Raw genomic sequence first — 288,358 nt, 5'->3', positions numbered from 1 at the left:
CACTCTGTGGAGGCCCATATGATCATATTAGGATCGGACATGGTCGAAGAAGAAAGAAGAAGAAACTATGTCAGTCATACTTATTTTTTTTTCCATTGAATAATTAAGAGTAGGTAGGTGCATATTGCAGGTGGTTTTGGTATTGGTTAGTTTTTTTTTAAATTCTTTACGCCCTGCCTAAATCAAACCATAACATATAGACGAATATTTTGGACTATTATCTATTATGGCTTGGCTTACACAGGGAATTGTTGAATTTTAAAAAAAAGTAGCCAACACCATCATTCTGCAATCTGTAGATTTACTTCAATGTAAACAAATGCGTATAACTGATAAAGTTTAGTGTGCAATATTAATGTCGGATCTTTACAGCATACCTCCTCCACCCTTCGCCACTGAAAGGTATCTACTAACAGCTCACGTCCCTTAATTATGAAAAAGGGGTCACAGAGCAGATTAATAAGATACAAATTCGAAAGCCAGTCGCCATAGACCAAGAGGGCAGAGAACAGCGACCTTGAAACAGTTCAAACCATACAATTATTATTAAATTATACATAAATCTTAAAATGCTGGGTATTTCTGACAAATTATATGTATAATATAGAAACAGGCAGCCGTATAGCATTAAGATCGGGTTGTTATTTCTACCTACCGATAATTTTATGGATTAAAATTATTTGCTGTAGTACACGTAGGTATAAACACTAATTAAATTTTCTTTCAAGCCGGACAAGGTTCATTACTTAATTAATGATGGTAAGTCCATAAAATGTAAGAAATTCAAAGCCCTACTGAATGTTCTCAAATCTTAGTTAGGTAGGTACCTTTTAATACCTCTTATTTGATTTATTTATGATGCTATAACTCGTAAATTAAATTAAATAAAATGAATGTATAATTATTCATTTTTATATAAAGTTTAATGTCTAACAATAAGTTGTTAAAGGCGGCTCTCGCGGTGCAGTGCGTAAGGTATTGGCCTTCAATCCGGGAGCTCTGGGTTCAATTCCGATGATGACACAATATATTAATGTGATTTTATCAAAGCCTGGGAGTTTGTGATTATTCACAACCACCTTGTACGAAAAAGCAAGTACATGGTTATTAATAATTAAAAAAATAAAGTTTTTTATAGAACTTCGAAGTCAAAATAATCTCAAGGTAAAATATTTTATTCTATTGACATTGATGTATGACCATTATAATTATTTGTAAATGCACTCAAATTTTTGGCACTCTTTGATTAGTGATCGAATACAATCGATTTATATTAGACAATCAAAAATTTAAATTCAAACAATTCATTCATTAATTATAAATTTTAAAATATCGCTAACTGTTGTATACAAAATATTCCAGCGCATCATCTATTCTATTCTTTACACAAGACTGCTATTGGGGGCAGTTTTTGATGGAAAAAAAAAATGACACTCACTTTTTTGTCGGGTCTGCCGAATGGCATAATCTGTTCTAACGTAATTTACAATAAAAGTGATATTGCTATAAATTCCCGATGCTTTTTGTCGGGTCTGCCGAATGGTTCGGTTCGAACGGGTTCGCTCAAATGAACATTGACACTAGAAACACTGTTCTAACGCCATTACAATAAAGGTGATATTGCTATAAATTCCCGATGCGTGATATCGCATAATGGAAATTGCGTGACGTCTGCCTATAGATACATGTGAGAATGTCGCTACGCGCGAATTTACTCGCTAGCTACTGTACTGAGTGCGTTGTCCATTAATATTGTCATTGTATTGAGGTATTATAATTGTTACAATTAGTTAGCCGTCTAAACAGTTAAAACTGTCTATCTCGCTCTAAAAATTAGCACAGCCAAGAGAGGTGCTGTTAAAATATAGCACTAATTGTAACAATTACAACTATCTTACTGTAAAAATTATAATACATCAATACAAAAATATGAAAAACTACCCTCGGTAGCCGCCGATAGCAGTCTTGTGCATAGAATAGATGCGCATATGAGGTTAAAAAAATGATTATTGATTTGATTATTGAGAGAAAACAAATGATTTTTAACTACAACTGTTCGAAATATTGACTGAAGTAGATATCTGAACATTTGTACGTAAGCAGTTGTATCACAGTCTCGCGTGTTTCGTGAGAACCGATGGCTGTATAAATCATGTATGAATAATAAAACACTTAAAAATGCACAATAAAACCAATGAAATACAGTGTTATCAAATAAGAGATATCATAAATTTGTGGGGTTGTTGCCAAAAGTTGATAAGTCGATAATTTAGGCATTTAGAGTTAACAACGGATTGTGTGTCTATATGTAAATATGTATCCTAGAAAAAAATCAAGGTCATCTGATATAATTATAGAACATGCACATAAAGCAGAATAATTACTAGATAAAAAGAACTTTTTATATACCACGTTTTTAAATTTTCTGCTGAATCATATAAACTTGACAATGCTATGTATTAATAATTTAGGACAAATAAGGCAATTGTCAACAAATCATTTTTTTGCTATTTCGCAACAAATATAAAATACTGAAATGTCATTTTGATTTCCATAGTAACGTATATATGAATAATTTAGTTGCTAGGACCACCCCCTTAGCAACCAATAATAGTGGATTGGATTACGGATTTCTTCCGAAATAACTTTTCATACAAAACAGAATTAACTGAAAATGAATTCAATTCTACTTAAAGATGACTAAAAGTATTAAAAGAATGCATTGGCATCGTGTTCTGATATATTCTAAAAGTTTCAAATGTCTAGCTAGTCGGGAAGTTAGTTAAAAATCGACTGCAAGATTTGTACTGGATAAACAACCACCGGACAAACAAGAATACGAGCTAAGAAAAACGTGGTGAAAAAAAATAGTATTATGTCTGATTTTGGGGGGCATTTCAAACTTAAAATTGCAAATACTCCATTACATGATTTTGAGATTTAAACAATGCTGTGACAGTACTACATAAGAAAATATCGATAATTATGCTTACCTTGTTTTTATACGTTTCGGAAATGATAGCTAAATTTTACTTTAAAAGTAAATTGAGATTTAACGCTTCAAAGAATAACTGAAACTAAAACTGGTTTTTTCAGTGACGTCCCGTGGGGGTAGGCAGATTGAGCGGCAGTTACATGAAGGGCGGCAAATCGATCTTTTGACATAATATATTGAAAAAGCTAAGTACATTAACTTAATAATAACGGAAATATCTTGATATTAAAAAAATTCAGCTCACTGGTTGGAAACAAAATGTATTAATTACTGTACAAGTTTTAATCGGACTATAATTTTTTATCCAGTTTGCGATGTCTAGTTTACTTCCGTTGTTTTTGGATGTCACGTCCTTGGTGAATAGCAGTGACACGTGCAGATTTCGAAGTATATGTGAATTATAGGTAGATACACACTTTACTTGATTTTGTGTAAAATGTTTGCCAGTTTTCGTGAGTTTTGGAAGTTGTCAGGTGTATTTTTAAATGTATCTGAAACCGTGGACTTGCAATAATGTATATTGAAGCAGAAGTTGTAAGTAATGTATCCATACAACGCATTTCAGTCATGAAAGGATTATAAGAAAATCTGTTATAAAAAAAAATGTGACGGTATTTTGGCGCTGCCTAGGGGCGGCATTTTGTCTAGGGACGCAATGACATATTAAATGGACGACTCACTTCATACCCGGCGCGCACGAGAAATTGTCCATGAAAGTCATTCCCAGATGTATAGGTAGATGTCACGTGACCATTGACATATCCGTTTCCATTATGCGATACAAGCTTCGAGAATTTATAGTAATATAACCTTTATTGTAATGGCGTATTAGTGTCATGACTGATTGCGTTAGAAACAGATTCTCGGTTACTTACGACGTCTCGGAGATTAGACGCAAGCGTGCCCAGCGAATCACAGGCGACTGACTGTCCAATGGTTCCTGTCATTCAATTGCATTGAATAAACATTCATCAATATCTTAAAATGGCATTTTATAAATAATAAATAATACTAACACATGCAAAGTGATATCCCATCTTTCTTGGAGTGTTTAGTAGATTTTTTTACAATTTTTAACTAGACACATTGGCATTTTGTAACATAATAATAACGGTGGAGTCGAAACCTGACAGTCAGAAATTTTGTATGGGCAGACCCAGCGGTGTCGCCAGACCGCTTGCAAGCAGAATGTTCATTTGAGCGTAGGATACCGATATTAAAATATGAATTTCGCCATCCGGCAGACCCGACACAAAGTGAGTGTCATTTTATTTTCTAGAATGTCATTGTAGGGACGTCACAACAAAAATATAGAATATAATTGCCAACATAATGTGCAATTTCAGCTATTGTCGCCGCTGTAGTGGCTTAATTTCTAGAGCAAGTATCCCAATGTAAAACCGTCATAAGGTACAACCCTTTCCCCTACATTAATTAAATTCAAATGAAAATAAACTTACCCTGATGACAGTTAGTGGAACTCCATAGTCACTGCCTCCTGTGAGTCGGAAGCCCCACGGTGTGTTGTCGAATTTTGCGAACTTCAATTCTACAGCCATTTATTTAAATATAAATAAACACAACTCGATAGCCACAAAGTATTTATAAAAAAAAATCGATTCACTGTGGTAACACTTTTTGTCTATGCTCGTTTGAATTTGTATCGATCACTGGTAAAATTACTGAAAATATTTTTTGAAAAATAATAAGTAGGTATTATTAATTATAATCCTATTACCTTTGTATGTCCATAATTATTAGTATAAGTACCTATCAGTGACGAGGGATGGAGGTAGGCTAGTTCCGGCATAAATAGTGCATATTAAACTATGTCAGTCATACTTTATATTTTGTTTTCATGGAACTACGAATGCAAATTGCAAATGATTCTGGTTAGTTTTTAAAATGCAATAAGCCCTGCTCAACCAAACCACAATAGTTTAAGTACATATTATGCTATGGTTGACTCGACAAAAATAGTACACACTATTAAGTCATAGGTATTTATTTGTTTTCGTTGGATTATGAATACATATTATTACACGTCATGTTGCTGGTTCATTTTTTTAAATTCATTTAGCTTAGCCTAAACTAAACTATAATAGATAAAAAATATTATTCTGTCTATAAAATATTGATTTAATTGGATGACTATTATCTATTATGGCTTAGTTTTCGCAGTGTTTAATTGAATTTTAAAAACTAATCAACACCATCTCGTCACTGTTCTGGCAGAAAACACTAATTCGAAAAAATGACATATTGAGTTAGTACCAAAATGTTCCTTATTTCAAACTTTACCGTCTGGAAACCTTCTTAATAAATAAACAGTCTCTATTTTAAAGTCATCCTTTTTACGATTACTTAATAAACTCACATGATAGACCATTTCAAACATTTTAACAACTTCAGACTCAAATTACTCAAAACTAGTATTCTCCAGTTAGTGTGTTCTGCCAGAACAGAGACGATTCTGTAAAATTGTTGTCTTATCTATTTCGATGAAAATGATTGACAAAGTTTGTGCACTATTTATTGCGGATCTTAACAGCCTACTTCCACCCTTCGTCACTGATACCTATAGATAAGGGAACATAAAAGTGTATTCGATATAATAAAGCTTACTAAAAACCTCATAACTCGAATAGTCATTTATTAATAATTGCCCAATAGATAGACCTTGAGGCAGTTGCAACATCGATAAGAATGGAATCAGTTAACAGAGGCCTTCATCCAGCAGTGGATTTATTCAGGCTGATGATAATAAATTAATTGGCTTTTTTTAAATAATACAATATTATTTTATACGCTATTTTATGGTAATTCCCTTCTACAGTTTTCAAAAAATGAGAATGCTGTCTTATTACAAGACATGAAAGTCAAATAATAGAGTAGTACCAAGGCTTGAACAAAAACGATGCATGAGTGCGAGTGAGAAAGTATTCGGCACCCTTATAATCTCTGCGACACGCGCTAGAGTAAGATAAAAGGTCTACATATGAGTGAGTTAGTTTCCAAAAGTGTCGCCGGAAAATCGTGGCAAATCGCCTCGATAACCTGCGAGCTCGTGTTGCTAAAATTGCTATATTTTGTGTTAAACATAAAGTCAGTGGTAAATAATTTTAGTTAATTAAGTAGAAAAGATGATTCTGTGTGATGTATTAAAATATGGTAGCCGTACTGATAAGCAAGAAGATGGTATTACGTTTGATAGGTAAGTTGATACATGTTCGTGATAATTTATTTGTATATTATTATATATTTTAATATCAGTGACCTAGTGTTTCTTTAAAATAACTTAAATTATGGATATATTTATCTAATGGTTGCATTTTGACCGCTTAAAAATACTATATAACGTAAAAAAAATAGAAAATTATATTTTAATTCTGAGCGCCTAGTGCGAGCACTTTGGGCGAGCACTAGCGAAATGGTCTATGGTCTCGAACTGATGTATCTATAGTCTATGAGTAGGACCAACCGGGGAACACACAAATAATGAAAAGCGGGTTACCTTCTGGGCGAGGTTGTAACAAGTATTAAATCTCGAATGTGGAAAAATATGGGATAAATTAAAAAATACGGCTGTATAATAATATACATAAACGTTTGTAACTTAAACTAAACGCGCATTCAATATTGGTAATATTGAAGGGCATTCGGCACCCTTTGTGTTTCTCGTGATTTATGACCTGGCTGTCATAAAGTAGTAATCCTAGTCCGGCTTGAAAACGTTAGTCTACTCCAGAAGGGGGCAAACTGTGGCCCGCCGGGTGTTTTTTTGCGACCCGCCATCATTAATTGTACTTCTGATTACGAATAACTTTTTTTATAATTTTTAAGAAAAAATATTGACATAGATTAAAATTGGTTTAGCAATAGTACGCGATCTATTTTCATAGATAACTTGAGATTATGAATCTGCAGTGTGACACTGATTTAAGAGAATTGCATCGTCGTGAAGAAATCTCCAAATTTTACAATGCCCTTAATTCAGACAAATTCGACCAACTTAAAGATTATGCAAGAAAAATGTTCGTTATTTTTGGATCAACCTATATAATGTGAACAAACATTTTCGATCATGAACCTCAATAAAAATTCTTTACGATCAAATATCTCCGATGCCCATTTAAAAGCAGTTTTGAGAATATCAACTACAAAATTAACACCTGAATTTAAAAAAATGTACAACAGTTTCATTCTTCTCATTAATTTTTTTGTAATGTTTATTTTTCGTGATAATAAATAGTGTATATCTAAAAATTGTATTTTACTTGCGGCCCGCCGCTCATTTTGAATTCTTGAATTTGGCCCTCCATCCAAAAAGTTTGCCCCCCCCTGGTCTATTCTATACCCTGTATGGCGACTGCCTTTTAGATTAATTGTATATTATTATTAATCTGCTGACCATCATAAAGTAATAAACCAAGTCTGACTATAAATCATTGATATCCATAACGGCTGGCTTTCGCATTTCTGTCATAGTAATCTGTTCTGTAGTTATTTTTATTAGCTACGTCTGGATCATAATAATCAGTTATCGTATTCAATATAAGTATGTAATTGATATCTGAAACATGCAGCGGGCTTTGTATTTCTCGCGTTTTACGGCCAGACTATCATTAAGTAATAAACCCAAACCGGATTCATAGCCGTGGCGGATTAAGGGACGTGGATGTCCAATGCACTGACTGATTTTGAAGCTTTACGTTTGATAAAAAATAAAATCCAAACCATATGTTCCAACCAAGTACGTTGGTTAAAAATATCTACTTATATCTTTCCTAGAATCATAATAATGTTATGTTACCAAAAATAATTTAGAAATACTTGATGAAAATATTCTTAAATCGTGTAAAGATGACTAAAAAACATTAACGTAAGTATGTATTTAAAAAGGAAAACATGTCAATGAATATACTATTATTATTAGTAATATAACAATAAACATAACATTAAATGGACGCATGTTGGGTTTTTATGACAAATTATATTTCGCTCGGCACGCGTCATTTGCACAATCCGCGCATCGCCTAGTCCCGATTCACTTTTGACGATCGTCGCGGAGTGCGGGGTTCATCCCCAGTGACCCGTGTAAACGCGCATTCATCAACGAATCGTCAAAAGTGATCAAAAGTGAATGTAGTCCAACTGGTTGTACTTTTGATCATTTTATGTTCACTGCGGATGATTCCAAAAGTTCTGCGCACGTGCACTGCGCCTCTGAGTATTGTCATCATATTCCTCATGATATTACGTCGCATTACTAATGTATATTAGTCTATGGTTTTATCCAGCAACGACTCTTTTTCCTATTCTTCTTTCTCTCGATGAAATTTTTGCATTCATATAACAAACGCATATAATAATATAAACATATATAAACTATATAACAAAAATTATCTCATCATAAATTATACTAATGGTTTTATAAATGCGTTTAAAAATTAATAAATGTAAAAAATCTTAACACCACTGCACAGTTATGTACTGAAATATGACTATATTCTAAAACATTAGAGCGAGAGGTTTAAAAGAATACTATTTTATGTAATAAAAATATTTTATGGAGTCATCAAATGTTTAAAATAAATATAAAGGATAATAAGGCTTCAAAATTATATAAATATATTATCTACAACGTTTAAGGTATGTCCAGGATCATGCTTTGAAAATAGAACAAAAGCTCAATTTTGACCTACGCTGAGCATGTCCCCCCTTTTATTCTGTCTATAAAATATTCAAAGTTATGTATGATTTAATTGGATGACTATTATCTATTATGGCTTAGTTTTCGCAGTGTTTAATTGAATTTTAAAAACAAGCATATAACAAACAATTATTACAAATTGTTTGAATTCCAACCTGCAGAGTAATTTCACTTGACGCCATTTTGGATGAATTATGTATTTCACTGTCAGTGATTTTTTTTCGACCATGTCCGATCCTAATAGGATCATATGGGCCTCCACAGAGTAGAGTTTTGTATTAACAGATTTTGTTTTTTACGAGAAATGGATGTCAGCCACTTGCTCAACTTATTAGGTTCATACCCTGACACAAATTGAAAAACAATATGTGTACTTGCCAGACCCAGGATTCGAACCTGAGACCCACGGCGTGATAGTCCAACGCTTAAGCCGCGCGGCCACCGTGGGTGTCAGTGATACGTCGTGTAAACTAAACATTAACGCCTGCATTCAATTCACTGCAATGTCTCGTCTAAATGAGCCTTTATGAATCTCTTCTGCCGGCGCTCCATTGGCACGCAAGTCAAATGATTTACAGTCTTCGGACTTTTTTTTCGCGTGGAGCACCCCAGATCGGCGGACTTTTTAATAATCCGCAGACCAGGCTCGTTGGATTTCAAACATGTTTGATATTTTACTGTCCGAGTTGCCAGACTTCATCCGTCGATCACTATGCAAATTTGATTTGACGCTATCATTCTGAACGAAAAAAATCTGTAATTGTTTTAAACATTTTCATTGATTAATTTGTTAATTTACACATTAGAAAATGAGATATTTACCAATTATTTTTTCATTTACTTTTTCTTATGAAATTCATAAAAAAAAAACGTAAAACTTGTGTTGTTTTCACTGCTATATTATTTTATGCAAGTCTACATATAAATAATACAAAATTATAGGATTATCGGAAGACAATACGATAATCGCAACTTTTGACTTTTTACAGCTCGACTTTTTTATTCGTTCGATGATCAGTAGCAAAGCATAGACAAATCGGACGATTTATTGTCCTCGGACTTTTGGCTCGCCAATGGAGCGCTGGCATTCTATGATACTAACTACTACTATTATTCAAGTAAACATAGTATTATTTTTTTTTATGACTGGCAATAACCTCGATAGTAAAATATTTCAATCGGTTCTCTCGGATCGGCGTTCCCATTTCGGACCCAATCAATACGTGTAAAGTAGGTCGCCCACCCGATTCATTTCGTCATTCGATTAATTGGGACGAATTCTTTTTATTGTATTCTTGGACGATGACTTTGTTTCTTGACGCAATGTTTCGGTGGGTCTTTATCGAATGTTATATCATTAATTGACATGTCTTTGAGCCAAGAGAGTTAGTTGATTTACTTTAAATAATACGCAGAATTAAAAAAATAATTAGTTTCCATCTCAATTTTAACTAAAACAACTCAAACTCCGGATATGCTTATGTCTTTCAATCATTAATAATTAATTAAAATAAAACACATTAATATGTAGTACCTATGTACAATATATTATATTAATTTAATAATCATTAGGACAGTCTTGTCCACTTCAATAGGATTCAATAGATTGACTTGTCCTAATATTATTAAAATAACTCTGAATAAGTACATACAACATATTATTGTGTTTCACTTTAATCAATACAACGTCTTTCTAGCAAGAATTGATGTTGCAGTAGCGAAGGGTGGAGGTAGGCTGTTAAGATTCGCCATAAATAAAGCATGTTAAACTTTGTCAGTCATACGTATTTGTTTTTATTGAACTAAAAGAACAATTTACTGATGGTATTGGTAAGAATTTAAAAATCATTTAAGCCTGCCTAAACCAAACTATGATAGTTTTGGTATATTTTGGGCGATACGACAAAATTGTGCACACTTTTTCATTCATACTAATTGGTTTTCGTTGGATTAAGAATACATGTTGTCGGTTCAATTTAAACCACACTATAATAGAAAATATTATTCTATCTATAAAATATCCAAAATTATGTATGGTTTAATTGTATAATTTTAGATATTTTATAGATTTGCACATTTTTTGAGTATTATCTATCATGGCTTGGTTTCGCAGGGTTTAATTGAATTTTAAAAGCTAACTAACACCATCTTTAAATAATTGTTGTCTTATGACTGACAAAGCTTAGTGTGCACTATTTATGGCGGATCTTAACACCCTACATCCACTCTTCGCCACTGATTGACAGTAACACTCGAGCACCACAGTAACGTGTTTTTTGTATGTGTGTTTCATTCACGACATTGATTCAAGAGGCTTGACCAATAAATGGTCGGGAGATTGACTATCAACCACAATTTGGATTAATAACATAAAAATGCGAGAGCCAGACGCCACGTACTAAGGCTTTGAAGCCAGTTTCAGTTTAAGTTTTACTTTATGTATTGTATTTTTATTTTTCTACAAAATATACTGTCAAACAGAATTGTTTTTAGCTACATGGAGGTTTGCGGCACTGATATGTTTGGTGGCCCCCTTATGCTTATTAAATTAAGATATCTGTAGGTACTTTGTAATGATTGTATTCGTTACTTTATTTGCCGCACTAAGCAATGCATAGTCTGCCTACCCCCACGGGACGTCATCGCGTTTACGTGACAAACTTTAATTCACACTGATACAAACGTAACTTTGAAAATGACATATTATTATTCATTATCACAATATGATTATAATATTATTATCCCATATTTCTCCGCATGTGATAATTATCACTTCTTACAGCCACACCGAGAAGGCAACCCAATTCTCTTATTTTATGTTCCATACTCCAATTTTATAGACCAATATTCCACACGTTGTAACGAACTTTATAAAGAAGGAAAAATATAATATGTATCTATTTATTTTTTATTATTATTAAAATACAGTTTTAGAATTTGTACAGGGCTCGAAATGGACGTGAAATCGGCAATTGTAGCAATCAAACATTGTCGCTCCCTCTCGTGGAAAAAATAATTTTACTGTTTGAGCTAGAATGACCATATTATAACAAAAAATCTAACACAACTATTTTTTATAAAACACACATAAAATTAGATTATTAATATTTTCATAAAATTAACGAGTGCTCCGGTTCGTTATATTTTCCATTTCGAGCGCTGAAAAAATAAGTTCCTAAGTGACTTTAAAATAAATGTAAATAAAATAAACGTATTACAGGTTATATTGAATTAAAATAATTCCTAAATTAATCTGCATTCTCATTGTTTAAATTATGTAAAAAAAAAACACTGTTTTAATTCACTTTGTAGAAATGTAGATAATTAATTCTTAAAATATTTTTTGTCTTATATTATATTTAAAAATTATTTTGTAAAAAATTTATTATTATTGAAATTTTATTTAACAAGTTATATTTCACTTAAGTAATAAAATATTTATATTAAATTCACTTTTTTTAAATTCCCAATCTATTATTGTCAGCGCTGCAGCGATGCGTTCGGATGCCAAGTGCCTACTGGTGGGACGAATTAGCCAATACCTCCCCCCTTAAAAGAGTAAGTAGGTAGGGGTACCTACTCTGCATGAGGTATTATAGATAACTATGATTATCTTGTGATTTCGTAATTGAATGACTTTGAAAAGGGGTTGAAGCGAAAGTCACACACCACCGTGATTATAATAATAATATTATAAAATATAATTAAAAACAACAGGTGGCAGTGCAACCTGTCAACTTTTTTTTAGACCATGTCCGATCCTAATAAGATCATAACATGGGGCCTCCACAGGGTGGAGGTTTGTATTATTAATAGATATTTGTGTTGTTATGAGAGATGGATTTTAACCACTTGCTCAACCTATTAAGTCCATACTCTGACTCATACATAAATTTAAAAACTATATTATATTGTGTAGTTGCCAGAGCCAGGATTCGAACCTGAGACCCACGACACTACATACCGACGCTTTAGCCGCCATCGTGGGTGAAATCTTATTTAGGTACGGTCCAAATATTGAAGCTCGATTTGATTTAAATAAAAAGGATTTCAAGTTATACATATTTATATTTTTATACAAATTGATGTTTTTTAAAATGAATATTAAAACTATGAATTAGTCAAAAATCTCTTAGGGTCAGCATAGAAAACTTAAAAAAACAAAATTTTAATAATAATTATGACCATAAAATATAATATGTAATAAAAAGATCGGGTTTCCTGTGACAAATTCACATTTTATAACATTGTTAGATATTATTAGATACATATTTATTAATTAATACAGTTGAAATTGTTAATTATCAAAAAATGTCTAAAATTGCAAGCTTCGTATTTTTTCGCTAGGTGCCTCTGGTAGGTAAAGAACTAGCCAACACCATAAAATGTAATAAATAATATGTATTCTTAATTTAACGAAAATAAATCCCTAAATATGATTGGAAAGGTTGAATTTTAAAAACTATCCAACACCATCTGAAACCCGGCAGCCCCGACCCATATCCGGCAACATCTACAATTTTTATTAGTTCAATGAAAACAAATAAGTATGGCTGACAAAGTTTAGTGTGCACTATTGGCCACGTGGCTTAAGCTATGGCCTCTCGTGTCGAGGGTCCCAGGTTCGAATCCTGGGTCTGGCAAGTACACATATTGTTTTTCAATTTGTCTATGAGTCAGAGTATGGACCTAATATGTTGAGCAAGTGGTTGACATCCATTTCTCGTAAAAATAAAAATCTGTTAATACAAACTTCCACTCTGTGGAGGTCCATATGATCCTATTAGGATCGGACATGGTCGAAAGAAGAAATTTATGTTGAATCTTAACAGCCTACCTCCACCCTTAGCCACTGCTGCCTGGAGTATATTATATACATAACACAAAGAAGAAACAAAATCATTACCTACTTCTAATAAATACTACGGAAATTTTACTTTGTGGTCGCAATAGTATTTGTGTTTTTTTCTGTCATTGACAAACTGCCTCCATATGAACAAATATCTAATTAATTAAATTATAACAAGACTTATAACATACTCCTGTTATAAAATGTGCACCCTGTTTATTTGAAGAGTGTAGGGCAAACTATAAATAAACGGATTTATTTTTTCAATCGATCCACCGTTCGCTAGCTGTCGATAGATTGGCTCGATCCCTCGTCGTTCGTGTCACACGGTGACCACAAAATAATTTAGTATTTTTTTTAAACTAAATGCAACTTCATAAACGGTCATGCAGGCTTTCTATGAGCGAACTTGTGTCCGACAAGGCGATAACACGTCACCCAAACTATTCACCGCTATCCGGAATATGACTTGATTAGAAGAAAAGAAGAATCACCAGCAGCTACATCCCTAGGCAAAGTACCACCCTTAGACATGGAATTCCGTCTCAAATTGTATGCAAAATTGTTAGATGCATACATGCCTATCAACTAAATATGTTACCATGTCCGATCCTAATAAGATCATATGGGCCTTCACAGAGTGGAGGTTTGTATTAAAAGATTTTGTTTTTACGAGAAATGGATGTCAGCCACTTGCTCAGCCTTTTAGGTCCATACTCTGACTCATACACGAATTGAAAAACAATATGTGTACTTGCCAGACCCAGGATTCGAACCTGGGACCCACGACGCTATATGCTAATCCTTAAGCCGTGTGGTCAACGTGGAAATAGCAAACGCAATTTGAAAACAATCTACTGAGGATTAGAGCAATAAATTCTACCCCAAACCTACTCACATACTGTTCTAAGGTACGTAGAGGTCTGAGGCGCTGAAGTATGGAGGCCCCCTTGTGCTGTTTTAAAACTAAGATGTTGTTTTATATATAAATAATTACAAGATAAAAAAGAACTTTTTATATACCACGTTTTTAAATTTTCTGTTGAATCATATTATAAACTTGACAATTCTATGTATAAATAAATATAGAATACTGAAATGTCATTTTGACATTTCATATTGATTTCCATAGTAACGCACGTATATAAGGCTATACCTCAGTTGAGGTATGGTCTAAAAAGATCGTGGCTAAGCGATGCAAGGATTGCGGGTCGCGGGTGCAAATGACGCATGCCGACCGAAATATAACTTGTCATAAATCCAAAATGCGTCCATTTAATGTTCTGTTTATTGTTCTATTAGTATCTAACTATAATAATATATTCATTGCCATGTTTTCTTTTTCAAGTAAATGGGTAACGTTTTTAGTCATCTTTACACGATTTAAGAATTAATACCCCCGTCGCCATCACAAAACAAAATGACTTATTGACACCTCGACGTTCGATCTCAGACTGCCAGCGAGTCCAAAATTTCGTCGCACCTATAGTAGAAAATTATTTGCCGTTTCACTGAAAGGTTTCACACGCTAGGAAAAGTTTCACACGCTAGGATCCACTTAGCAACGAATTTTTTCCGAAATAACTTTCCATACAAAACAGAATTAACTGAAAATTAATTCAATTCTTATTAAAGATGGCTAAAAGAATTAAAAGAATGCATTGTTTATATATTTATACGTATATTCTAAAAGTTTCAAATGTCTAGCTAGTCGGGAAGTTAGGTAAAAATAGATTGCAAGATTGGACAAAGAAGAAAAAAATTATACTGGACACACAAGAAAAAATCTGTACAAAAACGTAGTAAAATACATAATAAACAGTTGATTATTTCACTAAAAATTGTTTTTCTTTTAAATATTGAATATTTATATACTTACCTACCTATACTTCGTTTATAAACTTAAGTTTATTAAGTTTATTAATAAATAGATTCCACAAAAATTAATGTTTTATTTCTCCCCTGGCTGTTCTTCTTTGTCCGGTTAGGAACGCTGCAGGTTGACGATGTTTTTTTTAAAAAAAAATTAATTGTAAGTGATCGATTCGATGATATTATGTAGATAGGTATTGTTATATGTGCTATGTGTCTTTGAATACCTCGGCAGTCGGCATAGATACACAACATTGGACTTATAACTTTCCCTTCTTGGAAATATGTATCTATAGTGGAACCAGGGTCGCGCCAAGGGTGACTGCCGCCCGGGTGCCGGACCAAAATAGAACCCCCTCCACAAATATAATTTTTAGTGGAATAAAGAAATGAAATAAATATTTTATCGTCATCAAAATATTCATATTATTACAAAAATAATTAAATTTTAATTAATAGGTATCAACCAATCGAAATATATCAATGGAGTACAGAAGCACAGTCTATAAAAGAAATATTAAATGACATGGAACAGAATTGACAATTTTTCAGATAATTTAAAACAAAATAATTACAAGATAAAAAGAACTTTTTATATACTTACAACGTTTTTAAATTTTCTGTTGAATCATATAAATTCGACTTGACTAGCTTAAACGATCAAAAAAATTGTACTTGACAGAAATAATACTGATATGTCATTTTGACATTTCATATTGATGTCCATAGTAACGCACGTATATATTAATAATTTAGTTGCTAGGACCACCCCCTTAACAACCAATAATAGTGGATTGGATTACGGATTTCTTCCGAAATAACTTTTCATACAAAACAGAATTAACTGAAAATGAATTCAATTCTACTTGAAGATGGGTAAAAGTGTTAAAAGAATGCATTGGCATCGTGTTCTGATGTATTCTAAAAGTTTAAAATGTCTAGCTGGTCGGGAAGTTAGTTAAAAATCGATTGCAAGATTTGTACTAGACAAACAACCACCGGACTAACAAGAATACGACCTAATAAAAACGTTGTAAAATTAAAGGAGGCGGCACTTTGTCTAGGGACGTCACTGGGAAATCTGGCGTATGCAGTGGCAGTCAAGTTGTATCTGGTCACTGCCATCTGTAGATTAATAAAGCCTGAGTATAACTTTTTGCACTAGCAACGAGTGGTCCACTGCCATACTATTTATTGATAACGTACTTGCAAGCAGAGCTTGGTATTCTATAATAACTGAAGAGTATAAATAAGTTATTAGTTATTGTCGTTTAGAATCGACTGTCACATTGACAAACGTCCAAGTGTATTTTTTTTTTAATTATTAATAACCATGTCCTTGCTTTTTCGTACAAGGTGGTTGTTAGTAATTTTGAACAATCACAAACACCCAGGCTTTGAGAAAAACACATAAATATTGTGTGTCCCGACCGGGAATCGAACCCAGGAACTCTCGGGTGGAAGGCAAGCGCCTTACGCACTGCACCACGAGAGCCGCCTCGTCCTAGTGTATTATGATATTATTATACACTGAAGAAGTTTATTTACTTTGATCGTCACTTCAAATTATTAATAACACAGAACCACTAAATTAGGCGAACTCCAAGGTCTCCAAGATACGTTAAAATAATCTGAAACTAAGAATACTCCGACAAGTGAACACGACAGACGCGTCAGTATTAGCACTATACTATACAATGACAGTTCATCCATAGACAACGGGAGGGGCGGAAAGGTAGGACCAGTCGTGAATGTATCGGCGATCCTCTTCAGTTAGCAATGATCTGGTGCTTAATATCGTGGACCACAATCGGCCCTCGTGTCCACAAATACGGATCGCTGCATTCAAGAGTAGCTTGATTGAGTTCGATGCAGGCAGAAAGACGCGTCGATCGTAGCTCGATATGAAATAACTTGGCTCTGACGCCAAATGGGTGACTAAACAGAAAGAAAACAAAAAGATATTTTTTTTATTCCTTTTATTGTTGTATCATCTGGTTCGCACTGACTTGCGAGCCTCTTGTCACGTTATTAAAGTAGAAACTATATTAAATGCTTCAACTATTATTTTTTGTTGGCGCGTTTGGGAAAACAGATCAGAGTGTATTTTTAGCGTGTGACGAAGTTGCGCGAGCCGATGTAACACATAATTTATTTATAATTAACTATTTCTTTTATTCAACGAATAATTCACAAGATTTAAGAATGTACCATTCTGATTATTGAACATACATAATTTTGAAAAACACTTTCTGAGAAAATATATTACATCCAATAGAAAAAAAAAATTGAAACAAGTAAGCCATCCCGGAAGGGAATCGAACCCTGCATCTCCTGGGTTTACGCGCCCCGTCCGTCGCATTTACCTCTATGCTACAAGGCGACGTACTAATTGCGACAAATTTTAACTATTGTTGCCAATGACATATTAATATGGACGACGCATCTGGAAAGAAAAATGACACTCACTTTTTTGTCGGGTCTGCCGAATGGCATAATCTGTTCTAACGCCATTACAATAAAGGTGATATTGCTATAAATTCCCGATGCTTTGTGTCGGGTCTGCCGAATGGTTCGGTTCGAACGGGTTCGCTCAAACGATGATTGTCACTAGAAACACTGTTCTAACGCCATTACAATAAAGGTGATATTGCTATAAATTCCCGATGCGTGATGTCGCATAATGGAAATTGCGTGACGTATACCTATACATGTGCGAATGTCGCTATGCGTGAATTTATTTGCTAACTACTGTATTGAGTGAGTCGTCCATTAATAATGTCATTGATTGTTGCCTTGTAGCATGGAGCTAAATGCGACGGACGAGGCGTAAACCCAAGAGATGCAGGGTTCGATCGTTGCCGGGAGGCTTACTTTTTTCAAAAGGATTTTTTCTATTGGTTATAATAATATATTTTCTCAGAAAGTATTTTTCAAAATTATGTATGTTACATAATTTATTATTACGCATAGTGTCATTTAGTTAGTCGTTCAATACAACTAAGTACACAGCACGTGTTGTAAGCATAACCAATATTGTGTTATAATAAATATGTTTATAAACAAATTTCTGGAGACTAACATTCTACATTGTTAATTTATATTCATGAAACTTTATTTAAATTGGAGTGTATATTTATTTTTCATTGTAAAGATTGTGTATCAAGATTTGACGCTTATTTATGTAAGTATTATTTTTGAGTAAAATTATATACCAATAGATAAATAAATTTTGTCAATGTTAAGTTGGTAAATAATTCAAAAAATATATTAAATTTGATTTTTTATTAATTCATCATGGACACTTCTGAATCGATTATAACCGCTGTATGGAAAAGGTGAGTTTTGGTCCAATACAATAATTAAATTAGAATTATCATGTGCTATATGAGACACAGATGAACCGCGTACGTTTTCATCAACCTAATCCACTGTAATATTAATAGACTCAGGTAACCAGTGACGTCCCGTGGGGGTAGGCAGATTGAGCGTCGCTTGGGGGCGGCAGTTACTCGAAGGGCGGCAAATCGTAGAGAATCATTTTGTATACATATAAATAGCTACCAAAACTTGGTAATAATGAAAATTCCTTCCATTTAAAAATTCAGCTCACTGGTTGGAAACAAAATGTATTAATTAACATAGAAGGTTTAACAGTACTGTATTTTTTGTCGAGTTCGCGACGTCTAGTTTACTTCCGTTGCCCTGCGACGTCATTGGTGACCAGAAACGACACGTGCACGGATGATAAAAAATACTGTTTAAAAAATGCGGCGTCATTTTGTCTCAGGACGTCACTGCTCAACTTCTCAAATTAAAAATGTGTCAAGCGCGAAATGTATAAGGTACAACTACTGAGAAGATAGAAGCATATTAAACTGACTTGCTTATTTACTCCAACAAATCGTAACGTACGTCTATTCCTTTGCGCATTTAATTCAACTGTGCGGCGTCCAATCCTCCCGGAGGCCAATTGGGTCGGCGTCGAATTGGGTCGGCGTCCAATTGGGCCGGCGTCCGATTGTACCGGCGGCCAATTACCGGAGGCCAATCGGCGGAGGCCAGTTCGCGGTGCCAAATCGTCCCATTCCCCGTACATAAGTATACACACCGATTTTTTTCAATTGGCTCTACAACCTTATGTGGGTGGATCTGGACCACTTCTCGAAGCGGTTTCTAAACAAATTTTTGAAGTTATACTTCTTTAGGTGCGTTGGGAAAATCAGATCAGAGTGTATTTTTGGCGTGTGATATGTAACACATAATTTACATTTCTAGTACACACACCGCTTTTTTTTAATAAAGTCTAATAAGAAACTTGACATGCAATGACATTAATATGGACGAAGCATCTAGAAAATAAAATGACACTCACTTTGTGTCGGGTCTGCCGGATGGCGAAATTCATATTTTAATATCGGTATCCTACGCTCAAATGAACATTCTGCTTGCAAGCGGTCTGGCGACACCGCTGGGTCTGCCCATACAAAATTTCTGACTGTCAGGTTTCGACTCCACCGTTATTATTATGTTACAAAATGCCAATGTGCCTAGTTAAAAATTGTAAAAAAATCTACTAAACACTCCAAGAAAGATGGGATATCAATTTGCATGTGTTAGTATTGTTTATTATTTATAAAATGCCATTTTAAGATATTGATGAATGTTTATTCAATGCAATTGAATGACAGGAACCATTGGACAGTCAGTCGCCTGTGATTCGCTGGGTTCACTTGCGTCTAATCTCCGAGAAGTCGTAAGTAACCGAGAATCTGTTTCTAACGCAATGAGTCATGACACTAATACGCCATTACAATAAAGGTTATATTACTATAAATTCTCGAAGCTTGTATCGCATAATGGAAACGGATACGTCAATGGTCACGTGACATCTACCTATACATCTGTGAATGACTTTCATGCACAATTTCTCGTGCGCGCCGGGTATGAAGTGAGTCGTCCATTTAATATGTCATTGTTGACATGTCATACACTGTGTCCAAAAACTTGTACCTATGCAGTTCGCCGTATCACACTTCACCGTGAAATCCTGTATCGGAAATATATGGCCGTATATTAAAGATCGTCCAACCTCTTTGGGTCGTACTTCGATCGAAGGTCTGACCTACTGACATAACATTCAGGTCGAAGTACTGACATAAAATCCATGTCTAAATAAAACACGGTTCTTGCCGGTTTACTCTTTACAGGAAGCCAGCCTGCAGTAAATATTTTTTTAAAATAGCCGATATACTGTATTGTTTGTTAGGTTAGGTTAGGATTTCATTCTTGAATTCATGAATTATGCCAAAATCCGCTATGAAAATTGAATTAATGTTCATATTGAATCCAATGAAATTGGAGAACGTATAGTATACGGCATGGCCCCCACATTCTGAAGTGGGCCCCCAGGCTAGGATGTTTGGTGGGCGTTTTGCGATATTAATATTATGACATAAATTTCAATCAATGAAAGTTTTGTACAATTCCATAGGATTTGACTTTAGTAGTCCAGGATGATTCCAGGTTGATACTTCCAATATCTTCACTGTTTGTAGATATTATAATATGATATTAGTTACTGAACTTATTAAAAACGAATATAAAATATGATATTGTAAAAGAAAATGTCATTATTTATAAAGTATAAAATGAGAATCCAAGCCTAATGAACAGAATGTGGGTGAACAAACCATGCACTGCTTATATGCGAATTTAATGGTAGGAAAAATTCATTCAAGGATAATATTCATATATTATATAAATATTTGTATTCCAAAATTAATATTCATTGTACGAGTACCTAATATTTTTCATTCATAAAAAAATATTACTGTTTTCATTCTAAAAAAAATTCATTATAAATATTTTCATTCATAAAAAAATCATTGAATAATATTTTCATTCAAACAAAATTCATTGCATTTAATTTCATTCAATACTCATTAAAAATATTTTCATTCATAAAATAATTCATAGTATTATTTTCATTCATATAAAAGTAATTAATAATAGTTATCATTCTATTTAAAAATGGAATGTTTACATTATTTTCATTCAAAATAATGAATAATATTTCCATTCATAAAAAAATCATTGAAAATTATTATTTTCATTCTAACAAAATTCATTACATATAATTTCTTTCTAGAATTCATAGAATATATTTTGATTCAAAAGAAAGTTTTTATATAATATTTTTCATTCAAAAAAAAATGCAATGTATATATTATTTTCATTCGATTATCAATGAATCAAAATTCATTGCTAATAATTTCTTATTATTCATAATCGTTTTCCCTATTAATTCTTTACATTCATTTATAATAAAAACCTTCATTATATATTTTTCATTCTTCAACACATCCATTGGTAAATATTTTAATTTATACATTTAATTTGGTGGACTATGATTATTAATATATTATTATGAAAGAACCATTCATTATTTTTTAATGAATTATTTTATTAATTTCATTAAAAAACAATGCAACTATATGTATTATAGTTTATGTATTTATTTTTTTCTAGTAAATTACTATAATTATAGTCTAAAAGGTTTGTTGACATTGAAAAGTCAGAAATTGATTGCAAAAATGTGTGAGCCTTTCCTTTTAGAGTAAAGTTCCATTATCTAGAGGTAGTCTCTGATGATTGACTGGTTATATCCAATAAAAAATATGAAGTATTCGGCGCCAACATTTTGGAAAAAATCGATTGTTATAATATTATGAAGCCTTCAAGACACGGTGTGGAAATTGATAAATATATTAACATACTTTTATGCGGACTTAAAAAGTTTCTAGAGGTATTTCTCAACGAATCGGGTCCTTGCTCTGGATTAAACACGATAGTGTGTAATTATTTCAACGCAGGATCGAGCCATCAGAAGGCTTCAGAGCTCTACCAACTAAATTACTGATTACGTTTGTAAGTATTAGGTAAAACATTATCTTTTTGGTCTCCCGTAGCTCCTTCCACCCTTCTAGGTTTCCATTTCCTTGCTGTCAGGTATCTACGTCCATCGAACATAATAACAACAATATATCGAAATACATTTTAAACATAATATTTATCTTGAAAACACCTCATATTATATTAAAAGCCGTTCCCAAAATAATCGCTCCGTTTTGTGGAAAAATTAATTTGACCGTCTGAGGTATTTGGAATTGGTTTGTCGAATAGACCAAATTTAATGTCAAATGTTCAAGAGACGAAAAACAAATTTCATTATCCTATATTTAAATACATGGAGGTATTTAAATTCTTGTTTTTACAGCATATGAATGCTGTATTCATTACAAAGCAATTTAAAGAAAAGGATGGTTCTGGTCCATTTAGATACAAAAAATCATTCTGCATTAACAGGTCGATTTCGATACAAACGGATATTCGACAAACCAATCCTATAGCGACGATATTTCAAGGAATCTAGCGCACTTATGTATATGTATAAAATACACATACTATAACATAATAATAATAGTAAGTATGTATTTATATATTTATCTATGTGAATATTTTTGTAAAATAATTATTGAGCGATCAGATTCGTAAATTTTTCCATTTCGAGTGCTGATTTTTATTGATTTCACAAAAAGATATCAAATTCATTTTGCATTTATTTTTTATTCTAATCACCTTATTATCTGAATACTTAAATAGTTTATTATTATGCACCTACAATTAAAGATAAGAAATCAAAATCACAAGAATTCTTTGTATGTACGCATGGCTTACTCATGATTCGTTATAATAATTAATTGTAGAAAATAACACATAATATTGTAAAAATCCAATCATATCAATGGTTTTTTTTATTCTAAATTCAAAGTAATTTGTAGCTGGTGTTGCAATATTGTTAAAAAAATGTATAACAATTTATTTCTTGTGGTTATACTCTATCAAATATTACTGTTAATAATTAATTTAGGCGTGAAAGATAAATTTAAACACGTAAATCAGTAGGATTTTTTTTTTAAATATTTAATTGTATTATTTAAGATAATTAAAATACACAAAAGAATAATATTATCTTTGATAACAATATAATTATTTTTGCAAATAAATTGGGAAAACCAGAATTAGTAATGCAACATTGTGTCTCTTTTTGTCATATAAATTTTAATAATGCGTAAAAGAGATAGAAAAAATAAATATTTAATGGTGATGTTAATGTTTTGTCTCTATTTAATGCATATAATGTGATTTGCCAAACAGAGATAACCTCATAAATGACAAGTAATTTTATCTACGGATGTTTGTGTGTTTACTATGGTAAATACAAATTACACGTACTTAACATAATCCATTTCGCGTATTGTCGTAATAATACACGGGGGTGAAAGAGACGGAAGATTTAATCAGCCAACATGTGGGTGCTCGCACGAACACGAAGATGTCACGTGACATTTGATAATTTACAAATGGCCGTCTTCTCAGAAGCAGAGACCGCGCGCAGCGACCCCAGCAGAAATCGCATTTTTATCTGATAAATCAACGAAAACATTGTGATTTTATTATTTAGTGTTATTTAATGGTGCTCCTGGACGGTTTACGTGTAGTTTTTAAGCCGTATCAAAGTTATCTGGTGCCGTTGAAGCAGTGCAAAGTTCACATCCGCCGGTGCCTTGTCAGAAATTCCTGGAAAAACGTGCGCTGTATGTTGTACCCCGATCGCGCTCGATACAGGTAAAATATTAATTATTTCCAGAAATTGCCGGGTCCTTGGGACATTTGACGTTCCCATGGCAACTGCTGGCACATCCCTGGCCGGGTGCATTGCCTTCTAGACACATATTCGCTAAAATCAAAACAGCATTTACGCGATTTCGGTGAGTATTTTTTTCACAACACCAATCGTCATTTTTCGCAAAATGATAATGCCCGAGGCGTTTGTGTACCTCATAAACAACGACGCCATCATTATTAGCCGCGATTATCGGATAACGAGAATGTAATAATTGTCAATACATGCAACAAATGAAAGTTCAATATTTATAATATTTGTACGAATTCCTTTGTTTTGCATTATTCCATTTTTAAAACAATATTTTATGGCTAATGAATAATATTATGTATATTTAGATTTTAAAAATCCTTTCTTATTTGACGTTTTTTATTTTTATTTTGTAAAATTTTAATTCACATAATATATGGTAAATGTGCTGCAGAGCCCCCCTTTAGATTTTATAAAATTCTTGGTACAAGTCGATTATCTGGAATACAGTGGCAAACACATTTTGAAAATAGCCGATATACTAGATTAGGTTAACTTAACCTAACCTAACCCAAACTAACAATACATTGTAAACAGTATATTGTGTATTTTCAAAATGTATTTGCCGCTGTATTCCTCATAACCGACTTGTGCCACATTCTTTTTAGACCAAACCTAACCTAACCTAACCCAATATTACCTAAATCTAGGGCTTTTTTGTCATGTAAAGTGGTGGAACGGCGTTCTGACACCTTTTCACGGTATTTTTAATGTTTCAAAAGAAATTAAGACGAAACAATGTTCGCGCTTACATAGTATAAGTTAATTTTCCTGAATCATCCCACATGAAAATACATATCCTTAAAAAACTATCGCGTTTGATATGTGCATTGAATTCTATTACCATTTCTTCTAGTGAATATGAACGCGAATTTTTGCAAATGAATCTAATTATTGCCCCAATAAGAGCTTCGTTGAAGACCAAAACAGTTTCGGCACTTTTGTTCATCAAACTCGTTAGACCACCTTTGACACTTTTCGATCCTTCAAAATACGTTGATCGGTGGTTGGTTACTCAGTGGAAGACATTCGGCCATAGACTCTTATCACTAAGAAAAGGAATCGAGACGATTTGCCAGACGAGAACTGGACTGAACTTTGTAAATCACCATGGCCCCCACAAGGGGGGAATTGACAGGGCTCTAGCCTGGGGGATCGACCAGACCATTTGCTCTAATCATAAAAAAAAATCTCAGGCGCTAATTTCCTTCAAACTTATTAATATTTAAAAATATTTAGTTGCATAGTTGCATTTTTTGGTTGATGTTTGTTGATACACTGAATACCCTTAATTTTACCTCGAACACCATTTGAAAAACGCTACTATAGAGCGTCACACTAGCTTTAACCTTAGCGATAGGTAAGGGGCCCGCTTCAGGATGTGGGGACCACGGAAATCACTATATACTTTTATTCAAATATATAATGTGAGTGAATTGAGTTCCGGCACCTTTTTTTTTTAAAAGAACCCTGCTTAAACTTAACATAATCTTAGTTTGTGATAATGATGCATCAAAATGTATGAAAATTTCAAATTTTAAATTAACAATTATTGGATCGAAAAGCCTGTGTGCCGACAGAAAAAGGTATGTAATAAAATTGTCTACATAGAATAAACTGTTTTTGTAAAAAAATACTATAAAAGCTCATGACAGCATCTGCAGCAATTACCGAAAATTGAAACAAGACCGTGGGTCTCATTGTTACATTACGATTTATAAACAAAACCTTGCCTCACTTGTGTGCTGGAAGTATGTAGTAATAGTATGTATTCACCAATTGAACATAATTTATGTTGAATATTATTCCTGTGATCGATGAGTGGTAACATGTCCGGTTATGAAGTCATGGGTCTCTTTTAAAAATGCATATGTAATTTTTTCAATGTGGATTTTGTGGACAATTTTGGACAACGTGGACCTAATGCGTCAATTACATTGAGCTACTTTACGAGCTGTTTGTTGGTGAATTTAAAAGCGGGCGATTCAGCTACTGCGATTATGATGATGACATACAAAACTTTCCATTCGCTGAGAAGCCACAGGCCAGCGACTATTTTGACAGAACGTAGTTCGTTTTTTTCCGGGAGATCGCTACTACGCTCTACTGCGTAGACGCAGTAGTGTGTAAAGTTGACCGGCTTTCAACTTTTCTCAGTAGATTGTTTACAATCTGCTTGTTAGCTTGTTCGATGGTGATGCTGGGCGACTTTACAGGCAGATTGTAAATTCGCCAACAAGCAGCTCGTAAAGTAGCTCAATGTCATTGACGCATCATTAATAGTTCAAGCAAGTGGCTAACCATAATTTTTCATTCGGCGTGTAAGCCACATCTAAACTCTTCTCGACTGGAACACGTCGAATACAGTACTCTCTCAGTAATCCGCCACTCCAAAAACCAGACAAATGTCCAATTAATGAAAGCGGCGGATTACAGTGCATACATACAAAATATGGTAAAAATTAAAACAGGTATTTCGTAAAAATTTTTTTGAGAAATTTTTACTTACTAGCAAATTACGGTTTTATTTATAATCAAAATCAAGTAAGTACCAACTAAATATTAAACAGTAAATCACTTGACACAACCAGTTGTTCAGTGAGGCAGATATTCTTGAATGGCTTAGGATTCCTGGCTTTCCCTATGACCAAAAGCTTCAGTTTGTGTGTCCCGGTTGCATTGGAGCACGGCATAATTGTGATGCGGTTCTTGGGCACTTTCTTCTCTGGTACATTACTTTCTTCGCGATGAACGTACGTTTTACAAAGGAGAAGTTTCCAAAATAAACCTGTCTCATCTGCGTTGTATACTTGTAAGCAGCAGACTACTGAATTTGACAATCGAATACCGGCGAATTATAGAGCTTGATTTTGTGCTTTCAACTAGTAAAAATAACGTCGGATTACAGTTAGTAGTTGTCGTGAGAGTGTACTGTACGTACAATTTACATATAACCAAGTAGCTATATAACGGAGTATATGACGTACTGATACGGTTAGGTTGTATCCATGACGATATTAAATGGCGTATATCTGACGTGCTGTTGATAGAGATTAAACAGATTACGATATATATATAACCGTTATCGATATAGAGTCCATGTTTATTTAGCAAACAAAACAGTGTTTACATTAAATCTTGAACAGACAATTTTATATCTTCCTCAATAATAGCAGTTTGATAAGGTATTTATAGCGCCTGTACACATGCATGAATTTACTGGCACCAAAAATGTGCAAGTCGCGATAATAACTGTTTACACGCAAAAGTCCTGACTGTCTCACCAATCTCATTCTTCTAGCGTAAGCGAGATGCATTATTGTCATTGTATGGTGCTATTTGACTGGTTGTGAAAATTGGTAAACGTCAAAATGCTCTGTGCATTGTAGTTTGTATTCTTTTCCGGCAGGTTCGCCACTGTTATTCTACTACGACAGACACAGAAGCCGCTAATCTTATTGAGTTCCATGCTTAGACTATAGATACATCTAGACGCCACCCGTTGCATTGCTAAATGAAGCCGCGTGCCTTGCGTTTGGTTTGTGGGCGAGCGAACGTATTCGTCTACAAATGTTCGAGATCATAGACCATTTCGCTAGTGCTCGCACTAGACGCTCAGAATTAAAATATAATTTTCTATTTTTTTACGTTATATAGTATTTTTAAGCGGTCAAAATGCAACCATTAGGTAAAGATATCCATAATTTAAGTTATTTTAAAGAAACACTAGGTCACTGATATTAAAATATATAATAAAATACAAATAAATTATCACGAACATGTATCAACTTTACTTACCTATGAAACGTAATACCATCTTCTTGCTTATCAGTACGGCTACCACATTTTAAGACAACACACAGAACCATCTTTTCTACTTAATTAACTAAAAATATTTACCATTAGACTTTATGTTTAACACAAAAATATCAATTTTAGCAACTCGAGCTCGCAAGTTATCGACGCTATGTGAAGCGTTTCGCCCCGATTTGATGGCGATACTTTTGGAAACTAGCTCACAGATATGTAGACCTTTTATCTTACTCTAGCGCGTGTCGCAGAGATTGTAAGGGTGCCGAATACTTTCTCACTCGCACTCATGCATCGTTTTTGTTCAGGCCTTGGTTCCATGCATGCAGCCTTGCAACTTGAACGATAATACGTGTTTACATTTGCATTTTAACGTTATGGTTACGACAATACATACTGCCGTCAGTAAATCCATGCATGTGCATACGGGGAAACCTTACTACAGTAATTTAATATTTTTCAAAAATGAAACTTGTGAAATACGCATGGGTCTTCTGCGCAGTTCCAGCTTAAACAAACATTAATTTGAGTTTGCTGATAGATGAAAAAACAAATGAAAATAGCGTTGGTGTCATTTACATTACATGCTGAAAAAATAGGTTGTTAAAACATGCTATAGATTTATTGGAAGGTTTTAGAAGACATTCTGACCGTTTGGATGACTTCATTAATTAGGCATCTATCATATCCCCTAGCAGAAGTCGGTCACCATCAGGGCGATCTTTACCTTATCATCAGCTATCTGGAACAGTTTGGTTGAGCACTTATGATGATTCCTGGAGGCCAATCCCCGAATGAAGCACTGCAAAACACGTCACCGAACCGCTTCAACTGAAGCACATAAAATTTTTAATTTTACATGAGATATTGTGTGTATAGAGCTTCGAATGGAATGGATAAACGATACATAAGTGCGAGTGAGAAAGCATTCAGCATGCTTATACCTCATGTCCATGCGTTAGAGTAAGATCGGAAGTAAACATGTCATTACGGAACTCTTGTCAATTTCATGGAAATTAAATAACATTTTTATCTATTTTGGTGACGACTTCATATTTAATCATTACTTACCGTTAACGTTGCATTATTAAACCATTCATTGTTGAAGTACGTAGCCAAATGATCTTTAGACAAGCTAGTTACGTCTCCAATATAACAATATTACAACACGGAATTTTCGTTGTAATTTGTAAACAAACATGTGTGTTTCTGTATTACAAAATCACAATAAATATTTAAATGAGAATTTAAACACAAAATAATACTTTCAGCGGTAATAGTTATGTAAAAGATAGAAAAAAATAGATTAACAGCCCTCTTCAATACTACGTACGAATTTCTGATGTTTAATAATATGTCAAACGGAGAGTTGCTAGCGCCTCTACCGCCAAAGCATGTATACTTCAATTCCATACTGCAGTCGACACTACCGGTTGAGTTTTAATATACTTCGTTGAAGTAGGCTTGCGTTTCCGTTGCGCAACCGGTCATACTGCTTCATTCGGGAATTGGTATCCTGGCATGTGACGCATGTCAAAACAAGTGTGGTACAAAAAGATATAGTAAAAATCGTTGGTGATATAACGAATTCACATTCGCCAGGGTTGTGATGTACCAAGGTTACCTGTAAAAAACCTGTGCGCGTAGGGCATAACCCGAATGAATTCATTATTAATATTTAACATTTTTCTCGGTATATATTATTATATATTATGATGGTGTTGTTTGTTTCAGAAAGGGTGCCCGAATTCTGGTGTCGTCAAGCCGCAGAGAGTGGGGTGGCTAGCCGGGACCCCCCCCCAATTCCTCGCCCCTCGGTGCAGACGCGGGACTGGCCAGTAGATAAGACCAGTGTCAGTCTCACGCTAAATTAGGTGTGCTATTACGATGATTTTTCTTCTGGTAAATGATAGACACAGCATAAGTGTGAAGCTCGCTAGAAATGAATCTGTAATGCTAAATTACTTGCAGCTAATTTAATTATTAGCGTAGTAACGCGTTAGCCAATTTCACTGGCATCCATTTGCATAGAGACTTTCTTCAAAATTTTTGATTTGACTGCATTATGCACTTTTAACCCAGATCAATGGAATATATCGATATCCGAAACAGTTTTGTTGTACATAAATGGAACGTGTTTACATTCAGTTGTAATATTATAATGAATTCATTAACCGTGGAGGACGGCCACATGACCTCGCCATAGCAAAACGTCGACTATACTACCAATAGCTGTCGTAGTATTGACAAGTTCCTGTTATTCCAGATAGACATCGCTCGACCACCGGCTTCAGCCATGTCTCTGTGGGCGAAGGCGCAGCAGCTGCCGGCGGAGAGCCTGCAGCAGATAAGAGCCATCTACGGAGAGCACTTCCCCATTGAGGTGCGACACTTCATGGCCACGTGGATCGAGGACAACATGTGGTAATCTATTTCGACTTGATTTGATTCTATTCATAATAACGTTCAAACTTAAAGAACTACTGAAAGTGTTCCAACTAAATTAGATTTTAAATTTTGATAGGTAATTTTAACATAATTTTTAATAATTCAGACGTAAATTACGGAAAATAAAAATGTAAAACTGAGAATTCAATGCACTAAAACGAAACAGGACTGCAGAAACTACACGCGAATATCGAAGAAATGTGAATTCTGGACACTTAACAGGGTTCCACTGTAATATCTATTCCTATTGGAGTCATTTTGTGCAACCCTTCCAGCATTTTCAGGCACTAGTGCATTGACCAATATTTATACTATACTGGTGACAAAACTTAAATCGATTCGAATTCAAATTCCATCAAGTATCCTCAGTTGATACTATTAGTTTTGTAATAGAGAGTGTGACACTCCATACCCTTGTGGCACAACCTCAAGGGTTCCGTCACCGTGACCTTTCCTCATCCTGCTGCGGTGCAACAAAAGTGATTACGCGCTGCAGGTCTGGCATGGCGGGAGGCGTGAGAGATGACGATGGACCGAAGCGAACCTGTGCTTGCCCTATGCCCTAATACTGGGGCGTGACAGGGTGAAAGAAGAAGAATAAGAAAGATTCATTCAATCAAATATGGTTGAATTCATACCATATTTATGCCAAATATTGCCAAAAACCCTGCATTTTTGTGTGTTTTACTCATGTCTTTTCTTAATTAAAATATACTTTGTATTCTGCTGCTAGATGTCTATAATAGTGGAACTACTGTAGCACTGGGCGTGGCCTTAAAAGAGTGTAAATGCTGATGTTATAATGTAATGTGTCGTGTTCGCAGGACGGATGTAGAGGCGGACAACCCGCAGCACGAGCAGTACATCAGCGGTCTGGTGGGCGGCCTCATCCAGGAGCTGGAGGTGAAGGCCAACTCCCTCAGCTCCGAGGACATGTTCCTCTCCAAGATCAAGCTCATGGAGGCGGCCAAGATGTTCCGACAGAGATACAGGTATGTGTTTTTACCTCATGACTGACAGTTATTCTTGAATTGTAGGCAGAAGGCCGCTATGCTAGATTTCAATACGAGAATTGTTGTATTTGAAAGAATAGTAGAATATTTTTATTTTGACACCTGTCACTTCTGTTTAAATTTCACCTTTAGCCGGCTTGTACGTCTAAAGTCGTCTGTCTCATGTGCAACATGTCGAACGCGTGGATGTGACGTAGTTGTTATTCATAAAACACACATTACGAAATGAAGCTCCGCACACTGCTGTAATGTGACATTTTAGTTAGAACAAAACATCTGGAGTCACTATCAACAAATTTCACGTCCGTGTTGCAATTACGCATGTGAAAACCGCTACAACTCAGCCATTTTAATTCAAATGTCAAGTCAAACCCACCCGTCGCCATATCTCCTACAAAATGACAGACAAACGCACCAATATTTACTTCATCCGAGAGATTGATTGACGTCTGACATTTTTGTGCAATGACATTTCATTTATTTTTAACGACTTAGACGTTTTGAGAGGTTGCAATTCGAGTGCTTAAAGTCAGACAACGTTATCTACAAAAAAGTGTTTTTTTTTTATTTGAGATAACGTTATTTTACATTTACGGCTACATGATAGTCAAACAATGTTATGTCAATCTTTTCTAATTTCTTATTAAATCGTCAGTAAAGTTTAACGCTAACTACATAAGTTACCCTTGTTTTCATATTTTTTAAAAACTATCCCTATAAATTTTAACATCATCATAAGCAAGATAAATGTACAATACACAATAAATTATAAAATATTAACATTAGGTTTTAAATAAACATTTCCCTTCTTGAGTTACAAGAATCTAAAATAACGATTTTTGGCTCTCCTGTAAAGTTGCACTTTTGTAGATAGTGTCATTGTCGCTAGGCTCATATCGTGGGTATTCTGCGAAAAAGCACTAAGTCAAAATTTTGCTGTTTTGACTTAATGATGAGGTAATCTTATTAGGAGTACGCTCTATAGTCTACAAAAACACACACAGTCATATCTATAAAACTGGCGAAGATAATTTATGTTATAAGTCAAAAAGACATACATCTATTCAGAGAAAAAGCACTAAATGGACTTAGTACATTTGCTTCTCTCATTCTCAGGCTATATTCACAAAATTCTGCGTGCGAAACTGCACTAAGTCATACTCAAAGCAATATCGCTGAAAGGAATTTGCCTTTTATATATATAAAATAAGTTAAGACCGTCCAAACTTTCAAACTCGATTATCTCAAAACTAGTATTTTTGACTTAATGCTTATTCGCAGAATACCCACGATATGTTCGCGGCCGGCTATGCAATATGAAGGCGACGTGTCCACAAGGCTTGATTTATGGTTATTGTCGCAGACAAGACGAGTTTATATGTGGAACGGAAACCATTCGAACTGAAAATCGGATAAATAACGCGCAAGCCCACTGTCCCACATAAGTAACACTAAACATAGAGCCCTATTCAGTTTTTTTCACTTAGTATTAAATATGTCATGGTTTTGTAAAAGTTTCAATTGAACTAATGCATTAATTTATTGTACTGTATTATTTTCCAGTGCGAACCCGATGAATCTGTACAACTATGTGAGGCAGTGCCTCACGACGGAGATGCGCTTCGTGCAGGGAGCCGGCAACGCTCTGGCGCAGTCCACTGCCGCTGCCGAGGTATAGTCTTCACCACTTATTTTCCAACTCACAATTCAATCAACTGAACCTTATTTCATCTAAATGACAGTAGCGAAGGGTAAATGCGACCAAGAATCGCAGGTGAAGACTGCCCCCAGTGAGCTCTTTCACTGCGCTGACTCTCCAGTTTGTCTTTCCTGTAGGTCATTCAAAACCACCATTCTTTCCAGGTTATCTGGTCCGTGCTGTACATTAAACTGCAGAATATGTTTGTGAAATATTGTCGAATGCCATTTCTTTATTTGGAGCCTCTGGATGATTAGTCTGTGCTCTGTCCAAGAAACACGAAGCATTCGGCGCCAACACCACACAATAGTAGCTGACATATCTCTAATTTGTTCGGGGTCATGACCAGAGTCAGACAGGGTTGTGTCTTAAGTCCGTTTCTCGTCATCTTAAATATCCATTAGCCTTTGCACGACAAGCAAAAGACGTGTGTTCAAATCCAAAGATTTTATTTTATATTATAGATGCTGCAGCAATTGGAACTCCTCCGTCAGAAGACCAAGGAATCGGCTAACGAACTGCGACTGATGGAACAGGAACAGGAGGCATTCGCTCTACAATACCACGAAGGAAGTAAACTGACCGGTAAGCATTACTATCTGATCTCAACATCAAATAGACCATGTCATGTATTAACGATGTTGCAGAGCTCCTGTCTCCTCGGTGAGTCTTGGACGGTAAATGTAGGAGCTAGACGCTTTTGAAATGGGTTAGGCTAAGGCCACATAGGTATAGGTAGGTGCTTCGTTAGTGCTGAGCTAGGTGCTATGCTTGTCTACTAAAAACACTACTGCCACATTGCACGTTACGTGCTTAGGTACAAATTCATTTGACATTTAGGAGCGCTCAAGTCAACAATGACATGTCACTCTCAAAACTAACCAGAAAGCTACTTCTCACAGAGAATTTAAGTTTAAAATTTCGAAAGTCTCAAATTCGAACTTGTTGGGTGCATAATGATAATGTCAATTCATCCTATGTCTCGTTATTCATAACCTCAAAATATACGGTGTTTGACGTTTGTCATACTGAAGAAACATCCGCCATCACCTAGTGATTACACTATAAAAATAACCAACACGTTTGTTCGCCGGGAGACTCACTAGGTGACTAGTAATCACGTGGCCATTGCGATAGTATAGTGTGCGTCCGGTCGCTAGGATATGTCAGCTAGCACGTAGCCACCAAGCAAGGGACCTGCCTATGTGGCCTTAGCCTTACATGTAACTAGCACATATTACATTTCACTGTAAGCTGTTCGGAAAGAGATTGCTGTATAGAATTGACTAGCTGACCCGGCAAACTTCGTACCGCCTCAGAATCAATAATCTTGTGTTGACTTATTAGCTGAATTAAATTCAGTTTTTTATTAAGTTAAAATGAATACTCATAATGAATAAGTTCAATAAATGTGCAAAAATCAAATCAAAATGAAAACGCACACAAAACACACTGTACACACACGATGACCGCGTAGATTAAGCGCCAGTCTATAGTGTCGAGGGTCCCATGTTCGAATCCTGGGTCTGGTAAGTTCACATATTGTAATTCAATTTCAATTCAATGATGACTACCGAGCCAACCTTCAGTCGTAAATTGTGCGGTGGCAAGCCAGGCAGCTCCAATGAGTTTAAAAATTCAGTTGGATAGTTGGTTGCTTCGTCTTCGTTTGTTACACAGTCGATTGATTCGAAGGAATGCAGTGGACCAACGATTTGATTTTGAATTGTGAAGCTTAAGTGATCCACATCTTTGTTCTTTACCACAAGAATGCTCGTTCACTCAAACAATTGTCATGTTTGTGATTAGCAATGAAGTTCGGTAACACTTCGTTGATGAGTTCGTCCTTAGTTGAGACGAAATTGGAAAAATTCAGCGGAAACAAAATCAATCCGCTCGATTCATCGACAGGAACACGGCCGTTACCGATATTCAGCAATTGCTTCGAGAAATCTTCGGCAGATGGATCGTTTAGCAATGCAACTCACATGTTTGTCGTCAGCTGAAGTGCTTCACATAGCACCACAGAGTCGATGATTTGAGGCAAGCATTTATTTCATCAGCAGCGGTCGATCTTGGATTGACTAGTAGTGTTTGGCGAAAATCGCCAGATAGTAGAATCATTGTGCCTCCAAAACTTCTTGAGTCATTAGGATCGGACATGGTGCATTCATCCCAGGTGATGATTTTTCTTGCTAACAAAACGTTGGCCATTGCTGAGTATTTCGCAATGTTCAATGTCGGTTTTTCAGTCGGCAATTTCAACGTTGAATAAGGCGTTCGGCATCCTTCTAACAACGTGGCCGCTATCCCAGAAGAAGCAACTGCTACAGCATTTTCGGATCTCGCACGAACAGTAGCCAAAATCAATGACATGAGGAATGTCTTCCCAGTTCCATCAGGCGCGTCGAGGAAAAATAAGCCACCATTTCCATCATCAATTGCCTTCATTAACGTATCGTATACTTCCTTCTGTTGAGGGTTCAACAGTGGTACATTCGTTCGAACTGATTGGTTCAATGCATCTCAATCATATTCACGATCACGTTCCAATTCTCGATTGAAAGCGTCGTTCATTCCACGATATCTGACTTGGAGATGCAGAAACAATTGCTTCAGCGATTGTCATATCCCAATGAGTATCGTTTTCAAGCAAATTGAGCTGTTGACAGGAAGCACGAAATGTTGGGCACACTACACCATTGACAGTTAGACATTTCGACTATCATTCTTTCTTTTGTTTGTTTGTTTCTTTTTTATTGTTTCTGTCATGTATCAGAGATGGCGTTGTATACGGATTTAAATTTTTTGTGATTTTCTTTTATTTTCGAATGCGCGAGGTTTTCATCGTTCAAATTCATCGATGTCAGTCAAAAGCCTTTCCATACAAAATGTATGAGAAAATGAATTTTCTTCATAATTTATTTTTTCCGTAATTTATCTGATATTTTAATAGTTATTCTGCTATTCGGAGCGGAGACAAATCCAACAAATCAAAGATTATAAAAATTGGTGCAGCCGTTCTTGAGTTATAAATGGTGTAACTAACCCGACTGTTTTATATATATAGATATTAAAAAAAATAACACGGTTTTCATGGACAGTGATTCAATAAGAAGATTAATTTTATATTGATTGGTATCAAATATCTGATAATTACGCTGTCATTATGACTGGGAGCAGCATTCACTCTGCCCTGACAGAAGCAGAAGACAGAGAGATAGAAATTGGTTGCTCAAAAGATGACAACACTTCAAAAGCGGTCACGATCCTCAGCCATGCGGGAACGACCAAGAAGATAGATTGTCAAAAATGATTGAATGAGGCGTTAAAGAAAATCTTCTCTATATTGACGGATCCTAAATAAAAAGACGACGTAGGGCTTAAAAAAGATTACCATAACAAATGATTATGTTAGTTAAGTTTGTCCGTTGTAATGATTTACTAATGTTTTATTATGAATTGCAGCGCACATCCAACACATAGCAACGCAGCCTCCCGGGCCTCAGCAGAAGGAGATCGAAGCCAAACTGAAGCACCAGAAAGACAAACTGGAGCAGGTGCTGAACCAAAAGGTATGCATTTTCAATTTATTTATTCCTATGGCGTAACCTTTCGAGAGCGGCTTATCTTCCAGTGGATGACAGAATGTTATGAGCTTCCTGACCGTCAGTGGTTGTGCTTTTTACAGTGGATTTGAAGATGCTTGTGAATTACTTGGGGGGGGGGTTTAAACAGGATGCCAGACACTGGCCTTTTACTTTGAGAGGGCTGACGCACTCAGGTACTGGCAAACGGATTTTCGGAATGTTACTCTCACGGTTTCACTTGGGTTTTGGGATAAATGATGATAAGTTAAGGATGGATGATAGACGCGACGTTTGCTCAAACCGTATCGGATTTAGCGCAACAGAGGTCGAACAGATGAGTCACTCTGTGGTTAACGACGGCTAAGCTTTAACAAGCTTAGGCGCGTCCGCTGTCTTAAAGTAACTGAATGTAAACTTAATCACGATCGACTCATGGCCCGTGACTGCTGGTCGCCTGGTCTTGCAACAGTAACTGGGATTTTTAGTAAGTAGGAAAAAAGGAATGAGGGCCACCATAATTGGCCCAACCAGTCAGTTTATTTCTGATGCGTGACTCGTCCATCCTGTGTATACAGTACAGCCATTTGATGGACTGTACGATGTGCGGGCTCCCGTACAAAGCGTGCAGCTCGTAATTGTGTATTCGTCTCCACCTACCTCTACTGCGTGTCATTGATGTGTCCGAAGATGCCACACACCACTCTCTGCTCAAATGACCCCAACACTCTTTCCATGTTTTTCGTCATGCATCAGGTTACCGAGCCATACATGACAACTGATTTTATTAGTGTTTTGTACACAATGTATTTCAGTGTCAGTTCAATGCCTTGGAATGTGACACCTTCATTAGACTGAAACGAAATCTTTAACCTAGAACAGTTCTTCTTTTGCTTTCGATCTCTAGGCCACTCGCACTGTTTATGGATGACACAAAAGGTTCGTTTCTTTCAATATGAACGAAACAAATCAAATTAAACCATAGACAATATACATACAAATTGTATGAGTAGAAAGTTGACCGGAAATGGTTTGAGATTTGACGTTTGGTTCAGTGTATCATTGAAAATCAAACCGTTCTCGGACCATCAGAAATGGTTTGACATGGAACGTCAAACCGATTCGGACGATCCATAGACTAATGGCAATCTGTCAAAGTGTCATTTACACCATAGAAGTTTACTTGAATTATGTATATTATAGATTAATAATCAATACCTATTATTCATAAGTAACCATACGCGAACAAGAAGCCGCTTTTGGTCTTATTATCTCAAAATCCAACCATATTTTCTATGCAAAGAGTTCGATTTAATATCATTACTATAATTATTATATCAGACCAAGAATTTATTTTCATTTTATTTATATTTTGTACCGGAGATTCTAAACTACAAATTGTGTTAAATCAACTCGGAATGATCTTTATATTACCTACCTAACGAATTTTATCAATTTAATATGTTCGATTGTCGTCTAAGTCACAAAATCATACTGTCGACATGAACAAGTGGTCAATTATAAAAAGCTCTTAACAAAAGTAATTTTTAAAAACTTGTCATACCTATAAATCTTATAAATTAACTAAATGGCTACCTATTCACGAAGCATTCTTTATATTTTGTACATTTAAAATGAATGAATACGAATTTGTATTATTGTAGACAATGATAGGAGGTTAGAATTTCATAACAAGTTGACGTTTCAATAAATATGTTTCTGTTTTAGAGACTAATATGCTATGAATTAATTTTAAGTACTGGCAACACTAAGTAGTCATCAGAAAAGCGTTTCCGTGGACATTTACCAAACGGTCCCAAACCAAACGGTTCCATTTCGCTTGTTTGATTCAGGTTGAATGATACAGACTAAAGGTACACAAAATTTTTGACCCACTCAAAAGTGCCCCTGTGCACACTGAAAGTATCACAATGTCTTTCCAGCCCACTTGTTCATCATCGTCATCAGCCTGAATCTATCCACTGCTGGATGAAGGCCTCTCTAAGCTGAATCCACTTCTCTCGGTCCTGTGTGTTGCGTTGCCACGTACTTCTGCAGAACTTAATCATTTCATCGATCGAACGGCCTCTAGGTCTACCTTGCGGACGTTTTGTACCTCTTGGGTACCACCGGATGACTAGATTTGTCCAACAATTACAACCAACAATGATGTTACAAACATTTATTTGGTTTTCTCATGAGACTTAGTGTGCTGGAGTTTTTCTCAAGGTCCACAAATATTTCTCCGACAATTGAAAAGCAATGTGACTGGTGAATCTCCTCCTCTGGGGCCTGCGGGTGTATTTTCAAAATTATTGAATTATCTAATTTAAACCCTCCCATAATATGTTGGACTGACTATTGGCTGTGTTCTACAGGTGGCGTACCTTCTCCAGAATAGACTGGCGCTAGTTGACAAACTGAAGGACACCATCGAATCACTCAACACACTGCAGAGTAAAGTCCTGGAAGATGAGCTCATCAGGTTAGTATCGATTTAATTAATTATTAAATCCAAATGATTCGATATACGTCAGTCTTAAAAGCTTATTGTTTCCCGATCATCTTCTCGCCATCTAGTCTAAATACATCCTTGAAGATGACCTGACAATTACCTTCAAGACGACGGTCTTTAGGTGTAACAGCTGTGAATACTACTCAGGAGTTGCACGGAAGTCCAGTCTTTGGTAAGGAGACGAAAGAAGGATAACACCATCATACCACATCAGGTACCTGTCAACCCAAGTCGAGTGATTCCTTTGCCATCTTCCCTGAGGGATATAACAGTTCCATGACTCGCTACTGTAAATCAGCACCGTTGAATGGACTGGTGCTCCGGCAATTCCTATTAAGATAGCAATATTTCTTAGCAAAGTGTTGTCGCCTGTCATTTTAACTATTTTTCTTCTTTTCAGGTGGAAGAGAGAGCAACAGTTGGCGGGCAATGGGGCAGCTTTCAATGCGAACCTCGACACCATACAAGAATGGTAACTTTTTCTTTTTATTCTTACAAAGTTTACCACGCGGACATTTCACCACCGCAGATGATATGCTGTGGAATTCCGATTTTACGTGCTCGGAATTCACGTTTTCCCGCTGTTTGCGTATATTTCTACAGTCCTGTTTCATTTTAGTACATTTAATCAGTTATCAATTTATTTGGACAATATTTACTTTTTTTGTCTATTTTGCGCAGGTGCGAGAGTCTGGCGGAAGTGATCTGGTCGTGCCGGCAGCAGGTGCGCGAGGCGGAGCGGTTGCGGCAGAGACTCGCCCTGGAACCCCCTGGAGTGCCCGATCTGCTCCCCTCCCTCGGAGCCAGAGCCACCCAACTCCTCTCCACCCTCGTCACGAGCACGTTCGTCATCGAGAAGCAGCCCCCCCAGGTCATGAAGACAAACACCAGGTGCGTAGCGATTTCGCTGAAAATATTCTGAATCTTAAAATTTTATAATATCAATTCAAATTCTTTGGTTTTAATGGTTTTATTTTTTGTATTGCATTTCAGATTTACATCGACAGTGCGCCTGTTAGTAGGGGGGAAGCTGAACGTACATATGACGCCTCCACAGGTAATTTTGAGCCTTACTTCTCAGTTTCTTATTAGATTTTTTTACGAGTGATGATAAGTGGAATAATTTAGTTAGTATCATTGTCTGCACTTACATCAACAATATTGCATCCGCACAAAAGATTAATAAGATAACACACGGTTAACTTATTGTAACAATTAACCGCCTCAATGGATAAATATGATAAACCACCGTCGATAGCCGCCTTTTGTATAGATTAGATGCACTGTGCCTTGTAATTGTGTCTTCTTCTCTAAATGTGACCCATCTGTGATCTTCGGTATTTACTTGCAGGTGAAAGTGACGATAATATCAGAAAACCAAGCCAACGCGCTGTTGAAAAATGAGAAGGTAGGAGGCGGCGGTGTCAGCAGCAAGGGTGCGGGCGACGCCTCCGGAGAGATCCTCAACAACACCGGCACCATGGAGTACCAGCAGGCCACCAGACAGCTCAGCGTCTCTTTCAGGTAACTGCAGTTATTTAAATAAATCAAATCAATTTCATCAAAATGGTTGATTCGTCCTTTTTACAAAACTCCGACGATATAACCAAATCAACGGTCAATGGTCTATCAACAGTTTTTACAGTGCCAGAGTCAATATATTGACAGCCTCAAAAAGAAAATGGTGGCTCACGTTCTGATTTGAAATCTATTGCTTTGTTAATATCGTCGGTGTTTTGTAAAAAGGGCGAATTAACCAAAATGCTACTTTACAGGAGGAGGATTTTTAACTTATAACATTTATTTGTTTTTTACCTGTAGATGATTATAAATATCTAACAAGTTTATAATAAAGCTTATAAAGAATACTGTCATTTTAATAGGTATTATTATATAATATTTTAAAAGGTCTAATATGTCACATTTGCTTTTTATTTCGTAATTTTAATTAATTTAATTTTAGTCGATTATCGTTTATAAGTATTTTCCTGTGGAGATAAAAATTCGCCGTTTTTACACAACAAAGCTAGTGGGGTACATATTGTATTTTCATTAAAATCTCGATTTCGCCAAAATGGTTGATTCGCCCTGTTTACAAAACACCGACGATATCTCCCAATTTATAGCTAAATTTTATAATCAAATGTCTGCTTTAATACAGCAATATGTGAGATGCATGAAATGTAAAAGTGAATTCATAATTTACTATCCTATCCTGTAAATAAAAGTGTTATTTTGGCAATATCTCCATATGTAATCTTGTCTGTGAAATTATAGTGGTATGTCATAGTAGAAGTGTGAAGTTCTCTTCAAATGAACCAGCAATGCGCAGTTACTTATGGTTGACTTAATGAGTAGACCAGAGGTTTTCTTTTTGCGCCAATTTCATACATTTAGGTTACATCTTTGGAGTCGTCAATTAAACACGGTTCATGCAGTGATTATTTTTATTGTTATAATTATGTCATTGCAGGAACATGCAGCTGAAGAAGATAAAACGCGCCGAGAAGAAGGGGACAGAAAGCGTGATGGATGAAAAGTTCTCTCTGCTCTTCCAGAGTCAGTTTAACGTAGGCGGCGGAGAGCTGGTCTTCCAGGTTAGTAGTCATCTTGAATAACCATTCCTACTTATATATATGAATATCTTTTGGACATGCTTGTACATACCTGTTGTAATATTAAAAAAATATTTGTGTGCCATCCCCAATCGGTGAGATCAGTCACCGATAAGGTGATCTATACTTTATCGTCTGGCTACCTGGAACCATTCAGTGGAGCTGCACTCATACCGATCTGATTGGCGACATGTGGCAGTGTAACAGTTTGAAAAGATGTATATTTTTTTTTACCATGTTTGATCCCATGAAGATCAAAGAAATTGACGTTAGCCACTTGCCCAATCTATTAGGTCCATAGACATATTGAAAAACAATATGAGAATTAGCGAGACCCGGGACCCACGACATGACATATAAGCCTGATGCATAATCGCTCAGCTATCGTGGGGAGATGAGAGGGAAAATATATTTTTAAGCCATTATGTGTTATTGAAGCATAATTAAATAAATTGTATGATTGTTGGTATAGGTGTGGACGCTTTCCCTTCCCGTTGTGGTGATAGTTCATGGAAATCAGGAGCCGCACGCGTGGGCTACGGTCACGTGGGATAACGCCTTCGCGGCCCCCGGAAGAGTTCCCTTCGCCGTACCCGACAAGGTAACTATGTACAATGTATACCTGTGTATTTTATATATATTTTACATAAATACCAGTGAAACAAGAAATGAGCACAAGGCACACATTATATAATGTTTGAGGCTTTCACGGTTGTTTTTTATCGTAGTAGATTTTTGGGTTTCCATCGTGTGTCCTTCTTCCTTATTTACTCGACGTTTCGGGCTCGATGCATAGGCCATTATCAAGAGATGATGATACGTCGAGTAAAGAAGGAAGGACACACGGTGGAAACCCAAAAATCTACTACGATAAGAAACACATTATTTATTTATATACGAGGGTGGGTCAATAAGTCCTTAGAAAAGCCGACAGGTGGCGCGACTAGTACTGCAAGCGGTTTGTTTTCATGCAGCGGCACTACCGATTCAGTATGCTGCGAAGTTTCAATCAGATTGGTCGGGTTGTTGTGTGTTTCTCGTACATTTAAAAAAAAAATTTGCTTGTGGAAAATGGAAAAATGGAAAATGCAGAAAATTGAGTTTAGAGTTGTTATTAAACATTTTAATATAAAAGGGTTAACATCAAAGGAAATAAAAAATGAGTTGGATTTAGTTCACGGCATATCTGCTCCTTCACTTGCAACTATTTATAACTGGTTAAATGAATTTAAACGTGGTCGTACATCAACAAAGGATGAACCACGCTCAGGACGTCCTGTAGAGGTGACTACACCAGAAATGATCAATAAAATCCACGATATGGTGTTAAGTGACCGAAGATTAAAGTTGAGTGAGATAATTGAGGTTACAGGGATCTCAAAAGGTAGCGTCATTTCTATTTTACATGACAAATTGGGCATGAAAAAAATTTCTGCAAGATGGGTGCCGCGTTTGCTCACAGTCGACAATAAACGCAATAGGGTGGTGGCCTCTAAAGCCCTGTTGTCGCTCATGCAACGCAATCCGGATGAATTTTTTCGTCGCTTTGTGACTGTAGATGAAACATGGATACACCACTATACTCCCGAGACGAAAGAACAGTCAAAGCAGTGGATTGCGAAAGGCGAACCATGTCCAAAGAAGGCGAAAACCGTAAAATCAGCTGGTAAGGTTATGGCTACTGTATTTTGGGATGCACGTGGAATTATTTTCGTTGACTATTTGGAAAAAGGAAAAACAATAACAGGGGATTATTATGCATCTTTATTGGACCAGCTAAAAAACAAAATTGAAGAAAAACGGCCTCATTTAAACAGGAAAAAAATCCTCTTTCATCAGGACAATGCCCGTGTTCACACATGTTTACAATCAATGGCTAAAATTGAAGAATTGAAGTTCGAATTGGTCGACCACCCACCGTATTCGCCAGATTTAGCCCCCGACTTTTTTCTTTTCCCAAACTTAAAAAAATGGCTAAGTGGACAACGTTTTTTTTCAAATGAAGAAGTCATCGATCGGACAAATGCTTATTTTGAGGACCTTCCGAAAACTTATTTTTCTGACGGTTTAAAAAAAAATTGAGAAACGTCTAACCAAGTGTATTGAGCTCCAAGGAGATTATGTTGAGAAATAAAAAAAAAATACAAAAATAAAAACTGTTTTAATGCTTTTTTCTAAGGAATTATTGACCCACCCTCGTAATATAATTTATGAGGCGCCGTCGGCTTTTTCATTGTACAAAGGGCCTGTCGAATAATCGCCAGGCATAATATGAGCATGTGAACAGAGCTAACACAGTTTCGTGGCACATAAAAATAAAAATTATTACCCATTATAATAATGTAAATATCAAATATGGAACAATGAACAAATCCAAACAAATTTACTGGAGAGCTGTGCATCGATAAAATATTTTCCAGCATTATTTCTTCGTTAATATTATGTGGTAGTGACATTTTGGTGGGTGAAATAATTATTTCACTTATATTTATAATGACAAAAAATACTAAAAACAAATCTTCAAAATGTTTCTATCGAGATCACAAATCACTAAGAAAAAATACATAACACTAACGTAATCATAGTAATTAATTAAAAGGTAAATAAAAATATTATCGATGCACACTTTTCGATGCATGACCAATGTTTTGTTTTGATAACCCTGGTGACGCAACTAGTACACCCGTCTTCGCAATGGCGCGCGATTCAAACGACTGAATAACGAGTGTTCTTTTCAAAAATATATTTCCTTGTGTTTTACTTGACATTTTTATGATCTGTTGCCTGATATGTCTACCTAAAGGTTTGAACTAATTTTTAAAGCATATTATCCACTAGTTTGGTCAAAAATACGAGATAAAGTCTATGGCATGTTTACATGCCATACGCAGTCTAAGGGTTAAAAAGTCAGTGATGATTTTACAAAACAAGTGAAAATAGATTTACTGTCATTCAATTATAAAGATGTCCATATGTGCATAGATCTTGAGAGTCCACTGTCCAGTTGATGTTCTCGATAAATTGACAGTAAGCATAGTGTATTCGAAGCAATCATTGGGTCTTTGCTCTGAATCAAACAGTTGTTGAAAAACAATTAATACTTATCTAATAATTATTATTAAGTACATATTTAATGAGTATTTTTGATTTATTTAGACATTGTGACATGCAGGTAAACTGTAGGGTATCCGCCGAGTCTGTAAAGTTTGAGAAGCTCCTATAATGGCCACTCAATGTGTTTTGAGTTACTGAACATTTTTATGTTTTTGTTTAAAGGTTCCGTGGGCGTTGGTAGCGGAGGCGTTGAATGTGAAATTCCGATCTGCCACCGGAAGATCTCTCACCGATGACAATCTCAGGTTCCTTGGAGAGAAGGCGTTCAGGTATGTGTATCATCTGTCTACTGTCTCATGTTATATCTCCGTTGGACTCTCAATAGCTCTTACACCCGCTCGTTATGTAGGTATCCAGAGACTTGTGCACAAATTCCAATATGATCGCAATGTATTTTGAAGTTTTGGGGTGGTCTGGTGTTCCATCGTATTCTATTTTCATGGAATTATTGGTACACGTCTTCTCCTTCATTGAGTGTATCAACACCATGGAGTGTTTCCAATTCCTGTAACTCGCCAGTACCGTTGCGTTTTCTCCAGGTCATACCAGCATTTTGTAATTCTGTCTAATGGATGGTATTAGGTGGCCTTCGAGGACACCAAAAATTTGGTTGGTTTGACGTCAGGCAGGCTAAATTAAGACTAATTTAGCCTGTGACTTAAGAGACTTAGATTAAGTAAAGCCAAAACCAATGCACGATCCTCCTTCTTATCTCCTCGTTACTCTTGAACTCGTTCCACTCCACACCCAGTATCCACTGAAAGCATATGCCTCGTAAGATGCCATGTCTCACTACCAAGGAATACAAAAATGATATGTGTGTTGCCTTCTGATGATGATGTATGAAGGTTTACAAGTTGTTATTTTCAATAGTTATATCGGAATCATTATGTACATTAACATTGGTCATAAAAACAATTCATTTCACATTCACAACACATTCAATTTTGTTATATACATATGCCCGTGATGGCGGAACAGTTGTGCATCAATTTATAATGTCGTGGGTTCGTACATATTATAACTTTGTTATTGCAGATCGACAGTACCCGCAGGGGCGGACATGTCCCAGAGTCTGCTGTCTTGGGCGCAGTTCTGCAAAGAACCGTTGTCGGACCGCAACTTCACCTTCTGGGAGTGGTTCTACGCAGTGATGAAGCTCACTAGGGAGCACCTGCGCGGACCCTGGGTCGATGGGTGAGTCAATAACACTTCCCGTAGGATTGAGTAAAATCCTGTTTTTTTTTTTAAAGTCTCGTAGCTAGATCAAAGAATGTCTAGTTAAATGTAAACTTAGTAATAGAACTAAAGTTTAAATTAGTTCAAGAGTCATTTCGAATTGCAAATTCAATTGTAGCAAACTTCACATTATTATTGCCCACATCTGTCAAAAACTGAAAACGTTTCAATACAATTTTAGATTCAATCTTAAGTTGGCTCTCACCACATCTGAACTCGCCTCGTGTGCCGCACAGCCATAAATCAAACATTCTGAGAACGGTGATCCTTGCGTTGCTTGTGAAGACATCACGCATCTACCTAGCGACAGTCGCGCGTCGCCTTTGAAATGTGTAGATATTTGAATGCGGCGATCGGTGAGCCGGTATAGGAATCACCAATTCGTAGGTGTTTGTATGCGACCTCGCCTGAGAAGCATGCAACTTGTCTGATTGCAACAGCAGATTTTTTTTTCAGACGAAACAGTCGCATTCGACCAATCTGCGGAGCTCCATTTGGGAACGTGTGTTTTGTGAATAACAACGTATTCGACACGTAGACGAGACGAGTTTTGATGTGAGAGCCGGCTAACACATAATATCAACATAGAATTTGGATTTGTTATTTTGGTAGTATTGTTTTATTTAGACATGTAACATGTGCCACGATAGAAATGTCCACAACGATGGCTGAAATTAACCCTTTGATTTCATGATTGTTAAATGTTCGCAGGGCCGTACTGGGATTCGTGCGCAAGAAGCAGGCCGAAGAGATGCTGTCGCAGTGTTCCAACGGCACCTTCCTGCTGAGATTCTCCGATTCCGAATTGGGCGGGGTCACCATCGCATGGGTCGGAGGTAAATCATCCATCTTACCATTTTAAATAATTGACACTGGCTAATAAATAAAATGCGGACTTGATTAAACATAAATAAGTTAAACGAATGTTTGGAGTTAACTAATATTGATTTATACTTTGGATTTGACTCGAATTTTAAATGTAAACATGTAATTTTATAAATGTTTAGAGTTGACTTATATTGTTTTTTATATACCTGCCGCGTTTCCGTGGAGCATCATGATAAGTATATTTTAATCCATGTTACTTTGATGTTTGATGACTTTGATGATTGTTTTGAATTTAATACCGAATTAAATATGTCAATACATATTGCATATTGCTGCGGAGTTAATCAATTGTAAGGAGTAGATTAGAATATCCAATATGGAGTTGATGAAACATGTACACAACCCATTGAATGAATAAGAAGAAAATTATACTCAGGTGTTGAATTATGAATTATGAATAATGTGTCAGTCTGAAAATTTCGAATTACAGTTAAATTTTCAAAGTTTTTCATTGTTTCTGTTTGCGATTGCAGATTCGGGCGAAGTATTCATGCTGCAGCCGTTCACGTCAAAGGACTTCCAGATCCGATCTCTGGCCGACCGGGTGTCCGATCTGCAGCACCTCGTGGCCCTCTACCCTGACATTTCCAAGGATCTCGCCTTCTCCAAATATTACACTCCCTTCCAAGGTACCTTCGAATATTAATAGCGAACATTGTTATTATTGTACTCCCGTCCAGAAGTTGAGTTATATTAATGTCGTTTTGCGTTTCAACAGAGACCCAGCCGACATCGAGCAACGGCTATGTTAAACCCCTGCTGGTGACGCACGTGCCGGGTTGGGGCGGACCCGGGGGATCTTACGCGGGAACCCCGCATCATCACAGCGCCTCTTACATGCACTCGCCGGACCCCCAGAGAGACACTCCCAGCGTGCACAGCAGGTGAACTATACCACTCCTCTCTCTCTGTCATATTCTTTCATATAACATTCATTCCGACAATCAATGGCGTCAGTTATCTCCCTTTTTTTTATCATATTCAATTTTTGCAGTAAATTAAATTTCATACCGGGATCCTACAAAATAAATAATCAGTTGAAAATACAAACGCGAGGAGATGGCGGATTTTGAAAATAATATAATCTTTTAATTTTTCAGCTTTCAAAGTTCTGTGATGCAGTTGTAAAAACACTTTGGATCGACTTGAAGAAAAAAAAGAATATTTTTCTCGTATTTTGCATTTATTTTAGTTGAATTGATTTGAATAGAATTTTTTTTCAAGTCAAATTAAGCTAAGTCCGTATTATTGAAATTTCCAAAACCAGTTAACTCCAGTAGCATTGATTTGCATTTGAATTTAGATTTACCAAAACAAATTGAGTCTGTCGTATAATTAACCAATCTTTTTAATGAAATTAATATTAAAAGTTCACATATCCAGCCATTTATTTTATACAAGCTTATTTATATGGCGACTCAATTTTTTTTTACTGGAAAAGATGTCGTTAGTCCAATATGTTGATACGAAACGACTAATGCATACTAACGTAAGTCTGAATATTTAATTTTCCAAAATGAGGCATCCACCATGATAATACGTAAGATGACTACTTTCCTATAAGTATATTTTAAGTCTTTATGGAGTTGTTATGATAAGCTGGATGTTTCGGGTGCCGTCGCAGGTCCCCTTCTCACGACACGGTGTCTATTTGTAAGAAATCAAATTAATAATATAGATACCTAACTTTTTGAGAGGAAACTTATTTATATGAAAAATTGACCAATCTAAATTTTTTATTTTGTATAATTTCGTAATGTAAAAATTTACTGAAACGACACGTTTATTTTATTTGAAGAAAATCTGAGTATAGGTGTCGCTAGATTTCAAAATCAATCAAAGTCCATAATAGATGAATAGGAGAAAAGCAGCTTTTTGTTATCTCAAATACACAGTCACAAGGGTGAAAGTTTATATTATTTCGCGTATAGAATATTTAAAATTAATAAATTCTACATTTTGATAATGCAGAAATGTTAGAAAGCAGTAGTTCTTCAGCAATTCACAAAAAAGTCAAAAATACTTAAAGGTGGACTTGGCTGATTTTGAAATGTAGCGACACAGATTTCCTTTGAAGGTTAATTAATTTATGTCGGCAGTATTCGATGTAGAAATTTATCTATACGAATTTTGACAGTTCGCTTAGACAGCGGGCGCCAATGTCACATGCCAAATTATTTTTATGAAATTAGATAGATTTAATATTATGTATTTTTTAATAGATGTATGATTGAATGTCAGATTTTTTTTATACTTATGAAAATGGCTTTAAAATTGAGCTTATAATGAAAGAATATACAGGTTTTTAATATACGTTTGTTTACAACAAATTTTATAAACATTTAAAAATATTATATACAGGTCATAAAATAGTATTGGAATTATTAAAAATAATGAATTTGGGGTCTATTTAAATTAATATTAGAACATGTCTCGACTTAAGAAAACATGTGGCCTAGCTGTTTTGAATCAAAGGCAGAAGTATCCGCCGTTACTTGCATTTAGCTGTTTTTGTTTGTAACTTAACATGAAATCAATCACCGTAAACGTAAAAAAATACGGCTAAGTTGCGCTTTAGTAAATACGTTTTCAACGTATAAATATATTGGACATGGTTGTGTTTGTTTGCGTTGGAAACATCATACGAAAATGTGAATCAATTTATTTGAAATTCGCTACGCTGTGGGAGATCTCTGGTGGTATTGTAAGGAGACAGGTCCCGTCTGGTTTATCGAAGGGTGGAGGTAGGCTGTGGGAATCCAACATAAATAGTGCATGCTAAACTTTGTTTGTTTTCATTGAACTAAGAATACAAATAATTTGTATTTTCACCTGCAATTATTGCAGGTGGTTTTTAAAATTTAATTAAAGTCTGTCTAAACCATACCATAATAGATAAAAAATATTCTTCTATCTATAGAATATGTCAAATTATGGCATTCAATCTTCCATCATTTTGGATATTTTATAGAGAAATATTGTTTATAGAAATAATATTATTTTTGGTTTAGGCAGGTCTTAATTAAATTTTAAAAACCATTTCCAATTTGTATTCATAGTTTAATAAAAACATATTAGTATGACGGACAAAGTGAAGTGTGCACTATTTATGCTTAATCTCCACAACCTACTTCCAGCCTTCGCCGCTGCTGCCAGAAGTATAATTTGTGAATAATTCAAAACGCATTTTACCTGCTTAGGCCTAACAAACGACATGACTGGTTTATTTTCTTTGGAATTCAGGGTTTATCAATTTTATATTTATTGTTGAAATTTCCATTTTTGAATCTCTGATTACGGTTTTAAAAAAATATATATATGAAAAATATCATCTCTCAAGACTCATATTAAAGGGTAATTTTTTGAGAATATATAATATGTGCTACTTACTAAGTAAAATAATGTCTTATATCGTTCTATTGATGTGATGATAGTGTCCAATGTCCGTTGTATTGTTACATGTTACGCGTTTATGTATTAACTGAAGTGTTGTTACGGCTATGTTGCAAGTCTCGGATGTTGCGTTTAAATTATTTTTAACACGGTGTGTACTAGAATTGGATCGCGTCATGCAGTAACAACAGGCCAAACCCATGCAATATGAACAGCGACTGCTAGAAAACCATTTAATTTAAACACGCAAAAATATTTGAATTACGAAAAAGTAAAATTTTAAGATGGAGTGTGATGGTGTTATTATAGACGAAAATACGTTTGATGCAACATAACTAAAAGGAAAAATTGTACATGTAAGCAAATGACAGCAGGTTTTATTAATTGACAGGCTGAGGATTGAACGAATACACGTGCATTGGTGACCGAGTCGAATGCATCAGTCTCGTAATGAAATGTGCGATTGTAAATTCTACTTTACCCTTTTTCAACATTAAATGCAGTTGCATTCTCTAATGATCCAGTTTATTACTTTCTACTTTTGGTCGTACCCTCATTGTCTTGAAATTTTGTCATCTTGTGAGTGACAAAGACTTTCCACCCTTCTTGATCCTCTGCTTCCATCAGGGCTAAGTGAAAGCTGGTCCGTTCAGCTCCAGCGTGCCGACTCTCTCCCTCTGCGTTGCCTGGAGGCTACCCAAAATCACCAGTCAAACCGAACAATATGTCCAAAAAAAAAATCGGTGTGTGTACTTATGTACGCACGTGGGAAGTTATTCTTCTTTGGCGTAACAAAACAAAACTTGTGATAACCTAGATTCTTCGACTAGCTCTTAATTATCTTGTTAAATTACACACTCAAGAAAAAGGACCGCTTATTGGAACGCCGTTGGTTTATTTCTATACACTTTAACTTATATTACTAAATTATATAATTATTTATCATTGTTTTTTTTTGTTAAAGTAACTGCCACTATGATGTTTAATAGTTTGTTTACGTAAGGAATTGCAAATGGCCGACAATAATAAATTCGCTGCCTAGGCAACGGGTAAACTACAATATTATACTGTATAATCGTCACCATTGGAGTATAATACTGTGGCGTAATGTTAGTGCATTCGGCTGATAACCGAATAATCAGTGTTTCGAATCCAATCGAGTGCGTTTATTTTTGTGTGAAAAAATAAATTATGTACGACAAAAATACACTCTGATCTGATTTTCCAAACGCGTCTAAAGATGTATAACTTCAAAAACTGCAGAATGCGTCTCAGACATATTGTCAGAGCCGTTCCTGTATATGCAGCCTCTGGATGATTGTCTTATTTGTCCTGTGCTGTCCAGAAATATAAAGCGTTCAGTGTCCTACTCTTCAAAAATTATCGTAGCAAATGTAGTCCAATGAATGTTCGTTATATAAGTTTTGTTTTTAAATGGCTTAATTAAATTAAAACACTTTTAGGTGTATTCTTTCAGTATAGGTACTATATTTGATTACATTTTCCGTAATTCTGTCACTAACCTACCTATTACACTCCCCCTTAAATGTTCCTCAGTTTGGCGACAGCGTGGCTTGGTCTGTTGACGTATGATGACATCCAATTGTTATAAATAATAACTTTTGAATTAGTTAATATCATGTAGTTAGGTAATTTGATGTAATATCGTCAGTGGCATAATTCGAATTACTGTATATTATAAATATAAACGATGAAACGAATTTCATATCGGGTTTTTCTCTTTTCCGCTATATTTTATCCTAAATCGTTTCCGCTCATGATGGAGCGTATGGACTGGCTTATTACGAGTATCGGTATTAAATCATTTGCTCAATTTAGGGATTGGATTACAGGGGAAAGCTTTTTTGAAAATTACATCATATTTGTCATATTATTATAGTCAATGAGATTGATACTTACTACAGAAAATGTGACCATATGTCTATTTGACTATTGTACACAATTAATTAATTTTTACATATCAAGTGGAATATTAAAAAATATCTGGCATCGCAACCCTCGCGGACTTTGGCCTACGAAAACTGCTTCCGTCCTGGACGATCTGACGCCTTCCTGTGCATTTTTTAATTCACCGCGTTGCAGACTTGCTGTCTCTGTTTTACCCGTCCGGGTCTTCTCTCATGTTCATGTGTTCTGGGAATCCGTAAATAGCCCTGCCTTCTCGGTAAATTCTCCAGCATTCGACTAATAAAATATAACTTTACATTATACTGAAATCGATAATTTTAATAGGAGGCGGGGTTCAAAAATGTGATGTTATTAGACAAGGGAGGGGAAATATTTTATGTATCAAAAATACCTAAAAATGGGTGGCGTCCGAACGACCCTTAAGCCGGCTCTTATATCAAAACTCGTCTCGCCTGCAACGTGACGAATACGTCGATGTGACGTCATCGTTATTCACAAAACACATGTTGCCGAATGGAGATTGGTCGAATATGACTTTTTGAAAAAATATCTACTGTTGCATTCGACAAGTTACATGCTTCTCGGGCTGCCAGGATGCATACGAACACCTACGAATTGGTCATTCCTATACCGGCGTGCTGAACGCTGCATCCAAATATCTAAACGTTTTGAAGGTTACGTGCGACTGTCTCTAGGTAGATGCGCGCTGATCTACGTTCTTGGAAGGTGTGATTTATGGCTGTGCGGCAGACTAGGCGAGCTCGGATGTGAGAGCCGGCTAACATAGCACGTCGTCTGATCATATTCTAGATAATTCTTGTCTATACCAAGGAATAATTTACAAACCTCTAGGAATTTTTCATATATAAAATTTTCTCTTTTATAAATTTTGAAATTCTGTTTCAGATTATTTTTACTGTACCCCCCCTGAAAAAAAATATTTAGAATTTACGAGGTTTACGGGATGGAATGTTGCATTTTTTAATTCTTAAGGTATTTTAACGAAAATGACTGGATATACGTAATTTTAAAGAAATTCACATTTTAAAGAATATTTTAAGTATATAAAGTGTCAGATTATAAATGTTTAGGTAAAGAAAAAATTTCCAGTATTAACAAATTCTCGGTAAAATTTTTTTATTTTAATCGTTCCATAGATAGGGTTAAAATAATGAACGTGCCAAGGACATTTTAAAAATACGTGTCGTATTTACATTTCAAGAAATTACCGATCGTTAATTCGCCGTGCGTATGATACGCGTAGATAAAAATATTATATAAATGTCTAAAATAGATAGTAAATATTATGAGTTAAAAAAAATTAAATCGAATTCGACGTATAATTAACATTATTTGTGCGTCGTGATTTTAAATCTTATTATTTATTAATTTTTTTTACTTTTCATTTAGGTGATAATTTAAAATAGTTTAGTGGTACTTACACGCAATTGAATAATATAGAGTCAAAAACAGCAAAATCCTATTGTAATTCATGTCAATTTGCCTTATTTTGTTTCTGTTACATTACAGTATAATATTTATATGACCGCACATTATTCATTTCAATTGCGTATTCATAGCTTTTTTTTTTAATGAAATCGTACTATTAATTCTAAGATACTTATATATTTTTTACTGAATTGTTTTTTTTTAAGTGGTGTTGCCATTCTCTCGGTATTGGCGATATATGTAAAAATTTCAATATCTCATAGAACAGTAGAACCTCCATATAATGGACTAATGCGGATGAGGGGTGTCAGTTAAAGCTGAAAGTCCCTTATATAAAAAGACTAATGAAATCCTGTTTATCTGTCTCAGGATGATGTCGTCGGTGTTTTGTAAAAAGGTTGAATTAACCAAAATGCTATTTTACAGGAGGATTTTTAATTTTCAACATTTATTTATTAATTACCTTTGGATGATTATAAATGTCTAACAAGTTTATAGTAAATATAGTATTTTAAAAGGCCTAATACCTATGTCATATTCGCTTTTTATTTGTAATACTGAGTGGATATTCGCCCTTACGATTATCATTTTTAAATACTTTCCTGTGGAGATACAAATTCGCCGTTTTCACACAATAAAGCTAGTGAGGTAGGTACATTGTTTTTTCTGATGAAAATGGTTGATTCGCCCTTATTACAAAACACCAACGATATATCCAGACACACCTGCTGTCGAGTGACATTAATGTTCAATGTCGACGCGTTTGCTTTCGGTAATCCTGTTTTGAAAAAAGAATGCATCCATCGACTTCGAGTAAACAAATTAATCTGCTGTTCAAATACGTTCAGTCTACGAGCATGACGGCATTATGACTCGAATTCGAGTGCGAGAGGTACGACGTGATTATCGTGAGCAGAAAATTGTTTACAAGCGGTGACACTTCGATTTAAACATGTATAACGTTAATTAACGATGTTTTTAACAATTTTCACATTTGACCGGATATCTTGTCCGTTATATCGAGGGTCTATTGCATATTATATATTAAATCATGGTGCCTTTATTTTACGATAAATATATTTGCAAAATCTATATATATATATATTGTTAATCCGTAAAAAGAATTTATTTAAAACAAATTTTTACCGTATTACCAGTACCGAGTGAACGGTGTCCTACAAGGCTCCATCCTTGACCATTTAATCGATAAGAGTTATTTATAGTACATATTTCAATTACGATTTTGAATTAAGTATAAAATTATAAATTAATTAATTATTGTGATATATACATTGTAAGACTTTTTATATATAATTTTGTTTACGAAATATTTAGTTAAATATGACAATATACATAACTGTTTTCACTTACATAATATATATATATGTGTATATTTCGTCATATAATATATAATATAAATGCGTGTTGTTTATTGATTGATATATTACCGGATTAAAATTTCACAGATCCATGATAATATACGATATATGTATTTAAAGTGTATATTCTGTGCACACAGTGAAAACGGTTATACATTTATGATATGAAGTATAATATGTCAATTTATTGTGTCATGAAACTGTGACGGATTATTAATGTAATATGAATGAAAGAAAAAAATTAAAAATACAAACTGGCGATCTGACGATTGTTTTATTTATTTTTTAAAAAAATGTATTATTTTCTCAACCTGTCATTGGATATTTTTTTAATGTTCTTTTTTCAAATTGCGCCCCCCCCCCTCCCCTGTTCCTTTTTTCCTTTGTAAAAAAAAGACAAAAATGCAGCACAGACAAAAACGGCGACTTTTTTTTTAATGAAAAAAAAGTAATTATTATTTTTGTATGTTTTTTTTTAATATTTTTGTATCTGTATGTTTTTTTGTAGAAAATATAATATATATTTTTTTATATTATAATAATGAAAGGGGGGTGTTTACGATGTTCCCTTTCAAATAAGTATCTTGCCAGCAACACATAACGTCAGTATATATTATAATATAGCCTTGCTTGTTATAACATTTCATTTTATATACAAAAGCATAATATTGTAAAGAATCACATATGTTTTTTAATAAAGATGTCAATTGCGTAAAATGATTTAGCCCTTCGTAAATGAAAATTGTATGTATTTTTAAATATTTAAATCAAAATGTCTGTTTTATAGTCTGTGTTGCTATTTTTCAAAACAAAAACAGGAAACTTCCAAAATTGTCATTATTTGAATAAAGAATATTAAAAACAAAGGGCGGAGGTTGTTCAGAATACATTTTTTTATTAATAAGTATTGGGTTTACTTGAACATTTAATAATATACGATCATCACTTTTTTTTCTTCATCTTATGTTAAAAATGGTCGCCGTTCTGTTTGTCTAATGTGCTACGTTTTTCTCTTTTTTTATTTTCCGGTATCGAATCAAAATGGATACGCTGATTCCCTACAATGTCCCTCAAATTACCTTAAAACCAATTCATTTTATCACCAATAATTGCACACACAAATCAAACAAATATATACAATTTGTAATCCTCGATTGATACATTATCCGAACCGTTCCAAAATGGCTTCCCTAAATCAGCTGCTACACTGTGGCGCCGACACCCCTCTCCCAGGCCGGCCAGTACCAGTCTTCGATGGACTACGACATCGGTCAGCACCTGGAGGGACTGGACGACTGCCAACTGGATCTGCAGTCCTTTGGCGCCTGCTTCCCCGATATGCCCAACTGAGCGCCGCCGGTTAATACATTTTGAGCTGACGGTAAATCGAACGCATTTACCGTTGACACGCATTCAAAGTTAATATTGTATGTAGCACAGTAATAATAGACATTTGTTGTGAAAATATTGAAATAATTGCGTAAGTAATGAAGAGAGGGGCTGTATACACGGAGTCAAGTACATTGTCGACCTATACAATTATAAACAAATTTATTTTTATAATTTTGTGTTCGTAAAAGACAGTGAAAACTCGATTTTACGTGTCCGGAATTCACTATTTGTGTGTAGTTTTAATTTACATCAGGAATGTTCAAAATTCAATTAAATCTACGTATTTAAATAAAAAATCCAATTTATTTGAACGCTGATTCAATTCCCCACTGGCCGTGCGGCTTAAGCATCGACCTATAATGTCGTGGGTCCCAGGTTCGAATCCTGGGTCTGGCGAGTACGCATATTGTTTTTCAATTTGAATATGAGTCAGAGTATGGATCTAATTGGTTGAGCAAGTGGCTGACATCCATTTCTCGTAAAAATAAAATCTGTTATACAAAAATCCACTTTTTGGAGGCCCATATGATTTTAATTAGGATCGGACATGGTTGAAAGAGAAAATAAGAAGATTCAATACAATCATTGAAATGAATTCCTGATGAATGCTTGCATTTCTATTTACATACATGTCTGCAGTGCTCGAGACCAAGGTTACACAATGCGATTGTATAAAGAAAAAAATTCAAAAGAAATAAACATTCTCAAAAAGGTGAAGGAACACTTCGACATAATAATGTCTTAAACCAATTTAGTGTGATTTTTTTAATAAAAAATTAATTAATCGTTGAAGAGAAATTCAAAAATGTAAAATCGGGAGTTTCACTGTTCTAGTGTGCCCACAGAGTTTAAACCAAGAATGTTGAAGGAAACTTTCGAGCCTCAATATATTATGAAAGTGAAGCAAAAAAAGGATCATTGGTCTACTAATTTACATACAAACTGTACACAAAAGAGACCAGTGGCAAGGGGTTAAGGTAGGCTGTTAGGATCCATGGTTTAGGCACGATTTAATTGATTATTATTAAAAACTAACCAATGCTATCTGCAAATTGTAGTCTAATGCGTCAATTACATTGAGCTACTTTACGAGCTGCTTGTTGGCGAATTTACAATCTGCCTGTAAAGTCGCCCAGTGTCATCATTGAACAAGCAGATTGTAAACAATCTACCGAGAAAAGTTGAAAGCCGGTCGACTTTACACGCTACACGCCGGCGTGTGGGCCTACTGCGTCTGCGCAGTAGAAACCTCCCGGTAAAAAAACGAACTACGTTCTGTCATAATAGTCGCTGGCTCGTGGCTGAATCGCCCGCTATTAAATTCGCCAAAAACAAACAGCTCGTAAAGTAGCTCAATGTAATTGACGCATTAGTTCAATGAAAAGAAATATGTATGACTGACAAAATTTAGTGTGCACTATTTATGTTGGATCTTAATCTTTTCTATGCCTCACGACATTACTATGGCAGGCTCTTACTAAAATCGCTGTAATACCAATAATTTCGGACTTATAATTTTTTAATTATTCAAACAGATGTCACTGTGTTCAATTTTTTAGATTATGCAAATCAATTGACAGTGGCTTAGTAATTTGAGTTTAAAGTCGGACAAGACGACTTGCGAAATTTGTATATGCGGCCTGTCGATCACAGCCTCATAGAACAAGACAACTCGCAGAAGTCACAGAACCGTACAACCGTCAACCTCCACCCCTCTCCACTGGTAGGTACATAAACTTAAAAAAACCCATAGGCCATCCGCTCACGAGAATACTCAAAAAAAGACACGACTGAAACTCCAGTATCTAGCTAATGTATTTCAATGGCGGCTCGCTGACGGCAAGACTGGAATCTCTCAGTTTCAAAACGTCCGCGACTGAAACCGAAGAGACGCGACATGCTAGTCTCTCAGTTTCCAGTCACCCATAAAACATTGGTACCAAAATCAGTTGATTCGATGAAAAATCATATTTTCTTACCAATATTGGTAGCACTGAACAAACAATAACAAGTCAAAAGTTGATGGGCGAACCGATTTTTAATTTAAAATATGTGGCAGATGTTGAGAAATACTCCTGCCTGTATATTTCCATAAAGATATTACGGATCTTCCATCAGCAACCAGTTTGTCAGATTTTAGTTTCTCAGTGAGGGGAAGAATAAAGTAAGTGATAGTTATGACACCTGGGGCCTTATGTTAGAACTTACGAGTTGTAGTCGCCCGGTCGACATGACGTCATATGACATCATTGTGACGTACTATCGGAGTGATAATACCATTCGAGAAAATAACGCTAGTCAAATGCTGGCGTTATTCATTGTCCCCATACACAAATAGGTGTTTCAGCGTAATAATATCTATGGTGAGCAGTGTGTGTTGGGCGGCTTGCCTCAAGCGTGTATTGGCTGACGTCACAATTACGTCATGTCGTCGGGTGACTTGATATCACTAGTTAGAACATAGGGCTGCTGATTGATTTTTAACTCTGTCGTCGACATGTACTATTGGATTCCCAGCCAGCCCCTCAATAGTAATAAGTAATAAACTCTTAATATCGTCACCGTTTTAGCAAAACCATCTATGTGTCACTTTTATCAAAAATGACTTTTAAATACCAAGTCATTCCTTATTTTTTTCTCTATAGGCCAGTAAAATGATCTATGTGTTGGGTAAACTCGCTCCGAAGTTATTTCAAAAAATAAAAAACAGCTATGTGTAAGGTTCAAAAACCACGGTTCACAAAAACAACTATGTGTACATTATAGTAACATATAAGTAGATGGTATTTTGATATCGAGAGTGTAATGTTTTTTTACAGTTTGGCTACACATAGTTTGTTTCTATGTTATATGCTATGCATTATGGTCTTGCACGACGGTTTGAAAGATGCTTTTTCAAAAAGAGAGACAGGAAATATTCAATAATTTCTGGAAGATGCCTACATGGTCAATAGGGTATAGGCGAGAATTAATTTAAAAGTTGGATAAACAACTACAAACGTCTCGATGACAGTGGCCAATTGAAAGCAACAATGACAGGTAATAAGAATCTAACTGAAGATAAATAATTGGTAGTGCAACCAAAAATCAAAACGGAGAGATTTGTGGAAAAATGTTACATTATGGTTGGATCTAATTCCAAAGTTCCCAGCCATTATTGCATAGAAAATACCTCCAGGGTGTATGTGGAATCGTGTTTCCGATCCAAAATACAAATGCATGATGAATATAAAAAATGGTCTCTGGAAAATGGTCATAAAGCAGCAGAATATACTCCAGTATATTTACCACCAAAAAATCAGTATCCACCAACCACGTAAAGATCAGTGTGCCATCACTGCCATCTGCTGTAGTTATAAAATGAAGAATGTTTCAGAAATGAAATACAATAGCCACATTATTAAAAAAAAAAGATGCTAGAAGACCAAAAATGAAATAGACGTACCAGAAGTATTACTGGACGGTTAGTAATCACAATGGATCTCCAAAGTATGCTGCTATGTCCAAAACACAGGCACACATGTATTATAAACAAAAGCTGCAACTACACAATTTCACCATATACATTCTTCATAATGTATCTTCTAATGAATTTGTCTCATCTCATCGAAAGCAGGACAATACAATGAAATAATTCTAATATCGGATGGGTGTGGACATCAAAACCGAATTAAATTATTCGCTACTGCTCTAAGTTATATCTTTAGAGAGAAAAAACATCGAGATTCAACAGCTTTTTCTGGAAAAAGGCCACACCATGATAGAGGCCGATAGTGCACATGCCACCTAAGAAAAGTATTTTAAGCCTCCAATATATTCACCATCTGATTATATAGCACGTATGCGGCTAGCAAGACCAAAACAACCTTATAAAATTAATGTCATTGATTTTAAATTTTTAAGAATTATGGATAAGATTAAATCTGGATTAAGTTCAATCAGACCAGGAAAACGAATCGGAGATCTTGTTGTATATGATATTAAAATGTTACAGTATCTACCAGATGGAACAATCTTTTACAAACTCAACTTTATCAGTGCAACCGTTTGACTACCTTTGTAATATATATAATGAATCATTGCCAACATCGCAGTCGAAATACATACATCTTCAGGAATTAAAAAGTGTAATAGAGAAAGATCACCACCATTTCTACGATAACCTAACATTTAAACCTGCTAATAGAAAGTAAACGAACTTATAAATATAATATCATCTCACTATTGCATTAATAATTAATAAAATCATATTGCAATTTATCACTAACGCACTATGTATATTTCAACTATTATTTATGTAACAGTTTTTCATGAATTTATTATTATTCACATTTTGATGAATAAATTAAACTATGTGTATTTACAAAACGGTCAAAACAACTTATGTGACATCACAAACTGTATATTTATTATTTTTGTATTAAAAATAAAAGATTTTTGTAAACAAAATAATAATCTTAGACCATTTTCTGATTATAATAAAGCATTCTTCATAATTTTAATGTTTAAATGTAACACTATTTTTTTATTCAGTTTTATCCTTCTCCTGCACAATTTGAGAAAGTGCACATAGATGGTTTTGCTAAAACGGTGACGATATGTGAAATTCGTCAATTACTTGAAACATAATAATATATTTACCGCCTTTCAGTGTTGTCTACATAATATTATTTTTGCCTTTAATTGTTTATTGAAGTAATGACGTGTCTTAAACACATTTTGTGTCATATAATTGTTACGTTTTTGATAATATTAGATGTTTAACGAACAGTGAATGTTGGTCTTTTTAATTAGGTGATAATTATACAATGTGGCGCCAAGGATAACGTAGAATAAACGTCAGGTTAAATGAAAATATAATTTTCATTTAACTTGGCATTCAAAGGTAAACTAAATATCTGTTCTGATAAGAGATTTTTTTATCTACCTATACTTCTGCTGCCCTCTCTGGAACCGTGGCACAGTTCGCTGTGAGCTTTCTATCGGAAAGAGATGACCGTATACTATAGTCTCCAATTTTATTAGATTCAATATGAACATTAATTCAATTTTCATAGCTGATTTTGGCAAAATTCATGAACTCAAGAATGAAAATCTAACTTAACAAGTAAACCAATATATCGGCCATTTTCAAAATTTGTTTGCTGCTGGCTTCCTGTAAAGGATAAACCGACACAGACCGTGCTTTATTTAGACATGAATTTTATGTCTACTATACGACCCAATGAGGTTGGACGGTTAATATACGGCCATATATTTCCGATGCAACGTTTCACGGTGAAGTGTAATACGGTGAACTACATGCGTACAAGTTTCCGGACGTGGCCCTCCCTATCTTCTCCTGCTTTATAAGTTAGAGTAATGGTACGTTTACATCTGACACTTATACCGTTATATTTATTTTATGTGTCGGACATAAAATTTCATTTACTGTTTACACCTGCATGGATCTGACATAAAATTCTGGTATACTTCTCGTTGAAATAAAGTCTCGACACTTTATTCAATGGCAACATTGGAATAAATATATGCGGTGTTTACATATGATATTGTAATTTATTCGGACACTTATTTTGTATACTTCTCAAAAACGTTATGTCAGTTGTCAATATGGGAATGTTAAAAAAGAAAGCAGCGAGTGTTATTATTTTAAGTCTTTTGGCAACAAAAAGGAGGAAAAAATGGTCTAGATGGGTGCGGGAATGGATTCAGCGACGAGAAGAACTAGGTGCCATCCGTTTAATGTCAGAGTTTATAATCGAAGATCCAACTCAATTTGTGAACTTTAGTTTGCAAGATTGGACCTTTTGCCAAAAAACAAGACACACAATTCAGAAATGCGTTGAAGAACGATTAACAGTAACATTGCGATATCTAGCACTTGATCGTCATTGCATATTCAATATAATATTATCGTACCTAATACGAGTGCAGGTGTGGGCCAAAATGAATTAGGTAATACCATTTGAAGCGCATTTTTTCTTCACAGAGTGCATCAGAATTAATCGTATGTGCCGAGAACAAGCGATATTTTATTTTCGAACAAAATCCATAGAACACGGCACATCCGATTTATTTCTCATTGTCTATGATTTTTGACAGATTGCTACAGTACATTTATTAACGTAAACGTTGGGCATACATTCATGGTGTACCTATGATTATTGATTGTCCGTTGTTTTAGAAATATACATATGCAATTCACTAGGTACCTGTCAAACTACGAATATTGTGTCAGGTACTTGACATAAAAGTAGACGGTGGTCCAACTTCGGTGATATATCGCTCCAAGTTCGAACTTGTCGAATACGCAGTGTTTACATTTGCGTATATAAGTAGATTGAATAAGTGGTAGGTGAGAGTCGACACACACAAAATAAGTGGCAGATACAAATATACTTACTGTTTACACTTAAGTGAATATGGTGTCATACATAAATATGACGATATTAGTGTCAAATGTAAACGTACCATAAGTCATGTTTCTCATTGTGGAAAATATCATATATAAACTTCTTCAGCCATGTCTGCCCCTTAGCTGGAGCATATGGACATTACACGGTGCCTCCAAGAATCCCTGTCGCTTGACAGTCTTCTTACATCATTCCAGGTAATCCTAACATACGTAGCTCCACCGAATATACTATAGATAGTATGGAATGGATACCGGAATCCGGTTGGCTTGAAGAACAGTCAAGCCACGTTAAAGTTCTCTTCTAGTACACCCAGTATCTGCTTCAAATATCTTTTCTCAAAGCTCAGTATACGGTTGCTTTGAGCATTCGTAAGGTGTTATGATTCGCTACCGTAAAGCAGCACTGTCAGAATACAAGCGTCGAATAGGGTGTCATTTGCTTTTGACCGAGTACAGTCATGAGGCCTAGACACTCCGCATCGAGTTGAATGTTGCTCCAGCCATTCCAATTCGGATAGTGAGCTGTCTATACTCTCGATGTTTTGTCCATTGCTTATCAGTGGGTTAATCAGTGCAGTGATTGTACAAAATGATATTTTTTCTTTACGTTGATTTTCAAACCAACGCGAGACAGATTGTCATGCAGCCTGTCAATTGTCTCTAGAATGCCTTAAATATAGTATATAGCTTATTAAAAAAATCAGTGTTTTTAATTTTTTTCGGGTCCCAAGAAGTAGGTGAGAACTTAGTAGTAACTATTGCTGACTGTTGAGATAGCTGATAGCTCATGTTGTATGGCCTTTCTTCCCACTATTTATCGAATATATTTACAAATTATCGAACATAACTGATGATGCGGTATGTTTACATTGTATTTTTCATATATTTCATAGTATCGTTCATTTAGGAAGATGCGCTAACTCATGCGTGACTAGGACAGCCGAACGTTTCCTTGGTGGTATACATTTCTCTAGAATAATAGGTATTTTGTCGCTTTATATAAAGTGCTTATTAACAAAAATTAGGTGATTATATTTTGCCTTTAGCCGCAAATGAAATTTCTAGTATCCCAAACACGATTGAAATAACAATTGAAAGTGTTTGTATTGGACTGGAATAGAATTATGATATAGATAGGGGATTGTTTTTTTTACCATTTTTTGGTAATGCACTATGTACCCCGTTTTTACAATTTGTCAAATATTAGCTAGCACTAGCAAAAATTACGTAATTTTAAATGTTGAATGTATACGACATTTGGAATTGAATTAATCCATATAATTACAAATTAATTACTTCATAAAATTTTTTAAATCGTCACCTTGGAGGTGAATAGAATTATTATAATCTATTCTATACACACATTTTAAAAACTTTTATTTGAACAAACAATTATTCTTCTCTTCCATTGTGGCTGAGGATCATGGCCACCTTGGATTTTGTTGAAGACTTTCCACCCCTCAATACTTTGCTTCTCTCAGGGCAGAGTGAAGGCTGCCTTCAGTCTGCTCCAGCACGTTGACACTTCCTCTGCTTCGCCTTGCTTGGAGGCTACCTAAAATCACCATTTATATGTCCAATAAACTGCAGAATGCGTCTCAGATATATTGTCGAGAGCTGTTCCTTTATCTGAAGTCTCTGTATGATTGACTGGTTTGTTATGTGCTCTGTCCAAGAAATACGAAGCATTCAACGCCAAGACTACGTTTTGAGGGCATTAATTGCCTTCAGGGTCCATGACTCAGCACCGTACAAAAATATGCACAAGCATCATTTTCGTATATGCATATTTTAAAAACAGTTTTATTTGAACAAATAAGTCCAAAATAACTTATTTTGCAGATGTGGAATTGTTCTATAATATAATATATTTAACAAAATTGACTTATAATATTTGACTATATGTAGAAATCTAGATAGAGACGATATGTCTCACGGATTATGATAAAATATACTGTTTAAGCCTTGTTTTCATTGGTAGAGTATATGATACTAGGATACTTACTATCCAACCTCTACCGAATTTGATTGGAAGAAGTTCTCTTTCTTGCTCGCTCAAATGTCATTTTCTTCGCTTGTCTCACTCATTTTTGAAATGCACGACAACAACTTGAAAACACCTAAGAATAAGAAAGCACTAAGAATTATTCGTTGAATAAAAGAAATGGTTTATTAAAAATTGTTAGCAAGTTCAAGTAGACGTTATAAATAAATAAATTAATATTCCTTGATTTAAAAACACAAAAACTGATAGTCAATAAGAACGCAATTTGATAAGCATTTCATGTATGACCTACTAGTTTAAATTATCGCAATTAGGTATACGGCTCGTAGCTTAAATGGTTAAGCATATTACCGCAATACCAGTGGATATACGGGTTCAAATCCTTATTTTTTTCAAATGTGATTTTTCTTGTGGGTATATATTATCTAGAGTGTTTTCAAGTTATGTATGTTCAATATATGGAATGTTACATTCTCAAATCTTGTGAATTATTCATTGAATAAAAGAATTGGTTTAAAAAAACATAAATTGAACACATGGCGTCGTCGTGAATAGTATCACTAGATCGTAGAAAACGTCTCGAAAGAGTTACTATCTCACCGCGTAATTTTACTACTCTACCGTTGAAAGCAAGGCTTTAATTAGTTAATATTTACTGTATTTACAAAAATATAAATTGTGACACGTGATTCTTACGCAAATAAGGATAAGTTTACTCTGAAAATAGTCGGAGACAAAAAATAGATTACCATAATGTACGGTAACGTTTACCAATATTTAGTTATACGCAATGACAAAATGGAATTTTAAATTTGCTTACACGATAAGAAAGGTAGAAGTACTTTGTAAATAGGAAACAATAATAAAAAAATTAGTTATTATTTACCATTTAGCGTAACGTTAACCGCATATATGATAAAATGAAATTGAGGAGCTGTATGGGAAAGTGACGTAAGTACGATTCGGATCTTTTTGTATGAGTGTTGGAATTCTTAATTATTTATTTTGTATGTCACTGGAAATCATTTTTATCTGACAACTGTAAATGCGGTTATTGCTTTAAATGTAAACATGCCCGTACAATGTTATATAGATCAGAGATCGGCAACCTTTTTACCATGGAGCGTGTACTATAAAATTTCAAATATATGTCTTTTAATCAGTTGAAAGCTTAAAGACTTTAAAATACGTAGTATCGTGTGAGCACACTTTTCAAATACATTCAAATTTTATTTATTTTTACATATAGTGAACATTACAAATTATTAATTTAAGACGTTCACAACATGACATTTAGAAACAAAGAAATATTATTAAAACAGTATTATATAAAAGTTATTAAACAGTAGAAAAGTGTAAATAAAAAAAATTATAAATTAGATACAAGGAAGTACACTGAATGAGCTAAGCAGGCCATATTTTATGAATTTATAAAATAATGCCCACCTATACTCACCTCACACAAGTGGAATATGTCAATCTCAACAGAGTTATTGCCCTCCCAATTGTACATAGTTCGACAACATCTCAAACACATAATATCTATTAGACCGGACAAAACCAATGTGCTTTACTAATTGAGCCACATATGTCTATAAATGCTATTGTGGCCTATAGGGGTTGCGGAAAAGACTCCCGTAAGAATCTTCGAAGAACTCAAACTTTCTGTCTAGAACGAAAATATCCACGAGAAAATTAAGCTTTCAGAAGATGGGTGAAATGAAGACTGTCATTTATCGCGTATACAATCATGATTTGGAATAAAGCTACAGAATTATTAGCAATTACGTCCTACTTCCACCCAGCTCCTCAATTATTACAAATTTTAGAATTAACATGATATTGTTTCATTACTCACCGTGGAATATTATTATAGATAGCTGCCTTTTACCGTTTTTATATAAACAGCAAGACTTTCTAAAATTGATAATATGTAGGGCATATATGCACGTTTTCACATATGAAAAAAACTTAATTAAAACAACAGATGTACAACGACAAAGTAGATTTTTATTATTAAAAAATTAACGCAATTAAAAAGATGGATGAAAAATTATTTTCTAAAGAGAAAAATATTAATTATTCTGACATAGTTTATTGTAAAAAAAATATTAGCGTTTTCGGCAAATTACTTATGAACGATTTTAAATTAATGGTACACAGTATAAAATTTCTCTTAAATTTGACATGACAATTTTATTTTACGCGTGTGTGATTTGGCTAAAGAAAAATGGCTTTTTTAAAAATAATTAACGTTAATTTAAAAATTAACACTAATTTAAAAATTAACGTTCTTTTAAAGTGTTTTTTGAACATTTTTTTTTTAATCGAATTTTTGTTATTTTGTCATGTGTTTTGTATGTTGTATATTTAAAAAAACGTCAGTTAAATGCAATTATTCATATTATTATACCTTATTTACTATTAAGAAAATGATTATGTATTTTTAAAATTGCTACGTTTTAAAATATGGTTTAATTGATTATTACTGTTTTTCTTTTTGTATGAATTTTTATTGTGTTCTTTTTAATATAATAAATTGAATTATTTAATTTATAAACGTAGCATGTGCCATTTTTATGTGTTTTTTAAATCATAATATCTGTAATTATATTTTAAAATAATGTTAAGAATTTTTTATGGATGATAATATTTTAATTCTAGATTGTATGCCGTTTTACTTTGTTTTGGATCGAGTCGTGAATCTGAAAAAAAAATGGTTTTCAAATGACAAATAAAAGTGTTATAGTTAGTTCACACGTGCATGGATTTACTGGAGGCAGTATGTATTATCGTGCATTTTGCAAGACTGCATGCACGCATCATAAAACTTTAGCGGCTTCTGAATTTGCACGTGATACTTGCATAATAGCGCCTGAACACATGCATGGATTTACTGGCAGCAATAGTGCGTATTTTTAACTGTCAAGACAACAGCTGTTTACACGTAAAAGTGCTGCTGTCTCTCCAATCTCATTCTTCAAGAGTAAGCGAGACGCGATGTTGTCATTTTATACTACTATTTGACAGGTTGTGACGATTGATTAAACAGCAAAATGCTTTGCGGTGTAGATTGTATCTTTTCCAACACGTTCACCACTATCATACAGTGATGACAACGCTTGAAAAATGATCTTGGCGAGACAGTCAGCACTTAAACAGTTATTATTGCGATAATTGAATTTACACACTATTGGTGCTAGTAAATCCATGCACTTGTACAGGCGCTATTATATCGAAGGTTAGCAATCATATCACCGTACGTCATCTCCGTATCTTAGACCAGAGCGATCACCGACCCCTTGGACATTGTGTCACTTTGAGAATCTTTTTTACGTTCACCTATGCTATGGGTTGGAGAAAAGAAGTCACACTTCCCGTTACGGAAAATATATCCAAAGGCAGTAACTATCAGTACTCTTGTCTTAAAACCTAAACCCAGGAAATTGTCATTCTTCACCGATATAGCCACATCTTGAATAATGTAGTCTTTTTATTGTCCACCCCTTTAACATCAAGGTAATTCCGTAGATCAATACGTAGTATAGACGCCCTATATCGATTATGTAGACTTACGTCTCTATTGCATAAGAGATGTTTCATTTCTCCAAATGTGATTCTCGCCGTTTCAATTCTGATCTCGATCTCATGGTCTGATACTCCTGAAGACAGCAACTGAAAATATAATAGTGTCATTCCTTTCGAAGAATTTTGAATTCAAGAAAAGGCGAAAAATACATGACGCGATCCAATTCATTGTCTTATAATATATTATTATAAATTGTTTGGTTGTTGATTAGCATAAAAAAATGCTTATTTTAGTAATTTTATTATTATTTCTATAAAAAAATTAGCTATTTTTCAATGAAAATGTAATATAAAATTTTAATGCATAATTATTTAAAGGTTCTAATCCACTTCGAGGTGATTCCACGGATTGTTTTGAGCACAAAACTGTATAAAAAAGTTTCTACGTTCTGTTAACCGTGGACCCCCCTCCTTTTTGAACATAACAATTCGTCGAATCACCTCACAATGAATTTCTGTTTTAAAAAAGCATAATATTATTCTTAAAGACTTTCATTGTTATATTATAAATTTGTCGGCCGACTTACGTTTTATTATTTTACTAGATTTTAGATTATTATATATTTCTACATAATTATATATATATACATATTTTATTAGCAATTTAGAATGTCCTTAATAGAATTCTGTGCACTTATTGTATGGCCTTATATTATAATTGTAAAATAAAATGAAATTTAACGTTTATTAGAAATGTAATTTATATTTACAAAAATATCAGTGTTTTATTTTATATTTTAAGCATCCCTCTTGTATTGATTTGAGATTCTTTTCGGTATTGGACTTGAATACAGAAAACTCTGGCTTTGATTCCCACCTGGGTATAAAATTAATCACAGGCATGTCCGACACACTTAATATTACAGTCAATAATCAGTGTCTAAATACCTACCTAATTGGTGTTTTCGCCGACAAGATTGAAAAAGTATCCACGCATATGGTTGAAAAAAAAATCCAAGGTTTGTGAAGTAAGTAGGTATAGTGCGAAAACATCTTCTTGGCTATGTGTTTTAACTGTGAACTAACATGCTTCGCCCATTTTTAACCGCACTTAACTTTAAACTAATAAGCTCCTCCCATTCAGTAGGCAACAGCGCCTAGAAACGTAGCCAAGAAGATGTTGCAGAAGAGTACCTACCAGCGTTCATTACAATAAACAACTTCTTTTTTCGTTTATGAATGCCATGCTTGTTTCGGGGAAAAATTCTAATTGTGTATTTTTGTTTGAATTGCGACTTTTTGTGTTACGTGACCGCTCATTTAAAAATACCTATTCTCTGATATAACAAGTAACGCTTATAACGAGCAAATTCAGTCGGTCCTATCTTCCTCGTAATAACCAAGTTCGACTGTGTATGTGGCCGAGGACAATACAACAAGACTTACATTACTTGACTTACGACTTACGTTGCATTCAGCACCGTCCACCACAGCGCGCAGCAAACGTTATCACACTGAAGACAGAGAAGGGGTAGCCTGTTTAACTATAAAAGACAACACATAGACCCCTCTATATCAAACCGCCTCGCACCACACTCGGTCTTAATCATCTAAATCTTATCACGAGGCCCTACATTTAGATGTGAGGCATCAGCAGTTGTTTATGCCTGGGAATGTCTCAGGAGCAGATGCCCAAGATAGGTCACCACGCTCTTAAGTGAGCTTTGAGTGATTCTAATGATTTTACTCTAATAAAAAGTGCCGTAGTAGAGAAAGGCAGGGAGAATTAACAAAAAGAAAAGGAATTTAATAATATATAACAAAAAACATAGTTAATCAATACGGACAGCAAAATTTATGTGAAGAGATCTTCATGCCCGCAGTAAGATACTGAAAATTTTTTAAACTCAATAAAGTTGGTTTTTGTGGCGACCAGGTCGGATGGCCCGATGGGTACAGGAATATAGAAAACTCCAGCTTCGATTCCTGCCTAGGTATAAAATAGTTCTTAGTTCTATAGGGAATTGCACATATTCTCATTTTAATGTTAAACCCTTCTTATTGAACATTATATAATTTAGAAAAACACTTTCTGAGAGAGTATATTAAAACTAAGGCCCGGATTTATATGCTAGTGCATGTTTTGTTAGGGTGTATGCACAGCTATGAGAGTTGCACAGAAATCTGTTTTGAAAGACACGGAATCCAAAAATAAAATTTTATTGTGCATATAAATGCATGAGACGTTAGAGCATATTTGAGACATTAGTGCATATTTCATAAATAAATGCATATTTTAGACCTTTTGAATGTATAATTTTAGTTTTTTTAAATTATTTTATCGAAATGTAACTAATTTAGGAAGAAAGATAGTTTAGATGCACTTGCATTTTTAATGCCATCTCCGAGCTGTAGATTTATCAGTGGAAAAAGTGAAGTCAACTCGGGCACTATTATTTAAAGTTTGCCCAAGTGGACGTTGAGAGGTAATTTTCCGCATATAAACAAAATACTGACAGATACCTATGCGGAAAAATTTAATGCCAGAGCATAATACTGAAAAAAATAATGTAATTTTTTTTCGGGCAAAAAACAGAAAATAGTATTTAGGAATAGTTAAGTGTGTCGTTTTTGTTTTTTAAGTTATATTTGGTTTACATTGCATTTATTATTCAATTATTTGTAGGTACTTGTGAAAAAACTATCTTGAAAATTGTAATTGATTAACTTTATATTCTTTATTTGTGTTTTTTGTTCTGATATCGTATTATGTTGAAAAATTATTAACTAGTTATTCGATTTTTTTGTCAGTAATATTGGGTAAAGTGGGTATTAACAATTTTTTCCCACAAAAAATGACAATTTTTAACTGCATATTTCTTTGTTTTTGGTGCATATTTTACTGATTTTAAGTGCATACGTGCATGCATATAACCATGTTTTTTGTTGCATACAAATCCGGGCCCTAATTATAACCAATAGAAAAAAGTAAGCCACCCGGCCGGGAATCGAACCCTGCATCTCCACGGGTGAACACCCGAACGCCGAAATTATAAAGTTATTTTTTATATCGAATGGCATTAAGTCCCCCAGTTTCCCCATTGAACTAGGGTATCAATTTGTTTTTTCACCATTATAAAGAAACACTCGAGTTGCCATATGAGTTTGTATTCAAGGCACAGCTGTCTGTGATGTAGTCCTCCATTCTGTCATTCCCCGTCCAAAAATAATATCAAACGAATGACAGACAAACACGACAAAAATAAATGCAAATAATTTTTTAAATATTCTTTATTTCAAATAATTCACTAAGCCTTTCTTAAAATTAGTTGTAATTATTTTTTTGCACATTTTTTTAGTATATTTTTTGGACAACATAACAAAAATAAATAATAGATTTTGTACTTCTTTATACAACATTTTTTTTTGCATCGCACGTCTCAACGAATGAGACAGATGTACGTTTTACGTTCTCATTCAAGCTTCGAAAGCGACAATAATAGGTAGGTAACAATATATTTTTTATAAAATTCTATACGGTATTTTATATCGAATGACATAACGAAAGAGAGACAGATATTCACTTTATCTCTCTTTTTACAATTACAATTTTATTATTACTTTGAATATAAAGCTTGTTTATACAATAGACTTTGTTTTTAAATCTAGTATATTTTGAGAAACAAAACCAAAAAAGTGACATAGTCACGTAGGTTATTACAATGTTTGTTTCCGATATAATAATTTATTAAATTTCTAATTTAAATCACAATACAATCTGAAATTTTAACATTAAATACAAAAATATTTTAAAACTGGTTCTTCCCAAAGAGCCTGTCAGGCTTCTAGAAGGGATACAACACGGTAAATATGACGGTTTTAAAGTGAAAGCAGTGTGCTACTAAAAAATGGGTTATATTATGGTTCCACCCATTTGTCCTACGTATAAAAGCTTAGCACGCCTTACAAATCTGTTATCAAACGTCATTACTGGAAGCAACCAGTATACAGTGGTGCTATACAGTTAATTGGTGGTTAGTGCAAACAATTATTCATAATATATTATTGCCCCCTATGCCAGGCGACAAGACAAGCTTTCAGTATTAGATATTTAACGTTAAAATTTCATGGTTAATAATTTAAAAAATGAGCTATTATGTGAAATTGCAGTAGGTACGTAAATTCGTATACTGAACATTTAATTATCAGTAAGTCCGTAGATTCATTTAAAAAAAAATACAACTCTGCCGTAAATGGAGTCACTGCTAATTGTGTTAAATTATATTTGTATCAGAAATAGGTGGCCGTATAGTATTGTGATCAAATTCATGTCTAGGAATACAACGAACAGACAGAAAGAAAGGAGGTAAGTAAATTAGAAATACAATCATATCACTCGTGAGTATCAATAACGGTTACATGTAAATTGTACGTAGAACATTTCACTGTGTTACAGTTTGCCGTGAGCTTTCTTATCGGAAAGAAAATGACCGTATACGATGTATCTATAGTCTAAGCCGTATACCAAGGCCTGAACAAAAACGATGCATAAGTGCGAGTGAAAAAGTATTCGGCACCCTTATAATCTCTGCGACACGCGCTAGAGTTAGATAAAAGGTTTACAGATGTGGGAGATGGCTTGCTACGGTGTCGCCACCAAATCTTACTTTATTGCTTAACTAAGCGTCGATAACCGTGTTGCTAAAATTGCTATTTTTTGCCGTATACCATACGATCTCCAATTTTATTAGATTCAATATGAACATTAATTCAATTTTCATGGCTAATTTTGGCAAAATTCAAGAATGAAAACCTAACCTAACAAATAATCCAGTATATTGACAATTTTCAAAATTTGTTTGCTCCGGCTTCCTGTAAAGTGTAAACCGACAAGAACCCTGTTTTATTTAGACATGAATTCTATGTCAGTACTATACTGCCCCCATAAGCAAAAACACAGCTAATGGGAAAAAATGAAAAATTAAAGTAAGTATGAGGTGACATACTAGATAAAATTACATAACAAAATGAACAGAAAATCATTTATTTTAATATACAAATCATCATAATGTGTTCGTCACTTTTGCAAAAATGTTAGGCTTTTCGAAGCAACAAAACAGTAAATAATAATTCATAAGCAAAAACACAGCACATCTATCGATTTGCTGCGTTTTTTGCTTAAAAACGCTGGCTTACTGTTTTTTTGATTATGATTCTAGAATTTTCACACAAACGTAATACCGCATGTAACTGGTAATAGTGAGATAACCTCAAATAAATCATCCACTAATTTCATATCGCCCTACATTTTTAACGATATTTTAAGATTCAAAGGTGATTAAGTTCGAAATTGGACTAAGAATCGTGAAAAAAAGATTCTCAACCTTGTTTTGGAGAGTATGCAATTAGATAAACTTGATCAAATTGCTGCAAAATCCAATGAAATTTTAATGGCGAGTAAAATGTTAATGACTAGTTAATTACTTTTTAATTACCACATTTAAATATCATGTTAATTATATCTAATGGCCAACTACTGAAAACGTGCCAGTCCCGTTGTTAGCACTAAATTAGTTTTTTAATCTTAATCCATCATAGAACACATTTCTAACTATCTGGTCTTATTAAATTAATGATATTTATACTTATGTCGCTGAAAATTTGATATTTAAAAGTAATGCAAACGGAAATTCCTCAATATTCCTTTTTTCCAATGCGAGCCGCATGGCTGCTTCTAAGTTTACATCTGTCAACTGGCTTCGATATTCGTTTTTTATGAAGTGCATTACACTGAATAATCTTTCACAGTATACAGTAGTTGGAAAAATTGACAATATTAACTCATTTAGTGCTGACACTGCGACTGGCCATTAGATATAATTAACACGATATTTAAATGTGGTAATTAAATATTAATTAACAGGTCAGCAGTGATTGTGTTAATAATAAATTAATAAATTCACATATGATCTCATCATAAAAACACATTATGGATCATTTTTGAGGGTGGAAAGAAATTTAAGACAAGTCATGTGTAGTCAACCAATTTTATAAATACCAAAAAACCACTGGTGTAGACCCTACGTGAAGGACAAGTATTGTCATTCCAATATTATTTAATAAATAAAATACCAATATATTAAAAAATAAGTATTTCATTTTTCAAAAATATCCATAACAATTTAAATTATAAGCAAAAAAACATATTTACTGTTTTTTTCCCTATGAAACTGACATTATTCCATTCAAAATCATAAATAAAAAGACAATAGTGAAGTTTTATAATCAATATTTTTGTAATTTTGCAATTTTTATGTAATTAAAATATCAATTTTTAAAAAATCTATTATAAACCGAAACATTTATTAAAATTGATTAACTTTTAATGAAGCAGCAATGAAAAACATTATAACCGCTCTTTTCTCAAAATTGACTTTTTCCCATTAGCTGTGTTTTTGCTTATGGGGGCAGTATACTACCCAAAGAGGTTGGATGGTCTTTAATATACGGCCATATATTTTCGATAAAACATTTTTCACAGTGAAGTGTGATACGGCGAACTGCAAACGTGCACGTTTCCGGACATGATCAATCTACGTTATAATCGGATATTTGATACCAATTAATATAAAATGAATGCTCTTATTGAAGCTAATAAAATTGGAACATTACTGTCTGCAATGCTCGGTGAATAACGTGTAATTTTTTGATCTTAATACTATACGGCCATCTCCTTCCGGTAAGGCTCACATTACAAATTATTCTTTTCACTATACATCAAAAGTAAGCCGCACGAGTCATGGATTATATATCGATGAATGAACATGAAATCTGCTTAAGGGGTACACAAGTGTAAGTTACGTGATACTTGTTTTTATAACAGCCATTATGAATAAAACGATAATATATTCTAATTGATTTGAGTTTTGTACTATTCCATTTGAGTTTTAATTTTTTGCGACCCGGGTTTCGCATTTGGCATCTTCAGGGACTATGCGGCAGTGGCGAAGGGTGGAGATAGGCTGTTAAGATCCGACATAAATAGTGCACACTAAACTTTCTCAGCCATACGTATTTTAAAATTCAATCAAACCCTACGAATACCAAGTCATAATAGATAAATGGTAAAAAATACTTCAAAAAATAAAATATCTAAAATTATGACATTAAATCGTACATAACTTCGGATATTTTATAGATAGAATAATATTTTTTATCTATTATAGTTTGGTTTAGACAGGGCTTAATGAATTTTCAAAAAATTAACCAACAATATGTGTAAAATGTATTCTTAATCTAACGAAAACAAATAAGTATGAATGAAAAAGTGTGCACAATTTTGTCATATTGCCAAAACTATTATGGTTAGGTTAGATAGGGTTTAATTGATTTTTAAAAACTAACCAACACCATCTGCAAATTGTAGATTGTAGAAATGTATTATAAAAAAGTATAGTTTAGTATGCACTATTTATGTCTAATCCTAACAGCCTACCTCCACCCCTCACCACTGCTATGCGCACTCAACAATGGCAAACACACACTTAACAGAGAATACAGTTAATTCTCATTTATACAGTAATTTAAAACAATTGAAAATGGTAAAAACCTTACCACCTAAGGTAATGGATCTATGTTAGAACTTGCGAGTGCAAGCCGCCCGGTCGACATGACGTCATATGACATCATTGTGACGTACTACCGGAGTGATAATAGCATTCGAGAAAATAACGCTGGTCAGACAGTGGCGTTATCACGAGTCGATAGTTAGGAAATCGCGGTGCAGGTGTAAAAACAATTTTTTAATATTTAAAGTGTTTATAAAAATCCGTAGTAAATTCCTTATATACTACATTCAATTAAGTAACCACATTAAAATAACATTACTCGTAGACAATGAAACTAGGTAATGTGTTAAATGAAATCTATAATTTAATAATCGTTGTCAGTGTGTATTTCGTCGGTAATTTTCTACAAACACGTATCTCAATTTTGGTCAGTTTTGAGTTGTTTGATGTAATGAATTCAGAATTTGAACACGGACATATTCCACTAACACGTCAACATAACGTAGCAATCTCAAAACGTACTTTATAACATAATAGATTTAAGCAATTACAAAAACTCGTATCACAATAAAATACTTTTCTAAATATTATAAACTCTTGAGTTACGTGTTTGTAAGTATACAGAATACTGCACTCCGACAGATGATTGTACTGAAGCTCTTTCTCGTAAGTCAAGATACGTGTTTACTGCAGTAATATTCACAGTAAAGTTGCAACGCATTCTCGTATCTTAGACAATGTGACTGATCGGTCGAAAGTATAGTGCGATAAATTGAAGAAACATAACATTTTTTTCATGAAGATATGTGTAACTATACTAATAGTTTGTATATCTTGGATCGACCATCAGTGGAAAGGGCGGATGCGAAGCGGAAATAAGAAGGCGCACACAAATTGCAAAAAGTGCGATGACACGCCTTACCACTATAATATGGAAGGATCGGGGAATTTCGATTGTCACAAAAATGATGCTTGTGCAAACATTAGTGTTCTCGATATTCCTATACTGTGTCGAGTCGTGGACCCTGAAGGCAAGAGAACGGAAGGCAATTGATGCCTTTGAGATGTGGTGTTGGCGCCGAATGCTTCGCATTTCTTGGACGGAGCACAGGACGAACCAGTCAATCATCCAGGGACTGAAGATAAAGGAACGGCTCTCGACGATATGTCTGAGAAGAATTCTGCAGTTTTTTGGACATATTGTCAGGCGCGGACCGGACAACCTGGAGAGACTGGTAGTTTTGGGTAGCCTCCAGGGAAGGCGAAGCAGAGGAAGAGCATCTGCGCGATGGAGCGACCAAGTGAAAGAGCTGACTGGGGGCACCATCCATTCTGCCCTGAGAGAAGCGGAAGATCGAGAAGGATGGAAAGTCTTGGTCGCTCAAAGGATGGCGAAATTTAAATGTGGTCACGATCCTCAGCCATGAGTGCACGACCAAGAAGAAGATACTAAATGGATATTTCATAGAAGAAAATTTATTTCTAAGTTAAAAACAGAGAATAAAGTTGTTATTTGCCTCTCCTGAAAAGTTGTGATTTTTGAGATACGTGTTTGTAGAAAATTACCGACGATTTGCAATTGGTGAGTACTCATAGTGCCTGAAGATGCCGAAAGGCGAAACCTGGGTTGCAAAAAATGACTATTGGAATAGTACAAAACAATATATATGATTTTTTTCAAAAGATATTACATAATTATGTTTATGTGTGTAGGTATTAAGTATTTTTTATATGTATATATATGTGTGTATTTATCCAATTTTCAGAGGTTATTAATTATAATCCAACGCAAACAAAAAATCAAAGGTTTGCACATTGAAGAAATAAAAGTGGTAATCGTCTGATTTTTATGTCTACCATATCGTCGTTGCGCCTTCAAAATCGGCAATGTGTATTTTAAAAAACTTTACCGGAGGCTAAAAACAATGCGAATTACAATACCTGTCGCCTACAACATAGAAATATTCTTATTCTATATTCAATTCCAGAATACCTTTTATCATAATCATTATATTTTTTCCTTGGTATAGAAGGAATTATAAAATTTTTGGTGCAAAAAACCTGTTTTGTGAAATTTATGCACATAGCCGATTATGAAGGCGCAATGACGATAATATGTAAGTAACAATCAATAAACCTTATTGTTTATGGATTCACTTCGAAATTAGATTGCTAAAACGTTAAATATTGTACAAATCGGTAACTTACAATATTAAATAATGCTCTGCAAGACGTCTGTCCAGTTGTGCGATGCCTCTTAAAGTAACAAGACGTTGATTCCGCAACACACATTTTAAATACAAATTTAATAAAATAAACTCTATTCTTGCACTATAAAAAGAAACCATTTCCAATGAATATTTATCCCAGCACGAAAATAATATGATTAACTATTTTTTTTATTCAACGAATAATTCACAAGATTTAAGAATGTAACATTCTAATTATTGAACATACATAATTTTGAAAACACTTCTGAGGGTCTATTCTATACTTATCGACTGATAAAGTGATAATTATTATCAAACTTAGGGTAGTTTTGCATCAAACTATTAGCACTTATTGTAACAATTACAATAAGTTGGTTGTAATTGTTGCAATGAGTGCTATAGTTTAACAGCACCTCTCTTGCTGCTGTTAAAATATAACACTTATTGCAACAATTACAACCAAACTTATATATACAAACCTACCCTAAGTTTGATAATGTTTATCACTTTAGCGGTCGATAAGTATATAATAGACCCACTGAGAAAATATACTATTACCAATTGAAAAAATCTTTTTGAAAAATTATTAAAAAAGTTAATTAAAAATTAATCGCAAGTTCAAGTAAGTTACAAACAAAAAATCTTGGAGTGATCCGTGACGTCGGTTAGTAATTAAAGTAACACCTACTTTGATTTAAAATACAAAAGCCTATCGCCAATAGTAGTTCAATTTAGAATACACTTCAGAGAGTATTAAAAGCCATTGGTTAAAATTTGTCACAATTAAGTACGACTCCTTTAGCATCGTGGTTATATGTGCATGGGCGCAATACCCGAGAGATACAGGTTCGATTCCTTCAATTGGTTATAATATTTTCTCAGTTCAAAATTATGTACGTTCATAATATGATATTGTGTGTTTTTACAGCCATGCGTTTGCGTCACTCGATCACTTCATAGGCTTAAATATACAGACTTAAACGCAGTAAGTACAATTATTAGGGACCTTTGATTTTTGTTTTATGTAGTTGTAAGTCGGTTCTCACATCTAAACTCGCCTCATCGTGACGATTATACAGTATATTATAGTTTAGAATTGTTCCGTTGGCAGCGAATTTATTATTGTCGGCCATTTGCAATTCCTTACACAAACGATTAAACGTTAGAGTGACAGTTCGTACTTTAAAAATAAAAACAACGAGAAACCTTTATATAATTTAGTAATATAAGTTAAAGTGTATAGAAATAAACCAACGACGCTCCGATAAGAGGTCATTTTTCTTGAGTGTGTAATTTAACAAGATAATTAAGAGCTAGTCGAAGAATTCAGGTTATCACAAGTTCTGTTTTTGTTTTGTTACGCCAAAGAAGTATAACTTATAACGCGCGTACATAAGTACACACACCGATTTTTTTTCAAACGAAACAGTCACATTCGACCAATCTGCAGAGCTCCATTTGGCAACGTGTATTTTGTGAATAACGATGTCGTCACATCGACGTATTCGACACGTAGGCGAGACGAGTTTTGATTTGAGAGCCGGCTTACTGCAATTTTACATAGTACAAGAGTATAACGCACAAAATATTTCCATTCTTTGGTAAAATATAAACATTAAACAGTAATTAATAAATAAAGTATTTGTTCATAATTCTATGGTAATTACGTGCATATTACAGCATTGGTGAGGTATTCATTTAGCAGTGGCCAAGGGTGGAGGTAGGCTGTTAAGATCCAACATAAAAAGTGTGCACAATCTATCTAAAATCATGCAATTAAACCATACATAATTTTAGAAATTTTATAGATACACGAATGTTTTTTATCGATTAGGGATTTTAAAAAGCTAACCAACACCGTCTGCAATATATGTTCTCAATTCAATGAAAACAAATAAGTATGATTGAAAAAGTGTGCACTATTTTTGTCGGATCGCCCATAGCATACCAAAACTATTATGGTTTGGTTTAGGCAGGGTTTAATTGATTTTTCAAAACTAACAAACACTATCTACACAGTCTTAGTTCAATGAAAACAAATACATACGATTGAGAAAGTTTTATGTGCTCTATAAGCGTTGGACTACAAAGTCGTGGGTCCCAGGTTCGAATCCTGGGTCTGGCAAGTACAAAAATTGTTTTTCAATTTGTGTGTGTCAGGGTATGGACCTAATAGGTTGAGCAAGTGGCTGACATCCATTTCTCGTAAAAAACAAAATCTGTCAATACAAACCTCCACTCTGTGGAGGCCCATATGATCCTATCAGGATCGGACATGGTCGAAAAAAAAAAAAAAAAAAAAAATTTATGTCAGATCTTAACAGCCTATCTCCACCCTTTGCCACTCTCGTTTAGCAGTATTGGTAAAGTACATAAATATTGTATATTTGAAACATAAATGGAAGCCACTGGATAGATGAAAAATTGTTAGTAGTTATTTGTAACAACGCAATGTACAGTATGGAAAGGAATGAAATCAGATCGGAGGGGCCTTCATTCAGCCGTGGATTCAACGAAACTGTTGGTGTAGAAAGGTAAGAATACATTTAACCGTATCTATGCCTTCAGCGAGTTTTCTCGCTCTATGAGGCCGTGATCAATAGGTCGCATATACAAATATCTGACTTTAAACTCAAATTACTAGGCACTGTCGATTGATTTGCATAATCTAAAAAAAAACACGCAGTGACATCTGTTTGAATGATTATGAAATACTAAGTCACAAATTATCGGTATTACAGCGATTTTAGTAAGAGCTTCACTTTACATTCAACGAACAGGGTTGAGACAGAGATACAATCATAAGTTGTACTCTTTGTAAATAAACGCACCAAACTGGGCCATGTACACAACGTGAACGAGCATGATAAATAAACTGCCATTCGGAAACCAAACAAAGTTCTGGATGATCTCTTACAAGACGGAAGGAGTCGAGTTGGATTTATAGACCTTGAGTGTCCAATAATAAAGTGTCGTAGTGCCAGAAAAGAGAAGAGTTAAGTTGTGATTATATTGAGATGCTTGTCGCGCGCTATCAAATTTAGTCTATGGTTTCGTCATTGCAGAATATTTTGAACGACCACCATCTCTGTAAATTCAATGATGGAGAGTGCCAACTCTAGTGTATTAGTATTTTGAATTATTATTCATGCTAATTTCAATTTCATTTTAACAGTTTCTACGTGTGCGTATGTTAAAACGACTAGCGATATTACATCCATTGATAATATTTTGAACAGAACCCAACCTGCAGACCATAGAAAAAAGACAATATTCTTACATAAAATACATAGTGCCAACCGCTAAAAACAAAAAAACACGCGATTTTGAGACGAGTCGAAAATGTGTAGGCATGTATAAAATGATAAAAAACGTTCATTGAGTCATGCGGGTGTCAATGCAGTGCGGTACAACGTAAGGTAACCTCATTCTTGTTCTGGTGATTTTGTCAAATTTTGCTGAGTGACAATGTTCATAATGTGCTACAGGATGGGAGCATCAGTCTGAGAACATTTTAAACATCAAGAAAAACGACATTAGACACTTTTTTCCCGTAGCGGCAGCTTACTGTGACGTCACGTGATAGTATGCAACGTGCATCATAATATATTTGGCGTTTTATTGTTATAAGTAGAGGTTTTAAAGAATTGAAGGGTTGGACAATAGCCATTTATTCTAGTATTTTTATTGGATATTGGAAAGAGATAGTGCGGCGGAAATCATCACAGATATCCACGCTTTGGATACATTAATTAAATTTAAAAAAAAAACAGTAAAAAAATATGTTTTAAATACAAAAGGTATTTTATTTATAAATAACATATGACTAGTATTAATTAATGAAGTGAGTATATAAACCGGTTTGTGATAGCCAAATATATACATACAAGACACTTGTAATGCCGGTGCTCATATACACCTCAGATACCCGGGCGTTAACTCAGCACAAAACGAATACAATACATTTTTTTTTTTAAATAATCTTATGACAATTTACTCCTGTGCAGCTATTCTTAACAGTTATCATTTTACCACGTTTTTTTGCATGTAAGATCAGTTGGAGATAATAATGGTAACAATAATTAAATTCACCCTATTAACACCCGACAAAAGGTGTAATCCCCTAAGGAACTAATTTCATGGAACTCTAACGAGACCGAAATCATAATCGGGCAGACTCATAGAAATATGAGCATTGTTGACTACTAGATATAATACATATTTTATTATCCACAAATCAACCTTACCATTTGCAACGTGTTTTTCACCCGAAAGTACACAAGCAGTAGACGAAATCATCTGACAGCGACACCAAGCGAGAGGGTGTACCTAAAGCTCTCTGTCCCCACCTTCAGAGGTGATACTATGTAATTCTTGCGCAGTAGAAGAAATAGTATTCTGCGCAATTTCACGGTTAAATTGTCTTACTAGTATACATGCAGATATTAAAACTACGCATCCGAGGTGTTGTCTAACTCCACCAATAATGACAATTTATTTATTACTCTGAGCCTTCGTAAGGTGCCATGATTCGCTACCATAAAGCAGCACTGTCCCAAACAATCCGCATCGAGTTGAATGTTGCTCCAGCCATTCCCATTCAGATAGCGAACTCTCTCTGCAAAATGCCATCTCCCGTATATTGAGCTTCGAAAACAGATTTTTGCAAGGGATAATGGGTGTGCGGTGGTATGACTTTAGGAGCAACGAAGAGATAATAGAACGCACCAAGCAGCCTCTCATCGTGCTGAGAGTGAAGAGGCGACGTTGGACCTGGCTCGGCCATGTGCTGCGGATGCCAGAAGAGAATTTCAACCTGGCTTGCCTGTTATTCAAGCCAACCGGATTCCGCCGTCCTGGAAGGCCGCTAAATACTATCTATAGAGTGTATACGGCGGAGCTATGGGATACTGGTTTGACCTGGAATGATGCAAGAAGACTGGCGAGCGATAGGGATTCTTGGAGGCACCTCGTGGTGTCCATATACTCCAACTAAAGGGCGGATATGGCCAAAGAATTTATTACATTTCTCTAATGTTATTATTTTAAGGCTATACTTCAGCTGAGGCATGGTCTAAAAAGATCGTGACTAGGCGATGCGCGGATTGTGCAAATGACGCGAGCCGAACGAAACATAATTTGTCATAAAAATTCAACATGCGTCCTTTTAATGGTATGTTTATTATTATATTCGTAATAATAATAGTATATTCATAGACATGTTTTCTTTTTCAAGTACATGCGGAACTTTTTTAGTCATCTTTACACGATTTAAGAATATATTCCTCCGACCTCATCACAAAACAAATCGACGTGCTCATACCTCAACTGTCAGTCTCCGATTGGCGACGACTGCGAAATTTCGTTCCACATACTGTTGATAATTATCATATATAAGTGAAACGGCAAATAATTATTTGCCGTTTCACTTATGTACGCTCTTAAGGAAATAAACATTTTTAACTTCATAGATGGTGTCAGAATTTATCAAAATTTTAGTTTTTGACATTCCACAATTGCCACATATAAGATTGAAATTATAGCATGAGAAACTAGCGACGTCTATTATAAATAGTATGGCAACACCAACAAGTCGATTGTGTTGAATTATTCATCAAATAATTCTTACTACATATGTATTATATAAATTTATGAAAACTACTAGTGACAGTTTGTGGCGAAATATTAGAAATTAGAATTTTTAATATGAAAATAATATTTTAAAAAAAAATACTATAATAACATAATTATAACTATTTAAATTAAAATTTTATATTTAAATATTTACACAATAATAATATGTTACTGATATTGTATACTTTGTATACAACTAGAAATTTTTAGAAATTAAATAATTAAAAGTTTGGTATTCATATTATTGGTGAGAGGTGGAGGTAGGCTGTTAAGATCCGACATAAATAATACAAACTAAACTTTGTCAGTAATACGTATTTGTTTTCATTAAGTGCCGAGCCACACCGGGCGACTCTGGTCGGCAGACCAGTCGCCGAGACCAGACCGATGCATGCAGTTATATGGAGCATGCCACACCTGGTCGCCCAGTAGTCGCGCAAGCAATAAAGTCGGGCGACCAGTAAAATCTCGTTCGTGCGCTCGGTCTGGTCTCCCGGTCTCTCTAGTCTCTCTGGTCGGGTGATCGGTAGCGATGTATGAAAACATATAACTACGTATTGAGCGCTGCCACACTGGGCGACCAGTCGCCGGCAGCCACGCCGCGGATAGAACGTATTTTTGCATACTTGCGTGTACATTCATTATTATTATTATTATTGGCTGCCTCTCTGGTCGCCGGCAAGTCGCCCGAAGAGACCAGTTGCGCGACTGGTCTCGAGACCAGAGTCGCCCGGTGTGGCTCGACACTAAGACTACAATTTACAGATGATGCTGATTAGTTTTTAAAATTCAATTAAACCTTGCCTAAACCAAACCATAATAGTTTAGGTATGCTATGGGCGATCCGACAAAAATATTGCACACTTTTTCAGTCATACTTATTTATTTTCGTTGAATTAAGAATACATAATATTACAGACAGATTTTGAAAAATAGCCGATATACTGGTTTGTTAGGTTAGGTTAGGTTAGGTTTTCACTCTTGAATTCATGAATTTTGCCTATGAAAATTGGATTAATGTTCGTGTTGAATCTAATAAAATTGGAGACCGTATAGTATACGGCAGTGACGTCCCTAGATAAAATGCCGCCCCTAGGCAGCGCCAAAATGCCGCTCCATTTTTTATATAGCATTTTTATCATCCTTTCATGAGTCCAAAATCTAAGAAATGTGTTGTATGGATACATTACTAACAAAATATCAGACTGTAATTATTCGTAAATCTGCACGTACCATTTCTGGTCACCAAGGACGTCGAATGGCAACGGAATTAAACTAGATATCGCGAACCCGATAAAACCAGTGAGCTGATTTTTTTAATGGAAAGATATTTTCGTTATTACTAAGTTTATGTAGCAATTTCTATATATTCCAAATGATTCTCCTCGATTTGCTGCCCTTCGAGTAACTGCCGCCCCCAAGCAACGCCCAATCTGTCTACCCTCACGGGACGTCATTGATTACAGATGGTGTTGGTTAGTTTTTAAAAAATTCATTTTACCCTGCCAAAAAAAAATATCTAAAATTATGTATGATTTAATGGAATAATTTTAGATATCTTATAGATAGATGAATATTTTTTGACTATTATCTCGTCGGTCCCTATTAAAAAAGTCGGATCTGAAATTTTGTCATTTTCGGATTATTACGTAAAAGTTATTTAAACACTTTAAACATTTATACCACAATCACAGTTTTTTTTGTTTGTTTGAAAAATTTCAAGTTAAAAATGACGGATCTACCGAGAGTGTCCGAATAACAATGTTGGTTCTTACCAACCGACATTGTTGGCTGGGCGTGGGTGAGCAAGATGCGTCGGATCTGACAGTTGCTGCTATGTTCACCGGACAGACGGATGTTTTTATAAACGTTTAGAAAAATTTCTATAACCCGTATTTTTATTCATTATGGCAAGCAATAGGTCACAAAAGATATTTGATGAAACATCTTTGATTGCTCGTACTGAAAAATAGCATTTTGCAGATCCGACTTTTTTAATAGGGACCGACGATCTATTACGGCTTGGTTTACGCACGGTTTGATTGAATTTTAAAAACTAATTAATATTATCTACAGTTTGTAGTATTAGGCCCTTTGCTGACAGAGAAACTAAAGTCCGACAAACTGGTTGCTGATGGAACTCATAAACTGGCGCTACTGAAACCTAATAATCTCATAACCTCAAACTGTCAAACCCATTGTCTTTCCTACTTCATCCTAAACTTTTCCCGTAATATCTATAGGAATATTCTAGCAGCCTGTAATTATACAGGCAGGTTTATTTCTCAACATCTGCCACATATTTTAAATTAAAAATCAGTTCGGCCATCTTTAACTTTTGACGTCTTGACTTATTATTGCTTGTTCAGTTCAGTTCAGTGCTACCAATTTTGGTAAAAAAAATATGATTTTTCATCGAATATACTGATATTGGTACCACTGTTTTATGGGTGACTGGAAACTGAGAAACTGGGAGACTAGCATGTCTGGTCTTTTCGGTTTCGGTCGTGGACTTTTTGAAACTGAGAGATTCCAGTCTTGCCGTCAGAGAGCCGCCATTGAAATACATTAACTAAATACTGGCAGGAATTTTAGTTTCAGTCGCGCCTTTTTTGAGTATTCTCGTGAGCTGATGGCCTTAGTTCAATGAAAATAAATACGTATAGCCTACCTCCACCTTTCGCCAACGATACATACGGCCCATTTAGGTCCTAGGAAGTGAACATAGACAATAGAATTGATTATGAAAAATAATTATTAGGAAAGCGAATTTGTTTCATAGAGAAAAAACTACAAATCGTGTCATAAAAGCGTGCGTTTTGTCGTTTTCACTTTTAATTAAAACATTATAGAAATTCGAAATAAAGCGCCATTTTCCTACTAATTCAATTCATCAGCATGGTAAGAAAAAAATAAATACTTAGTCAAAACGTGTTTCGTCTTCTTTAAAACGTTATCAATCATTCTATTCTTATCCGATTGTATCAACGAAAGAGAAGCTCAGTTTACTCATTTTATTGTCTCTTTTTAAATTTAGGCTAACGTACTTTTTCGATATATAACAATTCACTAAGTGACGAAAAACGCTACCGACGCCTCAACGAAAGAGATAGCAATACTATGCCTATCTCTTTATACACTGCTTCAATAACAATTTATTTGTACTTTTCGACAGTTTTCAGACAGAAAAAAAGAGAAACAAAATAATCTATCTCTCTCTTTACGCTTGTTAGAACAACATCACAATACTACTTGTTAAACAACCTCTACTAAAGCTTACTTTCAATCAGAAATACCTCAACGAAAGAGAAAGCGATAAGATATTTATCTCTATCTCTCATGCTTCAATTCACGGTAACATTTTTTTATACGTGTCTTATATACTTAACATAAGAGACAACAATAAATCACATGTCTCTCCCAAGTCCAGCTTGGAAAGACTTCTTATTGGTGACGATTTCATTATTAATTTGTAATTCTTTTCACAGTAGACAAATTTATTACCAAAATACCTCAACGAAAGTCACATCAAGAACATTTCAATATACATTGACGGTTATTACTCATTTGTAATTTATACAAATACATTATTAAAACGCCTCAATGAAAGAGACAACAGTATATTGTTTATCTCTTTAGATACGGTTTCAAAAATGTCTCAAATTGCAGTTGGCGATCGCTACCATCTCACGTGAAGTTTGTACTCATCGTTGACAGCCACCCGCTTTATGGTCTCGTAACCGAGGATAATGCTGAAGGAAAAGCTTGCCGATTGCACTAATCTGGCCGTAAGTCCCTTGGCGAAAAGACCGCTGGCGCCCTCCTCTCGCCAGAGCGACGTGAAAGCGACGCGCATCGAGTCCAGACGTTGGACCTATAAAATAAAAATAATTAAAAAATGCAAATATAGTCGAACTTGGTTATTACGAGGTAGATTGGACCGACTGAATTTGCTCGTTATAAGGATTACTCGTTATATAACATTTTTCGCGCCACGTTCTATTTAAGCATAGAACATAAAAAATCTGAAAACCATTGTAAAAATTCCCGAAACAAGCATGGCATTCATAGACTGCAAAAGAAGTTGTTTATTGTAATGAAGTGCTGAGCCGCCAGCGCTGGTAGGTACCTACTGACTTCACAAAGCTTGGATTTTTTACATGCAATTTCAAGCATTTGCGTAGATACTTCTTCAATGTTGTCGGCAAAAACACCAATTAGGTACTTACGACACTTAACTAGGGTCATAAACGTAATCCGATCCCGGCGGCACCGGTCTAGTTTACTGCCCGGTCGGATTTTATTACTTAGGGTCAAAAATGTTGTTTTTAAACGATCGACACATTAACAGTTTTGCTCGGTAGGTATACCTGAGAAGTAGTTCGTTATGTATAGAGAAAACCATAAACTAAAATGTCATAAATGTTTCCTTATTACATCCGAAATCTCGCTATTTCCGTGATCGTAATAACCAAGTTCGACTATATAAACGCATGCATAAAAAAGTATGGCGCCCAACGTGGGGCAAAATCGAGTATTATATTACGATAGACTGCTCTATGGTGAGGTTTATCAAACTGACCTGCAATCTCGCTCTGACGATATCGAGAGGGTTCGTCAGAATGGTGGTGGTGAACCCTCCCAAAGTTCCTGCTACGCACTGAATCAGCAGATGGGAAACCCATACCGGACACACCTCTAATAATTTATCTGAAAACACAATAATCAAAATTAATTTTATGAGTATTCCCTAGTCTTTCAATATTGTGCTGAGTATCCCAGGAGCAATTTCCCATGACGTTGATTGGCGTGCACGATTGTGCGTGATTCCTATTTTGATATAATAAATTACGATCAATTCTCGATGAGAAAAAACCTTCTCGATTACCGTAAAATGTTGCAAATTTTTTGAAAGCTGAGAAATTTTTCCTCGTAGATACCCAGTTGCAATGAGGGTCAGGCCGGCTTGAGAAACTCTTCCGTTTCAACTAACATAATATGGGGATACTCCCAGAGGATGTGATTGGATGGGCATATTCGCCACATAAGTTCACTTTCAATCAGCATATTCTTAACATCAGTACTAGATCTAGCAAAATGCTTGCTTTTGTTATGAGGGTTTTAAAATCATTCGAAAACGTCCGAGTGCTACGTACATTATACGTATCATTTGTGTTGAGTATTCTTGAATATGCCAGCATTATTTGGAGTCCTAATAGGTTCATGCACACAATTAAGCTGGATCGAGTCCACAATAGATTTCTTAGATTTCTCTACTTAAGAACATACGGGTTCTTTCCTTATGATAATGACAATAAAATGAATTTCCCGACTCGTTTTCTTCTGGGTATGCTATCAATGCAATCCCTGTCTACCCGAAGAGTGATTGTTCTTTTAAAGCATTTCTTTTTACTTCTTCGTGGGTTCATTTACAATCCGCATATACTGGCAAATATTAATTTTCATGTTCCCACCAATATCACTCGCAGCTCCACGGTCTTCAAGATACCTCGTCGCAGGACAGATGTTATGTTTCATGATGCTGTGTATCGTGCAATTAGCTTATTTAATGGCACCATAAAGGTTGATTTGTTTTTTATTAATTATATAATGTTTGTAGACGTTTTAAATAGGATAAATTTATAATTGTATATATTATCATATTTCTTTAATATTTACACATGCTGTCTTTTCCACTTTCTTGTCATATTAGTTGTTATTTGTAATTAAGATATTTTTATATATTTGTATGTATTATGTATTATGGCGCATTGGCCAAAAGCTGTAATGCTGTAATACTCTTTTTTATAAATAAATAAATAAGTAAGTCGGAGATGCTTTTACACCAAGCTGACAGAACTTGGAGGCAAAACCAGTGTCCGGTTAAGAACTGAGAAGTCCAATGGCCTGGAGTCAATCTGGTTATCTCCATGCGCCACTTTATATCAGGAAAAAAAAATGCGTTTGTCTGCCCTTAGAAGAGGAGGTCCATTGCCCCTGTCATGCGCGCAATGCGGCGTCATACACCAGATCGCGTACAACAACTTTTCGAGCGCACTGACTCATGGATCCAAGATCTGAAGGTGGTGATATTAAGATACCGTCAAACACCGCCCCTCGACTCCCTAGCAAGTACAATGGTCATTTCACCACTGGTAAAGAGTCTCAATAGAAATCACTGTTAATTACCTTGGTACGTGTGGTAAAACGCCCACCAGAGTGCCGAATTCGGCACGTATGCCGCCAGCGACGCCAGATATCCTCTGTAGTAACCTCGGATACCGTCTTGCTTGTAGATTGTCCGTGCAATCTCATATGTGAGCCTCATACGCGATTGTCCTGGCGTTAATTGAATACCCAACGGATTTATGCCAAACTGAAAATAAATAAAAAATGGTCAGTATAGAATCTACAAACAGTAAAACCTCGATGATACAGGTTAACTCTGACGAGGAGTGTCTCTTTCCATGTCTGGAAATTTGTACATATCCCTTGAATATTAATGAATGAGTGAATCGGTTTACATTTTATTTTAAATACATATAATACTCCTAAGGCTGAAGACACACAGCACACTATGATCAATAGAACACCCTGATTGGTTAGAAAGGCCTTGATGACAGAACTCACATTATTCATTGAAAAGTGTGAGTTATGATACCAACAGTCAACTTTGTCAATGATTTTCACATGGTTTAAAGTGACTTTTGATACTCAACTATTTTTCTTTATACTTATATATACTATATATATATACTTTATACTAGATTAGGGATGGCAAAGCTTTTTACGTACACGTGCCAAAATTTCCCAAATATTATTTTTCGACTGTCTGACGTGTCGAGCAGTTTTTCATAGTAAAAAAATTAAATTTTAAGAATTTTCTTGAGATTCTATCGTTCGCCGTGTTTCTAGCCATTTTAACCACACTTCCTTCATAATATATTCTTCCATTTTTAGCGATAATGTTTGAGGCAAAATGGCAATCAGCTGTTTGTATTTGAACAAAAGTTGATAAATGTCATCAGGTTTGTTGATTGAATATCGATCAAAATCAGAGATTCATGAGACGGCTTCTCCCGCCGCCTGATGAGGTCAGTGCGATTATATTATGTGTGACGCATAAAGCCTAAGGACCGACCTATAAAATTATATATTTACATTAATTTTACAAACAACGTAATGCTTATTCTTGAAATTTGTAGTATTTGCATGCTATTTTTTATACAATGCGATCTGTCATTTACGCATTTCGTTGTTTACGTTTGCACAATACTCATGGCTATGTCGTCATTATTTTTAAATTTATTTGTAAAACTCTTTTGTATTTTTTCTCTTCAAAATAAAACATTGGCCTGCCATGCAAAATCATCTTTGCCATAGGTTCGCCATCCCTGCACTAGATTAATGCCTTTAGAATCGTGTCCGGAAATTTGTACGTATGCAGTTCGCCGTATCACATTTCACCTCGAAATGTTGTATCGGAAATATATGGCCGTATATTAAAGACCGTCCAACCTCTTTGGGTCGCATAGTACTGAGATAAATTTCATGTCTAAATAAAACACGGTTCTTGTTGGTTTACAGGAAGCCAGCGGCAAACAAATTTTGAAAATAGCCGATATACTGGTTTATTTGTTAGATTTTACATGCTCTACTCTCTGTAATTTCAGATCGATCAATTCCTAAATCAATTTGATACATAATTTTCCATGTTATTGAAATTAAAGTTTGTTTATCGGCAACATGATCCCCATCCCATGTTAAAGGAAGAGATAAAAGATGAGTAAACTTAAATTTATCTTTACCGTCTTTCCGTCTCTGCCAACCAGCCCGATGACCATAAGATGCTGGCTCAACACGTCAAACGGCACGATGATTGTTTGACTTACCAACGAAGCGCAGCCTCCGGCGACCATGGCCTGGAACCAAAAAGAATAATTGACATGCCTGGATATTGAACGAATCAATCAATTATTTTTATAAATATAAATAAAATATTTATATTAATATAAATAAAAAGGATTTCAAGTTATACACATTTATATTTTTTATAAAAATCGATGTTTTTTAAAATAGATATAAAAAATATTAAAACTATGAATTTGTCAAAAATCGCTTAGGTGATGCTTAGAAAACTTAATAAACTAAATTTTAATAATAAATATGACCATAAAATATATGTAATAATAGGGTGCGGACCGATAGAACAAATTCACATTTTATTACATTTTTTACAATTGTAAGTTTGTCTTTGACTTAAAATAAAAAATATTTTTATTTTTAATGTTTTCAGATACATATTTATTCATTAATACAGTTGAAATTGTAAATTATCAAAAAAATGTCTCAAATTGCAAGCTTCGTATTTTTCCGCTAGGTGCCTCTTTAAAAAAGGCTCAGTGAAGACTTCGCCTTAAGCATATTGCGGAGATATAAGCGTGCCGAATGCTTTCTCACTCACACTTATGGTTAAGTTTTGTTCGGGCCTTGATCCTACATTTTAATTTAAAGAGATAGCAAGGGGCCTCCAAAGTTGTCAGTGCAGTGCCCCAGACAGCTGCTGTTTGAGAAGACGTTTTGTAAAAATGCTCTGATCCTCAGTAAATGATATGTATGCAATTTTTTTCTTCTAGATAGTAAAATACGTATGCACCTATTTTTTGTACACATTTTGAGACTAAAAATGAAACGGGACAGTATTCTAACTCTGCTTAATCCTTTCCACGTGGATGTTATTTTAATGTGGTAATTAAATAGTAATTAAATGCTCCGCGGTCAACAAGTTAAGGGGGGCAATTTGTCCAGAGACGTCACCCAGTGGCGAAGGGTGAAGGTACGCTGTTAAGATTCAAAATAAATAGTGCACATTAAACTTTGTCATACGTTTTTATTGAACTAAGACTATAATTCGAGGGCTTAGTGTCAAACAACACTATCTACAAAAGTGCAACTTTACAGGAGAGCCAAAAATCGTTATTTTAGATTCTTGTTACTCAACAAGGAAAATGTTTATTTAAAACCTAATGTTAATATTTTATAATTTATTGTGTATTGTACATTTATCTTGCTTATGATGATGTTAAAATTTATAGGGATAGTTTTAAAAAAAATATGAAAACAAGGGTTACTTATGTAGTTAGCGTTAAACTTTACTGACGATTTAATAAGAAATTAGAAAAAATTTACATAACGTTGTTTGACTATCATGTAGCCGTAAATGTAAAATAACATTATCTCAAAAACACTTTTTTGTAGATAACGTTGTCTGACTTTAAACACTCGAATTGACATATGGAGTTGGTTTTAAAAAAAATCAATTAAACCCTGCCTAAACCAAACCATAATAGTTTTGGTATGCTTTGGGCGATCCGAAAAAATTGTGCACACTTTTTCATTCATACTTATTTGTTGTCGTTGGATTAAGAATATATATTACACAATAATTGTTGGTCAGTTTTTTAAATACATCAAGCAGTAATTTAATGTTGTAATTATAGATATTTTATAGATAGACGAGTATTTTTTGACTATTATCTATTATGGCTTGGTTTTCTCAGGGTATAATTGAATTTTAAAAACTAACCATCTGTGAATTGTAGTCTTAGTTCAGTGAAAACAGATACGTATACCTGCGTATCTATTCTATACACAAGACTGCTTTTGGCCTTTACGGCAGCTAAATAAGGTAGGAAAGTATCGAAGTAGTAACACTTATTGTAACAATTACAATAAATTAGCCGTCTGAACTGTCCAAACTGTCTATCTCACTCACGCAGTCGTGTATATAGAATAGATGCGCTGACATAGTTTAGTATGCACTTATTATATCGGATCTTAACAGCCTACCTCCACCCATCGCCACTGACGTCACCGGGTAACATACCCATTCGGAAAATCTACTATATTATATAACAGACTTTCAGTTTTAACGGACACCCCCTCGTCCGAAATAATTCATTAAATTCTAGTTTAACTGTATTGAATTTTTAAGTTAACAGCATTTTATATCAACTATGGAAAACAAACAATTTCTTGACCCCAACTCTTATTATTGACAATAATGTGAATTAAAACTATTACGAGAAGGTAAATTGGTCACCTTGATTTGTGAATTAACTTCTCGAAGTCCGAGTAGATGGCGCACACCTTCGTACGTTGATATGTAGAACACGCCTGACACTATTTGAGGCTGAAACATAAAAAATTGTAACAATACATCAACATACGTCAGTTTTTTTTAATGTATGTAACACTCACAAGGCAATTGACACGGAATAGTGCGAATTGATTTACTATTTCATCCGTATATAAATGTGTGAATTGTAAATATTATAATATAGGATTATACAATAAGAGATATATCTCAATAAGTTGATTGTGTCACGAGCTGTATGCCATGTTGCACCGTCTTATGCTTCTGCTCATATCTACCTAGCGATAATCGCGCGTAGCCTTTGAAACGTATAGATATTTGAATGCGGCAATGACATTATTAATGGACGACGCACTCAATACAGTAGCTAGCAAGTAAATTCGCGCATTCACATGTATAGGCAGACGTCACGCAATGTCCATTATGCGATATCACGCATCGGGAATTTATAGCAATATGGCCTTTATTGTAATGGCGTTGGAGCAGTGTTTCTAATGTCAATGTTCATTTGAGCTAACCCGTTCGAACCGAACCAGTCGGCAGACCCAACAAAAAGCATCAGGAATTTATAGCAATATCACCTTTATTGTAATGGCGTTAGAACAGATTATGCCATTCGGCAGACCCGACAATAAAGTGAGTGTCATTTTCTTTTCCAGATGATTCGTCCATATTAATGTCATTGGAATGCGGCGATCGACAAGCCGATATAGGAATGACCAATTTGTAAGTGTTTGGCTAAGTAAGTAGGCTGTAAGTGACTCGGAGCCCGAGAAGCATGCAACTTGTCGATTGCAACAGCAGATGTTTTTTTCAAACGAAACAGTCGCATTCGATCAATCTGAGGAGTTCCATTTGGCAATGTGTGTTTTGTGAATAACGATGACGTCTCGTCGACATATTCCACACGTTGTAGGCGAGACGAGTTTTGATGTGAGAGCTGGCTAAAGGTGTTTCAAGAATAACATGTAGGTTTTCATTACTTCAAATGCGACAATTGTGCTTATTTACGAAGCCATTTAACCAAAAATGAGCTTCATCGCTGAAGAACATTTTTTCATGAAATAATGGGTCTGTTTCAAGTTACTCTAAACTCAATTCCGTCATTCGGTTTAAGTTCTTGTGTTAACTGTATTTTACACCCCTTCAAATGCAAATCTTCATGAAGAATATTTCATGTAGTGCCATAAGAAAGTCCAAGTTCTCGAGAATGACATGTAATTGATTATTCTGGATTTTCATCCACAATTTGATTCGCAACATCGATATTTTCAGCAGTACGTTTACGTTTTTGACAGGTTTGATTCTGGACATCGCAAACATTACCATTTGACTCGAAATTTTCAATTAAATTATGAATATTAGGCTCAGTAGGTCGATTATTTTGACTACAACTTTCACGTAATACCCGAAACATAGATTCATTATTATTGTAATATATTTTAACAATACTGAACACAAATGTCAATTTTGGTGGGAAACAGCAAAAAAATGGCTGCTATGACGGTTTAAAAATACTACTAATTTGATAACCCTTTATATGTTTAGGTAGGAGATAGAGATGGGGAGGTACCAAGGTGAGACAAGGTGATACAATAAACGTGATCTTTGATACGTCGGCAATGGTGACCATAAATAAATGAATTAGTCCCGCCTACTTAATGGTTAACCGGATGTATCCCACAAGCACGTTTATACAATCTACAATTCCGTGCGCGCAATGCCGGCAATAGAAAATGAGCATGTATACATGCTGTCAGTGGCGAAGGGTGACTTTTGGAAACAGGTAGGCTGTGGAGAAAGCACACTTGTTAGATGTATTTACGGGAAATAAGAAGATAATCCAACATAACTACTGATGAATAGGTAGGTACACAAAAACTGATGAAATTTCAAAAGCTCACTGATGGTATAAAATTAAACAATTAATTTGAATTATGTATTTTCTTAAATATAAACGCAAGATACGCTCAAAATATATTGAAAATATCCGTTGTTGTGAATCTGTTCCATAACAATTTATAATTTAACCCGTAAACAAGATATTTTAAAATACTTCTATATTTAAAACATAGACTTAGATACAATATCAGATTTCAACTTACATAATTGGTTGAATAAATTGTCTTAGTCTATGAATAAACTAACTGACAAATAAAAATCACGAGATATATTATTTATTATTTTTAACAACAATTAATATTTATATGTGATTGAATCCCTAGAAATTATTTTTTTAAATTATCTTATAAATTATTTTGAATAAATGTGCACTTACGTAAAATACAAGCGCTCCTTAAATAGCTTACCAATTTATATGGGCCGCCGTAGACGTCTTGAAATTATGAGAAACAAACTTCATATAAAAAAAGTTTTCGATTCACGCAAACGTAATCCATACAATATGCAAAGCGAAACGAGATGTCGCTTATTTTTTTAAACCTTCGAGACATGCCATAAATGGTGCTTATTGAAATAGTGGAAAAGATCGTAAAATTATTATGACAATTATACGATAGATGTCGTTGGGCATATTTAATATATTATTATGTGATTATATTATTTAATATCTCAATATAAAATTAAAAAAATATTTTTCTTAAGAAGGTAGGCTTTAAATAATTGCCTAGTATGGAGTCTTCGCCACTGCATGCTGTACTTTAGACTTATTAATACTTGCCCCGGTCGATTGTTTAAAATAACATATTGTACACACACTCCTCACTCTCTATTATTCTTTTATATAGTGTGGAAGTATGGACGCTAAACCAAGAGATGTCGCTCGCATCCTGACTGTGTATTACGTAAAATAAGCAGTCTTTGCCACTGATACTGACCGATGATATCCAGAATCCTCTGTAGAGTCCGAGCATTCCTTCGTTTTTCCTGATCTTCGTGGCGGCGTCAATCATACCAGTGTAGGCCTCCTTCCGTCTCTGGACCTGCAGCTGAGTCTTGATCAACGTCAGCGGATACAGGAGACATCTCACTGGAATTGAAAATAGATTACAATATAAGCATGTAAAACAATTCATTTGATGAAAGTAAGATAGTCTATACTGAAAACAAGTGTTTACAGCGGATAGTTTAGACCAGTGGTTCTCATGTACGGCCACCATAGAATTTTGCGTATCCGGAAATTTTTACCTAAACAGTTCAACGCAGGACACTTATTCGTGCGCCGTAGTACGTGAAACTTGAGTTCGTGTAACATTTAATCAAATGAAATAGTTCTTCGTTGAACATTTCACCGTGGAGTATATTCGAACGTATGCTACAACATGTGGAGATGTCTTTACTAGGTTAGGTTAGGTTAGGGTTAATCTACTTGGAACAGTACTATTTGCAAACTATCGCCGCATTTTGTAAGACACGTACAAATGTATTCCACGGTGAAATGTTCAATGAAGAACTCGTCATTTGATAAAATGTTATACGAACTCATGTTTCACGTACTACGGCGCACGAATAAGTTTCCCACGATGAACTGCATATGTACAATTTACATGTAACCAGAATTTTGCTGCGGCCACCAACATCACTTTCAGTATTTAATTTAACTAACTGAGCTAACGTTAAATATGCGTTATTGGAAATGAGTCATGACCGAGTACTTAAAAACCATTTTAATAATACCACGGTTGAAAAATTTTGGTCAAAGTTATACGTTGACCTAGAATCATAAGAAGGAATTCAAAGAATTGGCAACAATTGCTTTATTAATACTGTCGATTTTTCCTACTACTGTATACTGTGAAAGATCATTCAGTGTAATGCACTTCATAAAAAACAAATATCGAAACAGATGTAAACTTAGAAGCAGCCATGCGGCTCGCATTGGAAAAAGGGAGTATTAAGGAATTTCCATTTGCATTATTTTTAATAAATAGATATTATGTACTAAAATGTCTTTTATTAAATGGACTTGTCTATAAATAAATTGATCCATTTTTTTAGTAAATAAAATTTAGCTTTAATTTTTTCAATCACAACAAAAGTGAAATTTGGTGCGGCAACCAGACATTTCCTTAGAACTGTAAATGTCAATTGTGCGGCCACAGTTAGATTTCACGTGAGAACCACTGGTTTAGACTATAGCTAAATCATTGGTTCCAAATCGATTTGACGCGACCAATCAGTAAGTGTACCACCAGATTTCATTCAGTTTACTTCATAAATGGGCCCCTCGTAGTCCAGTACATAAGGCACTGGATTTTCATCCGGGGGCTCCGTGTTCGATACCCGGTGAGGCCACAATATATTAATGTGATTTGTCGATCTGGGTGTTTATGATTGTTTCACTTCTATTATTAATTACACTACTGTAATTGAGTTTCATGGCCCGTTGGGAAAAAGAATATATATTATGTATTTTTTATCGTGTAGAGCAGTGGTTTCCAAACTTTACGTCACTACGCCTCCCCCTTTATTTCATTAAATACATTTTTACACAAGGTGCTTTTTTTCTACTAAACGGGCTCGATATATGGATTTCATTGCATTTAATGCAGAAAATTCCATTTCGCATAAATAAGATGTCACGAATGGTAGCAGTACCTACTTGCATAGGTTTTCTTGACAAAGTATTATATTGTTCTTCAGTTCGATTCAACCAAAATTGAACAAAGAATTTTTAAAAATAATTGAACGAATCTGTGGTGTGTGTTTATCTCAATTAACTAGTCGAACCGCAATGCCGGGCTCCCAGGCTGGAGCCCTGTCAGCCCCCCTCTTTTGGGGGCCATGCACAATAGTATATAAATGAAGTATAATAAAATTAGTCTTCATATTCTTTATACAGGTTTGCAAATAACCTAACTTTTATGACTGTTTTTTTATGTAGTTTATAACTAGCTGCTGTTTTATAAACTTTGCAAACTGCAAACCTGTGACTACATTATTGTGTTAAACTTTTCGCGCCCCCCAGTTTGGAAATCACTGGTGTAGAGTGAAAGGAGCCAGGGAGTCCTTTATCCAGAAGTCGATCAACCCTGACTGATTATGGTAATGATGAATAAATATAATGCAGTGGCGAAAGGTAGGCACACTATACTTTATCACATCCACGATGGCAGTGCGGCTTAAGCGTCATGGGTCCCAGGTTCGAACCCTGGGTCTGGCAAAGTACACATATCGTTTTTCAATTTGTGTATGAGTCAGGGTATGGACCTAATAAGTTGAGTAAGCGGCTAACATACATTTCTCGTAAAAAAACAAAATCTGTTAATACAAAACCTCCACCGTGTGGAGGCTAATATGATCTACGTAGGATCGGACATGGTAAAAGTAAGAAAAAGAATAGTGAAAGGAGCTAGGGGAGTCCTTCATCCAACAAAGGATCAACGCTGGCTGATAATCGTGATGATGAATAAATATAATGCCGGGGCGAAGAGTGAAGGTAGGCTGGTAGGCTAGAATAGTGCACACTAAATTTTGTCTGTCAAATTTTTTTTCATTGAAATAAGACTACAATTTACGGATGGTGTTAGTTACTTTTTAAAATTCAAATTTAACCCTGCCTCAACCAAACCATAATATTTTTAGAATGCTATGGGCGATTGGTCAAAAATATTGCACACTTTCTCAGTCATACTTATTTGTTTCGTTGAATTAAGGCGATACTTCAGTGAAACGGCAAATAATTTTCAACTATAGGCGCGATGAAATTTTGGACTCGCTGGCACTCGGAGACCGAACGTCGAGATGTGAATACGTCAATTTGTTTCGTGATGGCGACGGGGGTATTAATTCTTAAATCGTGTAAAGATGACTAAAAACGTTACCCATGTACTTTGAAAAGAAAACATGTCAATGAATATATTATTATTGTTACTAATAGAACAATAAACAGAACATTAAATGGACGCATTTTGGATTTATATGACAAATTATATTTCGTTCGGCATTTTTTTCAATTTATTTTCAATTTATTTATTTTTTTAACATATTGTGGACATTACAAATTATAAGTTTAAGACGTTCACAACATGACATTTAGAAACAAAGATATATAAATATAACAGTATTACATAAAAAAAGAGATATATCAGTAGATGAATTAGATAGGTACAAGGAAGTACACCGGATGAGTTGAGCAGACCCTATTTTAAGAATTTATAAAACAACATCCACCTAAACTCATTCTCACGTATGTGGAATATATCAACACCCGAAGCATTTTCATTGAACATAGTTATCGCTCTCCCAATTGGCATTACCAGTGGCAGGTTGGTTCTGCACCTTGGGAGAATAAACAACTGATGGTCTCTATTTCTAAGATAGTTATCAAGGATACACAGGTCAACACTGCCCAGAATGGCAGAGTTCTCATTTATACCTCGTATAAGTCGAAAAAAATACGTAGCTAAATAAAGATTTCTTCTAAATGCCTAGCCACGATCTTTTAAGACCATGCCTCAACTGAGGTATAACCTTAAGAATACATATTACAGATGGTGTTAGTTAGTTTTTTTTTTTAATTCATTAAGCCTTGCCTAAACCAACCTATAATTATAATCAATAAAAAATATTTGTTTACATATTATAAAATATCTAAAATTATACCATTAAAACATACATAACAAACGAATATTTTTTGATTATTATCTACTATGGCTTGGATTAGGTAAGGTTTAATTGAATTTTAAAAATTAACAAACACTATTTACACGTTGTAGTCTTAGTTCAATGAAAACAATTACGTTTGACTGACAAAGTTTAGCGTGCATTATTTATTTTGGATTTTAATAGTATACATCCACTCTTCGCCACTGATATAATGTATATTGTATTCAAATGCATTGCGAGGCCATTTCTTGAGGTATCTTAACCTTTTAATGTATTGTGTAAAAAATGTTAATATATATAAGTATTTCAGAAATGAATCGTTAAGTGGTTATCGCCGCAATCTAGGAGATAAGGTTACGACATAGTCATAAGTACATGCTTAGTGATAATATAAACAAATAAAAATTCCAGTAAGAGAATCAAAAAATGAATCGTTTGCTATCTCGGCATCGACCAAAAAATACACAAGACACACTAATAAATATTTTGGATTTATTAAGGCTGTACGCACCAGTAGCGAAGGGTGGAGGTAGGCTGTTAGGTTCCGCTACAAATAGTGCACATTAAACTGGCATAAATAGCGCATAGAAAACTTTGTCATTCAAACGTATTTGTTTTTATTAAACTAAGACTATAATGTGTAGATAGTGTTTGTTAGTTTTTAAAATTCAATTAAACCCTGCCTAATCCAAGCCAGAATAGATAATAATCAAAAAGTATTTGTTTATCTATAAATACCTAAAATTATGCCATTTAACCATACATAATTTTAGATGTTTTATAGATATAAACATATTTGTATCGATAATGGTTTAATGAGGCACTAACCAAGACTATCCATAATGTGTATTCTTAATTCAACGAAAACAAATAATTATGACTGAAAAAGTGTGGACTATTTTTGCTCATCTCATACCTTAACTATTATGGTTTGGTTTATTCAGGGTTTAATTGAATTTTAAAAACTAACCAGAACCATCTGAAAATTTATGTCAAATCTTAACAGTCTACCTCCACCCCTCGCCAATTTTGTAATAAATAATTGCAAACGAAATATCAAGTTTGCATTGCAATATTGATTAAATAAATGCGATTATCGTCAGGTTTTTTATGTCGTAATGTTATTTTAACTATTGATAACAATGACATTAATATGGACGAATCATCTGGAAAAAAAAATGACACTCACTTTATTGTCGGGTCTGCCGAATGGCATAATCTGTTCTAACGCCATTACAATAAAGGTGATATTGCTATAAAATCCTGATGCTTTTTGTTGGGTCTGCCGAATGGTTCGGTTCGAACGGGTTCGCTCAAATGAACATTGACATTAGAAACACTGCTCTAACGCCATTACAATAAAGGTCATATTGTTATAAATTCCTGATCCGTGATATCGCATAATGAAAATTGCGTGACGTCTACCTATACATGCGAATGCGCGAATTTACTTGCTAGCTACTGTATTGAGTGCGTCGTCCATTAATAATGTCATTGATTGATAAGCTTTTATTGTGTCAACTGTCAATTCATGGTGGAAATGCATTGTATTTATTCATTTAAATAAAACAAAAATTTTATTGTACTAATTAAGTTGAAAATATCCATACAACACGGAAATATTCACAGAAAACTCTAAAAATTGGATAAACAAATAAACAAATATCATCATCAGCCGGGGTCAATCCACTGCTGGATGAAGGCCTCCCCAAGCATTCTCCAACTCTCTCGGTCCTGTGTCGTTCGCTGCCACGTATTTCCGCCGAACTTTACCAGTTCGTCAATCCAGCGGCTTTTAGGGCGACCCTGTGGCCGTTTCGTACCCCTTGGGTACCACTGGATGACGGCATTTGTCCAGCGGCCGTCCTTTCGGCGAGCAATGTGCCCCGCCCATCTCCATTTCAGCTGTTTGGCAACGTCTATTACATCGCGTACTCTTGTCTGCTTCCTAACCCATTCGTTCCTCTTACGGTCCTTTCGCGTGATGCCCAACATGCACCTCTCCATGCCTCGCTGTGTGACTCTTAGCCTTTGGACATCTCTCGTGTTGAGGGTCCACGTCTCGCAGCTATACGTGAGCATGGGTAGCACACATTGGTTGAACACCCTACGCTTAAGACACCAGCTGTCCGAGATAGACGTAGCTGCTGACTTGCTCGAGTTGGGTGCCAGAAATACAGATAATAATACAGAGAATAAAATATTATACAAATATATAAGAACATAAACATAAGAAGTTATATGTGTCGCTGAGTTTCAAAACCCCCTATAACACTTTTTCATTATGTTGAGAAAATCAATAAAAACTTTTTGAACTAAAAAGGTTTTTGAATGTTTCAGTAGTGTTATAGCGGGATTTGATAGACACATTGATTTTGATTCATAAATGACAGTTAATCGTAGCGGCTTTTGAAAGAGGCGATAAAATTTTCATGTAGAGATTTTAATAACGAATCCAACGATATATATATCTTAATTATTTCAAAAAAGTGTTATAGCGGGTTTTGAAACTCAGCGACACATATATCTTTCGACAGAGTCATAATATTCTGTTTTAGCGTCTTGTAGCCTTTATTTATTGACAAACAATGGCTAAATTATCAAGACTGTATTTCGACGCAAACTTCAGATATTTCGTTTGACATGGTGATCAAAAAAATGTTTAACTCACAGAACAGATTAATAAATAGAATTCCGATATGCTATACCCCAATACACTAATTTTGAAGCAGGGTTTTGAATGTGCGAGTGGCCTACGAAAATGAACCACGCATTATAGATGTGCAATAGTGTATGTTGCAACGTTCAATACACCAATATTTAATTGGTGTCAGTAACTGAGAGAAGTTGTCAGCATATTCTTTACACGTGTTTAAGTATATACTATATTCTTCCACACTCGAGATTGGTTGTCTGTTACTCCACACCTGTTAGGTATTTCAGTTCCCATTTTTTCTGAGTTCCCTGGTTTAACTTCTCTTAACAAAAATATACTTGAGGTTTTATCTCTCTTTCAAATGATTCATTGATTAATTTTATTCACTCGTTCATTACATACAGTCATTAGACATACATACATCATACATACGTCATAGACTACATTACATACAGTCATTAGACGTATGTTACGAGAAAAAGTGTCAAAAAAATCAATTATTACTTATAAGTTATGTTAGTCCAAGGACGGGGATATTGTTATGTTCAAAATGAACATAACCAATATTCATACTTCTGGCAACCCCGACGATGATTTATGGTAACGTCGATGGAGCGACGCGATTAATAAGAGATGTCGCTGTTGGAATTTCCGGCCGCAACGGACGTCGCGAGGTGCGAAAGAAGCAACAGGGCTTTTTGATTCTGTCTGTCATCCAGGATAGTCGTGCTCTGCTTTGGTTTTACCCAAAACTTATAATGGACGTCACTTAAAGCAGCACGATTGCAGCCGCAGTGCTTCAAGCCTCTGTGTTGTTCCAAGTTTGGTATTTTAAAACTATTAATATATCATTAATGTTATAACACAGAAAGTAATTATATAAAATGTTTCTACGATACAAGAAATCTTTGAATGAATCGGTAGATTATGATTACGATTTCAGATAAGTTAAATCAAGATTGCAATGCACTGATTAATCCATCATAAAAATACATCATCGTCATAGATGAGAGATGTTTCTTTGCTCATTGCAGTGGCGAAGGGTGGAGGTAGGATGTTAAGATTCGACATAAATAGTGCACATTATACTTTGCTAGTCATACGTATTTGTTTTTATTACATTATTTACACATTATTAGTGCCAGTAAATCCATGCACGTGTACAGGCGCTATGATGTACGTACCAGTGGCGAAGAGTGGAGGTAGGCTGTTAAGATCTGCCACAAATAGTGCACACTAAACTTTGTCAGTCATACGTATTTGTTTTCATTGAAATAAGACTACAATTTGTAGAGGGTGTCTGTTACTTTTTAAAATCCAATTAAACCCTGCGAAACCGAGCCATAATAGATAAGGCTAAAAAAATACTTGCAACTGAATCATACATAACTTTGGATATTTTATAGATAGAATAATATTTTTTTTATCTATTATAGTTTGGTTAGGCAGGGCTTAATGAATTTAAAAAAAATGAACAAACGATATGTGCAATAAGTATGAATGAAAAAGTGTGCATAATTTTGATATTGATGAAAATTATATTTAGGTAAAAATAGGTAAGTATTATACCCGAAAAGCTGCTGAGCATAGACAAGGGAAAGAATTTCGTCTTGTCCATCATGTCCCATTCGATTGTTTTTATCAGCAAGGGGGGCGGTGATTCTGCCATTTTTTATATTACAATTTATTTAATACTTAAAACGAATTAATTATTACAAATGATAATTTATTATTAAACACTAAATAACACTAATTTTATCACAATGACTGGAGAGTATCACAATCGAAGATTAATCCCGCCATTTTCACGGTGGAACTGTTTGTATTTTTTGACAGCTCGGCGACGAATTCGAATTTCATATTTGGAACGCGGGAAACGATTTTCAATTTCAAAGATGGCCGAACAAAAACAAAAGAACCTTCTGCTGGAAAATCCACATTATGACGTCATACCTGTCAAACCCTATTTTAATATTATCAAAATCATTAGCACAATTAAACGGTTTAATTATATTTTTATTAATTTATTATTAAATTCTCGATTTGGTCATATAGCTTTGAATATTTAGGTCACCGCGAGTTTATAAATACCGTGCGAAATATTCAATGCCAAAATTCGCACTTTGAGGTTATGTCAATACAAAAAAAAAAAAAAACATATTACACAAGCCAATTTTCGATTTTTAACACAATACACTGGTTAATTTGTAACATATTCACATTTATTCACGTTATACTGACGCGTTATCTGTTTATGCTTCGGTGGATGACGAATTATGTTGATGTTTTTGTCAGGAATTTTGATATTTCACGGAATTACGTTAGCAGTGGCATCGGAAAGTGAACGTTGCACTGCTGTTTAGGCATGACGCAATCGTGTATGGGAAATTTAAAAGGGGGGAACAGTCGAGGAAACGATATTGCACAGGTTATCGGGAGAAGAACGTTGAATTAAACATTATTTCCTGGTTTTGACTTCTAAGATCGCGACCTAGAATAGCAAAGTGTATCAAGGTCCCCATCTGACCTGACAGTTCTATTAGTTGACTAGTAATGATTGTCCACATGACGCAATGTATTGCGCAATAGGTTTGCTACAATATTTTGTGATTCGTTTACTAAGATTATTACCAAAATCATTTATTCACTTGTAGACTTTATTTGGTGCTTGTGACTGGTCGTCCGCCGTCTTTGGCTGTCAGTCGCCATTGTTTAATAATTCTGCTATCTTTTTGTCATCGAATTATAGTACGCGGTCCAAGAAATGATAGTATTTCGGCAAAAATTATAGGACGTGTTGAAAATGTAAAAATATACTAGCCGGCGAATTCAATTAATTCCATTTTTCAAAATTGTGGTATTTTTGACGTACTTACTATACTTTTTTAATAGTACGCGGACCAAAATGTACTATAATTATAGTTCGGTTGGCAACACTTGGCGACGGCGGAGAACCAGTCACAAGACCCCTTTATTTTATATATTTTTTAAACCGTATCCGATCCTAAGAATATCATAATATCGATTGACACCTCGTATCTGACATTCAATATTTTTGATAGGGGGTAGTTAAAATCTTATACAAAAACTATTAAATGATATTAAGTATTAAATAATAACAAAAATACCGTTAAGTATATTAAAAATGAACTAAATTATTTTTGCACTAAGCGTATTTATGTTTTTATTTATTATCATTTAATAGTTTTGTACTTATAATATTTTAACTACCCCCTATGAAAAGTATTGAATGTTAGATACGAGGTGTCAATGTTAGATCATCGATATTATGGGCATCCACAGAGTGGAGATTGTATCACCAGATTTTTGTTTATAGACTATTGAAATAATCACAGAAACAAAACCACACGAACCAATACGAAATCACATAGTCAGAAATGTTTATCAGGATAATCATCGCTGATAAAGCTTAAAACAATGCCAACACATCCTTCCGAGATAATGGATGGCAGAAATGGGGAAGTCAAAAGGACGATAGGTATACAAGAAGCAGGTTTCGATGATATTTTAGATTCCTCCACACTCACACAAAGTGTGATGAATTTAATCACCACTAATGGACACTGCCCATGGATATCGTAGTATTCGTCATTTTGATTAACTTACAAGACCCAAGGGTGAATTTAATCTAAACACATGTGCGGGAATATTATCCATTACCTTACCGTTATATTATAAAAACGATTTATATTTACAACGGCTAAAACATACTTTTTTTTTACCCAAGAAAATTATATTCATTAATCATTTTACAAAATATATTGTTTGTTTGGACGTTGCATATTATCTAATATGGCAAGAAAGTTTTTTTATGACTCTGACGTTTCTTCATTGATTAAACTACAAAAGAAAGATCAATGTATTCATATGTATTATTGGATGAAAATATTCTACTATAATATGATGTATTTTTAAATCATTTAACAGAATACGACATTACCATAATGCATTCATTTACAAACTTACAAAATAAAATAATTTAATTTCATTTATTATCGATCAGCTGATTCATTTGAAATGGCCGCCAACACGATAATGAAGTTAGCTTTAGTTTCAAGTATTCCTATAAACTTTCATAAAATATATTATATATAATTATAATATATTTAAAAACTAGAAAATTTATATTAAAATATTAAATAAAATTGTACAAATTTTCTGTATTATTTTTAGCGCTAGTTTTATAACATTATTCTAGAAATCTATCAAACTAAACATACAATTTATTATTCTTTATTATCGATTACACTGAGTAGCCATTAAACAAAATATAAAAAAAGAATAAAATATAAATTTCAAACTGTCAACTGACATTGTCACATTGTGAATGTTTATCATTTTCAAATTGAATTAAACACATGTTTGCAATAACAATATAATTCTAAAGTTGAATTTAAGTAATCTTATAGGTATTTTTTTTATATATTTGTTCATTTAATTCTTTTTTTGTTCTGTTGTGAGTTGTTAATTAATGTTTCTAAGTACGTAGTTGCTTGTGACAGTTCGTTGTTTTTATTGTCAAATTAAACGTTTCTACTGGATATAACGTTGAAAAACTCTACAATTTAAACATTATTCAATGTATTTAACCCCTTTATATTATGTAGCGAAGTTATATTCATGTTATTTCATCAAAATTGTCCATTCGACAGGGTCTAAAGATGTCAGGCTTCAAGGAGTTGTACCTGTCGTGCAAGCATTTCGAAGAGACCATCGCCAACGTGATAGTCGGGGCCGTGCCATGCTCTGATGCAGGACAGTTCGAAGAGGGTGTCGAGCGCTGGGAGAAAATAATCATTGACAAACTGAATCAGATAAAACTACTCAACTCGAAGGCTGTTTTGGTCACAGCCAGTTTACAAAAAGGTAATTTAGACTGTTTCGACTGAACGTAAATCGTTGTTTTATTTTTGGAGCTGCCAATAGAAGAATAAACTAATGAACGTGTTAAAAATACAACCAGATGACTTTCAATCGTTAGATTCGATAGATAAACTACCTTCAAAATTCCTAATTCATAGTGCGTATGAAATTATTTCTTGACCAATTTATGCATGAAGAAAGATTCAATTCTCAGAGTAAAAATAAGACGTTACTGTCTGTCGTTACTTTTAACCATTTTAAACCTACTGAATGGAATAATAAATGCATCCATTCACTTCGAATAAACGAGTTAACTCATTTAGTGCTAACACCACGACTGGCGTTGGAGCAGTTGGCCATTAGATAAAATTAACGTGTTATTTAAATGTGGTAATTAAAAGGTCAGCAGTGATTGTTTTAAACAGCTGTGCAGCTGTGTGAATTTGCGGCCAGCGTTGCAAACGTCAGTGCCATGTTTAGTCTACGAGCAGGACGGCATTATGACTCGAATTTGAGTGCGAGATGTATGACGTGATTATCATGCAACATTGTTTAAAAACCGTTACACTTAGATTTAAACATCTATAACACTGACAGGATGTTTTTAATAATTTTCACATGTTTTGTCCGTTACATCAAGGTCCGTTATATCGAGGTTCTACTGTTCTCATAAAATTATCTCAGCGAGGCTAGAAATATTTCTATACGGTTTTAGCATACGATTTCAGTTCCTACCGGAATCTTCAGCTGTTATAAAATGTCATTACAGAAGTTGGCAAAAGCAACTCTGTTTTCCTCATTTTGTAGGATCTCGTTGAAGTTACATTTCAGTGGGCATGCCTTGCATAAGAACAGGTGTCCAATGCTTCCCCATTTCACCATATTGTCATGAGAACGGCCAACTTTAGTTCAAAATCTATTGAGAGCTTTACATGTATAGTACTCGAAACTGGCACCGGGGAAGGGTAAATGCTGTGCTGGTCGTATCCATTCTTCGAGGCTCTCGAAGGGTAACCCAGTTTCCCATGTGGACAACACAATCATAGACCCCTCCAAACCAACCCACCCCACACTGCACCAGGTCTTAATCAGGCGTATCATGAGGTCCCACGTCCTACGAATCACCAGTTGTTTTTGCCTGGGAATGTCTGAGGGGCAGCTTCCCAAGTGATGTATAAAAAAGAATGTTTTATCTATAAAATATTTAAAATTATGTATGATTATTTCTTGGCTTACAATAGGGCTTAATTGAATTTTAAAAACTAATTGACACCATCTGCAGCGGTCACATAACACAAAAAGTTGCAATTCAAACCAAAATACACAATTAGAATTTTTCCCCGAAACAAGCATGGCATTCAAAAACTACAAAAGAAGTTGTTTATTGTAATGAACGCTGGTAGGTACCTACTGACGTCACAAACCTTGGATTTTTACATGGAATTTCAACCATATGAGTGGATACTTTTTCAATGTTGTCGGCGAAAACACCAATTAGGTACTTAGACACTTAATTAGTGTCATAAACGAAATCCGGCCCCGGCGGCATCCTGTCCGGTCGGATTTTATTGCTTAGGGTCGAAATGTTTTTAAACGATCGACACATTAACATTATTAACAAAATTTTTGACAATATTTTAGCCCGGTATATCCGATAAGGAGCTCGTTATAAAAGTGAATAAATGCATGGAGAAAATCATAAACTAAAATGTCAACGTATGTTTCCTCATTACATCCGCGATCTCGCTATATCCGTGATCGTAATAACCGAGTTTGACTGTAGTGCTATTTCGTTGGCAGCTAATATATACATAAATGCTTTCTTTTGTAGATAACCTACCGAGAAGTGGTGTGCCACCGGACATGGCTCATGTGGGACTATGCAAGGCTCTTGATACTCGGCTTCGCTGGGGTAGTGCTCTCAAGACCATGGCTGCGTCGCGCGCCGTCCTCAACGCTTTCCAAGAAAGACGGCAGGCCGATATGGTGTCAGTACTAATTCATATAGTTTGTGTTTTATATTCTAGTGTTTTGTATTTATATGGTGGAACTCAAAAAAAACCCATATTCGCTAACATCTATTATATTGACTTCGCTTTGGGAGTTAGACCAGAACCAACTTCTGGTAGTATTATAACTAGGAGAGCTAGTTTAGCCAGATTTCTGTTGTTACGAGAAATGGTTGTTAGCCATTTGCTCAACTTATTAGGTTCATACTCAAAACACAAATTGAAAAACAATATGTGCATTTTCCAAACCCAGGATTCGAACCTGGGACCCACGGCGTTATAGGGCGACGCTTGCCGCGCGGCCATACCGTATTGATAATTAAGAGTTATATTTTATGATTCTGTACAAATTTGCTTAGCTGTAAGATATTAACACACCTTGTACTGAATGTTTTGCCAGTGAGCCATTTCCTTATCATGATTTTGCAACTTCCTTGAGTGGCTCGATGTTCGAAGCTTTGGAAGTCTGATATGAATGTCCAAGGATAGGTGCAAGTTGGTCGCCAACCTTCAATAGAAAACGGCTCGAAAAGAAGAAGTGACTGGGTGTTTTCCATGCTTTAGACATGGTGTGCTCAATAGAGTCACCCCACTTTGACGTGTGATACGACGGGGGGTCCTCGTATAATGCATATTTTACTGTCCTCACCTTTCTCAGTATTTACCTTTGAAAGATGTTTGGTTTCCGATTGTGAATATCAATGTTACCCTATTTAATATCGTGATGTCATGTCAATTACAGCGTTGCCAGTGATCTCCTGCTGAAACTATCTGGCCTTCAGCAAACCCTCGACACGATGGACACCAATGAGGTGGAGAAGGAGAGAGAATTGTCTGCAGTTCTGCGGTCCTGGCATCAGGCCGCCGCGCGATACAAGGCGGTGTCTTCCAAAGCGTCCGCCAAGGTCGTGAGAAAGGATGAATCCGACAGGTATACTTATGACATACTATTCAGTAGTGGCGAAGAATCCATACTAGGCGATTATTTAAAGCCTACCTTCTTAAGAAAAATATTTTTTAATTGCACATTGTCATATTTATATGATCACTTGATTATTTTGTATTCTATAAAAATAATTTTATTTGCCAACGACAGATGTCGTATATGTAGGAATGTAGTATACAGATTGCAAAACAATCTGCAAAGATTTAAAAATATATACCACAGCGTGCCATCTATCTTGATGTAAATAAATGTCGATTATCTCACGGAATTGTGAATTTTTTTCGTATTTACGTCACGTTACCCCGCCCAGTCTATCGAATTGTATAAAAATGGTAGGCTCCTATCGCAGAGCCTAAAACTATTGCGCATAATATTGTTAATTAATAATTAGATAATTTAAAAAAATAATGTCATATATAGGAAAAAATATACTTAAGATTGTTTTTAAAATTAGGCTGGGCAGGTGTTTATGATATGTTGAAATGCTGTAGGTGTTAGTCGATTTGGCGGGTTGTAGACATAAGCGGCGCGGTTGGCTGGAGGTGATGCGCTTTGTTCGCTGGCTGGAGGCAAATGGCGGCGTGGTTGGCTACAAGTTATGGCGTCTTGGTGGGCTGGAGATGCGGCATCGCTGGTTGTAGGGTAATTGCAGCTTGTTTGGCTCTGAGATGCGGTAAAAAACGCATGGCGGAGGCGGCGTATTTTTAACGAATATCTCGCGGGCCGACTTCTGCCAGGGATTAATATTTTAAAACATGCGATTGTAGATACAATTTCTAATTATTATGTCAATACTCGACAAATAATAATTATTTAATATTTATTAGATATTATTCTTAACCCGACAACTAACTATAATTCAAGTGTATGTATTAATAAATACAAAAAATCGCTAAACATGCAATTAATACCATTAATTCTACCTCGAACACCATTTGAAAAACGCTATTTTAGGGTATCACTCTGTCTTTAACCTTAGCGATAGGTAGGGGGGCCCGCCAAAGATCCTGGCCTGGAGTCCCCCTTCAGGATGTGGGATCCATGTTTTGGTGTATAAATTGTTTTACATGTAGTGTGGTGCAGAATTTTGGGAAGACCTTTGGTGTGCCATGGGTGAGAAAAGGTTGCGGAACACTGGCCTAGAGTCATCACTCATTAATATTCAAGGGTGTTTAATACTTTTTTTCTAATTACAAAAAACAGTGCTCTGGTAGTTTTTTGCGATCATCTCGAAATGCTATTTTTGAAATATGTAGGTTATCACTCCAGGCAACTCAAATATTTATTCACAGAATGTTATATATTCTTTCATATTTTCATTTTTATCTTCCAGCCATCTCCACAAGCTGATAGTCAAGATTGAAGTAATGGCCAAGATTACCAGCCGTCTCATGGCAGCATCCATGGTGACGCCGTGCACATACGACTGGGCGACAGACACCGGGAAACTTCTGCCGATTCTGGCCAAATCCAGGCGAGGACCATACACACCTGATTGTTTCCTATAACATAATATTATTTGTCCTTCATGTCTACAACTAGGTACCTACTTATTTATTCAATTATATTATCTGCCAAATACAATGTTTTAATTCACTTTACTACACAGATACCCTAACTTTTTTATCTTACCATCCCCGTTTATAGCATACATTTCATCACCAATATTCTTCTTCTTCTTTGGCCATATCCGCCTTTTAGTTGGAGCATATGGACACCACGGGGCGTCTCCTAGAATCCCTGTCGCTCGCCAGTCTTCTTGCTTTGATCCAGGTCAAATCAGCATCCCTTAGCTCCGCCAAATACACTCTATCAATGACATTTTTAATGGACGACGCACTCAATACAGTAGCTAGCAAGTAAATTTGGGCATTCGCATGTATAGGTAGACGTCACGCAATTTCCATTATGCGATATCAGTGATATCACGCATCGGGAATTTATAGCAATATCACCTTTATTGTAGTGGCGTTAGAATAGTGTTTCTAGTGCCAATGTTCATTCGAGCGAACTCGTTCGAACCGAACCGTTCGGCAGACCCGACTTAAAGCATCGGGAGTTTATAGAAGTATCACCTTTATTGCAGTGGCGTTAGAACAGATTATGCCATTCGGCAGACCCGACAAAAAAGTGAGTGTCATTTTTATTCCCAGATGATTCGTCCATATTAATGTCATTGCACTCTATAGATAGTATTTAGCGGCCTTTCAGGACGCCGGAATCGGTCGGCTTGAAGAACAGGCAAGCCAGGTTGAGGTTCTCTTCTGGCATCACGTGGCCGATCCAGGTCCAACGTCTCCTCTTCACTCTCAGCTTCATGAGAGGCTGCTTGGTGCTCTTTTCTCCTCGTTGCTACTAAACTCATACCACTGCACACCCAGTATCCGTCGCAAACATCTATTTTGAAGCTCAGTACATGGTTGCACTGAGTTTTCGTAAAGTGCCTTGATTCGCTACCGTAAAGCAGCATCGCCAGAATGCAAGCGTCGAATAGGCGGCTTTTAATTTTGACCGAGTACAATTGTGAGTCCCAGACAACCCGCATCGAGTTAATGTTGCTGCAGCCATTCCCATTCGGATAGCGAGCTCTTTCTGCAAAATGCCATCCCCCGTGATGTGTACCCTCAGGTATTTGAAGCTGTCGGATGCTCTCGATGTTTTGCCCGTTGCTAATCAGAGGGAAATCTGGATCAGGACAGGTGCTATTACATAGAATGTTGGTTTTCTTCGCATTGATTTTGAAACCAACGCGAGATGAGTTGTCGTGACTAATATTAAATCACTAATAATATATTGACAAATTATATATTAAAAAAAAGCTATTGGAAATGTTTGACCTTGTATAAGTAGCTGGTACCAGTGGTGAACGCTGGAGGTAGGCTGTTCTAACATAAATAGTGCACACTAAACTTTGTCAGTCATACATAGTTGTTTTTATTGAACCAAGACTACAATGGTGTTTGTTAGTTTTTAAAATTCAATTAAACCCTGCCTATTCCAAGCCATAGTAGATACTAGTCAAAAAATGTTCGTTTAGGTATCTATAAAATATCTAAAATTATGCCATTAAACCATACATAATTTTGGATATTTTATAGATAGAAGAATATTTTATTATCTATTATGGTTTGGTTAGGCAGGGCTTAAGACGATACTTCAGTGAAACGGCAAATAATTTTCAACTATAGGCGCGACGAAATTTTGGACTCGCTGGCATTCGGAGAGCGAACGTCGAGGTGTGAATACGTCAATTTGTTTCGTGATGGTGACGGGGGTATTAATTCTTAAATCGTGTAAAGATGACTAAAAATGTTACCCATTTACTTTAAAAATAAAACATGTCAATGAATATATTATTATTGTTTCTAATAGAACAATAAACAGAACATTAAATGGACGCATGTTCGATTTATATGACAAATTATATTTCGTTCAGCATGCGTCATTTGCACCCGCGACCCGCAATCCGCGCATCGCCTAGCCACGATCTTATTAGACCATGCCTCAACTGAGGTATAGCCTTAATGAATTAAAAAAAACAACCAACACCATCTACTTATAATATGTAATCTTAATTTAACAGACACAAATAAGTATGACGGAAAAAGTGTGCACTATTTTTGTTGGATCGCCCATAGCATACCCAAACTATGATGGTTTGGTTTAGGCAGGGTTTTAATTGAATTTCAAAAACTAACCAGCACCATTTGCAAATTGTATTCTTCAATGAAAACAAATAAGCGTGACTGTCGAAGCTTAGTGTGCACAGCCTACTTAAACCCCTCGCCACTGGGTAACAAGTAGACCATACAGCCTTCAGAGAGGCTAATCCCGGGATTCCGGGATCGTCAAATTGAAATCCCGGGATCAAAATTTTTGATCGGGATTGGATTCCCTAGTCATGATTCACATGATAATCACAAAAAGCCACCAGAGCACTGTTTTTTGTAATTAGAAGAAAGGTATTGAACTCCCTTGAATATTAATGAATGAGTGAGTCGATTTACATTTTTTTTTTTTTAAATATTCCTTCTTTTCTTCTTCTTTTTCTTTCTTCTTTCTTTCTTCTTCTTCTTCTTAAGATTATTAAGAAATAGAGCTCCCTGATTAGTTAGAAAGACCTTGATGACAGAATTTACATTATTCATTGAAAAATATGAGTTATGATACCAACAGTCAACTTTTGTCAACGATTTTCACATGGTTTAAAGTGACTTTTGATACCCAACTATTTTCCTTTATATAAATTAATGCCTTTAAAATCGTGTCCGGAAATTTGTACGTATACAATTCGCCATATCACACTTCACGTGAAATGTTGTACCGGAAATATAGGGTCGTATATTAAAGACCGTCCAACCTCTTTGGGTCGTATCCTCGACCATGTCCGATCCTAATAAGATCATATCGTCACCGTTCAGGCAAAAGTCACCAACCCTGAAAATGGCAGTTTTGAGTCGAGTATGTCACACGAAGCGTAAAATTATGTTCTTTAAGATGCAAAAGTCACCACGGTACATTAGTTAGTAAAATGTTGCTTAAATCCGAATTATTTGTTTTCCACTAAATGACTTTCGATAAAATCTTAACAAGCAAAAGTCTTTATAGGTGAATAGACATTATTGACTCTAAAAAAATAAATCCTTCGTTATAAATATACAAGCAAAAGTCACTATACTATGGATGGTGAGTTTTACTGATTTGTCATTTGAAAACTTCTAACACTTGTCTGAAATACGCAAAAATAACCAAACAGGAATAGTTTACCTTAGCTTGTTATAATAAGATCGCTTTGGTCAGATTATTAACAAGCAAAAGTTACCAAACCATAATTGAGCTACCTTACCTCCTTCAAAACCTTCCAGATGTTTTAATTAGCATCAAAAAGTTAAAGTACCTTAAAGAAATTATTAAGAAGACATGAGAAAATAATGTAATGTGGATAAAACCTTAAAAACATTTAAATCTGATTTTTCCTGCATTTTCAAACTTTCAAATTGCGATATCTCAAAACGATGTTTTTAGGGTTGGTGACTTTTGCCTGAACGGTGACGATATGGGCCTCCACAGAGTGGCGGTTTGTATTAACAGATTTTGTTTTTACGAGAAATTGATGTCAGCCACTTGCTCAACCTATTAGGTCCATATTCTGACTCATCCACAAATATAGTATAGTATATAGTACTGAAATAAAATTTATGTCTAAATAAAACACGGTTCATGTCAGTTTACAGGAAGCCAGCGTTCCACAAATTTTGAAAATAGCCGATATACTGGATTATTTGTTAGGTTAGATCAGGAGTAGTGAACCTTTTTATACATACCGCCCACTTTTGTATCTCTGTTAGTAGGAAAATTTTGTAACCGCCTACTGGTTCCACAGTAATGGTGATTTATTAAGTAGGGAAGTAACTTTACTTTATAAAATTTATAGAGCAGAGTTACAGCAAGTTAAAGCATGCAATAATAAATACTTACCAAATACTTTATGTCAGAATTCTAGTCAGAATAAATCTTTATAACACAACTTACTGTAGTTAATTAAACTACGAGGGTGGGTCAATAATTCCTTAGAAAAAAGCATTAAAACAGTTTTTATTTTTGTATTTTTTTTTTATTTCTCAACATAATCTCCTTGGAGCTCAATACACTTGGTTAGACGTTTCTCATTTTTTTTTAAACCGTCAGAAAAATAAGTTTTCGGAAGGTCCTCAAAATAAGCATTTGTCCGATCGATGACTTCTTCATTTGAAAAAAAACGTTGTCCACTTAGCCATTTTTTTAAGTTTGGGAAAAGGAAAAAGTCACTGGGGGCTAAATCTGGCGAATACGGTGGGTGGTCGACCAATTCGAACTTCAATTTTTCAATTTTAGCCATTGATCGTAAACATGTGTGAACACGGGCATTGTCCTGATGAAAGAGGATTTTTTTCCTGTTTAAATGAGGCCGTTTTTCTTCAATTTTGTTTTTTAGCTGGTCCAATAAAGATGCATAATAATCCCCTGTTATTGTTTTTCCTTTTTCCAAATAGTCAACGAAAATAATTCCACGTGCATCCCAAAATACAGTAGCCATAACCTTACCAGCTGATTTTACGGTTTTCGCCTTCTTTGGACATGGTTCGCCTTTCGCAATCCACTGCTTTGACTGTTCTTTCGTCTCGGGAGTATAGTGGTGTATCCATGTTTCATCTACAGTCACAAAGCGACGAAAAAATTCATCCGGATTGCGTTGCATGAGCGACAACAGGGCTTTAGAGGCCACCACCCTATTGCGTTTATTGTCGACTGTGAGCAAATGCGGCACCCATCTTGCAGAATTTTTTTTCATGCCCAATTTGTCATGTAAAATAGAAATGACGCTACCTTTTGAGATCCCTGTAACCTCAATTATCTCACTCAACTTTAATCTTCGGTCACTTAACACCATATCGTGGATTTTATTGATCATTTCTGGTGTAGTCACCTCTACAGGACGTCCTGAGCGTGGTTCATCCTTTGTTGATGTAAGACCACGTTTAAATTCATTTAACCAGTTATAAATAGTTGCAAGTGAAGGAGCAGATATGCCGTGAACTAAATCCAACTCATTTTTTATTTCCTTTGCTGTTAACCCTTAATATTAAAATGTTTAATAACAGCTCTAAACTCAATTTTCTCCATTTTTGTAAACAAGCAAATTTTTTTTTTAAATGTACGAGAAACACACAACAACCCGACCAATCTGATTGAAACTTCGCAGCATACTGAATCGGTAGTGCCGCTGCATGAAAACAAACCGCTTACAGTACTAGTCGCGCCACCTGTCGGCTTTTCTAAGGACTTATTGACCCACCCTCGTATCTTTTTATTTATACTTTGCACACATAGAAGCATGAAGTCTAATGAAATTACATTTAATTAATTAAATTAATAATGAGATCTCTGAGGCTGATGTATAATAAAAATGTTTTTAAAACCCCTACCGCCCACCATGAGTGATTGAACGGCCACTAGTGGGCGATAGGGACCAGGTTGACTACCCCTGGGTTAGATTAATAGGTTAGGCTTTCATTCTTAAACGAATCTAATAAAATTGGAGACCGTATAGTGCATATACGGTCATCTCTTTCCGATAAGAAAGCTCACGGCGGACTGTGCTACGGTGAAATGTTATACGTACAATTTACATGTAACCTTATTTAACAACTAAAGATGTTCTGGAATCCATATTAAGTTTTCGCTCCGTATTTATAAGCTTGAGTTCTTTCATTTGTGCCGTATTAACTTAACTTTATACGAAGAGGACATTTTAATCTAATTATCTTCAAAGATGCTAATCTGTCACATCCCATCAGGAATATGCCACTTAGAAACGTTAATTATTGAGGATGCTAAATGTTAACACGTTGATCGCCATGGGGGTCACCGGTGACCGGCAAAGAAGACCTGCGTAGAGTTGTTCTACAGCGCCGGCGGGCACGCGCGCAGTGCATTTTTCGATACGCGGTGACCGGCATGGCCCTTCTGTATATTACTGCCACTTGGCCTGAAAATATGTCTTCCCAGTCACAAAATATAGGCTCACTAATGTAAAGAATGTACATAATGAAAAAAAAAATTTTCCTTTTAAATTTTAAATGTGTTTTTGTTGATATAAAAATAAAAATTAAATAGATTATAAAAATGTAAGTTATAAAAAATATGTAAATAATAAAAAAATAGAATAAAAAAAAATGATTATAAGGTATGTATACGTATATTTCCAGTTTATGTGTATCCAGGTATTATACTACCCAATTTGAAAACTTTTATTCCGTATTTGTGCCTTTTCTGTTTATTATACTATCTAAATCTAAATATAATTCGACCGCGAAATGGCACCATGCTCTCGTCAACACATATGGACAGGTGACCGGCTAAGTGGCCGGCCCGGCGCAATAGAATAAATTAACTTGTTGGCGCCGCGACGGACACATGTGGCCGGCACATCATAAAAACCAATATTTACGTAAAAAAATCATCAAAATGAAAAAAAACATTATATTCTTTCATTACCTATCAAATAATACCTTAGAGACAAATAATCATTTTTTAACTATTTCATGTAAAACTAGTTGGCGATCAATGTGTTAATGGAGACGTTAAACTGGGGTCAGTGAAATACTTAAAACCTTATCAGAACATAAAATTCAGAATTGATTTGAAATGCTTGTGACGATTTAAAATGTCTCTCACTGTAAGTTAAAACAAGTTTCTTAGATAGAAAAACTTTATAGATTATAATATAATATAGCAGTGGCGAGGGGTGGAGGTAGGCTGTTAAGATGCAATATAAATAGTGCACACTAAATTTAATAATATGTTCAGTCATGTTTTCATTGAACTAAAAATACAAATTGCAGACGGTACTGGTTAGTTTTTAAAATTCCATTAAACCCTGCCTAAAGAAACTACCTATAATAGATAATAATTATCTAAAAAATATTCATTATATTAATACTAATGACCGAAGTTACTTGAAGGAATTTGAATTCAAATCCATTAGAATTTAAAAAATATTTGTGTCATCAATCTGAGTCTATCCATTGCTGGATGAAGGCTTCTCCAAGCTGATTCCACTTCTCTTGGTGCTGTGCGTTGCGTTGCCACGTATTTCCGCAAAACTTAACCATTCCATCGATCCAGCTGCCTCTAGGTCTATCTTGCGGACGTTTTGTACCACTTGGGTACCATTGGATAACTAGATTTGTTCAGTGATTGCCCCTTTTTCGAGCTATGTGTCCAGTATGTGTGTGTATATCAATAAAATTTGTAAAATTATGGCATTAAATCATAGGTGGGTACATAAATTTGGATATTTTATCGATAGAAGAATATTTTTTATCTTTTACGGTTTGGTTAGGTAGGGCTTAATCAAATTGTAAAAACCATCTATGTTCTTAGTTTAATGAAAACAAATAAGTATGACTGACAATATTTAATTTTTTTTCGGATCTCCAGAGCCTACCTCTACTATTATAGTTTGCTTTAGGCAGGGTTTAATTGAATTTTAAAAACTAACCAATGCAATATGCAAATTGTTTTCTTAGTTGTATGAAAAGAAATAATTATGACAAGCAAAGTGTAGTGTGCACTATTTATGTTGAACCTTCACAGCCCATTTCCACCCTTCGCCACTGCTATGTAGGCAGGTACATACTTGTATATAGACGAGTAGTTTATGACTATTATCTATTATGGCTTGGTTTCGCAAGGTTTAATTGAATTTTAAAAACTAACCAACACCATCAGTAAATTGTAGTCTTATTTCAATGAAAACAAATAATATGTATGACTAGGGAATCCAATCCCGAGCCAAAATTCTGATCCCGGGATTTCGGGATTACAATTTGACAATCCTGGGATCCCGAGACTGGTCCCGGCATTGGCATTTTTTCCATTGTTAATATATAATTTTTATATTTACAAATATCATTGATAAAATCGATCAAAAATAAATCTAGTATAATTTATACAATTTAAGACATTTATTGTTAATATTGTATACGTTCAATCTTGGAAATACACAAGTTTAACGGAGTAAATAATAATGTGAATTTAATAGGAGATTGCTGTTTCTGATAGTAAAGACTTAATGAATGGATTAGCGAGATTTAAAATATTAAAGCAAATAATCATGGCGTACTTATGGCCTTTCCGCTTCATAAATCTAATTAGTCAGACAAATATGAAACTGCCGTAAAACGTATGAAATCATGGCGGAATTACTTTGTTAAAAGTGCAAAGCATTGTTTTTTCCAATCTTTCCATTTTTAATAATTCACGTGAAAAAATAAAATGAATCGGCAACCTACACATGGGTATAAATCAAACTTCATTCAAACTCAGTTTATTTATAATGTAGTTATTTTTTATTACAAGTATTTTTTCTGTTATATTTTTGCTTTTATTTTATTTTCCATAAAAATTGATACAAAAAATCAATCCCGAAATCCCGGGATTATGTTTATCAATCCCGGGATTCATAGGTATCGAAAATAGCTCGGGATTCCGGGATTCGGGATCCCGGGATTGGAATCCATATGTATGACTGACAAAGCTTCATGTGCACTATTATTTATGTCGAACCTCCATAGCCCACCTCCACCCTTCGCCACTGCTACGTAGACAGGTACGTACTTATAAAATAATAGATTTTATATCTACTGAACATTCAAAAATAAACACATGACAATATAATGAGTGGGTAAATTAAAATTTACATAACAATATTATTATTGGTTAAAAATATAACTGAAATCCAGTCTTTCAAAAAACTGGTTTTGACAGAAAACGAATTAGTTTTTGTTAAAAAATGGACATCACAGTGTTTCTTTTGTCATTTGATTATGTATTAAATTTAATAAAACAAGTTTTCCATAGGTATTTTAATAACAAATTAATAATATTATTATGTAAATTGACTAATTTAAGAAATATTTGTTTTATTGTGTTTTTTGTCACTGAGTGTCTGGTATTTTATAAAAAAAGAATAATAAATAATGTCATAATGGTTAAAAATAATATTGTAATGCAGTGGCGAAGGGTGCCTGTTGACGGTAGGTTGGCTGTTATAAATAGTACATACTAAACTTTTTCAGTTAAATGTATTTGTTTAGTACCTAATGCTATGGGCGACCTGACAAAGATAGTGTACATTTTTTCAGTCATACTTATTTGTTTTCGTTGAATTAAGAATACATATTATTACAGCGCATCTATTCTATATACAAGGCTGCTATCGGCGGCTATTGAGGGTAGTTTATCATATTTATGTAGGCGGTTAATTGTTACAATAAGTTAACCGTCTGAACTATCAAACATTGATTTGGGTAATTGTGGCGCAGAGGTGGACACGAGCTTTTATATTATTTTTTTTACGAAAACAGTTTATTCCATGTAGACAATTATAATAAATAACTTTTTCTGTCGGCGCATCGGCTTTTCGATCCAATAATCGTTAATTGAAAATTTTAAATTTCCATATCTACATTTTGATAAACCATTATCACAAACTAAGATTATATGAGGTAATATTAGGTTGGGGTGGGTTAGATTAGGTTAGGTTTGGTTTGATCTAAAAAGAAAGTTGTAAAATCTCATGTCCACCTCTGCGGCATATTTACCAAAAATAGTAATATTATAATGCAGTGGCGAAGGGTGCCTGTTGATGGTAGGTTGGCTGTGGCGAGGGGTGGAGGTGGGCTGTTAAGATCTGACATAAATAATAGTGCATACTAAACTTTGTCAGTTAAATGAAACATGAACCAAACCATAATAGTTTACATATGCAATGGGCGATCTGACAAAATTAGTGTCTAAATAAATTGTTGAATTAAGAATACATATAAAGGCGCATCTATTCTATATACAAGGCTGCTATTAGTGGCTATCGAGGGTAGTTTATCATATTTATGTAGGCGGTTGATTGTTACAATAAGTTAACCGTCTGAACTACCAAAAATTGATTTGTTTTAACAGCCCCTCTTAACTGTGTTAACTTTTAGAGCTAGATAGACAGTTTAGACGGCTGACTTTTGACTGCTGACTTTTGATTCCCGGACACAATATTTATGTGTTTTTCTCAAAGCCTGGGTGTTTGTGATTGTCCAAAATTACTAACAACCACCTTGTACGAAAAAGCAAGGACATGGTTATTAATAATTCTAAAAAAAACACCTCAATACATAAATATGATAAATTACACTCGATAGCCGTCGATAGCAGCCTTGTGTATAGAATAGATGCGATGATGTTGTTAATTAGTTTTTTAATATTCATTAAGCCCTGCCTAACCAAACCATAATCGATAAAAATATTTTATAGATAAGTAAATGAATATTTTTCGACTATTATCTACTATGGCTTAGATTAAGTTAGAAAGCATAATATGTTATTTCAAGTGATGAAGTAGACAGTAAGTTCTCAGATCTCAAGGACAAACACCATCAAAATTACTCAAAAAAAATATTATTATTATCTTTCTCTGCATGTGTTAGTACAAGATTCGATAGACTTGGATACAGTATATTATATGTGTATTTGAATCTTAAATTTAATGCTTACAGTAGGATGAATGGCTATGCTGCCTAGAGTGTAAAATGTATTATAGGTACTTATCTCTGTTAGTATTTTTTTACCATTAAAATGACTAGGTATATTATTTAGGTTAATAAGTTGGGCTTTAAATAATCGTTTAGTATGTACACCTAACAAGGACAATCGCCATCAAACTAAATACATTTTTTTTATTATAATATCAAGCCTTTCTTTTCATATTATGTTAGTAGAAGATTCGATAGGCTTGGATACAGTAACTATTATCTATGTGTATGTGAATCCTTAATTCAATACTTAGAGTAGAATTAATAACTATGTTGCTAAGAGAAAAATTAATATACCTACTTATTTTTGTTATTATTTTACCACGTTTTTATTAGCTCGTATTCTTGTTTGTCCAGTACAGATTTTTCTTGTTTGTCCAAGATTTGGATTGGACGATTGAAGATTTTTAACTAACTTCCCGACTAGCTAGACATTTGGAACTTTTAGAATATATCAGAACACGACGAAAATGCATTTAATACTTTTAGCCATTTTTAAGCAGAATTGAATTCATTTTCAGTTAATTCTGTTTTGTATGGAAATTTATTATTGTCGGTTGCTACGGGGGTCCTAGCAACTAAATTATTAATATAAACGTGCGTTACTATGGAGATCAATATGAAATTTCAATATTCTATAATATTTATTCAGTATTTCTATCGAGTACAATAAAAAGTATTTATTAATACATAGAATTGTCAAGTTTATATAATTCAACAGAAAATTTAAAAACGTGGTAAGTATATAAAAAGTTCTTTTTATCTTGTAGTTATTTTACTTTATGTTATTTAGGTTAATAAGGTGGGTAAATACTTAATACATTTTTTATCATACCAAGCTTTTGTTTCAACGTGTTAGTAGAAGATTTGATAGATTTGAATACAGTAGATATACTATTATCTCTGTGTATGGAAATCCTAGAATATGATGGATGGCTATGTTGCTTAGATAATAAATATAGGTACTAATCTCTAATTTATATTTCTTTAAAAAAGTAGGTTTTGAATGATTGCTTAGCATGAATAATTCGATGGCACAGTATTAAACAGTAACAACTCAATAAACGTAGTTTTGAGACAATCATATTTAATATTTGAATATTTTTTTACAATACACAAGATTTGACAAGTTTTAAAAGGAAATATGTCAATATATCTATTCGAAATTGAAATGTATGGCCAGTTTTAAATGGAAACAATTCAAATGGATCTGTACAAAACTGGTTTTGTTTGATAGTTTGTAAATTTTCATATGGGTTTTTTGACTCTCAATGTACCTATCTAAATAATTTTTTTCGAATAATTTCTGTACAAAACTGGCAAGAGCTAATTTTTACCACGTTTTTCCGGTGGCCGTGTATCCAGTACTAATCTTGCAATCGATTTATAACTGACTTACCGACTAGCTAGACATTTGAAACTTTTAGAATATATCAGAACACGATGCCAATGCATTCTTTTAATCCTTTTAGCCATTAGTTAATTCTGTTTTGTGTGAAAAGTTATTTCGAAAGAAATCCGTAATCCAATCCACTATTATTGGTTGCTAAGGGGGTGGTCCTAGCAACTAAATTATTAATATAAACGCGCGTTACTATGGAAATCAAAATGACATTTCAGTATTCTATATTTGTTTGTTGCAAAATAGCAAAAAAATGATTTGTTGACAATTGCCTTATTTGTCCTAAATTATTAATACATAGAATTGTCAAGTTTATATGATTCAACAGAAAAATTAAAAACGTGGTGTATAAAAAGTTCTTTTTATCTTGTAATTATTACGAATATTTTGATACCAATATCGCGAAATGTCGAATTTTTGACTTGTTACCGTTCTATATTGGGCCATCGAATTGTCCTCTACTGTGGACGTTCGTCCGACAATCCTTACATCGCGTCTATTGCATCGCTTTGTCTCACCCGGTGCCCCACCCATTACGTCGTGTTTCATGTCGAAACTGTCGAAATTCACAGTAGGTACGTTTCTCTTCTTGGTCGTGCACTCACCACATTTAAATTTCGCCATCCTTTGAGCGACCAAGACTTTCCATCCTTCTCGATCTTCCGCTTCTCTCAGGGCAGAATGGATGGTGCCCCCAGCCAGCTCTTTCACTTGGTCGCTCCATCGCGCAGACGCTCTTCCTCTGCTTCGCCTTCCCTGGAGGCTACCCAAAACTACCAGTCTCTCCAGGTTGTCCAGTCCGCGCCTGACAATAATGTCCAAAAAACTGCAGAATTCTTCTCAGCCATATCGTCGAGAGCCGTTCCTTTATCTTCAGTCTCTGGATGATTGACTGGTTCGTCCTGTGCTCCGTCCAAGAAATGCGAAGCATTCGGCGCCAACACCACATCTCAAAGGCATCAATTGCCTTCCGTTCTCTTGCCTTCAGGTACGTTTGTAATGCTTACAAATTCCTTATTATATATTACAAAAAACCTTATTCAATTAATCAAAATATTAAAGTTTAAATTTTTTATCATTTCATTATTTATTCTTTTGTGGCAATATTTAAATTCTTAAACAAATTGGAAAGCGCTGTTTGAATAAATTATTATTTTTTATCAAATTTGTAATAAATGTATTACAAAGATCTATTGATTATAATTATTGCTCAAAAAAGAAAATTAGGTAGGTATATAATAATATATAATATGTATGTATTTGAATTGTTACTAATTTATTGGCATATTAAATTATACTTAATTGTTGATCAGCCGCGTACACAAGGGGGGTTTCGGGTCTGTACACCCCCCCCCCCCCCCCCCCACCGACGACAGATACTATTATCGTGGGGTGGTGAAGGTAGGCTGTTAAGATCAGACATAAAAATAATGCACACTAAACTTTGTCAGTCATACTATTATTTTTGTTTTAATTTAACTAAGAAAACTAACTAACCCACGATAGCCGCGCGGCATAAGCGTCGGACTATAGCGTCGTGGGTCCGAGGTTCGAATCCTGGGTCTGGCAAGTACACAAATTGTTTTTCAATTTGTGTATGAGTCAGAGTATGGACCTAAAAGGTTGAGCAAGTGGCTGACATCCATTTCTCGTAAAAACAAAATCTGCTAATACAAACCTCCACTCTGTGGAGGCCCATATGATCTTATTAGGATCGGACATGGTCGCAATTAAAATCAATTAAACCCTGCCTAATCCAAACCATAATAGTTTAGTAGTTATGATATGAGTGATTCGACAAAAATTGTGTACACTATTTCAGTCACACTTATTGGTTATCGTTGAATTAAAAATACATATTACAGATGGTGTTGGTTGTTTTTTAAAATCTATTAAGCCCTGCCTAAACCAAACCATTATAGATAAAAAATGTTCTTTTATCTATAAAATATCTAAAATTGTGTATAGTTTAACCATTGGGTAATGGCATAGTTATTATCTATTATGATTTAATTCAATTAAAAAAAAAACTAACCAACACTATTTGCAATAAATGTAGTCTTAGTTCAATGAAAACAAATACGTACTTATAACTAAAAAAGTGTGCCCTATTTATGCCGGGTCTTGACAGCTTACCTCCACCCTTCACCACTGCCAGAAACAATACAATTACTTCTTATTCTTCAACAGGACCTCATGAATGGGGATCATAACCTATATACAATCACTGCTGAGCTGTTAATTATTGTTTAATTACCACATTTGAATAGCATGTTAATTATATCGAATGGCCGGGTAACGCAAACGCGCCAGTCGCGGTGTCAGCACTAAATGAGTTAAGGAAACGTTTTGAATATTAAAAAAATAAAAAAAAATATTTTTCTTGACATGCCATCGAAAACTTTTAGCGTGCCACGTATTTGCCATCGCTGTGCCTATACAAGTCTAGATAATCTTGCATTGTGAATCATTACTAGCAAAAGTCGCACTAATTATTAAAATAATTATGCTCCGATATTTATTTACCCCTGTCGGAAAGTTTGTACGTACGCACTTGACCGTATCGCAGTCGTTTTTGATCTCATTGCTATACGACAACTGTGATATTCTTTCTTCTTATTATTGTGCCATCCCCAAACGGAGGTCGGCCACCATCAATGCGATTTTGTCATCTGCTACCCGGAAGCCATGGAATGCGGCGTCGTCCTTTTGGATACCTCAATACAAATATGATAAACTACCCTCGATAACCGCCGATAGCAGTCTTGTACCTGTATAGAATAGATGCGCAGGTATAATACGTAGGTAAAATTATTTATAATATGTAACAAGATGCTTTTTGAAAGAACCGGAATCAAAACTGAAGGTGTCCCGTCCGTAAGTCCGTATTCGGAAACTTGTAGGTTGTAGGTACGTATGCAGTTCACCGTATCACACTTCAGCGTGAAAGACCGTCCAACATCTGACATAAAATTCATGTATATATAAAATTAATTTAATAAATAAATTAATGGCACCCAACTCGAGCAAGTCAGCAGCTACGTCTATCTCGGATAGCAGGTGCCCATAGACCAGGGGGGGGGGCAAACTTTTTGGCTGGAGGGCCAAATTCAAGAATTCAAAATGAGCGGCGGGCCGCAAGTAAAATACCATTTTTAGATATACACTATTTAATATCACGAAAAATAAACATTACAAAAAAATTAATGATAAGAATGAAACTTGTACATTTTTTAACATTTTTTTATATTCAGGTGTTAATTTTGTAGTTGATATTCTCAAAACTGCTTGTACATGGACATCGGAGACATTTGATCGTAAAGAATTTTTATTGATGTTCATGATCGAAAATGTTTGTTCACATAATTATATAGGTTGATCCAAAAATAACGAACATTTTTCTTGCATAATCTTTACGTTGGTCGAATTTGTCTGAATTAAGGGCATTGCAAAATTTGAAGCAATTCTCTTAAATCAGTGTCACACTGCAGATCAATAATCTCAAGTTGTAGCTCTGCCGGTACACTTATCAATATCCATTGAAAATGGATCGCTTACTATTACTAAACAAATTTTAATCGATTGTCAATATTTTTCAAAAAAATATAAAAAAGTTATTCGTTATCATAAGTACAATTAATGATATCGGGCCGCACAAAAATACCCGGCGGGCCGCAGTTTGCCCCCCCCCCTGCCATAGACGGAAGCATGCACGATGAAATTGCTCGCAGAACAAAGCTGGGATGGAGTGCTTTCGGACGTCTGAATAGTATCTTCAAGAATGACCTACCATTATGTCTTAAGCGTAGGGTGTTCAACCCTGTGACGTGGGTGCGAGACGTGGACCCTCAACACGAAAGATCTCCAAAGGCTAAGAGTCGCACAGCGAGGCATGGAGAGGTGTATGTTGGGCATCACGCGAAAGGACCGTAAGAGAAACGAATGGGTTAGGAAGCAGACAGGAGTACGCGAGAGTTGGAAGAAGCTTGGGGAGGCCTTCATCCAGCAGTGGATTGACCCCGGCTGATGATGATGATATAAAACACGGTTCTTGTCGGTTTACACTTTACAGGAAGTCAGCAGCAAACAAATTTTGAAAAATAGCCGATATACTGGATTGTTAGGTTAGGTTAGGTTTTCACTCTTGAATTCATGAATTTTGCCTATGAAAATTGAATGAATGTTCGTGTTGAATCTAATAAAATTGGAGACCGTATAGTATTATACGGCAGTGATGTCCCTAGACAAAATGCCGCCCCTAGGCAGTGCCAAAATGCCGCCACATTTTTTTTATACAGTAATTTTTATCATCCTTCCATGACTCAAATAATATCTAAGAAATGTGTTGTATGGATACATTACTAACAAGATATGAGTATACCATTAAATCTAATTTAAATGCTATCTCTGCGTCAATAGACAATATTGCGACATTGCGAGTCTTCCTTTCAGATACTCAGGTACATTTAAAAAACACCTGACAACTTCCAAACTCGTGAGTGACTGGCAAACATATTTGGATAAGTTTTACCAAGAACGTGACGTCCAAGGACAACGGAAGTAAACTAGACACGCGAACCCAAAAAAAATAATGTCCGGTTAAAAATTTTATAGTAGGTACCTAATTAATATATAATTATTTTGTTTCCAACCAGTAAGCTGAATTTTTTAATGGAAAGATATTTCCGTTATTACTAAGTTTAGGTAGCTATTTATTCTCCTCGATTTGCCGCCCTTTGGATAACGGCCGCTCCCAAGCGACGCTCAATCTGCCTACCCCCACGGGACGTCACTGGTATACGGTCATCTCTTTCGGATATGAGAGCTCACGGCGAACTGTGCCACGGTTAATTTACATGTAACCAAATTTTCCACTGGAACCCGACTTCATTATAAAAAAATGGCTTTATTATAAAAACAGCTCTGTACGTAGCTAATCAAAATGCCAAATTGAAAATATGAAGTGTCATTTTAAATTAAATCACAATGCTCTAACGACGTATTATCTAAGTTTTGTGTTGTATTCTTTTGGTGTTTATTTTTATTCCTAGAATGCGAGAATATATACGTCATTATATAGGTATTATTAGATACCCACTAAAGAGAAATTGCAAAGAAATGAAATGATAATGCAATGCAGAGGTTGCCAAAGTTGAGTCCGCGGATAAAACAATTAATTAATCGAAAAGTTTAATTAAATATTTAAAGAACTATTTTTTTATCCAAAGAATAACTCACAAGATTTAAGCATGTAACATTGTAATTATTTAGAAAACACTTCTGACAAAATATATTATAACCAACAGAAAAAATCTTTTTTTGAAAAAAGTACAAGACACCCAGCAGGAATGGAACCTGCATCTCTCGGGTTTCGCGCCCATGCACATAGACCACTATGATACATAAACTTAATCTTAAAGAAGCGTTATTTTACCACGTTTTTCTTAGTTCGTATTCTTGTTTGTCCTGTGGTTGTTTATCCAGTACAAATCTTGCAATCGATTTTTAACTAACTTCCCGACTAGCTAGACATTTGAAACTTTTAGAATATAATATCAGAACACGATGCCAATGCATTATTTTAATACTTTTTGGCCATCTTTAAGCAGAATTGAATTCATTTTAAGTTAATTCTGTTTTATATGAAAAGTTATTTCGGAAGAAATCCGTAATCCAATCCACTATTATTGGTTGCTAAGGGGGTGGTCCTAGCAACTAAATTATTCACATATACGTGCATTACTATGGAAATCAAAATGACATTTCAGTATTCTATATTATTGTTTGTTTGTTGCAAGATAGCATAAAAATGATTTGTTGACAATTGCCTTATTTGTCCTAAATTATTAATACACAGAATTGTCAAGTTTATATGATTTAATCGAAAATTTGAAAACGTGGTAGGTATATAAAAAGTTCTTTTTATCTTGTAATTATTTCAATACATACCTACCATCGTTGCCAATTTAGTGTTTTTCTTGCCAGATCTAGCATTTTTCGATAGGCATCTAGCTTGCAAAAAAACTCATCTGGCTTGTGGCGTTTTTACTAGCATTTTTTGATCCCTCCAACAGCTTAAAATGTGCTAGATATTTAGTTTATTTATCTTCATGCTCATTAAATCGGTAGGTATCTATTTTAGTAGCGTGAGAAATAAAACAACATAATTTAACACGTTGAAACAATAGGAGCATTTATGGACTTATAGTGAAATGGTGTCATATAATGATTATTAATGTGTGATTAGGTATGTAACATCAGTTTGACGATTATCGGAATGAAGGAAAGGTTCTGACAGTGACGTATTTTATATCATCTGTGCGACTGTTATTTCTCGTCACCATGGACGTGGAAGGGCAACGGAAGTAAACTAGACATCGCGAACGTGTCAAAAAATTACAGTCCTGTTAAACCTTTTATGTTAATTAATAAGTTGGTTGGCAACAAATCCAACCAGTGAGCTGATTTTTTTAATGGAAAGATATTTTCGTTATTACTTAGTTTAAGTAGCTATTTTTATATACTAAATGATTCTCATCGATTTGCCGCCCTTCGAGTAACTGCCGCCCCCGAGCGACGCTCAATCTGCCTTCCCCCATGGGGCGTCACTGGGTATTGACTTTATTTTTGATAGAATAAATTAAAGCTTTATTTTCACAAAATCTAACGTTTTTTCCTGTCATATAGGTACTTAGGTTATTTGCGTACCCCGTCTGGCATGTTTTTGTCAACGACTTTATAATATTATGCATTAAAGTTGGTCACGTAAACGCAACGCGTAATTATTGCTAATATTTGACGATATTTGGGAGGGTGCACTTACTACTCACCTTAAGAGCGTACTTCAGTGAAACGGCAAAAAATCTTCAACTATAGGTGCGACGAAATTTCTGACTCGCTGCCAATCGGAGAGCGAAAGTCGAGCTGTGAACACGTCAATTTGTTTTGTGATGGCGTCGGGGGAATTAATTCTTAAATTGTCTAAAGATGACTAAAAAACGATACCCATTTACTTGAAAAGGAAAACATGTCAATGAATAAATTATTATTATTATTATTACTAATAGAATAATAAACATAACATTAAATATATTAAAAGCATGTTGAATTTTTATGACAAATTTGTTTTTGTTCTGCACGCGTCGTTTGCACAATCTTCGCGTCGCGTAGTCACGATCGTTTTAGACCGTGCCCCAGCTGAAGTATAGCCTTAAAATTTTATTAATTTATTCTGTGGTTGTGATCTTGCCGAGAATCGAACCCAGAACCATGTAGAAATCAGCCACGTGACCTATAGGGCCGCTCAGTGACGTCCCGTGGGGATAGGCAGATTGAGCGTCGCTTGAGGGCGGCAGTTATTCGAAGGACGCAAATCGAGGAGAATCATTAGGAATATATAGAAATAGGTACCTAACATAGTAATTACGGAAATACCTCTCCATTAAAAAATACAGCTCACTGGTTGGAAACAAAATGTATAATTGACATGGAATGTTTAACCGGAGAAGTATTTTTTGTCGGGTTTGCGATGACTAGTTTACTTCCGTTGTCTTTGGACTCACATCCTTGATGACGAGCAATGACACGTGCAGGTCTGAGAATTGTATTTGAATTATAGGTAGGTACACACTCGTACTTACCTAATTAATTTATCCATATATTTTTGCCAGTCACTCGAGAGTTTTGAAAGTTGTCAGGTGTATATTGAATTGTATCTGACAACCGTGGACTCGCAATATTGTCTTTTGAAGTAGAGATGGCATTTAAATTAGACCTATATATTTTGTTAGTATTGTATCCATACAACACATTTCTTAGATATTGGAGTCATGGAAGGATGATAAAAATATTGTATAAAAAATGGGGTTGTATTTTAGCGCTGTCTAGGGGCGGAATTTTGTCTAGGGACGTCACTCCTTGATAATAGCTTTAATGTGCCCCTGACTAAATAACAGTTGGGAGCCACTGCTATAATGAATCGAATTGAATTGAATGACGGTCGTGTTTTTATCATTAGGTACTTTTTTAGTATGTATTTGCAATTCTGGATTTAAAGACTTTTATGGCTTGTAGCAGAACGCGCGGGAAAGCAATAAGTTTGAATTGTACGAGTATTATGTATGACAGTAAAATGAATGGCGTCTCGTGAAATTTATTATTTAAATTAAATTAAATTTATATTATAATAATGGATTAATAATATATTTTGTTTGGGGTGAGATTAGCAAAAACTGCAATTTATTTGATATATCATTCGACTGATTTGAGGCTATACTTCAGCTGAGGCATGGTCTAAACAGATCGTGACTAGGCGATGCGCGGATTGTGCAAATGACGCGAGCCGAACGAAATATAATTTGTCATAAAAATCCAACATGCGTCCTTATAATGTTATGTTTATTATTATATTCGTAATATTAATAGTATATTCATTGACATGTTTTCTTTTTCAAGTACATGCGGAACGTTTTTTAGTCATCTTCTCACGATTTAAGAATATATTCCTCCGACGCCATCACAAAACAAATTGACGTGCTAACACCTCGCTGTCAGTCTCCGATTGGCGACGACTGCGAAATTTCGTTGCTACCTAACCTACTGTTGAAAATTATTTGCCGTTTCACTTATGTATGCTCTTAAATAAATCAAAACGCACCTAAGAACATTAGCGATAATTAGAATGTTACATTCTTAAATCTTGTGAATTATTCGTCGAATAAAAAAATAGTTAATTAAAATTATTAGCAAGTTCAAGTAAGTTACAACAAAAAAATCTTGAAGTGATCCGTGACGTCGGTTAGTAATTAAAAGTAATACCTACTTTGATTTAAAATACAAAAGCCGATCGCCAATCGTTGCTCAATTTGGATAGCGCTTTCGAATAGCAGCAGGAGAGGTGTTGTTAAAATATAGCACTTATTGCAACAATTACAACCAACTTATTGTAATTGTTACAATAAGTGCTAATACTTTGATACAAACCTACCCTAAGTTTGATAATATTTATCACGTATCACTTTAGCGGTCGATAAGACGTATAGAATTGAATAGACCCACTGGGAGTAATAAAAGCCATTAGTTAAAATTTGTCGCAATTAAGTATGATGCCTTTAGCATATTGGTATATGTGCATGGGCGCGATACCCAAGAGATGCATGTTCGATTCCTGCAGGGAACTTACTTTTTTTTAAAAGATTTTTTCTATTGGTTATAATATATTTTCATATTTCATATAATTTATAAGTTTTTCAAAATTATGTAAGTATGTATATATTTGATTAATAGACACAATTGATTTAATGGTTGTACCTATATTGTTTCATAATATCTATTTTAATATTACATGATAGTATGGCTTTATTATTTTGATAGTGGTTGGGCCAATTGTAGTCGCACTCATTCCTTTCTTCCCACCTACCTCGAATCCCCAATTATTGTCGCAAGACCAATTACGGGTCATCAGTCGACCATAAGGGAGTTATATTCAATTACACCTAGACAGCGAACGCGCCTAGGTTTGTTAAAGCTAAAACGTCGTTAACTACAGAGTGATTCAGCCAAAACTCATTTGTCGGAACTTCGTTGCACTAAATCTGATACGGTTTGAGCGAACGTCGCGTCTATCATTCTTCCTAAACTTGTCATAATCTATCCCAAAACCAAAGTGAAACCGAACCAACTCCAGCGCGCCAGCCCTCTCAACGTAAAAGGTTAGTGTTTGGCATCCTGTTTAAACCTCCTCCTCTAGATCCGCAAGTTACCAGCATCTTCAAATTATAGTCCACTTCAAAAAACGCAACCAGAAAAATGTATATTGTGGACAAACACTGTATGCGTTGAACGATTATATAATTGAGAGATTTGTGAACTGCTTGATTGAAAGGTTTGGTATCGACTACTCGTTATATCCAATACAATTATATATGATACGTTAGAATGTAGAATACTTCCTTATCGTCTGAGATCATTAGTTCTCTTTTATTACCACGTTTTTATTAGCTCGTATTCTTGTTTGTCCAATACAAATCTTGTTTAACTAACTTCCCGTCTAGATAGACATTTGAAACTTTTAGAATATATCAGAACATGATTAAAATTTATTCTTTTAATACTTTTTTTACCATCTACCATCTTTAAGCAGAATTGAATTCATTTTCAGCTAATTCTGTTTTGTATGGAAAGTTATTTCGGAAAAAATTCGTTGCTGAGGGGATCCTAGCAACTAAATTATTAATATATACGTGTGTTACTATGAAAATCAATATGAAATGTCAAAATGACATTTCAGTATTCTATATTATTTATTCAGTATTTCTATCAAGTACAAAAAAAGTATTTATTAATACATAGAATTTAAAAATGTGGTAAGTATAAATAAAAAGTTCTTTTTATCTTGTAAATATGTTGATATTATGTTAATATATGCGCCCAATCGATCGGAGCTGTCATCAAAGATGTTAAACAAACTTCTCTCTTACCCAGTCCAAAATCAATTTTCGAAAAAAAATAATATGAAATGTTTTAAACAGCTGCCACGCGCAGCCACTGTAAATGCGTTATAAAGACTGACAGGTGTATCTAAACGCTAGATAATATTTTCTTATATAACAAAACATCAGCTGTTAACAATCTCTCTACCTACCTGTAAAGGTATCTACCTACATAGAATGGTAAGCGAGCAAACCGTCAATTAATCAAATGGCTGCATTCGCAATTATAGTATTTTCATCTTCGATATAATGGATAATGGTAACATTAACGTGGGTACATTATTTACTTACCCAGCTGCGCGCACAGAAAAAAACGTTTGGGGGGTCAGTGCATTTTCTATTCTATTCACAAGACGGCTATCGAGGGTAGTTTATCATCTAGATAGAGGCAGCCAGGTTGACTGTTCTTACAATAATTTCTCGAAGGCATTTGACAGAGTCGATCACGATATTCTAATGGAAAACTCCAACTAATTGGATTGTCTGATCGATTTCTCAGGTTATTCGGGAGTTATTTTAAGAATCGTCAACAGTACGTATTGTACGGCCTTTATCAGTCACAGACATTTGAAACATTTTCTGGTGTACCTCAGGGCTCAAACTTGGGGCCATTGCTGTTCACGATTTTTATAAATGACATAGCATTGGTAATTAAAAATGCTATGTTTTGTTGTTTGCTGATGACTTGAAATTCTTCATGGAAGTTGTCACCTTGGACGATTGTCGTCAACTCCAACTTGATATAGATAATAATATTAGATTTAGATTAGATAGAATAATATGAGATTATGTAAAATAAATGAATTTGATTTGATCATATTTATGTATTGAACCTTCTAAACTGTCAAAACTGTCTATCTCGCTCTAAAAGTTAACACAGCCAAGAGAGGTGCTGTTAAAACTTACCAACTTATTGTAATAATTATAATACTTACCTCAATACATAAATTATAATACACAACCCTCGATAGCCGCCGATAGCAGTCTTGTGTATAGAATAGATGCGCTGATGCACAGAATAGATTAATAAATATAATTCAGATAGGCTATAACTAACGCAATACACTACATTTTTATGCAGGGTTTTGAATGTGCGTGTCCTACGAAAAATGAAGCACACAATGTAGATGTGCAATAGTTTGTGTTGCAACCTTCAAATATACCAATATTGAATGAGTGTCAGTGCATAAATCAAACTGTAATACCTAGTTAAAAATATTATTCTATATATAAAATACCCAAAGTTATTTATGATTTAATTGCATAATTTAAGATATTTTATAGATAGACGAGTATTTTTTGACTATTAATCTATTATAGCTCGGTTTTCGCATGGTTTAATTGAATTTTAAAAACTAACCAACACCATCAGCTGTCAAAATTATTGTAGTCTTATTTTAATGAAAACAAACCTACGTTATTGTATTGATTTGTAATATAAATGTTACGAGTTAATTGTATTCGTTGACAGTGTATATTTGCCTTTTGGTGAGTGTACACAGTGCCTGAAGATGCCGAAAGGCGAAACTCGGATCGCAAAGAACGACTCAAAGAAAATAGTTCAAAAATTAAGTCCATTAGAATTTAAATTCAAATTCCATCAAATATCTTTGGTCGACAGTACCTATTAATAATATAGCAGTTATTATTGCATTGTAATAGGTACCAATTGTAATACACAGCGCTTCAAAAATATAATAACTGCTAGTTAATTTCGTCGTAATTATATAGGACGTAGGTACATGGCTTAGTTGGTAGAGCACGTCGATGCGAATCTAGTGTACGAGAGTTCAAGTCCTTTTCTAGCAGTTATACCTATATTATTAAACGTAGGATGTTGATGGCAACCAATATGACGTGCTGCCTGTTCTCACGTATGGCTGCGAGACGTGGACCCTCAACACGAGAGATGTCCAAATGCTAAGAGTCGCACAGCGAGGGATGAAGAGGTGTATGTTGGGCATCACGCGAAAATACCGTAAGAGAAACGAATGGGTTAGGATGCAGACAGGAGTACGCGATGTAATAGACGTTGCCAAACAGCTGAAATGGAGATGGGCGGGGCACGTTGCTCGTCGAAAGGACGGCCGCTGAACAAATGCCGTCTTCCAATGGTACCCAAGGGTCGCCCTAAAAGCCGCTGGATTGACGAACTGATAAAGTTCGGCGGAAATACGTGGCAGCGAACCGAGCACAGGACCGAGTTGGAAGAAGCTTGGGGAGGCCTTCATCCAGCAGTGGATTGACCCCGGCTGATGATGATGATACCTATATTATTTTCTGTGAAGTGTTTTCATTTTCTTTAATTTCTAAAGCAACAAACAGCTTGGAAACTATGCAACATATTATTATCAATGCACCGCACCCCCTTTAAAATGTATACAAGTGCGGCGCTGCCGTGTTGGTGATATTAGCAGTATTATCACTTTCATGATGTATTTTTATTGAATGTGCAATTTCCATAAATGATAAAAATAGTTAAAATGAAATTTATTAGAAACTGGATTAAAACGACTCATTGGAAAATCAACGTAGCATGCCAGAGCGATAATTTGTCTCGTAACTCAGAGCTGTATAATATACATGGATGATTATTTTAATGATATCAATGATATCATGCAGTATAGAGAGATTGCACCATTGATGTGTACGCATGACACAGCCATTGATAGAAAATTTCAACATAATTTAGGCAATTTTATTACAACGTTTTAATTAGGACGTATTCTTGTTTGTCTGGTGGTTGTTTATCCAGTACAAATCTTGCAATCGATTTTTAACTAACTTCCCGACTAGCTAGACATTTGAAACTTTTAGAATATATCAGAACACGACGCCAATGCATTCTTTTAATACTTTTAGCCATCTTTAAGTAGCATTAAATTCATTTTCAGTTAATTCTGTATTGTATGAAAAGTTATTTCGGAAGAAATCCGTAATCCAATCCACTATTATTGGTTGCTAGGAAATTATTAATATATACCTACGTGCGTTACTATGGAAGTCAATACGCGTGTCAAAATGACATTTCAGTATTATTTCTATCAAATACATTTTTTTTTTGATCGTTTAAGCTAGTCCAGTCAAGTTTAGATATATAATTCAACAGAAAATTTAAAAACGTTGTATATAAAAAGTTCTTTTTATCTTGTAATTATTTTCCCTCCAAGTTCTGTCAGCTTGGCCTAATAGAATCTCCGACTTGCTTATGTGGCGAATTGCAAGATGCCGATCACATCCTCTGGGAGTGTTCCCATATGTCGGTTGAAAGGGAAGAGCTTCTCAAGTCGGTCCGACCCTCAGTTGGACCGGTCGGCCATTGCGACTTGGTATCTACGAGGGAAAATTTCTCAGCTTTTAAAAAGTTTGCGGCATTTTACGGCGAGCGTGAAGGTCTTTTCTCATCAAGAATTGACCGCAATACATTATATCGAAGGAGGGATCACGCAAACTCTAGTGCACGCCAACCAAGGTCTCGGGAAGTTGCTCCTGGAACACTTTCGGCACAAATTTGAAGAGCGCCTAACATTCGTAACGCCACGGTATACGCCTGCTTAACAGGTGTGGAGACGTAGCGGATGGTGGAGGAAAAGCAAGTCATAATAATTTAGACACGGTATCTGAATATTGCAATAGGTGCCTACTTAATGAAAATACATAATTAAGAAAAACCCATCGGCGATTTTCTTCGACGCAAATGACGTATTCGATTCGTCAGAAGTCTCGGCTCAAACCGGTCACCCAATTATTAATAAATTATACTTACCAAGATCTTAAAAGAAACCTATTTTTCAAAAAATTTGTAGATATACAATGGTGGACATGGTTCATGGGTCACATAAGGTCTAGTCTGGTTTGTCCTGGCGAGGCGGGTTGGCCAGTTAAGTGAGACTAACGGAAGTCATTAAAATCAACATTATAAAATAATATTAAGTTTTGTTTTATCCATGAAACTATTACATTCAGGGATGCGCCAAGGTTCGCTGCCTGGGTGCCAGCCCAAAATTGCCACCCCGCCAAATAAAACAAATATTTTTAGTGGAAATATAACAGAAGTTAAAAAAAATATGACATATTTTATCAATTTAATAATAGGTACATATAACATTCGGAATTACAATGTAAACATAATGTCTTATAATAAATTGATATTGAAAACAAATACATACGTTTAACTGACAAAGTTTAGTATGCACTATTGTCGTGTCTTACCACGATGGCCGCGCGGCTTAAGCGTTAGCCTATAGCAGGGGTCGGCAAACTCTTCGACCAAAAGAGCCAAATATGAATATCAGAGCGGTTAAAACAATTTACGAGAGCCATACATATATTTTTAAAAATATGATTTAATTCAGTGAATGTTATTGTTTATTTATCAAGTGAAGAACATTTTGCGAATAAAACTAACGCAAATATAAGTTTTTTTATTGTTGAAATTATAAATATAATTTTTACAAAAAATGAGTTACATACGATTTTCACGCATTCCTTAAAACTAATGTGAACAATGACCTTCCTTGCATTTCTTTGGAAAGTGTCTGTATGTTTGGTATGTAATTTGTAGTTTTCAATTTTAGGCGCGACTCCAAATTCTCATTGGTTATTTGGCTTCTCTAAACGTTATTTATATTGTTCATGTTTGAAAATGATTGTTCACATACATTGTATGTAGACTCGAATATGAGTTCGGAAAGCTATACTATGTATTAAAAATCGTAGTATCTACCTTATTATGTAGATCTTTTAGAGCACTCCGCTGTGTTGTGAAATTTAATTGCATTTTTCTTTCTCCAAATCCTCAATTTTGCTGGCAAGACCTACAAATTTAGAGCTACATAACTCTTTGCTTGTTAAATCCACCAAATCTATTTCAAAAGTGCTCGTGTCAATATGAAATGGGGAAAAATTTAATTTGTCGACTTTTGCAATGACTTAGACTTAAAATGACAAAAATCATACCTTTTTCGTAAAAAATGTGAATAGGGAATTTGGCAAAGAGCCGCATGTGGCTCGCGAGCCGTAGTTTGCCGACCCCTGGCCTATAGCATCGTGGGTCACAGGTTCGAATCCTGGGCCTGGCAAGTATACATATTGTTTTTTTCAATTTGAGGTTGAGCAAGTGGCTGACATCCATTTCTCGTAAAAACAAAATCTGTTAATACAAACCTCTACTCTGTGGAGGCCCATATGATCTTATTAGGATCGGACATGGTCGGGATTGCCGTATCTTAACAGCCTACCCCCACCCTTCGTCACTGATCCACAGACATTGAAGATGTCTGAATGCGAATCCTGGAATATTATACCCAATTTATATGGAATGGTAGGTACAGAACTTTCGTCAATCAGAATTTATGTTAGGAACTTATATTAAAAACTTTGTACCTAACAAAACAACACAAAATCTTATTATTGTTTGTAAAAATAGGTAAGTATGTACGACATGTCAATTTTCGTAGAGTTTTATTATTTACAAAAATGTAAATTAATGAATGGATTTTTATAATAGTTATCCCGAACCGGTGTGCCATTTTTAAATTTTCCACGAAACGGAGCGGTAGTCTCGAAAAGCTGCGCTCCGGTAAGTTCCGGTTCATTTTGAGAGCTGTAAAAAAATACTTAACACAATATCGCCAATTTGTTTATTTTTGTGAAATTTATATTATTAATAATAATGTATAGTAGTACCTACTATTCTAATTTTACTATATTTAAAAAAATGCATTAAACCTGATTCTAACAGTGACCGGAAAAACATTGTATGTATTCTAAAAATATTGTAATTTTGAACATACATTAAATTTGAAGTTTTTGTATAATCTATATTGTATTAATTTTTAAAAAGACAAATAGTCACCTCTGTTATTTAATTTATATATTTTAAAATAATAATCGATAACTTGTAAATGGTTTTTTCATACAAAATTTTTTACCAAATATTGTTTGCCATATTATTTTGTTTTTGTATTGACGTTTAAGATGTTTTGGCGGTAAAAGTATAAGGTAACCTAACATTTATTAGTCGGCTAGCAATACCTCATTACTAAATAAATAAACAGTCCAACATAACATATTTTTAAAACAAAAATTTAAAGCTAAAAACAAAAGTTTGATTATGTAAATATATACTAAACCAATGCTCAATAATCTCCATATTTATTGTATTCATTAAAAACTAGTAATATGATAGTTTTATTTAGTTTTTTTATAATTTTCGTGTTGTCTGGCAAATTTTTCACTTCGCAGTTGAGAGGTATTTACTGTCAAACGTTCAATCTATTATCTTGCCATGTAGAGCGAGACAGATATGCACAATATTATAAAAAACAGCTGACGCGCGAGTGAGATGCATAATATAAATAAAATGTAACGGAGGGAGAGGTCCGATGTTGTGTATGCGCGAGCAAGGGTGACAAAATTATGCATGACTTTTAACCGTAAAGTTACGTATCATTTTTTGTAACGAAAAAAATATTTGTGAAGTATTTTATACCCCAAAATATTTTTAAAAATAACATTCGAAACGATAGGTTGATAATATTATTAGCTTGATTGTAAATTGTATACAATTTGTAAATATGGTTTGATTAAGACATTTTTCTTTAATAATATTTCTTCTTCTTTTTTAACCCTGCCACGCCCCAGCACTGCCGCAAGATGAGGGTGGGCCAGCCACGGTGACGGAATGCTTGAGGTTGTGCCACAGGGGTACGGAGTGTCGCACTCTCTGGCGGCATCAGGGAACACACGTCCCAGTCATGTGAAGCGTCTCTTCGTGATTACTCAATCACCGAGGTTTGCTGTGTCTGCTAGAATGTTTGTTACGTGGTCATACCAATGTAGCCCCAAGACTCGGCGGAGACATCGATTCTCAAAACCCAAAAGCCAAAACCTTTGTAGCTTAGTAAAATGCCACGTCTCAGCTATACGGGAGCATAGTTAGCACGCGCGCGTTGATCAAACGACATTAAATTCGGTCCTCACAGAATACAACCTTGATCTCCATGCGACTCCAAGTTGGCTGAATGCCATGACCCTGACACACCCATGCGGTTTCCAAGTTCACTGGTAAGACCGCCAACGTCGGCAACTATGGTAGGTGCCTAAGTATTTACCCTGGTCACCAGCTCGATGGTCAGACTGGAAAACCGCAGAGACAATGTCAGCGCCAATGCAAGCTGCACTGCATATGGATTTAGTCATCGTCGTATTCAGATGTTAATAACACGGTATTCAGAATATTTGAAATGCTCAATTCAAAAGATATTTATATTTTTTTTGTATTCCACCGCTGAAGTAAAACGTTATCCACACACGTTAAAATGTCTATTTTAATAAATGTTCTAGGCATGGACTAATGCATAATGTAGCCAATCACAACGTTCCGCGGAATATCAAAGAAGGATATAGCAAACCATTGGTATCGGTCATTATCGTTTTTAAATATATAGATAAAGTACTGAATTACTATAGTTTGGTTTATTAAAATCATTAAATTTATGTATTCATCATCACGGCATAGTATGAATTATATATTTTTTTTAATTTTATCTTGTGAGAGTAATATTTGTTATAAAAGTATGTATTTTATTTAAATTTTTGATAAGAACGAGTTTTTTTAAATACAAATTTAAAACTCATGTCCACATTGTTATGTTATATATTATTATATAAATATATTTTTAACTATTTTTTTATTCAACGAATAATTCACAAGATTTGAGAATGTAACATTCGAATTATTATTATCAAAATACATAATTTTGAACACTTCTGAGAAAATATATTATAACCAATAGAAAAAATCTTTTTGGAAAAAGTAAGATACCCCGCATGAATTAAAATGTTACATTCTTGAATCTTGTGAATTATTTGTTGAATAAAAAAAATGGTTAATTGAAAATCATTTGCAAGTTCAAGTAAGTTACAACAAAAAATCTTCGATTGATCAGTGACGTCGGTTAGTAATTAAAGTAATACCTACTTTGATTTAAAATACATAAACCGATCGCTAGTAGTAGCTCAATTTGGAAAGCGCTTCGAGTCATTCTTTAAAATTTGTCGCAATTAACCGGTTAAGTGCCCAAAGCGTCTTTGGACGCCCTAATTACACCAATTCTTATGTTAACTACTATCAATTAACTAATTGCGGCATAGAAAGGATTAAGTATGACTCATTGAGCATAGTGGTCTATGTGCGTTGGCGCGAAACCCGGGAGATGTAGGTTCGATGCCTGCGGGGTGTCTTACTTTTTTCAAAACGATTTTTTTATTCGTTATAATATATTTTCTCAGAAGTGTTTTCATAATTATGTAATATAACGATGTACTAGAGTTCATTAAAAGCCTTCAATAGAGATGGGCTGGACACATAGCTCGAAGAAGAGACAATCGTTGGACAAATCTCTAGTCATCCAGTGGTATCCAAGAAGTACAAAACGTCCGCAAGGTAGACCTAAAGGCCGCTGGATCGATGAAATGATAAAGTTCTGCGGAAGTACGTGGCAACGCAATGCACAGGACCGAGAGAAGTGGAAGCAGCTTGATGAGGCCTTCATCCAGCAGTGGATAGATTCAGGTTGATGATGTATATTGAATAAATAAATAAATGTATGATATGGTCATATTGGTGTTAATTCCACTCTATGAGCGAGTCATTTTCTAACATGGCAACTTTTTTTAGTAGCTCTTATGTCAGATTCGCAGATGGCCGCTTCTTCGAGACATTTCATGGATACATGACACATTACCGGTCGATTTTTACGCATTTAAATATGTTAAAACGAGTCAACGGTGCGGCCAAAATGCCGGCCGTCAAGTTTAGTGCGTTTAAAACTGAATTACGTGTGAATCTGTGGCATTTATTAGTGATATTTTTGTGTTTCAACGCCGTGTGTGTACAGTGCCAGGGTGTTTATTATATCGACAAAAAAGACGATTTGAAAGGTTCAGATGGGCATTCTCATCATATGCATGACAGACAATGTGTACATGCGCATCCCAAAGCAGACGACGTGAGTTTTTCATTATATTTTCCACTAATTATCCCTTTTAAAAGTGTTTTTTGACAGACGCTATTGTCTGTTAAAAACATAACTTTGTATGTATATATTTGGTGAAAAATACCGCCCTTCTTGTTTGATTATGACAGATGTAAACGCATGTGAATGTAAGCAATACAATAAAGAAACTAATCTTTAAAAAATACGAAATTTTACATTACTTTTGACTGACAAAGTTTAGTGTGCACTATTTATTTAGGATCTTAACAGCCTACCTCCGCCCTTTGCCAAAATGTAGATAATGTGTCTATATCAACTCGAATGTTATTTATGTAACCATAGAAATATCTCATTAGGTATTCTGTTTCGCAGTTTAATTCCTACTGTAAATATGGTGAATTTCTCTTTTCATTTTTATTGACTGCACTAATCTAATATATAAAAATAAATATTTGTTTGTGTGTTTGTTTGTTTGTTTGTTCGTATTGAATGCACTGCCATACCGTTCATCCGATTGCAATAAAACGTTGTTAACGTATTGCTTGCACTTCCGTGAAGAGTATAGGCTATATCTTATATATAAAAATGAATGTCTGTCTGACTGTATGCCTGTTTGTCTGTCTGTCTTTCTGTCTGTCCCGTATGCGTTCCTATACCATTCATCCGGTTGCGATGAAATTTTGGTAAGTGGTTGTATGTACAACCGCAAAGGTCTTCTTCTTCATCATTCTATTTTCTTTTATTCGTATGGTTCCTATACCATTCATGCGATTGCAACGAAACTTTCGTCAGTTATTGTACACACACCCACAAAGGTTTCTAAATTAGAAAAACCATCTTCTTCTACTACTTCTTCATTATATCTTCTTTTATTCGTATGGTTCCTGTACCATTCATCCGATTGCGATGAAACCTTCGTCAGTTGTTGTGGTAACACCCGCAAAGATTTCTGAATAAGTAAAACCATCTTCTTATTCTTCTTCTTCTTCTTCATCATTCTATCTTCTGTTATTTGTATGGTCCCTATACCATTCATCCGATTGCGATGAAACTGTCGTTAGTGGTTGTGCCAACACCTGCAAAGGTTTCTGAATTAGTACAACCATCTTCTTCTTCTTCTTCATTATATCTTATGGTTCCTATACTTTATACATTAGTCTTTATTACTTTATACATTATTCGTATGGTTCCTATACTATTCATCCGATTGCGATGAAACCTTCGTCAGTTGTTGTGGTAACACCCGAAAAGGTTTCTGAATAAGTACAACCATCTCCTTCTTCTTCTTCTTCATCATTCTATCTTCTTTTATTTGTATGGTCCCTATACCATTCATCCGATTACGATGAAACTTTCGTTAGTGGTTGTGCCAACACCTGCGAAGGTTTCTGAATTAGTACAACCATCTTCTTCTTCTTCTTCATTATATATTCGTTTATTCGTATGGTTCCTACACTAATCATCCGATTGCGATGAAACCTTCGTCAGTTGTTTTGGTAACACCCGCAAAGGTTTCTGAATTAGTACAACCATCTTCTTCTTTTATTTTATATTCTTCTATTCGTATGCGTTTCTATTCCATTCATCCGATTGCAATAAAACTTTCGTCAATAATTGTGCCAAAACCCGCAAAGGTTTCTGAATTAGAATAACCATCTCCTTCTTCTTCTATTTTATCTTCTTCTATTCTCAATGAAACTTTGGTGAGTTGTCGTGCGCATGCCCACGAAGATTTCTGAATTTGAAAATCATGTTCTTCTTCTATTCGTATGCGTTCCTATAACATTCATCCGATTGCGATGAAACTTTTGTCAGTTGTTGTGCGTACACCTGCGAAGGTTTCTAAATTAGTATTATATAAAATACAACGTTTATTGTTTGTTTGTTCTATGCAATTTTGATTTTTTTTACTCCATATTAATAACGTTTGCATACTTTGGATTCGATTTTAATTTAGTGGTCTTTTGTTTGACCTTTACTCCTTTAGAATTATTTTCATATTGCCATATTGTATAACACAGATATTTTAATATTAAAAAAATAATTACCTCTTATTATTTTTTAAATATCTAAGATAAATATAACCACGAAGCGACCCTGTGCGAAGCCGGGTACTTCAGCTAGTTAAAGATAAATAAAAAATGCGTTAAATATTTAATTGCATTGCAATGAATTATTATCTAAATGCATTGTCTATAATATGGAACAGACGTTTGTATATATGGCATTCAAACGATGGTAATGCCATTCTATGCCATATTATTTTGTAAACAATATGTAGGGGTCTGAATATTATGATAAGGTGTGTGTTCAAAACTGGTTTTATCAGTGACGTCCCGTGGGGGTAGGCATATTGAGCGTCGCTTGTGGGCGGCAGACGGAGGAGGCGGAGGAGAATCATTTGGTATAGGTACCTATATAGAAATAGCTACCTAAACTTAGTAATAACGAAAATATCTTTCCATTAAAAGATTCAGCCCATTGGTTGGAAACAAAATGTATTAATTAACATAAAAGGATTAACAGGACTGTATTTTTTGTCGAGTTCGCTATGTCTGTTGCTCTTCGACGTCTATGATGACCAGAAACGACGCGTTCACGGATGTTTAAAAAAAATGGGGCGGCATTTTGTCTAGGGATATCACTGACTGAAACTCTGCCGAAATAAGTAGAGGAGTTAGGAGTTGAGTGATGAATCTAAGGAGGGATCGGACTTATTTTCAAATGCCTGGCCTAGATTGATATTATCAAGTCGGCGTGGCCACTTGGGCTCGTGTGTGGGGACGGACCCTGGCAAAAAGCTCCGCTCGGTCGGATCCCATCAGCAGGCAGTCCCAGAGAACGTTTTCACTGGCTTACCCAGTGTGTTGGTCTTAGTTGTCTCATCTGAAGCCTACTGGACACATCTGGAAAAAAGGATACGTTGTGACACCTCTTCTAATCATATAAATCTCACGATTATCGCAGCATATTTCACCCATACAAAATTCTAAACAAACACGCCGAAAATGCATCCAAACGTTTTCCATCGGGCTGTTATATACACTCATAATACATCACACCTATTTAATTTACAATGCTATTTGATTATAGCATCATATAAACTCTAAGCTTTTAAAGTAATATAATATAAACATTTATGCACCCACTTGAACGTGTCAACTTAATAAATGTTCAAAAAAATCTCACAGTATTCAGTTCAACATCTAAAAGCAGTAAATTAACTAAAATAACGCATTGAACCAAAAGCGCACCTGCAGTAATAAATAGAGTGATATATGTATCTTTTTTATACAAATAACACTTCAAAGTGCTATTAAGGAAATCTCTTGATAGATACACCTTTCTCACCCTCTTTTAAAATACTGACACGAGTTAAGAAATTCACTTAACTGTTATTATTTACGAATTCATGCAATCTGTTCCCACCTTTTGGAGTAAACAGCTGCATTCACCCTTATTCTAACTATGTTGATTTAAAACAAGTACATCATTACGAAATTGGTTCCACGTTTTTGCGTGTTATGGAAATAAGCCAGAAGAAGCACTTAACTGGTAATAATGAGTTTTATTTACGAGCTTCTGTTTTATACTTGAAGTAAAGCAATTTGTTACCTACATTAATTGCACAAATGTGCATCCCTTTTTTGGATTAGTTTAGACACTTATGAACACCTGCATAGTCAAATAATGTCATAAATGTTATTTCTTGTTAATGTAAAAGCATATATCATAATGCACACGTGCAGTCTGTTCAAGTCAAAAACACATTAAAGAGAATAGTATAAAACCTCAGGAAATGTCACCCCTGTTGTCTTTAGTCTCCAACCATAGTACTGTACGTAACTTATGTCTGTCAAACACTTTGTACTAAAATTATTACTGAAATAAATAGTAATGTTTTACTTCGCGTAAAACCCTATTCTTCATCGTGTTCATAATCAATTATAAACGCTCACCGCTCAAAGCATCCTAGAAGGTAAATCCCCTGACAAAATTACCTTCAAGACGTACAGTCTATAACCGTACAAGAAAACTGTGAAGAATTACATCAAGGAGATTCACAGAGTGTCCCAATTCTGGTAAGAAACTTAAAGAAGGTTAATATCATCAAACTATACAGGACCTGCCAATCCAGATCTCCTACTCCATTAAGCTACTCATCACTGGGACATAACAGGGCATTGCCAACATTTTTCTTGCCAGATCTAGAATTTTTAAATATGCATCTAGCTTGCGAAATTTGCGTCCGGCATATTGCGTTAAATCTAGCGTTTTTCGTTATCGTATTTTATTATGGGGACACCCCCAGATGATGTCACTGGCACATTGCGACGTTCTACATAAGCGTGCGTAGGGTCGTATTAACCCTTAAAACAAAGTAATCGAGTGAGAAGAAATATTAGATATTTAAATGTAAAAACGTGTTTGTATGTTATTTTCAATAAATTTACGTCCAAGGCCCACTATAATCAGGCAGTGACACAAAACAGTTCATTTCGATCGTAGTACCTACTAGTTATTGCTCATACTTCGAGTGCAATATGATAAACTGTTTGTAGAAAATTATGACTGTTTCATATTTAAATAAATGGTAATCATCATTATCATCAGCTGGGTCGATCCACTGCTGGATGAAGGCCTCCCCTAGCTCACTCCATTCTTCTCGGTCCCTAGTTCATTGCTGCCACGCACATCCACCGAACTATATGAGTTCGCTTATCCAGCGTGTGTTAGGGCGTCCCTGTGGGCGTTTAGCACCCCTTGGGTACCACTGTATGATGGAATTGTCTAACAGTAAAGTTGTGTACTCGCCGAGCGGCATGGCCAGCCCAGTGCCATTTCACTCAATTAGCGACCCCTGTCACAACGCGTACTTTTGTCTGCTTTCTTATTCATTGGTTATTTTGTGATCTTTCCGCGTTATGCCCAATATGCACCTTTCAAAGCCACGTTGCCTATCTTGTATTTGAGCGATAGGTATATCCAGCCCAATGATAATACGTAATTATTCATTTGAACGAAATACATAAAGAATTAAAAAGTATTTATATTAAGTATGTATATATTATTTTTAACAATATGACAGGCCTAGAGACCCAATGGCAGTAGTGTATCTCTAGTAATTGAAGTGAAACAATCAAAAACACCCATGCTTTGAGAAAATCACATATCATAATATATTGTGGCCTCACCGTGTCGAACCCGAAGCTCCCGAATGAAAGGCCAGCGCCACGAGAGCCGCATTGCATTCTAAAATATACAATGACTAGCACTACCATCGTAACTCGCAATTAAGTGCCCCGGCCAGTCTATAGTTCCCTTGTATTGCTAGCGAAGGGTGGAGGTAGGCTGTTAAGATCCGCCATAAATAGTACACATTAAACTTTGTTAATCATACGTATTTGCTTTTATTGAACTAAGACTACAATTTACAGATGTTGGCTAGTTTTTAAAAATAAATTAAACCCTGCCTAAACCAAAAGTAGGCAGAGTTAGGTAGTTACATGTGAGATATTGGCGCTTGCGCATTTTACAAGGTTGCTTTGAACACACTTACTTATTTTCGAGAAAGTGCATTCAAATTTCAAATCGTTGTCCGTATTTTTAAAAATACATTCACAATTTTACATCCTGAATCAAAATTGGTTTATATTTTTTTGATATACCTAGACACCGTTGAGTGTGCGAAATCGCCGGAGGCTCTCAACATTTTTTATGCCTCAAACCCATAGGAAAACGTTTCATTGATGTTCGGCATACGCTGCATAATCACGTTTGATGAAGAATATTATTTAAATCAATTTTTTATACTATGGATTGAACCACGTGAAATTCAATACATATAAGGTTTTTTTTTCAACCATTTCCGATCCTAATATGATCATATGGGCCTCCACAGAGTAGAGGTTTGTATTAACAGATTTTTTGTTTTTTTACTAGAAATGGATGTCAGCCACTTGCTCAACCTATTAGGTCCATACCCTGACTCACACACAAATTGAAAAACAATATGTGTACTTGCCAGACCCAGGATTCGAACCTGGGAACCAAGGTGTTATAGTCCAACGATTAAGCCGCGCGGCCACCGTGGGCGTGGGCGTCAGGTTTTTTTTTACATGCATCAAAAAAGACACACCCAGTGTTAGGGGTGCAAAACACCTGAGCGGGAGAATCCAGGGGCGGCAAAAGTCCATAAATAAATATTTTTTAATGATTTTATTGACAAATATTATAATATTATTCAATTATGTAGATAAACTTAATTTTATGATGTTGAAGTACATATCTATGTATATTGCTTATTGCCAAACTGAGGTGCTTACCGTAGGACAGCAGCGAAGGGTGGATGTAGGCTGTGGAGATTCGACATAACTAGTTCACACTAAATTTGGTCGGTCATGTGATTTGTTTTCATTGAACTTAGAATATAATTTGCAGATGGTGCTGGTTAGATTTTAAAATTCGATTAAACCCTGCATAAACCAAACCATGATAGTTTAGTTATGTTATGGGCGATCCGACAAAAACAGTGCACACTTTTTCAGCCATACTTATTATTTTTTTCGTTGAATTAAGAATACTATGTTACAGAATATGTTGGTGGTTAGTTTTTTAAAATCCATTAAGCCCTGCCCAACCAAACCACAATCGATAAAAAATATCCTTATATCTATAAAATATTTAAAAAGATGTATGATTTAATGTCATAATTCAATTCTTAATTACGTATTTTATAGATAAACGAATATTTTTTGACTAGGTATTGTCTATTATGGTCAGGTTTAAGCAGAGTTTAATTGAATTTTAAAAACTAACTAACGCTATCTGAATTTTTTTGAATTAGTTCGTTGAAAACAAATACGTATGATTGACAAAGTGTAGTGTGCACTATTTATGTAGGATATCAACAGCCCATCTCCACTCCTTCGCCAATGGGACGAAGATTAGATGATTGATGAGTTTTGTGAATCTGTCACACCTGCTTTCCATGAATGAGCTGTTTATACCTGGTAATAAAACTTATGACTGTCTGACCTAGATGAACTGCTAATTAATATTTTTCACACCTTATCTTTATCTTATAATATCAACTTCTCTGTAGCGGATTTAAAAGGTTTTTAATATTTAAAAAAACATGGTTTTTATATCAGCGTCCATACCATACCTATACATTTATATTATGATACACAGGTAATAATTAATGAATCTACCGTCTAGGTCAGTGATCGGCAAACCGCGGCTCGCGAGCCACGTGTGTCTCTTTGGCCCCTTGGGTGTGGCTCGGCCACAAATGACCACGTATGGGCTAAAATAGTGAAAGATAGAACAGTCAAAATGGCTTCGAATATAACCAACCAGCAAGTCGAAGATCTTAAATTGGTTTTAAATAGCAGTTAACGAGTCTTGTGACATAAATGATACAGATTAAGTTTCACGTTTTGTACGATTATTTCATCTACCTACATGTCCTAAAGAAGAACTTGTAGGATTATTGGCACTCAAATGTCAAACACGTGGAGTCCTTGGATATTGCAAATGCTGTAATTGAGTGTATGGAAAAATATCATATTCTACTCGATAAAATTATGTCAATTTCAACAGTATGACCGGCTTAAGAAAAAGGGTTGTTGCGAACATCTATGGTTGTTGCTATTTTGAATGAAAAAAAATCACGAGATACTTGCTTTGTGAGCTTTGTGCGCAGACATTTGCAAAGTTATGGAATTGGTGATTAAGATTATCAACTCTATTATAGATAAAGCTTATCGATAAAGAATTATGGAGCTCTAAAACTGAACATATCTGTGATTATATGGACATATTGGAGAAAAACAAATGTGAACATGTTTCACAGCACAAGTTTGGTAGTCTGCTTTGAAAGACCTGGAGAAGGAAGACATGATGATTTTTAATACCTGGAATAGTATTCCTGACTCATGTGATAAATTTTAGTGTGCACTATATATTATGTTGGATCTTAACAGCCTACCTCCACCCTTTGCTACTGCTCTCCATACGTCATATTAAATTTAAATATTTTAATTTAGCACATCAAAAATGATTATTTGCAACGATCGCCTAAATCAGTGGTCGGCAAACCGCGGCTCTTTGGCCCTTTGAGTGCGGCTCTCCCACAAATGACCACATACGGGCTAAAACAGTGAAATATAGAACAGTCAAGATGTCTTCGAATATAACCAACCAGCAAGTCAAATATCGTAAATAATTGATGAATTCTTAACACCTGTAATAGTACTGCTGACTCATGATCACTTGAAAAAACTAGCGTTTGCTGTTCTTTCCCTTTCCGGTTCTACATATTCACGCGAACAATCTTTTTCAAGCATGAACCTTATCAAGAGTAAATTGAGAAGTCGTCTTATTGATGAGAATCTGGAATCGTGACTAAAATTAAAAACAAGAGCATGCAAACCTGACATCCCCAAACTTTTCAAGGAGATGGATATTAAGTGTTTGTCATGATTTAATTGTATGTTTACCTTACTTACAATTTATTTTTTATCAATAAATGAGATCATTATTAAGTATGAAATCAAGTTTTATTCAGTGCACTTATAGTTTAATTAAGATTTAAAACTTTAATTTAAGTTTATTAAGGGGGGACATGCTCAGCGTAGGTCCTGGACATTCCTTAAACGTTGTAGATAATCTATTTATATAATTTTGAAGCCTTATTAACCTTTATATTTATTTTAAACATTTGATGACTGCATAAAGTGTTTTTATTACATAAAATAGTATTCTTTTAAACCTCTCGCTCTAATGTTTAAGAATATAGTCATATTTCAGTACATGCATGTGCAGTGGTGATAAGATTTTTTACATTTATTAATTTTTAAGCGCATTTATAAAACCATTAATATTCAATTTATGGCTACGGCCGTATGTTGTAGCTTAACTACTGGGGAATGCGAAAAGAATTGGCGTATTTCAAAAAAACACTAAGTACCTTATTCTTAGGTCAATAATTATTATAAAGCAATCATTATTCGTAGGATGTTTATCACACAGACATAGCTTATAATTAGTATCTTTAGAATTATCTTCAAATGTCTAATTCTTGTCAAATTTGGGATCACAGAGATTATCAATATAATTTACTATCGTAAATATTTCACTATAATAATGTCGACATAAATTATACTAATGGTTTTATAAATGCGTTTAAAAATTAATAAATGTAAAAAATCTTAACACCACTGCACATGCATGTACTGAAATATGACTATAATTCTTAAACATTAGAGCGAGAGGTTTAAAAGAATACTATTTTATGTAACAAAAATACTTTATGCAGTCATCAAATGTTTAAAATAACTATAAGGGATAATAAAGCTTCAAAATTATATAAATAGATTATCTACAACGTTTAAGGAGTGTCCAGGATCATGCTTTGAAAATAGAATAATAGCTCCACTTTGACACACGCTGAGCACGTCCGCCCTTAAGAAAGACATTTAAGAAATTTGGCTCTCAAAAGAAATCTCAATCGTTGTACTGTTGATATTTTGCTCTTTTGACTAATTAGTTTGCCGACCATTGGTCTAAGTAATCTAGTACCTTTAAAATGTACGTAATAAAATTTATAAATACACATAAAATTTGTACTTAGTAATAATAAAATGCGAAATGGTGTGCCGAATTAAACTGTGGGAAATACTTTGAAATAGAGAATAATTTCTTCACTCTCGTTTTCTATTCGACAATAAATTATTGTTTGTACCGACCGTCTCAGAAAGTGAGCAAAATTGAACCAAATCAATATGTAGGTACTTACTTACTTACTGACTTATCCGAATTTGACGCTGCTTGTCAAACAGTGTTGAACATGGTTACATGTAAATTGTACATTAAACATTTCACCGTAGCACAGTTAACCATGAGATTTCTTATCGGAAAGAGATGACTGTATACCAGTGGCGAGGGGTGGAGGTAGGCTGCTAAGAAATGACATAAATAGTGTTGTCAGTTGTACTCATTTATTTTCATTGAATGATTCAATTCAATTAAACCCTGCCTTAGATGACAGACGGATTCTTTCCTTATGATAATGATAATAAAATGAATTTTCCAACTAGTTTTCTTCTCGGTACCTATGCTATCAATACAATCCTTATCCACCCGAAGAGTGATTGCTCTTTTTAAGAATTTATTTTTACTTTTCCGTGGGTTCATTTATAATCCGTATATACTGGAAAATATTAATTTTCATGTTGTCACCAATTAATATCACTATCTAACGCTACGGTCTTCATGCTACCTCGTCGCAGGATAGATGTGATCTTTAATGATGCTGTGTATCGTGCGATTAACTTATTTGATAGCACCATAAAGGTTGGTTTATTTTTTATTAACTGGGTATATCATGTTTGTGGACGTGTTAAATAGGCTAATTGTATTTATAATTTTACTTTAATATCTACATAAGCACATACTTTCTTGTTATATTGGTTGTTATTTGTAATTAAGTCATTTTTATAATTTGTATTTATTGTGAATTATGGCGCATTGGCCAATCGCTGTAATGCCATGTTTTTTTTTTAAATTCATTAAGCCATGCCCACCAAACCATAATTGATAATAAACATTCTTCTATCTATAAAATATATAAAACTAAGTATGTATGGTTTAATGGCATAATTTTAGATTTGTTTTTATAGATAAACGATTTTTTTTTACTAGATATTATCAACTATGGCTAACAAACTCTATCTATACATTGTAGTCAATGAAAACAAATACCTTTGACTGACAAAGTTAAGTGTGCACTATTTACGTCGTATCTTCAACAGCCTACCTCCACCACTCGTCACTGTCGTATACTATACGGTCTCCAATTTTATTAGATTCAATATGAACATTAATTCAATTTTCATAGCTGATTTTGGCAAAATTCATGAATTCAAGAATGAAAACCGACCTAACCTAAGCTCACAAATAATCCAATACGTATATCGGCTATTTTCAAAATTTGTTTGCTGCTGGCTTCCTGTAAAATGTAAACCGACAAGAACCGTATTTTATTTAGACATGAATTTTATGTCACTACTATACCCACGATATCCGCGTGGCGTAAACGTCGGCTTATAGCGTCGTGGGCCCAGGTTGGAATCCTGGGTCTGGTAAGTACACATATTGTTTTTCAATTTGTGTATGAGTCAGAGTATGGACCTAATAGGTTGAACAAGTGGTTAACATACATTTCTTGTAAAAATAATATTCTGTTAATACAAACCTCCACTCTGTGGATGCCCATATGATCTTATTAGGATCGGACATAGTCGAGGATACGACCCAAGGAGGTTGGCCGGTCTTTAATATACCTACGGACAGTATATTTCTGATACAAATTTCACAAGTTTCCGGACACGCTATTTATGTCTGATCTTAACAGCCTACCTCCACCCTTCGCTACATTATCACTGGACTTGGTTATATATGCATTTAGTTCCGTCGTCCTCTCAGCACCTAAATCATAGTATTTATTCACAGTTTCAAAAACATTTTTAGTCTACCGACTGATTTGCAGATAACAAATAGGCGTAATGCAATGGTTTCCTCAACATCTGACTTCCTACGCGCCGGTGCTCTGTTCGAATCCCAGCCGCCTCTATAATAATATGCTCTGATTACTTTTGTTTTTTTTCTCTCAATCACTATCCACTTACTTTGAACTGTTTGGGAACATTATCATTACATTTGTTTTGTGTATATATTTTTTTTCAACAGTTTTAGATCGATTTGCTGATAGTATGTTTTGTTTTCATTAGTAGGGTGACCGTGCGATGTTTAATTATCGTAAACCAAAATAATGTATGTATTTTTGGTACAAGTCTGTTTACTGGACGCCAGGCGGTAACAGCTGCAATTTTCATAACCGATTTATATCATTTGGACACAACGTGTATTTAGTAACGTGCAATGGTATTATCCAATAAAATCTATTTTAAAAAAGTGAGGTTTACGTCCTTTTTACCACGTTTTTCTTAGTTCGTATTCTTGTTTGTCCGGTTGTTGTTTATCCAGTACAAATCTTGCAATCGATTTTTAACTAACTTCCCGACTGGCTAGACATTTGAAACTTTTAGAATATATCAGAACACGATGCCAATGCATTCTTTTAATACTTTTAGCCATCTTTAAGTAGAATTGAATTCATTTTCAGTTAATTCTGTTTTGTATGAAAAGTTATTTCGGACAAAATCCGTAATCCAATCCACTATTATTGGTTGCTAAGGGGGTGGTCTTAGCAACTAAATTATTAATATATACGTGCGTTACTATGGAAATCAAAATGACATTTCGGTATTCTATATTTGTTTGTTTGTTGCAAAATAGCAAAAAAATGATTTGTTGGCAATTGCCTTATTTGTCCTAAATTATTAATACTTACATAGAATTTTTTTGATCGTTTAAGCTAGTCAAGTCAAGTTTATATGATTCAACAGGAAATTTAAAAACATGGTATATAAAAAGTTCTTTTTATCTTGTAATTATTCCTTTCTACAGTCGTTATGTTTTCTGTAATGCGATTTGTTTGTGAACATTTTTGTCTCTGTTAAAATTGACTAAGTAGTATAATTAATACTATCTGTTTTAGCGGACGAAACAGGTCCAGTTCAATATTCAATAAAAGAATAATTGAAATTAAGTACTAAGTACCTACTTACTATAAAATTCCGTTTTTTGAAGTTATACTTCTTTTGGCGCGTTTGGGGAAACAGATCAGAGTGTATTTTTAGCGTGTGACGAAGTTTCACGCTGATGTAACACATAATTTTTATGATTATATTCATTTCGGTCTCAAAAGTACATGCGCACGCGCATAGTGTCATTTAGCTAGTCATTCAATACAACTAAGTAAAGAGCACGTGTTGTAAACATAACCAATATTGTGTCATAATAAATATATGTTTATAAACAAATTTCTGTCGACTAACATTCTACACTGTTAATTTATATTCATAAAACTTTATTTATATTGGAATGTTTATTTATTTTTCATTGTAAAGATGGTGTATCAAGATTTCAGTTTATATTTATTTAAGTATGTAAGCATTAATTATGAGTAAAATTATATATCAATAAAGAAATAATTTTAATTCATCATGGGCTCTTCTGAATCGATTATAACCGCTGTATGGCAAAGATGAGTTTTGGTCCAATACAATAATTAAATTACAATTATCATGTGCTATATGAGACAATATGAATCGCGTACGTTTTCATCAACCTAATCCACTCTAATATTAATAGACTCAGGTAACGGCTTATTTTGTTTTGTTACGCCAAAGAAGTATAACTTCTAACGCGCGTACATAAGTACACACACCGATTTTTTTATTAATGAATAGGTAATTTATGTATAACTGATTAATTACCTGGTGTCTCATAAGCCTGCCACTGACGTCAGTCTGTATTTGCCTTTTGTTGAGTGCACATAGTGCCTGAAGATGCCGAAAGGCGAAACCCGGGTCGCAAAAAACGACTCAAATGGAATAGTATAAAACTTAAATATATTAGAATTGTAAGTAAGTATGTAAATATCTATCGTTACGCAATTCGAAAAACCAAAAAAGAACTTGTTTTATATATATTTTTTATTTGCGGGCGGTTTTGTCTAGGCGGATTTGTCCGGGCGGTATTGACGAGCATTGGTACGGATGTGTTTGTTTGGCGGCAATGTCTGGAAGGCAATGTCCGGGCGGTTTTGTCTAGGTGCCGAATATAGAGTAGGTATTACATTAGTAAAGGTATTTGATAGTGTAATACTTACCGGCATTAATATTAAAAACATTATTTACGTCCCTGCAGCCCTATGTTATAACTTTAGACATGAAGTCACCCGACGACATGACGTAATTGTGACGTAAGCGAAAACACGCTCGAGGCAAGCCGCCCAACGCACACGGCTCACCATATATATTATTATGCTGAAACACCTATTTGTGTATGGGGACAATGGATTACGCCAGTATTTGAGTAGCGTTAATTTCTCGAACGCTATTATCACTCAGGTAGTACGTCACAATGATGTCATATGACGTCATGTCGACCGGGCGACTACGCCGGCTCGCACATCACAACTCGCCTCGTGTGCCTTACCGCCATAAATCAAAATTTCTGAGAACGGGCAGCCGGCGTTCCTTCATACAACCTCGCACATCTGCCTAGCAATATCGACATTCGCCGCATCGTGGCTGCTCCGAACGCGGCGACAGTCTGGAGAGAAATGGCCGATCCGCCAATTGTGCGCTTGCGCGGAGTCGACTTTTTTTAGATACAACATGCAGGCTGTAGCAGAATGCGACATGTTGCATGCAGGATCGTCGCAGCGTCGAGTTGCATCGGCCAATCTGCGAAGTTCCATTTGATAATGTTTGTTTCTTGGTTCACGATGACGTCACATCGACGAATTCGTCGTAAGACGCATGCGGCGAGTTCTGATGTGCGAGCCCTCTACAACTCGCATGTTATAACATAGGGCTGCTGGATTACAAAGTAAATGGTCACCCTACGTTTCGCACTGCCCACTCTTTTTTTGCAGTCGAAATATTATTACTAGCATTGGACAGCGATTGAAGCAATAGACAAGTCTTGTGTAGTGTGTACGAAAACGATATTACTAAAAAACTTACTAAAAAGTGTTCGTTATTTTATATTTCGGCCTTGGACACGACTTCTTATAATAATAGGCAGTTCGTATTGCTTTATTGTATTATTTTCGCTGGCATACGAATAATATTTAATTCATTAAAATATTATATTACTTACACGAATAGTAAAAAAATATATAAAAACGTATTTATTTGTAACGCGATACCTAAAATAATATTTTCATAATAATTATTAGTATCATCATTGGATGGGGTCGATAGGCTGTTGGATGATAGCCTCCCCTTGCGCATGCTACTCTTCTGGGCTCCTAAGACCTTGTCCAGACAGCGCATGTCCCACCGCACAAAAATGTGCTCCGTCCATATAATGCGTTTCATTTGGCAGTGAATAAGCTAGAGCTGTTCGCCGGATCACGAAATCATGAAATATGGCCGTATATTAAAGACCGTCCAACCTCTTTGGGTCGTATAGTACTGACACGGCTCTTATCGGTTTACAGGAAGCCAGCAGCAAACAATTTTTGAAAATAGCTAATATACTGGATTATTTGTTAGGTTAGGTTAGGTTTTCATTCTTGAATTCACGAATTTTGCCTAAATCAGCTATAAAAATTGAATTATTGTTCATATTGAATATAATAAAATTGGAGACCGTATAGTAGGTATACGGTCATCTCTTTCCGATAAGGAAGCTCTCGGCGAACTGTGTCACGGTAAAATATTTTACGTACCTATAACTTACATGTAATCCCCAATACTTGCCTGGGGGCCTTCTAGCCTGGGGGCCCTGGCTCAGGAGGGGCCCGGCGTAGTGAGTCAACCAGATAAATGAGATAAATACACATTACGAATCGACCCTAACAGTAACTGTGCCACGGTGAAATGTTTTACGTACAATTTTCATGTAACTGATGGAGAAAGAGAGAGAGAGATATTTCTGGAGGACATTGTGTAGGAATAGCGTAATTGGCAGCGTGCGCGTTTGCATTCTGCTTAACCAGATAAATGAGATAAATACACATTACGAATCGACCCTAACAGTAACTGTGCCACGGTGAAATGTTTTACGTACAATTTTCATGTAACTGATAGAGAAAGAGAGATATTTCTGGAGGACATTGTGTAGGAATAGCGTAATTGGCAGCGTGCGCGTTTGCATTATGCTTAAGTTATCATGTAAAACATGAAGTTTTTGTCTCAGATCAATGGGATTTGCTCTCAAGGAAATTTTGAAGTTCCTCACGTAATAAAAACACTTAAATTATAAAGAAAATGTGTCAAATTTTAATGTTTTTAATGTTTAATTGCAGATTACTTGGCTTGGCAGTTATAAAAAGAGGTAGCGACTTGGAAAGGTTGAAAATTCGTGCTGATGCATGATGCGGTCCGAATGTCAACTTTATTGTGAATGTACAAGTCGCTAATTGACCGGCAAAACAAAATGCAGAATCTCAATAAACAGAATGCAATTCAATACTAGAGTGTGTCGAATTCGAATTTCGCGCTGTTGAACGTTTCGAAATGTTTTGTATTTTTTTTTTACTGAAATAATGTCTTTTGTCAGATGCAATTTAGTTCTACAGCGTGTCCGATTTATTTAAATTTGCTTATTTCTGTCGCCGGCAGATAATTGAAATTAGTCTTAACCATCCGTTGCGTACATAGTAGAGCGGAGCGACGAGAGGGCGGTGCGTTGTCAGATATAATATCGTCACCTCAATACGACAACTAGATAATTTGATTTTCAGTATTTTTGAGATAGCTATTGAATATGATTCTATATTTACTTCTCTACAAAATGATAATACTTTGTACTGTCCGACAAGAAATTACGTCCCTGGAAAATTACTGTGATCATAAGCAGAGGGTTGGAGCGGAACCTTTTTTGAGTTGCTCCGCTCCAATTCTGCTCCGGGTTAAAAGTATATATAGTATATATACGTTAAAGAATTAAAAAATAAGTAGTTTTTATTTTTTCAATTTGTAGTCTTCTTTCAATTAAAACAAATATGTATGACTGACTAAGTTTAGTGTGTACTATTTATGATGGATCTTAACAGCCTACCCCCACTCTTCGCCACTGGCTATCTCTATCTATCTAAACAGTAAATAATGTCTCTCTTTTTTCATTCGCGAACAGTCGCGAATAGAGTGTATTCCCTATCTGCGCATCTATTCTATGCACAAGGCTGCTTTCGGCCGCTACGGCAGCTATCTAGGGTATGTTTGTATCGAAGTATTAGCACTTATTGTAACAGTTATAATAAGTTAGCCGTCTAAACAGTCAAAACTGTGTATCTCGCTCTAAAATTTACCACAGCCAAAAGAGGTGCTGTTAAAACATAGCACTTATTGTAACAATTACAACTAACGTATCGTAATTGTTATAATAAGTGATAATACTTCGATACAAACCTACCCTAGATAGCTGCCGTAGCGGCCGAAAGCAGTCTTGTGTATAGAATAGATGCAATGTTCCACAAAAAAAAACTCTAAGGCTTCGGATAGATAGGCAGGTGCTTCGCTAGTCCTGAGCTAGATGCTATGCTTGTCTACTAAAAACACTACTGCCATATTGCACGCTACGTGCTTAGGTATAAATTCATTTGACATTTGCGAGCGCTCAAGTCAACAACGATATGTCACTCTCAAAACTAACCAGAAAGCTATTTCTCACGGAGAATTTAAGTTTAAAATTTCGAATGTCGCAAATTCGAACTTGTTGCTTGCGTTCTGTCAATTATTCATCCCATGCGTCATTATTTATAACCTCAAATTATTTAGTGTTTGAAGTTTGTCATACTGAAGAAACATCCGCCATCTTGCAAAATCCATAGACAATGGCAAAATCACTAGGTGACACAATAAAATAACCAACACGTTTGTTCGCCGGGGGACTCACAATCACGTAGCGAGTCGCGAAGCGTGCAGTGTGGCCATTGCGATAGAATAGTGTGCGTTTATTCACTAGGATATCTCACCTATCACGTAGCCACCAAGCAAGGCACTTGCCTATGTGGCCGAACCCTAACTGATTTTCCGCGTCGCTTCGCTCCGCTGCGATCGCACACTGTTTAATTATTAAAATATGTACGTATTACTTTGTAGTTAATTACAATATCGTGGCCGTGGAGTTATGCAAAAATGAATGCACGAAATTGTCGCATCGTTATCGCAGATTTGATACAAGCAAATGCGAGGAAAATTGTTTTTTTCATTTTTTTTTATTTGACATTGGCTAGGTAAAAAGTGGAATATATCTACTGCACTTGGGCTTCCTGAAAATTATAATTTAAATTATTAATACATTCTGATACAATTATTATTGAGGCTGACCACAAATCGAGAAATCGTCCACTATACACCGCCGACGCAAATACACAAAAATACCCTAACCCTCCTTTCACATTATACGGTTTTTACTGTACGGAAAAAATCGATCGGAAAATATCCGAATCGGCAACAAGTTTTTTTCTGATTATACGGTTTATGCATGGTTTTTTCCCGTCACTAGCTCAGTTTGTGGTTGAGCGTTGTGTTGTTTGTATGACTTAAGCCGGCTCTCACATCAAAACTCGTCCGTGTGCCGAACAAACCTTCCGAGAACGGAGATCCAGTGTTGCTTGTGAATACCGCGCACATCTACCTAATACTTACTTAGCACTACTATAGGAATGACCAATTCGTAGGTGTTTGCATGTGACTCCGACTGGGAACCCGAGAAGGATGCAACTTGTCGATTGCAACAGCCAGATGTTTTTTTCAAACGAAACAATCACATTCGACCGATCTGTGGAGCTCCATTTGGCAACGTGTGTTTTGTTATTTGCGTTGAATAACGATGACGTCACATCGACGTGTTCGACACGTTTTAAGGCGAGGCGAGTTTTGATGTGAGAGCCGGGAAATTTTTAGAATATATCAGAACACCATGCCAATGCACTCTTTTAATTAGCTGTCTTTAAGCAGAATTGAATTATTTTTCAGTTAATTCTGTTTTGTACGAAAAGTTATTTCAGAAAAATCCGTAAAAAGTAAAAGACTATTATTGGTTGCTAAGGGGGTGGTCCTAGCGACTAAATTATTAATATATACGTGCGTTACTATGGAAATCAAAATGAAATGTCAAAATTACATTTCAGTAAGTTTTCTATATTTGTTTGTTTGTTTGTTTTTTATTTACTTCATATCAAGTAAAAGTTTGACGTTAGACGTTATAATTAAAAATACATATTTGGCGAGAGCCGGGCGTCGGTTAGTAATCAAGGGAATTAATATTCCTTGATTTAAAACACAAAAACCGATAGTCAATAATAACGCAATTTGATAAGCAATTCATGGATGACTTACTACTTTAAATTACCGCAATTAGGTAGGAGGTCCGTAGCTTAATTGGTTATTGCATATTGGCGCGATACCAGTGAATCGCCACTGCAGTAGCGAAGGGTGGGGGTAGGCTGTTAAGATCCGCCATAAATAGTGCACATTAAACTTTTTTAGTCATACGTATTTGTTTTTATTGAACTAAGACTACAGTTTATTTACAGATGGTATTGGTTAGTTTTTAAAAACAAATTAAACCCTGCCTAACCAAACAATAATACTTAGTTTTGGTCTTGTTTTGGTATATTTTGGGCGATACGACAAAATTGTGCACACTTTTTCATTCATACTTATTATTGTTTTCGTTGGATTAAAAATACATATATTAGATACACATAAGCATTGTTGGTTCATTTTTTTAATTCATTAAGCTCTGCGTAAACCAAACTTTCATAGATACAAAGTATTATTCTATCTATAAAATATTCAAAGTTATGTATGATTTAATTGCATAATTTTAGATATTTTATAGATAGACGAGAATTTTTTGACTAGATATTATCTATTATGGCTTGGTTTTCGCAGGGTTTAATTGAATTCAAAAAATTACCCAAAACAATCTGTAAATTTTATTGTAGTCTTATTTCAATGAAAAGATATACCCATGGCTGATAAAGTGTAGTGTGCACGACTTCTAAAAACTCTAAAAAGATCGTGGCTAGGCGATGCGCAGATTGTGCAAATGACGCGTGCCGAACGAAATATAATTTGTCATAAAAATCTAACATGCGTCCATTTCATGTTATGTTTATTGTTATATTACTAATAATAATAGTATATTCATTGACATGTTTTCTTTTTTAAGTACATACGTAAAGTTTTTTAGTCATCTTTACACGATTTAAGAATATTTTCATCCGACGCCATGACAAAATAAATCGACGTGCGGACACCTCTACGGTCGTTCTCCGATTGGCGACTAGTGAGAAATTTCGTCGCACCTACTGTTGAAGATTATTTGCCGTTACACTGAAGTACGCTCTTAAATGTTACACGAACTCATGTTTCACATACTGCGGTGAACTGTTTACGTACAAATTTCCGGATACGCGATTTATGTCGGATTTTAACAGCCTATATCCATCCTTCGCCCCTGGGATATATAACTAATAGAAGTTCTAAAATATTATAAGACCTTAGTTATAGTTATAAAACTAAAAGACGTTTGAATCTACCCTACCTGATAATTTGATACAATTATTTGGATTTATTGACAAATATTTTAGAAATGGCTTCCGGCGAGTTACTTAGTAGGTTTTAATTATCATAATAAGCTGTATGGCCATGAAAATATGCAAAACTTAATGTCGAAAATTGTCGTTTAGTTCCAGATTTAATCAACAGAAATGAGAGGAAACTCGTTATGTGTTTAAATATATATATTTTTTGCGTTTCTTTTTGACGTTACCACAGTAAAAAGAGGTTGACATTTTATCCTGATAATCTAAGCTGGTGGGTGTTGTCGGTTTTTATTTTAAAATATTCTAATCTTAATAATGATTATTTTAAATTAGCATAAATCCCAGCGATTTGAAGACATATAAGTGATTTGTGAAAATATTTTTAAATATTAATTAAGGCCATATAGTTGCTAAATGAATTGATACATTGCCGACTTAAGAGGAAAGCCGATACATTTCACGACTGGTCCTACCTTTCCGCCCCTCCCGTTCTCTATGGATGACCTGTCATTGTCTATAGAGTGCTCATACTGACGCGTCTGTCGTGTTCACTTGTCGGAGTATTCTTACTTTCAGATTTCTTTCAGATTATTTTAACGTATCTTGGAGACCTTGGAGTTCATCTGATTTAGTGGTTATGTGTTATTAATAATTGGAAGTCACGATCAACGTAAGTAAACTTCTTCTGTGTATAATAATATCATAATACACTAGGACGACAATAACTAATAACTTATTTATACTCTTCAGTCATTATAGAATACCAAACTCTGCTTGCAAGTTTTTTTTATTAATAAATAGTATGGAAGTGGACCACTCGTTGCTTGTGCAAAAAGTTATGATCAGGCTTTATTAATCTAAAGATGGCGGTGATTGATATCAACAATGGTGATCAATATGTACTGCCAAGGACCTCCGAAGTTTCAGAACATATTATACCTACCAAACTTTGCAAGTTAATAATGGTTAATAAACAATAGCCATCAGTCGTGAAGGGTGGAGGTAGGCTGTTAAGATCTGACATAAATATAGTGCACGTTAAACTTTGTCAGTTTTACGTATTTGTTTTTATTGAACTAAGACTACAATTTACAGATCGAGTTGGTTAATAATAATAAAAAAAATGCCTAAACCAAACCATAATAGTTTTGATATACTTTGGGCGATCCGACATAATTGTACACACTTTTTCATTCATTTGTTTTCGTTGAATTAAGTATAAGTACATGTCACACATGTTGTTGGTCAGTTTTTTTAATTCATTAAACCCTGCTTGACCATGACAAACTAAATACAAATATTATTATATCTATAAAATATCCAAAATTAGATATGATTTTAGATATTTTATTTTATTTATTAAGGAAAACAAACAGTTACATATTGATGACAGAAATTTAAAATATAATAATAAAAAGTTATTGCAACCAGCAAAGTTTCCATATATACATTATAATATAGTTAAGCCTAACAAGATAGAGAGTACGAATAACATAAATATAAAGAAATTACATAAGAAGATTACATGAGAAAAATGAGGAAGAATAATGAATAATTAAATGATATACAAAAGAAAAATTAAAAAGTAACAAAAAATAAAATAAAAGAATATATGTATAAGTAATACATTATATATCTATTTATACAAAATTTTGGAGATAGCATGTTTAAATGAAACAGGTGAATTATTAAAAGGATCAACGGTGGAGAAATACATATTATAATTTAAACAAGAGCGCCGAATAAAGGAGTTTTGTGCATAATTAGAATTAGAACCGCTACGACTGATATGGTACAAAGTTTGGTTTCGCGTAAATCTTGATGGACAATGGAAACCCACCCTTTCGAGTAGGTTTGGCGAGTCAACAAAACCATTGATAATTTTAAAAAGAAAATATTGATCAGATATAGAACGTCGATTTTCCAAAGATGGTACCATAAAAGTTGCAGCGGTCGATGTAGAATTAGATAAATCATAACAGTAGGCTTTAAAATTAACGTGCTTGCGAAATCGCTTTTGCACCGCTTCGAGCCGATTTATATATGTAACGTACTGTGGATTCGACACGACAGAGGCATACTCAACTAAGGATCTAACATATGAGAAGTAAAGAACCTTCAGAACATCAGATGAAGAGTATTTTTTCGCCTATTATCTATTATGGCTTGGTTTTCGCAGGGTTTAATTGAATTTTAAAACTAACCAACATCATCTGTAAATTATAGTCTTGGTTCAATGAAAACAAATACGTGTAACTGACAAAGTTTAGTATGCACTATTTATATCGGATCTAAACAGCCTGCCTCTACCCTTCGCCACTGATAGCCATGTAATATGATGCAATACCTACACAATTATTCTAACTTGATAAACACAAGTGTGGGCCATCAGACGGTCATAATACTATGGACCCAGGCCCAGATATCACACACAAGACGTCAGTAAACTAATTTATATGATATCACTAAAATGTACCAAGAAGACATGTACAAAATGTACGTAAGAGGGCTCGCACATCAGAACTCGCCGCATGCGTCTTACGACGAATTCGTCGATGTGACGTCATCGTAAACCAAGAAACAAACGTTATCAAATGGAGCTTCGCAGATTGGCCAATGCAACTGCGACGCGAGACGATCCGGAGATGCAACATGTCGCATTTGTTACAGCCTGCATGTTGGATCTAAAAAAAGTCGACTCCGCTCAAGCGCACAGCTGCACAAACGGCCATTTCTCTCCAGATTGTCGCCGCGTTCGGAGCAGCCACGATGCGGCGAATGTCGATATCGCTAGGCAGATGTGCGAGGTTTTATCAAGGAACACCGCCTGCCCGTTCTCGGAAGCTTTGATTTATGGCGGTTAGGCACACGAGGCGAGTTGTGATGTGCGAGCCGGCTAAAAGGCACGCACCTCGCGCCCTTCGTCTATTATTTTTAATTCTTTGTAACGCGTATATCTTGTCTGCTGTATTTGTACTTGCATTTCCGTTGGATAAACTTTAATGTTTTAACTTTCGTGAAAGCTTATTGTTTCCCGATCATCTTCTCGCCATATAGTCTAAATACATCCCTGAAGGTAAGTCACCTGACAAGAGTAGCGAAGGGTGGAGGTCGGCTGTTAAGATCCGTCATAAATAGCGCACGCTTAACTTTATTAGTCATACATATTTGATTTTATTACTACAATTATTTACAGATGGGGTTAAAAATAACGCCCACGGTGGCCGCGCGGCTTAAAAGCATACTTCAGTGAAACGGCAAATAATTTTCAACTATAGGTGCGACGAAATTTTGGACTCGTTGGCATTAGGAGAGCGAACGCCGAGGTGTGAATACGTCAATTTGTTTCGTGATGGCGACGGGGGTATTAATTCTTAAATCGTGAAAAGATGACTAAAAACGATACCCATTTACTTGAAAAAGAAAACATGCCAATGAATATATTATAATTGTTACTAATAAAATAATAAACAGAACATTAAATGGACGCATGTTGGATTTATATGACAAATTATATTTCGTTCGGCATGCGTCATTTGCACCCGCGACCCGCAATCCGCGCATCGCCTAGCCACGATCTTTTTAGACCATGCCTCAACTGAGGTATAGCCTTAAGCGTTGGACTATAACACCGTGGGTCCCAGGTTCGAATCCTGGGTCTAGCAAGTACACATATTGTTTTTCAATTTGCGTGTGTCAGGGCATGGACCTGATAGGTTGAGCAAGTGGCTGACATCCATTTCTCGTAAAAAACAAAATCTGTCAATACAAACCTCTACTCTGTGGAGGCCCATATATGATCCTATTAGGATCGGACATGGTCGAATGGAAAGTTAAAATTCAATCAATGGAACCAAACCATAATAGTTTTGGTATATTTTGGGCGATACAACGAAATTGTCCACACTTTTTCATTTGTTTGCGTTGTAAGAATAGATATTACACATATTGTTGTTTATTTAAAAAAAATCATTAAGCCCTGCCTAAACCAAACTACAAACCAAAAAAAAAAAAAAAAAAAACCAAACTACAATAGATAAAAAATATTAATTTATCTTTAAAATATCCAAAGTTGTGTTAGGTATTTTATAGATAAAAGAGTATTTTTTGACTATTATCTATTATGGCTTGGTTTCGCAGGACTTAATTGAATTTTAAAAGTTAACCGACAGCATCTGTAAATTGTAGTCTTATTTCAATGAAAACAAAGACGTATAACTGACAAACTTTAGTGTGCACTATTTATTGCGTATCTTAATAGCCTACCTCCACCCTTCGCCACTGGGTTTAATGGTTGTTTGTTTCTGAGGTAAAATTTAATCATAAGATGTTTGTTATGATAAATAGTGTCTCGAAACCATGCAAACCTGCTTCTGTTCTGCGTGATGAGAGATAATTAATTTACGAAGGTCTTCATCCAGGAGCCGGCTGACGACAGCGGCTTTTTCCGATGACTAGTTCAATAATACAACGCAATTGCCATGACGGCACATCGCGTGATCCACATTTTTGATTTAATACCTACCTAAGTTTTTTTTTACTTAGTGGAGTGAGAAAAAAAATTATATAAGCGGGTATTATTTAATATTATATTGCGACTTAGAATATTAATACAGCTGCTCTCAAACTGTTAGCGGAGTACACCCACGTTCGCACACAGAATGCCGGGTAGAGTTAGATTATTAAGATCTGACATAAATCATCATCATCGTCAGCTTGAATCTATCCACTGCTGGATGAAGGCCTCTTCAAGCTGCTTCCACTTTTCTCGGTCCTGTGCGTTGCGTTGACACGTACTTCCGCAGAACTTTATCATTTCATCGATCCAGCGGCCACTAGGTCTACCTTGCGGACCTTTTGTACCTCTTGGATACCACTGGATGACTAAATTTGTCCAACGATTGTAAATATATATTGATAAGTAGTGCACACTAAACTCGATCATACACAGGTCCTGTTTTAATTGAATTAACACCACAAATTGCAGATAGTGTAGGTAAGTTTTTAAATTTCAATTGAAGCCTGCCTAAACCAAAACTATAATAGTTTTGGTATACTTTGGGCGATACGACAAAATTGTGTACACTTTTTCATTCATACTAATTTTTGTTTTCGTTTGATTAAGGCTATACCTCAGTTGAGGCATGGTCTAAAAAGATCGTGGCTAGGCGATGCGCGGATTGCGGTCGCGGGTGCAAATGACGCACGCCGAACGAAATGTAATTTGTCATATAAATCCAACATGCGTCCATTTAATGTTCTATTAGTAACAATAATAATATATTCATTGACATGTTTTCTTTTTAAAGTAAATGGGTAACGTTTTTAGTCATCTTCACACGATTTAAGAATTAATACCCCCGTCGCCATCACGAAATAAATTTACGTGTTCCCAGCTCGACGTTCTCTCTCCGAATGCCAGCGAGTCCACAATTTCGTCGCGCCTATAGTTGAAAATTATTTGCCGTTTCACTGATGTATCATCTTAAGCCCTACCTAAACCAAACCAGGTATACTATTTGTTATGTATGATTTAATTGCATAATTTTAGATATTTTATAGATATGTGAGTATTTTTTGACTATTATCTATTATGGCTTGGGTTTCGGAGGGTTTAATCAAACTTTAATAATTAACCAATACCACTGGTAAATTATAGTCTTTTAAAATCGCAAGTAGACTAAGGCATAAAGTCCACTAAAGCAGGCTTGCGGGGCGCTCGCGCATTTTCTATGTGAATCATCGAAAATACAACGTAATCAAATACGCCAGCGCACACTGGATTTGACGACGCATTGTGCCCGCCTGGCCCATGAGTCACCGTTTTTTGGCTTCTCAGCGATACGAATTAACGAAAATACAACGTAGTCCATTCATTGAACACGGCAAGCAAAATCACGCTCCTCGAAGCGTCGTCAATAGACGGGCGAGAAGCCATTATTGAAGAACAGTGAACTCTTTGTTTAGTTATTGCGCGTCCGATATTAATTAGAAGCCCCGAGAAATTTAATAATATTTATATTGCTTTGTTATGAGAGGCGCTGATAATAATAATTATTTTGTACTCCTTGAGCCCCTTATTACATAGGTGAAGGGTAATGCGCGGGTGGGAGGGGGCCTACTCAGTAGTGAGCGCACCGAACGCTTTTTTGGTGGGCTTTATGCCTAAATCTCTATCCAGTATCCAAACAATATATTGCACATGTAGCCAATATAGCGCAAACTCCTGTTTCAGAAGCCATTCTGTTAAGTTATGTTTTGAGGCTTCTTTACTTTCATTTGTTTGGATATTATCCGTGGCTCTATCCGGCTGACTTTCTGTTAGGTATGCTTACATACTGTCGCAGTGTAGCTTAAAGTTTAGAAGGCATCTTTATTTAGCTACATATTATTTTTCCCGACTTACACACGACGTAAATGGAAACTCTGCCATTATTGGCAGTATTGGTTTAATTATGTTAGAAATCGGCGGAATCCGTTGCTTGTTATCCCAAGGTGCAGAACCAACCTGCCACTGGTAATGCCAATTGGGAGGGCGATAACTATGTTCAACGAAATTGCTTCGGGTGTTGATATATTCCACCTACGTGAGAATGAGTTTAGGTAGACGTTTTTTTTTAATTCTTAAAATAGGTCTGCTTAACTCATCCGGTGTACTTCCTTGTACCTATCTAATTTATCTACTGATCTATCTCTTTTTTTATGTAATACGGTTTTATATAGTATCTTTGTTTCTAAATGTCATGTTGTGAACGTCTTAAACTTATAATTTGTTATGTCCACAATATGTTAAAAAAAAAATGAAATTGAAATAAATTAGTAATATCAATAGCTTTGTTTAATTGCTTCGGATATTGATGTATTCCACTTATGTGAGGGTAAATTTAGGTGGACGTTCGTAATAGATTTTTGGGTTTCCACCTCGTTTACTTCATTATTTCTTCGACGTCAGATGTCATATCTCTAGATAATGGCCTCTGCAACGAGCCCGAAACGTTGAGGAAAGAAGGAAGAAGTACACGCGGTGGAATTCCAAAAATCTATTACGATAAAAAACAACCGCGAAAGTCTCAAAAATTATATTTGGCGGACGTTGTTTCATAAGTTTTTAAGATAGGGTCTATCAGCCTATTTCACTCTGTGTACTTCCATGTACTTTTATTTTTAATATTTACTCAAATTAACCTGTATTTTACCACGTTTTACTTAGCTCGTAATCTTGTTTGTCCAGTTTAAATCTTGCAATCGATTTTTAACTAACTTCCCGACTAGCTAGACATTTGAAACTTTTAGAATATATCAGAACACGATGTCAATTCTTTTAATACTTTTAGCCATCTTTAAGTAGAATTGAATTCATATTCAGTTAATTCTGTTTTGTATGAAAAGTTATTTCGATAGAAATCCGTAATCCAATCCACTATTATTGGTTGCTAAGGGGGTGGTCCTAGCCTAGACTAAATTATTAATATACACGTGCGATACTATGGAAATCAAAATGACATTTCAGTATTCTATATTTGTTTGTTTGTTGCAAAATAGCAAAAAAATGATTCGTTGACAATTGCCCTCTTTGTCCTAAATTATCAATACCTACATATAATTGTCAAGTTTACAATATGATTCAACAGAAAGTTTTAAAACGTGGTAAGTATATAAAAAAGTTCTTTTTATCTTGTAATTATTTATGTACTCGTATTTTAAAATTGTTAACACTTTATGTCACGTCGTGAACGCTTTGAATTGATAATTTGTCATGTTCTATATTGTAAAATAAATAAATTTGAATACTTGATTATACAATTGTCTAATAAATGAATCCAATAAAGTATTTTAATAAGATAAAATCCTTAATTACGTAATACTAATTTTTATAAACGAAATTAAAATGAGAGAGTAAAAAACATCACATAGGTAATATACTTAACCTACCTCTAATAAAAGTGTTTAACGTAATATAAATATGTTCTTAATTCGTAATTCGTATGATGATGTTATATGTTATAGAAGCGTTGAATTTTTTTCTTCTCTGTAGCAATACGTCAGTTATTTCATATGGCAACTCTCTGTGCTAATAATTGGTTATCTAATTAACTCGATCGAGAGAGAAATATTGCAATATGTTATAGTAATTAACTTACTCACTGAGTGACTTCTGCGGCAGCGGTGGCCAACCTTTTTCGATGTGAGGTGTACCGCGGCGATGATACACAATTTGATTTTGAGAGAAAAAGGTTAACATTATTTTAAAGTTAAGTTTATTTTTTTATATTGATACCTAACAGTGGCGAAGGGTGGAGGTGGACTGTTTACATAGTCATATGTATTTTTTTTTTCATTACACTAAAGTACAATGTGTAAATAGTGTTTGTTAGTTTTTAAAATTCAATTAAACTCTGCCTTATCCAAGCGATAGTAGATAATAGTAAAAAAGATATTCCTTTTGTCTATCTACAAAGAGAACATTTATTTTATCAAATATGGTTTGGTTTTAGCAGGGCTTAATGAATTTAAAACAAAAATATTTTTACGAAAATATCTTTGGGTGGTAAAACAGTTTAAGTTATCCGTCGATATAATTACTGAACGTTGAGTTTTAACCCCTATGCCCTGCACAGGCGTACCTCGCCGACTGGTTTCTACACTTCCTACGGTGGTAGCGGTTGGGTCTTTCAGTGGTCACAGGCCTTGATTATCGTAGAATGCCAAGAGGATCGGGGTCAACTCGTTGAGATGGCTGTCCGAAAGTCAAATCATCCGATTCACGATTCTCTGTCATGAGGGCCTTACAAAGTAGAGGAAGAATTATAAATATTCCATTTAAGTACATGATTTTTAATTTTTACATTTATGGGGGGAGGTCTGGTCCCAAACACCCCACCCCCCTTGTATATAACTTAGCGTGCTCGCTTACGATTTACTGCGGTCCTTTTGCATCAACAAGTGTACATTATCAACCAGTCATAATCATTAGGGTGTTAGTGTCCGTTTGTGTCGTCCGCGCTATCTTGACATTTAAACATATCCTTCAGAATATTATAGCAAACGTTGGATGCCCCAAATAGAGTTTCGACGAGTAGACCTTGCGTGTCCTAGAACGTTGAGATAAGTGAGAAAATCCGGTTGAGAAGGCCGTTCGATTGTCAAATAATCTGGACCACGATCCTGTCATAAGGTCCTGATTCCACCTATATAAACATTTTTACGTTTCTAGGAGGGTCTGGATTCTAAACTCGACCCTCCCTGTTTGCGCACCTGTGCCTGGATCCAAATTAATTTTAATAATAGGTACTATCTACGCAATATTCCAGACAATCATCAGAGAACTGCCAACAGTGCCTATCTATATACAAAGTTTACGTTGGTAACTAGATATCTACCTGCAAAAAAAACATGGAGGCGTTTCTCGAAACCGGAATTAAAAATTATCTACATAACCAAGCCTATCTATCGGTTTTGTAATGTTATTAATATTATGTGTACATAGGTATATAATCTGCACAAAAGGAAATAAATAAAAATATTAACATAGTGATTTATTTAATAACAATTGAACGGGGTTGTGCGGAAAGGAACCATCTTACACTTTGTCGTAAAATAAATTCAACAAAATAATTATTATATAGTGGCACCCAGGGAAAACAAAATTAATGAGAACTGAATTACCTAACGGCTGTGGAGTAACATGTTTCTTTTAATACAGGGCGTAATGAGTATTTTTAATTCAACGAAAACAATTAATAAGTGTGACTGAAAAAGTGTGCAATATTTTTGTCGGAACGCCCATGGCATACCTAAACTATTATGGTTTGGTTTAGGGAGGGTTTAATTGAATTAAAAAAAAATAGCCAACACCATCTGCAAATTGTATTCTTAATTCAATGAAAACAGATTAGTATGACTGACATAGCTTAGTGTGACCTATTTATGTCGAATCTTAACAGCCTACCTTTACCCCTCGCCACTGATTTAAATATGTTGGAGAGAGCGAGATACGGATATGACGTATTGAATGGTGAAACGCGAAAGAAAATATACGTACATATTGTGAACGCGAATTCCACATTTGAAAAATGAACCGGCACGAAAATAAATTTATTTTAATCGGGTCGTGAAAGAAAACACAATATTATAGGACACCCTCATAATAGTTTGACGGAAGGATATAATATATGGTATTAAACGACATTTCAATTAACACAATCATTGCTGACCTTTTAATTACCACATTTAAATAACACGTTAATTATATCTAATGGCCAACGACTCAAAACGCGCCAGTCGCGGTGTTAGCACTAAATGAGTTAATTAATGACAGCAGGCCAAGAGACCAAATGACAGTAGTGTATTTAGTAATATAAGTGAAACAATCACACACCTGGGTGTTTGAGAAAATCTCATAATTTGATAAGCATTTGATGTAAGAACTACTATCTAGTTAAAATTGCCGTAATAAAGTAGGATGATGACATATCCTCAGGTTCTTTATGGCTTAGTTCAGTCGTGGCGACCCCCCGAGGTGTCAAAAGATTTTATTTGTAGTTTAAATTTTATTTGTTTAAGTTCAAATGGTCTGTAAAGGAGCACGGATTATATCGATAATAAAATGCACTATTTAGCAGGTATGGTATTTATATTTTCTTCACAGTTGTTGTTTATACAAGGTTTACATTCGAAGTTTGATTTCTTAATTATAAGTTATTTACTAGTACTTTGTTTAACATTAGGTTTTAATTCTGTGGATATTCTAATTATACATAATTAAGATACAACTTACATACTGCATCTTTCATACTGTTTGCATACAGGTTATTATCTTATTTACTAAACGATTATTTATTAACTAGAATATATTGACGGGTTATCAAGGAGCTTGGTTGCATGTTTTGTTAAGCCGACGATTTTTGAGATTAGGTAACATGTTTCAGCCTTTTTTTGAAGTTACAGTGTAGGCACTAGCAATAGGCTAATGTGGGAGTGTGTCGATGCCCGTAGCTTAATTGGAAAAGCACACTGGCGCGAGACCAGCGGTTACAGGTTCATGTTCCGTCGGGTGTCGTATTTTTTTCTAGTGGGTATATGCATGAGTGCGTTGAATAAAATAATTATTTTTTATTATATTATTATATACTTAAACATATTGTGACCTCACCGGTATCGAACCCGGAGCTAACGGATAAAGGGCCAGCGCCTTACGCACTGTGCCATTGCCATTGTCAAGTTATACGCCGATATAGGTGACTTTAACAGATATTTTGACTCTGGTATCTCCCGTGCGATGACAAACTGTGATCTTAACCTCGACTTATAATGGTGATATAATTGAATCGTGATACTAGATTTGTGGGATGGTTTCTTTCCGCACGACGCCGCCCAGTTTAATATTAACACCGAAGGCGGGTGCGACGACCTTGCTCACAGTCTGCTCTCGACTTAGTAATTTTTATTTATTTAATATTGTATTCCGCCGATTTCAATGACCCTGAAAGCCTTCGACAGAACTCTTTTACCTGTGTGAAACACTGCAATATCCATGGGATATTAAGTTTCCATACTGTCCCACGCAAAACCAAAAAACCATTTTTATGTTATGGGGTAGGTACGTAGGGATTGCAATACCGAATGAAAGTACCCATACCGGTATTTCGGTATTTCCGATTGAATTTGTTGTCCGACCATGACCGATCCTAATAAGATCATATAGGCCTCCACAGAGTGAAAGTTTATATTAAGGGGGTACATGCTCGTCGAAGGTCAAAATTGAGTTTTTATTGTATTTTCAAACCATGATCCTGGACACTCCTTAAACGTTGTAGATAATCTATTTTTATAATTTTGAAGCCTTATTATCCTTTATAGTTATTTTAAACATTTGATGACTGCATAAAGTATTTTTGTTACATAAAATAGTATTCTTTTAAACCTCTCGCTCTAATGTTTTAGAATATACTTAGTCATATTTCGGTACATAACTGTGCAGTGGTGTTAAGATTTTTTACATTTATTAATTTATAAACGCATTTATGAAACCATTAGTATAATTTATTACGAGATAATTTTTGTAAAATATTCACGATAAAAAATTATATTGATAATCTCTGTGATCCCAAATTTGACAAGAATTAGGCTTTGTATTATTCAAAAAATCGGCCAAACCATACCAGGGAACTCAGAAATAATGGGGACTGAAATATCTGACGGGTAAGGCGATAGTAGGTAACCGACTCGCGTAAGGAAGAATCCGGGTTAAACTTACACACGTGTCAAAAATGCGTTGTACGTCGAATACTGAAAACTACTGCCGGTTTATGCATTTACGCTCATTTAATGTTGGTGTATTACACACACTATTGCACGTGCATAATGCGTGCTTCATTTTCGTATGACACTCACACATTCAAAAACCCTGCATCAATATGCGGCGTATTGAATATAGCCTATCGGTATTCTATTTATTATCTGTTCTGTGGTCCATACCCTGACTCAACACACAAATTGAAAAACAATATGTGTATTTGTCAGACTCACGATTCGAACCTGGGACCCACGGCACTATAGACCGACGCTTGCCGGTATTTCCTATTGAATTAGTTTCCGACTAAGTATTGAATACCGGTATTTGTAAAATAATTGTAAAAATAGAATTATCTACGAATAGATAAGTATTATAATACCTGTGGAAACATTTCTTTAAAATCTTCAATTTCAATTTATTTTTTAACATATTGTGTACATTACAAATTATAAGTTTAAGACGTTCACAACATGATATTATAAAGAAGAAAAGTAATAAAAACGATAAAAATGAAAATATAAGAGAACATAATATAAACATACAAAAGCAGTGAAAATACAATTATACATAATATGTAGAAGTTCAAAGAAGTACACCGAGTTTGCTAAGCTAATAAAATAGCGTCCACCTAAACTCACCCTCACGCAAGCGGAATATATCAACACCCAAGGCAGTCTGGTTAAACATAGTTATCGCCCTTCCAATTGGCATTACCAGTGGCAGGTTAGTTCTGCACCTTGGGAGAATAAACAACGGATGCTCTCTATTTTTAAGATAGTTATCAGGGACACTGAACTGCCCAGAATGGCAGAGTTCTCATTATAGCACGTGTCATTGAAGGGTCACCAAGGACGATGAAGAGGCACGGAAGTAAACCAGACATCGCGTAATCCGACTGAAAAGTACAGTCCTGTTAAGTTTTTATGTTAATTAATGCATAGTGTTTCGACTTTCAATACCGAATATAGCGGTATTGTCTATCTTTGAAACCGAAATTTCGGTATCGAAAAATACTGGAATACCGGTTTTGAAATACCGGTATTGCAATCCCTTGGTATTCGTTTTTGACACTTGTCTTGTTTTCATAACAAATATTATAAAATGATTCTTTCGAAAGATAGAGTTAATACAATGTATTTTTATTAAATACCATTATTAATACACTTGAAAGATGATTACTAGGGAACGGATTTATATGCAACAAAAAACATAATTATATGCATGCACGTATGCACTTAAAATCATTAAAATATGCACTAAAACCGAAGAAATATGCAGTTAAAAAATATACATTTTTTATGAAAAAAATTGTAAATACTCGCTTCACCCAATATTACTGATATAAAATCGAATAACAAATTAATAATCTTAGTCAATATAATACAATAAAAAAAACACAAATAATCACTATAAAGTTAATCAATTACAATTTTCAAAAAGTTTGTTTACAAGTAAAAATAATTGAATAATAAATGCAATGTAAACTAAACACTAATTAAAAAACAAAAATGACACACTTCATATAACATATAACTTCATATAACTAACACTATTCCTAAATATTATTTGCTGTTGTTTTGTCCGAAAAAATAAGTTAAAATATTTTTTTTCAATGTCTTTTGACATTAAATTTTTCCGAAAATCGGTCAGTATTTTGTTTATATGCGGAACGACCTCTCAATGTCCACAGATGTGATTGGGCAAAATTTAAATAAAGGAGTCCGAGTTGACTTTGATAAATCCACAGCTCGGGCATTCTATTAAAAAATGCAAGTGCATCTAACTAAACTATCTCCCTACCAAATTTAGTTATATTTCGATAAAATAATTAAGGAAAAACTAAAATTATAATTGCAAAAGCCCTAAAATATGCATTTATTTATGAAATATGCACTAATGTCTCAAATATGCTCTAACCTCTCAAATATGCATTTATATGCACAATAAAATTTTATTTTTAGATTCTGTGTCTTTCAAAGCGGATTTCTGCGCATTTCTCGTAGCTGTGCATACACCCTAACAAAACATGCACTACCATATAAATCCGGGCCCTAATGATTACTGTGACTATTGTGATAAAATATTACTAGATATAAGACACGAATCAATAAGTAAATTAAATTTATGACTGAACGAATTTCCACAGTATTATGTTATATTAAAAAGTGGAGGTAGGCTGTTCAGATCAGACATAAATAGTGGATACTAAACTTTGTCAGTCAAACGTATTTTTTTTCATTGAACTAAGACTAGACTGTGTAGGACTGTAGGGGGATAGTATTTGTTAGTTTTTAAAATGGACAATTAAGATAAATAAGTGAATAATAGTAAAAAAAATATTTGTTTACTTATCTATAAAATATCTAAAATTATTTTTTTATTTATTTATAAAAAGAGTATTACGGCATTGCAGCTATTGGCCAATGCTCCATAATACTTAATAAATACAAATGTATAAAAATATCTTAATTACAAATAACAATAAAAAGACAGCATGTGTAAATATTAATGAAATATGATAATTTATACAATTATAAATTTAGCCTATTTAATACGTCCACAAACATTATATAGTTAATAAAAAACAAATCAACCTTTATGGTGCCATCAAATAAGCTAATTGCACGATACACAGCATCATGAAACATAACATCTGTCCTGCGACGAGGTATTTTGAAGACCGTGGAGCTACGAGTGATATCGGTGGGAACATGAAAATTAATATTTGCCAGTATATACGGATTGTAAATGAACCCACGAAGAAGTAAAAAGAAATGCTTTGAAAGAACGATCACTCTTCGGGTAGACAGGGATTGCATTGATAGCATACCCAGAAGAAAACGATGCCTATAAACCATGCATCATTGAAGATATTTTATAGATAGGAGAATATTTTTTATCTATTATGGTTTGGTTGGCAGGCCTTAATGAATTTAAAAAAACTAACCAACACCATTTGTAATACATGTATTCTTAATTCAACGAAAACAAATATGTATGAATTTTATTTTTCATCAATAAAAATAACGGAGAATTTGAGAAATGCCGAGGTCTTTTTTATTTAGATATGTACCTCTTTAGACCACAAATCATTACCGGCAAATTTAAGCAATTTCATTTTAAACCAAATTCAAGGGATTGTTTTACGTTTTTGAGGAATTTTTTTCCAGGTTCTCCAAATTTTCTTATATTGCGAAATTATAGTACTTTGCACCAATTTTACGGAAATATCGAAATTTTATTAATTCATTTTTACGTATTTTTTCCAATAAGTATTCAAAATTATAGTATTTTGGGCGTAATATCTATACCTGTTTTATATCGTACATAGTACGCAGACGAAAATTATAGTATAAATCAGGGAACTCAGAAATAATGGGAACTGAAATACATACTTAATGAGTAAGGCGATAGCAGGTAACCGACTCGAGTAAGGAAAAATCCGGGTTAAATTTACACACGTGTCAAGAATACGTTTAACGTCGAATACTGAAAACTGCTCTCGGTTTATGCATTTACGCTCATTTATTGTTGGTGTATTACACACACTATTGCACGTGCATAATGCGTGCTTCATTTTCGTAGGACACTCACACACTCAAAACCCTGCATCAAGATGCCGCGTATTGAATATAGCCTATCGGTATTCTATTTATTATCTGTTCTGTGGTATAAATACTATAACATATTATATAGTACGGTTGGCAACACTGCCTGGTGTGTACAAGCAAAATGTTCCGCGACATTGTTCCTGAGACATCGACGAAGATGTTGAGCGTCATATCTTGCGACATGTTGCGCCATTTGTCCCCTAGTAAATGCGAGGTATCCGCGAATATAAAGGCGAATAGAATAAAAAACACTTAGGTGTCTTTTACCATCACAAAGATTGCATCTCACTTTTAATTATTTTTGTGTTCCCTGGCTCGAGCTCTTTGAAATAAAGTGATTTTATTTTTAATCTGTTTCTTCTAATGGTTTATTTGTAATAGTTACGTTACATATTATTATTATTCCTAAGGCGATCAAGTCCGCTAACCTTAGAAAATTAACATAACCGGTTAGAAATTCTTTGAACTTCAATTATATTATAATAGTGTAAGTACTTGCATGATTTTGCATAATAATAATCATTATTGAAATGTTGATTTTTAACCCGTTTAAACCGCATTTTTGGATAGTGTGTTTTAAGCATAGGGGTATGTGGAAACTCCTTTATTTGAGGTTATATGGATACTATCCGTGGCTTTATCCAACTGACTTTCTCTTAGGTATGCTTACATACTGTAGCTTAGATGCTAGAAGATATCAATATTTGGCCACGTATTTTTTTCGACGTATAGATGGTGTAAATGAGAACTCTGCCATTCTTCGTTGTATTGACTTCTGTGTACCCAGTGACATTCCGAGACAAAATGCCGCTCCTGGGCAGCGCCAAAATGCCGCCTCATTTTGTATACAGTATTTTTTTAAATTCTTTTATGATTCTGACATGACATATAGGTACAATTAAAACATACAAAATTTAATTTATAAATACGTTTTCCCCAAAAGTGGGAATTTTTTGACGCTTGTAATATATATTGTACATTAATTGAGGAATTAAGGGCGAGCCGTGTCGATTTTCTTCTTCACAAAACTTGGCAACATTTATAATGATATTTTTGTCTGAGATCGCAAGGGTTTAGGCATTACTAAATCAATAATCGATATAATCGCGACGCTTCTGTACAGACTAAAATCTAAATATATACTAGACATCGCGAACCTGATAAAAAATAGTCATGTTAAACCTTTTATGTTAATTTAGTTTAGCTAGCTATTTCTATATATATATATATCAAATGATTCTCTTCGATTTGCCGCCATTCGAGTAACTGCCGCCCCCAAGCGACGCTCAATCTGCCTATCGCCACAGGACGTCACTGTGTGTCCCTGATAACTATCTTAGAAATCGGGAGCATCAGTTGTTTGTTCTCCCAAGGAGCAGAACTATACTGCCTTTGGTGATGCCAATTGGGAGGGTCAGATGTGATATGAATGAATATAAATAGGCAATTAAAAATATTTTTATTAATTATTACCCACTCAGCGCCATCTTTAGATTAATAACGCCCGAGCATATCTTTTTGCACAAGCAACGAGTGGTCCACTGTTCAGCTGTCAAAATCAGATCCCAGATTGCTTGACATATTGATTCGCCCTTTCTCGTTTCAAATTATATTATAAAAAAATTCTCAAATCAAATATATTAATAAATTATAAATAATATACATTCCTGTTATTCATCAGCTGTCTAAGTCAGACTAGTCCTTCACACAAAAACCGGTGGTAATATAGGTTTCCAAAAAATATGTAACATTGATCTATGCATTACATTTGTAGAAGGTGTGTTAATACTAATGTATTATTTATCATGTTACTTATCTATTCAAATCAAACCATTCCCTGTATGAACGACAGACGCGTCAGTATGAGCACTTTATAGAAAAATGACAGGCAATGACAGGTCATCCTTAGACAACAATGGGAGGGGCGGAAAAAAGTGGGACCAGTCGTTGTGAATGTATCGACTTTCTACTTGAGTCGGCAATGACCCACTGCAATGTTGTGTCTAATATTCGATAGAAAACTGCACCGAGAGGGGTTAAATTATCTTATCTGCAGCTAAGCAAGTGGGCGTTTACTACGCGTTGTGGACAGGTGTCAAAGCAAAGCAAATCAAATCAAATTAAAATATCACTTAGGAAGCGAATAGTCAAACCACGGTAGCGCAGTGCATTCAGGATACAAGGTTATTGGATACCACTAACAAGGCCACGTTTCTTCTACGGTGACGATTTCTGTTGAAAGTGATCATATTATTATATCCTACGAAATTGAAGCTACGACTATCACAACTTGAGATTAAGGGCTTCCGCTCACGAGAATACTCAAAAAAGACGAGACTGAAACTAAAATTCCAGCCAGTATCTAGTTAATGTATTTCGATAGCGGCTCGCTCACGGCAAGACTGTAATCTCTCAGTTTTCAAAACGTTCGCTACTAAACTGAAGAGACGCGACATGCTAGTCTCCCAGTCTCTCAGTTTCCCATAAAACAATGGTGCCAATATCAGTAGATTCGATAAAAATCATATTTTCTTACCAAAATTGGTAGCACTGAACTGAATAAACAATAACAACTAATTAACAAATCAAGACGTCAAACGTTAAAGATGGGTGAATCGATTTTTAATTTAAAATATGTGGCAGATGTTGAGAAATACTCCTGCCTTTATAATTACAGGCTGCCAGAATATTCCCGTAAACATGAAGAAGTAAGAAAAAAGCTTGGAATAAAGTAGGAAAGACAATGGGCTTGACATTTTGAGATTATTAGGTTTCAGTAGTGCCGTGTGCGAAGCAGTCATTGGCCAGTTTATGAGTTCCATCAACAACCAGTTCATCGGATTTTAGTTTCTCCGTGAGCGAAAGGCCTTACAAGTTGGAGACAACACTATGGTGTAATAATTTAATGTTGATCATGCGCAGTTGCGTTTTATTCTACTGCGCAGCAATTATGCAGAACATATGTGTTGTATAATGCTTGAGGCTTTCACGGTTGTTTTTTATCGTAGTATATTCTTGGGTTTTCACCGTGTCTCCTTCTTTACTCGACGTTTCGGGCTCGTTGCAGAGGCCATTATCAAGAGATATGTTTTATGATGAAATGTAGTGTATGTATGTGAATGTAAACGTTGCTCTAAGAATGTCAAAATGAATCCGATTATCTAAGAGCAAACGTTGCTCAGAGTAATCTGTCAATCATTACCGGCTCGAATATTAGATTTTGCTGATAGTGCCGGAAGCCATGACGTTTTTAACCGTAATCCATCATCCCTATTAATATTTTCACCACGAACATATGTGTTTATTGCAGGGAACTCTGAATTAATGAGAACTGAAATATCTAACGGGTGTGAAGATGAAACAAGTAACCGATCTCGAGTGGGGAAGAATATGGGATAAACTTTAAAAAATGTAAAGAATACGCTTGTCTTTAGTTATTACAACTGCTCTCGTTTTATGCACTGACGATCATTCAATATTGGTGTATTTGAAGTTTGCAACACACACTATTGCACGTATATAATGTGTGGCTTATTGTCTGTCAACTACTGTCAAATATTACCGTATAATGATAACATCGATATGTTCGACAGATGCTTTTCGATCCAATAATATTGTTAATTTAAAATTTGAAAATTTCATACATTTTGATGCATCATTATCACACATCCATTTCTCGTAAAAACAAAATCTGTTATTACAAACCTCCACTCTGTGGAGGCCCATATGATAAGGATCGGACATGGTCGTAAGAAGATTGTATTAGGTTGGGGTAGGTTAGGTTAGGTTTGATTTGCTCTAAAAAGAAAGTTATAAAATCTCATGCGGGCATCTGTGGCATATTTACCCAAAAAAGTTTAGAAGCTTCTGAATTTTGATGCGATAGTAATTTTTTTGCGATCTGTGCCTGCGCAGTAGAGTGGCAAACCTGCCGGCAAAAAAACGAACTACGAACGAATTTTCAGGTTGACCGATTTTCACTACCTGTCAAATAGTATGAAATAGCACCATAAAATGACAACATCGTGTCTCGCTCACTCTTAAAGAATGAGATTGGAGAGACAGTCAGCACTTTTACGTATAAACAGTTATTGTCGCGTTAGTTTAAATACACATTATTGCTGCCAGTAAATCCATGCACGTGTACAGGGGCTAGTAACTGATACGAGGCGTTTCATATTCCGCCAAGGAATTTGTTTGAATTAGTATCAAAATTAGCGATATAGTATTATATAAAACGGCCTAATATTATCGATTCGGTTAGTTGTCACACAGATGTTTTACCAATAGGTTAATTTTAATTGGAGAAAGTGTTGATAATATTATAATTCCTCTCTTCTATGTTATAACCTTAATGTATTCATAGAATAACTCAGAAAATGATTATTAATTATTACATTTTTACTGCCTCGTTTCATAACAAGGTACCACGTTGGGTTCAAATATTTAGAAAGATGTCACACGCCGATAGGTATGCTGTCAAAACTGTCTATTTTAATTAACTGCAGTGCTGTTTTTAGACAGATACATATTAATAAACGGCCTGGAGGCTTTTAAATTGTCATTTAATCGAGGCACGTTATTAATATTATAGATTTTTATTTCTTCAGTATATCAACCAAACTTTGATAATATTTAATTTGAAATGGTTTTAACAATATTTTTGACCATTTATTGATGACTGAAAAATGTAATACTTTATTATATCCATTAGGGCAGGCCAAGGTCTCCACAAGCATAAGGGGGGGGGGGGAGTGAGTGAGATATGCCTGCCCTTAAGCATAGTAATAGGTAGGGGGCGCCAAACACCATTGCACCTGCTTCAGGATGCGGGGGCCATGGGGGTTAGGTATAGGTACGTAGAGGGTTGGAGCGGACCCATTTTTGAGTTGCTCCGCTCCAGCTCCGTTCCGGGATCTAATACTTGCTCCAGCTCCACTTAGAGTAAAAAGTTTTAATAGGTAGATACCTATTAAGTATATGTATCTATACCGACAAATGTTAAAAAATAAGTAGTTTGATAAGGTTTATTATTCGTCGTAGCAAGTCGTCTTTCATTGTCTGCCTCTTCTGTCATTAAAAGTGAAATTATTTATCACTCGGCAGTGTTGCCGTATTTCAAATAATTTCAGTATTGCAAAGTGTGAAATATAATATTTTCATTGCATTTTAGGACGAAAATTTAATAATAATGAAAAACATCCGGATCCATTGCTCCACTGCTCCGTGCTCCTGCTCCGAGCTCTGCTACAACGCTCAGGGTAAAAGTAAAAGCAGAGATTCAAAATTCAGCAGTATTATATAGTGATAACGATCGTTATAAGCTGACAACGAAGAAGAGAATAAGCGAGACTTAGGTAGAGATGAATGATTTTAATTGTTTCTATTAATTTTTGGCGTTGTGACAGTATTGCTTTTGATGGGTAACCAAACAAACAAATAACACTGAGCACATTAAACCTAACGCATTGAGAAGAGGTTAAAGTTCGGAACCGGTTTTCACTTTTTGTTATTTAAACATTAACTAAGTTGCATTCTTTTTATTTACCGGTGCTAACTTCGTGTGATTGGATTATTGGATTTTATTATTGGCGATTTACCTACAGATGGGGCTAGGGATGTGAAAAAGATATCGACGCTTTGAATTCTCGAAACTTTTTGACTACACAATTATTGTTCCCTCCAAACCAAGCAGCCCAGCACCACAATTACAATTTTTTTGAGGTCCGAATGATTATTATCCTAAGACATTTTGAAAAATGAAATAATTTCTCTTTTAAACGACACTTTATTGACATTTTTTACATCTTCACTTCGATGTATGCGCTACCGAATTATCTACCGCATGGTTTCCCAAACTATGGGTCGCGAGCGAATATTGAGTGGGCCCTCGCCACTGTATACATGAATTAAAAAAAATAGGAAGTGATAAATTTGATATTTCATTCAGCTATGTATTCATAATTCCTAAAAAATGAAATAAACTTAAGTTACGGAAAATATTGTGATAAAATAATAATAATTTGAATTTCCAATGCACTACAGATGGCAGCACAATTGCTGAATATGAAATCTTCAACACATATTGTTTCCCATTTCGTTAATATTAATGAAAATGCTGTAGGTATATGCCTCGTATCTCATTAGCTTTATCAGAAGATACGCCACTGAAAAATAGTTTCAATGGTAAACAGTTTACGAAATTCTGGCTCTCTGTTGCTGATATTTCGAGTGCTTAAAGTCAGACAACGTTATCTACAAAAAAATGTTTTTTTTTTTTTTTTTGAGATAACGTTATTTTACATTTACGGCTACATGATAGTCAAACAACGTTATGTCAATCTTTTCTAATTTCTTATTAAATCGTCAGTAAAGTTTAACGCTAACTACATAAGTTACCCTTGTTTTCATATTTTTTTAAAACTATCCCTATAAATTTTAACATCTTCATAAGCAAGATAAATCTACAATACACAATAAATTATAAAATATTAACATTAGGTTTTAAATAAACATTTCCCTTATTAAGTTACAAGAATCTAAAATAACGATTTTTGGCTCTCCTGTAAAGTTGCACTTTTGTAGATAGTGTTGTTTGACACTAAGCCCTCGATTTATGCTTGCCTGTTCGATGAAGCTATGAAAGTCCTCCTCCTCTTTACTACCTCATATCTATGTGAGGTCGGATTTTCGGCTATGGTTAACATTAAAACTAAATACCGAAATAAATTGGATATAATATCAAACTCACTGCGATTAAAAGTAACTAAAGTTGAAGTTGATGCTAAAACTGTAATGAAGAAAAATAAGAAACAAATACCTCCTTCCCATCGAAATAACTTTGTAAAAAAAACCTTGCAGGTGTAGGTATTTAAGTATTTTTTTTTTGTTATTTAAGTTGTGTTTCTTATTTCAACAGTCTTTCATTCATATTTTATTTCAATTAGAACAAATAAGACAGCATTAAGTAGTTCCACGACTCGCCGCCAGGAAATCTGAGCATTACCAATATGTATGCCCTCTTTTCTCTAAGACAGCTAAGAGGTGGGTCCCAAGATTGGAAATTTTTGTTAGATGGGTCGGAGCCCAGTCAACTTTGGGAACCAATGATCTACCGATTGGTTTTACAAATACGTGACGTTTATATCCGATGGTTCCATGACAAAACAGAACTGTGACAAAACAGAACATGACAAAACAGAACTGTGAAAAAACAGAACAACGATAAATATAACTATGACCTTTCAGGAAAAATATAAATTTAATATTGAAATTGTCCTATCTCTATTATGTTGATAGATTTTTAATTACACAGATTTTCAATACGTTATAATAAATCAAATTATATACCTAATTTCTGCATTCCTAATCGCTAGAAAGCCTGTATTAAACGGGATTTAACTCAGTGTTGCCGGCAAGCTTAGGATATCAGCTCATCTTAATCAATAATATAATATGTTCAAAATGATTGGGTGACTAGGTACAACGAAATAATGACATAATCTAACCTAACCTAAATAAATTTTACAAACATTAATGTTTCATTTTCCCCTGGCTGTTCTGTTTTGTCACTGTTCTGTTTTGTTATTTTCTGTTTGGTCATGTTCTGTTTTGTCCGGTTACCCTCGAATGCTGAAATCCCGAATGGCCGAAATGCCGAAAGCCTAAATCCCGAAAGCCGAAATCCCGAAAGCCGAAATCCCGAATACCGAAATCCCGAATGGCCAGAATCCCGAAGGCCGAAATCCCGAAAAATAAAAAAATACAAACACCAATAATTGCGCAATCTTGAATTGCCCAATTTTTACAAAAGAGACAAAAAGTTCTTCTGCAAAAAGTGGTTTTTTCAAGTGTTTTTTTATTTTTCGGGATTTCGGCCTTCGGGATTCCGGCCATTCGGGATTTCAGCATTCGGGATTTCGGCTTTCGGGATTCCGGCGATTCGGGATTTCGGCCTTCGGGATTTCGTCCGGCACCCACCGTACATGTTCGCCATATTTACTGTTCACGTCTAACAAAATGACGTTTTCGTCGCTTACGGCCTTCTAATCCTTTATTGACAGATATAACCGATTATCTTAATTCCAATATTGAATTTAGGCATTTGTGCACATATTTTTTTCCGATGAGAAAACCATAATCTTGTTGCGACGAATTCTGGCAACACTGAGAGTAAAACAGTGTGTAAATGTAAATCGTCTTACTTGTGTGCCAACGGAGTAGGGACATAAATGGAAACTGTCTCGAATTTTTCACGACCAATCAGTTTTCTAATCCAGTAGATTTAAATGCGCGTCCCAATGGACAAGTAAGTATATAAGATAAACTGCAATATAATAGATATCATCAAACCAGTTTTGTCAGATAGATTTATAGACATTTTCACACATATATCCAACAATTGAGTTGCCTAGAGTCATAACTCACATATTCTAAAAATCGAGTTTTGAGATAGTCGCAAAAAACCACCAGAACACAGTGTTTTTTGTAATTAGAAGAAAAGTATAGAACTGTCTTGAATATTAATGAGTGAGTTAGTCTATTTAGATAAGTATATACTTTAAAAATATATAAGTATAATTAATACTCCTCCTAAGGCTGCAAACACATAACAAAATATGAGAAATAGAGCTCCCTGATTGGTTAGAAAGGCCTTGATGACCGAACTTACATTATTCATTGAAAAATGTGAGTTATAAATTATTTTCACATGTATTAATACTATCGACTGAAGGTACTTGATGGAATTTTAATTTAAATTCTAATGGATTCATGCTCTGTACAATTCCATTTAAGTCGTATTTTGCGACCCGGGTTCCGCCTTTCGCTATCGAGTGTATTGTTATTAATAAGATAGGGTTTTTACTAATTAGATTTTTTTACTGACACTTCAACTATTCATAATTTGTTTATTGTATTTTTGTGACCTTTGACTTGATAGGTAGGTAATGGAGTTTTTACATACTTTATTGTATTGATTTATTATATAAGCTAGAGTAAATAGTGTTCGTTGTCAGTGTGTGTTTACCTTTGATGAGTGTACACGTCGCCTGAAGATGCCGAAAGGCGAAACCCGGATCGCAAAAAAACGACTTAAATGGAATAGTACAGAGCTTGAATCCATTAGAATTTTAATTTTCACATGGTTTAAAGTGACTTTTGATAGGCAAATATTTTTCTTTATATCGATTAATGCCTTTAGAATCACTTGGTATATTTAACTTAACAATTACAAAAATGCAAAATGTGAGTTATGGCTCTATCTGGCCGATAGCTCAATCACATATTTTTAAAAGTTAATGAATATAAATTAAAATAGCACGGTCGGTGACTTTTTTATTGTTTGTCGAACAAATTTGCAAGAAAAGTCTTTGAAGACTTAGAGGAACGTATCATCAGAATTTTTGATGACTCTAGAAATCGCCTCGTTACCCATGTGTTGGAAGGTTACATGTAAATTGTACGTACAACATTTCACCGTGGCACAGTACGCCGTGAGCTCACTTATCTGAAAGATATGACCGTATACTATACGGTTTCCAATTTTATTAGATTCAATATGAACATTAATTCAATTTTCAATTCAATTGGCAAAATTCATGAATAATTCAAGAATGAAAACCTAACCTAACAAATAATCCAGTATATCAGCTATTTTCAAAATTAGTTTGCTGCTGGCTTCCTGTAAAGTGTAAACTGATAAGAACCGTGTTTTAGTTAGACATGAATTGTATGCATTTAATATAGGTAGGTACTGAGGTACTATGTTTTCAAATGATGTATATTCAGTATATAGAATGTTACATTCTGAAATCTTGTGTCTTATGATGAATAAAAAAATAGTTTATTAAAATAAAATTATTAGCAAGTATAAGTACGCTATAAAAATTAAATAATATAGTAATCCGCGACGTCGGTTGTAATTAAGGAATTAATTGATACCTACCTTAATTTAATATACCAAAACCGATAGCCAAATTATAACGCAATTCAATAAGCATTTCATGTAACAACTACTAGTTAAAATCGTCGTAAGGCGCCCGTAGTTTAATTGGTAAAACATGTTGGCGCGAATCCAGCAGATACAGGTTCAAATCCCGTCAGGTGTCGTATTTTTTTTCTTTCTACAAAAACGACTTTTTTAGTGTGTATATGCATGAGATGTTTTCAAATTATGTATATTTAATATACGGCCATATATTTCCGATACAACATTTCAGTGTGAAGTGTGATACGTACAAATTTCCGGACACGGGGTTGGGAACCCGTGGTATAGATAGAGTACAGACATTTAAAAAATATATGTCTATATTATATTCATCTAAGTATATTCACAGAATAAATAATTAAATTGACCAATTAAAAAAATCTATTTATGGAATTACTTGTAGTTTTTTTAATGTAAAAAAAATACTTAAATTATTCCAAAGTGATATAAATTATACTCTATTTTTGTATCAATTTTAACCTGCAAGGAAGTGTCACATTTCAGGACGTATTACTATGTATATATTATTATTATAAACACGTAATATAATCACTTTCGTTTTTTTAAACGTCTGGCATACTAATTCGGGTAAGCTGATTACGCAGTTGACCGTATTACACCGCAAAGGCTTAAATACACAGCAGACCCGCAGACATAACCGGATTCAACGATCGTCGTGAACAATCGTAGATTTTAAATCAAATTACATGGAACGATTCAGTTACCAACTGAATCGTGGGAGACGTTCTACAGAATTGGCCTTGAGAATTGAAAATATGATTTTTTAACATGACGTGGTCCATAATATCTGGTCTACTAGTTAATATAAAAAAGTCGTGTCAAAGTTGTTTGTGTCAATAAATTTGCTCTATTACTCGATCCGACTCATATTTCATCAGGGCTGTCGAAGACATAAATCATAAATATTTATAATTTTAAATTTTTATTTATAATACAGTATAACCTCGTTTTTACGTGCCCGGTATTCACGTTTTCCCGGCAATTGCGTGTAATTTTTTCGGTCCCGATGTATTTCAGTGCATTTAATACCCGCATTTACGTCTTTCTTTCCCGCGATTTACGTCGGAAATATTCAAAATATGCAAGTTACGCGCGCTTCTGAAGAACTGTCTGATGAAGACGAGGTTGATATTCCAACAAAAGAAGCAGCAGTGAGGTTCACCGAGGGTTTAAAAACGTACTTTACAAACTTTGCTGATATCCAAGATGACACTTTTAAATGTTTATATACTTAGTCTTGAAAGAGAATTACATAACAAAAAAACAAAAATGCAACAAATTAATACACATATGTACATGATTTTTTCAATAAAAATTTAAATTGAATGTTGTTTTTTAATAAAACGTTATTTTTTTAGAAACATAAAATTTTAATGTTCTTTTTTTCAATACCCCCTTTTACATTTTCCCTCCAATTAGGTTTTTTCTCCAGTCCCTTAAAAAACGTGAATGCAGAAGAATGCAGGTATTGCAATCCCTAGATATCAGAGTGATCAGTTTCAAATTTAATATCTGTATAAAATGGTTACACGTAAATTGTACGTAAAACATTTCACCGTCGCACAGTTCAATATGAACATTAATTCAATTTTTATAGATGATTATGGCAAAATTCATGAATTCAAGAGTTAAAGCCTAACCTATAATCCAGTATATCATCTATTTTACAACGTTTTTATTAGGTCGTATTCTTATTTGTCCGGTACAAATCTTGCAATCGATTTTAACTAACTAGCTAGACATTTGAAACTTTTCGAATATATCAGAACACGATGCCAATGCATTCTTTTAATACTTTTAGCCATCTTTAAGTAGAATTAAATTAATTTTCAGTTAATTTGGTTTTCTATGAAAAGTTATTTCGGAAGAAATCCGTAATCCAATCCACTATTATCAGTTGCTAGGAAATTATTAATATATACCTACGTGCGTTACTATGGAAATCAATATGAGTGTCAAAATGACATTTCGGTATTATTTCTATCAAATACAATTTTTTTTGATCGTTTAAGCTAGTCAAGTCAAGTTTATATGATTCAACAGAAAATTTAAAAACGTTGTATAAGTATAAAAAGTTCTTTTTTCCTTGTAATTATTTAAAATTCTTTTACGTCTGGCTTCCTAGAAAGAGTATATCGACAAAAACAGTGTTTTATTTAGACATGGATTTTATGTCACTACTATACGACCCATAGAGGTTGGATGTCTTTAATATACGGCCATATATTTATACGGCGAACTGCAAAAGTTTCTGGACACGGTATAAAATAATATTTGTGAAAAATATTAAATATTTGCGTCTCAGATCGAGTTTTGTTTGTCATTGCAATACTGCCGTGTTACGAATATTAAAAAAAATCAGGTAAGTAAATATGTAACTGTAGTACATACCCAAGCGAGTTTTTTTTTCATTTAGATTTTTTTAATTGTGCCGATATTAACCATTGATAACGCGAATTGACATGCAGAACACCTTGCGAACTGTCGCGTTCGTCGCCAGTTATCATAATAATATATTAAATCACTTAGCAGGTGGAGTATATGGACCATGGCCCCCACATCCTGAAGCGGGCCTCCAAGCCAGATTCTTTGCCGAGCCCCCCTACCTGTCGCTAAGATTAAAGGCACTCTGGACGGTTTACAATGGTGTTCGAGGTCAAATAAAATTCAGTGTATTTTTAACGATTTTTCAACACATCGAATTATGGGATTGTTGAGTATTAACACAAGACAAACAAAAATTGCATCGCACAACCATATATTTAAATAACTACAAGATAAAAAGAACTTTTTATATACAATGTTTTTAAATTTTCTGTTCAATTATTATGCTCAATATGCTCTCAACTTGTACTTGATATGAAGTAAATAAAAAACAAACAAACAAACAAATATAGAATACTGAAATGTCATTTTGACATTTCATTTTTATTTCCATAGTAACGAACGTTTATATTAATAATTTTGTTGCTAGGACCACCCCCTTAGCAACCAATAATATAGGATTGGATTTCTTCCGAAACAACTTTTCATACAAAACAGAATTAATTCGCCACTGCTGTATGGGATACGTTATACGTAATGGCGTCGCCAAAAACTACATCGATGTGTGCTGCAACAACTCCCATGACTAAGTAGGGTTTGGCCACAGAAAAGATTAATAAATATAATTCAGGTAAGCTATACCTACCCCAATACACTACAGTTTGACGCAGGGCTTTGAATGTGTTGCCTACGAAAATGAACCACACGTTATATACATAGTGTGTGTTGCAACCTTCAAATACACCAATATTGAATGAGCGTCATTGCATATACCGAGAGCAGATATCAGTATTCGACGTATGACGTATTCTTAACATGTCTTTAAGTTTATGCTATATTCTTCCACACCCTTCCACACATCGGTTGCCTGTTACTCCACACCCGTTAGGTATTTTAGTTCCCATTAATTCTGTGTTTCTCTGGGTTTGGCAATACGTGTCCGGTGTGGAGACAATTTCTGAAATATGCCAAGGGATGTAGAATGTAGAAAAATGGTAGCAAAGCATAACCTTATGTATATTAAAAAAAAATCGGAGTGTATACTTATGTACGCGCGTTACAAGTTATACTTCTTTGGCGTAACAAAACAAAAACAAAACTTGTGATAAACTAGATTCTTCGACTAGCTCTTAATTATCTTGTTAAATTACACACCCAAGAAAAAGGACCGCTTATAGGAACGCCGTTGGTTTATTTCTATACACATACAATTATTTATCGTTGTTTTTATTATTTTAAGTAACAACTGCCACTATGACCTTTAATAGTTTGTTTACGTAAGGACTTGCAAATGGCCGACATTAATAAATTCGCTGCCTAGCAACAGAACAATTCTAAACTATAATATTATACTGTATAATCGTCACGATTGCAGTATCATTCCGTGGCGTAATGGTTGTGCGTTCGGCTGATAACCGAACAATCGTTGGTTCGAATCCAATCGAGTGTTTTTTGTGTGAAAAAATAAATTATGTGTTACATGTCACACGCCAAAAATACACTCTGATCCAGGGCCTGAACAAAAGCGATGCATAAGTGCGAGTGAGAAAGTATTCGGCACCCTTATAATCTCTGCGACACGCGCTAGAGTAAGATAAAAGGTTTACAGATGTGTAGAAGATTTTGCTGTCGGCGTAGCCGCCAAATCTTAGTTTTTTGCTTAACTAAATGTCGATAACCTGCGATCGCGTGTTGCTAAAATTGATATTTTTTGTGTTAAACATAAAGTCAGTGGTAAATATTTTTAGTTAATTAAGTAGAAAAGATGGTTCTGTATTAAAATGTGGTAGCCGTACTGATAAGCAAGAAGATGGTATTACGTTTCATAGGTAAGTTGATACATGTTCGTGATAATTTATTTGTATATTATTATATATTTTAATATCAAGTGACCGTGTTTCTTTAAAATACCTTAAATTATGGATATTTTTATCTAATGGTTGCATTTTGACCGCTTAAAAATACTATATAACGTAAAAAAATATATTTTAATTCTGAGCGTCTAGTGCGAGCACTTTGGGCGAGCACTAGTGAAATGGTCTATGGTCTCGAACATTTGTATACGAATACGTTCGCTTGCCCACAAACCGCACGGCACGCAGCTTCATTTAGCAATGCAATTGGTGGCGTCTAGATGTATTTATAGTCTAAGCTCTGATCTGATTTTCCATACGCGCCTAAAGAAGTATAACTTCAAAAACGGACTCGGAAGTGTTAAGAGTAACTGTTTTTTCCTTATTTTAAAAGGACAACCACTTTGCCAAATAAACAATTATTAATGCAGCAAAAAACAGTACATAAAAAAACTGTCAATTTACGAGATTCAGTAATGAATAAAATAATTTAAAAAAATGCATACATTAATAATTTAGGAGTAAGTGGTTTTAAAATATTGTTAGAATTATTATGTAATTTTTTAAACGCTTTTTTTGTTCAAGTATTAATTATTATACCTGTTTTGTCTCAAATGTCATTTGAATTTTTTTACATTTGTTGTGTACATTATTAATTTTTTTGATATTTTTTTTATTTATTGAGTAGTCCAGGATTTTTTTTAAAAATTCAATGCTAATGATAATAATAATATGTTTATTTAATTGCAATCTTCAGTGAGACGCCAAAAAAAATCACAGCCTTAGAGTTAAAAGCCATTATTGTTTATCAAACAACTTGGAATATGGCAGAATATTGTGATTGTTATAAATTTAAATAATTACAAGATAAAAAGAACTTTTTATATACAACTTTTGTTGTTGTTTTATTTGTTTGTTTTGTTGTTGTCAAACATTTTCTGTGGAATCATATAAACTTGACTTGACTAGCTTAAACGATCAAAAAAATGTACTTGATAGAAATAATACTGATTAATTCATATTGATTTCCATACTAACGCAAGTATATATTAATAATTTAGTTGCTAGGACCCCAGACCCCTAGCAACCAATAATAGTGTTTTACTTTTTACGGATTTCTTCCGAAATAACTTTTCATACAAAACAGAATTAACTGAAAATGAATTTAATTCTACTTAAAGATGGCTAAAAGTATTAAAAATGTATTGGCATCGTGTTCTGATATATTCTAAGAGTTTCAAATGTCTAGCTAGTCGGGAAGTTAGTTAAAAATCGATTGCAAGATTTGTACCGGAAAAACAGCCACCGGACAAATAAGAATACGACCTAATAAAAACGTTGTAAAAAATGTGATGCTTCGATCAAAATTTTCGTTTAATCAAACCCAACGCGTAAATCGTTACCGCTTCAGATTATGATGTCGTGGGTCCCGGATTCGAATCTTGTGTCAGGCAAATTCACACATTGTTTTTCAATTTGTGTTTGGAGTCAGAGTATGGACTTAATAGGTTGTGCATGTGGCTAACATCCATTTCTCGTAAAAACAACAATCTGTTAATACACACAACCTGCGCTCTATTGAGGCCAATATTATGTTCTTCTTTGATCTGATCCACTTTTCAAACGGACTAGTTCCTGGGTCCTGTGGATGGACGTATCACTGTGGTTTTGATTTTGGACTCACGTTAAATACCGCTCGTAATTTATCGCCTTTTTTCATTTCTTGATATTCGAAATTTCTCGAGATTATTGAAATATAATGAAATTACTCTTGACGAATTTTTAACAACTTTTTTAAGCAAGAGCCGTCAGAATAGCCAGGATTTTTTTCGGGATATTAAATTGTCCTAGAGCAGGGATGGCGAACCTATGGCACGCGAGATGATTTTGCATGGCACGGAAATGTTTTATTTTGAAGAGAAAAAAATGACCTATTAAAAATACAAAAGAGTTTTACAAATAAATTTCAAAGTAATGACGACATAGCCATGTCTATTTTCTTCAGTTTTTTTTATATTACTTTTACAAATAATATATTTTACCTATCGATGCGCAAACGGAAACAACAAAATGCTTAAATGACATATCGCATTGTATAAAAAATAGCATGCAAATAGGTACCTACTACAAATTTCAAGTACGTTTTTCATTATGTTTGTAAAATTAATGTAAATATATAATTTTATAGGTCGGTCCTTAGGCTTTATGCGTCACACATAATATTATCGCACTGACCTCATCAGGCGGCGGGAGTAGCCGTTTCGTGAACCTCTGATTTTGATCGATTTACAATGCTTGAGACCATTCAGGCAATTAAAAATGAAAATATTCAATCAACAAACCTGATGAAATTTAAAAAAGTAAGATATAATAATTACAAGATAAAAAGAACTTTTTATATATACCACGTTTTTAAATTTCCTGTTGAATCATATAAACTTGACAATTCTATGTATTAATAATTTAGGACAAATAAGGCAATTGTCAACAAATCATTTTTTTGCTATTTTGCAACAAACAAATATAGAATACTGAAATGTCATTTTGATTTCCATAGTAACGCACGTATATATTAATAGTTTAGTTGCTAGGACCACCCACTTAGCAACCAATAATAGTGGATCGGATTACGGATTTCTTCCGAAATAACTTTTCATACAAAACAGAATTAACTGAAAAAGAAGTCAATTCTACTTAAATATGGCTAAAAGTATTAAAATAATGTATTGGCATCGTGTTCTGATATATTGTAAAAGTTTCAAATGTCTAGCTGGTCGGGAAGTTAGTTAAAAATCGATTTCACGATTTGTACTGGATAAACCACCGGACAAACAAGAATACGAGCTAAGAAAAACATGGTAAAAAGGCTGGAAACACGTCGAAAGATAGAATTTCTCTCAATTGTAATTTTCCAACTTAACATAATTCAAATATATATATTTTTCATTTTTCCTCATGAAAAACTGCTCGGGACGTCAGACAGTCAAATAATAATATTTGGGAAATTTTGTCACGCCTAAGTAAAAAGGTTCGCATCCCTGTCCTGGGCAGTTTAGTCCAGTGACAATTCCGAATTTCCTTGAGAATCTAGAAAATTTAGGAATCGAAATTTCTAAAAAATAATTTCTCCACATTTGAGATTACCTTCTTCTTTCTCGATCACCGCAACTAGTATCTAGTAATCCTCTGTAAAATACGGTAGGAAGAAATTAAAAATTTAATTATACCGATGCATTTTTGCTATTATTGTTTGACGAGTTTCCAATTGACTCGTGACTCACGGAGTTGTTTTTTTGTACGTGATCCGTGAACCCTAATAACGAACGAATCATGATTCATGATCAGTGAATCTTTAATTTTTACAATAATATATAATTAGGGTGACCATCTGTCCTTTATTTAACAGGTCTGTATATCTATTAGATTTATTCTATTCTGAAAAAAGTAAAGCGGTTACAGAAGTACAGAGTTTCATGCTCGAATTCTGGGTCTGGCAAGTACACTTATTGTTTTTCAATTTGTGTATGAGTCAGAGTATGGACCTAATAGGTTGAGCAAATGGCTGACATCCACAGAACAGATAATAAATAGAATACCGATAGGCTATATTCAATACGCCGCATCTTGATGCAGGGTTTTGAATGTGAGAGTGTCCTACGAAAATGAAGCACGCATTATGCACGTGCAATAGTGTGTGTAATACACAACATTAAATGAGCGTAAATGCATAAACCGAGAGCAGTTTTCAGTATTCGACGCAAAACGTATTCTTTACACGTGTGTAAGTTTAACCCGGATTCTTCCTTACTTGAGTCGGTTACCTGCTATCGCCTTACCCGTTATCTATTTCAGTCATTGATATACTACTGGATGAATCATATGCTTCTTAAAATGACGTCCGATTTTCAGTGACTCGGCCTTTGTTAAAACTTACTGAGTAAGCCCAACTAGCTTGCATCTTACTCTAACTAATAGTCAGCGCATGACGACTTGCTCTGTCTGCTTTGCGTTGCAGCCACCCTTAGGTTCACTATTCCAAGAACGCAAATCTAGTTTTACAGCCAGGGCAATACGGGTGAAATTCGGGAATCCATGTTAACGGTCTTAACGCATTATACCTACAAGGAAATATTATAAGACGATATTCGTAATATCTTTTGTGGTACATTTTTAAAATGACACTTGTATGGGAACTGCTCATCTAGTAGTATATCAATGATTTCAGTTCCCATTATTTCTGAGTTCTCTGCTGACATTACAAACAAAAGAGATACACTTCATTAACTTATTTATGTTGCCAAAATAAGCATTTTCCTTTTACCTACTGTAATATTGTCAACCTATTGCTGTAACGCAAGGTGACATCACTGGTACGGACGGAATTTATTAGCATCGTAAAGGGAAGGTTAAAAACTTATTAAAAAACGTCCTCGTAACCCTCACGTAAGTGGATTATATCAATATCCAAAGCGATTTGATTGAACACAGTTTTCAACCTCCCAATTGGCATTACCGATGGCAGGTTAGTTTTGTATCTTGGAGAATAATCAACGGACGATCCCGATTTATTTAAGATTGGATTGATTTTTATTTTGAGAGGAAAGCCGAAGGAAACTAAAAAAAAGGTCTCGACTTGGATTTTGGACAGAAATATTTTTTTTGTAGTTATTTAAGTCGGCCGATCGGGAAAAATGGGTGCCGCTTTTAATTCTGGAAGGAATTGTTAGGAAAAAAACCTCAAAAATCATTTCGGATCGATTTCGAACCTGCGACCTGTGGAACAGCAAAAGACCGTTCTAGTCTCCATTCCACTGTGGGCGTTAAACATAAACGCGAATCAATATTTATATATTCAAAATCAAAACACGACACATTATAATGCAAATATACAACTTTGATTATGAACCAATATGCTGTCGTGATTTTATTTTCATTATCAAACACTGCATTGTTTCTATACATTGTGTAGTAAAATTTACAATTTTGATTATAATTATAAAGCAAATCATTTTTAGACTCGCAGTATCAAAACCTGCAATCTTTCAATAAATTATTAAGTATGTCATACAGTTTTGATTTTCACAAAATCGAATGTCGTGACCTGATATTGCAGTATCGAAAACGGCAATGTTTATATGAATCGCATGTAAAGATTTTTAAGATATTGTTATTTTGCGTCACTATCAAATAAAGAAATGTTTGTATGACGTCCATAGTAATTTATTCAATTTTGATTCCATATTAATTACTAATCGAATTCGTGATAAGTAGTTTAGTATCAAAATCGGCAATCTTTTTATGAATAGAATATGAAGATTTACTATTTTGTTTTAATGTATTGGTAATTAATTATAATCAAAAATAGCAATGTTTGTATTGTTTCTATATTGTGTTTTGCGTGTTTGTTTTTGGTTTTTTGTTAACCGTGAACAGTCTCACGATGTCTTCAATGTTCATGTCTCTAATAAGTAGGTAAGTATGTTTTTTTTCATTTCCTTCCTGTTTTTAAAAATAATTATTATTTGTTTAAACACATCTTGTTCGGAAGTACATACCTTTACTGTGATGAGAAATAATGGTCGTGTATTTTTTGTATTGGAACATCACTTAATAGGAATGTCCTATGTCCATTTTTTATATAAAAAAAAGTTCTTTAGGTCATGTGGGTCGTTCGAAAAGACAACTATGTCACCTGCAAACTAACAGGTGACTGAGGTATTCACCATCAACGACGATTCCACTCAGTGATGCCAACCGTACTATAATTATAGTACAATACTATAAATTTAATTCTGCGAAAAATGTAAAATACTATAATTTTACGCCAAATATACCAAAATACTATAATTTTAAAGGATTTAAAACGAAAAATGTTACTGTACTTTATATTTTTCAGAAATACTATAATTTCTACGCCTTTGTACTATAATCAGCATAGAAAAAGATGGCAACACTGATTCCAATGTTCTCAGTCAAGTCGCCTCAATAGATTTTCTAGATTAATGGTGAAAAATTTGGGTGAGATCGTGTCGGCCACTCTTGAAGATACTATTCAAGGACATAGTGGTGAAGGGTGGAGGTAGGCTTTTAAGATCCGCCATAAATAGTGCACAATAAACTTCCAGAGTCATACGTAATTGTTTTTATTGAATTAAGATTACAATTTACGGATGGTATTGGTTAGTTTTTAAAATCAAATAAGCCCTGCTAAACCAAACCATAATCTTCTTCTTCTTTCACGGCGCTACATCGCGGGGTGGGATTTGGCCTCCTCCACAACCGCTTTCCACTCACTCCGGTCTCTCGCCACACTTATCCAGTTACCGGGTCTTCCTATATGAAGCCAGTCTATTTCTACGGCGTCAGCCCATTCCTTCTTGGACGGCCTCTGGGTCTCTTCCGTTGGAGTAGCCACTTCGTCATGATCCTTGGCGCTCTAACTTCAGGCATTCTCTCCACATGTCCCGCCCATCGTAGTCTTTGGGACTTACAGTATCTTATGATTGTTTGCTGTTCAATCAGCTCTTCCAACTCGTGGTTCATTTTTATTCTGTGGTTCCCATTTTCCAACCTGGGTCCAAAGATTTTTCCGAGTATTTTGCGCTCGGAGACAGCTAATTTGTTTTCCTCGTTTTGAGTCAAGCACCAAGTCTCACAGCCATAAGTATGGGATCCAATCCCGAGCCATAATTCTGATCCCGGGATTTCGGGGTTACAATTTTACAATCCCGGGATTGGCATTTTTTCCATTGTTAATATAAAATTTTTATATTTACAAATAACATTGATAAAATGGGTCAAAAATAAATCTAGTATAATTTATACTATTTAAGACATTTATTGTTAATATTGTATACGTTCAATCTTGGAAATACACAAGTTTAATGGAGTAAATAATATTGTAATATAAATAATAATGTGAATTTAATATGAGATTGCTGTTTCTAATAGTAAAGACATAATGAATGAATTAGCGAGATTTAAAATAGTAAAGCAAATAATTATGGCGTACTTCCGTCTCTGTGCTGGCAGAACACACTAACTGGAGAATACTAGTTTTGAGTAATTTGACTTTGAAGTTGATAAAATATTTGAAATAATGGTCTATCATGTGAGTTTATTAAGTAATCGTAAAAAGGATGACTTTAAGATAAAGACTGTTTATTTATTAAGAAGGTTTCCAGACGGTAAAGTTTGAAATAAGGAACATTTTGGTACTAACTCAATATGTCATTTTTTCGAATTAGTGTTTTCTGCCAGAACAGTGACGTTATGGCCTTTCCGCTTCATAAATCTAATTAGTCAGTCAAATATGAAACGCCGTAAAACGTGTGATATCATGGTGGAATTACTTTGTTTAAAGTGCGAAGCATTGTTTTTTTCCAATGTTTCTCATTTTTAATAATTTATGTGAAAAAATAAAATGAATCGGCAACCTACACATGGGTATAAGGTGCATTGGGGTAATTCCGACAGGAATTTCTATGAGATGACTAGAGGTTATATATTTCGGTTAATTATTCAAAGTGTTTTATATTTACTGCCATTATTGTTTTACCCCTGTGTACTTAAAGAAAAGATGTATGATAAATATATATTAGATTCTTGAATATATAGTTGGGTTCTTTAAATTGAGAATTTGAAATATTGAGTCATTTTTTTTTTAGCATTGGGGAAATTACGAACTATCTTGGGGTAATTCCGAAATTATTCAAAAGTTGATTTTATTGCACTTTGACCGAAGGTTTACCTTTCTTTTTCGACCGTAATTACTCCTAACACAAAATATCATCATTTTTGTTAATAGTTTCCATAATCCCTAACTTTTGATACTATTAGTTCGGAATTACCCCAAAAAAAGATAGTGGTTCTCAACATTTCAGTTAAGTACTTAGGATTATAGGGATTGTGGAACGGGATGGAGCAGAGCAGGTTTATTCCCGGTTGTCACTACCAGTTTTGTTCCCACCGGTGACAAATAATGAGAAAAAATATCTCAATATGCCACAAGTACCTACCACCTTAAATCAATAAAATAAAGACGAGGAAAATCAAAGAAAGTGATAATTTTAAAAATCATTTTATTTTATTTTATTTATTTGAGTCTACATTCTTATTTGCCTACCTTGATAGAACAATATTTTTTATAAAGATGTTTTTTGTTTACTTACTGCTTTTTGCATAGCAAAATAAACTTTCTTCATACCCATACAATTAAATTAGTCAACATTAAAAATGTTAAATCAAAGTTGGAACTTGTCTTTTTAATCATTTTCATCTACTTTTATAGCATACACTTATAATTTATTCCTGCTAGCAAACCTAAAACTAAAATGCGGGCTACACTGTTAAAAAAATATAACAGAATTGATTAAGACACGGTCTGAAAGCCTCATATATACATAATAATGATCTATTGGTTTGGTACGCAATCAGTCAAAATAAATTCTATCTTTATCATTACATAAGTAATATTCTTTTTCATCAGCACTTTTTTTTGTATATCTATCTTCTTCACTATAATGACTCTGGAACTTTGTCACTATCTTTTCTTTTGGTCGTAATAAAGGTTAGCTGCTGCTGTGGTCTCATAGTTTTTAAGAAGTTGATAGAGAAGTATGTTTCCTCATGTTTTATTATTTCTTCTATGAACCCAATATAGTACCTCCATTTTTTTCTGATTGAATATCTGACAAGCACTGAATCATTTAATTTGTAATTTTCCTTCTTCTTGGGGGTCTTTTTCTTGAGTTTTGTATACTATATCTTTATTTTTCAGTTTTAGTAGCAGTTGTTCATTTTTGCCCTTTTCTTTTGAGTCTTCTCTAGTTGTGATATTTTTTCCTTTTATAAAAACATCAATGTGTCTTTTCTCTTCGTTTTTTTTGTCTGTTTTATCCGCATGATTTTCTTTACCTTTACTTTTTTTGCCAACACCTTTACTCTTAGTACAGAGAGAATTTGAATCGTTGTTGGTGAGCATCTTTTCGTCAGTTAAACTTTCACCATATTACACATCTTTTGTTTTTTTTGTGACCTTGGTTCTTCCATGTATATTTTAAAATCATCTTCAGAGTATTCATCCATCAATACTTCAAAATCAAGATAATCTATAATATCAGAATCGTTATATTCGCTCATGATGTCGGATACACTAGTTATGCTGTTAAGTGAAGGCTGGTGTTACCGCACTTACCCAAGATTATATATAATAGGACGTGCAATAGCTTCTTATTGGGACGACGCTAAATTTACTTACTTTAATATTAATTTAATTAAGTATATTATGTACATCTAAATTAGATATAATTTTAGTATCTTTACATATTGAGAAGCACTGCCAATTACTATGAAAAAGTTAAGTGGGCTATTGCGGAATGAATATATATCGGAATAACCCCAACTAGAACACATAGGAACAGTTGACGAAGACACTAAAACAAAATACCACATCACAGGATTGGAGATCTACACAGATGGCAGTCTAATCGATAACAAAGTAGGAGCAGCTTTTGTAGCCTACGAAAATGGAACATTAATAACACTCCGAAAATTTAAGCTCGAAAGCTACTGCACTGTTTTCCAAGCAGAAATATTTGCTATCAGAGAATCTCTCGAGTGGACACTCAAAAGATTAAAGTTCCACAGACACGACTATGTAAACATATTCTCAGATAGCCAATCCAGTCTGGTAGCTCTCCAAAACCCATCATCGACACACCCACTTGTAAGAGACATTTTAACACTGTCAACACAGCTTCGAATGATAGGAACAAACCCCAGATTCTTCTGGATAAGAAGTCACACAGGGATAGCCGAAAACGAGGAAGCTGATAAATACGCTAAACAAGCCACAACAGACAAAATACCTTTAACCTATACACACTTCCCTCTGAGTTACGCAAAACAAAAACTAAACGAAGATACCATAGAGCTATGGAACCACAGATACACAACATCCGCCACAGGATCAATAACGCAGAAATTTATTCCAAACATAAACTGTGCCATCACTCTTGCCAGGAACTTAAAAATATCACACGAACTCACACAGATACTAACAGGCCACGGATCGGTGCGAGCTTATCTAAAAAGATTTAAATTGAGGGATGACGACTGTTGTCCATGTGACGGCAACACATCTCAAACTGTGTGGCATGTCATCAACGACTGCCCTATACTAGAAAGGGAGCGATGGACTCTCAGGACTCGATGTAGACAACACAATCACGAAATTGACCTCCAAAAGCCTCACGAAGCACTAAGCAATAGAACAACACAAGAACACTACACAAAATATTTAATCCTGGCCATAAAGAAAATTAAAGATATAAATGGAGGCACCTAATTAGCCCCACATCAATGCAACTAACCCACCCAACCACCTTGTACGAAAAAGCAAGGGTATGGTTATTATTAAAAAAAAAAAAAACCCCAAAGGGGTATTTCCGAAAAAAAATTAAAAACACAGCTAGGACATTGTATTCCTCTCACAATTCGTAAAAAACGATAATCTATCGTAAAAGCAATCACTTATTCAAATAACTTACCAGAATTCCGAGATATGTAAGTTGGGGTAATTACGAATCAGCAAAAATGGCGCGAAAAACACTTCTCCGAAAAAACTTGATGGTATGCACGCATTGTTGACACTAGCGACTAGCGACGACTGTCGAGGCGAGCACAATGAACATGGTGTCTAGACTAAATGTTGCCAATAGGAAAATATCGCTTCGATTGGTAGAATTTTTGAACTTTCGGAATATACCCATATTCGGAATTACCCCAATGCACCTTAAATCAAACTTCATTCGAACTCATAGTGAAATGGTATCATATAATATTTTAAAGACTTGTCAGCCGGTCAGTCAAAAACAATATACTTACCCCATCTTTCATCAAAAGATTGTCCTCCGCCAGTACATCCCGAAGCGGGCCCCCAGTCTAGGATCTTTGGCGGGCCCCCTACTTATCGCTAAGGTTAAAGGCAATGTGACGATCTACAGTTGAATATTCCAAATGGTGTAATACACCCACTTTTATGTTGATAAATGCACAATCATGGACATGTCAAATGTCGACAATAATCAAAAATTGTAAGTATGGCAAAACCACAAATAATTATTAAATGTTAGTATGCTTGAAGTGAAACTTATTTACATTTTTACATTACTATAAGTGCATGTTTGTGACGTGTGTTTATCTCACTTGGCTGGTCGATCTCTCACGATGGGTCCCCCGTAAGCCCCCCCCCCTGTCGGAGCCATGACCTATTTAGATACTTGACTTCATAAACATCAGTGGAGATTGATCATCACTCGCCTTTCAACATGAAGTAGATTCTTTAATTATTTTACTTCTACTTAGTAGAATATCTTTAAATGTGTTGCAGTGTATAAAACCTTTCCAAATGGTAGCGAACACCTATTCAGGAACAATGGTGTTCCGCGAAACATAGTTTGGGAAACCCTGCCGTATACGATGAACAATAACTTGATAGTAATACACATATAGATATTAAAGATATTAAATAAAAAGAGGGGCAAAGAATCGGCTTTCTCATACAACTGAATGAAGCAGGCCAACAATATCCGACAACTTACGAGAAATAGCGACGCGATAAAAAAAAATTCAGGGCATCACGGAGGATTTACTTTGGTCATTATACCGTACCCATATAATATTACCTATGTTAACGTGGAAATTTTGCAGCAACTTGATTATCAGCCCACCTCTCCATACTTTTTCACCATACTAGCCTGCTTCACCATACTTTCATATAACCTGCCGCCCTTAAGTAATACACAATGGAAAACAATATGATGTTCGATAATTGATAACAATCTGATTCAATACATTTATTTTATTCAAGATTTTCAGAATGTCACATTCCATATATTAAACATACTCGTACATAACTTGAAAACACCTCAGATATATATATATATATATATATACCCAATAGAAAAAAGCTGAATTGAAAAACTACGATGCTTCTATATAAATATAAAACAAACCTTAATTATTTACGTATTGCATTTTCAGACATCTTCATACGCTTGCTTATCAATACTCGGTATTGATAAGAATAGCAGACAGAAAAATACAAAAGACAGAGGAGTACAACTACTGGGCTATAACAATACCTAGTAAAATAAGCAAACCTTATCAATATTTATGCATTGCATTCTCAGCCGTTATCATTCACTATATTCACTATATCAATATTTAGTATTGATAAGAATGGGGGACATATACACACGTTTACATGTAAATTGTACGTAAAACATTTCACCTTGCACAGTTCGCCGTAAGCTTTCTTATCAGAAAGAGATGACCGTATACTATACGGTCTCCATTTACATAAAACTCAATATGAACACTTAATTCAATTTTCATAGTTTATTTTGGCAAAATTCATGAATTTAAGAATGGAAATCTAACCTATCCTCTCAAATAATCCAGTATATCGGCTATTTTCAAATTTTGTTTGCTGCTGGCTTCCTGTAAAGTGTAAACCGACAAGAACCGTGTTTTATTTAGTCATGAAATTTATGTCAGTACTGTACGACCCAAAGAGGTTGGACGGTCTTTAATATACGGCCATATTATATAAATTATACACGACGCTATATGTCAACGCACGGCCATCGTGGGGCTGTTGACAAATATCTCATGTAGATTTTTTTTATGAAGATGGCAGGGTGAAAAAAATAATTTTTTCCTAAATCTATAATAATCAATTAATACCTACTACAATATGCACATAATGCGGTTCCTAATTGATTTATAAATTACCTCCAATATTAGGCATCGCACGCCACTCATTATTACGAATATTTTGGCACGTTAAGTCCCTTTTACATGATTCACTTTTGACGATCACCGCGGAGGATCACCCCCAGTGACCTGTGTAAGCGCACATTCATCAACGAATCATCGGAAGTGATCATCCGGAATCAAAAGCGAATGAAGTTCAACTGGTTCTACTTTTTGATCACTGCGGATGATTCCGCGCATGCGCACTGGCCCCCTGAGTAATATCATCATATTCACCTTGATATTACGTCGTATCACCCATGTATATTAGTATGTTAGTCTATGGTTTTATTCACCAACGCCTGTTTTTCCTATTCCTCTTTCTCTCGATGAAATTTATGCATTCATATAAACAACAATCACAAATTGTTTGAATTCCATCCTGCAGCGTTATTTCACTTGACGCCATTTTGGATGAATTGTGTAAGTATTTCACTTTCAGTGACACGTGTAAACTAAAATGAACGGCTGCATTCAATTATCGTCTAAATGAGCCTTAAGAGCGTACATAAGTGAAACGGCAAATAAATTTCAACTGTATATAAAACGAAATTACGGCCGCGTTGTCATTCGGAGAGCGATAGTCGAGGCGCGTGTACGTCGATTCGTTTTGTCATGGCGTCGGATGAAAATATTCTTAAATCGTGTAAAGATGACTAAAAAACTTTACGCATGTACTTAAAAAAGAAAACATGTCAATGAATATACTATTATTATTACGAATATAATAATAAACATAACATAAAAAGGACCCATGTTGAACTTTTATGACAAATTATATTTCGTTCGGCTTCTGTCATTTGCACCCGCGACCCGCATTCCGCGCATCGCCTAGTCACGATCTTTTTAGACCATGCCTCAGCTGACGTATAGCCTTAAGAATAAAAAGGTTCATCATCGCTGGCCTATGTGAATTTAAGGTTATTCACTGAATTCTTAATATAAAAATGGCAATTGGTACAGTTTCACTCCAGCACGCAAGCCTGTGTTCATTATTTATTTTTATCTTTATCTTAAAATTAATCATTATGATTGCTGATGGCATGCGAGGAGAAATACACGCCTGCATTTTTTTCTCTCTCTAGCGTGTAATTGACTGGATTCTTCATTTAATTATTAAGAGAATGCATTTTTTTGCTTTTAATTGACTTTCATTGTAAAAAAATCAGTGAGAGGAATAATACGCCTTTAATTTTTTAACTGAACCTATTTTTTTAGTTTCTTTTATTTTGTTAACTGTCAATTCATGGTGGAACTGCATTGTATTGTTGCTGTAATTTAATAAAATGCATTTTTTTGTAGTACTTATTCCACTTTTGATCAATAAATTAGGACCGGTTTCATCCGCCTCAGGACATTTTCAACCGTTTGTTTCAGTTGAAAATATCCTATAATTTTTATTATATTATATTGCAGTCTTGGGCAACCTTTTTGGATGAAGGGCCGCAAGTAAAATACTATTTTTAGACATAGGTACATTATTTATTATCATGAAAAATGAATTTCAACATATTATGATGATCTAATAGCCAACAATTTAATGAGAAGATTGAAACTGTTTTACATTCGTCAATATGTTTTTAATTCCACGTGTTAATTTTGTAGTTGAGATTTTTAAAACTCCTTGTAAATGTTCATCGGTGATGCTTGATCGTCAAGAGTTTTTATTGATATTCATAATTGAAAATGTTTGTTCACGTAATAAGCCTCCAGTCTTCCTGTGCTCTGCGGGTCTATTCTATACTTATCGACCGCTAAAGTGATAAAGTGATAAATATTATCAAACTTAGGGTTGGTTCATGGCCCCCACAAGGGGGGGCTGACAGGGCTCAAATCGCAAAAAAGTCGCCTGCGGCGCTAGTTTACTTCGGAGTTATTACCATTTTAAAACATATGGTTGTTGGACATGTTCAGTAATACTTGACAACTCTTTAATTCGATGTGTTAAAAAATCGCTAAATTAAAATGAATTTTATTTGACCTCGAACACCATTTGAAAAACAATACTGGAGAGCGTCAGACTGCCTTTAACCATAGCGACAAGTAGGGGTAAATCCTCGCCTGGGGGCCCGCTTCAAGATGTGGGGGCCATGGGGAGGTTTGTATCAAAGTATTACCACTTATTGTAACAGTTACAATAAGATGTTTGTAATTGTTGCAATAAATTCTATATTTTAACAGCACCTCTCTTGCTGCTAAATATGGCTACGGCCGTGCGGTGCAGCATGACCATTGGTTTCAGACCGTGGCGCTGGGCTATCATCATGCCCCCCACATTCTGAAGCAGGCCCTCAGGCTAGGATCTTTGGCGGGCCCCCCTACCTATCGCTAAGGATAAAGGCAGTGTGACGCTCCACAGTAGCTTTTTCCAAATGATGTACGCGGTAAAATTAATGTGGATATTTTTAGTGTTTTTTTTTTAAATTTTAATATCTACATCCATTTGAAATATGGAATTGTCGAGTATACACAAATAAAAACTATATCGTACAAACACATAATTTTAAATAATAATACTATTGAAAGAAAATAGCGCCGCAGGTGACTTTTTTTTACTGTTAGAGAGTTGTTTTTACTGTTAGAGATTTGTGATGTGTTTTTATACCACTTTATCTAGTCGACTCGCCACGCCGAGCCCTTCCTGAGCCCGGGCCCCCAGGCTAGAGCCCTTTCAGCCCGCCTTTTGCGGGGGCCATGGCTATCATACAAGTACCATACAATGATCTAATTAATTATGGTAGAAAATAAATTTTTAATACAAATAAAAATATTAAAAAAAATAATCTCAGAGTTGAACCGAAAACCAAAAACCGGAACCGAACCGATACTCTGATATATATATATATATATATTTACTTTAACCGGAACGAAACGACACGACATGAGTCAGGCAAGGAAGCGCCCTTGCTCCGTTACTCGTTATCATCATCTTTGACTTCATTCTACTGGAATAAATACTGCATATCGGTAACTATGGGAAACACGATCATAACGACCGTCAAATGTTTTATACTATGAGCTAAAATATTTCCTTACAACATATATATATACCCAGTAAGTAATGTGTTTATTGCTAGCTGACGTGTTTCGCATGATGTTGGTATTATAATATAATATGTATGTACAAGGGTTCGGCCATGACTCGAAAGGTCAAATGTACAGCGATCGAAGATACCCACCTAATACATCAGCGGTTTTAAATTTTCGTTTTTGAAGATATTTTTTTAAAATGGTTATTGAATATAGATACATAATTCTGAAAACACTCATGAGAAAATATAGCCAATAACCTAGCCTAACCTAACTTAACCTAACCAGCATCATCTGCAAATTGTATTCTTAGTTCAATTAAAATAAATAAATTTCACTGACAAAGTTTAGTGTGCACTATTTGTGTCGAATTTTAACAGTCTACCTCCACCCCTCGCCATTGCTATTTTTATCTACTGGTGGATGAAGGTCTACGCTCGCCCTTTCCACTCTTCTCGGTCCACATTTCTTTGTTGTCACGTACATTCACCGAACTTTATAGGTTCGTCTATCCAGCGCGTTACAGGACGTCTCTGTGATCGTTCAGTGCCCCTCCCTCCTTGTATGGTACCTATATTTACCTAATATTTGTAAACATACATAATTTTGAAGACTTCTGAGAAAATATATTATAACCTGAAGAAAATATAAGAAGTAAGACACCCGGCAGGAATCGAATCTGCGTCTCTTGGGTATCGCGCCCTGTGCATTACCACTATGCTACGACTGCCATGCTTAATTGCGACAAATTTAATTATTGGCGTTTTTAATACCTGCTCATAAGCGCTCTCTAAATTTAGTTACGGTAGGTGAATTTTTCTATTGGCTATATTTTCTCAAAGAAAGTTTTCAGAATTATGTATGTTTAATAATTAGAATGGTGCATTCTTAAATCTTGTGAATTATTCGTTGAATAAAAGAAATAGTAAATTAAAATGGTTATTGGGTAAAATAAACGGGTAAATTGCCCCTGATGGGATAACGAAGAGTCAAAATATACAAATATATTATTATGTTTGTACTTATATTAAAAATCAAAATACTCCATACTAGGCGATTATTTGTAGCCTACATTCTGAAGAAAAATATTTTTTAATTGACTACGTAAATGTTTACTACGTGAGGTTGCTGCCAAAAGTTGGTATGTCGATAATTTAGGTATTTAGAGTTAACAACAAATGCGTCTATACATACATATTATTATGTATGCTAGAAAGAAATTCAAGGTCATCAATATATAGAAAATGCACATAAAGCACAAAGAAATTAACATTATGCCTGATTTTAGAGGGAATGTCAAACTTGAAATTTCAATTACTCCATCACATGATTTCGAGACTTACCAACTTTTGGCAGTAGTATATAATATACTGAACTTTTCTCTATTCAATTCAATTCAATTCATTTATTTTTTTAACATATTGTGGACATTACAAATTATAAGTTTAAGACGTTCACAACATGACATTTAGAAACAAAGATATATAAATATAACAGTATTACATAAAAAAAGAGATATATCAGTAGATGAATTAGATAGGTACAAGGAAGTACACCGGATGAGTTAAGCAGACCCTATTTTAAGAATTTATAAAACAACATCCACCTAAACTCATTCTCACGTAGGTGGAATATATCAACACTCGAAGCAATTTCGTTGAACATAGTTATCACTCTCCCAATTGGCATTACCAGTGGCTTTGATTGTGTCACGGACTGCACCGTCTTGTTGGAACGCTGTAAAAAATCACTAATCATGTTTCTGTAGCGTTTTCCATTGACAGTAACTGCATTGCAATTTTCCAGATCACAAACCATCTTCTTCTTCTTCTTCCACCCTGTCACGTCCCAATGTTGGGGCATAGGGCAAGCACAAGTTGGCGCCACTTCCCTTGGTCTATCGCCAACTCCAGCGCCTCCCGCCATGTCAGACCTGCAGCACGTAGGTCGCTTTTGTAGCACCGCTGCAGGGTGAGGGAGGGCCGGCCACGGCGACTGAACCCTTGAGGCTGTGCCACAAGGGTACGAAGTGCCGCACTCTTTGGCGGCATCCGGAATACGTGTCCCAGCCACGAAAGTCGTCTCTTCGTGATAACTTCAATCACCGAAGGCTGTTGTGTCTGCTCACGAACTCGGGTGTTTGTAACGCGGTCGTACCAATGTACCCCTAATATTCGGCGGAGACATCGATTCTCAATGCTCAAAATGCCATGTCTCACAGCCATACAGGAGCACAGGTAGCACGCACGCGTTAAACAGACGACAATTTGTCCTCACAGAATACAGCCTTGACCTCCATGCGACTCCAAGTTGGTTGAATGCAGAGCCCGCCACACCCATGCGGACTCCAAGCTCACTAGAAATACCACCACCATCGGCAACCGTGGCACCCAAGTATTTGAATCTGGACACCAGCTCGACGGGCAGACCGGAAACCTTCAGAGGAGTGTCGGCGTCGATGCATGCAGCACTGCACATGGATTTGGTCTTAGCCGCATTCAGATGAAGACCCACACGTTTCGAGTTCGTCACAAACCATACCAAATTGTTAATTTTTGTGATTGTAAAGGTGTTTCAAGAATAGCATATGGGTTTTCATTACTCCAAATGCGATAATTGTGCTTATTTACGAATCCATTTAACCAACAATGAGCTTCAACGCTGAAGATGATTTCTTCATGACATAATGGGTCTGTTTCAAGTTGTTCTAAAGCCCAATCAGCCAAATTTAAACTAAACAGTCATTCGGTTTAAGTTCTTGTGTGGCACCTTACGAAGGCTCAGAGCAACCGTATACTGAGCTTCGAAAACAGATGTTTGCGACGATTACTGGGTGTGTGGTGATATGACTTTAGGAGCAACGAGGAGATAAGAGAACGCACCAAGCAGCCTCTCATCACGCTGAAAGTGAAGAAGCGTCGTTGGACCTGGCTCGGCCACGTGCTGCGGATGCCAGAAGAGAACTTTAACCTGGCTTGCCTGTTCTTCAAGCCGACCGGATTCCGGCGACCTGGAAGGCCGCTAAATACAATCTACAGTGTGTATACGGTGGAGCTACGGGATGCTGGTTTGACCTGGAACGAAGCAAGAAGACTGGCAGGGATTCTTGGAGGCGCCGCGTGGTGACCATATGCTCCAGTTAAGGGGCGGATATGGCAAAAGAAGTCAACTGTATTTTATACGCCGTCAAATGCAAATCTTCATGAAGACAATTCCATGTAGTGTTATAAGAAAGTCCAAGTTCTCGAGAACGACGATTCGTAACATCGATATTGTCAGCAGTGCGTTTACGTTTTTGACGGGACGGATTCTTAACATCACAAACATTACCATTTGACTCTAATTTTCTAATTAAATTATGAATAGTAAGGTCTGTAGGTCGATTATTTTGACCATAAATTTCACGTAATGCCCGTAAAGATTCTGTGTGGTTGTAATACATTTTAACAATTTGTATACGCTGCACAACTGTGTATTTTTCTATGATGATTTGCCAAACAATACTGAACACAATTGTCAATTTTGTTGGGAATCAGAAAAAAAGGCTGCTATGACGTTTTAAAAATCTATAGTATGTACTAATTTGATAACCATGTATTTAAACGAGTTGGAAGAGCTGATTGAACAGCAAACAATCATAAGATACTGTAAGTCCCAAAGACTACGATGGGCGAGACATGTGGAGAGAATGCCTGAAGTTAGAGCGCTAAGGATCATGACGAAGTGGCTACCCCAACGGAAGAGACCCAGAGGCCGTCCAAGAAGGAGATGGGCTGACGCCGTAGAAGTGGACTGGCTTCATATAGGAAGACCCGGTAACTGGAGAAGTGTGGCGAGAGACCGGAGTGAGTGGAGAGCGGTTGTGGAGGAGGCCAAATCCCACCCCGGGATGTAGCGCCGTGGAAGAAGTATTTAAATAATAACTTGATTACTTAATATTCTATAAAAATAATATAATACGTAAGTAGGTATGTATTATAAATTGATAAGTATAAATGTCACGCATACAACACATACATACGATTACACACGTATAGTAAAAAACATACAACGCAGTTTAATTGATTTAAAAAAATAAACCGGCACCATCTGCAAATTAGCATGACTAACAAAGTTTAGTGTGTAGGTATTATTTATGTCGAATCTTACCAGCCTACCTCCGCCCCTCGCCACTGATATCTGGTATCTGATGCCATGATTACCTGCTATTGGTGATGCTGATTGTAAGGGCAATAACTTTGTTCAATCAAATCGCTTCGGATGATGATATATTCCACCTACGTGATAATGAGTATAGGTGGGCGTTGTTTTATAAATTCTTAAAATAGGGTCCATTTAGCGCATTCGGTGTGCTTCTATGCTTTATAACTTTACTAAACTGTTTTTGTGATACTGCATATATTTATTTCTTCTTTACACTGTTTAATACCTACTATTTCTTTGTTTTTAAATGTCATATTTTGGACGTCTTAAATTTATAATTTGTAATGTTCACAGTACGTAAAAATTAATTAATTCGCGACCTACCGTAAAATAGCAACGCCAGAATGCAATAGTTGAATAAGTAGCATTATGTTTTGTTATGTGCATTAATGCACTAAAATAAGATTTAATTAAGAGCATACATAAGTGAAACGGCAAATAATTTTCAACAGTAGGTGGAACGAAATTCCGAAGTCGTCGCCAATCGGAGACTGACAGTCGAAGTGTGAGCACGTCAATTTGTTTTGTGATGGCGTCGGAGGAATATATTCTTAAATCGTGTACTTAAAGATGACTAAAAAACGTTCCGCATGTACTTGAAAAAGAAAACATGTCAATGAATATACTATTATTATTAGGAATATAATAATAAACATAACATTAAAAGGACGCATGTTGAATTTTTATGACAAATTATATTTCGTTCGGCTCATTTGCACAATGCACGCATCGCCTAGTCACGACGATCTTTTTAGACCATGCCTCAACTGAAGTATAGCCTTAATGAATAATTACAATCATTTAAAAAAAAATATATCCTACGACGCCCTGGGAACTGATCCGTCGCGACGCACACTTTGAAAGCCACTTTGCATTTCATATAATATGTATTGTCATCCTATACCGCATGCCTATTATACAGGATGTTTTGTTATGATGTATTTGAGTCATCATCTTCATGCCGATGACATAGTAGTCTACTGGCATGGCTCGGAAAGACCTCCAAAGCAGAATGCACGAACTAACTGAAGTACATTTATACATGTAGATAGCGTTGAAATAAACATAACATAATATTGAACGTACATAGATTCTGTATTCTATAAGCTGGCGTTCACGTCACGTCGTTTGTGGACGGAAAGCATTGTGCCATCGCGATCGACATTTGCAAGTTTTCAATGGTAGGAAACGAGACGGAATGCAGTGCTGAATGCTGAAGCGGAGGGGAAACCGCACGCCAGCTTATGGAAGACAGACTCTAACTTGAAAACACCTCAGATAATATATACCCATTATTGGTGTCACGCCAATCTGTGCATTAACCAATTATGCTATGAGCCTCCTATCAAATTACGACAATTTAAACTAGTAGGTCATACATGAAATGCTTATCAAATTGCGTTATTATTGACTATCGGTTTTTGTGTATTAAATCAAGAAATATTAATTACCTTAATTACTAACCGACGCCTCGCTCTAGCCAATATTTTAGTTATTTGTTTAACGTCTACTTGAACTTGCTAACAATTTTTAATAAACTATTTCTTTTATTCAACGAGTAATGCAATTAGGTCCATACCCTGGCACACACAAATTGAAAAACAATATGTGTACTTGCCAGACCCTGGATTCGAACCTGGGACCCACGGCGTTATAGTCCTTTATATTATTACTTTATATATAATTACTTTCGCCTCGCTCTCGCCAATATTTTAGTTATAACGTCTACTTGAACTTGCCAACAATTTTTAATAAACTATTTCTTTTATTCGACGAGTAATTCACAAGGTTTTGAGACATTTATTTCATATATTGATCAAACATAATTTGAAAACATTTGGTTCTTTCTAGTGGGTATAATAATATATCTGAGGTGAGTTCAAGTTATGTATGTTCACTATATGGAATGTTACATTCTCAAAATATTGTGAATTATTCGTTGAATAAAATAAATATAAAGTTTATTATAACATAATATACTAATTTGACAGATTTGCCGACCAAAACAATCCCCATCGGTTCGAACAGGCGAATAACTACATCTATCCAGCACAACGAGTGTCTATAAGCAGAAATTGGTTTGGGGCAAAGGTCGAAATGGACCATTGAAGTTAATGACCCACCAAACCACACCCGCCCCGCACCACATCCGGTCTTAATCAGGAGTGTCACGGCGCCATACGTTTTGATCTGAAGCATCATTTTTTTATGACTGGGAATATCTCAGGAGCGGTTACCTAAGACTGAGGTCGCCACGCTCTTAAGTGAGCTTTGACTGAGACGACTTAATGTAAAGTGCCGGAGGAGAGAAAAGGCACAGGGAATTAACAAAAAGAAAATGAATTTCTCGAAATGGACCGGAGCGCTGCTCTGATTCGTTAAATCCTCGAGATTATCACTTCGTCTCGTGGAAAAAATAATTCGACCGTCTGCATTAGCTAGGCCATTTATTATAACACAATATATAAGCACACTCATTTTTATAAAATATAAGTAGATACATCAAATTAAATAAATGTGTTAATATTTTCGGAAAATTATCAAGCGCTCCGGTTTGTATTTTTTTTAACCTTGCACCTTTCCGGGTACATTCACCGTACCCAGATCGCACTTTAAGTTTAGCGATAAAACCTGGCATGTAGGTAAATATAACTAAGTGTGCTTATCTTAGAGTTATTGAGAGCTTCGGTTTCACAAATGGTCAACAAATGCGCGTGGCTTAACGGTCATAATAATTAAAATCGTTCGTGCCCGTTTGTGTCGTCCGAGCTGTCTTTTCTTTTAGATATGCGGCATTGGAATATTAAGAACGTGCTTCAGTGAAACGGCAAATAATTTTCAACAGTAGGTGCGACGAAATTTCTCACTCGTCACCAATCGGAGACCGAGAGTAGAGGTGTGCGCACGTCGATTTGTTTTGTCATGGCGTCGGATGAAAATATTCTTAATTCGTGTAAAGATGACTAAAAAACTTTACGTATGTACTTAAAAAAGAAAACATGTCAATGAATATACTATTATTATTAGTAATATAACAATAAACATAACATTAAATGGACGCATGTTGGATTTTTATGACAAATTATATTTCGTTCGGCACGCGTCATTTGCACAATCCCCGCATCGCCTAGCCACGATCTTTTTAGACCATGCCTCAACTGAAGTATAGCCTTAAAGCATTAGTAAAGACAATACTTTAGTGTTATTGGTTTGAGGTCGTACCCCATTAGAAAAAATCTTATAAAAATCCGGCATCATAGTTTCTTTAAGATATTTTCTAAGACGTATATTTCCTGAGTCTTCAAAAGTCCGGGAAAGGGTACTAGTCCGGATAGGGTTGTCATGTCCTAACATTTCGGACGTATGAAAAGTCTAATGATGGGCTTTCATGCCCCACCTTGGGCGCCACGCCTGCAATGACCTTTAATAATACTGTGGTATAAAAGTTCACTGTTTTGCCAGTGACTTGTAAAGCGCCAAACACAACAATAAACACTACCTACCGAAACACTGTCTTGATTGCAACAAAAGTCGTGATTTCCATTTCACTTTGCAACAAATGCGATTAAATTATTTAATATAATTGTGTCTACAGGCTCGATAACTTGTTCTTTGAATGGTTACTTAGTTATGAATAGCCTATTCATTATTTTATAGTTTATAATATTAATTTTAATTTGTCTGCGATGTGTATAACGGCTATAATAGGCGATTATTTAAAGCCTATCTTCTTAAGAAAAATATGTTTTAATAATTATTGTCTATTAATTAACCTATATAAATAATAACTTGATTATTTTATATTCTACAATAATAGTTTAATTTTCCAACGACATCTGCGAAGCTATTTTTAGCCGTATCACACTTCACCGTGAAATGTTTTATCAGAAATATATGGCCGTTTATTAAAGACCGTCCAGCCTCTTTGGATCGTATAGTACCTACCTATTGACATAAAATTCATGTATAAATAAAACCCGCTTCTTGTTGGTTTACACTTTACAGGAAGCCAGCAGCAAAAGAATTTTGAAAATAGCCGATATACTGGATTATTTGTTAGGTTAGGTTAGGTTTTCATTCTTGAATAATTCATGAATTTTGCCAAAATCAGCTATGAAAATTGAATTAATGTTTATATTGAATCTAATAAAATTAGAGATCGTATAGTTTATAGTATACGGTCTTCTCTTTTCGATAAGAAAGCTCACGGCGAACTGTGGCATGGTGATATGTTTTACGTATAATTTACATGTAAACATTCTTAATCCTTTCTATGCCGCAATTAGTTAATTGATAGTAATTAACATAAGAATTTGTGTAATTAGGGCGTCCAAAGACGCTTTGGGCACTTAACCAGTTAACAGTTTTTCTTTTCACCACTTTTTTTCTTAACACTTAACACTTTAGCATGTTTCTTGATATTACTATTTTTTTTTTTTTTAATATTATCTATTTTTATACATTGAACGTAGTTATGCAGAATGTAGCCAGTCCACAATAATGTCGAGCCGAGATAATGGCACTTTAGCAACAACATGATATTAAAAATGTGTGTAAAATGTAAAATTGTAAATAGTATTTCTTAGGCTTAGCTATTTTCAGCAGAACGTAGAGAAAACCTTCGCGCATCTGATCTATATCATATCTCATTTTTTTATTTTTTGTGGACTGGCTACTTTCTGCATAACCATGTCCCATTTAAATTGCGCCATTGGCCACTGAGATACCTACTAGACAGAATTGCAAAAATTGTAGAACCTTAAATTCAAGCTGTTCACTGTATCAATGAGGGATCAACACTGCCACTAAACATAATCTGAAGCCGTACCTTACATGCATACAGCACTCGATACAGGACAGTTGAGATGGTCGGCATCCACCAAAGGGCGACAGACGTATTTGTTTTTTCCAGGTGTGTCCTACAGGCTTCAGATGAGACAATTAAGACCAACACACTGGGTAAGCCAGTTTCTTACTGGCCATGGTTACTTAACCATCGAGACGGTGAACACGTCTTATGGGACTGTCCGCTGATGGGATCCGACCATTGATATACTACTGGATGAATCATATGCTTCTTAAAACGACGCCCGATCTTCAGCGACTCGGTCAGTGTTAAAACTTACTGTTTTAATATCAGCGGACTTAACTCGATATAAGCTCACTTAATATTTGTCTCGAAAACGACCTGGCAATAATTATGAGTAAGCCCGATCTAGCTTGCATCTTACTCTAACTAATAGTCAGCGCATGACGACTTGCTCTGTCCGCTCAGACATGAATTTTTGGTAGCTTGCAAGCTTTGGGTTGCAGACACCCTTAGGGTCACTATTCCAAGAACGCAAATTTAGTTTTACAACCAAGGCAATACGGGTGAAATTCGGGAATCCATGTTAACGGTCTTAACGCATTATACCTACAAGGACATATTATAAGACGATATTCGTAATATCTTCTTTTTTCGTTTGTGGTACATTTTTAAAATGACACTTGTATGGGAACTCCTCATCTAGTAGTATATCAATGGATCCGACCGAGCGGAGTTATTTGCCAGGGTCCGTCCGTACACCGGATATCAACCATGGTCAATTTTGAGGCATTTGAACAGTTTTCTGCGTAGGAGTAATTCCGATCCGTCCTTCGACTGACTCCTCTGCTTTTGGCAGTTTCAGTATACTGGTACCAGTGGCGAAGGGTGGAGGTTTTAAGGTCCGCCATAAATAGTGTACTCTAAACTTTGTCAGTCATACGTATTTGTTTTAATTGAAATAAGACTACAATTATTCACAGATGGTGTTGGTTAGTTTTTAAAATTCAATTAAATCCTGCGAACAACCAATACATAATAGATAATAGTAAAAAAATACTCGTCTATCTATAAATTATGTAATTAAATCATACATACCTTTAGATATTTTATAGATAGAATAATATTTTTACATTATTAATATCAATACTATCGACCGAAGGTGCTTGATCGAATTTTAATTTAAATACATTAGAATATTTTTTTATATATGAGTATTTCACAAGCATAGTGAACCAAGTCAATTCTGGTTATTTTTGAGTAAGCTAGGTTCAAACATAAAATTTGAGTATTTCTTATTCTGTAAGGGTACGATTTTTCTTACATAATAAATTAAATGTGCTCAAAATAACCCTTCAGAATTGCAATCATCCCTTACATAATTAGGAATACTCAAATGTTATGTTTAAACCTAGCTTACTCAAAAATAGCCAAAATGGACTTGGTTCACTATGCTTGTGAAACACTCATATTATAGTTTGGTTTAGGCAAGGCTTAATGAATTTAAGACAATGAACCAACAATATGTGTAATATGTATTCTTAATCCAACGAAAACAAATAAGTATGAATAAAAAAGTGTGCACAATTTTGTCGTGTCGTCCAAAATACACCAAAACTATTATGGTTTGGTGTAGGCAGGGTGTAATTGATATTTAAAAAACTAACCAACACGATCTGTAAATAAAATTGTAGTCTTAGTTCAATAAAAACAAAAACGTATTACTAACAAAGTTTAATGTGCACTATTTATGGCGGATCTTAACAGCCTACCTCCACCCTTCGCTACTGACGGGTACAGATGACACTTCCGATCATAAAAAAACTATATTAATTATAATTACTACAATTTCACAAAGTCATCGGTTGTAAACAACTGCACTTCTTAATAATATGAAAGTTTCAAGTGGGTGATGTGTTTTTTTTCGAAATTCTCACAGTTGTATCACTTTCGCGACCCGCTCTTTGACCTCCCCTGTCGTATTTAAATCTGAAAAAAAAATTAAAAACGAAAGCATTTTATTATTACTTAATTCCGGATAAATTTTAATACGTCAACCTATTGTTGCACCATGAGAAAAAAACATTAAAGTAAAATGATTTAACTACTATGTAGGTACAATTATTATTATTTATATTTTTTCATTTCCCTTTTCTCACGTCTATTGTTTAAAAAATATAATATGCATGTGCCAATATAAATCAGACCAGTGGTTCGTCCATTGTTAGCAGCGTGAAATGGTTCATTTTTCGCGACTTTTAGCCGTACAAGAGAGCTCGACGCGTCGCAATCTTCGTGGGAGATCGGGCAAGCGCGAAACCTGAATTTATTATCAAATGCACCGCGATAGTGTATCATTATTATGTGTGGTTTGTTCGATGTGTATTCATTAAAAACGTATGGAGTTAGGAAGATAATTTATAATATTAATAATTACAAGATAAAAAGAACTTTTTATATACTTACAACGTTTTTAAATTTTCTGTTGAATAATATAAACTTGACTTGACTAGCTTATTAAACGATCAAAAAAAATTGTACTTGATAGAAATACTGAATAATGAAATATCATTTCATATCGATTTCCATAATAACGCACGTATATATTATTTAATAATTTAGTTGCTAGGACCCCCTAGCAACCAATAATGGTATCGAAATAACTTTTCATACAAAGCAGAATTAACTAAAAATGAATTCAATTCTACTTAAAGATGGCTAAAAGTATTAAAAAATGCATTGGGATCGTGTTATGATATACCTATTCTAAAAGTTTCAAATGTGTAGCTAGTCGGGAAGTTAGTTAAAAATCTATTGCAAGATTTGTACCGGACAAATAAGAATACGACCTAAGAAAAACGTTGTAAAATATGGAAATTACCAGTTTCGTCAGAGTAGAGCAGTGGTATTCAAAGTGTGCAGTGGCGAAGGGCGGAGGTAGGCTGTTAAGATCCGTCATAAATAGTGCACATTAAAATTGATAGTCATACGTACCTATACGATTTTATTGAACTAAGACTACAATTTACAGATGGTGTTGATTTGTTTTTAAAAATCAATTAAACCCTGCCTAAACGAAACCATCATAGTATACTTTGGGCGATACGACAAAATTGTGCACACATTTTTTCATTCATACTTATTTGTTTTCATAATTCTGGTTTATTTTTTTTAATTCATTAAACCTTGCCTAAACCAAACTATTATTAAATATTATTTTATCTATTATAAGTATCCAAGATTCCATCCATCCATGATTTAAGTGCATAATTTTAGATATTTTATAGATAGATGAATATTTGTTGACTATTATCTATTATGGCTTGGTTTCCGCAGGGTTTGATTGACTTTTAAAATGTCACCAACACAATCTGTAAATTGTAGTCTTTATTCAATGAAAACAAATACGTATGACTGATAAAGCTTATTTATGTCGGATCTTAACAGCCTACCTCCACCCTTCGCCACTAAAAGTGTCTGTAAATCCTGTCGGCATCGACGGGTTTTGATGAAAATAATAATTTTGGCAATGCGCTGATTCACGATCTAAAATCAAATTAGTAGATTTGCACTCTTCTGTGGTTGTTAACTCTAGTTTAGCCAATAACAAAATGTTAACTGTTATTCTCTTGCGTCAGACATTACGCATGGGCTCGAATTTGTTTAAGTATGACTTCGATCCAGTTTTGATTTTTTCGCTGCATTCATGGGGACACCCTTATAAACGAAAATCGTACATTGCCCACTTTCAAATACTCACTGACAAAGATTATAATTAACTCTAACTTATATAACAAATCAATACAATAAAGTAGGTAAAAACTACCCTACTCTAAAACTCACCTAACATTTCACAGCGGCACAGTTCGCCGTGAGCTTTCTATCGGAAAGAGATGATTTTGGCAAAATTTATGAAAACCTAACCTAACCTAACAAATTTAATAATCCAGTATATCAGCTATTTTCAAAATTTGTTTGCTGCTGGCTTCCTGTAAACCGACAAGAACCGTGTTTTATTTAGACATGAATTTTATGTCAGTACTCTACGACCCAAAGAGGTTGGACGGTCTAAATATACGGCCATATATTTCCGAACATTTCACGGTGAAGTGTGTTCAGGCGAACTGCATACGTACAAGTTTCCGGACACGGTAAAATCGTCCATTCCATTAGAATTTAAATTCTTGACACGTGTTTAAGTGTATCCCGTGTTCTTCCACACTCGAGATCAATTGCCTGCTTCTCCACGCCCGTTAGGTATTTCAGTTCCCATTATTTCTGTGTTTCCCTGGTTACGAATTCTTGCTGAACAGACTATACCTACATCAGTTTTAATTGTTTTTTTCCCACTGATCTTTGCAATTCATAAACAATGCATCATATTTGATATTGTAGTAATTATGTCATAAGTTGGTGTGTAAAAATTTCGATTATAAATTGTCGAAATTTGCCTAATTGCTAATTGTTGTCGCTCGATGTCATAATGTCGCATATTTTTTTATATATAAATAGAGCAGGGATTTGAAACTGTGGTTTCGCATAATTGTAAGTGAAGTTTTACTGGAGAAATATTATATACATCGGTACTTATATACATCGTAGATACTATAAACCAGTGGCGAGGGGTGGAGGTGGGCTGTTAAGATTCGACATAAATAGTACACACTAAACATTGTCAATCATACTTATTTGTTTTCATTGAACTAAGAATACAATTATCAGATGGTGCTGGTTATTTTTAATATTCAATTGAACCCTGCCTAAACCAAACCATAATAGAGTAGGTATGCTATGGGGGATCCCACAAAATAGTGCATATTTTTTCAGTCATACCTATTTATTTGTTTTCGTTGGATTAAGAATACATATTAAACATATTGTTGGTTCATTTTTTTTAATTCATTAAACCCTGCTTAATCCAAGCCATATAGTAAAAAAAAATATTCGTTTATCAATAAAATATTATCTAAAATTATTTCATTAAACCAAACATCATTTTAGATATTTTATAAATAGAAGAATAAATTTATCGATTATGCCTTTGTTTAGGCAGGGCTTAATGAATTAAAATAAAACTAACTAACATGTGTAATTTGTATTCTTTTTTTTCGACCATGTCCGATTCTAATAAGATCATATGGGCCTCCACAGAGTGGAGGATTGTATTAACAGATTTTGTTTTTACGAAAAATGGATGTCAGCCACTTGCTCAAACTATTAGGTCAATACTTTGATTCATACACAAATTGAAAAACAATTTGTGTACTTGTCAAACCCAGGATTCGAACCTGGGACCCACGACGCTGTAGACCGACGCTTAAGCCGCGCAGCCATCGTGAGCTGTATTCTTTAGGCAGGGTTTAATTGAATTTTAAAAACTAATCAGCATCTCCTGCAAATTGTATTCTTAGTTCAATGAAAACAAGTATGACTGATAAAGTTAAGTGTGCCCTCTTTATGTCGAATCTTAACAGCCTACCTCCATCCCTCGCCACTGTTATTTAAAAATGTTAATGATGCTATTAGTAGTGGCCTAGGGCAGTATGCATGAGATTCCTAAATACTTTATAGACTAAAAACTGCTCATTTGTATGCATGCGTGCAAATGTAATCCGTTGGTTAGTGACGTCATAACGTGTCATGGCGTCCATATAATGGCAAACTTATAAAATTTCATTCCCCGATCGTTAATTTAAAATTTTGAAATTGTAAATGTGTCTGAAAGTGTGCGAACGGTACCATATAAATTTAATAATTATAAATGAATAATTGTTATGAACTTTCAATAATTTTTCAGTTATTTTATCACATTTATTTTATAATTCTACTGTACGAAAGAATAGAGTATTCCCAGTAAACATTTCCATTTGGTGGCAATACATACAGTTATATTATGACTAACTTCACTTCAATTACTTCTATTATGAAATGTCAAAACGGAGTAAGAATAAATGAATAAATGAAATGAATAAACAGCACGACTAGGATCTGTTTTTAAAGTTCTCAAATGTTTTACAGAGTCTCCAAAATGAACGAGGGCCTCAAGCAAACGTTTGTTGTAATGAATACATTATTAAAATGACATTTGAAAGTGACAGATGAAGCAGCCATTTTGAATGACGTGTGACGTCAGATTGCTTACGTCACAAACAGTGCTATACGCTATATGGTGGAAGATCGGTTGAATAGCTTATAAAGAATTTCGGAATCTCATACACACGGCCCCTAATATGCAGTCTACGCGACTGATAGAACCATGCCCCCCATTCGATTTCTCCACTGGAACCAAACCATGCAGTTCTGCTTTGAACTAGGCCCATCTTTGTATGCCAAATTTGGATTGACCTCAGGGTTTGTAGTGTTTTCTTTCACACATACAATGCAATAATAAATACAATAGAATATTTTTTTTTAAATTGCGAAAATTAAAAAAAAAATAACCAGAGCATTGTGTATTATGAAACTGACAGTCCGAGATTCGTGAAATGTCAACGCAAGCCGAGATTATCAGAATTAGGTACGAGTACTTAAGTTGCCTATATACTATATCTATAGGTATCCTGCCGAGGCGAAGGCCTCCTTAATACACGGTTATCTAATATTCACTTTTCGGAGCTCGGAACAGGAGCACGGAGCAGTGGAGCAATGGGGTTTTACCCGGGCACTGAAAATTTGTAGTGCTCCACTGCTCCGGAGTTTTCGTTCTAAAATCCAATGAAAATATTATATTTGACACTTTGGAATACTGAAATTATTTGAATTAGTTACGACTTTCCTAACCTCACTTTTTTGATAAAAGAGGCAAATAATGAAAGTTGATTTTCTGTCAGTATTTTGTTTTATCTACGATGGCCGCGATTTATAGCATCGTGGTTCCCAGGTTCGAAACATGGGTCTGGCAATACACATATTGTTTTTCAATTTGTGCTTGAGTCAGGGTGTGGACATAATAGGTTGAGCAAGTGGCTGACATCCATTTCTCTTAAAAACAAAATCTGCTAATACAAACCTCCACTCAGTGGATGCCCATATGATCTTATTAGGATCGGACATGGTCGGAAAAAAATGTTTAATATAATTAATAATTAAAATGACCTTTTACCCAGAGCGGAGCTACTCAAAAATGGGTCTGCTCCAACCCAACCCCTTTAAATACACCAAACCAACCCTCTTCAAGAAATTTCGCTCGATCGTATACTGTAATAAGTTGACCTAATGTCGGTAGTGTACAGCAGTGTTGTCCAAACTTTCGACATCTGTGTACCCCTTCTATAATTTTCGTAACACTGAGTACCCCTCGTCAAAAAATGCATATTATACTTTAATAACAATCAGAATATATTTTCAAACAAAATAATAATAAACGAAAAATAAAATTCATTCATAATAAAATATACTTACTTAAATGAAATAAATGAAAGTTATATTATAAATAACATTCATTCATACATATAATCAATGAGAAGAATGAAATTGTTTATGTTGAGACAGATCATCATAATTTGGTTCCCTGGTTGTTAATTTTAATCTGAGATGCGGTTCCACATCCAAAAGCCTGTTCCCTTTTTTTGACTTACAAATGCTGACAAAGCAACTTCACATAGATATGAAGTTGGAAAAGGCAAGATGTATTTCAGGACTTTCTCTGTTAAAACTGGATAAACAATAATATGCTGCATTTGCAAACAGAATGATGTTAAAGTACACTCCTTATATTTATTTTTCAACAATCCGTCTGAAGCTAATTCCAACAATTGCTCTTCTTTCGAATGCGATAAACCTTCTAGCATGGATGTTGTATTAATGCTTGTTGCACCAGGCGTAGCCAAAGCCCGGTGCAGTACGTACCCCCACCAAACTCTTCCCGTACCCCAGGGGGTTCACGTACCACACTTTGGGAAACACTGGTGTACAGTATAATATAACAGTGACTACCTCCATCCTTCGCTACTGGCCCACTCTGTTTTTACTGCACGTAGAAAAGTTTCACTTAAAAAATAGTGTTAAAAACAATACTTATACATCAATTGATTGAGTAGTAATCTAGTACGTATAACCGATATTCATTGTATAACGTAGGTAGGTGCCTATATTAACATATATATTATTTACAACTTTGTAAATTTAGCTCTATAAAAAAAACAATCACCGATACTCTGTGATATTCATAAAACAAAGAGATTATTTTAAAATATAGAAATAGTAAATTATTCAAATACGAACTTGAAGGACGTTGTATTATTCTGTGATACGGAACCTTTTATGATCTATAGGTTTACCAAATAAGACATATTATATATTTTAGAGATATATCTCAATAAGTTGAATGTGTCACAAGCTGTATAGTGTATATCATGTTGCACTATATTGTTGGAACCGGTTCCATGAACAGGAACAGAACAGTGACAAAACAGAACATGACGAAACAGAATATGACAAAACAACGATAAATATAACTATGTCCTTTCAGGAAAAATATAAATTTAATATTGATATTGTCCTATCTCTATTATGTTGATAGATTTTCAATACGCCATAATAAATCAAATTATATACCTAATTTCTGCATTCCTAATCGCTAGAAAGCCTCAAATAAACGGGACTTTGCCGGCAAGCTTAAGATTTAATATGTTACACCGAATGTGCGAAATTGACTATTACATGAAATGGGCAAATTTTTGGCTAATTCATGTAATACTCAAGCCTGTTGCCTTATTCATGAATTAGGTAAATTTTCTGCTGAGTACATGAATTCGCCAGGGTATGGAATTCTTGAACTGTCAACATGACAGAAGAAAAAGTAAATTTAATACGGATGGTTTTATTAGTTATAATTGGACATAATATAATATTATTATTGTTAGGTTAGGTTAGGTTAGGTTTTGTAATTCTGAATTAAATTATTCAACTGAATGTCCGTTTTGACGTTAGCTATCAAGTGTCAACAAACTATCACAAACATTCAATCGACCATTGCACGTTTGAAACCCAAGCACGAATCAAATCGCGAAAATATTTTTCAATAAAATTCTTCCGTTATCATATTATAGTTCTAGATTTTTTTTGCGCATAGTAAATGGATATGAACGTCATTGTATGATTGGTATATTTTTATAATATTATAATCAATGACATTTGACACATTTGTTTAGTTTGATTTGTTGCAAAAAATACCACCGGAGCGCGATCATCTATTTTGACCATAGATAATATATGTACATTTTGACCAATGCATGAGCATTTGATACATTTAGTTTAATTGCAAAAAATACCACCGTAGCGCTACTATCTAATTTGTCCAATACATGAACGAGGCAGAAAAATTACTGCCGAATTCACGCACTCACCAGATATTTTGTCTAATTCATGAATAAGGCAACGGGCTTGCATTTTTCATGATTTAGGTAAAATTTTGCCCATTTCATGTAATATTCAATTTCGCAAATTCGGCGTAACATATATCTTAATCAATATAATATGTTCAAAATGATTGGGTGACTAGGTACAACGAAATAATGATCTAACCTGAATAGATTCCACAAAAACTAATGTTTCATTTTTCCCCTGGCTGTTCTGTTTTGTCACTGTTCTGTTTTGTTATGTTCTGTTTTGTCCGGTTACCGTTGGAACCACATATCGTCCACATCAAAATTATCTAATTCATGCCAGAAAAAAATATCAATCATTTTTCTGTAGCGTTCTCCATTGACAGTAACTGCATTGCCACTTTCGTTTATAAAAATAAGTTCCAATTACACCTCCAGACCGTAAACCACACCAAAATGTTAATTGTTGTGGATGTAAAGGTGTTTCAAGATTAGCATGTGGGTTTTCTTCACTCCAAATGCGACAATGTGTGCTTATTTACGAAGCTATTTAACCGACAATGCTAAAAATCGCTAAAGAAGATGTTTTCATGAAATAATGGGACTGTCTCAACGTACCAAATGGTCATTTTGTTTAAGTTCTTGTGTTAACTTTATGAAGAACATTCCATGTAGTGCCATAAGAAAGTCCAAGTTCTCGTGAACGACGTGTAATTTATTGTTCTGAATTTTCATCCACACATCGATTCACAACATCGATATTTTCAGCAGTACGTTTACAATTTTGACGGTTTGGATTCTTAATATTGCAAACCTTACCATTTGACTCGAATTTACCAATTAAATTATGATTAGTAAACTCTGTAGGTCGATTATTTTGACCATAAATTTCACGTAGTGCCCGAAACGTAGATCGAATAGATTCATTATTGTTGTGATAAATTTTAAACACTGTACAACTTTGTATCTTACCAAGAATTGCCAAACAATACTGAAGTCAGATGTCAATTTTTTTTTGTCAATTATTCTGGAAATCAGAAAAAATGGTATTATGGCATCACAGAGATTGGCCAATGCGCCATAATATAAAATACATGAAAATATAAAAATGATTTAATTGCAAATAACAACCAATATACTTAATTAGAAAGTAGAAGAGAAGATATGTTCTTATGTAAATATTAAAGTAAAATGATCAAAACAAATTATAAGTTTAACCTATTTAACACAGCAATCAAACAGGTTTATCGCGCGATACACAGCATCATGAAACATCACACCCGTCCTGCGACGGCCGAAGTGTGTTTACTGTCAATTCATGGTGGAAATGCATTGTATTAATTTAAATGAAACACAACATATTATACTAGTACTAATTCCACTTTTTAACCGTTTCAGAGGGACATAATCAGACAATATGGGAGTGAAAACAACATAACTTTTCCGTTGTCTTTTGAGAATTTTACAAATAAAATAATTTTTACGAACTAATCAATAAACAAAATTGAACAATTATAGGTTTTTTTCGGTAAGAATGATTGTGTATGAATGTCGGTTCGAACTCAAGTACCTAATGGTTAACGGATGAATAATTCTGGCAATTCGGTTAGTAAAATATCTAACATCTTTGAAATCTAATGAACCTGATCTGTGGACGTAAAAGCCAGAGCGTTGGAGCGGAGCTCCGAGCAGGAGCACGGAGCAGTGGAGCAATGGGATTTTACCCAGACCACCGAAAAATTGTAGTACTCCACTGCTCCCAGCGTTTTTCTTTAATTATTATATTGATTCTAAGTGAGGAGAGGTAGACAATGAAAGACGATTTACTGTCAGAAAATTTTGTTACATAGGATTAATAATGAAAATGACGAATAATACCTAGGTCTTATTTTAAAACAATTTTTTTTTTTTTTTTATCGTAACATACATAAAACTTTTTACCCGGAGCAGAGCAGACCCTGGAAAACGGTCCGCTCCAACCCTCTGATAAAATCTCGCAGATTTGGGATGCTCTACACTCTACGCGAAAAAATTCCGTAGACTAAATTGTCTTGGAGCAGGGGACACATATATGGTGGTAAACAACTCAATCCATGTCAGGCATATTGAGCAGAATTACAAATTCTCTAATAATATCAATTTATTGGAGTGTCCAATTATTGTAAACTCAGTAAATAGCTTACTGCAGATAATTTCCGTGATATCCATTTTTTTCAGCTATATCCGATGACGCAAACTCCATATAGTAGTTGACCCAATTAGAATAATTATTTCCTAAATATTCTTTTCATGATATTATTTTGATTGTGAGTACGTCAATAAATAGCGGTTCATAATTCATTCCACATGTCACTCCCATAAGTTCCCGGTCTGTTAGTATCTCAGTCTCTATATCGCTCCGCGCAACATCTCGTCCTACCGAGATTCGGACCTCGAAACAGTATCATAAGTATTGTAACATAACTATTGTAACATACTATTTGTCATCTCCCGTCATTAACGAAACTGGTGAGATGCTTTCTTTGTATGGTTTTTCGTCTGGATTCGGGACTTGGAGGTGGACAAATAACACACCGGAATTGTGGTGGAAACGACGAGATTTATTTACGATAATATATACTAATGTTTACATTTTTATAATTTCTTTTATGCGTAGCGCGAGTTAACAATGTTTACTCTCTGGCAGTCTGCCGCGTTCTGTCCGCCATTTTATGTTTCGCTTTCAACGGAAAGCGCTGTCGAAAACGGCGACAATGGCGACGTTGCAGATATTTTAAACGGCCGCAATTTACAGCATTGCCGGCTTTATTATTATTTATTTTCATAAATCAACCCTTACTATTTGTAGGCTTGATACCGATTTGGGCTTCTCCAGATTCACAGAGACATCCCCAAATGGGGACCATTTGGGAGTGTAACATCTTGTACCGACTGTTTACGCTGCAAATAAAACTCGCTTCTCCATCCACCGGAGCAACCACCAAATCTCGACTTCCTATTTCTCCTTCTGACGACTTCATCATCCATCATTCATGGCTCCCACAGCGATGACTCCTACACATAATTCTAGCCCCGCTGGTTTCCGATCGCTGCAAGAGTTATTATGCGTGATTTGTATAGAAAGACGTTCCTACTTTTTTTTATCGATGAAGAATCGTGACTACTTACCTATGAATAGAAACAGACAAAAAATAACATTGTTTTAAAAATAATTATCATCATTCCGTGTCAGGCATAGTAAAACTGTTGACGGCTTCCAAAGCTAACTCAACTCTGTAACATATATCTGCTATTGTTATTGATCTGAGATCCTTAGAGAGTCCTTATGAAGTATCCTACAAGCTTATTTTAGAGCAAGTCAAGAAGAAATTTCTGCATATTATGTACCTAACTAGGTGAAGGTAGGCACAAATAGTGCACACTAAACTTCGTCAGTCAAACGTATTTGTTTTCATTGATCTAAGACTACAATGTGTAGTTAGTGTTAGTCGGTTTTTTAAAATTCAATTATACCCTGCTTAATCCAAGCCATAGTAAAAAAAAATATCGGTGTGTGTACTTATGTACGCGCGTTAGAAGTTATACCTACTTCTTTTGCGTAACAAAACAAAAACAAAACTTGTGATAACCATAGATTCTTCGACTAGCTCTTAATTATCTTGTTAAATTACACACTCAAGAAAAAGGACCGCTTATTGGAACGCCGTTGGTTTATTTCTATACACTTTAACTTATATTACTAAATTATTCAATGGTTTTTCGTTGTTTTTATTTTTAAAATACCAAATGTCAATCTGACGTTTAATCGTTTGTTTACGTAAGGAATTGCAAATGGCCGACGATAATAAATTCGTTTCCTATGCAACGGAACAATTCTTCGTACATATAATAATAAATTCGCTGTCTAGGCAACGAAATAAACTATAATATTATACTGTATAATCGTCACGATTGCATTATCATACTGTGGCGTAAAGATTGTAGCGATTTTTTTCGTGTGAAAAAATAAATTATGTGTTACATGTCACACGCCAAAAATACACTCTGATCTGATTTCCGAAACGCGCCTAAAGAAGTATAACTTATAAAATATTCGTTTATCTTTAAGGAGAATATTTTTTATCGATTATGGTGTGGTTTAGGCAGGGCTTAATGAATTTAAAAAAAAACTTACAAATACCATCTTTAATAATACCTACGTATTATTTTGAAAAAAAAGATGGCAACGGAGAACGCTATAGCAACATGATTACTGATTTTTTCTGGCATGAATTAGATGATTTTGATCGGGACGATATGTAGTTCCAACAATATGGTGCAACATGCCATACAGCTCGTCACAAATCAATTAACTGAGAAAAGTTCAGTAGGTATATGATTTTAGTAATGTCTGGAAAAATCATAATGTAAAGTAATGCCCCATTGTCAAAAAAGTTTGGACACCTGCGATTTATAATACAGGTAATTTGTACCTGACTATTTACCAGTAATGCACGTAATTTGACAAGAATTATTTGCGTCTTCAGTATCTTTTATTGTTTTTGCTTTATTTGCTTTGTTCACACGGGTCAAAAAAAATAACAAACACAATTTTATTTGTTCAATTATTTTTTGCTGTCGATTATTTTATGATTGGTGTAATTTATTATTTTGTCGTGTCATACTATTGTCTGAGATAAGCAGTGGACGTAGGCCTATTCTAACAGTAGTTAGTGTACTGTTAAAGCAGAATTTACCACCTGTGTGGGGCAGTGGTGAAGGGTGGAGGTAGGCTACAATGATGCGATAACCCACTTTGTAAAACATGGGTTAGGTTAGGTGGTAAATAATTACAAGATAAAAAAAACTTTTTATATACAACGTTTTTAATTTTTCTGTTGAATCATATAAACTTGACTTGACTAGCTTAAACGATCAAAAAAAATCTACTTGATAGAAATAATACTGAAATGTCATTTTGACATGTCATATTGATTTCCATAGTAACGCACGTAGGTATATAATAATAATTCAAGCAACCAATAATGGTGTCGAAATAACTTTTCATACAAAACAGAATTAACTGAAAATGAATTCAATTCTAATAAAGATGGCTAAAAGTATTAAAAAAATGCATTGGAATCGTGTTCTGATGTATTCTAAAAGTTTCAAATGTCTAGCTAGTCGGGAAGTTAGTTAAAAATCGATAGCAAGATTTGTACCGGACATATGAGAATACGAGATAAGAAAAACGTTGTAATAAAAACCTAACGTAACATAACCTAACTCAGGTTTTTTTTCTTTCTGTTCACGTATGTTACTTAGGTGTGGCATATAGCAGTGGTGAGGGTTGGAAGTAGGCTGTTAAGACCCGAAATAAATAGTGCACACTAAACTTTGTCTGCCAAACGTATTTATTTTCATTGAACTAATAATACAATTTGCAGATGGTGTTGGTTAGTTTTAAAATTCAATTAAAACCTGCCCAAACCAAACAATAATAGTTTAGGTATGCTATGAGCGATCTAACAAAAATAGTGCACACTTTTTCAGTCTACAAGACTACAAATAATTACAGATGGTGTTGGTTAGTTTTAAAATTCAATTAAAACCTGCCCAAACCAAACAATGATAGTTTAGGTATGCTATGAGCGATCTAACAAAAATAGTGCTATAATAGATAATTGTCAAACAATACAAGTCTATAAAATATATAAAATTATGCAATTAAATCATACATAACTTTGGATATTTTATAGATAGAGTAATAATTTTTAACTATTATAGTTTGGTTTAGGCAGGGCTTAATGAATTAAAAAAATGAAGAAACAATATGTGTGATATGTATTTTTAATCCAACGAAAACAATTAATAAGTATGAATGAAAAAGTGTGCACAATTTTGTCGTATCGCCCAAAATATACAAAAACTAAAAACAAAAAATACGTATGACTAACAAAGTTTAATGTGCACTATTTATGGTGGATCTTAACAGCCTACCTCCACCCTTCGCTATTGCACGTCCATAATGTTTGTTTATTTTCCTAGGATACTCACATATTCAAAAAGTAGTGATTTGGGGTATTGCCTAGGGATTGCAATACCGAATGAATATATCAATACCGGTATTTATTATTGAATACCGGTATTCGGCAAAACATATTATAGTAAAAAAAAAGATGTACTTATCAATACATATAGCTATTCAAATCTATTAAAAACACTATTTTATAGCAACCTAAAGAACCTATCTACATGTATTTTGTTGACCTTTATAAATATGTATAGATCATATGATTTTATTACTGATAATTTTTACAAAAAATACTATAAGTCTTAGTCCAGGTACATTGAAGTTAATCGCTCCAAACTAAAACCTGCCACGCACCACACCCGGTCTTAATCGAGCGTATCACGTGGCCCTACATTGGCGATGTGAAGCATCTAGTTCAGTTTTAGGCCGGGAATGCCCTAGGAGAAGATACCCAGGACTAAGGTTGCTACGCTCAAAGTGAGCTCTGACTGAGTTTAAAGTTACTTTCTAATGCAAAGTGCCGGGGAGAGAAGAGCACAAGGAAATTATAAAAATAAAAATGATTCTAGTGTATATATAACAGAAATAATTAAGCTAATCATACGGGCAACAAAATTATGTGAATAGATCTTCACGCCCGCAGTACGATGCCGCAATTTTTTAAAATGCAAGATAATTGGCCTTAGTTGCAACCAAGTCGGACGGCCCAATGGGCCCAACAGCTGGTTGGACCAACCTGAGCATCTCCTTCTGTTCGGAGCACATTCTAAGACATTCCCAGAGGATGTGGTTGGCATCCTGAATTTCTCCTCCGCATGGACATGTCGGATGGCTTACAAAAAGAGCTTGCCAGCGAACCCACCGTGTCCAGTAACAAATTGACCGGTGTGATGGTCAGGAGTCAGCTATTTGGTTATCTCCAATCGCCATTTAATATTTAGAAAAAACATATATGTGTGCCGGCCTTTGGTTGATTCATCCCACCGTCGCTGACAGGTCTTCCACGCCGCGTCAAGCGTCATGAGGCGTATTGTCCAGGTACAGGAAAATCTCTCTCAAATTCAATGTTTGTGGATGTACCATCAACGTTGGATCAATAGTAAAGTTATAGAATAATTGGAAATATTTGCCACGAATGTTTTCTTTTTCGAAATGTTAATTCATCCCGACAATTCTATGAGTATATTTTGAGGCATTTTGTTTTATTATTATTTAACTTTCGTTGGTTTCAGTCAATTATATTTGCGTTTTGGCAGCATTAATCTTATACACTAAATTTAATATACAATGTACTAGTATGAAAAAAATAACATTAAATACCGGTATTTTGGATATTTGAAACCGGTGTTTCGGTATCGATAAATAATTGAATACCGGTTTTGAAATACCGGTATTGCAATCCCTAGTATTGCCTATCGGAATTCTATTGATTATTCTGTTGTGTTCAGCATCTTTAGAAAACAAGCTAATAAATAAAATATAAGTAGTTAGGTAGTACGTTCATATATCATATAATATAATATATATAATATCATTCGGTGCACGTATATATGACGAGCGTGTCAAAAATAAATAACGTTGTATCTAACTTAACCTACTTAATTATATTATTATATTGAAATGCGATTTCTTTAATGTGGGTGATATATTATTTTGAACGCGTCTCGCCGGCCAACACGCGCAAATGCAGCGCTTTCCAAACTTTTCCTAGCGAGCCTCCTCTTTAAGGCTATACTTAATGTGATCAGACGTCCCGTTTTCAGGCGGCGTGTCCCGGTGTCCTTGAACACAGCTTCGGGACGCCAAAACGTCCCGTTTTCGAAAAGAAAGAAACTTGTGACCAAGATACAAAAATATTTAATGAATATTCGCCTTTTCTAATTATTTACACAAGTGTCTGAATGGAACACTGGGAATGTTTCAACCGAAAGTCGTTGGGTGGAGTTGTTCAAACACTTTCGCGGCTATAATTTGGATCACAAAAATTTTCGTAGAATTATTGAATATATTTTATATCTGCCCGGCACTAATGCACCAGTAGAAAGGGTCTTCTCTATTATGAGTAAGTTGTAGATGAGTGAAAAAACACAGTTGAAAGTAAATGTCCTTAAAGCAATGTTAATTATAAAAGTAAATTTGAAAAAATCCTGCCTAGAATTTCATACGTTTTTGAAATCAACACCAAATATACAAATTTTCATGTTTTCATACCTGTGTGTAATTTGTCATTAATTAATAAAATAGCATGTATGTACTATTAAAACAAACATTAAGACACCCACGGCGGCCGCGCGGCTTAAGCGTTGGATTGTCATGCCGTGGGTCTCAGGTTCGAATCCTGGGTTTGGCAAGTACACATATTGTTTTTCAATTTGTGTGTGAGTCAGGGTATGGACCTATTAGGTTGAGCAAGTGGCTGACATCCATTTCTCGTAAAAAAAAAAACAAAATCTGTTAATACAAACCTCTACTCTGTGGAGGTCCATATGATCCTATTAGGGTCGGACATGGTCGAAGAAGAAGACTATTAAAAAATGTTGGAACTCAAGCGTCGTATTCGCCTACTCAAACATACCTAGACCGATAATCTTCAAATAAATAAATAAAATAGGTAACCTAATATGACATGAAAAAACATTAATATCTTGTCAATTGTTTTGTATGAAAGTGTGAGGCGCCTAAAATGGATAAGTACCTACCTTTTTTATGTGTCCCGGTTTGGGGGGAAAAATAAATGGTCACATTAGCTATACTAGAGAGTGAGGTAGGAAGAAGAGCTAGGAGAAAGATAGCAACCATCGATCCAAATATAGGTACATGTATCATATAAATTTGTTGTTATACAGTTTTAATAATGTATTTTTCTCTTTTTTTCCAGGTCGTAAGAGGTGTTCACATAGAACCGGAACATATGGTAAAAAAGAGAAGTCTAGATCAACCGTTGAGAATAGTGCTGTACTACGATGAATCCGTATACAGGTAAAGTATTTAAAAACATATTTATTATATTTAATGAATACTTGTTCAATTAAGTAATTAATTTAACTATGATAGACCACTTTATGCAAGACATTTGAATTAATATAGCCTCCCGGGATGATTTTCTGCGACCCTGATTACAAAAAAATATCAAAGAATAATTTATTTTATTTTGTTAACTGTCAATTCATGGTGGAACTGCATTGTATTGTTGTTTTTATGTAATTTTTTTGTAGTACTTATTCCACTTTTAATCAATAGATTAGGACCGGTTTCGTCCGCCTCAGAGGGACATTTTCAACTCTGTCTGTCTATTTAATGTGACCATAAATTGGTAAGCTATTATATAATATTTATTTATTTATAGCTAATTTATAATATAATTTAAAAAATATAATTTATATGGGATTCAATCACATATAAATATTGATTGTTGTTAAAAATAATAAATAATTTATCTCGTGATTTTTATTTGTCAGTTAGTTTATTCATAGACTAAGACAATTTATTCAGCCAATTATGTCAGTTGAAATCTGATATTGTATCTAAGTCTGTGTTTTAAATATACTTAGAAGTCTTTTAAAATGTCTAGTTTACAGGTTAAATTATAAATTCTTATGGAACAGATTCACAACAACGGATATTTTCAATATATTTTGAGCGTATCTTGCGTTTATATTTAGGAAAATACATAATTCAAATTAATTGCTTCATTTTATACCATCAGTGACTTTTGAAATTTCATTGGTTTTTGTGTACCTACCTATTCATCAGTAGTTATGTCGGATTATCTTCTTATTTCCCGTAAATACATTTAACAAGTGTGCTTTCTCCACAGCCTACCTGTTTCGAAAAGTCTCCCTTCGCCACTGCTATATATCCCATGTATTTTCAAATTATGTATAGGATTTTAAATAATTTCTATTTATTAAATGTATTTCTTTTCTTTTATTTTACAGATTAGAAGCAGAAAAGTTCGATCTCATTAATGTAAGTTAAATTATTGAAATATTTATTTATTATAATACTCGTATCAACGGTCAAATAAATAAATGCACCTACATACTTTTGGATATATACGTAACTCATCACGCGTACCCAGATATAAAATGACAATAATTGATGATGTTGTGATTTTTTTTGCAAATACGTTGGGTATACTCTGACTTTGGGTGTTCTAGAAATATCCTGATCTACCGAGGGCTCCGTGAATCGAATAACTTTGGAATCCCCTGGATAGGAAGACCCGAAAGGCATTCTGCTGTTATTGATTTTAACCAGGGCTTTTTTTTAAGTTGCCTGAACTCACTATAATCACAAGATAAAAAGAACTTTTTATATACAACGTTTTTAAATTTTCTGTTGAAACATATAAACTTGACTTGACTTGCTTAAACGATCAAAAAAAATGTGTACTTGATAGAAATAATACTGAAATGTCAAAATGACATTTCAGTAAAAACGTAAGTAACGCACGAATATATTAATAATTTAGTTGCTAGGACCCAATATTTTTTTCGAAATAACTTTTCATATATTATTTATTATTTATTTATTTATTTATTTATTTATAAAAAAGAGTATTACAGCATTACAGCTATTGGCCAATGCGCCATAATACATAATAAATACAAATGTATAAAAATATCTTAATTACAAATAACAATAAAAAGACAGCATGTGTAAATATTAATGAAATATGATAATTTATACAATTATAAATTTAACCTATTTAATACGTCCACAAACAGTATATAGTTAATAAAAAACAAATCAACCTTCATGGTGCCATCAAATAAGCTAATTGCACGATACACAGCATCATGAAACATAACATCTGTCCTGCGACGAGGTATCTTGAAGACCGTGGAGCTACGAGTGATATTGGTGGGAACATGAAAATTAATATTTGCCAGTATATACGGATTGTAAATGAACCCACGAAGAAGTAAAAAGAAATGCTTTAAAAGAACAATCACTCTTCGGGTAGATAGGGATTGCATTGATAGCATACCCAGAAGAAAACGAGTCGGGAAATTTATTTTATTATCATTGTCGTAAGGAAAGAACCCGTATGTTCTTAAATAGAGAAATCTAAGAAATCTATTGTGGACTCGATCCAACTTAATTGTGTGGATGGACCTATTAGGACTCCAAATAATGCTGGCATATTCAAGAATACTCAACACAAATGATACGTATAATGTACGTAGCACTCGGAGCACTCGGACTCAGAAAACAGAATTAACTGAAAATGAATTCAATTCTACTTAAAGATGGCTAAAGTATTTAAAAAATGCATTGGCATCGCGTTCTGATAAATTCTAAAAGTTTCAAATGCTTAGCTAGTCGGGAAGCTAGTTAAAAATCGATTGCAAGATTTGTACCGGACAAAGAACCACCGGACAAATAAGAATACGAGCTAAGAAAAACGTTGTAATTAAACAAACGAACAAATACAAAAAAAATGTAAAAACATCATATACATGAATAAAAGTATATAGTGATTTTCATGGCCCCCACATCTTGAAACGGGCCCCCTCCCTATCACTAAGGTTAAAGGCAGTTTGACGCTCTATAGTATCGTTTTTCAAATGGTGTTTGAAGTAAAATTAAGGGTATTCAGTGTATCAACAAACAACCAAAAAATGCACTTACACAACCACATAATTTAAAATGTTAATACGCCTGAAGGCGGTTTTTTTACGATTAGAGCAAATTCGTGATGTACGTTTATCTCACTTATCTGGACGATCCCCAAGGCTAGAGCCCTGTCAGCTCCCCCTTTTGTGGGGGCCATGGTGATTTCCAAAGTTCAGTCCAATTTTCGTCAGGCAAATCGTCTCGATTCCTTTTCTTAGTGTTAGAGTTTATGGCCGAATGTCTTCCACTGAGTAACCACCGATCTACGTATTTTGAAGGATCGAAAAGTGTCATAGCTGGTCTCCGACGAGTTTGATGAACAAAAGTGCCGAAACTGTGTCGGTCTTCAACGAAATTCTTATTGGGGTAATGAGTAGATTTATTTGCGAAAATCCGCGTTCACATTCACTTGAAGAAATGGTAATATAATTCAATGCATATCAAACGCGATAGTTTTTCAGGATATGTCTTTTCATATGAGATGATTCAGGAAAATTTACTTGTACTATGTAAGCGCGAACACTGCTTCATCTAATTGCTTTTGAAACGTTAAAAATACCGTTAAAAAAGTGCCGGAACGCCGTTCCACCGCGTTACATAACAAATAAGCCCTGATTTTAACATTGTATTTGGTTTCGTTGTAGAATACGATACTGCCCGAAGCTGTCCAGTTCTGGGAGCGCACCCTCATGGTCAGGAAGACTGGCGACGTCATAAGATTGAACAGGTGAGACCTTAGACTATAGATACATCTAGACGCCACCCGTTGCATTGCTAAATGAAGCCGCGTGCCTTGCGTTTGTTTTGTGGGCGAGCGAACGCATTCGCCTACAAATGTTCGAGACCATAGACCATTTCGCTAGTGCTCGCCCAAAGTGCTCGCACTAGACGCTCAGAATTAAAATATATATATATTATAGTATTTTTAAGCGGTCTCAATGCAACCATTAGGTAAAGATATCCGTAATTTAAGTTATTTTAAAGAAACACTATGTCACTGATATTAAAATATATAATAAAATACAAATAAATTATCACGAACATGTATCAACTTACCTATGAAACGTAATACCATCTCCTTGCTTATCAGTACGGCTACCACATTTTAAGACAACACACAGAACCATCTTTTCTACTTAATTAACTAAAAATATTTACCATTGACTTTATGTTTAACACAAAAAATATCAATTTTAGCAACTCGAGCTCGCAAGTTATCCGCGCTATGTGAAGCGTTTCGCCCCGATTTGATAGCGATAGTTTTGGTAACTAGCTCACAGATATGTAGACCTTTTATCTTACTCTAGCGCGTGTCGCAGAGATTGTAAGGGTGCCGAATACTATCTCACTCGCACTCATGCATCGTTTTTGTTCAGGCCTTGGGTGAGACCCTATACACGCAGTGGAGGTAGGCGGTTAAGATCCGACATAAATAGTACACGCTAAACTTTGTCAGTCATACTTATTTGTTTTCCTAAAACTAATACTTTAATTTGCAGATAGTTTTGGTTAGTTTTTAAAATTAACGATACGACAAAATAGTGCACACCTTTTCAGTCATAGTTATTTATGTTATTTTCGTTGACATATATATGCAACGAATGTCCGTTTATACCTACCTGTCAGTGGCGAAGGGTGGAAGTAGGCTGGATCCGACATTAAAAAGTGTATTATACTGAGCTTCGAGAACAAATTTTAATGTTTTCTACAGATAGTGAGTATCAGTGGCGATCTGTTCAGATTCGACATACATAGTGCACGCTAAATTTTGTCAGTCGTACTAATTTGTTTTAATTATACTAAGAGGCCATCCATGGACTGAAACCGTATGCGGTTTATATCCGTGTGCCATACTAAACTTATGATTTTTGTTAGTGAAAATATAATTTCACTAAATTTGTAAGTGTAAGCGATGGTGCCCACAGAACGCGTCGGGCGCCGCACTCGCGAAAAATTTCTACAAGTGGCGCATAAATCATTGAAAATACAACGTAATCAAATACGCCAGCGCCCACTGGATATGGCGACGCATTATACGCGCGCGCCGCATGAATCATCGTTTTTTCGCGAATCACCGCTTCTCGGCGATACGAATGAAAGAAAATACAATGGAGTCCATTCATTGAACACAGCGAGCAAAAACACGCTGCGCGAGGCATCGTCGATCGACGGGCGGAAAGCAATTATTTAATTACAGAGAAGTCATTGTTTTATTTTATTGCGTGTTCAGTTTATCGCTGGTTGAATAATGTCGTCGTAAATTTTAATTACAAGCCCCGAAATAATATAATATTTTTATTGCTTTGTTATGAGAGGCGCTGTAATAATATTTATTTTGTGCTGCTTGGGCCGCTTACTACATAGGTGAAGGGTAATGCGCGGCGAGAGACGTGTGATTATGGTTATGAATAAACACTGCATACGCGGACTTCGCGCGCCCGACGCGTTCTGTGGGCACCATCGCTAAGTGTGTGGTATAAACGGATACGATCAGATGATTATAATACGCTTTGTGGAAATATATTTGCATGACCATAAAAGATAAGCTTAGTATAGCACACGGTTCGAAACTGCATACGGTTTCAGTCCATGGATGGCCTAAAGACTACAAATTGCAGATCGAATTGGTTAGTTTTTAAAAATCAATTAAACCTTGCCTAAACCAAACTATAATAGTTTTTGTATGCTATGGGCCATTAGACTAAAATGGTGCACACTTTTTCAGTCATAGGTACTTGTTTTCGTTGAATTGATAATAAGTACATATCATTACAGAATATGGTGTCGGTCAGTTTTTTTTAAATTTATTAAGCCTTGCCTAAACCAAACCATAATCGATTTAAAATATACTTCCATCTATAAACTATATCATTTAAGATATTTTATAGATAAACGAATATTTTTTGACTATTATCAACTATGGTTTGGATTAGACAGGTTTAAATGAATTTTAAAAACTAACCTGCACAATCTGCAATTTGTATTCTTATTATATGACAAATATATAACAAATACTAGTATGACTGACAAAGTTTAATGTGCACTATTTATGTGGAATCTTAACAGCCTATCTCCACCCTTCATCACTGATGATAGAGCATATTAAATGATATTTGCATATCTTTATTAATACCTATATTAGCTGTCCATGTTCTCTTATTGATATGGGGCTATGAAAATGACAATTTATACAGTTTATTTGACAGATCTGAAATATTATGACGTCTCGCACAATGACGTGCCTATAGTAGGGTTTCGGGAATTTCCCGATGGGAATACTCGAGAAATTTTCGAGATTTTCTATCCCGAATCTCGAGAAGTAAAATTTTAAACTTTTCGCTAAATCCCGGATCTCGAGAATCTTTTCTCAAGATTCGGGATTTCTTTATTATCAAATATTAATTGAAAAACGTTTTTTTTTAATTGAAATAAATTAACAAAATTTGAGTTCGAGTGTGTGATTTTAGTTCTATAAATAGAGATACGATTTCGAACTAAATGTATATCGTCACTGTTCTGGCAGAAGACACTTATTCGAAAAAATTACATATTGAGTTAGTTATATCAAAATGTTCCTTATTTCAAACATTACCGTCTGGAAACCTACTTAATAAATAAACAGTCTTTATTTTAAAGTCATCCTTTTTACGATTACTTAATAAACTCACATGATAGACCATTTCAAACATTTTAACAACTTCAACGTCAAATTACTCAAAACTAGTATTCTCCAGTTAGTGTGTTCTGCCAGAACAGAGACGATATGAAAAAGTGGACAGAAAATACGTTCAAAGAATGATCTGGGCATTTAACACAATTAAGCCAACGTCGACTCAACATGAGCGCAATTTCAGGGAATTTTGTGTCTCAAAAGCGTACGCGATTGTCAGACGCAGACATTGACGGTCTGTGTTTTTTGAAATTCTATTTTAATAAGTAATGTTTTGAATTATTTTTGTTTTCCTACTTATATTTATTTTGTTTGTCTTCTTCCTTAAATAAAAAAAAACATATTTTTTTGGAATCTGTCTGTTTTTACACTGATTTTTGCATTTTTTACAGGTTTTTTAAATATCCTCGACATCTCGAAAATTCTCGAAAATTCTTTAATGGAAATCCCGAATCTCGAGATTGAGATTTTCTCGGGAAATACCCAACTCTAGACGTGACTATAGCCGACCATAGTGACATTAGCCACGAGTAAAGATTATTTTGCTTGGTGAAATATTGTTTCGCTTTGTGAATTTCCTCCTTTTTCTATGTGACTAGTTGTCAAAACTATTTTATATTATATTGTTTGTTGATGTGAATTTTGACAAACGCGATGTGCTATTAATTCTTCCATCCATATATTTATTATCCTTTGTGATTGATGCAGGAAGTGTTCCTCGCGCCAAGTGTTCGTGAAGGGGGGACGGACGCACTGCATAGGAAAATGTCGAGAGATCACCACTTGCGGGGAGGTGCAGGTTCCCGAGGACCATCTCAATGTGAGTATTGTTGCAATTCGATGTATTTAGGGAAACGATTGCCAATCATTTACTTATTTATATTGGTGCTACAAATCATTTAGGTCATTCACTTTCAGTACCTCTTGACAGCGTCAGCCCATCTCCTCTGGGGGTCCTATCGGGGGAATGAATGTTGTAAGATGTGATCTTACCCCCGATGTTACGTATATTGTTCTAATGGTTGCGTTGTGTGTGTGACTTATGTTCGGGCAGTGATGAATGGAAACACGAGTTCGTATTTTCTTGGTTTATATTATGGCAGGAAAGTTTTGTAACACGGCACTACGAAATGCATTATATTAATTCTAGTTTGAGTGTAAAGGTTTAAATTATACTTTAGAATTTAGATGGTTCACATTCAAACGTAAGGCCTCGTGATACGCTCCAAGTGTAGAGTGCGGAGCGGGTTGATTTGGAGGTAACTATTCGGTAGTTATCCAAAGGGTGGCACACCCGACGAGAAATTGGTTTATAGAATTTAAAATATATCATACTACTGGCGAAGGGTGGAGGTAGGCTGTTAATACATTGAACGCTAAAGACGCGCCTAGCGCGTAATGATTATGTGGCCATTCGATATAATTAGCATGCTATTTAAATGTGGTAATTAAAAAGTGAATATCTAGTCAGCAGTCAATGTGTTACACATTGACTGCTGACTGATCCGACATAAATGATTAATATTAAACTTTGTCAGTCAAACGTATTTGTTTTCATTAAATTAAGACTTCAATTTGAAGATGGTGCTGGTTAGTTTTAAAAATTATATTAAACCAGTAAAAAAATATTCGCTTATCTATAAAATTATGCCATTAAACCATGCATAATTTTAAATATTTTATAGATAGAAGAATATTTTTTATCGATTATGGTTTAGGCAGGGGTTAATGAATAATTAATAAATAAACTAACCAAAACCATAAATGTAATATGTATTCTTAATTCAACAGTCCAAGTAATGACGTTGTTATTATGATTCCAGCCTTGCTACGTGTGCAACAGTACGGGCCAGGCTTGCGGTCGCTCAGGAGATGGCGGTGATGGAGTGGCCGACGCCGATTTCGTTCTGTACGTGTCTGCCATCGAGACGGAAAGATGTCAACGAGGTCTCACGGTGGCGTACGCCGCGCACTGTCAGCAGGAGAGTGTCCTCGACAGGTAAATCTTCAAATTGTAACAATCAAGCGTGAATTATATCATTGCGTATGTCGCGGACTATCATGTGACATCACAGTAAGCTACCGCCACGGGAAAAGAGTGTGTAATGTCGTTTACACCAATAAGTGTTTAAAATGTTATCAGACTGATGCTCTCATCCTGTAACACATTTTGAATCTTTAAACGATTATTGTCAGTTGGCAAAATCTGCCGAAATCACCAAAACAACAATGAGATCACCTCACGTTGAACCGCACTGCGTCGACACCTGCATGACGTTTTGAACGTTTTTATCATTTTCTACGTGTCTACACTTTTTAGAATCATTTCAAAATCACGTTTTTTGTTTTTATTGGTTAAAACTATGTATTTTCTATAAGGATAATGTCTATTATCTATGGATATAATATCGCAAGTAATTTTAACGTACGCATACCTAGAAACTGTTAAAATTAATTGAAATTAGCATGAATAATTAATAAAAATTCAAAATACTAATATAATAGAGTTGGCATTCTCTATAATTGAATTTAGAGAGGTGGTGATCGTTTAAAATATTCTGCAAAATGACGAAACAATAGACTAAATTTGTCACCGTGACAGTGACGTGACATGCATCTCAATTTGATCACAACTTTAACAACGGAGAGTATTGGACAAAATTCAATTATAAATGTTGATTTGCAAGAATTAAAATCAAGTGAATAACCCCGGCAAGGGACGTACCCCAAATGCCCTCATTCGCTATTTCCGACGCATCGGTGGTGAAGGGTTCCAATTAAAGTTATGCAAGCTGTGGTAGGTAATTGAAAAAAAGTCCTAGAACAGTGTTGGCGAACCCTTTTACGTATGCATGCTAAAATTTCCTTAATATTAAGTTTCGACTGTCTGACGTGCCGAGCAGTTTTCCTTGGGGAAATGAAAAATATGGTTTTTAAGAATACTATTAATAAGATTTAAATATTACAATTAAATTTTATTTAAGTACAAACAAGTTACAATTATTCTATCTTTCACCGTGTTTCTAGCCGAAGGCATATCTTTTGTTCATTGAATATTTTTTCTTTGTTTTCGAAATTTTCAAAGATATCGTGGTGATATGTTGTTGGTTTTTACGCACAAATTGACATCAGAATTGCACTGATCAGATGAGGCATTCTCTCATTACAGTGATCTCAAACATTATAAATCGACCAAAATCAGAGGTTCACGGCGCGGCTTCCTCCGCCGCCTGATGAGGTTAGTGCGATAATATTATGTGTGACGCATAAAGCCTATGGACCGACCGATGTAATTATACATTTACATTAAACGTATTTTTTTTCTCTTCAAAATAAAACATTCGCCTGCCATGCAAAATCAACTCGCGGCACGCTTGCCATAGGTTCGCCATCACAGTCCTAGAATAACCATATTTACAGTATTTTACTTTCTCCTTCTTTCTTTCCTCGACGTTTCAGGCTAGTTGCAGAGGCCATTCTCAAGAGATAATGTGTTGAAGTGTACTGTAGGTGTATGAATGCGACCAGTAAAGAACTCATTTGGATTCAATAGGTGTCCAGTAGATAAGAAGCTGTTGCGGATGACCGAAGAAGTATATAGGCCAAACTTGCCGAATGGTAAAAAAGCGTGTGATTAAACATGTGAGGGCATACAGACTAAAAACTATATAATGTCAGTATTTTCAATTTTCCAAGATGGCTGCTATAGCACAGTTATTGCTGAGCAAAGCATCTCATTTACGGAAATTATTTCTAGGTAAAACCCTAATAGGACTCGACGTCAAGCACTACTATCGGAATGCAAACATCTATAGCAGTTATATGAATACCTAACGTCAGTTTACTCTCAAATATATATGAACAAAGTGTAGGGAAACTATATGGTATAAAAAAGTGCATGTTTGGCATATCATCCAATAGTCATAAAAATATTAAAAAGTGTATATAAAATATAAATTTTTTTTTAACTAAATTCATACATTGTTTTGTTATATTTTCAGACCCATAGCTGGACACGCCAACTTCTGTCCTGCAGAATTGTCCACGCGACCCCAGGAGCTGGGATCCATGCTGTCTACTGTACAGCATGAGATGCTGCACGCCCTAGGCTTCAGTGTCTCTCTATATGCCTTTTACAGGTCAGCATATTGTGTATCTAGTTTTATCTTTTAAATACTTTGATTTTACATGAGGTCGTCATCTTCGAGGTATGTCGTATAATTTTGTTATTTTTCATTTGCAGGGACGATGATGGAAATCCTTTGACTGCAAGAAACCCGGACACCGGCAGTCCCCCTTTAAACGAAGAGTGAGTATTCTTCTTTCTATTATCATAATACATTCCAGCAGAATCAAATTAGCTTTTAATGGACACTAGAAGCCGATCCTCGAAAAATGTTTATTGATTAGAAAGAAATTTATATATTTATGGCAAAAGGGAGAAGTGTGTAGTGATTGTTAATTTTGTTGTTTTTGCAGATTACAGATCCACCAGTGGTCGGAGAAGGTGGTGAGGAACGTCACCAGGGAGCGGTGGATGGTTCGTGGCGGATACATGACCAGAAACATTCAAGTTATGGTCACACCCAGGGTTGTGAAGGAAGTAAGTCTTAACTTGGCACAATAATAATTATGGGTTTTTATAAAAAATCTTTGTATAATACTGTTTATTTGATGGTGTGTTGTCTTCAGGTGAGGAATCATTTTTCGTGCAGCAGTCTTGAGGGTGCAGAGCTAGAAGACCAGGGTGGGGAAGGCACCGCCTTGACGCACTGGGAGAAACGGATTATGGAGGTAGGAAATCTGTCAATTATCGATGTAGTTTTAACATTTAGAGATATGAATTAGATTAGAGGCTTGGAAAAATATTCTTGACCAAAGAATAATAAATTTTAATATTCATCACATGCGTCGGCTTATTGACAGAATGTTATTGCTTCCAAAGTCATGTGTGATGCAGAATTTCCTGTCAAATTCAATGTGTGTTAGGAGTTAGGATCCAGAACATGGACGTAATTTGTTGACAAATTAACTGACAGCTATTTCTGATAAAAAAAAACAAAATTTATAAAAAGGCACTATGGAACCACATTGCATCCTAAAAAAGGGAAGAAAGCGCATGAGACAAGATTTTTTCTCTCTGTCTTATCTCTCCTGTCTCTCTTTCTTTCATTCTTTTTGACCTCTCTGTCAGCTTTTTCTTTTTTGTAATACAAATTTTCTCTCACTCTTCATTTCTCTCCACCCACCCATATATTTCCCCATTGACGACCCCTATCCCTCAAATTTTACTCCATTTACTCCATTTCCCCCATCAACCCTCCTTCCTCCCCTTTTCACCACACAAGTTCCCATTTCTTCCTACCACTCCTATAATCTATCTCTTTCTCTCTCTGACTGGCTGTCAGTAGGATAGCTGCTTGAATAAATAAAAACAGAGCAAGCCTAGAGATTATTTTTAATTCGATTTCTAACCTTATTCTTTGTTATTCTCTCTCCCTCACTCTTGTTACGATTGACCGCACACTTTTAATTGATTTAAACACCAGCAGTTTCTGATTGCATGATACTTATTGTCCAGAACGAAGCGATGACAGGTACGCACACGCAGAATCCAGTGTTTTCGCGTGTCACCCTTGCCTTGATGGAGGACACGGGCTGGTACAAGGCGGACTACGATCAGGCCGGCGAGCTCAACTGGGGGAAGGGGCTGGGATGCGCCTTCGTTACCAGGTCGTGCAAGGAGTGGATAAAGAATGCCTCCAACAGGTATGACAGCTTCCATTCTTATTCGAATCTCAAATTATTATATAGATATATACATAACAGTTAAGAGTGACGATAAACCTTGAAAGATTGTAATATAAAACCAATTTGGTTCTCTAACAAATCCAAGTCATAGAGTAGGTTCCAGTGATGCACAAATATTGAAGAAAAACCTTCTTCTATTCACCGACAGTGGCCTAATTGCCGGATACATATCTCTGATTCCGTGGGTCGCAGATTCGATCCGTTGGTTATTTAAAAAATGCATGTTGTTTTTATTAATGTGTATTTAACTCAGAGCAAAGACCCAATAGATTGGGGAATCGCTAACAACCTTTCCTTGTGAAATAGGTTTGTTGTTATGACATCCATAGTGTGGAGATTCTCCAATAAGGTGCAAAACTGATGGCAAGTGGCGAAGGGTGGAGGTAAGCTGTTAAGATCTGGCATAAATAGTGCACGCTAAATTTTGTCACTAAACGTATTTGTTTTCATTGAACTAAGAATGCAATGTGTAGATTGTGTTTATTAGTTTTTAAAATTCAATTAAACCATGCGTAATCCAAACCATAATAGATAATAGTCAAGACATATTAGTTTATCTATAAAATATCTAAAATTATGCCATCAAATAATACATAAATTTAGATACGAGGGTGGGTCAATAATTCCTTAGAAAAAAGCATTAAAACAGGTTTTATTTTTGTATTTTTTTTTTATTTCTCAACATAATTTCCTTGGAGCTCAATACACTTGGTTAGACGTTTCTCAATTTTTTTTAAACCGTCAGAAAAATAAGTTTTCGGAAGGTCCTCAAAATAAGCATTTGTCCGATCGATGACTTCTTCATTTGAAAAAAACGTTGTCCACTTAGCCATTTTTTTAAGTTTGGGAAAAGGAAAAAGTCACTGGGGGCTAAATCTGGCGAATACGGTGGGTGGTCGACCAATTCGAACTTCAATTCTTCAATTTTAGCCATTGATCGTAAACATGTGTGAACACGGGCATTGTCCTGATGAAAGAGGATTTTTTTCCTGTTTAAATGAGGCCGTTTTTCTTCAATTTTGTTTTTTAGCTGGTCCAATAAAGATGCATAATAATCCCCTGTTATTGTTTTTCCTTTTTCCAAATAGTCAACGAAAATAATTTCACGTGCATCCCAAAATACAGTAGCCATAACCTTACCAGCTGATTTTACGGTTTTCGCCTTCTTTGGACATGGTTTGCCTTCGCAATCCACTGCTTTGACTGTTCTTTCGTCTCGGGAGTATAGTGGTGTATCCATGTTTCATCTACAGTCACAAAGCGACGAAAAAATTCATCCGGATTGCGTTGCATGAGCGACAACAGGGCTTTAGAGGCCACCACCCTACTGCGTTTATTGTCGACTGTGAGCAAACGCGGCACCCATCTTGCAGAAATATTTTTCATGCCCAATTTTTCATGTAAAATAGAAATGACGCTACCTTTTGAGATCCCTGTAACCTCAATTATCTCACTCAACTTTAATCTTCGGTCACTTAACACCATATCGTGGATTTTATTGATCATTTCTGGTGTAGTCACCTCTACAGGACGTCCTGAGCGTGGTTCATCCTTTGTTGATGTACGACCACGTTTAAATTCATTTAACCAGTTATAAATAGTTGCAAGTGAAGGAGCAGATATGCCGTGAACTAAATCCAACTCGTTTTTTATTTCCTTTGCTGTTAACCCTTTTATATTAAAATGTTTAATAACAACTCTAAACTCAATTTTCTCCATTTTCCATTTTTCCATTTTCCACAAGCAATTTTTTTTTTAAATGTACGAGAAACACACAACAACCCGACCAATCTGATTGAAACTTCGCAGCATACTGAATCGGTAGTGCCGCTGCATGAAAACAAACCGCTTGCAGTACTAGTCGCGCCACCTGTCGGCTTTTCTAAGGACTTATTGACCCACCCTCGTATTATGTAGATAGAATGTTTTTATCGATTTTGATTTAGTATAGACGGGGCTTAATGAATTTTAAAAAACTAACCAATACATACCAACTGTAATATATATTATTCTTAATTAATGAAAACAAATACGTATGACTGACGAAGTTCAGTATGCACTATTTATGACGAATTTTAACTGCCTACCTCAACTCACAACCTCACTGCTATATGCTACACCTAAGTAACAGGCATGAACAGAAAGAAAAAAAACCTGACTTAGGTTAGGTTACGTTAGGTTTTTGTACACCTAACCTAACCCCTCCGTATGTTTTACAAAGTGGGTTAGCGGATCATCGTATCCATATAAATTCCATTACTATTGAAAAAGCTCACCATGTGAGTGAAACATGTGTCATCGAAGCAATATTTATATGTGGTGAATAAAGAGTGATAATACATTTTATATATTATCACTAAGCCGGCTCTCACATCAAAACTTGTCTCGCCTAAAACATGTTAAATACGTCGATGTGACGTCATCGTTATTCACAAAACACATGTTGCCAAATGGAGCTCTCCAGATTGGTCGCATTGTGACTGTTTCCGAGTCGAAGAGTCGAAGTCGCATACAAACACATACGAATTGGTCATTCCTATACCGGCTCGCCGATCGCCGATTTCGAAGGCTACACGCGACTGTCGCTAGGTAGATGTGCCTTCACAAGCAACACTGGATCTCAGTTCTCGGAAGGTTTGTTTTATGGCTGTGCGGCACACGAGGCGGGTTTAGATGTTAGAGCCGACTTAGTGAACACTGAATTTATTAATGTATGCGTAATTAATTTAATATTGTATTGATATTTTCAAATTTTTCTTTATGCAATGCTAAGCGATTCTGAAGAGATTGAACAGGAAATAAGGTATTGTTGTCTCTCTCTACATATGATGGTTTAAACCAGGGGTAGTCAACCTTTTTATACCTACCGCCCACTTTTGTATCTCTGTTAGTAGTAAAATTTTCTAACCGCCCACCGGTTTCACAGTAATGGTGATTTATAAAGTAGGGAAGTAGGTACCTAACTTTACTTTATAAAGGAGAGTTACTACAGCAAGTTAAAGCATATAATAATAATAATCAGTGGCGGCCGGTGGTTTCCAAAATTGCTTTCATTGGGGGTGCACTAAAAATTTTCTTACCTTATTTAAAAAGAATATAAAAATTTTGTGTGTTTATGACTTGTTTATGTGATTCACGTGTCGGGTTGAACTGTTATTATACAATGTAATATGAATGGCAAACTAAGATCGATATTAGGGCGCTCACACGAGCGCCCGTATTCGATGACTGTTCAGTGGGTACATGCATTTGCTACAAATTTAGTTGGATTAAATTGCGATAAACGAGTGATGACTTATGAATAGCATTGTTGCACATTGAGTGATGTTTAGGAAAAAGGAGTGCAACGAACATGCATGGTATCAGAGAAGCCGCTGCTGATAATAATTACTTACCAAATACTTTATGTCAGACTTTTGCTAAGTTTGGCAGTATAAATCTTAATAAAACAACTTACTGTAGTTAAATCTATCTTTTTCTTTGCATAGGTAGAAGCATGAAGTCTGATGAAATTACATTTAACTAATTAAATTATTAATGAGAACCCTGAAGCTGATGCTGCGAAACTAAATACTGGATATCTATGTAAAATGTTTTTAAAACCCATACCGCCCACCATGAAAGCTAGAACGCCCACTAGTGGGCAGTAGGGACCAGGTTGACTACCCCTGGTTTAAACAGTTAAATATTGAATTTAATATTTTTAGATAATATATCTTATTGGTCGTTCTCTCATGGCTGACGATCGTGACCGCCTTGCAATTTCGTCGTTGTCTGAGCGACCATGACCTTCCACCCCTCTCAATCTTCTGCTTCTCTCATGACAGAGTGGAGGCTCTACGCGGAACAATATATCCAAAAACCTGCAGAATGCATTCCAGACATATTGTCCGAATAACAGCTATTTAAGTTGTAATTATATTGAGATGCACGTTGCGTACTGTCACGCTGATCACCGCCTCTCTAAATTCAATTATAGAGAGTGCCAACTCTAATGTATTAGTATTTTGAATTATTATTAATTATTCATGCTAATTTCAAATATTTTAACAGTTTCTACGTGTGCGTCCTTTAAAATTACTTGCGATATCACATACATAGATAATATTTTGAACAGAACCCAACCTACAGACCATAGATAATAGGCAACATTCTTATAGAAAATACATACTGCCAACCGCTAAAAAAACACGCAATTTTGACACGAGTCGAAAATGTTTAGGCATGTAGAAAATGATAAAAAACGGTCATTGAGTCATGCAAGTATCGATGATGTGCGGTAAAACGTGAGGTGATCTCATTGTTGTTCTGGTGATTTCGGCAGATTTTGCTAACTGACAATCTTCATTTAAAGGTTCAAAGTCAATTCAATCAGTCTGATTATATTTTAAATACCAAGAAATACGACACTACACATTTTTTTCCTATAGCGGCAGCTTACTGTGACGTCACATGATAATACGCGACGTCCAGCATAATATAATCACAACTTTAGTGTTCAGTGATTAATGGCGTTCGATGCTTCTCAGTCTATAGTATTGAATGTAATGGAGTCGTACAGGGTTGTATCCTTGCTCTGTTTCTCGTTTACTGCCGTAACAGGTTGGATAACAATAATTCATCTCACACAGATTTAGTCCGTTCTATGCCTTCAGTTAGTTTTCTCGCTCTATGAGGCTGTGATCGACAGGCCGCACACACAAATACGCCAATTACTAGCCACTGTCAATTGATTTGCATAATCTAAAAAATTAAACACACAGTGACATCTGTTTGAATAATTATGAAATACTAAGCAACAAATTATCGGTATTACAGTGATGTTAGTAAGAGTGTTGCTCTACATTTAACGTGTGTCGTTAAAAATCTGCGGCCTGTCAGTTACTGCGATAGTAATATAGAGGCATATGAAAGATTAAAAAATAATGTGAAATTACAGTATCACCTGTCAACCTGATACACCCCTGTTACAGGCGGGCTTCTCCCGGTGTAAAATAATCATTTAGTAGTCATAAGTCGAAACGTAACCCTGACCTCTAGAAACGGCTTCATAAAACATCTAATCTGATTCCTTGCTCAACTACGTAATTTTTCTTATTCATAAGTAAAGGCCTTCGTCCGGTGTGATAAAGATAAATTTAATTTAATTTAAAAAGTATAAATGATGATGGATGAAAGAGATAATTTTAAGATTAAATATAAGTACTTATTCAAATATAATAAATTTTGCCGCGCTTGCCGGCAACGTTCAAATTTCCACGCGCCTGCGCCGGGGTGGTCCTCGTGATTCGTCAAATCAAAAACATCACGCGATAAAATTTGGCCAATCACGAGAGTCCTTTTTGCTGGACGGCGTGGGTACGCAAAATTGAAAAAAGAGAAAAGAGTTAGTAAGCGTCCCTTTTCCAACATGTACGGACCTGCGAAACTTATTGTTAAAACAAAATATGTAAAGAAAAAATGTAATATATAAGATAATACCAAGTTACGCACGAGACAGACGTGGTTTCATTTAATTTCTCCTCAATTTAAAATATTTTTTTTATTGCGAATCCGGGGTTCGATGGACACCTGAGCTAGCCGCTGGAACCCCAGGTATCTCAAACCAATACACCGAGAGTGTCAAAAACTTTAGATAGATATCTGACGGTGCACATCACAACGGGTGATGACACTTCGAAAGAAAATTCAGGGAATAGCTGCAGTGACATTCAACTTACTGTGGAACGTCTTGGACTTACAATTGTACTTGGTCAGAACTAACAAGCATGGCACCTTATGATGCTTCGTAACGATGTATGCTGAACAGATGCTTATGGTCGAGATTAGGGATGATAATGACGAATGGCAAAAATCATTTGACATGAAACATATACATTAACTCGTTGTCTCCTTCTTCCGTGCCCTGAAGACCAGCCCATCCGTTCTGCTCGCGGGTAAAACGAGACCCTCTCCAGACAGAGTGTTCGCAGCAGCGTGAGAGCGTGGCGCTGTGCAACCTGGTGCTGCACGATAAGCCACTACCACCGTTGTACCAGGTAACACAGTTTTCTGTTTGTGTTTCTATACAGCCACTCATTACATAGCTACAACGGCACAATTTTTTTAGATAAATGGTCAAAGCATAATATAGTTTGTGACGTCAAGAAAAAATTGTGCACCTAAACATATACCTATATATGTAGTACGTACGTTTTGCGTATCCTTCGAAAACAATCCAGGCAAAAACTCGTTAGAGACTCACCTAGAGTGTGGCTGCCCAATTCCGGGAAGGCAAGCCATACCTGCTATCCATTCTACGACTCGATCGCTAATAATTGTTGGATAGTGATAGTTATAAGATATAATGTACCCACCTAGTACGACGGCCGCTGGAACTCGATACAACAACTGGTGATGGAGCTATCCACCAGATGTTTTCTACATACAGTGATTGCCTGTTACCCTCGTGCATACCTCACCTCACCATATTACCCCCGCATTCCTTCGCTTCCTCTCTCTTCGTACCAACACACTCAACAATCTACGCGGACTACGTGTGGTTAAAGTTAATCTAAGAAGATTTCTTCAACATCTTTGATGTGTGACATGCGGGTCCATTTTCCAGCACTTTGATTGGATAGCCGAGGCGACGCCCGGAACTGAATCCCACTACGGAGGCAGTGTCAGCCTAGCTGACTACTGTCCGTACACCCAGGAGTTCACCTGGCGATTCGGCAGCGTCGTGGTGAGGGGATCCAGATGCTCCTTCAGCGATAACAATCCAAGTAAGTAATGCATTGTTTCTGACTGTCATTTTGAAAAGCCGTCAATAGAATGGTTTTAATCTTTTCTATACCTCACGATATTACCATGGCAGTATCTGACAGGCAGCAGATTTTTAACGACACATGTTGAATTACCGATAATTTGTGACTTAGTATTTTATAATTATTCAAACAGATGTCACTGTGTGCTTAATTTTTTAGATTATGCTAAGTATGAATAGTAATATTATTTTTTTTTTCTATTTTGACAACAGAAGTGGACAAGAACTTTGCGTTGGAGAGCTACGGGGAGAAGTCAAAGTGCTTCGATCACACTAATCGGATGTGGGAGCAGAGATCCTGCAGACAGGTACCACCAAACTATACCAATCTTGACTTTTTTCTTTTTAAATACCACAACAGGTTGTGAGATCCATTAATAATACGTGTTTACACGTGCATTTTATTGTTATGGCCGCGATAATATGTACCGTCAGCAGTAAATCCACGCATGCGTAAACCGAGTAATTGGCTATGCTATTTGGAGAACGCAGAATGCAGAAGATGAAGTCATTATTGACGCTACGATCGATGAACGGTTGGAGGTAACTGTGAACAGTCTTGTCGCGTGTTTCGAACTGTATAGGTCTTAATCTGAATGCAGTGCTGCATGAATTGACACCGACACTCCTGCGCAGGTTTTTGGTATGTCCGCCAAGCTGTAGACCAAGTTTCCAACAACTTGGAATCCTCATGGGTCATGCTGTATTCTGTGATGACCATAGTTTGTCTTGTCTTGATTTTTGAGCTTTGATAATCGATGTCTCTGCCAAATCTTGGGGGTACATTGGTATGATCACGTTACAAACACTCGAGTTCATGAGCGGACATGCCAACACTTGTTGATAGAAGTTGACGTGATGAAATGATTAACGCGGCTTGGCCCTGTGTTCTGGATGCTACCAGAGTGTGCAACGCTCCGTACTCTTGCGGCATAGTGTCAAGGATTCACATCTATGACCCTGGCTTGAGAAAATCGCATAGATGTATCGTGACCGTACTGGGAATCGAACACAGAACTCCTAGTATAAGAAGCTACTGCCTTATGCATTGGACTACACTGGAAGCTGATGAAAGAATGGCTGATGGCAGAGATAAGATAATATATATTTGTTTAATTATTTTGATTTATCAGTTCGGTTTTTATTTATTACAGGTCCGACAGTGGCAACACTGGGGTTCCGGCTGCTACGAATACAAATGCGAGAATGGCCGATTGCACATTATGGTATGTTGTAATATTTTCAGCCGAAACCAGCTTTGATAATCTAATAACTAGGAGTTGTCTGCAACTTCGATAAAAATGAACATTATGTTTTATTTAAGTAATATTATAAATGTCCAAAAATAAGCAAACGGTAAACATTTCACGTGGTCCAAAATTCTGACACCTTCATAATCATACACATGCAGGTGATGTTTACACATGTACTCACTATTTTTTTTTGTCCTCAGGTTGGCAACTATTCGTATGAGTGTTACCACGCCGGCCAGGAGATGTCGGTGCGTATCGTGCGAGGGGGCTGGCTTCATAGGGGTGCTCTTCTGTGCCCCCCCTGCAAAGACCTCTGCAACCAGCAGTTCGAGGTTACTACCATTCCAATGTGAAATCGGACTGCACTATACTTTTACATATTCAGCTATCTTTTGGCCAATCGGCTTTTAACCTATTAATATTTCTAGAAAGAGACCAATTCTTAATTTTGGCATTCACCGTCACCGTCAGACTGAATCAAGCCACTGCTGGATGAAGGCCTTTTGTCTATTCCTCTCGGTTCTATGCATTACCATGTGTATTTCCGCAGAACTTAATTAGTTCGCTGCTACGAATGGATGACTAAATTTGTTCAATGATTCTTCTTCGAGTTTAGAGTGTAAGCCTGAATAATTCGTAAACATTGTAGGAAAGATATTTGTGTCGTTGTGATGCCGCATCTTTTCTTGTTCGCATAATTTGATAATACTAAAATGTCATAAAATAGTATTAAATTAATCCTTTTAAAACTAATGACAGGCGTTTTTATTATTCTAGAGTTGGCGCACACAATGGCCGAGCGGCTAACGCGTATTTGTAATATCGTTGGTCCCAGGTTTGAATCTTGGGTTTTACGAATACATATATTGTTTTTCAATGTGTGCTTAGCAATGACATTAATATGAACAAAGCATCTGGAAAAAAAAAATGACACTCACTTTTTTGTCGGGTCTGCCGAATGCCATAATCTGTTCTAACCAATGACATATTAAATGGACGACTCACTTCATACCCGGCGCGCACGAGAAATTGTGCATGAAAGTTATTCACAGATGTATAGGTAGATGTCACGTGACCATTGACGTATCCGTTTCCATTATGCGATACAAGCTTCGAGAATTTATAGTAATATAACCTTTATTGTAATGGCGTATTAGTGTCATGACTCATTGCGTTCGAAACAGATTCTCGGTTACTTACGACTTCTCGGAGATTAGACGCAAGTGAGCCCGGCGCATCACAGGCGACTGTCCAATGGTTTCTGTCATTCAATTGCATTGAATAAACATTATCTTAAAATGGCATTTTATAAATAATAAATAATACTAACACATGAAAAGTGATATCCCATCTTTCTTGGAGTGTTTAGTAGATTTTTTTACAATTTTGAACTAGACACATTGGCATTTTGTAACACAATAATAACGGTGAAGTCGAAACCTGACAGTCAGAAATTTTGTATGGGCAGACCGCTTGCAAACAGAATGTTCATTTGAGCGTAGGATACCGATATTAAAACATGAATTTCGCCATCCGGCAGACCCGACACAAAGTGAGTGTCATTTTATTTTCTAGATGCTTCGTCCATATTAATGTCATTGGTTCTAACGCCATTACAATAAAGGTGATATTGCTATAAATTCCTGATGCTTTTTGTCGGGTCTGCCGAATGGTTCGGTTCGAACGGGTTCGCTCAAATGAACATTGACACCAGTAATACTGTTCTAACGATATTACATAAAGGTCATATTGCTATAAATTCCCAATGCGTGATATCGCATAATGGAAATTGCGTGACGTCTACCTATACATGTGCGAATGTCGCTATGCGCGAATTTACTTGCTGGCTACTGTATTGAGTGCGTTGACCATTAATAATGTCATTGGTGCTTAGTGTCTAAAAGTTTTTTTTTAAACTTTACTAAGTAAGTAGTTAATTAAAGTGGGATGCCCGTAGCTTAATTGGTAAAGCACACTGACGCGATTCCAGTGGTTTCAGGTTCAAGTTCCATCAGGTGTCATATTTATATTCGAAAGATTTGTTCTACGTAAAATATATCTGAGGTGTTTTCAAATTATATTCGTGTAATCATCGATGGTCGAGCGGCTTATAGTGTAGTGAGTCCTAGGTTCGAATACTCGGTCTGACAAATACACATATTGTTTTAATTTACAATTTGTGTTGAGAGTATGGACCTAATAGGTTGAGCAAGTCGTGAGCTTAATACTACAAGGTTCTAAGTGTTCGTCCTTGAAAAAACAAACCCAACAAAGAAGTAGTATTCTAAGCTACCTCATTGTTACTTTTGTTTCTCCAAGGACAAACACTTAGAACCTTGTAGTTCTCTACTCGCGAAGTGGCTAACACTCATTTCTCGTAAAAACAAAAATCTGTGGAGACCCATAATAATTTGATCTTTTTTGGATCGGACATGGTCAAAAACAAAAAAGAGTTAAGGCTTGGTTCAAATGAACCTGCAATGCAAAATGAGTTGCAGTTAATGTAATCTATTTTTTGCAACCAAATTATCTCATGGCTGGAATTTTATAGCACAATATCAGGGGGATTTTTAGTTCTCCAGATCGCTGCTAAGATATCCAGAGCAACAAAAAAGGTTTACTTTATCTGCTTTGTAACACGCTCACTTCTGTTGGCAGGAACGCGGCGAATGGTGCAAGCCCGGTGACGAGGCTCCCCCGAATACGTATTACCCGCACGATGAGTTGCGCTGCGCCACGGGAAGCAGCAACAACGCCGGAGGGGGTAGGACTGCCCCCCGCCCTCACGCTCTGGCCGTGTCTGTCTCTCTTGGAGTTTTGCTCTCCTTCACGGGGCTGTGCCTTTGCGGAGATGCCGCAGCCTGGGCAGCGAGGATTGCTGGAAAACGAGGGTAACCCAACCTAATCTAACCTAACCTAATCCAAAGATTAATTCAGTATTATCTACAACATTCCACAGTAGACCACAGTAGGTAGAATAGTTTGGGTTGGATTGTATCACCTTGCCTAACATATTTGTATTATTTGTTGCAGACAAAAACGATCCGCTATTAAATTGGCAAACATGTCAAAAACGGAAAATAACAAATTCAAACTCGAAGAAGTAGTCGTAACTGATAATTTGACAGATACGCACAATTCCACGTCGAAGAGCGACGCGGATGTCAATCATCCAAGTATAACAGAAGACCATAAAACAGGTTCTACTTTGATCGAAGACAAAACTGACCCTCAGAACGTCGGCGCTTTCGAAGAGGCCATCAGGACAGCCCTCGGCATCGAACACGAAGAAAAATCGACAGATTACGAACACGGTGACTATATTAGTAAATTCAACGAAGACAACACATCAGAAGACACGGATTTCAATGTAATAACAGTTTCTACTGACAGCATTAGTGAATTATGTAGTTCTAAAGACGAAATGTGTAATTCTAAAGAAGATATGCATAGTTCTAAAGATACGTTACCTAAAAAATCTGTTAAATTCTGCATTCAAAATGAAAAATTTGAAGAAATTGGCGAGTGCTCTAGAATCAATTCCGATGGTGAAAGGCGTAAATTAAAGGAATCTTTCGACAAGTTCGATAGTATTAATAATAAGATGACAAAAAATGATTCAAAACTGAAACAATTGGACGCTGCAAAGTTGATGGATGAATCTCCAACATATTTTCAATTGGACGCTCCCGTAGATGTTGAACTGTGCAAGGAAGAAGATGAAGAAATCAAAATCGCAGCCAGAAGAAACGATCCGAGGGTGTTCAGTTCCGACAGATGATGTGTGTGAAAGTTAGTCACTTAGTGTTTATGTAATATTGTAATGATTTTTAATATTCGGGTCCAGTAGACCCATGAATGTCACAATTGACGTAATATTATGTTATATTTGTGAATTTGTACGTATGGGTCTGTGGGACCCCGTGAGAAGTAGCTATGTATACGTACCAATAGACGTATTTATGAGATTTGTGAATTCGTTTCATGTATCGTATTATGAAATATCAAACGAGGTTATTTTTACGAGGATTGGTGGTTATCTATTCAATAAACCAATTCGAGTACACGTATTTATTGAAACATTCCCACTAAGCAGCATGTAGGAAAAGTCTTTTTTTTTAAATTTTAATATTTTAACGATACAATGTGTAAAATATTTATCATGAACTACATACGAGGGTTGTCCAAGAATTAAGGACCTTTATTCATTTTTGGCAACGCGGATGCTATTTCTCAAAAGATGGTAGCACTGGCGTGTAGCGTAGACTTCCCTCTCTAGAACGAGTAGTGAGCCGGCTCGGTAGCTGCTTCAGTATGACCTTTGTGTCCGTTTGAGATGGACGGTCCGCTGTCGAATCCTGCCACCTGTGAGGTGCATTCAATCATTTGGTTTCTCAACCAGGAGGGAGTCCACCCTGTTGAAATCCATCATCGTCTCACATTCAATTATAGTAATGTGATGAACCAGCGGAATATCAGGAAGTCTACCATACAAACGATTTTGAGGGAAAAATTGGGGTATGCAAAGGTGTGCTCGTTGGGTGCCCAAAATGCTGACGGAAGCTCACAAACAAAATTGTGTGAAAAGCGCTCAGGTCTTTTTGAACCTTTTGGACTCATTCAAATGGGATGTCTTCTGTCATCCTGCTCATAGCCCTTCCATCTTTTTCTTCACCTGAAGCAACATTTTGCCGGAAAACGGGCCGACGAGGACGTGGAGAAGAGGTGAAAACATTTTTGAGGACAGCGGTGGCGGAGTTCTACGACAAGGGAATCAAGGACTTATGCCATGGCTCACCAAGTGCATCGATCGCAACGGGGATGACGTCGAAAAATAGTGGAGATATGTACCTAAAATTTTGTATTCTTTTTTTATAAAAATTAATTTTTCCTGATTTTTAAAATAATAAAGGTCTTTGATTCATGGACAACCCTCGTACATGCTATATATTCATTTTAAAAAGAAAATATTACGTAACGAATTAACATTTAATTTTTATTTGTTCATTTTTACGTACATTTTTTCCGAAATTAAGTGAGATTTCTATTTTTCTTTAATTTTATATTCAAGGTATTTTAAGTGTTTTGACAGAAAAAAAGTAAAAAATGCTTTTTTGACAGATCGGTTCTGTGATGGCAAAAGGTTATAACTGCTGTTTACACAACAGTCTGACAAGAGTTAATTTATAAGATATTTTGTATTTGATATCAAAATATGCGGAATTAGCATCGCAACACCTCAAATCATTTCTTTTAAAAAAATTGAAGTTTTATTTATCTTGCATTTTAACACGTTGATCGCCATGGGGGTCACCGGTGACCGGCATCGGATTACGTTCAGGGGACCATGGGGGTCACCGGTGACCGGCAAAGAAGACCTGCCTTAGAGTTGTTCTACAGCGCCGGCGGGCACGCGCGCAGTGCATTTTTCGATACGCGGTGACCGGCATGGCCCTTCTGTATATTACTGCCACTTGGCCTGAAAATATGTCTTCCCAGTCACAAAATATAGGCTCACTAATGTAAAGAATGTACATAATGAAAAAAAAAAGTTTTCCTTTTAAATTGTAAATGTGTTTTTGTTGATATAAAAATAAAAATTAAATAGATGATAAAAATGTAAGTTATAAAAAATATGTAAATAATAAAAAAATAGAATAAAAAAAATGATTATAAGGTATGTATACGTATATTTCCAGTTTATGTGTATCCAGGTATTATACTACCCAATTTGAAAACTTTTATTCCGTATTTGTGCCTTTTCTGTTTATTATACTATCTAAATCTAAATATAATTCGACCGCGAAATGGCACCATGCTCTCGTCAACACATATGGACAGGTGACCGGCGAAGTGGCCGGCCCGGCGCAATAGAATAAATTAACTTGTTGGCGCCGCGACGAACACATGTGGCCGGCACATCATAAAAACCAATATTTACGTAAAAAAATCATCAAAATGAAAAAAAACATTATATTCTTTCATTACCTATCAAATAATACCTTAGAGACAAATAATCATTTTTTAACTATTTTATGTAAAACTAGTTGGCGATCAATGTGTTAAGCAGATACATATATCTTTTTGCCATATCAACTTTTTTTCACATTTGGTCAGATGCAGATATCTTTAAACGTTACTTTGTAACCAATAAAGTTGCAGCTCATATATTTTGCCACATCAAAAAAGGTACAGTTTCGAACATATGGAAAAAACTTTGTGAAAAAAGAGCAGTTATAACCGTCTGCCATCACAGTACCGAGATGTTCGAATTAACGTAGGTACCGTCGATTTATATGGCAACTTTACAGTTTGTGTAGTGTAGTTCCGATAATATTTGTTAAATGTCTGCAATATGAGAAATCTGTACCGTGTCTTATTATATATGCTAGAAACTAGACGTGTAATGGACCTGAGATTAGATTCTTACATTCCTGGACTACAGGGTCCAGCGCATCTATTCTATACACAAGACTGCTATAGGCCGTTATCGGCAGCTATCGAGGGTAGTTTTTCATTTTTTATATCCAAGTATTAGCACTTATTGTAACAATTACAATAAGTTAGCTGTCTAAACCAGGGGTAGTCAACTTGCGCCCTACCACCCACTAGTGGGCGTTCCATCTTCCACTGTGGGCGTTAGGGGGTTTTAAAAACATTTTCATTATGTTTTCATAAAATTCCCCATGACAATTTAAATTTCAGATAATATACTATTTGTATCGCCGTCGCATACGTTTTGTTCACGTTACGTAAGTGAAACTAAATGGCGCTATAGTGCGACCGCAAACAAAAGAGTCAGTACGCAGTTAGATTTGTGAGAGTGAGCATGTGCCTACAGCTTCAAACAATTCCTACTTTATAAATTACCATTACTGTGGAACCGGTGGGCGGTTAGAAAATTTTACTACTAACAGAGATACAAAAATGGGCGGTAGGTATAAAAAGATTGACTATCCCTGGTCTAAACAGTCAAAACTGTCTATCTCATTATAAAATTTAACACACCCAAGAGAAGTGCTGTTAAAACATAGTATGTATTGTAACAATTACAACTAACTTATTGTAATTGTTACAATAAGTGCTAATAATTTGATACAAAAAATGAAAAACTACCCTCGATAGCTGCCGATAGTGGCCTATTGCAGTCTTGTGTATAGAATAGATGCGCTGAAACCCATAATGTATCGCATAATAAATGTTTGCTATTATTTTTAATATTAGTGCTAATTAGATGTGTATTAAGAAGTATGTGATGAAAATGATTTGACTGCATAATATATTATATTTGTACTACTTTTTATTGTCTATGGGTATTATTGACCACAGTGGCGAGGGGTGGTAGTATGCTGTTAAAATCCGACATAAATAATGCACACTAAACTTTGTCAGTCATACACGTATTTGTTTTTATTGAAATAAGACTACAATTTACAAATGGTTTTGGTTAGTTTTTAAAAATCAATTAAACCCTGCCTAACCAATCCATAATAGTTTAGCTATGATATGAACGATCTGCCAAAAATGGTGCACACAAAGAACAGATTAATAAATAGAAATGAAAAAGCCATCGCCATGGACCAAAGTTATGAAGCAGGGTAGTTTATGGCCTGACCGCCATTAAAACTAAGTCAAAAAAACCGCGTCGACTGTTCCCAAAGATTGAAAGCATGTTACATTAACGTGATAAACTAAAAAACATATTTTTAACGATTGAAAATAGCATACCTATTCTTTAACACGTGTTTATGCTTATTCCTTATTTTTCCACATTCGAGATATTTAGCCTGTTATACCACACCCAGTAGGGTAAGCCAGTACTAATAATAGGTACATACCACAGATAGTGTCAGCTAGACTTTTTAAATTCATTGAGCCGTACCTAAACCAATTTTAAAAACTAATCGATACTCTCTGTAGTTTGTAGTCTTAGTTCAATGAAAACATATACGTATGACTGACAAAGTTTAGTGTGCATTATTTATGTCGAATCTTAACAGCCTACCTCCACCCCTCGCCACTGATTGACCCAGGGTATGCGCTAACATAATATTCTGTACGTTTTTTAAAAAATCTTCCATGGAAATTATGTATTTTTTTTTATGTTACAGCAACATTATTCAGTGTTTAAGTCACTTGCTATCATAAATGTGTACCCATGAACTCGTAAAAAAATAATGTTTATAGATGAAAAAAAGTTAAATTAACAGATGTTTTTCTGAAGAATGGCCGTTTCCCATTCGTCCGGCCTACTGATGTGTTGCTCTGTGTCAAACACGTGTCACAAACAAAACAACATGTGATTTTTGCGAGATGCAGGATTCAAACCGGCACCACCGTCTTCAGAGACATGCGTTGTTGTACCTCTACCAGATTTATAATCTAACTCAGTGATTGTTTATTTTGCTATATGTGCCACAAATCACAACAAAAATGATCAAAATAAATTACCAATTTTTTTTATTAAATATTTTATTGTATCAATCAAATCGTATTATGTATAACAATTTTTAATTTTACCTTGTCAATAATAATTATATTTGTATTGTACACTGCTAAAACTAGGTAGTCATTTTATAATACTAAATGATTTTTTTACTACAATTTTTATTTCCAACTTTTTTTAAATCGTCACTCTCAGACGGAGTATGTGGACGTATCTTGGCAGCCTTTTTACGAGGATTGCTCGATAGCGATTTGTTAAACGTTCTTTATTTAACCTGAAGTTATTGGGAACTCTTATCAAACATTATGATTTTTGCCCGACGTTGGGCGCCACAGCAATATTATTTTTATAGATCAAAACCCCAGTGTTTTATATTGTAATTATTTGTTTTTTTATATTTTTTATTCAGTTTTACATATTATATTTTTATTACTGCTTATAAGTGTTATTGATCCCTTAAGTTATTGGGAGCTCTGGTCAAACATTATGATTTTTGCCCCATGTTGGGCGCCACAGCAATAGATCAAAAATCAAGCGTTTCATATTGTAATTATGTGATTTTTTATTCAGTTTTACAAATTATATTTTTATTACTCCTTTTATAAGTGTTATAATATCCAGAAACATTCCATCTTAAAAATATACTTTTTTTCATAATATAAATCATAATATTTTTTCATGACGTTATCGACGAATTGTTTGTTAATTTATTTTATCCCAATAAATGTTTGGTGTATTCTTATAGCGCCTGTACACGTACATGGATTCACTGGCAACAATACAGAGCCGTCCACATATGACGTCTCACGATTTGGGGTCTTGGATTTGAAACAGAATAAATGTTTTTTATATCCTTAAATCCCCGATCCCCAATATTGTGTTTTCAGATCCTTTTATCAACACATTATATCAGATCTCTTCCCCCCTAGATCGTGATGTCATATATGGATGACCCTTAGTGTATAAATTAAACTATCGCGATAATAACTGTTTACACGTAAAATATATCTCACTCTTCAAGCGTAAGTGAGACGCGATGTTGTCACTGTACAGAGCTATTTGACGAGTTGTGAAAATCGGTAAATGTCAAAAATGCTCTGCGCGGTGTAGTTCGTATTATTTCCCGCAGGTTTGCCACTATCGTTTACTGCGTATACATTCCAACTATTGCGTGAAAACACAGAGACTGCTGAACTTTTTTGATCCATGCAAGCAATCTTGCAACTTGCATGATAATACGTGTTAAAACATGCATTTTCTTGTTATAACCGCAATAATACGTACTGTCAGCAGTAAATCCATGCACTTGTCAGCAGGGTACTATGCTGAATTTTCACGTGGTGTTTTTTCATTCAACTAGGTAATTATTAAATGACAATAATTATTAAAAATCAATTGATAAGTGCAAGCCATAAACAAAGTTGATCAACTTTTAAATTGAACTGAATGAAGTTGAAATCTGTTCTACATTTTTCGTTTAAACATTCGAGTCAACCATTTTCCTAGTAACCAAAGAAATTACACCTTGCGTCGGTACATCAAACTGTGTTTCACTTGACGCCATTTTGATTATGACAATTGGTACAACTTGAGAATTTTCCTTCCGATTACTAATTCAACATTCAACAAACAGTGGAACGACAAATTTCGCCATGTAAGAACTCAGCATTAAATATTCTTGAATCAATTTTTATATGACGTATATTATAGTGATGCAAACTTTCTATTGTAACTTTTGCCCCACGTTGGGCGCCAAATCAAAAATACTTTTTACCAATAACTCAAGTATTTAATTTTGTAATATTATGAGATAAATATTATTTAATACTTGTATTTCTCTGTATTTTTTTTTATTCAGCTTTTTACAGATTGTATTTTTATTATTAATTATAGGTCTTGTCGACCCGAAAACATTCCTTCTTCAAGTCTCTATTGTCTATACACCCATCTTAAACGAATGTAATTAAGAGGCCGTGGGAATAGAACCCTGACCTTTTAATTAGAAAGCGAATTATTGTATGATAGTCTGAAGTGTGTAACAATAATTTTATTGTTGTCTTTAGTGTTTAGTCTAAAATGATGTAAATAATAATAGTATAAGCTGATGATGATAAATATAATCAAAATAGAGATATTGTTTTTGAACTTTTGTGTTTTATTTTTGTAACCATACGGCAGTGGTGAGGGGTGGAGGTAGACTGTTAAGATCCGCCATAAGTGTACATTAAACTTTGTCAGTCATACTTTTTTGTTTTTATTGAAGTGAGACTATAATTTACAGCTGATGGCAAGGTTAATTTTTAAAATTCAATTAAACCCTGCGAAACCAAGCCATAATAGATAATAGTCAAAAAATACTTCTATCCATCCATAAAACATCGAAAACTATGCAAATAAATAATTTACTTAAGACGTTTGAACATTTACATGTATATTTATTTGAAAATATTGCAAATGGAAATTCTTCAATACTTATTTTTTCCAATGCAAGCCGCATGGCTGCTTCTAATTTTACATCAGTCAACTGGCTTAGATATTTGTTTTTTATGAAGAGCATTATACTGAACGATCTTTCATAGCATACAGTACAGTACTCTCTCAGTAACCCGCCACCCCAAAAACCAGACAAGTGTCTAATTCATGGCCCCCACATCCTGAAGCGGGCCCCCATGCTAGGATCTTTGGCGGCCCCCGTACCTATCTCTAAGAATAAAGGCAGTATGATGCTCCAGAGTAGCGTTTTCCAAATGGAGTACGCGGTAAAATTAATATGTATATTTAGTTTTTTATATTATATATATTTTAATACATACATTTGAATTATGGAGTTGTCGAGTATCGATACACAAATAAAAATTGTGTGGTAGAAATACATCATTTAAAATAATAATATTATTGAAGGAGCGACTTTTTTTACTAGATATTAGAGAGAATTTTTGATGTGTACTTATTTATATCACTTATCTGGTCTACTCGCTACGCCGGGCCCCCAGGCTAGAGCCCTGTTAGCCCCCCCCTTTGTAGGGACCATGATCCAATCAGTGAAAGCGGCGGATTATAGTGCATACATAGGTAAAAAATAAAACACGTACCTATTTCGTAAAAATAGTTTTTTTGAGAAATTTGTAGGTACTAGCAAATTACGTTTTTATTTATAATCAAAATCAAGTAGGTATTTACTGAATTATTTTTTTTTCGACCATGTCCGATCCTAATAGGATCATATTATAGGCCTCCACAAAGTAGAGGTTTGTATTAATTAACAGATTTTGTTTTTTACGAGAAATGGATGTCAGCCACTTGCTCAACCTATTAGGTCCATACCCTGACTCACACACAAATTGAAAAACAATAATATGTATACTTGCCAGACCCAGGATTCGAACCTGAGACCCACGGCGTGATAGTCCAATGCTTAAGCCGCGCGGCCACCGTGGGTGATCACTAAATTATACACATTTATAAACTAAATTTATTAACAAAATATTAAACAGTAAATCACTTCACACAACCAGTTGTTCAGTGAGGCAGATATTCTTGAATGGCTTAGGATTCCTGGTTTTCCCCATGATCAAAAGCTTTATTTGTGTGTCCCGGTTGCATTGGATCATGGCATAATTATTGTGATGCGGTCCTTGAGCACTTTCCTCCCTGGTACATCACTTTCTTCGCGATGGAAGAAGGAGAAGTTTCCTAAATAAATCCATCTCATCTGCGTTGTATACTTGTACATGGACTACTGAATTTGACAATTGAATACCGGCGAATTATAGAGCTTGATTTTGTGCTGTCAACTAGTAAATAATTACAAGATAAAAAGGTCTTTTATATACAACGTTTTTAAATTTTCTATGGAATTATTATGCTCAATACGCTCAAACTTGTACTTGATATGAAGTAAATAAAAAACAAACAAACAAATATAGAATACTGAAATGTCATTTTGATTTCCATAGTAACGCACGTAAATATTAATAATAGTAGTACCACCACCTTAGCAACCAGAAATAGTCTTTTACTTTTTACGGATTTTTCTGAAATAACTTTCCATACAAAACAGAATTAACTGAAAATGGATTCAATTCTGCTTAAAGATGGCTAAAAGTATTAAAGGAATGCATTGGCATCGTGTTCTGATATATTCTAAAAGTTTCAAATGTCTAGCTAGTCGGGAAGTTAGTTAAAAATCGATTGAAAGATTTGTACCGGACAAACAAGAATACGTGCTAATAAAAACGTTGTAATTGTAAAATACGTCGTCGGATTGTTGATTGACATTGTTAGGCTTTGTAAAAAAGATATTATGATTTTGTGTATGTCTTTTTCCAGAGCGTTGCAGCGCAGCTCGGAGCAGGAAGTCGGAGCAGTGGAGCAATAGGGTTTTACCCAGAGCAGGAGCGGAGCCGGAGCACCGAAAATTTGTAGTGCTCCACTGCTCCGGATGTTTTTCTTTATTATTAAATTTTCGTCCTATAATCCGATGAAAATATTATATTTGACACTTTGCAACACTGGAATTATTTGAAATACCCGAGTGATAAATAACTTCACTTTTTTGACAGAAGAGGCAGATAATTAAATACGATTTGCTGTCAGTTTTGTTTTAATATAATTAATATTAAGAACTGTACGAATAATAAACCTTATTTCAAAACTACTTATTTTTAGCATTTGTATACTCGTACATTTATTATCACCTATGAAAACTTTTAAACCGGAGCGGAGCAGACCCTGGAGCGGAGCAACTCAAAAAGGGGCTGCTCCAGCGCTCTGTCTTTTTCACAATACTTATTACATTATTTTTTGTGTGCGTGAAATGTACCAAATTATTTGAAACCTTTGTATTATTGTGTTGGTTTCTGTTACGTGTGGTTGGGCCAAATATGATGGCTGTCATTCCTTATTTCCCCACCTGCCACACATCCTTATTTATTATTGTGACAAGACCAGACGACGAGTAATTACGGGTCATAAGACGACTGTGATTGCGAATAACATTCAGTTAGCTCGAGTGACATCAAGAAAGCGGTCGCGTTGCGGGCTTGTAATAGTTTAGCCGTCGTTAACTACCGAGTGACTCAAAACGCATATGTTTGCATGTCCGGAATCTTGTACGTATGCAGTTCGCCTTATCACACTTCACCGTGAAATTTTGTATCGGAAATATATCACCGTATATTAAAGACCGTCCAACCTCTTTGGGTCGTATAGTACTGACATAATATTCATGTCTAAATAAAACACGGTTCTTGTCGGCTTACACTTTACAGGAAGCGAGTGGCAAACAAATTCTGAAAATAGCCGATATACTGGATTATTTGTTAGGTTAGGTTTACATTCTTGAATTCATGAATTAGCCAAAATCAGCTATGAAAATTGAATTAATAAAATTACAGACCTTTTAGTATACGGTAATTTTTTTCCGATAAGAAAGCTCACGACGAATTGTGCCGCGGTGAAATGTTTTACGTACAATTTACATGCAACCATATGTTTGACCTTCGTTGCGCTAAATCTGATACGGCTTGAGCGAACGTCGCGTCTATCATCCATCCTGAACTTATCATCATCATTCATCAACCTCATATTATCATCCATCCAAAGTGTGCGCGCACCAGCCCTCTCAATCTACCAATCTACCATCACTTTCAAATTACAGTCCACTGCTAAAAGCGCCACCAACCTGAAAAATAATATGTGTATTTTCCAGACCTAGGATTATAACCTGGGACCCATGGCATTATAAGCCGAGGTGTCAGCCGCCATAATCAGACAATAGTTAATTTTAATTATTTTTAGAATCCAGCAGTGCGGAACGGCACGTGTATACCAAAATGTAAAATTATTTGTTAAGTGTTCTAATGCAGGTTTTAATATTGATGTCATGTTCAGGCATGTTCAACGCATCGATTCATAGGGCCATTGGCATGGCCCCCACAAACTATAATTAATAAGTAGGGAGTGAGATCATGTTAACGCGCGTGTTTGAACCGTTAAAAAACAGATTTTTTTTCCGGTTAGGTTAAAGTTCAGGTCATATAGGTCATAGTTTAAGTTATAGGTTATAGTTCGTAAATTTATGGCTACGGCCGTATGTTGTAGCTTAACCACTGGGAAATGCCAAAAGAAATGGCGTATTTCAAAAAAATACTATTAGGTCAATAATTATTATTAAAGCAATCATTATTCGTAAGATGTTTATCACACTTGAATGTTCAAAAATATAGCTTATAATTAGTATCTTTAGAATTATCTTCAAATGTGTTAATCTTGCCCATTTTTTGAAATGCCTAATTCTTGTCAAATTTGGGATCACAGAGATTATCAATATAATGTTTTATCGTAAAAATTTCACTATAATAATGTCAACATAAATTATACTAATGGTTTTATAAATGCGTTGAAAAATTAATAAATGTAAAAAATCTTGACGCCACTGCACATGGATATACTGAAATATGACTATATTCTAAAACATTAGAGCGAGAGGTTTAAAAGAATACTATTTTATGTAATAAAAATACTAAAGTCATCAAATGTTTAAAATAAATATAATGGATAATAAGGCTTCAAAATTATATAAAGAGATTATCTACAAAGTTTAAGGAATGTCCAGGATTACGCTTTTAAAATACCATAAAAGTTCCATTTTGTGGGATGCAAATTTTGATTATTGTGTGTCGATATTCGAAAACTTCATAACTCAAGTAGATTTATTGAAAAATACAAAAAACCGTTCAAAATACACTGACTACCCTTAGTTTTACCTGGAACACCATTTGGGAAACATTTCTATAGAGCGTTTGTTTTTCACCCTAGCGACAGGTAAGGGTACCCGTCAAAGATCTTGGCCTAGGGGCCCGCTTCAGGATGTGGGATTCAGGACATGACAATGTAAATATCGTGAATGTACCAGTGGCGAGGGGTGGGGGTAGGCTGTTAAGATTCGACATAAATAGTGCACACTAAACTTTGGTCAGTCATACTATTATTCGTTTTCATTGAACTAAGAATACGATTTACAGATGGTGCTGACTAGTTTTTAAAATTCAATTTTTTTTTATTTATTTAAGAAAACAAAACATTGTGTACATAACAAATTTAAATTCAAGAAGTTCACAATATGAGATTTACATTATAACAATTATTAATATTACCCTCACAAGAGAGAAGAAAATATATGACAAATATAAGTCTATAAAAAAGTACAATTTTATCCTGAAAATTAAAATTTAGAAAACAAAATACATAGCACGTCACTGAAAATGTCTGTGTCTTTGGGAAGCGCATTGACTAGTTTTGCACCACTCGCTAATGGTGCCTGATAGGCTTGACACGAGGAACCCCTGCCTAAGCTAAACCATAATAGTTTAGGTATGCTATGGGCGATCTGACAAAAATAGTGCACATTTTTTCAGTCATACTTATTTTTTGTTTTCGTCGAATTACAGCTGGTGTTTGTTGTTTTTTTTTTAATTCAATAAGCCCTGCCAAACCAAACCATACCTAATCGATAAAAATTATTCATTTACCTATAAAACATCTAAAAAAAATGCCATTTATATAGAAAATATTTTATAGACAAAATATTTTTTTTGATTATTACCTACTATGGCTTCGATTAGGCAGGGCTTAATTGGATTTTGAAAACAAACAAACATTATCTTCCCATTGTAGTCTTAGTTCAATGAAAACAAATACGTTTGACTGACAAAGTTTTTCATCACTATTTATGTCGAATCTTAAAAGCCTACCTCCACCCTTCGCCACTGGTATGTACTGATAATTCCTCCAAGCTGGATCCAGTGTGAGGATGCTCAGGAGTCCTTAATTACAAAAAAGTCCTTAAATGCAAAAGCCGATCACCAATAGTAGCTCAATTTGGAAAGCGCCTCATAGAGTAACTCATTTAGTGCTAACACCGCGACTGGCGCGCTTGGAGCAGTTGGCCATTAGATGTAATTAATGTGTTATTGAAATGTGGTAATTAAAAGGTCAGCAATGGTTGTGTTAAGAGCCATTAGTTAAAATTTTTCGTACTTAATTAAGTATGGCGTCTTTAGCATAGTGTTCTATGTGCGTGGGTGCGATACCCGAGAGATGCAGGTTCGAGCCCTGAATATTAGGTATACAACAGTAGCGAAGGATGGAAGTAGGTTGTTAATATCTGCCATAAATAGTGCACATTAAACTTTCTTAGTCATATGTATTTGTTTTTATTGAACTAATACTAAAATTTACAGGTAATAGTGTTGATTAGTTTTAAAAAATAAATTAAACCCTGCCTAAACCAAGCCATAATAGTTTTGGTATGTTTTGTACGATACGACAAAATTGTGCACACTTTTTAATTCATTATTCTTTGTTTTCGTTGGATTAAGAATACAAATAACGTATACACATATTATTTGTTCATATTTTTAAATTCAAAAGCCTTGCCTAAACCTAACTATTATATAAAAATAATATTCTATCTATAAAATATCCAAAGTTATGTATGATTTAATTGCATAATTTTAGATATTTTATAGATAGACGAGTATTTTTTGACTATTATCTATTATGGCTTGGTCTTCGCAGGGCTTAATTGAATTAAAAAAAAAACTTACCAATACAGTTTTTAAATTGTTGTATTATTTCAATGAAAACTAATACATATAACTGACAAAGTTTAGTGTGCTTTGTTTATGGCGGATCTTAACAGCCTACTTCCACCCTTCGCCACTGGTATTTAATATATTAGTTGTTGTGATCTATGTTTATTACACGATATATTGAAAGTGGCGTGCTTCGTGGATAATTTCGACTAAATTTATTAATAATTGACGCCTGTCAGACAACGATCAGTTTAAAAAAACGCAAAAATAGTCGAATAATCATTATGTTTTATTATCCTAATAATGTAAGCATAATAGAGTTAAAATAATGTATCAATTTTATACAGTGCCGAACCCAGTTATTTATTTAAGTATTTATTATTTACACCCACGACGGCCGCGCGGCTTAAGGGCCCGCTGAAGAGCCCGCCGTTCAAATATAATTTAGTATAAAAAGGACCTCGGCGTCGTAACTACGTCAATTTAAATCGATCTTTTCGCAAAAATCACTAATCATCGGAGATTTTATTTCAAGAAATATTATTATTATTACTGATAATTTCTGCCGCGCGGAGAATTATTATTATTTTATGAACACCTGCGACATGAAGCCGATCAGAAAACAGGGCTGTCAAAATAATATTAAGCATTCATATTTTTTAAATGTTAATTTCATCATGGTTTTTAATCAAACCTGTGCAAGTACGTACTGATAACTTGGGTGGATTTTGTAGCAAACATACTATTGATATATATACGGGTATATTATTATTATAACCCAATTCAAATTGAACATAGGTTGATACTCAAATACTATTATAGTATGTTTATGATTTCGAGAAAATAATACGATGGTATAATTAATCCATATCAATTATTTGAAAACATTACATTCGCACTTTGCACAAAATTACAAACACATTCGAAGTTTGCCGCACACGTACAGACCACGTGATATTTGTTTACGCAAAATCGTCGCTTTTCAAAATGGCGAATTTGATTACCAGATTTTACTGCGATGAATCAGTATGTTCCTTTTTGTCTTTTCTTATTCGTAGGTTTGTTTACTATGTACACCGAGAAATTTCCATTTATAAACTCGGAAACGATTTTTACAGAAGAGTTTTGGAATATAATGCAACCAAAACTGGAAAAAATTCTATCATGGGTGTTGACTTCCTGAATTAGCTAACCCCAGGTCCATGCCACTACGTGAACCACAGTGGATATTAAGCCATTTCCACACTGGCAACAAGTTGCTGGCAACCTCATTAAATTTTACGATACTTACCATAATTGCTTAAGAAATTTTACAATAATTATCGTAAAATCTAACGAGGTTGCCAGCAAATTAACTTGTTGCCAGTGTGGACCCGGCATTAGATGCACAAAACTTAAATAATATATATTATAAATAAAAATTTAAAATTATAAATATATATTATGATTTATGTCATCGACAGCCCTGATGAAATAAATGTGAAATATGAGTCGGATCAGTCACAGAGCAAATTTATTAACACAAACAACTTTGACACGACCTTTTTATATTAACTAGTAGACCAGATATTATGGACCACATGTTAAAAAATCATATTTTCAATTCTCAAGGCCATTTCTGTAGAACGTCCTCTTAAGCATCGGCCTATAACGTCGTGGGTCCCAGGTTCGAATTCTGGGTCTGGCAAGTACACATATTGTTTTTCAATTTGTGTATGAGTCAGAATATGGACCTAATAGGTTGAGCAAGTGGCTGACATCCATTTCTCGTAAAAACAAAATCTGTTAATACAATCCCCACTCTGTGAAGGCCCATATTATGATCCTATTAGGATCGGACACGGTAGAAAGAAAGAAACTTAGTCATTCGAATTTGTTTTTATTGAACTAAGACTACAATTTACAAATGGCATTGTAGTAAACCATCATAGTTTTGGTATATTTTGGGCAATACGACAAAATTGTGCACACTTTTTCATCCATACTTATTTGTTTTCGTTGAATTAAAAATATATATTTCACAATATTGTTGGTTCATTTTTTTTAAATTAATTTAGCCCTGCCTCACCAAACTGTATTAGATAAAAAAAATATTATTATATAAATATAATATTCAAAGTTATGTATGATTTAATTGCATAATTTTAGATATTTTATAGATAGACGAGTATTTTTTGACTCTTATCTATTATGGCTTGGTTTTCGCAGGGTTTAATTGAATTTTATAAACTAACCAAACCCGTCTGTAAATTGTAGTCTTATTTCAATGAAAACAAATACGTATGACTGACAAGTTTAGTGTGCACCATTTATGGCGGATCTTAACAGCTTACCTCCACTCTTCGGCACTGCCCTGCAGCGGTGCTGGAGGTTGACAGGGCGAACGAATGAAAGAAGAATGAATATACTACATTATCGTATTTTCTTATTGTTTATAAAATATTTAAAAAAAAATTCTATTATTCGCTATTTATTTTGCCGGTATTTTTATCGGTATACCGGTTTATTCAGAATCGGTTATGCATGCTGTGGAGCCGCCTAGATCCAGATCAGGGTTGAGTGCCATAATACAATATTCTGCCGAATACAGTTGAACCTCGATTATCCGGACTAATGCGGGATGAAGATAGTCCGGATTAGGAAAAATAAAAAGGATTTCAAGTTATACACATTTATATTTTTTTTTATAAAAATCGATGTTTTTTAAAATAGATATAAAAAATATTAAAACTATGAATTAGTCAAAAATCTCTTAAGCGATGCTTAGAAAACTTAATAAACTAAATTTTAATAATAAATATGACCATAAAATATATGTAATAATAAGCTGCGGTCCGACCCAACAAATTCACATTTTATTACATTTTTTACAATTGTAAGTTTATCTTTGACTTAAAATAATAAAATATTTGGTACTGTTCGGTTATACCGGAGGCAGCGGAAAACGCATTTTGAAAATAGCCGATAAACTGGATTATTTGTTAGGTTAACCTAACCTAACCTAACCTAACCCAACCTAACCAAACCTAAACTAACCCAAACTAACAAATAATCCAGTTTATCGGCTATTTTCAAAATGCGTTTTCCGCTGCCTCCGGTATAACCGAACAGTACCAAATATTTTTCTTTTTAATGTTTTCAGATACATATTTATGAATTAATACAGTTGAATTTGTAAATTATCAAAAAAAATCAAATTGCAAGCTTCGTATTTTTCCGCTAGGTGCCTCTTTAAAAACGGCTCAGTAAAGGCTTCACCTTAAAGCATGGTTTACCACGTTACTGGAACTTAAACTAAAATGGTCTTTTCAAAAAAATTTTCCATGATTTTTTCAAAGTTCACACATTTAAATAATTCCAACTATCTGCTGTCATGTAGCAAAAATCTTTTAAATTTATTTTCTTGTAGAAGCTGATAACTGTTTTTTCATTATTTTCGTCTGATAGCGATAATCGTCGAAGCATAAATGTTTTCTATATAGATAAACGTTTGAATATTTCTATTACACCCTGACCATCGGTTGTATTACCTACCGACGTGACTCTTTCGTCTGTGTATGAACCACATAAAAATACACTGTTCAACTTCTTTATTTCCGGAATTTTCATAACGTTAAGCTCTGAGCTTCCATCTTCTGACATTAAACAAGTAGTAAACTTTCCATAATAGTTTTATTTTGTTTTTTTTTTTGTATCCGAAATAGTTAATAAAATATTGGGCTACGCAGATGATTTGGTGGTGCTCGGAGAATCTGAAAAAGAATTCAGAGATATTTTCACTCCTCTGGAGGACACAGCGAAAAGGTTGAACCTACGAGTAAATGTGATAAAGACCAAGTATTTGAAAATGACAAGAGGCATTGAACCCTCTGGAAACATTGGAATAAGAAGCTCCTCGTTCGAGAGAACCTCTCTCTTCAAGTACTTGGGCTTCAACATTACCTCTAAAAATGAAATGTCCCTAGAGCTCGCTGACCGACTGAGAAGTGGAAATGCAGCGTACTTCGCGCTGAGTCGTCTGTTCAGGTCCAAAATGCTGTCCACCAAAACGAAATTCCGGGTGTATAACGTAGTCATCAAACCGATCGTCATGTATGGATGTGAAACGTGGGGTTTAACGGAAAAACAAGAAAAGGCGCTCCAAGTGTTTGAAAACAGAATCCTCCGGAGAATACTTGGACCCGTCAATGAGAACCACCGGTGGCGCATCCGCACAAACGATGAGCTCTTCGACCGATACCAACCTAGAATCACTAATATTCTGAGGTCAAGAAGGCTCAGATGGGCGGGCCACGTTGTACGATATGAAAGATCTAGAACTCTCTATAGGATTTACAAAGGCACACCAGCTGGCACTCGACCTCTTGGCCGCCCTCGACGGAGATGGGCGGACAACATTCAAAGGGATGCGGAAAGGCTGGGGATAGTCAACTGGGAAGAGAGAGCGCTGGACAGAGATTCCTGGAGAAACGTTGTGCAGTCGGCCATGGACCTGAACGGCCCCTAGCGCCAGTTTAATAATAATAATAATAAATAGTTGACGTTCCGACAACATATTATTTATTAGATAGATAACGTCCCGAGTCACCGCGTTTCAAAGCATCGATAATAATATCCAATTTGTCTATTAATACTTTGGACGCGGAAGACGCACACGGTACGTAATGACCAGACGGCCGATCGATGTAATTAACGTGCATTTTAAAGATGGCAATTAAAATCTCATTACCTCTTCAGCAGCAAAAGCGTTAATGAAAATAATCCGGATAATCGAGGTTCTACTGAATTGATTCGAGTCCGGCTCTTGTAATAAAACATAGTATTTAAATATTATTAGACAAATTGTTATGTTCCTACGTAAAATAAACTATTGCAAGAGTTTTCACGCACTGTTAAACATTGTTTATTGTGAGAGTATTATTTTTTATATAATAAAAAATGAAATTTATATTATATTATCTGGAACTGATTGTATTGTTTTTAGTTTTACTCAATTTTCGGAACATCAATGGAGAATCCCTCAATAAGATATTCGTAAGTTTTTTGATTTTGTTTCTCATAAAACTTGAATTCGCTACCTCCAAATGCAGTGCTCGAAATGGAAAATTTTACGAACAGGAACGCTCAATAATTTTTCAAAAATGTGCAATATTAGATATAATATCTGTAATATAAAAAAATATCTTAGTTTTACATAATGTACTTTATAAAACATTTTCTTCATCACCTTCGCCCGAATCAGTTGTAACATAAAAAATATATCATAATATAAGTTTACGAAATCGTTTACTAAAAAATACATCATTCATAATAATAATAATTATACAAATATGTATACCTAAATGTAAGTATATGAATCTAATTGGAGTAGGAAACATAAAAATATATGAAATAATGGACAAACCAATACAATTGTCCATTTGTTTCGTCAGTAGTTTGAATAAAAACATGTAAATAAGTGTAAATGGAAACATGAGTGAAGATACCTTATCGTTATTGATTTTTGGGTTTTCACCACGTGTACTTCTTCCTTCTTTCCTCGATATCATATAATATCTCTTGATAATGGCCTCTGCAACAAGCCCGAAACGTCGAGCAAAGAATGAAGAATTACACACGGTGAAAACCCAAAAATCAATTACGATGACAAACAACTGTGAAAGTCTCAAACAGAAGATAAGTACATTGGTTAAACCAAGTTACATGCTACTTTATTTAAAGCTAGTACCTAAATTGGAAATATTTTGATTAAACAATTTTTTAATCACATCAAAATCCATCATGTACGAAAAAGTAGGAGCATGGTTCATAATGAATTAATTTAATAAAATTACGTACTTAATGAATACACAAGTTTTACGAATGTAGCATTCATTATTAAATATGCATAATTTTAAACAACCCCAGACTTGTAGATATTAGAAAAAAATATTCAAATATTTACACCATGTGGGCATGTGGGATAATTTATTCTAATAGGTTTCTGATGTTGTTGAAACTATTAATTATTATGTAAGTAAATTCCCATTGGATTCCTCTATGATTTTATTAAAATGTATGCTACCTCTTTTATTTCGACAACATCTATCGCATGAGTTTTCGCAATGTATTATTTGCTCAATGCAATCTATATGTTATGTATTATATAATATATAGGTGCATATGAGGGTGAGAAAAATCACGTCACACAGTGATGTTCCTAAACAAAATGCCGCGTCAATTTTTCTACAGTATTTTAAATCTCCCTATGATGACTCAAATACCTCTGTAATAAGGAATCTGTTCTATGAATATATAACAAAAAATACCTTTGCGATAATAGGTATATGAAATTAATAACTAATACATAATATTTATTCGCTTTTTATGTTACTAGGTACGAGTATAAGATAGAGTTTAGACACTTACCCAAATCACCGGAGTGTAAGATCCTATTCGATACCCAACTTCTATAGGGAAACAACTCAAAATACATTGTTCTAAGATTTCGTCGTTACCACTTGGCAATACCTACACAGTTTTGTTATTTTTACTCATTTGTACTCTGCTATTATTGTACAGTAGGTACCTATATAAAAATCCTTAGTACTATCATAGTACCACTATGTTTGTGGTTTGCATAGTATGCGACAAGTTTCTCCAATCACAAGACAAACAATAATTCAAAACACCAACAAAAACTCACAATCAAGACACGATAATTATTATAGTACCTACTTGATTTAGGTGGGTATGTACTTTTTTATAATTATTATGGTTTTATAAATAAATACTACGACGATGTAAACGACCACGACCACGACCTCTTGTTAGTTGAGGATTGCTGTTTAAACTAATATTTTGTAAGAAAATTTATTCTTTCAAAGCCCTCAAATCAAAAATTACATGTGCTATTTATAAGTTATTGTTTATAAAACCTTTTTTTGAGACAAAAAAATCTCTTCAAGCAATAAATCTTCACCGACAATATTTTTTTCAATGCACAATAGGTAGGATTCATTGTATTATTATTGAGTAGTAAACAGCTTTGCTACGTAGAAGTTTTGTGAAACAAAAAATATGAACTTAGTAGGTACCTACCACAGAACAGATAATAAATAGAATACCGATACGCTATATTCAATACACCGCATGGTTCAGCAGGCTTTTGAATGTGTGGGTGTCCTACGAAAATGAAGCACGCATTATGCACGTGCAATAGTGTGTGTAATACACCAACATTAAATGAGCGTAAATGCATAAACCGAGAGGAGTTTTCAGTATTAGACGTAAAACGTATTCTAGACATGTAATTTATTTATTCATAAAACATTAATTAACAAATGAATTATTTTTCACAATACCTATGTAGATATTTCATGTGTTTTAATTGAAAATGAAAAAAAAGGTGCGTAATAATAACTAACGATATTTTAGTAGTAGGTACCTACCCTAAATAAATTATGTATTTTGTCATTTTGTCTGCAAGCAAAAAAAACTTGTTGAATAGCACTGAAGAATAGAATAATATACTATTATCTCATATTGTCTTAGCAATACAGTCATGTAAGGGTGCTTTCTTCAATAAAAACTGTATTTTTTATTATCAGGCATGGGTTGTCTAGAAATGCATTGTTAGGAAAAAATATGCCTAGATGCATTTCTAAGAAATTTGCCTGTTATTATCGACATGTACGAATTATTAAAAATCAGGGGTAGTCAACAAGTAAAATCATTGTTTAATATTTTTTTTTTTTTTTTTTTTTAATATATTTATATACCAATTCATATTCCTCAATTTCAACACAATCTGAACCGGAACGCTATATTAAATATTCTGATGAGGCTCGAGAATTTTACGAGACATCTCGCTATCAGGATTCCACGAGATGGAACGGTAGATTCGAAGAATCCACGAGACGGAACGGATTTGTCAACGAATTCACGAACCGGAACGGCGCTCCGGGGCGTTCCGCTCCATTCAGAGCGCTGTCCAAATGTAATATTATTTCATTCAGTCATTGTTCCCATACACATTGTCTGGTAGGGTAACGGAGATAAAAGATTTGGGTGGATTGTATGATGCAAAGTTCACTTTAATCAGCATATTTTTAACATCAGTACTAGATCTAGCAAAATGCTTGGTTTTTCTTATGAGGGTTTCAAAATCATTCGAAAACGTCCGAGTACATTATACGAATGATTTGTGTTGAGCAGCGCTCAAAATGGAAAAGTTTACGAACCGGAGCGCTCGACAAATTCTCAGAAGATATTTACATAGTCATCAAATCGTATGTGTATTTTATAAAAATAAGTGTGTGAGATTTTCTATTCTATGGCCTATCTAGCTCAGACGGTCAACATATTTTTTCCACGAGACGGAGCGATGATTTTACAAATTTCACGAGCTGGAACGGCGCTCCGGTGCGTTCCGTTCAATTTCGAGCCCTGGTGTTGAGTATTCTTGAATATGCCAGCATTATTTGAGTCTTAATAGGTCCATCCACACAATTAAGTTATATCGAGTCCACAATAGATATCTTAGATTTCTCTACTTAAGAACATACGGGTTCTTTCCTTATGATAATGATAATAAAATGAATTTTCCGACTTGTTTTCTTCTGGGTATGCTATCAATGCAATCCCTGTCCACCCGAAGAGTGATTGCTCTTTTAAAGCATTTCTTTTTACTTCTTCGTGGGTTCATTTACAATCCGTATATACTGGCAAATATTAATTTTCATGTTCCCGCCAATATCACTCGTACCTCTACGGTTTTCAAGATACCTCGTCGCAGGGCAAATGTTATGTTTCATGATGCTGTGTATCGTGCGATTTACTTATTTGATGGCACCTTAAAGGTTGATTTATTTTTTATTAACTATAATAATATAATGTTTGTGGTCGTGTTAAATATGCTAAATTTATAATTGTATATAAATTATCATGTTTCTTTAATATTTACATAAACACATGCTGTCCTTTCTACTTTCTTGTTATATTTATTAGTTGTTATTTGTAATTAAGATATTTTTACAAATAACAACTTTGCAAATAACAACGCATTGGCCAATCGCTGTCATCATCATCATCATCATCAGCCTGAATCTATCCACTGCTGGATGAAGGCCTCTTCAAGTTGCTTCCACTTCTCTCGGTCCTGTGCATTGCGTTGCCACGTACTTCCGCAGAACTTTATCATTTCATCGATCCAGCGGCCTCTAGGTCTACCTTGTGGACGTTTTGTACTTCTTGGATACCACTGGATGACTAGATTTGTCCAACGATTGTCTCTTCTTCGAGCTATGTGTCCAGCCCATCTCCATTTAAGGCTTTTAATAAACTCTATTACATCGCAAACCCTTGTCTGCTTCCTTATCCACTCATTCCTCTTTTTGTCCTTTCGCGTTATGCCCAGCATGCACCTCTCCATACCACGTTGTGCTACTCTAAGTTTCTGGATCTCTCTTTTACTTAGGGTCCATGTTTCACACGCATATATTATGTAATGCCATAATACTCTTTTTCCAAATAAATAAATATGAAGTGTGTGAATCCAGACTATCGCTCCGTCTCGTGAAGTAATTAAAATAATAATTAAATTTAGTAATATAGGGAAGCATCTCAAAATTTCAAGGTTTTGAGTTAATATTGCCAGTCTTTCCTTTTTTATAATTCAATAAAAATATGGAAATTTTATAGATAGACGAATATTTTACAACGTTTTTATTAGCTCGTATTCTTGTTTGTCCAGTAAAAATCTTGCAATCGATTTTTAACTAACTTCCCGACTAGTTAGACATTTGAAACTTTTAGAATACATCAGAACACGATGCCAATGCATTCTTTTAATACTTTTAGCCATCTTTAAGTAGAATTGAATTCATTTTCAGTTAATTCTGTTTTGTATAGTTATTTCGGAAGAAATTCATAATCCAATCCACCATTATTAATATATACGTGCGTTACTATGGAAATCAAAATAAAATGTCAAAATTACATTTCAGTATTCCGTATTATTTGTTTGTTTTTATTTACTTCATATCAAGCACAAGTTTGAGCATATTGAGCATAATAATTCAACAGAAAATTTAAAAACGTTGTATATGAAAAGTTCTTTTAATCTTGTAATTATTTTAGTTTTATCTATCATGGCTTGGTTTACGCGGTTACATGTAAATTGTACGGAAAACATTTGACTGTGGCACAGTTTGCCGTGAGCTTTCTATCGGAAAGAGATGACCGTATACTATACGGTCTCCAATTTTATTAGATTTAATATGAACATTAATTCAATTTTCATAGCTGGTTTTGGCAAAATTCATGAATAATTCAAGAATGAAAACCTAACCTAACCAAACCTAACAAATAATCCAGTATATCAGCTATTTTCAAATTTTTTTTGCTGCTGGCTTTCTGTAAAGTGTAAATTGACAAGAACCGTATTTTATTATTCAGACATGAATTGTATGTCAGTACTATACGACCCAAAAATGTTGGACGGTCTTTAATATACGATCATATATTTCCGATACAACATTTCACGGTGAAGTGTGATACGGCGAACTGCATACGTACAAGTTTATGGGGGGGTTTAGGCAGGGTTTAACTGAATTTTAAAAGCTAATCAATACTATCTGCAATTTGTAGTCTTAGTTCAATGAAAACAAATACGTTTGACTGACAAAGTTTAGTGTGCACTATTTATGTCGAATCTTAACAGAAAACCTTCACGATAATGGTGCATACCTACATGACGGGTCGAGATGGGGATCCTAAAATCAGTACATGCGATAGTTTGGTTCTCATCAACAATATTACAAATTTATTGACTTTCGCTGTTATTTTCAAATAGCGCTTGTACACGTGTATGGATTTACTGGCAGCAATAGTGCGTATTTTAAACTATCGTTCACGCGTAAAAGTACTGACTGTCTCTCCAATTCATTCTTTAAGAGTGAGCGAGACACGATGTTGTCATTTTATGGTACTATTTCGTACTATTTGACGGCTAGTGAAAATCGGTAAACCTAAAAATTCGTTCGTAGTTCGTTTTTTTGCCGGAAAATCCGCCACTATCGTTCTACTGCGCAGGCGCAGATCGAAAAAATCATACTGTCGCATGAAAATTCAGAAGCTTCCAAACTTCTTTGATTCATGCATGTAATCTTGCCAACTGCATGATAATACATGTTTACCCAAACATTTTCTTGTTCCATAACCGAAGCCATCCGCGATAATAAGTACTTACTGTCAACAGTAAATCCATGCACGTGTAAACGGGGTAAAACTCTGATTATTTTGATCTGGTATGGTTATAATTTATTTTCTTTTATTTTGTTAACTGTCAATTCATGGTGGAACTGCATTGTATTGTTGTTTCATTTAATAAAACGCCATTTTTTTGTTGTACTTATTCCACTTTTATACAATAAATTAGGACCGGTTTCGGCCGCCTCAGAGGGACATTTTCAACTGAAACAGAAAACTGAAACTTTTCAGTTGAAAATGTCCCTCTGAGGCGGATGAAACCGGTCCTAATTTATTGATTAATAGTGGAATAAGTACTACAAAAAAATGCGTTTTATTAAATTAAACAACGTAATAATTTATAATATTGTGACCCTAAAAATCTTATGAAGTCCACGTGGGTGTAACCATTTATTTTTACCGGTTTTTTTTGCAGGGTCCGTACGTGGACGGTTATGCCGATTTCCAATATTGTAAAAAACCGAAAAAAACCAACACCAGTGAATTCGATATGAAAATAACAAAAGCTGCAAATAGCAGCTATATTTTGAATGCATGGTTCACACTTCTGAAAGATGTAACAGACATAGAGGTAAAGCAGGTGGTTTGCTTGTTATATTTTTACGAAAGTTTTAATAATTATTATTAAATTCCCGATGGTCCAACGTAGGGCTTGCGCAGACAGAGAGCGGTTGGAGTTCAGCGTTCAACCGACCGTTGACCGCTAACGTTCAGGGACAGCAGACAGGTGGCGGTCAACAATAAGCGTTCCATTTGTATACAAACGTCGTTGTGACACAGGCGCTGCATAATGCGAGACCGCTATATTCCGACTGCGAGTGGAAGTGAGAAAGCACCGCTGTTGCGTACTCACTCCCCCGTGTGGTTTCGCTCTATGTTGTGTGACTGCTCAAATTCCTATGACGGGACTGGACGGGAGGTACGGCGTTCTTTGTAATTCCGGGCATAGAACTCTAGAACTCTAGCGTTCCAATTGACCGGCGCGGTCTGACCGCCGGCTGTGTACCCATACAGTATGAAGTCCATACATTACAAAGAACGCCGAACTCCGAACGCGGAACGCAGACCGCCTGACCGCGCTCTGTCTGCGCAAGCCCGTATGGAATATTGCTTTCACAATATTAGTTGAAGAAACCCATAAAATAAAAAAAATTATGTCGGATCTTAACAGGCTATCTCCACCCTTCGCTATTAATGTGTACTGGATACACATGTTTGAAAAAAAAACAGAAGAATGTGAATCACTCACTCTTCGTTTAAGAGCATAGAGAAGACAAGTGAAATGGCACATTGTCGCAGTACACATCACAAAATATAATAGTTCAGTCAATGACTTATATTGTAGAGTGCATGGAATAATATGTCACAATTTTTGACTTCAGGACTTTGTTAGGAGTAGGTAGTTAGTAGCAGTGGCGCACCCAGGGGGGAGCCAGGGTGCCCTGGCACCCCCCAAAAATGAAAATCATCAGAATGATTTTAAACATTAAAATTGAAAGCTAATAAACTATACCTTTGGGCTTAGACAAATAAAAACACGGCAAAAAAATGATTTGTAATAATTCTCTAGCACCCTTTTTAGAAAAATTTCTTAGATTTTAATTTATTTCTAACACAAAAATTTCGAAACATTGTCAGGTTTTTTTAGAAACATAATCCTTAATGGAACTGTCAAAAAATTCTCGGTGTCCACCCGAATTCCGGAGTGGTGTAGGTCATGGCTGGGGAGGGCTGACAGAGCTCTATCCTGGGAGCCCGGCGTGTCAGGTTGACCAGATAAGTGAGATAAACACACATGATAAATTAGCTTTAATAGTAAAACAAGTCGCCTGCGGCGCTATTATACTTCATGGCCATGAACATTTTTATTTACTTATATAATTGTGCAATATATTTTTTGATTATTATGT

At 34.9% G+C, this 288,358-nt stretch overlaps 4 protein-coding genes across 8 annotated transcripts; 3 read left to right on the top strand and 1 right to left on the bottom strand.

Moving 5' to 3' along the window:
- Positions 1 to 23,851: 23,851 nt before the first annotated feature.
- On the top strand, positions 23,852 to 57,583 carry Stat92E (Signal transducer and transcription activator Stat92E). 4 transcript variants are annotated; one of them, XM_085940778.1, is made up of 20 exons: positions 23,852 to 24,120; positions 29,753 to 29,892; positions 30,289 to 30,442; positions 31,291 to 31,458; positions 33,043 to 33,151; positions 33,643 to 33,763; positions 36,647 to 36,753; positions 39,144 to 39,250; positions 39,681 to 39,752; positions 39,962 to 40,171; positions 40,274 to 40,337; positions 40,632 to 40,804; positions 41,754 to 41,877; positions 42,368 to 42,496; positions 45,172 to 45,278; positions 46,048 to 46,206; positions 46,960 to 47,084; positions 47,610 to 47,765; positions 47,855 to 48,020; positions 56,486 to 57,583. In XM_085940778.1, the coding sequence occupies exons 3-20, from the start codon at positions 30,315 to 30,317 to the stop codon at positions 56,634 to 56,636; spliced, it is 2,376 nt and encodes a 791-aa protein (XP_085796904.1). In that variant the 5' UTR covers positions 23,852 to 24,120; positions 29,753 to 29,892; positions 30,289 to 30,314; the 3' UTR covers positions 56,637 to 57,583. The 4 variants fall into 4 exon arrangements, with proteins under 4 accessions (XP_085796904.1, XP_085796903.1, XP_085796906.1 ...); XM_085940777.1 differs by having other exon boundaries at positions 30,285 to 30,442; XM_085940780.1 differs by lacking the exon at positions 56,486 to 57,583 and adding an exon at positions 48,237 to 49,142.
- Positions 57,584 to 75,575: 17,992 nt separating this feature from the next.
- On the bottom strand, positions 75,576 to 105,963 carry LOC147077252 (solute carrier family 25 member 44). Of its 2 annotated transcripts, XM_085940764.1 has the most exons (7): positions 104,987 to 105,963; positions 97,032 to 97,183; positions 94,141 to 94,230; positions 91,847 to 91,960; positions 90,228 to 90,414; positions 88,621 to 88,748; positions 75,576 to 87,912 (listed from the first exon to the last, which is right to left on the bottom strand). In XM_085940764.1, the coding sequence occupies exons 1-7, from the start codon at positions 105,084 to 105,086 to the stop codon at positions 87,718 to 87,720; spliced, it is 966 nt and encodes a 321-aa protein (XP_085796890.1). In that variant the 5' UTR covers positions 105,087 to 105,963; the 3' UTR covers positions 75,576 to 87,717. The 2 variants fall into 2 exon arrangements, with proteins under 2 accessions (XP_085796890.1, XP_085796888.1); XM_085940762.1 differs by lacking the exon at positions 104,987 to 105,963 and having other exon boundaries at positions 97,032 to 97,938.
- A 1,758-nt stretch (positions 105,964 to 107,721) lies between these two features.
- On the top strand, positions 107,722 to 112,861 carry LOC147077251 (uncharacterized). Its single transcript, XM_085940774.1, has 5 exons — positions 107,722 to 107,847; positions 108,091 to 108,304; positions 110,133 to 110,289; positions 111,053 to 111,241; positions 112,590 to 112,861. Exons 2-5 carry the CDS (start codon positions 108,100 to 108,102, stop codon positions 112,762 to 112,764), a joined length of 726 nt encoding a protein of 241 aa, XP_085796900.1. The 5' UTR covers positions 107,722 to 107,847; positions 108,091 to 108,099; the 3' UTR covers positions 112,765 to 112,861.
- A 31,099-nt stretch (positions 112,862 to 143,960) lies between these two features.
- Invadolysin (leishmanolysin-like peptidase, invadolysin) lies at positions 143,961 to 263,744 on the top strand. Its single transcript, XM_085940772.1, has 18 exons — positions 143,961 to 144,287; positions 237,870 to 237,970; positions 238,930 to 238,960; positions 241,258 to 241,340; positions 244,992 to 245,103; positions 246,107 to 246,282; positions 248,285 to 248,422; positions 248,527 to 248,592; positions 248,763 to 248,886; positions 248,976 to 249,077; positions 249,865 to 250,052; positions 256,006 to 256,132; positions 256,702 to 256,861; positions 257,116 to 257,210; positions 258,057 to 258,128; positions 258,356 to 258,487; positions 260,814 to 261,046; positions 261,189 to 263,744. Exons 1-18 carry the CDS (start codon positions 144,012 to 144,014, stop codon positions 261,934 to 261,936), a joined length of 2,964 nt encoding a protein of 987 aa, XP_085796898.1. The 5' UTR covers positions 143,961 to 144,011; the 3' UTR covers positions 261,937 to 263,744.
- The last annotated feature ends 24,614 nt before the right edge of the window (positions 263,745 to 288,358 follow it).

This window comes from Rhyacophila brunnea, unplaced genomic scaffold (genome assembly GCF_057557595.1).
Source record: "Rhyacophila brunnea isolate RB1 unplaced genomic scaffold, BYU_Rbru_1.0 scaffold_13, whole genome shotgun sequence".
NCBI classification, from domain to species: Eukaryota; Metazoa; Arthropoda; class Insecta; order Trichoptera; family Rhyacophilidae; genus Rhyacophila; species Rhyacophila brunnea.
The sequence above is the reverse complement of the archived record's forward strand: the minus strand, read 5'-3'. Positions and strand labels throughout refer to the sequence as shown.

What these genes read in the sequence shown, in the direction of transcription:
- Stat92E (XM_085940778.1), top strand. Translation starts at nt 30,315, where the DNA reads ATGTCTCTGTGGGCGAAGGCGCAGCAGCTGCCGGCGGAGAGCCTGCAG. An exon ending in GTCATGAAGACAAACACCAG is followed by an intron (nt 40,172 to 40,273) that starts GTGCGTAGCGAT and finishes ATTGCATTTCAG; the next exon opens with ATTTACATCGACAGTGCGCC. An exon ending in GCGGAGAGCTGGTCTTCCAG is followed by an intron (nt 41,878 to 42,367) that starts GTTAGTAGTCAT and finishes TTGTTGGTATAG; the next exon opens with GTGTGGACGCTTTCCCTTCC.
- LOC147077252 (XM_085940762.1), bottom strand. Translation starts at nt 97,313, where the DNA reads ATGGTGGCCGTACATGAGAACCACTGGTCTAAACTATCCGCTGTAAAC. An exon ending in GTTTTACCACACGTACCAAG is followed by an intron (nt 88,749 to 90,227) that starts GTAATTAACAGT and finishes TTGTGTTTTCAG; the next exon opens with ATAAATTATTAGAGGTGTGT. An exon ending in TCGTCAGAGCGAGATTGCAG is followed by an intron (nt 87,913 to 88,620) that starts GTCAGTTTGATA and finishes TTTATTTTATAG; the next exon opens with GTCCAACGTCTGGACTCGAT.
- LOC147077251 (XM_085940774.1), top strand. Translation starts at nt 108,100, where the DNA reads ATGTCAGGCTTCAAGGAGTTGTACCTGTCGTGCAAGCATTTCGAAGAG. An exon ending in CACAGCCAGTTTACAAAAAG is followed by an intron (nt 108,305 to 110,132) that starts GTAATTTAGACT and finishes TTTCTTTTGTAG; the next exon opens with ATAACCTACCGAGAAGTGGT. An exon ending in AGAAAGGATGAATCCGACAG is followed by an intron (nt 111,242 to 112,589) that starts GTATACTTATGA and finishes TTTATCTTCCAG; the next exon opens with CCATCTCCACAAGCTGATAG.
- Invadolysin (XM_085940772.1), top strand. Translation starts at nt 144,012, where the DNA reads ATGACACATTACCGGTCGATTTTTACGCATTTAAATATGTTAAAACGA. An exon ending in TCTCTATATGCCTTTTACAG is followed by an intron (nt 248,423 to 248,526) that starts GTCAGCATATTG and finishes TTTCATTTGCAG; the next exon opens with GGACGATGATGGAAATCCTT. An exon ending in AGCAGAGATCCTGCAGACAG is followed by an intron (nt 257,211 to 258,056) that starts GTACCACCAAAC and finishes TATTTATTACAG; the next exon opens with GTCCGACAGTGGCAACACTG.